This window comes from Muntiacus reevesi, unplaced genomic scaffold (genome assembly GCF_963930625.1).
Source record: "Muntiacus reevesi unplaced genomic scaffold, mMunRee1.1 SCAFFOLD_65, whole genome shotgun sequence".
In the NCBI taxonomy this organism is placed as follows: Eukaryota; Metazoa; Chordata; class Mammalia; order Artiodactyla; family Cervidae; genus Muntiacus; species Muntiacus reevesi.
This window is the reverse complement of record NW_027077892.1, coordinates 109,142-387,060: the sequence shown is the minus strand read 5'-3', so window position 1 is coordinate 387,060 and position 277,919 is coordinate 109,142.

Sequence of the window (277,919 nt, the reverse complement as noted above, 5' to 3'; positions counted from 1 at the left end):
CAGGTCCTTGCTGGGGCCTGCCCCTGGCCTGTGGGGCCTCTGAGCAGAACCAGCACTGTGCCATTGGAACACCTCACCAGCAGCCTCCAAAGGCCAGTTTGCAAGCACTCTCGCTGGCTGGCAACCTCTCCCTCACCGAGGGAGTCCCGCAATTCCCGCAAGCCACGCACTCTGCTCCCAAGCCCAGGAGGAAAAGGCTTGAGTGGTCCCCTCTAATGGATTTGCCCCTGAGCGTGGGGGACAGCTAGGGACTCCAAACTCCCAGGCCAAGGCAGAACCACATGCACACGAGTCTTCCTGCCCCCTGCCCATCAGAGAGCTCAGGTGAGCCAGAGTCTGTCAGGCAGCTCCTGTGTGTGAAGGGACAGGGCCCACCTAGGGGCACAGTGGGCCACTTGCTTACCCTGCTGCCCTGAGGCTGCTGGGACCAAGAGGCCTTGGGCATCTTTCTCTTTCCTCTGACCAGGCCGTCCAGGCTCCAGTTCCTTGCAGTTTGGAGAGAGGCCCTGCCAGGAATCACCCTTCCAAGTAGGCCTCAAATGAGCCCTAGGAATCATGGGAAAGGCGCTAAGGAAATGAGACTGGGGAGGCAACTGGGCATGTCTGGACACACTCCCCGCCACCTGCCCATTCGGGAGGCTGTAACCCCGGAGGGCAGAAAGGTCTGGTCAAGTTTGGTCTGGGGGAGGGTCCGTGCTGGGACCTGCCACTGGCCAGTGGAGCCTCTGATCAGATACATCACTGTGCCGCAGGAAAACCTCACTGGCAGCCTCCAAAGGCTGGTTTGCAAGCACTCGCACCTAGGGAGAACCGCGCTTCCCGCAAGCCATGCACTCTGTTCCCAAGCCCAGGAAAGAAGCTCTTGTGGTGTCCCCTCTCAGGGCCTTGCCCCTGAAACTGGTGTCAGCTAGGGGCTCCAAACTCCCAGGCCAAGGCAGAACCGCATGCACACGAGTCTTCCTGCCCCCTGCACTGTCAGAGAGCTCGGGTGAGCGAGAGAATGTCAGGCAGGTCATGGGTAAACCCAGCAGCACGACCTGTGTGTGAAGGGGTAGGGCGAAACTAGGGGCACAATGGGCCACTTGCTCTTCCTGCTGCCCTGAGGCTGCTGGGCCAAAGAGGCCTTCGGCATCGACCCCCTTGCTGGCCTCTTCCATCTGACCATGCTGTCCGTGCTCCAGGCCCGAGCACTGTGGAGAGAGCCCCTGCCAGAAACCACCCCTCTAAGTAGGCCTCAAATGCGGCCTAGGCACCAGGGGAAAACTGCTCAGGGAAGGAGCCTGGGGAGGTGCCTGAGCATGTCTGGACACACTTCCCACAGCCTGCGCCTTCGTGGGGCACTAACCCCAAAGGACAGGAAGGTCTGGTCAAGACTGGCCTGGGGAAGTGTCCATGCTGGGACCTGCCCCTGGAATGTGGGGCGTCTGAGAACAACCAGCACTCTGCTGCTGGAATACCTCATCGGCAGCCTCCAAAGGCTGGTTTGCAAGCACTCTCACAGGCTGGCGTCCTCTCCCTCACCGAGTGAGACCCGCGTTTCCCGCAATCCACGCACTCTGTTCCCAAGACCAGGATAATAGCGCATCTTGTTCGTCAGCTCTCAGCTGCTTGCCCCTAGGCCTGGGGCCAGCTACGGGCTCCACACACCCAGGCCAAGGCAGAACCACATGCACACGTCTCTTCCTGCCCCCTGCACCGTCAGAGAGCTTGGGAGAGAAAGAGTCTGTCTGTCAGCACCTGGCCAAGACCAGCAGCACATGTGTGTGATGGGGCAGGGCCGACCTAGAGGCAGTGAGGGCCAGTTGCTCACCCTGCTGCCCTGAGGCTCTTGGGACAAAGATGGCTTGTACATCGACCCCATTGCTGGCCTCTTCCCTCTGACCAGGCCGTCCAGGTTCCAGTCCCTTGTAGTGTGGAAAGAGGCCCTGCCAGAAACGTCCCCTCCAAATAGACCTGAAATGAGGCCAAGGTATCTTGAGAATAGTAGTAAGGAATGAGACTGGGGAGGCTCCTCAGCATGTCTGGACACACTCCTTACCGCCGTAAACTTCGTGGGGCAGTACACGCAGAGGCCAGGAAGGTCTGGGTAAGGCTGTCCTGGGGCAGGTCCTTGCTGGGGCCTGCCCCTGGCCTGTGGGGCCTCTGAGCAGAACCAGCACTGTGCCATTGGGACACCTCACCAGCAGCCTCCAAAGGCCAGTTTGCAAGCACTCTCAAAGGCTGGCGTCCTCTCCCTAACCGAGGGAGGCCCGGAATTCCTGCAAGCGGCACACTCTGCTTCCATGCCTGGGAGAACAGCGCTTCGGGATGTTCCTCCCTCTGGCCTTTTCCCCTGACCCTGGGAGACAGCTAGGGGCTCCACACTAACAGGCCAAGGCAGAACCACATGCACACGTATCTTCCGGCCCTCTGCAGCGTCAGAGAGCTCGGGAGAGCCAGTCATTAAGCAGCTCCTGGGCAAGCCCTGTAGCAGTGCCTGTGTGTCAAGGGGCAGGGCCGACCTAGAGTCACTGAGGGCCACATGCTCAACCTGCTGCCCTGAGGCTTCTGGGACAAAGAGGCCTTGCGCATCGACCCCCTTGCTGACTTCTTCCCTCTCACCACACCCTCCGGGCTCGAGTCACTTGCAGTGTGGAGAGAGCCCCTGGCATAAACCTCCCCTCCAAATAGGCCTCAAACGAGGCCTAGGAACCATGGGAAAGGCGCTCAGGGAATGATCCTGGGGAGGTGTCTGGGCATGCCTGAACAACTCCCCGCCACCTGCCCTTTGGTGAGGCAGTACCCCCGGAGGCCAGGAAGGTCTGGTCATGGCTGTTCGGGGTCAGGGTCCATGATGGAACCTGCCCGTGGCCTTTGGGGCCTTTGAGCAGAACCAGGACTCTGCCGTTGGAAGACCTCACCAGCAGCCTCCAAAGGCCTGTTTGCAAGATCTCTCGTCTGCCGGCCGTAATTCCCTCATCGAGGCCCACTCTGCCCCTATGTGGGCTCTGCCCCTTGACACACAGGCAGTCCTGCTGGGGCTGAGGAGGACATGTCTGACAGACTCTGGCTCAACCAAGCCATCGGAAGGTGCAGGGGGCAGCAACAAACGTATGCATGTGATTCTGCCTCTTCCTGGCAATGTGGATGTCCAAGCTTGACTCCAGGGTCAGGGACAAGGGCCCAGAAAAAGTAAGACCCCGAAGTGCTTTTCTCCAGGGCTTAAGAGCAGAGTGCGCGACTTGCGGGAAACCAAATGTCCCTCGGCAGCGAGCGGCAGCAGTCTGGTGAGAATGCTTGCAAACCGGCCTTTGGAGGCAGTTGGGGAGATCTTCCTGCGGGAAATGACCGGTTCTGCACAGAGTCCCCACAGGCCATGGGAAGGACCCAGAAGAACCCTGTCCATGCCCAGCCTCGCCCAGACCTCCCTGGCCTCCGGGGCTCCTGCCCCTTGAAGGGGCAGGCTGCGGAGTGTGCCTAGACATGCCTGGTCGCCTCCCCAGTCACTTACCCCCTAGCATATTTCCCCTGGCCTTGGCCTCTTTTGAGTCCAACTCAGAGGGGAGGTGATGGCAGAGGCTTTCTCCACACTGCAAGGACCTGGAGGTCAGATGGCCTGGTGAGAGGGAAGTGGGGAGCAACGGGTTGCATGCCCAAAGCGTTTTTCTCCCAGCTGCCTCAGGGCAGCTCGGAGAGCAAGAGGCCCACTCTGCCCCTAGGTCAGATCTGCCCCTTGACACACAGGCTGTGCTGCTGGGGTGGCCAACGATGTGCCTCACAGACTCCGGCTCACTCGAGCACTCGGAAGGTGCAGGGCTCAGGAAACGACGTGTGCATGTGGTTCTTTCTTTGCCTGGGAGTGTGGACCTCCAAGGTTGACTCCAGGCTCAGGGGCAAGGGCCCAGAGAAAGGACAACCCCGATGTGCTTTTCTCCCGGCTTGGGAGCGGATTGCGCGACTTGCGGGAAAAACAAGCTTCCCTTGGGGTGGGAGGTGCGGCAGCCGGCGAGAATGCTTGCAACCGGCCCTTGGAGGCAGCCGGGACGGTCTTCATGTGGGAAAGGGGTGGTACTGCTGAGAGGACCCACAGGCCAGGGGCAGCACCCAGCATGGTCTCTGCCCTTGGCCAGGGTTGCCCAGACCTTCCGGGCCTCTGAGGCTGCTGCCCCATGAAGAGCAGGCTGCGGGGAGTGTGTCCAGACATGCCTGGTCACCTCCCCAGTCTCTTACACCCTAGCGCATTTCCACTGTGCTTGTCCTTATTTAAGGCCTACCCGGAGGGGAGGTGCTGGCATGGGCTGTTTTCACACAGCAAGAGCCTGGAGCTCAGACGGCCTGGACACAGGGAAGTGCGGAGCAATTGTGTGGATGTCCAAGGCCTCTTTGGCCCAGCAGGCTCCGGGCAGCTGGGAGAGCAAGAGGGCCACTCTGCCCCTAGATCTTCTCTGCCCCTTGACACTCAGGCAGGCCTGCTGGGGCTGTGGAGGACATGTCTGAAAGACTCTGGCTCAAACAAGTCCTCGGAATGTGCAGGGGACAGGTCAAACGTATGCATGTGATTCTGCCACTTCCTGGCAATGTGGATGTCCAAGGTTGACTCCAGGCTCAGGGGCAATGACCCAGAGAAAGGACCACCCCTAAGCGCTTTTCTCCCGGGCTTTCGAGCACAGTGCGTGACTTGCGGGAAAAGCAGGCCTCCCTCGGCAGGGAGCGGCAGCAGTCTGGCGAGAATGCTTGCAAACCGGCCTTTGGAGGCAGTTGGGGAGGTGTTCCTGCGGGAAAGGGCCGGTTCGGCTCAGAGTCCCCACAGGCCATGGGAAGGGCGCAGCAAGAACCCTGTCCTTGGCCAGCCTTGCCCAGACCTCCCTGGCTTCCCAGGCTCCTGCCCCATGAAGGGGCAGGCTGCAGGGTGTGTGTCTAGACATGCCTGGTCGCCTCCCCAGGCTCTTACACCTAGCGCATTTCCCCTGAGCTTGGCATAATTTTAGGCCTACTCAGAGGGGAGGTGCTGGGATGGGTTGTTTTCACACAGCAAGAGCCTGGAGCTCAGACGGCCTGGTCACAGGGAACTGCAGAGCAAGGGTCCACACACCCAGGCCAAGGCAGAACCACATGAACACGTCTCTTCCTGTCCCCTACACTGTCAGAGATCTTGGGTGAGCCAGAATCTGTCTCGCCAGCTCCTGGGCAAACCCAGCAGCAGCGCCTGTGTGTGATGGGGCAGTGCCGACCTAGGGGCACACAGGGCCACATGCTCCTACTGCTGCCCTGAGGCTGCTGGGACAATGAGGCCTTGGGCAACGACCCCCTTGCTGGCCTCTTCCTTCTGACCAGGTCATCCTGGTTCTAGTCCCTTGCAGTGTGGAAAGAGGGCCTGCCAGAAAACTCCCTTCCAAGTAGGCTTCAAATGAGGCCTAGTAACCAAGGGAAAGGCACTCAGGGAATGAGACTGGAGAGGTGCCTGGGCATGTCTGCACACACAGCCTGTCGCCTGCCCCTTGGTGAGGCAGTACCCTCGGAGGCCAGGATGGTCTGGTCAAGGCTGGCCTGGGGCAGGTTCCGTGCTGGGACCTGCCACTGGCCTGTGGGTCCGCTGTGCAGAAACAGCACTGTGCCCCTGGTAGACATCACCGGCAGCCTCCAAAGGCTGGTTAGCAAGTACTCTCTCCAGCTGGCAACCTCTCCCTCACCGAGGGAGGCCCGAGATTCCCACAAGCCACGCATTCTGCTCCCAATCCCAGGAGAAAACGCTTGGGTGGTCCCCTCTCAGGGCCTTGCCCCTGAGCCTGCACTCAGCTAGGGGCTCCAAACTCCCAGGCCAAGGCAGAACCACATGCACACGAATCTTCCTGCCCCCTGCCCTGTCAGAAAGCTCGGGTGAGCCAAGATCTGTCAGGCAGTTCATGGGCAATCCCAGCAGCAGCGCCTGTGTGTGAAGGAGCAGGCCCAACCTAGGGGCACAGTGGGCTATTTGCTCACCCTGCTGACCTGTGGCTTCTGGGCAACAAAGGATTGGGCATAGAACCCCTTGCTTGCCTTCTCCCTCTGACCATGCCGTCCGGGCTCCAGGCCCTTGCAGTGTGGAGTGAGCCCCTGCCAGAAACCTCCTCTCCAAGTAACCCTCAAATTCGGCCTAGGCACCAGGGGAAAAGTGCTCAGGGAATGAGCCTAGGGAGGTGCCTGAGCATGTATGGACACGTTTCCCGCAGCCTGCCCCTTCGTGGGGCAGTACCCCCGGAGGCGAGGAAGGACTGGGCAACGCTGGCCTGGGGCAGGGTCCATGCTGGAACCTGCCCATGGCCTGTGGGGCCTCTGAGCAGAAGCAGCACCCTGCCTTTGGAAGACCTCCCCTGCTGCCTCCAAAGGCCAGCTTGCAAGCACTCTCCCCGAGGGAGGCCCGTGATTCCCGCAAGATTCGCACTCTGATCCCAAGCCCGTGAGAAAAGCACTTCGTGGTGGTCCTATCTCAGGGCTCTTGCCCGTGAGCCTAGGGGCCAGCTAGGGGCTCCAAACTCCCAGGCCATGCAGAACCACAAGCACATGACTTTTCCTGCCCCCTACACTGTCAGAGAGCTTGGGTGAGCCAGAGTCTGTCAGGTAGCTCCTTGGAAAGCCCAGGAGCATCGCCTGTGTGTGATGGGGCAGGGCTGAACTAGGGGCACAGAGGGCCACTTGCTCTCCCTGCTGCCTTGAGGCTGCTGGGACAAAGAGGCCTTGGGCATCGACCCCCTTGCTGGCCTCTTTCCTCTGACCAGGCCGTCCGGGCTCCAGGCCCTTGCAGTGTGGAGAGAGCCCCTGCCAGACACCTGCCCTCCAATTAGGCCTCAAATGGGGACTAGGCACCAGGAAAAGCGCTCACGGAATGAGCCTGGGGAGGTGCCTGAGCATGTCTGGACTCACTTCCCGCAGCCTGCTCCATCTCGGGGCAGTTCCCCCGGAGGCCAGGAAGGTCTGGTCAAGACTGCCCTGGGGCACTGTCCATGCTGGGACCTGCCCCTGGCCTGTGGGGCCTCTGAGCACAACCAGCACTCTTCTGCTGGAATACCTCAACGGCAGCCTCCAAAGGCCGCTTTGCAAGCAGTCTCACCGGCTGGTCAACTCTCCCTCACTGAGGGAGGCCCGTCTTTCCCGCAAGCTGCGCACTCTCTTCCCAAGCCTGGGAGAAAAGCACTTCGGGGTGTTCCTCTCTCAGGCCTTTGCCCCGGAGCTTTGGGACAGCTAGGGGTTCCACTCACCCAGGGCAAGGCAGAACCACATGCACACGTCACTTCTGGCCCTCTGCACCATCAGAGATCTCGGGTCAGCCAGAGTCTGTCAGGCTGCCCCTGGGCAAGCCCAGCAGCTCGGCTGTGTGTGTAGGGGCAGGACCGACCTAGGGGCACAGTGCGCCACTTGCTCTTCCTGCTGCCCTTAGGCTGCTTTGCAGAAGAGGCCTTGGGAAATGACCCCCTTGCTGGCCCCTTTCCTCTGACCAGCCCATCCATACTCTAGACCCTTGCAGTGTGGAGAGAGCCCCTGCCAGAAACCTCCCCTGCAAGTAGGCCTCAAATGAGGCCTAGGCACCAGGGAAAAGGCGCTAATGAAATGAGGCTGGGGAGGCGCCTTGGCATGTATGGACACACACCCCACAGCCTGCTCTTTCATGGGGCAGTACCCCCGGAGGCCAGGAAGGTCTGGGTAAGTCTGGTCTGGAGCTGTATTCATGCTGGGACCTGCGCCAGGCCTGTGGGTCCTCAGAGAAAATCCAGCACTCTGGCGCTGGAAGACCTCCCCGGCTGCCTCCAAAGGCCAGTTTGCAAGCACTCTACCCGAGGGAGACCCACATTTCCCGCAAGCCACGCACCCTGCTCCCAAGCCCAGGACAATAACGCATTGGGTTTGTCCGCTCTCAGGCCCTTGGCCAATTGTCTTGGGGACTACTAGGGGATCCACAAACCCAGGCCGAGGCAGAACCACATGAACACGTCTCTTCCTGCCCCTTGCACCGTCAGAGAGCTCGGGTGAGCCAGTGTGTCAGTCAGCACCTGGGCAAGCCCAGCAGCAGCGCCTGTGTGTGATGGGGCAGGGCCGACCTAGGGTCTCTGAGGGCCAGTTGCTCACCCTGCTGCCCTAGGCTGCTTGGCCAAAGAGGCCTTGAACATCTACCCCATTGCTGGCCTCTTCCCTCTGACGAGTCCGTCCGGGCTCCAGTCCCTTGCAGTGTGTAGAGAGGCCCTGCCAGAATCCTCCCCTCCAAGTAGGCCTCAAATGAGGCCTAGGCATCATGGGAAAGGTGCTCAGGGAATGACACTGGGGAGGCGCCTGGGCATGTCTGGAGACACTCCCTGAAGCCTGCCTCTTCGTGGGGCAGTACACCCAGAGGCCAGGAAGGTCTGGTCAAGGCTGTTCTGGGGCAGGGTCCTTGCTGGGGCCTGCCCCTGTCCTGTGGGGCCTCTGAGCAGAACCAGCACTGTGCCGTTTGAAGACATCACCAGCAGCCTCCAAAGCCTGGTTTGCAAGCACTCTCACAGGCTGGCTGCCTCTCCCTCACCAACGGAGGCCCACGTTTCCCGCAAGCCGCGCACTCTGCACCCATGCCTGGGAGAGAAGCGCTTGTATGGTCCCATCTCAGGCGTTTGCCCATGAGCCTGGCAGACAGCTAGGGGCTCCACACACACAGGCCAAGGCAGAACCACATGCACATGTCTCTTCTGGCCCTCTGTAGTGTCAGAGAGCTCGGGTGAGCAAGAGTCTGTCAGGCAGCTCCTGGGCAAGCCCAGCAGCAGCACCTGTGTGTGAAGGGGCAGGGCTGACCTAGGGGCACAGTTGGCCACTTGCTCACCCTGCTGCCTTGAGGCTGCTGTGACAAAGAGGCCTTGGGCATCAACCCACATGCTGGCCTCTTCACTCTGACCAAGCCTTCCGGTCTCCAGTCCGTTGCAGTTGGAGAGAGTCCATGCCAGAAACCTCCCATCCAACTAGCCCTCAAATTAGGCCTAGGCAGCAGGGGAAAAGCGCTCAGGGAATGAGCCTGGGGAGGTGCCTGAGCCTGTTGGACACACTCCCTGCCCCCTGCCCCTTTGTGGGGCAGTACCCCCAGAGGCCAAGAAGGTCTGGTCCAGGCTGGCCTGGTACAGGGTCCTTGCTGGGACTGGTCCCTGGCCTGTGGGTCCTCTGAGCAGGACCAGCACTGTGCAGCTGGAAGAACTCGCCGGCAGCCTCCAACGGCCGGCTTGCAAGTACTCTCGCCGGCTGGCCGCCTCTCACTCACCGAGGGAGGCCCACGTTTACCGCAAGCAGCGCATTCTGCTCCAAAGCGTGGAAGAAAAGCGCTTCGGGGTATTTTTCTCTCAGGCCTATGCCCCTTCGCCTTACGGACAGCTAGAGGTTCCACTCACCCAGGCCAAGGCAGAACCACATGCACACGTCTCTTCTGGCCCTCTGCACCATCAGAGAGCTCGGGTGAGCCAGAGAATGTCAGGCTGCTCCTGCGGAAACCCAGCAGCAGTGCCTGTGTGTGAATGGGCATGACCGACCTAAGGGCAGAGTGGGCCCCTTGCTCTTCCTGCTGCCCTGAGGCTCCTGGGCCAAAGAGGCCTTGGGCATAGACCCCTTCCTGGCCTCTTCCCTCTGGCCAGGCCCTCCATGCTCCAGACCCTTGGAGTGTGGAGAGAGCCCCTGCCAGAAACCTCCCCTCCAAGTAGGCCTCAAATGAGGCCTAGGCACCAGGGAAAAGGCGCTAATGCAATGAGCCTGTGGAGGCGACTGGGCATGTATGGACACACTCCCCGCAGCCTGCCCCTTCATGGGGCAATTGCCCCGGAGGCCAGGAAGGTCTAGACAAGGCTGGCCTGGGGCAGGGTCCATGCTGGAACCTGCCCGTGACCTGTGGGGCCTTTGAGCAGAACCAGTACTCGGCAGCTGGAAGACTTCCCCAGCTGCCTCCAAAGGCCAGTTTGCAACCACTCTCCCCGAGGGAGCCCCGCGATTCCCACAAGCCATGCACTCTGCTCCCAAGCCCGGGAGAAAAGCGCTTTGAGTTGGTCATCTCTCAGGGCCATTGCCAATGAGCCTGGGGGCCAGCTATGGGCTCCACACTCCCAGGCCAAGGCAGAACCACATGCACACGTCTTTTCCTGCCCCCTGCACCGTCAGAGAGCTTGGGTGAGCAAGAGTCTGTCAGGCAGCTCCTGGGCAAGCCCAGCAGGAGTGCCTGTGTGTGATGGGGCAGGGCCGACCTAGGGGCACAGTGGGCCACTTGCTCTTCCTGCTGCCCTGAGCCTCCTGGGACAAAGAGGCCTTGGGCATCGACCCAATTTCTGGCCTCTTCACTCTGACCAGGCCGTCCGGGCTCCAGTCCGTTGCAGTGTGGCGAGAGGGCCTGCCAGAAACCTCCCCTCCATGTAGGCCTGAAATGAGGCCTAGGAACCAAGGGAAAGGCACTCAGGGAATGAGCCTGGATAGGTGCCTGGGCATGTCTGGACACACTCCCCACCACCTGCCCCTTCGTGAGGCAGTATCCACGGAGGCCAGGTAGGTCTCTTCAAGGCTGGCCTGGGGCAGGGTCCGAGCTGGGACCTGCCACTGGCCTGTGGATCCTCTGTGCAGAACCAGCACTGTGCCGCTGGAAGACATCACCGGCAGCCTCCAAAGGCCGGTTTGCAAGTACTCTCTCCAGCTGCCAACCTCTCCCTCACCGAGGGAGGCTCTCAATTCCCGCAAGCCACCCACTCTGCTTAAAAGCCCAGGACAATAGCACTTGGGTGGTCCCCTCTCAGGGCCTTGCCCCTGAGCCTGGGGTCAGCTAGGGGCTCCAAACTCCCAGGCCAAGGCAGAACCACATGCACTCGCGTCTTCCTGCCCCCTGCACCGTCAGAGAGCTCGGGTGAGCCAGAGTATGTCAGGCAGCTCATGGGCAAACCCAGCAGCAGGGCCTGTGTGTCAAGGGGCAGGGCCAAACTAGGGGCACAGATGGCACTTGTTCTTCATGCTGCCCTGTAGCTGCTGTGCCAAAGAGGCGTTGGGCATCGGCCCCCTTGCTGGCCTCTTCCCTCTGACCATGCCGTCCGCGCTCATGGCCCTAGCATTGTGGAGAGAGCCCCTGCCAGAAACCTCCCCTCTAAGTAGGCCTCAAATGCGGCCTAGGCACCAGTGGAAGAGTGCTCAGGGAATGAGCCTGGTGAGGTGCCTGTGCCTGTCTAGACACACTTCCCACACCCTGCCCCTTCGTGGGGCACTATCCCCAAAGGACAGGAAAGTCTGGTCAAGAATGGCCTGGTGCAGTGTCCATGCTGTGAGCTGCCCCTGGAATGTGGGGCCTCTGAGCACAACCAGCACTCTGCTGCTGGAATACCTCACCGGCAGCCTCCAAAGGCCGGTGTGCAAGCACTCTCACAGGCTGGCGTCCTCTCCCTCACCGAGGGAGACCCACGATTCCCGCAAGCCACGCACTCTGTTCTCAGACCAGGAAAATAGCGCATCGTGTTCCTTCACTCTCAGGCCACTGCCCCAGGGCCTGGGGGACAGCTATGGGCTCCACACACCCAGGCCAAGGCAGAACCACATGCACACGTCTTTTCCTGCCCCCTGCACCATCAGAGAGCTTGGGTGAGCAAGAGTCTGTCAGGCAGCTGCTGGACAATCCCAGTAGCAGCGCCTGTGTGTGATGTGGCAGGGCCGACCTAGGCGCACAGTGGGACACTTGCTCTTCCTGGTGCCCTGAGGCTGCTGGGACAAAGAGGCCTTGGCCATCAATCTCCTTGCTGGCCTCTTCCCTCTGACTAAACCGTCTGGGCTCCAGTCCTTGCAGTGTGGAGAGAGCCCCTGCCAGAAACCTCCCCTCCAAGTAGGCCTCAAATGAGGCCGAGGAACCATGGGAAAAGCGCTCAGGGAATGAGCCTGGGGAGGTGCCTGGGCATGTCTGGACACACTCCCCACCGCCTGCCCCTTCTTGAGGTAGTATCCTCGGAGGCCTGGTAGGTCTGGTCAAGGCTGGCCTGGGGCAGGGTCCGAGCTGGAACGTGCCACTGGCCTGTGGATCCTCTGTGCAGAACCAGCACTGTGCCACTGGAAGACATCCCCAGCAGCCTCCAAAGGCCGGTTTGCAACTACTCTCTCCAGCTGCCAACCTCTCCCTCACCGAGGGATGCCCGCAATTCCCGCAAGCACCCCACTCTGCTTAAAAGCCCAGGACAATAGCACTTGGGTGGTCCCCTCTCAGGGCCTTGCCCCCGAGCCTGGGGACAGCTAGGGGCTCCAATCTCCCAGGCCAAGGCAGAACCACATGCACACTAGTCTTCCTGCTCCCTGCACCATCAGAGAGCTCGGGTGAGCCAGAGTATGTCAGGCAGCTCATGGGCAAACCCAGCAGTAGGGCCTGTGTCTCAAGGGGCAGGGCCAACCTAGGGGCACAGTTGGCACTTGCTCTTCATGCTGCCCTGAGGCTGCTGGGGCAAAGAAACCTTGGGAAACGACCCCCTTGCTGGCGTCTTTCCTCTGACCTGGCCATCCGTCCTCCAGGCCCTTGCAGTGTGGAGAGAGCCCCTGCCAGAAACCTCCCCTGCAATTTGCCTCAAATGAGGCCTAGGCACCAGGGAAAAGGTGCTAATAAAATGAGCCTGGGGAGGCGCCTGGTTATGTATGGACACACACCCCACAGCCAGCTCCTTCATGGGGCAGTACCCCCGGAAGCCAGGAAGGTCTCGGCAAGGCTGGTCTGGAGCAGTATCCATGCTGGGCCCTGCCCCAGGACTGTGGGGCCACAGAGCAAATCCAGCACTGTGCCGCTGGAAGACATCCCCAGCAGCCTCCAAAGGCCGGTTTGCAACTACTCTCTCCAGCTGGCAACCTCTCCCTCACCGAAGGAGGCCTGCAATTCCCGCAAGCCTCCCACTCTGCTTCCAAGCCCAGGACAATAGCGCTTGTGTGGTCCCCTCTCAGGGCCTTGCCCCTGAGCCTGGGAGACAGCTAGGGTCTCCATCTCCCAGGCCAAGGCAGAACCACATGCACACGAGTCTTCCTGCCCCCTGCACCGTCAGAGAGCTCGGGTGAGCCAGAGTATGTCAGGAAGCTCATGGACAAACCCAGCAGCACGACCTGTGTGTGAAGGGGCAGGCCAAACTAGGGGCACAGTGGGCCACTTGCTCTTCCGGCTGCCCTGAGGCTGCTGAGCGAATGAGGACTTCGGCATCGAACCCTTGCTGGCCTCTTCCCTCTGACCATTCCGTCCGTGCTCCAGGCCCTAGCACTGTGGAGAGAGCCCCTGCCAGAAACCTCCCCTCTAAGTAGGCCTCAAATGCGGCCTAGGCACCAGGGGGAAAGTGCTCAGGGAAGGAGCCTGGGGAGGTGCCAGAGCATGTCTGGATACACTTCCCACAGCCTGTCCCTTTGTGGGGCACTAACCCCAAAGGACAGGAAGGTCTGGTCAAGACTGGCCTGGGGAAGTGTCCATGCTGGGACCTGCCCCTGGAATGTGGGGCATCTGAGCACAACCAGCACTCTGCTGCTGTAATACCTCATCGGCAGCCTCCAAAGCCTGGTTTGCAAGCACTCTCACAGGCTGGCGTTCTCTCCCTCACCGAGGGAGACTCGCGTTTCCCGCAATCCACGCACTCTGTTCCCAAGACCAGGAAAATAGCGCATTGTGTTCGTCCGCTCTCAGCCGCTTGCCCCTGTGCCTGGGGGCCAGCTACGGGCTCCACACACCCAGGCCAAGGCAGAACCACATGCACACGTCTCTTCCTGCCCCCTGCACCATCAGAGAGCTTGGGAGAGAAAGAGTCTGTCAGGCAGCTCCTGGGCAAGCCCAACAGCACATGTGTGTGATGGGGCAGGGCTGACCTAGAGGCAGTGAGGGCCAGTTGCTCACCCTGCTGCCTTGAGGCTGCTGGGACAAAGACGCCTTGGAAATCGACCCCATTGTTGGCCTCTTCCCTCTGACCAGGCCGTCCAGGCTGCAGTCCCTTGTAGTGTGGACAGAGGCCCTGCCAGAAACGTCCCCTCCAAGTAGACCTGAAATGAGACCAAGTTATCTTGAGAATAGTGCTAAGGAATGAGACTGGGGAGGCGCCTCAGCGTATCTGGACACACTCCTTACCGCCTGCATCTTCGTGGGGCAGTACACCCAGAGGCCAGGAAGATCTGGGCAACGCTGGCCTGGGGCAGGTCCTTGCTGGGGCCTGCCCCTGGCCTGTGGGTCCTCTGAGCAGAACCAGCACTGTTCCATTGGAACACGTACCAGCAGCCTCCAAAGACTGGTTTGCAAGCACTCTCCCAGGCTGGCATCCTCTCCCTAAGCGAGGGAGGCCCGGTTTTCCCGCAAGCCGCGCACTCTGCTTCCATGCCTGGGAGAAAAGAGTTTCGGGATGTTCCTCCCTCAGGCCTTTGCCCCTGACCCTGGGAGACAGCTAGGGGCTCCACACTAACAGGCCAAGGCAGAACCACATGCACACGTATCTTGCGGCCCTCTGCACCGTCAGAGAGCTCGGGAGAGCCACAGTCTGTTAGGCAGCTCCTGGGGAGGCCCAGTAGCAGTGCCTGTGTGTCAAGGGGCAGGGCCGACCTAGGGTCACTGAGGGCCACTTGCTCACCCTGCTGCCCTGAGGCTTCTGGGACAAAGAGGCCATGGGCATCGACCCCGTTGCTGGCCTCTTCCTCTCACCACGCCTTCCGGGCTCGAGACACTTGCAGTGTGGAGAGAGCCCCTGGCAGAAACCTCCCCTCCAAATAGGCCTCAAATGAGCCCTAGGAACCATGGGAAAAGCGCTCAGGGAATGATCCTGGGGAGGTGTCTGGGCATGCCTGAACAACTCCCTGCCGCCTGCCCTTTCGTGAGGCAGTAACCCCGGAGGAAAGGAAGGTCTGGTCATGGCTGTCCTGGGGCAGGGTCCATGCTGGAACCTGCCCATGGCCTTTGGGGCCTTTGAGCAGAACCAGGACTCTGCCATTGGAAGACCTCACCAGCAGCCTCCAAAGGCCTGTTTGCAAAATCTCTCGTCTGCTGGCCGTAACTCCCTCACTGAGGCCGACTCTGCCCCTAGGTCGGCACTTCCCATTGAAACACAGGCAGTCCTGCTGGGGCTGCGGAGGACATGTCTGACAGACAGGCTCAAACCAGTTCTCGGAAGGTGCAGGGGGCAGGAAGAAACGTATGCATGTGATTCTGCCTCTTCCTGGCAATGTGGATGTCCAAGCTTGACTCCAGGCTCACGGAATAGGGCCCAGAGCAAGGACCACCCCGAAGCGCTTTTCTCCCGGGCTTAAGAGCAGAGTGCGCGACTTGCGGGAAAAGCAGGTCTCCCTCGGCAGGGAGCGGCAGCAATCTGGCGAGAATGCTTGCAAACCGGCCTTTGGACGCAGTTGGGGAGGTCGTCCTGCGGGAAAGGGCCGGTTCTGCTCAGAGTCCCCACAGGCCATGGGAAGTACCCCCCAAGACCCCTGTCCTTGGCCAGCCTTGCCCAGGGGTCCCTGGCCTCCGGGACTCCTGCCCCATGAAGGGGCAGGCTGCGGGTTGTGTGTCTAGACATGCCTGGTCGCCTCCCCAGTCACTTACCCCTAGCATATTTCCCCTGGTCTAGGCCACTTTTGAGTCCAACTCGGAGGGAGGTGCTGGCAGAGGCAGTCTCCACACTGCAAGGACTTGGAGCTCAGACGGCCTGGTGAGAGGGAAGTGGGGAGGAACGGGTTGGATGCCCAAAGCCTCTTTCTCCCAGCAGCCTCAGGGCAGTTGGGAGAGCAAGAGGCCCACTCTGCCCCTAGGTCGGCTCTGCCCCTTGATACACAGACATTCCTGCTGGGGCTGCGGAGGACCTATGTGACAGACTCTGGCTCAACCAAGTCTTCGGTAGGTGCAGGGGGCAGGAACAAACGTATGCATGTGATTCTGCCTCTTCCTGGCAATGTGGATGTCCAAGCTCGACTCCAGGCTCAGGGGCAAGGGCCCAGAGAAAGGACCACCCCGATGTGCTTTTCCCCGGCTAGGGAGCGGATTGCGCGACTTGCGGGAAAAACAAGCCTCGCTTGGGGTCGGAAGTGCGGCAGCCTTCGAGAATGCTTGCAACTGGCCCTTTGAGGCAGCCGGGGAGGTCTTCACGCGGGAAAGGGGTGATTCTGCTGAGAGGACCCACAGGCCAGGGGCAGCAACTAGCATGGTCTCTGCCCTTGGCCAGGGTTGCCCAGAACTTACAGGCCTCCGGGGCTGCTGCCCCATGAAGGGCAGGCTGCGTGGAGTGTGTCCAGACATGCCTGGTCACCTCCCCAGTCCCTTACCCCCTAGCTCATTTCCCCTGTGCTTGGCCTTATTTAAGGCCTACTCGGAGGGGAGGTGCTGGCATGGGCTGTTATCACACAGCAAGAGCCTGGAGCTCAGACGGCCTGGTCACAGGGAAGTGCGGAGCAAGTGTGTGGATTCTCAAGGCCTCTTTGGCCCAGCAGCCTCAGGGCTGCTGGGAGAGCAAGAGGCCCAATCTGCCACTAGATCATCTCTGCCCCTTGACACACAGAAAGTCCTTCTGGCGCTGCGGAGGACATGTCTGAAAGACTCTTGCTCAACCAAGTCCTCGGAAGGTGCAGGGGGCAGGAAGAAACGTATGCATGTGATTCTGCCTATTCCTGGCAATGTGGATGTCCAAGCTTGACTCCAGGCTCAGGGACAAGGGCCCAGAGAAAGGAACACCCCGAAGTGCGTTTCTCCCGGGCTTAAGTGCAGAGTGCGCGACTTGCGGGATAAGCAGATCTCCCACGGCAGGGAGCAGCAGCAGTCTGGCGAGAATGCTTGCAAACCGGCCTTGGGAGGCAGTTGGGGAGGTCTTCCTCCGGGAAAGGGCCGGTTCTGCACAGAGTCCCCACAGGCTATGGGAAGGACCCAGCAAGACCCCTGTCCTTGGCCAGCCTTGCCCAGACCTCCCTGGCCTCCGGGGCTCCTGCCCCACGAAGGGGTATGCTTCAGGGTGTGTGTCTAGATTTGCCTCGTTGACTCGCCAATTACTTACCCCCTAGCATATTTCCCCTGGCCTAGGCCTCTTTTGAGTCCAACTTGGACAGGGTGTGCTGGCAGAAGCTGTCTCCACACTGCAAGGACTTGGAGCTCAGACGGCCTGGTGAGAGGGAAGTGGGGAGCAACGGGTTGCATGCCCAAAGCCTTTTTCTCCCAGCAGCCTCAGGGCAGCTGGGAGAGCAAGAGGCCCACTCTGCCCCTAGGTCAGATCTGCCCCTTGACACACAGGCTGTGCTGCTGGGGTGGCCGACGATGTGCCTCACAGACTCCAGATCACTCGAGCTCTCGGAAGGTGCAGGGCTCAGGAAACGACGTGTGCATGTGGTTCTTTCTCGGCCTGGGAGTTTGGACCTCCAAGGTTGACTCCAGGCTCAGGGGCAAGGGCCCAGTGAAACGACCACCCTGATGTGCTTTTCTCCCGGCTTGGGAGCGGATTGCGCGACTTGCGGGATAAACAAGCCTCCCTTGGGGTGGGAGGTGCGGCCGCCGGCGAGAATGCTTGCAACCGACCCTTGGAGGCAGCCGGGGAGGTCTTCATGCGGGAAAGGGGTGGTTCTGCTGAGAGGACCCACAGGCCAGGGCCAACACCCAGCATGGTCTCTGCCCTTGGCCAGGGTTGCCCAGACATTCCGGGCCTCCGGGGCTGCTGCCCCATGATGGGCACGCTGCGGGGAGTGTGTCCAGACATGCCTGGTGACCTCCCCAGTCTCTTACCCCCTAGCGCATTGCCCCTGTGCTTGGCCTTTATGAGGCCTACTAGGAGGGGAGGTGCTGGCATGGGCTGTTATCACAAGCAAGAGCCTAGAGCTCAGACGGCCTGGTCACAGGGAAGTGCGGAGCAAGTGTGTGGATTCCCAAGGCCTCTTTGGCCCAGCAGCCACCAGCAACGTGGGAGAGCAAAAGGCCCACTCTGCCCCTAGACCATCTGTGCCCCTTGACACACAGGCAGGCCTGCTGGGACTGCGGAGGAGTTGTCTGACAGACTCAGGCTCAAACAAGTTCTCGGAAGGTGCAGGGGGCGGGAAGAAACGTATGCATGTGATTCTGCCTCTTCCTGGCAATGTGGATGTCCAAGTTTGACTCCAGGCTCACGGAATAGGGCCCAGAGCAAGGACCACCCCGAAGCGCTTTTCTCCCGGGCTTAAGAGCACAGTGCGCGACTTGTGGGAAAAGCAGGCCTCCCTCGGCAGGGAGCGGCAGCAGTCTGGCGAGAATGCTTGCAAACCGGCCTTTGAAGGCAGTGGGGAGGTCTTCCTGCGGGAAAGGGCCGGTTCTGCACAGAGTCCCCACAGGCCATGGGAAGGACCCAGCAAGACCTCTGTCCATGGCCAGCCTTGCCCAGACCTCCCTGGCCTCCGGGGCTGCTGCCCCATGAAGGGGCTGGCTGCTGGGTGTGTGCCTAGACATGCCTGGTCGACTGCCAGTCACTTGCCGCCTAGCATATTTCCCCTGGCCTAGGATTCTTTTGAGTCCAACTCGGAGGGGAGGTGCTGGAAGACGCTGTCTCCACACTGCAAGGACTTGGAGCTCAGACGGCCTGGTGAGAGGGAAGTGGGGAGCAACGGGTTGGATGCCCAAAGCCTCTTTCTCCCAGCAGCCTCAGGGCAGTTGTGAGAGCACGAGGCCCACTCTGCCCATAGGTCGGCTCTGCCCCTTGATACACAGGCATTCCTGCAGGGGCTGCAGAGGACATATGTGACAGACTCTGGCTCAACCAAGTCTTCGGTAGGTGCAGGGGGCAGGAACAAACGTATGCATGTGATTCTGCCTCTTCCTGGCAATGTGGATGTCCAAGCTCGACTCCAGGCTCAGGGGCAAGGGCCCAGAGAAAGGACCACCCCGATGTGCTTTTCCCCGGCTTGGGAGCGGATTGCGCGACTTGCGGGAAAAACAAGCCTCGCTTGGGGTCGGAAGTGCGGCAGCCTTCGAGAATGCTTGCAACTGGCCCTTTGAGGCAGCCGGGGAGGTCTTCATGCGGGAAAGGGGTGATTCTGCTGAGAGGACCCACAGGCCAGGGGCAGCAACTAGCATGGTCTCTGCCCTTGGCCAGTGTTGCCCAGAACTTACAGGCCTCCGGGGCTGCTGCCCCATGAAGGGCAGGCTGCGTGGAGTGTGTCCAGACATGCCTGGTTACCTCCCCAGTCTCTTACCCCCTAGCGCATTTTGCCTGTGCTTGGCCTAATTTAAGGCCTACTCGGAGGGGAGATGCTGGCATGGGCTGTTATCACAAGCAAGAGCCTAGAGCTCAGACGGCCTGGTCACAGGGAAGTGCGGAGCAAGTGTGTGGATTCCCAAGGACTCTTTGGCCCAGCAGCCTCCAGCAACGTGGGAGAGCAAAAGGCCCTCTCTAGCCCTGGATCATCTCTGCCCCTTGACACACAGGCAGGCCTGCTGGGACTGCGGAGGACTTGTCTCACAGACTCAGGCTCAAACAAGTTCTCGGAAGGTGCAGGGGGCAGGAAGAAACGTATGCATGTGATTCTGCCTCTTCCTGGCAATGTGGATGTCCAAGCTTGACTCCAGGCTCACGGAATAGGGCCCAGAGCAAGGACCACCCCGAAGCGCTTTTCTCCCGGGCTTAAGAGCAGAGTGCGCGACTTGCGGGAAAAGCAGGCCTCCCTCGGCAGGGAGCGGCAGCAATCTGGCGAGAATGCTTGCAAACCGGCCTTTGGAGGCATTTGGGGAGGTCGTCCTGCGGGAAAGGGCGGGTTCTGCTCAGAGTCCCCACAGGCCATGGGAAGGACCCCGCAAGACCCCTGTCCTTGGCCAGCCTTGCCCAGGCGTCCCTAGCCTCCGGGACTCCTGCCCCATGAAGGGGCAGGCTGCGGGGTGTGTTTCTAGACATGCCTGGTCACCTCCCCAGTCACTTACCCCTAGCATATTTCCCCTGGTCTAGGCCACTTTTGAGTCCAACTCGGAGGGAGGTGCTGGCAGAGGCTGTCTCCACACTGCAAGGACTTGGAGCTCAGACGGCCTGGTGAGAGGGAAGTGGGGAGCAACGGGTTGGATGCCCAAAGCCTCTTTCTCCCAGCAGCCTCAGGGCAGTTGGGAGAGCAAGAGGCACACTCTGCCCCTAGGTTGGCTCTGCCCCTTGATACACAGGCATTCCTGCTAGGGCTGCGGAGGACATATGTGACAGACTCTGGCTCAACCAAGTCTTCGGTAGGTGCAGGGGGCAGGAACAAACGTATGCATGTGATTCTGCCTCTTCCTGGCAATGTGGATGTCCAAGCTCGACTCCAGGCTCAGGGGCAAGGGCCCAGAGAAAGGACCACCCCGATGTGCTTTTCCCCGGCTTGGGAGCAGATTGCGCGACTTGCGGGAAAAACAAGACTCGCTTGGGGTCGGAAGTGCGGCAGCCTTCGAGAATGCTTGCAACCGGCCCTTTGAGGCAGCCGGGGATGTCTTCATGCGGGAAAGGGGTGATTCTGCTGAGAGGACCCACAGGCCAGGGGCAGCAACTAGCATGGTCTCTGCCCTTGGCCAGGGTTGCCCAGAACTTACAGGCCTCCGGGGCTCCTGCCCCATGAAGGGCAGGCTGCGTGGAGTGTGTCCAGACATGCCTGGTTACCTCCCCAGTCTCTTACCCCCTAGCGCATTTCGCCTGTGCTTGGCCTAATTTAAGGCCTACTCGGAGGGGAGGTGCTGGAATGTGCTGTTTTCACACAGCAAGAGCCTGGAGCTCAGACGGTCTGGTTACTGGGAAGTGCGGAGCAAGTGTGTGGATGCCCAAGGCCTCTTTGTCCCAGCATTCTCCAGCAAGGTGGGAAAGCAAGACGCCCACTCTACCCTGGGTCAGCTCTGCCCCTTGAAACACAGGCAGTCCTGATCGGGCTGTGGAGGACATGTCTGACAGACTCTGGCTCAAACAAGTCCTCGGAAGGTGCAGGGGGCAGGAACAAACTTATTCATGTGATTCTGCCTCTTCCTGGCAATGTGGATGTCCAAGCTTGACTCCAGGCTCAGGGAAAAGGTCCCAGAGCAAGGACCACCCCGAAGCGCTTTTCTCCCGGGCTGAAGAGCAGAGTGCGCGACTTGCGGGAAAAGCAGTCCTCCCTCGGCAGGGAGCGGCAGCAGTCTGGCGAGAATGCTTGCAAACCGGCCTTTGGAGGCAATTGGGGAGGTCTTCCTGCGGGAAAGGGCCGGTTCTGCACAGAGTCCCCACAGGCCATGGGAAGGACCCAGCAAGACCTCTGTCCATGGCCAGCCTTGCCCAGACCTCCCTGGCCTCCGGGGCTGCTGCCCCATGAAGGGGCAGGCTGCTGGGTGTGTGCCTAGACATGCCTGGTCGCCTCCCCACTCACTTACCCCCTAGCATATTTCCTGTGGCCTAGGCTTCTTTTGAGTCCAACTAGGAGGGAGGTGCTGGCAGAGGCTGTCTCCACACTGCAAGGAGTTGGAACTCAGACGGCCTGGTGAGAGGGAAGTGGGGAGCAAAGGGTTGCATGCCCAACGCCTGTTTCTCCCAGCAGCCTCAGGGCAGCTGGGAGAGCAGGAGGCCCACTCTGCCCCTAGGTCAGCTCTGCCCCTTGACATACAGGCTGTGCTGCTGGGGTGGCCGAGGATGTGCCTCACAGACTCCGGCTGACTCGAGCTCTCGGAAGGTGCAGGGCTCAGGAAACGACGTGTGCATGTGGTTCTTTCTTGGCCTGGGAGTGTGGACCTCCAAGGTTGACTCCAGGCTCAGGGGCAAGGGCCCAGAGAAAGGACCACCCCGATGTGCTTTTCTCCCGGCTTGGGAGCGGATTGCGCGACTTGCGGGAAAAACAAGCCTCCCTTTTGGTGGGAGGTGCGGCAGACGGCGAGAATGCTTGCAACCGGTCTTGGAGGCAGCCGGGGAGGTCTTCATGCGGGAAAGGGGTGGTTCTGCTGAGAGGACCCACAGGCCAGGGGCAACACACAGCATGGTCTCTGCCCTTGGCCAGGGTTGCCCAGACCTTCCGGGCCTCCAGGGCAGCTGCCACATGAAGAGCACACTGCGGGGAGTGTGTCCAGACATGCCTGGTCACCTCCACAGTCCCTTACCCCCTAGCTCATTTCCCCTGTGCTTGGCCTTATTTAAGGCCTACTCGGAGGGGAGGTGCTGGCATGGGCTGTTATCACACAGCAAGAGCCTGGAGCTCAGACGGCCTGGTCACAGGGAAGTGCGGAGCAAGTGTGTGGATTCTCAAGGCCTCTTTGGCCCAGCAGCCTCAGGGCTGCTGGGAGAGCAAGAGGCCCAATCTGCCACTAGATCATCTCTGCCCCTTGACACACAGAAAGTCCTTCTGGCGCTGCGGAGGACATGTCTGAAAGACTCTTGCTCAACCAAGTCCTCGGAAGGTGCAGGGGGCAGGAAGAAACGTATGCATGTGATTCTGCCTATTCCTGGCAATGTGGATGTCCAAGCTTGACTCCAGGCTCAGGGACAAGGGCCCAGAGAAAGGAACACCCCGAAGTGCGTTTCTCCCGGGCTTAAGTGCAGAGTGCGCGACTTGCGGGATAAGCAGATCTCCCACGGCAGGGAGCAGCAGCAGTCTGGCGAGAATGCTTGCAAACCGGCCTTGGGAGGCAGTTGGGGAGGTCTTCCTCCGGGAAAGGGCCGGTTCTGCACAGAGTCCCCACAGGCTATGGGAAGGACCCAGCAAGACCCCTGTCCTTGGCCAGCCTTGCCCAGACCTCCCTGGCCTCCGGGGCTCCTGCCCCACGAAGGGGTATGCTTCAGGGTGTGTGTCTAGATTTGCCTCGTTGACTCGCCAATTACTTACCCCCTAGCATATTTCCCCTGGCCTAGGCCTCTTTTGAGTCCAACTTGGACAGGGTGTGCTGGCAGAAGCTGTCTCCACACTGCAAGGACTTGGAGCTCAGACGGCCTGGTGAGAGGGAAGTGGGGAGCAACGGGTTGCATGCCCAACGCCTTTTTCTCCCAGCAGCCTCAGGGCAGCTGGGAGAGCAAGAGGCCCACTCTGCCCCTAGGTCAGATCTGCCCCTTGACACACAGGCTGTGCTGCTGGGGTGGCCGACGATGTGCCTCACAGACTCCAGATCACTCGAGCTCTCGGAAGGTGCAGGGCTCAGGAAACGACGTGTGCATGTGGTTCTTTCTCGGCCTGGGAGTTTGGACCTCCAAGGTTGACTCCAGGCTCAGGGGCAAGGGCCCAGTGAAACGACCACCCTGATGTGCTTTTCTCCCGGCTTGGGAGCGGATTGCGCGACTTGCGGGATAAACAAGCCTCCCTTGGGGTGGGAGGTGCGGCCGCCGGCGAGAATGCTTGCAACCGACCCTTGGAGGCAGCCGGGGAGGTCTTCATGCGGGAAAGGGGTGGTTCTGCTGAGAGGACCCACAGGCCAGGGCCAACACCCAGCATGGTCTCTGCCCTTGGCCAGGGTTGCCCAGACATTCCGGGCCTCCGGGGCTGCTGCCCCATGATGGGCACGCTGCGGGGAGTGTGTCCAGACATGCCTGGTGACCTCCCCAGTCTCTTACCCCCTAGCGCATTGCCCCTGTGCTTGGCCTTTATGAGGCCTACTAGGAGGGGAGGTGCTGGCATGGGCTGTTATCACAAGCAAGAGCCTAGAGCTCAGACGGCCTGGTCACAGGGAAGTGCGGAGCAAGTGTGTGGATTCCCAAGGCCTCTTTGGCCCAGCAGCCACCAGCAACGTGGGAGAGCAAAAGGCCCACTCTGCCCCTAGACCATCTGTGCCCCTTGACACACAGGCAGGCCTGCTGGGACTGCGGAGGAGTTGTCTGACAGACTCAGGCTCAAACAAGTTCTCGGAAGGTGCAGGGGGCGGGAAGAAACGTATGCATGTGATTCTGCCTCTTCCTGGCAATGTGGATGTCCAAGTTTGACTCCAGGCTCACGGAATAGGGCCCAGAGCAAGGACCACCCCGAAGCGCTTTTCTCCCGGGCTTAAGAGCACAGTGCGCGACTTGTGGGAAAAGCAGGCCTCCCTCGGCAGGGAGCGGCAGCAGTCTGGCGAGAATGCTTGCAAACCGGCCTTTGAAGGCAGTGGGGAGGTCTTCCTGCGGGAAAGGGCCGGTTCTGCACAGAGTCCCCACAGGCCATGGGAAGGACCCAGCAAGACCTCTGTCCATGGCCAGCCTTGCCCAGACCTCCCTGGCCTCCGGGGCTGCTGCCCCATGAAGGGGCTGGCTGCTGGGTGTGTGCCTAGACATGCCTGGTCGACTGCCAGTCACTTGCCGCCTAGCATATTTCCCCTGGCCTAGGATTCTTTTGAGTCCAACTCGGAGGGGAGGTGCTGGAAGACGCTGTCTCCACACTGCAAGGACTTGGAGCTCAGACGGCCTGGTGAGAGGGAAGTGGGGAGCAACGGGTTGGATGCCCAAAGCCTCTTTCTCCCAGCAGCCTCAGGGCAGTTGTGAGAGCACGAGGCCCACTCTGCCCATAGGTCGGCTCTGCCCCTTGATACACAGGCATTCCTGCAGGGGCTGCAGAGGACATATGTGACAGACTCTGGCTCAACCAAGTCTTCGGTAGGTGCAGGGGGCAGGAACAAACGTATGCATGTGATTCTGCCTCTTCCTGGCAATGTGGATGTCCAAGCTCGACTCCAGGCTCAGGGGCAAGGGCCCAGAGAAAGGACCACCCCGATGTGCTTTTCCCCGGCTTGGGAGCGGATTGCGCGACTTGCGGGAAAAACAAGCCTCGCTTGGGGTCGGAAGTGCGGCAGCCTTCGAGAATGCTTGCAACTGGCCCTTTGAGGCAGCCGGGGAGGTCTTCATGCGGGAAAGGGGTGATTCTGCTGAGAGGACCCACAGGCCAGGGGCAGCAACTAGCATGGTCTCTGCCCTTGGCCAGTGTTGCCCAGAACTTACAGGCCTCCGGGGCTGCTGCCCCATGAAGGGCAGGCTGCGTGGAGTGTGTCCAGACATGCCTGGTTACCTCCCCAGTCTCTTACCCCCTAGCGCATTTCGCCTGTGCTTGGCCTAATTTAAGGCCTACTCGGAGGGGAGATGCTGGCATGGGCTGTTATCACAAGCAAGAGCCTAGAGCTCAGACGGCCTGGTCACAGGGAAGTGCGGAGCAAGTGTGTGGATTCCCAAGGACTCTTTGGCCCAGCAGCCTCCAGCAACGTGGGAGAGCAAAAGGCCCTCTCTAGCCCTGGATCATCTCTGCCCCTTGACACACAGGCAGGCCTGCTGGGACTGCGGAGGACTTGTCTCACAGACTCAGGCTCAAACAAGTTCTCGGAAGGTGCAGGGGGCAGGAAGAAACGTATGCATGTGATTCTGCCTCTTCCTGGCAATGTGGATGTCCAAGCTTGACTCCAGGCTCACGGAATAGGGCCCAGAGCAAGGACCACCCCGAAGCGCTTTTCTCCCGGGCTTAAGAGCAGAGTGCGCGACTTGCGGGAAAAGCAGGCCTCCCTCGGCAGGGAGCGGCAGCAATCTGGCGAGAATGCTTGCAAACCGGCCTTTGGAGGCATTTGGGGAGGTCGTCCTGCGGGAAAGGGCGGGTTCTGCTCAGAGTCCCCACAGGCCATGGGAAGGACCCCGCAAGACCCCTGTCCTTGGCCAGCCTTGCCCAGGCGTCCCTAGCCTCCGGGACTCCTGCCCCATGAAGGGGCAGGCTGCGGGGTGTGTTTCTAGACATGCCTGGTCACCTCCCCAGTCACTTACCCCTAGCATATTTCCCCTGGTCTAGGCCACTTTTGAGTCCAACTCGGAGGGAGGTGCTGGCAGAGGCTGTCTCCACACTGCAAGGACTTGGAGCTCAGACGGCCTGGTGAGAGGGAAGTGGGGAGCAACGGGTTGGATGCCCAAAGCCTCTTTCTCCCAGCAGCCTCAGGGCAGTTGGGAGAGCAAGAGGCACACTCTGCCCCTAGGTTGGCTCTGCCCCTTGATACACAGGCATTCCTGCTAGGGCTGCGGAGGACATATGTGACAGACTCTGGCTCAACCAAGTCTTCGGTAGGTGCAGGGGGCAGGAACAAACGTATGCATGTGATTCTGCCTCTTCCTGGCAATGTGGATGTCCAAGCTCGACTCCAGGCTCAGGGGCAAGGGCCCAGAGAAAGGACCACCCCGATGTGCTTTTCCCCGGCTTGGGAGCAGATTGCGCGACTTGCGGGAAAAACAAGACTCGCTTGGGGTCGGAAGTGCGGCAGCCTTCGAGAATGCTTGCAACCGGCCCTTTGAGGCAGCCGGGGATGTCTTCATGCGGGAAAGGGGTGATTCTGCTGAGAGGACCCACAGGCCAGGGGCAGCAACTAGCATGGTCTCTGCCCTTGGCCAGGGTTGCCCAGAACTTACAGGCCTCCGGGGCTCCTGCCCCATGAAGGGCAGGCTGCGTGGAGTGTGTCCAGACATGCCTGGTTACCTCCCCAGTCTCTTACCCCCTAGCGCATTTCGCCTGTGCTTGGCCTAATTTAAGGCCTACTCGGAGGGGAGGTGCTGGAATGTGCTGTTTTCACACAGCAAGAGCCTGGAGCTCAGACGGTCTGGTTACTGGGAAGTGCGGAGCAAGTGTGTGGATGCCCAAGGCCTCTTTGTCCCAGCATTCTCCAGCAAGGTGGGAAAGCAAGACGCCCACTCTACCCTGGGTCAGCTCTGCCCCTTGAAACACAGGCAGTCCTGATCGGGCTGTGGAGGACATGTCTGACAGACTCTGGCTCAAACAAGTCCTCGGAAGGTGCAGGGGGCAGGAACAAACTTATTCATGTGATTCTGCCTCTTCCTGGCAATGTGGATGTCCAAGCTTGACTCCAGGCTCAGGGAAAAGGTCCCAGAGCAAGGACCACCCCGAAGCGCTTTTCTCCCGGGCTGAAGAGCAGAGTGCGCGACTTGCGGGAAAAGCAGTCCTCCCTCGGCAGGGAGCGGCAGCAGTCTGGCGAGAATGCTTGCAAACCGGCCTTTGGAGGCAATTGGGGAGGTCTTCCTGCGGGAAAGGGCCGGTTCTGCACAGAGTCCCCACAGGCCATGGGAAGGACCCAGCAAGACCTCTGTCCATGGCCAGCCTTGCCCAGACCTCCCTGGCCTCCGGGGCTGCTGCCCCATGAAGGGGCAGGCTGCTGGGTGTGTGCCTAGACATGCCTGGTCGCCTCCCCACTCACTTACCCCCTAGCATATTTCCTGTGGCCTAGGCTTCTTTTGAGTCCAACTAGGAGGGAGGTGCTGGCAGAGGCTGTCTCCACACTGCAAGGAGTTGGAACTCAGACGGCCTGGTGAGAGGGAAGTGGGGAGCAAAGGGTTGCATGCCCAACGCCTGTTTCTCCCAGCAGCCTCAGGGCAGCTGGGAGAGCAGGAGGCCCACTCTGCCCCTAGGTCAGCTCTGCCCCTTGACATACAGGCTGTGCTGCTGGGGTGGCCGAGGATGTGCCTCACAGACTCCGGCTGACTCGAGCTCTCGGAAGGTGCAGGGCTCAGGAAACGACGTGTGCATGTGGTTCTTTCTTGGCCTGGGAGTGTGGACCTCCAAGGTTGACTCCAGGCTCAGGGGCAAGGGCCCAGAGAAAGGACCACCCCGATGTGCTTTTCTCCCGGCTTGGGAGCGGATTGCGCGACTTGCGGGAAAAACAAGCCTCCCTTTTGGTGGGAGGTGCGGCAGATGGCGAGAATGCTTGCAACCGGTCTTGGAGGCAGCCAGGGAGGTCTTCATGCGGGAAAGGGGTGGTTCTGCTGAGAGGACCCACAGGCCAGGGGCAACACACAGCATGGTCTCTGCCCTTGGCCAGGGTTGCCCAGACCTTCCGGGCCTCCAGGGCAGCTGCCACATGAAGAGCACACTGCGGGGAGTGTGTCCAGACATGCCTGGTCACCTCCACAGTCCCTTACCCCCTAGCTCATTTCCCCTGTGCTTGGCCTTATTTAAGGCCTACTCGGAGGGGAGGTGCTGGCATGGGCTGTTATCACACAGCAAGAGCCTGGAGCTCAGACGGCCTGGTCACAGGGAAGTGCGGAGCAAGTGTGTGGATTCTCAAGGCCTCTTTGGCCCAGCAGCCTCAGGGCTGCTGGGAGAGCAAGAGGCCCAATCTGCCACTAGATCATCTCTGCCCCTTGACACACAGAAAGTCCTTCTGGCGCTGCGGAGGACATGTCTGAAAGACTCTTGCTCAACCAAGTCCTCGGAAGGTGCAGGGGGCAGGAAGAAACGTATGCATGTGATTCTGCCTATTCCTGGCAATGTGGATGTCCAAGCTTGACTCCAGGCTCAGGGACAAGGGCCCAGAGAAAGGAACACCCCGAAGTGCGTTTCTCCCGGGCTTAAGTGCAGAGTGCGCGACTTGCGGGATAAGCAGATCTCCCACGGCAGGGAGCAGCAGCAGTCTGGCGAGAATGCTTGCAAACCGGCCTTGGGAGGCAGTTGGGGAGGTCTTCCTCCGGGAAAGGGCCGGTTCTGCACAGAGTCCCCACAGGCTATGGGAAGGACCCAGCAAGACCCCTGTCCTTGGCCAGCCTTGCCCAGACCTCCCTGGCCTCCGGGGCTCCTGCCCCATGAAGGGGTATGCTTCAGGGTGTGTGTCTAGATTTGCCTCGTTGACTCGCCAATTACTTACCCCCTAGCATATTTCCCCTGGCCTAGGCCTCTTTTGAGTCCAACTTGGACAGGGTGTGCTGGCAGAAGCTGTCTCCACACTGCAAGGACTTGGAGCTCAGACGGCCTGGTGAGAGGGAAGTGGGGAGCAACGGGTTGCATGCCCAAAGCCTTTTTCTCCCAGCAGCCTCAGGGCAGCTGGGAGAGCAAGAGGCCCACTCTGCCCCTAGGTCAGATCTGCCCCTTGACACACAGGCTGTGCTGCTGGGGTGGCCGACGATGTGCCTCACAGACTCCAGATCACTCGAGCTCTCGGAAGGTGCAGGGCTCAGGAAACGACGTGTGCATGTGGTTCTTTCTCGGCCTGGGAGTTTGGACCTCCAAGGTTGACTCCAGGCTCAGGGGCAAGGGCCCAGTGAAACGACCACCCTGATGTGCTTTTCTCCCGGCTTGGGAGCGGATTGCGCGACTTGCGGGATAAACAAGCCTCCCTTGGGGTGGGAGGTGCGGCCGCCGGCGAGAATGCTTGCAACCGACCCTTGGAGGCAGCTGGGGAGGTCTTCATGCGGGAAAGGGGTGGTTCTGCTGAGAGGACCCACAGGCCAGGGCCAACACCCAGCATGGTCTCTGCCCTTGGCCAGGGTTGCCCAGACATTCCGGGCCTCCGGGGCTGCTGCCCCATGATGGGCACGCTGCGGGGAGTGTGTCCAGACATGCCTGGTGACCTCCCCAGTCTCTTACCCCCTAGCGCATTTGCCCTGTGCTTGGCCTTTATGAGGCCTACTAGGAGGGGAGGTGCTGGCATGGGCTGTTATCACAAGCAAGAGCCTAGAGCTCAGACGGCCTGGTCACAGGGAAGTGCGGAGCAAGTGTGTGGATTCCCAAGGCCTCTTTGGCCCAGCAGCCACCAGCAACGTGGGAGAGCAAAAGGCCCACTCTGCCCCTAGACCATCTGTGCCCCTTGACACACAGGCAGGCCTGCTGGGACTGCGGAGGAGTTGTCTGACAGACTCAGGCTCAAACAAGTTCTCGGAAGGTGCAGGGGGCGGGAAGAAACGTATGCATGTGATTCTGCCTCTTCCTGGCAATGTGGATGTCCAAGTTTGACTCCAGGCTCACGGAATAGGGCCCAGAGCAATGACCACCCCGAAGCGCTTTTCTCCCGGGCTTAAGAGCACAGTGCGCGACTTGTGGGAAAAGCAGGCCTCCCTCGGCAGGGAGCGGCAGCAGTCTGGCGAGAATGCTTGCAAACCGGCCTTTGAAGGCAGTGGGGAGGTCTTCCTGCGGGAAAGGGCCGGTTCTGCACAGAGTCCCCACAGGCCATGGGAAGGACCCAGCAAGACCTCTGTCCATGGCCAGCCTTGCCCAGACCTCCCTGGCCTCCGGGGCTGCTGCCCCATGAAGGGGCTGGCTGCTGGGTGTGTGCCTAGACATGCCTGGTCGACTGCCAGTCACTTGCCGCCTAGCATATTTCCCCTGGCCTAGGATTCTTTTGAGTCCAACTCGGAGGGGAGGTGCTGGAAGACGCTGTCTCCACACTGCAAGGACTTGGAGCTCAGACGGCCTGGTGAGAGGGAAGTGGGGAGCAACGGGTTGGATGCCCAAAGCCTCTTTCTCCCAGCAGCCTCAGGGCAGTTGTGAGAGCACGAGGCCCACTCTGCCCATAGGTCGGCTCTGCCCCTTGATACACAGGCATTCCTGCAGGGGCTGCAGAGGACATATGTGACAGACTCTGGCTCAACCAAGTCTTCGGTAGGTGCAGGGGGCAGGAACAAACGTATGCATGTGATTCTGCCTCTTCCTGGCAATGTGGATGTCCAAGCTCGACTCCAGGCTCAGGGGCAAGGGCCCAGAGAAAGGACCACCCCGATGTACTTTTCCCCAGCTTGGGAGCGGATTGCGCGACTTGCGGGAAAAACAAGCCTCGCTTGGGGTCGGAAGTGCGGCAGCCTTCGAGAATGCTTGCAACTGGCCCTTTGAGGCAGCCGGGGAGGTCTTCATGCGGGAAAGGGGTGATTCTGCTGAGAGGACCCACAGGCCAGGGGCAGCAACTAGCATGGTCTCTGCCCTTGGCCAGTGTTGCCCAGAACTTACAGGCCTCCGGGGCTGCTGCCCCATGAAGGGCAGGCTGCGTGGAGTGTGTCCAGACATGCCTGGTTACCTCCCCAGTCTCTTACCCCCTAGCGCATTTCGCCTGTGCTTGGCCTAATTTAAGGCCTACTCGGAGGGGAGATGCTGGCATGGGCTGTTATCACAAGCAAGAGCCTAGAGCTCAGACGGCCTGGTCACAGGGAAGTGCGGAGCAAGTGTGTGGATTCCCAAGGACTCTTTGGCCCAGCAGCCTCCAGCAACGTGGGAGAGCAAAAGGCCCTCTCTAGCCCTGGATCATCTCTGCCCCTTGACACACAGGCAGGCCTGCTGGGACTGCGGAGGACTTGTCTCACAGACTCAGGCTCAAACAAGTTCTCGGAAGGTGCAGGGGGCAGGAAGAAACGTATGCATGTGATTCTGCCTCTTCCTGGCAATGTGGATGTCCAAGCTTGACTCCAGGCTCACGGAATAGGGCCCAGAGCAAGGACCACCCCGAAGCGCTTTTCTCCCGGGCTTAAGAGCAGAGTGCGCGACTTGCGGGAAAAGCAGGCCTCCCTCGGCAGGGAGCGGCAGCAATCTGGCGAGAATGCTTGCAAACCGGCCTTTGGAGGCATTTGGGGAGGTCGTCCTGCGGGAAAGGGCGGGTTCTGCTCAGAGTCCCCACAGGCCATGGGAAGGACCCCGCAAGACCCCTGTCCTTGGCCAGCCTTGCCCAGGCGTCCCTAGCCTCCGGGACTCCTGCCCCATGAAGGGGCAGGCTGCGGGGTGTGTTTCTAGACATGCCTGGTCACCTCCCCAGTCACTTACCCCTAGCATATTTCCCCTGGTCTAGGCCACTTTTGAGTCCAACTCGGAGGGAGGTGCTGGCAGAGGCTGTCTCCACACTGCAAGGACTTGGAGCTCAGACGGCCTGGTGAGAGGGAAGTGGGGAGCAACGGGTTGGATGCCCAAAGCCTCTTTCTCCCAGCAGCCTCAGGGCAGTTGGGAGAGCAAGAGGCACACTCTGCCCCTAGGTTGGCTCTGCCCCTTGATACACAGGCATTCCTGCTAGGGCTGCGGAGGACATATGTGACAGACTCTGGCTCAACCAAGTCTTCGGTAGGTGCAGGGGGCAGGAACAAACGTATGCATGTGATTCTGCCTCTTCCTGGCAATGTGGATGTCCAAGCTCGACTCCAGGCTCAGGGGCAAGGGCCCAGAGAAAGGACCACCCCGATGTGCTTTTCCCCGGCTTGGGAGCAGATTGCGCGACTTGCGGGAAAAACAAGACTCGCTTGGGGTCGGAAGTGCGGCAGCCTTCGAGAATGCTTGCAACCGGCCCTTTGAGGCAGCCGGGGATGTCTTCATGCGGGAAAGGGGTGATTCTGCTGAGAGGACCCACAGGCCAGGGGCAGCAACTAGCATGGTCTCTGCCCTTGGCCAGGGTTGCCCAGAACTTACAGGCCTCCGGGGCTGCTGCCCCATGAAGGGCAGGCTGCGTGGAGTGTGTCCAGACATGCCTGGTTACCTCCCCAGTCTCTTACCCCCTAGCGCATTTCGCCTGTGCTTGGCCTAATTTAAGGCCTACTCGGAGGGGAGGTGCTGGAATGTGCTGTTTTCACACAGCAAGAGCCTGGAGCTCAGACGGTCTGGTTACTGGGAAGTGCGGAGCAAGTGTGTGGATGCCCAAGGCCTCTTTGTCCCAGCATTCTCCAGCAAGGTGGGAAAGCAAGACGCCCACTCTACCCTGGGTCAGCTCTGCCCCTTGAAACACAGGCAGTCCTGATCGGGCTGTGGAGGACATGTCTGACAGACTCTGGCTCAAACAAGTCCTCGGAAGGTGCAGGGGGCAGGAACAAACTTATTCATGTGATTCTGCCTCTTCCTGGCAATGTGGATGTCCAAGCTTGACTCCAGGCTCAGGGAAAAGGTCCCAGAGCAAGGACCACCCCGAAGCGCTTTTCTCCCGGGCTGAAGAGCAGAGTGCGCGACTTGCGGGAAAAGCAGTCCTCCCTCGGCAGGGAGCGGCAGCAGTCTGGCGAGAATGCTTGCAAACCGGCCTTTGGAGGCAATTGGGGAGGTCTTCCTGCGGGAAAGGGCCGGTTCTGCACAGAGTCCCCACAGGCCATGGGAAGGACCCAGCAAGACCTCTGTCCATGGCCAGCCTTGCCCAGACCTCCCTGGTCTCCGGGGCTGCTGCCCCATGAAGGGGCAGGCTGCTGGGTGTGTGCCTAGACATGCCTGGTCGCCTCCCCAGTCACTTACCCCCAAGCATATTTCCTGTGGCCTAGGCTTCTTTTGAGTCCAACTAGGAGGGAGGTGCTGGAAGAGGCTGTCTCCACACTGCAAGGTCTTGGAACTCAGACGGCCTGGTGAGAGGGAAGTGGGGAGAAACGGGTTGCATGCCCAACGCCTGTTTCTCCCAGCAGCCTCAGGGCAGCTGAGGCTGCTGGGAGAGCAGGAGGCCCACTCTGCCCCTAGGTCGGCTCTGCCCCTTGACACACAGGCTGTGCTGCTGGGGTGGCCGAGGATGTGTCTCACAGACTCCGGCTGACTCGAGCTCTCGGAAGGTGCAGGGATCAGGAAACGACGTGTGCATGTGGTTCTTTCTCGGCCTGGGAGTTTGGACCTGCAAGGTTGACTCCAGGCTCAGGGGCAAGGGCCCAGAGAAAGGACCACCCCGATGTGCTTTTCTCCCGGCTTGGGAGCTGATTGCGCGACTTGCGGGAAAATCAAGCCTCCCTTTTGGTGGGAGGTGCGGCAGACGGCGAGAATGCTTGCAACCGTCCCTTGGAGGCAGCCGGGGAGGTCTTCATGCGGGAAAGGGGTGGTTCTCCTGAGAGGGCACACAGGCCAGGGGCAGCACCCAGCATGGTCTCTGCCCTTGGCCAGGGTTGCCCAGTACTTCCGGGCCTCCGGGGCAGCTGCCACATGAAGAGCACACTGCGGGGAGTGTGTCCAGACATACCTGGTCACCTGCCCAGTCCCTTACCCCCTAGCGCATTTCCCCTGTGCTTGGCCTTATTTAAGGCCTACTCGGAGGGTAGGTCCTGGCATGGGCTGTTATCACACAGCAAGAGCCTGGAGCTCAGACGGCCTGGTCACAGGGAATTGCGGAACAAGTGTGCGGATTCTCAAGGCTTCTTTGGCCCAGCAGCCTCAGGGCAGCTGGGAGAGCAAGAGGCCCATTCTGCCACTAGATCATCTCTGCCCCTTGACACACAGGCAGTCCTTCTGGCGCTGCGGAGGACATGTCTGACAGACTCTGGCTCAACCAAGTCCTCGGAAGGTGCAGGGGGCAGTAACAAACGTATGCATGTGATTCTGCCTGTTCCTGGCACTGTGGATGTCCAAGCTTGACTCCAGGCTCAGGGGCAAGGGCCCAGATCAAGGACCACCCCGAAGCGCTTTTCTCCCGGGCTTAAGAGCAGAGTGCGCGACTTGCGGGAAAAGCAGGCCTCCCTCGGCAGGGAGCGGCAGCAGTCTGGCGAGAATGCTTGCAAATCGGTCTTTGGAGGCAATTGGGGAGGTCTTCCTGCGGGAAAGGGCCGGTTCTGCACAGAGTCCCCTCAGGCCATGGGAAGGTCCCAGCAAGACCTCTGTCCATGGCCAGCCTTGCCCAGACCTCCCTGGCCTCCGGGGCTGCTGCCCCATGAAGGGGCAGGCTGCTGGGTGTGTGACTAGACATGCCTGGTCGCCTCCCAAGTCACTTACCCCCTAGCATACTTCCTGTGGCCTAGGCTTCTTTTGAGTCCAACTAGGAGGGAGGTGCTGGCAGAGGCTGTCTCCACACTGCAAGGACTTGGAACTCAGACGGCCTGGTGAGAGGGAAGTGGGGAGCAACGGGTTGCATGCCCAACGCCTTTTTCTCCCAGCAGCCTCAGGGCAGCTGGGAGAGCAAGAGGCCCACTCTGCCCCTAGGTCGGCTCTGCCCCTTGACACACAGGCTGTGCTGCTGGGGTGGCCGAGGATGTGCCTCACAGACTCCGGCTGACTCGAGCTCTCTGAAGGTGCACGGCTCAGGAAACGACGTGTGCATGTGGTTCTTTCTTGGCCTGGGAGTGTGGACGTCCAAGGTTGCCTCCAGGCTCAGGGGCAAGGGCCCAGAAAAAGGACCACCCCGATGTGCTTTTCTCCCGGCTTGGGAGCTGATTGCGCGACTTGCGGGAAAAACAAGCCTCCCTTTTGGTGGGAGGTGCGGCAGATGGCGAGAATGCTTGCAACCGGCCCTTGGAGGCAGCCAGGGAGGTCTTCATGCGGGAAAGGGGTGGTTCTGCTGAGAGGACCCACAGGCCAGGGGCAGCACCCAGCATGGTCTCTGCCCTTGGCCAGGGTTGCCCAGTACTTCCGGGCCTCCGGGGCAGCTGCCACATGAAGAGCACACTGCGGGCAGTTTGTCCAGACCTACCTGGTCACCTGCCCAGTCCCTTACCCCCTAGCGCATTTCCCCTGTGCTTGGCCTTATTTAAGGCCTACTCGGAGGGGAGGTGCTGGCATGGGCTGTTATCACACAGCAAGAGCCTGGAGCTCAGACGGCCTGATCACAGGGAAGTGCGGAGAAAGTGTGTGGATTCTCAAGGCCTCTTTGGCCCAGCAGCCTCAGGGCAGCTGGGAGAGCAAGAGGCCCATTCTGCCCCTAGATCATCTCTGCCCCTTGACACACAGGCAGTCCTTCTGGCGCTGCGGAGGACAGGTCTGACAGACTCTGGCTCAACCTAGTCCTCGGAAGGTGCAGGGGGCAGGAAGAAACGTATGCATGTGATTCTGCCTGTTCCTGGCACTGTGGATGTCCAAGCTTGACTCCAGGCTCAGGGCCAAGGGCCCAGATCAAGGACCACCCCGAAGCGCTTTTCTTCCGGTCTTAAGTGCAGAGTGCGCGACTTGCGGGAAAAGCAGATCTCCCACGGCAGGGAGCAGCAGCAGTCTGGCGAGAATGCTTTCAAACCGGCCTTTGGAGGCAGTTGAGGAGGTCTTCCTGCGGGAAAGGTCCAGTTCTGCTCAGAGTCCCCACAGGACATGGGAAGGACCCCGTAAGACCCCTGTCCTTGGCCAGCCTTGCCCAGACCTGCCTGGCCTCCGGGGCTCCTGCCCCATGAAGGGGCCGGCTGCGGGGTGTGTGTCTAGACATGCCTGGTCGCCTCCCCAGTCACTTACCCCCTAGCATATTTCCCCTGGCATAGGCTTCTTTTGAGTCCAACTCGGAGGGGAGAAGCTGGCATGGGCTGTTTTCACACAGCAAGAGCCTGGAGCTCCGACGGGCTGGTCACTTGGACATGCGGAGCAAGTGTGTCTATGCCCAAGGCCACTTTGTCCCAGCAGCCTCCAGCAAGGTGGGAAAGCAAGAGGCCCACTCTGCACCTAGATCATCTCTGCCCCTTGACACACAGGCAGTCCTGCTGGGGCTGCGCACGACATGTCTGACAGACTCTGGCTCAAACAAGTCCTCGGAAGGTGCATCGGGCAGGAACAAACGTGTGCATGTGATTCTGCCTCTTCCTGGCAATGTGGATGTCCAAGGTTGACTCCAGGCTCAGGGGCAAGGGCCCAGAGAAAGGACCACACCGAAGCGCTTTTCTCCCGGGCTTAAGAGCAGAGTGCGCGACTTGCGGGAAAAGCAGGCCTCCCTCGTCAGGGAGCGGCAGCAGTCTGGCGAGAATGCTTGCAAACCGGCCTTTGCAGGCAGTTGGGGTGGTCTTCCCGCGGGAAAGGGCCGGTTCTGCTCAGAGTCCCCACAGGCCATGGGAAGCACCCAGCAAGACCCCTGTCCTTGGCCAGCCTTGCTCAGACCCCCCCCTGGCCTCCGGGGCTCCTGCCCCATGAAGGGGCAGGCTGCAGGGTGTGTGTCTTGACATGCCTGGTCGCCTCCCCATGCTCTTACCCCTAGCGCATTTCCCCTGAGCTTAACCTAATTTTAGGCCTACTTAGAGGGGAGGTGCTGGCATGGGCTGTTTTCACACAGCAAGAGCCTGGAGCACAGAGTGCCTGGTCACAGGGAAGTGCAAAGCAAGAGTCCACACACCCAGGCCAAGGCAGAACCACATGAACACGTCTCTTCCTGCCCCCTACACTGTCAGAGACCTTGGGTGAGCCAGAGTCTGTCACGCCCACTCCTGGGCAAACCCAGCAGCAGCGCCTGTGTGTGATGGGGCAGGTCCGACCTAGGGACACAGTGGGCCACTTACTCTCCCTACTGCCCTGAGGCTTCTGGGCCAAAGAGACCTTGGACATCGACCCCCTTCCTGGCCTCTTCCCTCTGACCAAGCCATCCGGCCTCCAGGCCCTTGCAGTGTGGATAGAGCCCCTGCCAGAAACCTCCCCTCCAAGTAGGCCTCAAATGAGGCCTAGGCACCAGGGGAAAAGCGCTCAGGGAAGGAGCCTGGGGAGGTGCCTGAGCATGTCTGGACACACTTCCCGCAGCCTGCCCCTTCATGGGCAGTTCCCCGGAGGCCAGGAATGTCTGGGCAAGTCTGGCCTGGGACAGGTTCCATGCTGGAATCTGCCTGTGGCCTGTGGGGGATCTGAGCAGAACCAGCTCTTTGCCGCTGGAAGGACTCCCCAGCTGATTCAAAGGCCAGTTTGCGAGCACTCTCCCCGAGCGAGGCCCGCAATTGCCTTAAGCTGCACACTCTGCTCCCAGCCCGAGAGAAAAGTGCTTCGGGGTGGCCCTCTCTCAGGGCCCTTGCCCCTGAGCCTAGGGGATAGCTAGTGGCGCCACACACCCAGGCCAAGGGAGAACCCCATATACAAGTCCTTTCCTGCCCCCTACACCGTCAGAGGTCTCGGGTGAACCAGTGTCTGTCAGGCAGCTCCTGGGCAAGCCCAGGAGCAACGGTTGTCTGTGATGGGTCAGGGCCCACGTAGGGGACTGAGGGCTACCAGCTCAACCTGCCTCCCTGAGGCTGCTGGGAGAAAGAGGCCTTGGGCATCGACCCCCTTGCTGGCCTTTTCCCTCTGACCAGGCCGTGTGGGATCCAGGCCCTTGCAGTGTGGAGAGAGGCCCTGCCAGAAACCTGCCCTCTAATTAGGCCTCACGTGAGGCCTAGAAACCATGGGAAAGGCGTTCAGGGAATGAGATTGCGGAGGCGCATAGGCATGTCTGGACACACTCCCCGCTACCTGCCCCTTCGTTGTGCATTACCCCCGGAGGCCAGGAACGTCTGGTCAAGGCTGGTGTCGGGCAGGGTCCAGGCTGGGACCTGACCCTGGCCTGTGGGGCCTCTGAGCACAACCAGCACTTGTGCTGCTGTAAGACATCACCAGTAGCCTACAAAGGCAGTTTTGCAAGGACTCTCGCCGGCTGGCTGCCTATCCCTCACCGAGGGAGGCCCGCATTTCCCCCAAGCCGCGCACTCTACTCCGAAGACTGGGAGAAAAGTGTTTCGGGGTGTTCCTCTCTCAGGCCTTTGCCACTGAGCCTGGGAGAAAGCTAGGGGCTCCACACACCCAGGCTAAGGCAGAACCACATGCACAGTCTCTTCCGGCCCTCTGCATCGTCAGAGAGCTCGGGTGAGCCAGAGTCTGTTAGGCAGCTCCTGGGCAAGCCCAGCAGCAGCGCCTGTGTGGGAAGGGGCAGGGCCGACCGTGGCGCACAGTGGGCCACTTGCTCTCCCTACTGCCCTGAGGCTGCTGGGCCAAAGAGGCCTTGGGCATCAACCCCCTTGTTGTCCTCTTCCCTCTGACCATGCCGTCCAGGCCCCAGGCGCTTGCAGTGTGGAAAGAGTCCCTGCCAGAAACCTCCCCTCCAAGTAGCCCTCAAATGAGGCCTAAGCACCATGGGAAAAGCACTCAGGGAATGAGCTCGGGGAGGTGCCTGAGCATGTCTGGACACACACCCCGCCCCCTGCCCCTTTGAGGAGCAGTACCACCAGAGGCCAGGAAGGTCTGGTCAAAGCTGGTCTGGTGCAGGTTCCTTGCTGGGACCGGCCCCTGGCCTGTGGGTCCTCTGAGCTGGACCAGCACTGTGCCGCTGGAAGACCACACCGGCAGCCTCCAAAGGCCGGTTTACAAGCACTCTCGACCGCTGGTCGCCTCTCACTCAACAGGGAGGCCCACGTTTACCGCAAGCAGCGCATTCTGCTCCCAAGCCTGGGAGAAAAGTGCTTCGGGGTATTCCTCACTCAAGCCTTTGCCTCTGAGCCTTAGGGAGAGCTAGATGTTCCACTCACCCAGGCCAAGGCAGAGCCACATGCACACGTCTCTTCCGGCCCTCTGCACCATCAGAGAGCTCGGGTGAGCCAGAGAATGTCAGGCTGGTCCTGGCCAAACCCAGCAGCAGCGCCTGTGTGTGAATGGGCATGAGAGACCTAACGGCACAATGGGCCCCTTGCTCTTCCTGTTGCCCTGATGTTCCTGAGCCAAAGTGTCCTTGGGCATAGACCCCCTTCCTGGCCTCTTCCCTCTGACCACGCCATCCGTGCTCCAGACCCTTGGGGTGTGTAGAGAGCCCCTGCCAGAAACCTCCCCTCCAAGTAGGCCTCAAATGAGGCCTAGGCACCAGGGAAAAGGCGCTAATGCAATGAGCCTGTGGAGGCGACTGGGCATGTATGGACACACTCCCTGCAGCCTGCCCCTTCATGGGGCAGTTCCCCCGGAGGCCAGGAAGGTCTGGACAAGGCTGGCTGGGGACAGGGTCCATGCTGGAACCTGCCCATGTCCTGTGGGGCCTTTGAGCAGAACCAGGACTCTGTTGCTGGAAGAACTCGCCGGCTGACTCCAAAGGCCAGTTTGCAAGAACTCTCCCCGAGGGAGGCCCGCGATTCCCACAAGCCCCGAACTCTGCTACCAAGCCCGGGAGAAAAGCGCTTCGATGTGGTCCTCTCTCAGGGCCATTGCCCCTGAGCCTGGAGGCCAGCTATGGGCTCAACACTCCCATGCCATGGCAGAAACACATGCACACATCTTTTCCTGCCCCCTGCACCGTCAGAGAACTTGGGTGAGCAAGAATCTGTCAGGCAGCTCCTGGGCAAGGGCAGCAGGAGCGCCTGTGTGTGAAGGGGCAGGGCCAATCTAGGGGCACAGTTGGCAACTTGCTCCTCCTGCTGCCCAGAGGCTGCTGGGACAAAGAGGCCTTGGACATCGACCCCTTGCTGGCCTCTTCCCTCTGAGCAGGACATCCGGGCTCCAGTCCCTTGTAGTGTGGAGAGAGGCCCTGCCAGAAACCTCCCCTCCAAGTAGGCCTTAAGAGAGGCCTAGGAACCAAGGGAAAGGCACTCAGGGAATGAGCCTGGGGAGGTGCCTGAGCATGTCTGGACACACACCACGCCCCCTGCCCCTTTGTGGGGCAGTACCCCCAGAGGCCAGGAAGGTCTGGTCAAGGCTGGCTTGGTGCAGGTTCCTTGCTGGGACGGGCCCCTGGCCTGTGGGTCCTCTGAGCTGGACCAGCACTGTGCCGCTGGAAGACCACACCGGCAGCCTCCAAAGGCCGGTTTACAAGCACTCTCGACCGCTGGTTGCCTCTCACTCAGCGAGGGAGGCCCACGTTTACCGCAAGCAGTGCATTCTGCTCCCAAGCCTGGGAGAAAAGCGCTTCGGGGTATTCCTCACTCAGGCCTTTGCCCCTGAGCCTTAGGGACAGCTAGATGTTCCACTCACCCAGGCCAAGGCAGAACCACATGCACACGTCTCTTCTGGCCCTCTGCACCATCAGAGAGCTGGGGTGAGCCGGAGAATGTCAGGCTTCTCCTGGCCAAACCCAGCAGCAGCGCCTGTGTGTGAATGGGCATGAGAGACCTAACGGCACAGTGGGCCCCTTGCTCTTACTGCTGCCCAGATGTTCCTGAGCCAAAGTGTCCTTGGGCATAGACCCCCTTCCTGGCCTCTTCCCTCTGACCCGGCCATCCGTGCTCCAGACCCTTGGAGTGTGTACAGAGCCCCTGCCAGAAACCTCCCCTCCAAGTAGGCCTCAAATGAGGCCTAGGCACCAGGGAAAAGGCGCTAATGCAATGAGCCTGTGGAGGCGACTGGGCATGTATGAACACACTCCCTGCAGCCTGCCCCTTCGTGGGGCAGTTCCCCCGGAGGCCAGGAAGGTCTGGACAAGGCTGGCTGGGGACAGAGTCCATGCTGGAACCTGCCCGTGTCCTGTGGGGCCTTCGAGCAGAACCAGGACTCTGTTGCTGGAAGACCTCGCCGGCTGACTCCAAAGGCCAGTTTGCAAGCACGCTCCCTGAGGGAGGCCCGCGATTCCCACAAGCCCCGCACTCTGCTACCAAGCCCGGGAGAAAAGTGATTCGATGTGGTCCTGTCTCAGGGCCATTGCGCCTGGGCCTGGAGGCCAGCTATGGGCTCAACACTCCCATGCCATGGCAGAAGCACATGCACACATCTTTTCCTGCCCCCTGCACCGTCAGAGAACTTGGGTGAGCAAGAATCTGTCAGGCAGCTCCTGGGCAAGCCCAGCAGCAGCGCCTGTGTGAGGGGCAGGGCCAATCTAGGGGCACAGTTGGCAACTTGCTCCTCCTGCTGCCCAGAGGCTGCTGGGACAAAGGGGCCTTGGACATCGAACCCCTTGCTGGCCTCTTCCCTCTGACCAGGCCGTCCGGGCTCCAGTCCCTTGCAGTGTGGAGAGAGGCCCTGCCAGAAACCTCCCCTCCAAGTAGGCCTTAAATGAGGCCTAGGAACCAAGGGAAAGGCACTCAGGGAATGAGCCTGGGGAGGTGCCTGGGCATGTCTGGACACACTCCCCGTCGCCTGCCCCTTTGTGAGGCAGTACCCTGGGAGGCCAGGATGGTCTGGTCAAGGCTTGCCTGGGGCAGGGTCCTTGCTGGGACCTGCCACTGGTTGTGGGTCCTCTGTGCAGAAACAGCACTGTGCCGCTGAAAGACGTCACCGGCAGCCTCCAAAGGGTGGTTTGCAAGTAAACTCTCCAGGTGGCAACCTCTCCCTCACTGAGGGAGGCCTGCGATTCCCGCAAGCCACGCACTCTGCTTCCAAGCCCAGGAGAAATGCGCTTGGGTGGTCCCCTCTCAGGGCCTTGCCCCTGAGCCAGGGGTCAGCTAGGGGCTCCAAACTCCCAGGCCAAGGCAGAGCCACATGCACATGAATCTTCCTGCCCCCTGTACCGTCAGAGAGCTCGGGTGAGCCAGAGTCTATCAGGCAGTTCATGGGCAAACCCAGCAGCAGCGCCTGTGTGTGAAGGGCCTGGGAGGACCTAGGGGCACAGTGGGCAACTTGCTCACCCTGCTGCCCTGAGGCTGCTGGGCAAAGAAGGCCTTGGGCTTCGACCCCCTTGCTGGCCTCTTGCCTCGGACCATGCCGTCCGGGCTGCAGGTCTTTGCAGTGTGGAGTGAGCCCCTGCCAGAAACCTCCCCTCCAAGTAGCCCTCGAATTAGCTCTAGGCACCAGGGGAAAATCATTCAGGGAATGAGCCTGGGGAGGTGCCTCAGCATGTCTGGACACATTTCCCGCAGCCTACCCCTTCGTGGGGCAGTACCCCCGGAGGCCAGGTAGGGCTGGGCAAGGCTAGCCTGGGGCAGGGTCCATGCTGGAACCTGCCCATGGCCTGTGGGGCCTCTGAGCAGAACCAGCACTCGGCCACTGGAAGACCTCCCGGGCTGCCTCCAAAGGCCAGTTTGCAAGCACTCTCCCCGAGGGAGACCCGCGATTCCGGCAAGGTTCGCACTCTGATCCCAAGCCTGGGAGCAAAGCGCTTCGCGGCGGTCCTATCTCAGGGGCCTTGCCCCTGAGCCGGGGGGCCAGCTAGGGGCTCCAAACTCCCAGGCCATGCAGAACCACAAGCACATGTCTTTTCCTGCCCCCTACACTGTCAGAGAGCTTGGGTGAGCCAGAGTCTGTCAGGTAGCTCCTTGGAAAGCCCAGGAGCATCGCCTGTCTGTGATGGGCAGGGCCGAACTAGGGGCACAGAGGGCCACTTGCTCTCCTTGCTGCCTTGAGGCTGCTGGGACAAAGAGGCCTTGGGCATCGACCCCCTTGCTGGCCTCTTTCCTCTGCCCAGGCCATCCGGGCTCCAGGCCCTTGCAGTGTGGAGGGAGCCCCTGCCAGAAACCTCCCCTCCAATTAGACCTCAAATGAGGCCTAGGCACCAGGGAAAGGCGCTCACGGAATGAGCCTGGGGAGGTGCCTGAGCATGTCTGGACTCACTTCCCGCAGCCTGGTCCTTCGTGGGGCAGTTCCCCCAGAGGCCAGGAAGGTCTGGGCAAGGCTGGCCTGGGGGCAGGGTCTATGCTGGAACCTGCCCGTGGCCTGTGGGTACTTTGAGCAGAACCAGGACTCTGGTGCTGGAAGACCTCCCCGGCTGCCTCCAACGGCCAGTTTGTAAGCACTTTCACCGAGGGAGGCCCGCGATTCCCAGAAGCTGCGCACTCTGCTCCCAAGCCCGGGAGATAAGCGCTTCGTGTCTGTCCTCTCTCAGGGCCATTTCCCATAAGCCTGGGGGCCAGCTAGGGGCTCCAAACTCCCAGGCCATTGCAAAACCACATGCACGCGTCTTTTCCTGCCCCCTGCACCATCAGAGACCTTGGGTTAGCAAGAGTCTGTCAGGCAGCTCCTGGACAAGCCCAGCAGCAGCACCTGTGTGTGATGGGGCAGGGCTGACCTAGGGACACAGTGGGCCACTTTCTCACCCTGCTTCCCTGAGGCTGTTGGGCCAAAGAGGCCTTGGGCATCGACCCCCTTGCTGGCCTCTTCCCTCTGACCAGGCCGTCTGGGCTCAAGTCCATTGCAGTGTGTAGAGAGTCCCTGCCAGAAACCTCCCCTCCAAGTAGGCCTCAAATATGGCCTATGAACCATGGGAAAGGTGCGAAAAGAATTCGACTGGGAAGGCAACTGGCATGTCTGGACACAATCCCCGCCACCTGCCCCTCTCTGGGGCAGTACCCCCAGAGGCCAGGAAGGTCTGGTCAAGGCTGGCCTGGTGCAGGGTCCTTACTGGATCATCCCCCTGGCGTGTGGGTCCTCTGAGAAGAACCAGCACTGTGCCACTAGAAGACATCACCACCAGCCTCCAAAGGCCGGTTTGCAAGCACTCTCGCCGGCTGGCCGCCTCTCCCTCACCAAGGGAGTCCCGCGTTTACCACAAGCAGGGTACTCTGCTCCCAAACCTGGGAGAAAAGTGCTTCGGTGTGTTCCTCCCTCAGACCTTTGCCACTGAGCCTTAGGGAGAGCTAGGAGTTCAACTCACCCAGGCCAAGGCAGAACCACATGCAAACGTCTCTTCTGCCCCTCTGCACCATCAGAGAGCTCGGGTGAGTCAGAGAATGTCAGGCTGCTCCTGGGAAAGCCCGGCAGCAGCGCCTGTGTGTGAATGGGCAGGACCGACCTAGGGGCACAGTGGGCCACTTGCTCTTCCTGCTGCCCTGAAGCTGCTGGGCCAAAGAGGCCTTGGGCATCGACCCCCTTGCTGGCCTCTTCCCTCTGACCAGGCCATCCGTGCTCCAGAACCTTGAAGTGTGGAGACAGCCCCTGCCAGAAACCTCCCCTCCAAGTAGGCCTCAAATGAGGTCTAGGCACCAGGGAAAAGGCGCTAATGGGATGAGTCTGTGGAGGCGACTGGGCATGTATGGACACGCTCCCCGTAGCCCGCCCCTTCGTGGGGCAGATCCCCGGGAGGCCAGGAAGGTCTGGACAAGGCTGCCCTGGGGCAGGGTCCATGCTGGAAGCTGCCCGTGTCCTGTGGGGCCTTTGAGCAGAACCAGGGCTGTGCCGCTGGAAGACCTCCCCAGCTGCCTCCAAAGGCCAGGTTGCAAGCACTCTCCCCGAGGGAGGCCCGCGATGCCTGAGCATGTCTGGACACACTTCCCGAAGCCTGCCCCTTCCTGGGGCACTACCCCCAAAGGACAGGAAGATCTGGTCAGGACTGGCCTGGGGCAGTGTCCATGCTGTGACCTGCCCCTGGCCTGTGGGGCCTCTGAGCACAGCCAGCATTCTGATGCTGGAATACCTCACCGGCAGCCTCCAAAGGCCGGTGTGCAAGCACTCTCACAGGCTGGCATCCTCTCCCTCACCGAGGGAGACCCGCGTTTCCCGCAAGCCACGTACCCTGTTCCCAAGTCCAGGACAATAGTGCATCGGGTTCGACCGCTCTCAGGCCCTTGCCCCAGTGCCTGGGGGACACTAGGGGCTCCACACACCCAGGCCAAGGCAGAACCACATGCACACATCTCTTTGTGCCCCCTGCAACGTCAGAGAGCTTGGGTGAGCCAGAGTCTGTCAGGCCGGTCCTGGGCAAGCCCAACAACAGCGCCTGTGTGTGATGGTGCAGGGGCGACCTAGGGGCACTGATGGCACTTGCTCACCCTGCTGCCCTGAGGCTGCTGGGCCAAACAGGCCTTGGACATCGACCCCCTTGCTGGCCTTTTCCCTCTGACCAGGCCATCCGGGCTCCAGTCCTTTGCAGTGTGGAGAAAGGCCCTGCCAGAATCCTCCCTTGCAAGTAGGCCTCACATGAGGCCTAGGAATCATGGGAAAGTCGCTAAGGGAATGAAACTGGGGAGGCACCTGGCCATGTCTGGACACACTCCCCACCGCCTGCCCCTTCGTGGGGCAGTATCCCCAGAGGCCAGGAAGGTCTGGTCAAGGCTGGCCTGGGGCAGGGTCCTTGCTGGGACCTGGCCCTGGCTGGTGGGTACTCTGAGCAGAACCAGCATTGTGCCGCTTGAAGACCTCACCAGGAGCCTCCAAAGGCCGCTTTGCCAGCAGTCTCACCGGCTGGTCAACTCTCCCTCACTGAGAGAGGCCCGTCTCTCCCGCAAGCTGCGCACTCTCTTCCCAATCCTGGGAGAAAAGCGCTTCGGGGTGTTCCTCTCTCAGGCCTTTGCCCCAGAGCTTGGGGACAGCTAGGGGTTCCATTCACCCAGGCCAAGGCAGAACGACATGCACACGTCACTTCTGGCCCTTTACACCATCAGAGATCTCGGGTGAGCCAGAGTCTGTCAGGCTGCCCCTGGGCAAGCCCAGCAGCAACGCCTGTGTGTGAAGGGGCAGGAACGACCTAGGGGCACAGTGCACCTTTTGCTCTTCCTGCTGCCCTTAGGCTGCTGGGCCAAAGAGGCCTTGGGGAACGACCCCCTTGCTGGCCCCTTTCCTCTCACCAGGCCATCCGTCCTCCAGACCCTTGCAGTGTGGAGAGAGCCCCTGCCAGAAACCTCCCCTGCAAGTAGGCCTCAAATGAGGCCTAGGCACCAGGGAAAAGGCGCTAAAAAAATGAGCCTGGGGAGACGCCTGGGCATGTATGGACACACACCCCACAGCTTGCTCCTTCATGGGGCAGTACCCCCGGAGGCCAGGAAGGTCTGGGCAAGTCTGGTCTGGAGCAGTATCCATGCTGGGACCTGCCCCAGGCCTGTGGGGCCACAGAGCAAATGCAGCACTCTGGCGCTGGAAGACCACCCCGGCTGCCTCCAAAGGCCAGTTTGCAAGCACTCTACTCGAGGGAGACCCGCATTTACCGCAAGCCACGCACTCTGCTCCCAAGCCCAGGACAATAGCGCATCGGGTTCTTCCGCTCTCAGGTCCTTGACCAATTGCCTTGGGGACAACTAGGGGATCCACACACCCAGGCCGAGGCAGAACCACATGAACACGTCTCTTCCTGCCCCTTGCACCGTCAGAGAGCTCGGGTGAGCCAGAGTGTGTCAGTCAGCACCTGGGCAAGGCCAGCAGCAGCGCCTGTGTGTGATGGGGCAGGGCCAACCTAGGGGCCCTGAGGGCCAGTTCCTCACCGTGCTGCCCTGAGGCTGCATGGCCAAAGAGGCCTTGGACATCGACCCCATTGCTGGCCTCTTCACTCTGACGAGGATGTCTGGGCTCCAGTCCCTTGCAGTGTGGAGAGAGGCCCTGCCAGAATCCTCCCCTCCAAGTAGGCCTCAAATGAGGCCTAGGTATCATGGGAAAGGTGCTCAGGGAATGAGACTGGGGAGGCGCCTGGGCATGTCTGGAGACACTCCCTGCAGCCTGCCTCTTCGTGGGGCCGTACACCCAGAGGCCAGGAAGGTCTGGTCAAGGTTGGTCTGGGGCAGGGTCCTTGCTGGGACCTGCCCCTGTCCTGTGGGCCCTCTGAGCAGAACCAGCACTGTGCCGTTGGAAGACGTCACCAGCAGCCTCCAAAGCCTGGTTTGCAAGCACTCTCGCAGGCTGGCCGCCTCTCCCTCACCGACGGAGTCCCACATTTCCCGCAAGCCGCGCACTCTGCTCCCATGCCTGGGAGAAAAGCGCTTGTGTGGTCCAATCTCAGGCCTTTGCCCATGAGCCTGGGGGACAACTAGGGGCTCCACACACACAGGCCAAGGCAGAACCACATGCACACGTCTTTTCCTGCCCTCTGCACCGTCCGAGAGTTTGGGTGAACAAGAGTCTGTCAGGCAGCTCCTGGGCAAGCCCAGTAGCAGCTCCTGTGTGTGATGGGGCAGGGCCGACCTAGGGGCACAGTGGGCCACTTGCTCACCCTGTTACCCTGAGGCTGCTGGGACAAAGAGGCCTTGGGCATCAACTCACTTGCTGGCCTCTTCACACTGACCAGGCTGTCCGGGCTCCAGTCCGTTGCAGTTGGAGAGAGGTCATGCCAGAAATCTCCCCTCCAAGTAGGCCTCAAATGTGGCCTATGAAGCATGGGAAAGGCGCGAATGGAATTCGAATGGGGAGGCGCCTGGGCATGTCTGGACACACTCCCCGCCACCTGCCCCTTTGTGGGGCAGTACCCCCAGAGGCCAGGAATGTCTGGTCAAGGCTGACCTGGTGCAGGGTCCTTGCTGGGACCTGCCTCTGGCCTGTGGGTCCTCTGAGCAGAACCAGCACTCTGCCGCTGGAAGACCTCACCGGGAACCTCCAAAGGCCGGTTTGCAAGCACTCTCGCTGGCTGGCTGCCTCTCTCTCACCGAGGGACGCCTGCCTTTCCCGGAATCCACACATTCTGCTCCGAAGCCTGGGAGATTAGCGCTTCGGGGTGATCCTCTCTCAGGCCATTGCCCCTGAACCTGGGAGACAGCTAGGGACTCCACATACCCAGGTCAAGGCAGAACCATATGCACACGGCTCTTCTGGCCCTCTGCACCGTCAGAGAGCTCGGGTGAGCCACAGTCTGTTAGGCAGCTCCTGGGCAAGCCCAGCAGCAGCGCCTGTGTTTGAATGGGAAGGGCTGACCTAGGGGCACAGTGGGCCACTTGTTCTCCCTGCTGCCCTGAGGCTGCTGGGCCAAAGAGGGCTTGGGCATTGACCCCCTTGCGGGCCTCTTCCCTCTTACCAGGCCATCTGGGATCCAGGCCCTTGCAGTGTGGAGAGAGCCCCTGCCAGAAACCTCCACTCCTAGTAGGCCTCAAATGAGGCACAGAGACCAGGGAAAAGGCGCTATTGGAATGAGCCTGGGGAGGTGCCTTGAGCATGTATGGACACACGCCCTGCCCCTTGCACCTTCGTGGGGCAGTACCCCCGGAGGCCAGGAAGGTCTGGGCAAGGCTGGCCTGGGGCATGGTCCATGCTGGAACCTGCCCATGGCCCATGGGGTCTCTGAGCAGAACCAGGACTCTGCCGCTGCAAGACCTCCCAGGCTGCCTCCAAAGCCCTGTTTGCAAGCAGCCTCCCCGAAGGAGGCCCACGCTTCCCGCAAGCTGCGCACTCTGCTCCCAAGCCCGGGAGAATAGCGCTTCGAGGTGGTCCTCTCTCAGGGCCATTTCCATTGAGCCTGGGGGCCAGCTAGGGGCTCCACACTCCCAGGCCAAGGCAGAACCACATGCACACGTCGTTTCCTACTCTCTGCACTGTCAGAGAGCTTAGGTGAGCCAGAGTCTGTCAGGCAACTCCTGGGCAAGCCCAGAAACAGCACGTGTTTGTGATGGGGCAGGGCTGACCTAGGGGCACTGAAGGCCACTTCGTGACCCTGGTGCCCTGAGGTTGCTGGGATAAAGAGGCCTTGGGCATTGAACCCGTTGCTGGCCTCTTCCCTCTGACCAGGCCGTCCGGGCTCCAGTCCCTTGCAGTGTGGATAGAGGCCCTGCCAGAAACCGCCCCTCCAAGTAGGCCTCAAATGAGGCCTATGAACCATGGGAAAGTCGCTCAGGGAATGAGCCTTTGGAGGTCCCTGGGCATGTTATGACACACACCCCGCCGCCTGCCCCTTCATGAGGAAATACCCCCGGAGGCCAGGAAGGTCTAGTCAAGGCTGGACAGGGGCAGGATCCGTGCTGGGACCTGCCACTGGCCTGTGGGACCTCCGAGCAGAACCAGCATTGTGGCCTTGGACGACATCACCGGCAGCTTCCAAAGGCTGGTTTGCAAGCACTCTCGCTGGCTGTCAACCTCTCCCTCACCGAGGGAGGCCCGCGATTCCCGCAAGCCACGCACTCTGCTCCCAAGCCCAGGACAATAGTGCCTTGGGTTCGTCTGCTCTCAGGCTCTAGCCCCAGTGCCTGGGGGACAGTTCATGGCTCCACACACCCAGGTCAAGGCAGAACCACATGCACACGTCTCTTCCGGCCCTCTGCACCGTCAGAGAGCTCGGGTGAGCCACAGTCTGTTAGGAAGCTCCTGGGCAAGCCCAGCAGCAGCGCCTGTGTGTGAAGAGGCAGGGCTGACCTAGGGGCACAATGGACCACTTGCTCTCCCTGCTGCACTAAGGCTGCTGGGCCAAGGAGTCCTTGGTCATCGACCCCCTTGCTGGCCTCTTCCCTCTGACCATGCCGTCCGCGCTCATGGCCCTAGCATTGTGGACAGAGCCCCTGCCAGAAACCTCCCCTCTAAGTAGGCCTCAAATGCGGCCTATGAACCATGGGAATGGCGCTCAGGGAATGAGCCTGTGGAGGTCCCTGGGCATGTTATGACACACACCCCACCACTTTCCCCTTCGTGAGGAAGTATCCCTGGAGGCCAGGAAGGTCTAGTCAAGGCTGGCCTGGGGTAATGTTCGTGCTGTGACCTGCCATTGGCCTGTGGGACCTCTGAGCAGAACCAGCACTGTGGCTATGGAAGACCTCACCGGCAGCCTCCAAAGGCCAGTTTGCAAGCACTCTCGCTGACTGGCAACCTCTCCCTCACCGAGGGAGTCCCGCAATTCCCGCAAGCCACGCACTCTGCTCCCAAGCCCAGGAGGAAAAGGCTTGAGCGGTCCCCTCTAATGGATTTGCCCCTGAGCGTGGGGGACAGCTAGGGACTCAAAACTCCCAGGCCAAGGCAGAACCACATGCACACGAGTCTTCCTGCCCCCTGCCCATCAGAGAACTCAGGTGAGCCAGAGTCTGTCAGGCAGCTCCTGGGCAAGCCCAACAACAGAGCCTGTGTGTCAAGGGACAGGGCCCACCTAGGGGCACAGTGGGCCACTTGCTTACCCTGCTGCCCTGAGGCTGCTGGGACCAAGAGGCCTTGGGCATCTTTCTCTTTCCTCTGACCAGGCCGTCCAGGCTCCAGTTCCTTGCAGTTTGGAGAGAGGCCCTGCCAGGTATCACCCTTCCAAGTAGGCCTCAAATGAGCCCTAGGAATCATGGGAAAGGCGCTAAGGAAATGAGACTGGGGAGGCAACTGGGCATGTCTGGACACACTCCCCGCCACCTGCCCATTCGGGAGGCTGTAACCCCGGAGGGCAGAAAGGTCTGGTCAAAGTTGGCCTGGGGGAGGGTCCGTGCTGGGACCTGCCACTGGCCAGTGTGGCCTCTGATCAGATACATCACTGTGCCGCAGGAAAACCTCACTGGCAGCCTCCAAAGGCTGGTTTGCAAGCACTCGCACCTAGGGAGACCCGCGCTTCCCGCAAGCCATGCACTCTGTTCCCAAGCCCAGGAAAGAAGCTCTTGTGGTGTCCCCTCTCAGGGCCTTGCCCCTGAAACTGGTGTCAGCTAGGGGCTCCAAACTTCCAGGCCAAGGCAGAGCCACGTGCACACAAGTCTTCCTGTCCACTGCACTGTCAGAGAGGTCGGGTGAGCCAGAGTCTGTCAGGCAGCTCCTGGGCAAGCCAAGCAGCTGTCCAGTGTGTGAAGCGTCAGGACTGACCTAGTGGCACAGTGGGCCACTTGCTCACCCTGATGCCCTGAGGCTGCTGGGCCAAAGAGGCCTTGGGCATCGACCCCCTTGCTGGCCTCTTCCCTCTGACCATGCCGTCCGTGCTCTAGACCCTTGCAGTGTGGAGAGAGCCCCTGCCAGAATCCTCCCCTCTAAATATGCCTCAAATGCGGCCTAGGCACCAGGGGGAAAGTGCTCAGGGAATGAGCCTGGGGAGGTGCCTGTGCTTGTCTGGACACACTTCCCGCAGCTTACTCCTTCGTGGGGCACTACCCGCAAAGGACAGGAAGATCTGGTCAAGACTGGCCTGGGGCAGTGTCCATGCTGTGACCTGCCCCTGGCCTGTGGGGCCTCTGAGCACAACCAGCACTCTGCTGCTGGAATACCTCACCGGCAGCCTCCAAAGGCCAGTTTGCAAGCACTCTCACAGACTGGCATCCTCTCCCTCACCGAGGGAGACCTGCATTTCCCGCAAGCCTCTCACTCTGTTCCCCAGTCCAGGACAATAGCGCATTGGGTTCGTCTGCTCTCAGGCCCTTGCCCCAGTGCATGGGGGACAGCTAGTGTCTCCACATACCCAGGACAAGGCAGAATCACATGCACACGTCTCTTTCTGCCCCCTTAACCTTCAGAGAGCTTGGGTGAGCCAGAGTCTGTCAGGCTGCTCCTGGGCAAGCCCAGCAGCAGCGCCTGTGTGTGATGGTGCAGGGGCGACCTAGGGGCACTGAGGGCCACTTGCTCACCCTGGTGCCCTGAGGCTGCTTGGCCAAAGAGGCCTTGGACATCGACCCCCTTGTTGGCCTTTTCCCTCTGACCAGGCCATCCGGGCTCCAGTCCTTTGCAGTGTGGAGAGAGGCCCTGCCAGAATCCTCCCCTACAAGTAGGCCTCATATGAGGCCTAGGAATCATGGGAAAGGTGCAAAGAGAATGAAAATGGGGAGGCGCCTGGCCATGTCTGGACACACTCCCCACCGCCTGCCCCTTCATGGGGCAGAACCCGCAGAGGCCAGGAAGGTCTGGTCAAGGCTGGCCTTGGGCCGGGTCCATGTTGGGACCTGCCCCTGGCCGGTGGGTACTCTGAGCAGAATCAGCATTGTGCCGCTGGAAGACCTCACCGGCCGCCTCCAAAGGCCGCTTTGCAATCAGTCTCACCAGCTGGCTGCCTCTCTCTCACCGAGGGAGGCCCGTCTTTCCCACAAGCCGCGCACTCTGTTCCCAAACCTGGGAGAAAAGCGCTTCGGTGTGTTCCTCTCTGAGGCATTTGCCCCAGAGCCTGGGGACAGCTAGGTGTTCCACTCACCCAGGCCAATGCAGAACCACATGCACACGTCTCTTCTGGTCCTCTGCACCATCAGAGAGCTCGGGTGAGCCACAGTCTGTGAGGCTGCCCCTGGGAAAGCCAGCAGCACCGCCTGTGTGTGAAGGGGCAGGGCCTAACTAGAGGCACAGTGCACTACATGCTCTTCCTGGTGCCTTTAGGCTGTTGGGCCAAAGAGGCCTTGGGAAACGAGCCCCTTGCTGGCCTCTTCCTTCTGACCAGGCCATCCGTCCTCCAGACACTTGTAGTGTGGAGCGATCCCCTGCCAGAAACCTCCCCTCCAAGTAGGGCTCAAATGAGACATAGGCACCAGGGAAAAGGCGCTAATGGAATGAGCCTGTGGAGGTGACTGGGCATGCATGGACAGACTCCCCGCAGCCTGCCCCTTCGTGAGGCAGTTCCCCCGGAAGCCAGGAAGTTCTGTACAAGGCTGGCCTGGGGCAGGGTCCATGCTGAAACCTGCCCTTGACCTGTGGGCCCTTTGACCAGAACCAGAACTCTGCTGCTGGAAGACCTCCCCAGCTGCCTCCATAGGCCAGTTTGCAAGCACTCTCCCTGAGGGAGACAAGCGATTCCCACAAGCACCACACTCTGGCCCCAGGCCCAGGAGAACAGTGCTTCGAGGTGGTCCTCTCTCAGGACCATTGCCAATGAGCCTGGGGGCCTGCTAGGGGCTCCACACTCCCAGGCCAAGACAGAACCACATGCACACGTCTTTTCCTGCTCCCTGCACCGTCAGAGAGCTTGGGTGAGCAAGAGTCTGTCAGGCAGCTCCTGGACAAGCCCAGAAGCAGCACCTATGTGTGATGGGGCAGGGCCAACCTATGGACACAGTGGGACACTTGCTCTTCCTGCTGCCCTGAGCCTCCTGGGACAAAGAGGCCTTGGGCATCGACCCCCTTGCTGGCGTCTTCCCTCTGACCAGGCCATCCGAGCTCCAGTCCTTGCAGTGTGGAGAGAGGCCCTGCCAGAGACCTCCCCTCCAAGTAGGCCTCAAATGAGGCCTAGGAAACATGGGAAAGGGACTCAGGGAATGAGCCTGGGGAGGTGCCTGGGCATGTCTGGACACACTCCCCACCGCCTGCCCCTTCGTGAGACAGTATGCTCAGAGGCCAGGTAGGTCTGGTCAAGGCTGGCCTGGGTCAGGGTCGGTGCTGGTACCTGCCACTGGCCTGTGGATCCTCTGTGCAGAACCAGCACTGTGCCGCTGGAAGACATCACCGGCAGCCTCCAAAGGCCGGGTTGCAAGTCCTCTCTCCAGCTGGCAACCTCTCCGTCACCAAGGGAGGCCCGCAATTTCCGCAAGCCACCCACTCTGCTTAAAAGCCCAGGACAATAGCACTTCAGTGGTCCCCTCTCAGGGCCTTGCCCCTGAGCCTGGGAGACAGCTAGGGGCTCCAAACTCCCAGGCCAAGGCAGAACCACATGCACACGAGTCTTCCTGCCCCCTGCACCGTCAGAGAGCTCGGGTGAGCCAGAGAATGTCAGGCAGGTCATGGGCAAACCCAGCAGCACGACCTGTGTGTGAAGGGGTAGGGCGAAACTAGGGGCACAGTGGGCCACTTGCTCTTCCTGCTGCCCTGAGGCTGCTGGGCCAAAGAGGCCTTCGGCATCGACCCTCTTGATGGCCTCTTCCCTCTGACCATTCTGTCCGTGCTCCAGGCCCTAGCACTGTGGAGAGAGCCCCTGCCAGAAACCACCCCTCTAAGTAGGCCTCAAATGCGGCCTAGGCACCAGGGGAAAAGTGCTCAGCGAAGGAGCCTGGGGAGGTGCCTGAGCATGTCTGGACATACTTCCCACAGCCTGCGCCTTCGTGGGGCACTAACCCCAAAGGACAGGAAGGTCTGGTCAAGACTGGCCTGGGGAAGTGTCCATGCTGGGACCTGCCCCTGGAATGCGGGGCGTCTGAGAACAACCAGCACTCTGCTGCTGGAATACCTCATCGGCAGCCTCCAAAGGCTGGTTTGCAAGCAGTCTCACAGGCTGGCGTCCTCTCCCTCACCCAGTGAGACCCGCGTTTCCCGCAATCCACGCACTCTGTTCCCAAGACCAGGAAAATAGCGCATCTTGTTCGTCCGCTCTCAGCCGCTTGCCCCTAGGCCTGGGGCCAGCTACGGGCTCCACACACCCAGGCCAAGGCAGAACCACATGCACACGTCTCTTCCTGCCCCCTGCACCGTCAGAGAGCTTGGGAGAGAAAGAGTCTGTCTGTCAGCACCTGGCCAAGACCAGCAGCACATGTGTGTGATGGGGCAGGGCCGACCTAGAGGCAGTGAGGGCCAGTTGCTCACCCTGCTGCCCTGAGGCTCTTGGGACAAAGATGGCTTGTACATCGACCCCATTGCTGGCCTCTTCCCTCTGACCAGGCCGTCCAGGCTCCAGTCCCTTGTAGTGTGGAAAGAGGCCCTGCCAGAAACGTCCCCTCCAAATAGACCTGAAATGAGGCCAAGGTATCTTGAGAATAGTGCTAAGGAATGAGACTGGGGAGGCTCCTCAGCATGTCTGGCCACACTCCTTACCGCCATAAACTTCGTGGGGCAGTACACGCAGAGGCCAGGAAGGTCTGGGCAAGGCTGTCCTGGGGCAGGTCCTTGCTGGGGCCTGCCCCTGGCCTGTGGGGCCTCTGAGCAGAACCAGCACTGTGCCATTGGAACACCTCACCAGCAGCCTCCAAAGGCCGGTTTGCAAGCACTCTCACAGGCTGGCGTCCTCTCCCTAACCGAGGGAGGCCCGGAATTCCCGCAAGCCGCACACTCTGCTTCCATGCCTGGGAGAAAAGCGCCTCGGGATGTTCCTCCCTCTGGCCTTTGCCCCTGACCCTGGGAGACAGCTAGGGGCTCCACACTAACAGGCCAAGGCAGAACCACATGCACACGTATCTTCCGGCCCTCTGCAGCGTCAGAGAGCTCGGGAGAGCCACAGTCATTAGGCAGCTCCTGGGGAAGCCCAGTAGCAGTGCCTGTGTGTCAAGGGGCAGGGCCGATCTAGGGTCACTGAGGGCCACATGCTCAACCTGCTGCCCTGAGGCTTCTGGGACAAAGAGGCCTTGCGCATCGACCCCCTTGCTGACTTCTTCCCTCTCACCACACCCTCCGGGCTCGAGTCACTTGCAGTGTGGAGAGAGCCCCTGGCATAAACCTCCCCTCCAAATAGGCCTCAAACGAGGCCTAGGAACCATGGGTAAGGTGCTCAGGGAATGATCCTGGGGAGGTGTCTGGGCATGCCTGAACAACTCCCCGCCACCTGCCCTTTGGTGAGGCAGTACCCCCGGAGGCCAGGAAGGTCTGGTCATGGCTGTTCGGGGTCAGGGTCCATGATGGAACCTGCCCGTGGCCTTTGGGGCCTTTGAGCAGAACCAGGACTCTGCCGTTGGAAGACCTCACCAGCAGCCTCCAAAGGCCTGTTTGCAAGATCTCTCGTCTGCTGGCCGTAATTCCCTCATCGAGGCCCACTCTGCCCCTATGTGGGCTCTGCCCCTTGACACACAGGCAGTCCTGCTGGGGCTGAGGAGGACATGTCTGACAGACTCTGGCTCAACCAAGCCCTCGGAAGGTGCAGGGGGCAGCAACAAACGTATGCATGTGATTTTGCCTATTCCTGGCAATGTGGATGTCCAAGCTTGACTCCAGGGTCAGGGACAAGGGCCCAGAAAAAGTACCACCCCGAAGCGCTTTTCTCCAGGGCTTAAGAGCAGAGTGCGCGACTTGCGGGAAACCAAATTTCCCTCGGCAGCGAGCGGCAGCAGTCTGGTGAGAATGCTTGCAAACCGGCCTTTGGAGGCAGTTGGGGAGATCTTCCTGCGGGAAATGACCGGTTCTGCACAGAGTCCCCACAGGCCATGGGAAGGACCCAGAAGAACCCTGTCCATGCCCAGCCTCGCCCAGACCTCCCTGGCCTCCGGGGCTCCTGCCCCTTGAAGGGGCAGGCTGCGGAGTGAGCCTAGACATGCCTGGTCGCCTCCCCAGTCACTTACCCCCTAGCATATTTCCCCTGGCCTTGGCCTCTTTTGAGCCCAACTCGGAGGGGAGGTGATGGCAGAGGCTTTCTCCACACTGCAAGGACCTGGAGGTCAGACGGCCTGGTGAGAGGGAAGTGGGGAGCAACGGGTTGCATGCCCAAAACCTTTTTCTCCAAGCTGCCTCAGGGCAGCTCGGAGAGCAAGAGGCCCACTCTGCCCCTAGGTCAGATCTGCCCCTTGACACACAGTCTGTGCTGCTGGGGTGGCCAACGATGTGCCTCACAGACTCCGGCTCACTCGAGCACTCGGAAGGTGCAGGGCTCAGGAAAAGACGTGTGCATGTGGTTCTTCCTTGGCCTGGGAGTGTGGACCTCCAAGGTTGACTCCAGGCTCAGGGGCAAGGGCCCAGAGAAAGGACAACCCCGATGTGCTTTTCTCCCGGCTTGGGAGCGGATTGCGTGACTTGCGGGAAAAACAAACGTCCCTTGGGGTGGGAGGTGCGGCCGCCGGCGAGAATGCTTGCAACCGGCCCTTGGAGGCAGCCGGGACGGTCTTCATGTGGGAAAGGGGTGGTACTGCTGAGAGGACCCACAGGCCAGGGGCAGCACCCAGCATGGTCTCTGCCCTTGTCCAGGGTTGCCCAGACCTTCCGGGACTCTGAGGCTGCTGCCCCATGAAGAGCAGGCTGCGGGGAGTGTGTCCAGACATGACTGGTCACCTCCCCGGTCTCTTACACCCTAGCGCATTTCCACTGTGCTTGTCCTTATTAAAGGCCTACTCGGAGGGGAGGTGCTGGCATGGGCTGTTTTCACACAGCAAGAGCCTGGAGCTCAGACGGCCTGGACACAGGGAAGTGCGGAGCAATTGTGTGGATGCCCAAGGCCTCTTTGGCCCAGCAGGCTCCGGGCAGCTGGGAGAGCAAGAGGGCCACTCTGCCCCTAGATCTTCTCTGCCCCTTGACACTCAGGCAGGCCTGCTGGGGTTGCGGAGGACATGTCTGAAAGACTCAGGCTCAAACAAGTCCTCGGAATGTGCAGGGGACAGGTCAAACGTATGCATGTGATTCTGCCTCTTCCTGGCAATGTGGATGTCCAAGGTTGACTCCAGGCTCAGGGGCAATGGCCCAGAGAAAGGACCACCCCTAAGCGCTTTTCTCCCGGGCTTTAGAGCACAGTGCGCGACTTGCGGGAAAGGCAGGCCTCCCTCGGCAGGGAGCGGCAGCAGTCTGGCGAGAATGCTTGCAAACGGGCCTTTGGAGGCAGTTGGGGAGGTGTTCCTGCGGGAAAGGGCCGGTTCGGCTCAGAGTCCCCACAGGCCATGGGAAGGGCGCAGCAAGAACCCTGTCCTTGGCCAGCCTTGCCCAGACCTCCCTGGCTTCCCGGGCTCCTGCCCCATGAAAGGGCAGGCTGCAGGGTGTGTGTCTAGACATGCCTGGTCGCCTCCCCAGGCTCTTACACCTAGCGCATTTCCCCTGAGCTTGGCCTAATTTTAGGCCTACTCAGAGGGGAGGTGCTGGGATGGGTTGTTTTCACACAGCAAGAGCCTGGAGCTCAGACGGCCTGGTCACAAGGAAGTGCAGAGCAAGGGTCCACACACCCAGGCCAAGGCAGAACCACATGAACACGTCTCTTCCTGTCCCCTACACTGACAGAGATCTTGAGTGAGCCAGAATCTGTCTCGCCAGCTCCTGGGCAAACCCAGCAGCAGCGCCTGTGTGTGATGGGGCAGTGCCGACCTAGGGGCACACAGGGCCACATGCTCCTACTGCTGCCCTGAGGCTGCTGGGACAATGAGGCCTTGGGCAACGACCCCTTTGCTGGCCTCTTCCTTCTGACCAGGTCATCCTGGTTCTAGTCCCTTGCAGTGTGGAAAGAGGGCCTGCCAGAAAACTCCCTTCCAAGTAGGCTTCAAATGAGGCCTAGTAACCAAGGGAAAGGCACTCAGGGAATGAGACTGGAGAGGTGCCTGGGCATGTCTGGAGACACAGCCTGTCGCCTGCCCCTTGGTGAGGCAGTACCCTCGGAGGCCAGGATGGTCTGGTCAAGGCTGGCCTGGGGCAGGTTCCGTGCTGGGACCTGCCACTGGCCTGTGGGTCCGCTGTGCAGAAACAGCACTGTGCCCCTGGTAGACATCACCGGCAGCCTCCAAAGGCTGGTTAGCAAGTACTCTCTCCAGCTGGCAACCTCTCCCTCACCGAGGGAGGCCCGAGATTCCCACAAGCCACGCATTCTGCTCCCAATCCCAGGAGAAAACGCTTGGGTGGTCCCCTCTCAGGGCCTTGCCCCTGAGCCTGCACTCAGCTAGGGGCTCCAAACTCCCAGGCCAAGGCAGAACCACATGCACACGAATCTTCCTGCCCCCTGCCCTGTCAGAAAGCTCGGGTGAGCCAAGATCTGTCAGGCAGTTCATGGGCAAACCCAGCAGCAGCGCCTGTGTGTGAAGGGGCAGGCCCAACCTAGGGGCACAGTGGGCCATTTGCTCACCCTGCTGACCTGTGGCTTCTGGGCAACAAAGGATTGGGCATAGACCCCCTTGCTTGCCTTCTCCCTCTGACCATGCCATCCGGGCTCCAGGCCCTTGCAGTGTGGAGTGAGCCCCTGCCAGAAACCTCCTCTCCAAGTAACCCTCAAATTCGGCCTAGGCACCAGGGGAAAAGTGCTCAGGGAATGAGCCTAGGGAGGTGCCTGAGCATGTCTGGACACGTTTCCCGCAGCCTGCCCCTTCGTCGGGCAGTACCCCCGGAGGCGAGGAAGGACTGGGCAACGCTGGCCTGGGGCAGGGTCCATGCTGGAACCTGCTCATGGCCTGTGGGGCCTCTGAGCAGAAGCAGCACCCTGCCTTTAGAAGACCTCCCCTGCTGCCTCCAAAGGCCAGCTTGCAAGCACTCTCCCCGAGGGAGGCCCGTGATTCCCGCAAGATTCGCACTCTGATCCCAAGCCGGTGAGAAAAGCACTTCGCGGTGGTCCTATCTCAGGGCTCTTGCCCGTGAGCCTAGGGGCCAGCTAGGGGCTCCAAACTCCCAGACCATGCAGAACCACAAGCACATGTCTTTTCCTGCCCCCTACACTGTCAGAGAGCTTGGGTGACCCAGAGTCTGTCAGGTAGCTCCTGGGAAAGCCCAGGAGCATCGCCTGTGTGTGATGGGGCAGGGCTGAACTAGCGGCACAGAGGGCCACTTGCTTTCCCTGCTGCCTTGAGGCTGCTGGGACAAAGAGGCCTTGGGCATCGACCCCCTTGATGGCCTCTTTCCTCTGACCAGGCCGTCCGGGCTCCAGGCCCTTGCAGTGTGGAGAGAGCCCCTGCCAGAAACCTCCCCTCCAATTAGGCCTCAACTGGGGACTAGGCACCAGGAAAAGCGCTCACGGAATGAGCCTGGGGAGGTGCCTGAGCATGTCTGGACTCACTTTCCGCAGCCTGCTCCATCTCGGGGCAGTTCCCCAGGAGGCCAGGAAGGTCTGGTCAAGACTGCCCTGGGGCACTGTCCATGCTGGGTCCTGCCCCTGTCCTGTGGGGCCTCTGAGCACAACCAGCACTCTTCTGCTGGAATACCTCAACGGCAGCCTCCAAAGGCCGCTTTGCAAGCAGTCTCACCGGCTGGTCAACTCTCCCTCACTGAGGGAGGCCCATCTCTCCCGCAAGCTGCGCACTCTCTTCCCAAGCCTGGGAGAAAAGCGCTTCGGGGTGTTCCTCTCTCAGGCCTTTGCCCCGGAGCTTTGGGACAGCTAGGGGTTCCACTCACCCAGGGCAAGGCAGAACCACATGCACACGTCACTTCTGGCCCTCTGCACCATCAGAGATCTCGGGTCAGCCAGAGTCTGTCAGGCTGCCCCTGGGCAAGCCCAGCAGCTCGGCTGTGTGTGTAGGGGCAGGACCGACCTAGGGGCACAGTGCGCCACTTGCTCTTCCTGCTGCCCTTAGGCTGCTTTGCAGAAGAGGCCTTGGGAAATGACCCCCTTGCTGGCCCCTTTCCTCTGACCAGCCCATCCATACTCTAGACCCTTGCAGTGTGGAGAGAGCCCCTGCCAGAAACCTCCCCTGCAAGTAGGCCTCAAATGAGGCCTAGGCACCAGGGAAAAGGCGCTAATGAAATGAGGCTGGGGAGGCGCCTTGGCATGTATGGACACACACCCCACAGCCTGCTCTTTCATGGGGCAGTACCCCCAGAGGCCAGGAAGGTCTGGGCAAGTCTGGTCTGGAGCTGTATTCATGCTGGGACCTGCCCCAGGCCTGTGGGTCCTCAGAGAAAATCCAGCACTCTGGCGCTGGAAGACCTCCCCGGCTGCCTCCAAAGGCCAGTTTGCAAGCACTCTACCCGAGGGAGACCCGCATTTCCCGCAAGCCACGCACCCTGCTCCCAAGCCCAGGACAATAACGCATCGGGTTTGTCCGCTCTCAGGCCCTTGGCCAATTGTCTTGGGGACTACTAGGGGATCCACACACCCAGGCCGAGGCAGAACCACATGAGCACGTCTCTTCCTGCCCCTTGCACCGTCAGAGAGCTCGGGTGAGCCAGTGTGTCAGTCAGCACCTGGGCAAGCCCAGCAGCAGCGCCTGTGTGTGATGGGGCAGGGCCGACCTAGGGTCTCTGAGGGCCAGTTGCTCACCCTGCTGCCCTAGGCTGCTTGGCCAAAGAGGCCTTGAACATCTACCCCATTGCTGGCCTCTTCCCTCTGACGAGTCCGTCCGGGCTCCAGTCCCTTGCAGTGTGTAGAGAGGCCCTGCCAGAATCCTCCCCTCCAAGTAGGCCTCAAATGAGGCCTAGGCATCATGGGAAACGTGCTCAGGGAATGACACTGGGGAGGCGCCTGGGCATGTCTGGAGACACTCCCTGAAGCCTGCCTCTTCGTGGGGCAGTACACCCAGAGGCCAGGAAGGTCTGGTCAAGGCTGTTCTGGGGCAGGGTACTTGCTGGGGCCTGCCCCTGTCCTGTGGGGCCTCTGAGCAGAACCAGCACTGTGCCGTTTGAAGACGTCACCAGCAGCCTCCAAAGCCTGGTTTGCAAGCACTCTCACAGGCTGGCTGCCTCTCCCTCACCAACGGAGGCCCACGTTTCCCGCAAGCCGTGCACTCTGCACCCATGCCTGGGAGAGAAGCGCTTGTATGGTCCCATCTCAGGCGTTTGCCCATGAGCCTGGCAGACAGCTAGGGGCTCCACACACACAGGCCAAGGCAGAACCACATGCACATGTCTCTTCTGGCCCTCTGTAGTGTCAGAGAGCTCGGGTGAGCAAGAGTCTGTCAGGCAGCTCCTGGGCAAGCCCAGCAGCAGCACCTGTGTGTGAAGGGGCAGGGCTGACCTAGGGGCACAGTTGGCCACTTGCTCACCCTGCTGCCTTGAGGCTGCTGTGACAAAGAGGCCTTGGGCATCAACCCACATGCTGGCCTCTTCACTCTGACCAAGCCTTCCGGGCTCCAGTCCGTTGCAGTTGGAGAGAGTCCATGCCAGAAACCTCCCATCCAACTAGCCCTCAAATTAGGCCTAGGCAGCAGGGGAAAAGCGCTCAGGGAATGAGCCTGGGGAGGTGCCTGAGCCTGTTGGACACACTCCCTGCCCCCTGCCCCTTTGTGGGGCAGTACCCCCAGAGGCCAAGAAGGTCTGGTCCAGGCTGGCCTGGTACAGGGTCCTTGCTGGGACTGGTCCCTGGCCTGTGGGTCCTCTGAGCAGGACCAGCACTGTGCAGCTGGAAGAACTCGCCGGCAGCCTCCAACGGCCGGCTTGCAAGTACTCTCGCCGGCTGGCCGCCTCTCACTCACCGAGGGAGGCCCACGTTTACCGCAAGCAGCGCATTCTGCTCCAAAGCGTGGAAGAAAAGCGCTTCGGGGTATTTTTCTCTCAGGCCTATGCCCCTTCGCCTTACGGACAGCTAGAGGTTCCACTCACCCAGGCCAAGGCAGAACCACATGCACACGTCTCTTCTGGCCCTCTGCACCATCAGAGAGCTCGGGTGAGCCAGAGAATGTCAGGCTGCTCCTGCGGAAACCCAGCAGCAGTGCCTGTGTGTGAATGGGCATGACCGACCTAAGGGCAGAGTGGGCCCCTTGCTCTTCCTGCTGCCCTGAGGCTCCTGGGCCAAAGAGGCCTTGGGCATAGACCCCTTCCTGGCCTCTTCCCTCTGGCCAGGCCCTCCATGCTCCAGACCCTTGGAGTGTGGAGAGAGCCCCTGCCAGAAACCTCCCCTCCAAGTAGGCCTCAAATGAGGCCTAGGCACCAGGGAAAAGGCGCTAATGCAATGAGCCTGTGGAGGCGACTGGGCATGTATGGACACACTCCCCGCAGCCTGCCCCTTCATGGGGCAATTGCCCCGGAGGCCAGGAAGGTCTAGACAAGGCTGGCCTGGGGCAGGGTCCATGCTGGAACCTGCCCGTGACCTGTGGGGCCTTTGAGCAGAACCAGTACTCGGCAGCTGGAAGACTTCCCCAGCTGCCTCCAAAGGCCAGTTTGCAACCACTCTCCCCGAGGGAGCCCCGCGATTCCCACAAGCCATGCACTCTGCTCCCAAGCCCGGGAGAAAAGCGCTTTGAGTTGGTCATCTCTCAGGGCCATTGCCAATGAGCCTGGGGGCCAGCTATGGGCTCCACACTCCCAGGCCAAGGCAGAACCACATGCACACGTCTTTTCCTGCCCCCTGCACCGTCAGAGAGCTTGGGTGAGCAAGAGTCTGTCAGGCAGCTCCTGGGCAAGCCCAGCAGGAGTGCCTGTGTGTGATGGGGCAGGGCCGACCTAGGGGCACAGTGGGCCACTTGCTCTTCCTGCTGCCCTGAGCCTCCTGGGACAAAGAGGCCTTGGGCATCGACCCAATTTCTGGCCTCTTCACTCTGACCAGGCCGTCCGGGCTCCAGTCCGTTGCAGTGTGGCGAGAGGGCCTGCCAGAAACCTCCCCTCCATGTAGGCCTGAAATGAGGCCTAGGAACCAAGGGAAAGGCACTCAGGGAATGAGCCTGGATAGGTGCCTGGGCATGTCTGGACACACTCCCCACCACCTGCCCCTTCGTGAGGCAGTATCCACGGAGGCCAGGTAGGTCTCTTCAAGGCTGGCCTGGGGCAGGGTCCGAGCTGGGACCTGCCACTGGCCTGTGGATCCTCTGTGCAGAACCAGCACTGTGCCGCTGGAAGACATCACCGGCAGCCTCCAAAGGCCGGTTTGCAAGTACTCTCTCCAGCTGCCAACCTCTCCCTCACCGAGGGAGGCTCTCAATTCCCGCAAGCCACCCACTCTACTTAAAAGCCCAGGACAATAGCACTTGGGTGGTCCCCTCTCAGGGCCTTGCCCCTGAGCCTGGGGTCAGCTAGGGGCTCCAAACTCCCAGGCCAAGGCAGAACCACATGCACTCGCGTCTTCCTGCCCCCTGCACCGTCAGAGAGCTCGGGTGAGCCAGAGTATGTCAGGCAGCTCATGGGCAAACCCAGCAGCAGGGCCTGTGTGTCAAGGGGCAGGGCCAAACTAGGGGCACAGATGGCACTTGTTCTTCATGCTGCCCTGTAGCTGCTGTGCCAAAGAGGCGTTGGGCATCGGCCCCCTTGCTGGCCTCTTCCCTCTGACCATGCCGTCCGCGCTCATGGCCCTAGCATTGTGGAGAGAGCCCCTGCCAGAAACCTCCCCTCTAAGTAGGCCTCAAATGCGGCCTAGGCACCAGTGGAAGAGTGCTCAGGGAATGAGCCTGGTGAGGTGCCTGTGCCTGTCTAGACACACTTCCCACACCCTGCCCCTTCGTGGGGCACTATCCCCAAAGGACAGGAAAGTCTGGTCAAGAATGGCCTGGTGCAGTGTCCATGGTGTGAGCTGCCCCTGGAATGTGGGGCCTCTGAGCACAACCAGCACTCTGCTGCTGGAATACCTCACCGGCAGCCTCCAAAGGCCGGTGTGCAAGCACTCTCACAGGCTGGCGTCCTCTCCCTCACCGAGGGAGACCCACGATTCCCGCAAGCCACGCACTCTGTTCTCAGACCAGGAAAATAGCGCATCGTGTTCCTTCACTCTCAGGCCACTGCCCCAGGGCCTGGGGGACAGCTACGGGCTCCACACACCCAGGCCAAGGCAGAACCACATGCACACGTCTTTTCCTGCCCCCTGCACCATCAGAGAGCTTGGGTGAGCAAGAGTCTGTCAGGCAGCTCCTGGACAATCCCAGTAGCAGCGCCTGTGTGTGATGTGGCAGGGCCGACCTAGGGGCACAGTGGGACACTTGCTCTTCCTGGTGCCCTGAGGCTGCTGGGACAAAGAGGCCTTGGCCATCAATCTCCTTGCTGGCCTCTTCCCTCTGACTAAACCGTCTGGGCTCCAGTCCTTGCAGTGTGGAGAGAGCCCCTGCCAGAAACCTCCCCTCCAAGTAGGCCTCAAATGAGGCCGAGGAACCATGGGAAAAGCGCTCAGGGAATGAGCCTGGGGAGGTGCCTGGGCATGTCTGGACACACTCCCCACCGCCTGCCCCTTCTTGAGGTAGTATCCTCGGAGGCCTGGTAGGTCTGGTCAAGGCTGGCCTGGGGCAGGGTCCGAGCTGGAACGTGCCACTGGCCTGTGGATCCTCTGTGCAGAACCAGCACTGTGCCACTGGAAGACATCCCCAGCAGCCTCCAAAGGCCGGTTTGCAAGTACTCTCTCCAGCTGCCAACCTCTCCCTCACCGAGGGAGGCCCGCAATTCCCGCAAGCCCCCACTCTGCTTAAAAGCCCAGGACAATAGCACTTGGGTGGTCCCCTCTCAGGGCCTTGCCCCTGAGCCTGGGGTCAGCTAGGGGCTCCAATCTCTCAGGCCAAGGCAGAACCACATGCACACTAGTCTTCCTGCTCCCTGCACCATCAGAGAGCTCGGGTGAGCCAGAGTATGTCAGGCAGCTCATGGGCAAACCCAGCAGTAGGGCCTGTGTCTCAAGGGGCAGGGCCAACCTAGGGGCACAGTTGGCACTTGCTCTTCATGCTGCCCTGAGGCTGCTGGGGCAAAGAAACCTTGGGAAACGACCCCCTTGCTGGCGTCTTTCCTCTGACCTGGCCATCCGTCCTCCAGGCCCTTGCAGTGTGGAGAGAGCCCCTGCCAGAAACCTCCCCTGCAATTTGCCTCAAATGAGGCCTAGGCACCAGGGAAAAGGTGCTAATAAAATGAGCCTGGGGAGGCGCCTGGTTATGTATGGACACACACCCCACAGCCAGCTCCTTCATGGGGCAGTACCCCCGGAAGCCAGGAAGGTCTCGGCAAGGCTGGTCTGGAGCAGTATCCATGCTGGGACCTGCCCCAGGACTGTGGGGCCACAGAGCAAATCCAGCACTCTGGCGCTGGAAGACTTCCCCGGCTGCCTCCAAAGGCCAGTTTGCAAGCACTCTACCCGAGGGAGACCCGCATTTCCCGCAAGCCACGCACTCTGCTCCCAAGCCAAGGACAATAGCGCATCAGGTTCGTCCGCTCTCATGCCCTTGGCCAATTGCCTTGGGTACAACTAGGGGATCCACACACCCAGGCCGAGGCAGAACCACATGAACACGTCTCTTCCTGCCGCTTGCACCGTCGGAGAGGTCGGGTGAGCCAGAGTGTGTCAGTCAACACCTGGGCAAGGCCAGCAGCAGCGCCTGTGTGTGATGGGGCAGGGCCATCCTTGGGGCTCTGAGGGTCAGTTTCTTACCCTGCTGCACTGAGGCTGCTTGGACAAAGAGGCCTTGGGAATAGAACCCCTTGCTGGCCTCTTCCCTCTGACCAGGCCATCCGTGCTCCAGACCCTTGGAGTGTGGAGAGAGCCCCTGCCAGAAACCTCCCCTCCAAGTAGGCCTCAAATGAGGCCTAGGAACCAGGGAAAAGGTACTAATGGAATGAGACAGTTGAGTCGACTGGGCATGTATGGACACACTCCCCGCAGCCTGCCCCTTCGTGGGGCAGTTCCCCTGGAGGCCAGGAGGTCTGGACAAGGCTGGCCTTGGGCAGGGTCCATGCTGGAACCTGCCCGTGACCTGTGTGGCCTTTGAGCAGAACCAGGATTCTGCCTTTGGAACACCTCCCTGGCTGCCTCCAAAGGCCAGTTTGCAAGCACTCTCTCCGAGGGTGCCACGCGATTCTCACAAGCCCCGCACTCTGCTCCCAAGCCCGGGAGAAAAGCGCTTCGAGGTGGTCCTCTCTCAGGGCTATTGCCAATGAGCCTGGGGGCCAGCTATGGGCTCCACACTCCCAGGCCAAGTTAGAACCACATGCACACGTCTTTTCCTGCCCCCTGCACCGTCAGAGAGCTTGGGTGAGCAAGAATCTGTCAGGCAGCTCCTGGGCAAGCCCAGAAGCAGCGCCTATGTGTGATGGGGCAGGGCCAACCTAGGGGCACAGTGGGCCACTTGCTCTTCCTGCTGCCCTGAGGCTGCTGTGATATAGAGGCCTTGGGCATCGACCCCCTTGCTGGCCTCTTCCCTCTGACCAGGCCATCTGGGCTCCAGTCCTTGCAGTGTGGAGAGAGACCCTGCCAGAAACCTCCCCTCCAAGTAGGCCTCAAATGAGGCCTAGGAACCAAGGGAAAGGCACTCAGGGAATGAGCCTGGGGAGGTGCCTGGGCATGTCTGGACACACTCCCCACCGCCTGCCCCTTCTTGAGGCAGTATCCTCGGAGGCCAGGTAGGTCTGGTCAAGGCTGGCCTGGGACAGGGTCCGTGCTGGGACCTGCCACTGGCCTGTGGATCCTCTGTGCAGAACCAGAACTGTGCCGCTGGAAGACATCCCCAGCAGCCTCCAACGGCCGGTTTGCAACTACTCTCTCCAGCTGGCAACCTCTCCCTCACCGAGGGAGGCCTGCAATTCCCGCAAGCCTCCCACTCTGCTTCCAAGCCCAGGACAATAGCGCTTGTGTGGTCCCCTCTCAGGGCCTTGCCCCTGAGCCTGGGAGACAGCTAGGGTCTCCATCTCCCAGGCCAAGGCAGAACCACATGCACACGGGTCTTCCTGCCCCCTGCACCGTCAGAGAGCTCGGGTGAGCCAGAGTATGTCAGGAAGCTCATGGACAAACCCAGCAGCACGACCTGTGTGTGAAGGGTCAGGCCAAACTAGGGGCACAGTCGGCCACTTGCTCTTCCTGCTGTCCTGAGGCTGCTGGGCGAATGAGGCCTTCGGCATCGAACCCTTGCTGGCCTCTTCCCTCTGACCATTCCGTCCGTGCTCCAGGCCCTAGCACTGTGGAGAGAGCCCCTGCCAGAAACCTCCCCTCTAAGTAGGCCTCAAATGCGGCCTAGGCACCAGGGGAAAAGTGCTCAGGGAAGGAGCCTGGGGTGGTGCCTGAGCATGTCTGGACACACTTCCCACAGCCTGTCCCTTTGTGGGGCACTAACCCCAAAGGACAGGAAGGTCTGGTCAAGACTGGCCTGGGGAAGTGTCCATGCTGGGACCTGCCCCTGGAATGTGGGGCATCTGAGCACAACCAGCACTCTGCTGCTGGAATACCTCATCGGCAGCCTCCAAAGCCTGGTTTGCAAGCACTCTCACAGGCTGGCGTTCTCTCCCTCACCGAGGGAGACCCGCGTTTCCCGCAATCCACGCACTCTGTTCCCAAGACCAGGAAAATAGCGCATTGTGTTCGTCCGCTCTCAGCCGCTTGCCCCTGTGCCTGGGGGCCAGCTACGGGCTCCACACACCCAGGCCAAGGCAGGACCACATGCACACGTCTCTTCCTGCCCCCTGCACCATCAGAGAGCTTGGGAGAGAAAGAGTCTGTCAGGCAGCTCCTGGGCAAGCCCAACAGCACATGTGTGTGATGGGGCAGGGCTGACCTAGAGGCAGTGAGGGCCAGTTGCTCACCCTGCTGCCTTGAGGCTGCTGGGACAAAGACGCCTTGGAAATCGACCCCATTGCTGGCCTCTTCCCTCTGACCAGGCCGTCCAGGCTGCAGTCCCTTGTAGTGTGGACAGAGGCCCTGCCAGAAACGTCCCCTCCAAGTAGACCTGAAATGAGACCAAGTTATCTTGAGAATAGTGCTAAGGAATGAGACTGGGGAGGCGCCTCAGCATATCTGGACACACTCCTTACCGCCTGCATTTTCGTGGGGCAGTACACCCAGAGGCCAGAAAGATCTGGGCAACGCTGGCCTGGGGCAGGTCCTTGCTGGGGCCTGCCCCTGGCCTGTGGGTCCTCTGAGCAGAACCAGCACTGTTCCATTGGAACACGTACCAGCAGCCTCCAAAGGCTGGTTTGCAAGCACTCTCCCAGGCTGGCATCCTCTCCCTAAGCGAGGCAGGCCCGGTTTTCCCGCAAGCCGCGCACTCTGCTTCCATGCCTGGGAGAAAAGAGTTTCGGGATGTTCCTCTCTCAGGCCTTTGCCCCTGACCCTGGGAGACAGCTAGGGGCTCCACACTAACAGGCCAAGGCAAAACCACATGCACACGTATCTTGCGGCCCTCTGCACCGTCAGAGAGCTCGGGAGAGCCACAGTCTGTTAGGCAGCTCCTGGGGAAGCCCAGTAGCAGTGCCTGTGTGTCAAGGGGCAGGGCCGACCTAGGGTCACTGAGGGCCACTTGCTCACCCTGCTGCCCTGAGGCTTCTGGGACAAAGAGGCCATGGGCATCGACCCCGTTGCTGGCCTCTTCCCTCTCACCACGCCTTCCGGGCTCGAGACACTTGCAGTGTGGAGAGAGCCCCTGGCAGAAACCTCCCCTCCAAATAGGCCTCAAATGAGCCCTAGGAACCATGGGAAAAGCGCTCAGGGAATGATCCTGGGGAGGTGTCTGGGCATGCCTGAACAACTCCCTGCCGCCTGCCCTTTCGTGAGGCAGTAACCCCGGAGGAAAGGAAGGTCTGGTCATGGCTGTCCTGGGGCAGGGTCCATGCTGGAACCTGCCCATGGCCTTTGGGGCCTTTGAGCAGAACCAGGACTCTGCCATTGGAAGACCTCACCAGCAGCCTCCAAAGGCCTGTTTGCAAAATCTCTCGTCTGCTGGCCGTAACTCCCTCCCTGAGGCCGACTCTGCCCCTAGGTCGGCACTTCCCATTGAAACACAGGCAGTCCTGCTGGGGCTGCGGAGGACATGTCTGACAGACTCTGGCTCAACCAAGCTCTCGGAAGGTGCAGGGGGCAGGAACAAATGTATGCATGTGATTCTCCCTCTTCCTGGCAATGTGGATGTCCAAGCTCGACTCCAGGTTCAGGGGAAAGCTCCCAGAGAAAGGATCACCCCGAAGCGCTTTTCTCCCGGCCTTAAGAGCAGAGTGCGCGACTTGCGGGAAAAGCAGATCTCCCTCGGTTGGGAGCGGCAGCATCTGGCAAGAATGGTTGCAAACCGGCCTTTGGAGACAGTTTGGGAGGTCTTCCTGTGGGAAAGGGCCGGTTTTGCTCTGAGACCACACAGGCCATGGGAAGGATCCAGCAAGACCCCTGTCCTTGGCCAGCCTTGCCCAGACCTCGCTGGCCTCCAGGTTGCTGCCCCATGAAGGGGCAGGCTGCAGGGTGTGTGTCTAGACATGCCTGGTCGCCTCCCCAGTCACTTACCCCTAACATATTTCCCCTGATCTAGGCCACTTTTGAGTCCAACTCGGAGGGAGGTGCTGGGAGAGGCTGTCTCCACACTGCAAGGACTTGGAGCTCAGACGGCCTGGTGAGAGGGAAGTGGGGAGGAACGGGTTGGATGCCCAAAGCCTCTTTCTCCCAGCAGCCTCAGGGCAGTTGGGAGAGCAAGAGGCCGACTCTGCCCCTAGGTCGGCTCTACCCCTTGATACACAGACATTCCTGCTGGGGCTGCGGAGGACATGTCTGACAGACTCTGGCTCAACCAAGTCCTCGGAAGGTGCAGGGGGCAGGAACAAACGTATGCATGTGATTCTGCCTCTTCCTGCAATGTGGATGTCCAAGCTCGACTCCAGGCTCAGGGGAAAGGGCCCAGAGAAAGGACCACCCCGATGTGCTTTTCTCCCGGCTTGGGAGCGGATTGCGTGACTTACGGGAAAAACAAGCCTCCCTTGGGGTGGGAGGTGCGGCAGCCGTCGAGAATGCTTGCAACCGGCCCTTGGAGGCAGCCGGGGAGGTCTTCATGCGGGAAAGGGGTGGTTCTGCTGAGACGACCCACAGGCCAGGGGCAGCACCCAGCAAGGTCTCTGCTCTTGGCCAGGGTTGCCCAGTACTTCCGGGCCTCCAGGGCAGCTGCCACATGAAGAGCACACTGCGGGGAGTGTGTCCAGACATGCCTGGTCACCTCCCCAGTCCCTTACCCCCTAGCTCATTTCCCCTGTGCTTGGCCTTATTTAAGGCCTACTCGGAGGGGAGTTGCTGGCATGGGCTGTTATCACACAGCAAGAGCCTGGAGCTCAGACGGCCTGGTCACAGGGAAGTGCGGAGCAAGTGTGTGGATTCTCAAGGCCTCTTTGGCCCAGCAGCCTCAGGGCAGCTGGGAGAGCAAGAGGCCCATTCTGCCCCTAGATCATCTCTGCCCCTTAACACACAGAAAGTCCTTCTGGCGCTGCGGAGGACATGTCTGAAAGACTCTTGCTCAACCAAGACCTCGGAAGGTGCAGGGAGCAGGAACAAACGTATGCATGTGATTCTGCCTATTCCTGGCAATGTGGATGTCCAAGCTTGACTCCAGGCTCAGGGGCAAGGGCCCAGAGAAAGGACCACCCCGAAGTGCGTTTCTCCCGGGCTTAAGTGCAGAGTGCCCGATTTGCGGGATAAGCAGATCTCCCACGGCAGGGAGCAGCAGCAGTCTGGCGAGAATGCTTGCAAACCGGCCTTGGGAGGCAGTTGGGGAGGTCTTCCTCCGGGAAAGGGCCGGTTCTGCACAGAGTCCCCACAGGCTATGGGAAGGACCCAGCAAGACCCCTGTCCTTGGCCAGCATTGCCCAGACCTCCCTGGCCTCCGGGGCTCCTGCCCCATGAAGGGGTATGCTTCAGGGTGTGTGTCTAGATTTGCCTCGTTGACTCGCCAATTACTTACCCCCTAGCATATTTCCCCTGGCCTAGGCCTCTTTTGAGTCCAACTTGGACAGGGTGTGCTGGCAGAAGCTGTCTCCACACTGCAAGGACTTGGAGCTCAGACGGCCTGGTGAGAGGGAAGTGGGGAGCAACGGGTTGCATGCCCAACGCCTTTTTCTCCCCGCAGCCTCAGGGCAGCTGGGAGAGCAAGAGGCCCACTCTGCCCCTAGGTCAGATCTGCCCCTTGACACACAGGCTGTGCTGCTGGGGTGGCCGACGATGTGCCTCACAGACTCCGGATCACTCGAGCTCTCGGAAGGTGCAGGGCTCAGGAAACGACGTGTGCATGTGGTTCTTTCTCGGCCTGGGAGTTTGGACCTCCAAGGTTGACTCCAGGCTCAGGGGCAAGGGCCCAGTGAAAGGACCACCCTGATGTGCTTTTCTCCCGGCTTGGGAGCGGATTACGCGACTTGCGGGATAAACAAGCCTCCCTTGAGGTGGGAGGTGCGGCCGCCGGCGAAAATGCTTGCAACCGACCCTTGGAGGCAGCCGGGGAGGTCTTCATGCGGGAAAGGGGTGGTTCGGCTGAGAGGACCCACAGCCAGGGCCAACACCCAGCATGGTCTCTGCCCTTGGCCAGGGTTGCCCAGACCTTCCGGGCCTCCGGGGCTGCTGCCCCATGAAGGGCACGCTGCGGGGAGTGTGTCCAGACATGCCTGGTGACCTCCCCAGTCTCTTACCCCCTAGCGCATTTCCCCTGTGCTTGGCCTTATATGAGGCCTACTAGGAGGGGAGGTGCTGGCATGGGCTGTTATCACAAGCAAGAGCCTAGAGCTCAGACGGCCTGGTCACAGGGAAGTGCGGAGCAAGTGTGTGGATTCCCAAGGCCTCTTTGGCCCAGCAGCCACCAGCAACGTGGGAGAGCAAAAGGCCCACTCTGCCCCTAGATCATCTGTGCCCCTTGACACACAGGCAGGCCTGCTGGGACTGCGAAGGACTTGTCTGACAGACTCAGGCTCAAACAAGTTCTCGGAAGGTGCAGGGGGCAGGAAGAAACGTATGCATGTGATTCTGCCTCTTCCTGGCAATGTGGATGTCCAAGCTTGACTCCAGGCTCACGGAATAGGGCCCAGAGCAAGGACCACCCCGAAGCGCTTTTCTCCCGGGCTTAAGAGCACAGTGCGCGACTTGTGGGAAAAGCAGGCCTCCCTCGGCAGGGAGCGGCAGCAGTCTGGCGAGAATGCTTGCAAACCGGCCGTTGAAGGCAGTGGGGAGGTCTTCCTGCGGGAAAGGGCCGGTTATGCACAGAGTCCCCACAGGCCGTGGGAAGGACCCAGCAAGACCTCTGTCCATGGCCAGCCTTGCCCAGACCTCCCTGGCCTCCGGGGCTGCTGCCCCATGAAGGGGCTGGCTGCTGGGTGTGTGCCTAGACATGCCTGGTCGACTGCCAGTCACTTGCCGCCTAGCATATTTCCCCTGGCCTAGGATTCTTTTGAGTCCAACTCGGAGGGGAGGTGCTGGAAGACGCTGTCTCCACACTGCAAGGACTTGGAGCTCAGACGGCCTGGTGAGAAGGAAGTGGGGAGCAACGGGTTGGATGCCCAAAGCCTCTTTTTCCCAGCAGCTTCAGGGCAGTTGGGAGACCAAGAGGCCCACTCTGCCCCTAAGTCGGCTCTACCCCTTGACACACAGGAAGTCCTGCTGGGGCTGCAGAGGACATGTCTGACAGACTCTGGCTCAACCAAGTCCTCGGAAGGTGCAGGGGGCGGGAACAAACGTATGCATGTGATTCTGCCTCTTCCTGGCAATGTGGATGTCCAAGCTCGACTCCAGGCTCAGGGGCAAGGGCCCAGACAAAGGACCACCCAGAAGCGCTTTTCTCCCGGGCTTAAGAGCAGAGTGCGCGACTTGCGGGAAAAGCAGATCTCCCTCGGCAGGGAGCGGCAGCAATCTGGCGAGAATGCTTGCAAACCGTCCTTTGGAAGCAGTTGGGGAGGTCGTCCTGCGGGAAAGGGCCGGTTCTGCTCAGAGTCCCCACAGGCCATGGGAAGGACCCCGCAAGACCCCTGTCCTTGGCCAGCCTTGCCCAGGCGTCCCTGGCCTCCGGGACTCCTGCCCCATGAAGGGGAAGGCTGCGGAGTGTGTGTCTAGACATGCCTGGTCGCCTCCCCAGTCATTTACCCCTAGCATATTTCCCCTGGTCTAGGCCACTTTTGAGTCCAACTCGGAGGGAGGTGCTGGCAGAGGCTGTCTCCACACTGCAAGGACTTGGAGCTCAGACGGCCTGGTGAGAGGGAAGTGGGGAGCAACGGGTTGGATGCCCAAAGCCTCTTTCTCCCAGCAGCCTCAGGGCAGTTGGGAGAGCAAGAGGACCACTCTGCCCCTAGGTCGGCTCTGCCCCTTGATACACAGGCATTCCTGCGGGGGCTGCGGAGTACATATGTGACAGACTGGCTCAACCAAGTCTTCGGTCGGTGCAGGGGGCAGGAACAAACGTATGCATGTGATTCTGCCTCTTCCTGGCAATGTGGATGTCCAAGCTCGACTCCAGGCTCAGGGGAAAGGGCCCAGAGAAAGGACCACCCCGATGTGCTTTTCCCCGGCTTGGGAGCGGATTGCGCGACTTGCGGGAAAAACAAGCCTCGCTTGGGGTCGGAAGTGCGGCAGCCTTCGAGAATGCTTGCAACTGGCCCTTTGAGGCAGCCGGGGAGGTCTTCATGCGGGAAAGGGGTGATTCTGCTGAGAGGACCCACAGGCCAGGGGCAGCAACTAGCATGGTCTCTGCCCTTGGCCAGGGTTGCCCAGAACTTACAGGCCTCCGGGGCTGCTGCCCCATGAAGGGCAGGCTGCGTGGAGTGTGTCCAGACATGCCTGGTTACCTCCCCAGTCTCTTACCCCCTAGCGCATTTCGCCTGTGCTTGGCCTAATTTAAGGCCTACTCGGAGGGGAGGTGCTGGAATGTGCTGTTTTCACACAGCAAGAGCCTGGAGCTCAGATGGTCTGGTTACTGGGAAGTGCGGAGCAAGTGTGTGGATGCCCAAGACCTCTTTGTCCCAGCAGTCTCCAGCAAGGTGGGAAAGCAAGACGCCCACTCTACCCTGGGTCAGCTCTGCCCCTTGAAACACAGGCAGTCCTTCTGGCGCTGCGGAGGACATGTCTGACAGACTCTGGCTCAACCAAGTCCTCGGAAGGTGCAGGGGGCAGTAACAAACGTATGCATGTGATTCTGCCTGTTCCTGGCACTGTGGATGTCCAAGCTTGACTCCAGGCTCAGGGCCAAGGGCCCAGATCAAGGACCACCCCGAAGCGCTTTCTCCCGGGCTTAAGAGCAGAGTGCGCGACTTGCGGGAAAAGCAGTCCTCCCTCGGCAGGGAGCGGCAGCAGTCTGGCGAGAATGCTTGCAAACCGGCCTTTGGAGGCAATTGGGGAGGTCTTCCTGCGGGAAAGGGCCGGTTCTGCACAGAGTCCCCACAGGCCATGGGAAGGACCCAGCAAGACCTCTGTCCATGGCCAGCCTTGCCCAGACCTCCCTGGCCTCCGGGGCTGCTGCCCCATGAAGGGGCCGGCTGCGGGGTGTGTGTCTAGACATGCCTGGTCGCCTCCCCAGTCACTTACCCCCTAGCATATTTCCCCTGGCATAGGCTTCTTTTGAGTCCAACTCGGAGGGGAGAAGCTGGCATGGGCTGTTTTCACACAGCAAGAGCCTGGAGCTCCGATGGGCTGGTCACTTGGACATGCGGAGCAAGTGTGTCTATGCCCAAGGCCACTTTGTCCCAGCAGCCTCCAGCAAGGTGGGAAAGCAAGAGGCCCACTCTGCACCTAGATCATCTCTGCCCCTTGACACACAGGCAGTCCTGCTGGGGCTGCGCACGACATGTCTGACAGACTCTGGCTCAAACAAGTCCTCGGAAGGTGCATCGGGCCGGAACAAACGTGTGCATGTGATTCTGCCTCTTCCTGGCAATGTGGATGTCCAAGGTTGACTCCAGGCTCAGGGGCAAGGGCCCAGAGAAAGGACCACCCCGAAGCGCTTTTCTCCCGGGCTTAAGAGCAGAGTGCGCGACTTGCGGGAAAAGCAGGCCTCCCTCGTCAGGGAGCGGCAGCAGTCTGGCGAGAATGCTTGCAAACCGGCCTTTGCAGGCAGTTGGGGTGGTCTTCCCGCGGGAAAGGTCCGGTTCTGCTCAGAGTCCCCACAGGCCATGGGAAGCACCCAGCAAGACCCCTGTCCTTGGCCCGCCTTGCCCAGACCCCCCCTGGCCTCCGGGGCTCCTGCCCCATGAAGGGGCAGGCTGCAGGGTGTGTGTCTTGACATGCCTGGTCGCCTCCCCATGCTCTTACCCCTAGCGCATTTCCCCTGAGCTTAACCTAATTTTAGGCCTACTTAGAGGGGAGGTGCTCACATGGGCTGTTTTCACACAGCAAGAGCCTGGAGCACAGAGTGCCTGGTCACAGGGAAGTGCAAAGCAAGAGTCCACACACCCAGGCCAAGGCAGAACCACATGAACACGTCTCTTCCTGCCCCCTACACTGTCAGAGACCTTGGGTGAGCCAGAGTCTGTCAGGCCCACTCCTGGGCAAACCCAGCAGCAGCGCCTGTGTGTGATGGGGCAGGTCCGACCTAGGGACACAGTGGGCCACTTACTCTCCCTACTGCCCTGAGGCTTCTGGGCCAAAGAGACCTTGGACATCGACCCCCTTCCTGGCCTCTTCCCTCTGACCAAGCCATCCGGCCTCCAGGCCCTTGCAGTGTGGATAGAGCCCCTGCCAGAAACCTCCCCTCCAAGTAGGCCTCAAATGAGGCCTAGGCACCAGGGGAAAAGCGCTCAGGGAAGGAGCCTGGGGAGGTGCCTGAGCATGTCTGGACACACTTCCCGCAGCCTGCCCCTTCATGGGCAGTTCCCCGGAGGCCAGGAATGTCTGGGCAAGTCTGGCCTGGGACAGGTTCCATGCTGGAATCTGCTTGTGGCCTGTGGGGGATCTGAGCAGAACCAGCTCTTTGCCGCTGGAAGAACTCCCCAGCTGATTCAAATGCCAGTTTGAGAGCACTCTCCCCGAGCGAGGCCCGCAATTGCCTTAAGCTGCACACTCTGCTCCCAGCCCGGGAGAAAAGTGCTTCGGGGTGGCCCTCTCTCAGGGCCCTTGCCCCTGAGCCTAGGGGATAGCTAGTGGCGCCACACACCCAGGCCAAGGGAGAACCCCATATACACGTCCTTTCCTGCCCCCTACACCGTCAGAGGTCTCGGGTGAACCAGTGTCTGTCAGGCAGCTCCTGGGCAAGCCCAGGAGCAACGGTTGTCTGTGATGGGTCAGGGCCCACGTAGGGGACTGAGGGCTACCAGCTCAACCTGCCTCCCTGAGGCTGCTGGGAGAAAGAGGCCTTGGGCATCGACCCCCTTGCTGGCCTCTTCCCTCTGACCAGGCCGTGTGGGATCCAGGCCCTTGCAGTGTGGAGAGAGGCCCTGCCAGAAACCTGCCCTCTAATTAGGCCTCACGTGAGGCCTAGAAACCATGGGAAAGGCGTTCAGGGAATGAGATTGCGGAGGCGCATAGGCATGTCTGGACACACTCCCCGCTACCTGCCCCTTCGTTGTGCATTACCCCCGGAGGCCAGGAACGTCTGCACAAGGCTGGTGTCGGGCAGGGTCCAGGCTGGGACCTGACCCTGGCCTGTGGGGCCTCTGAGCACAACCAGCACTTGTGCTGCTGTAAGACATCACCAGTAGCCTACAAAGGCAGTTTTGCAAGGACTCTCGCCGGCTGGCTGCCTATCCCTCATCGAGGGAGGCCCGCATTTCCCCCAAGCCGCGCACTCTACTCCGAAGACTGGGAGAAAAGTGTTTCAGGATGTTCCTCTCTCAGGCCTTTGCCACTGAGCCTGGGAGAAAGCTAGGGGCTCCACACACCGAGGCTAAGGCAGAACCACATGCACAGTCTCTTCCGGCCCTCTGCATCGTCAGAGAGCTCGGGTGAGCCAGAGTCTGTTAGGCAGCTCCTGGGCAAGCCCAGCAGCAGCGCCTGTGTGGGAAGGGGCAGGGCCGACCGTGGCGCACAGTGGGCCACTTGCTCTCCCTACTGCCCTGAGGCTGCTGGGCCAAAGAGGCCTTGGGCATCAACCCCCTTGTTGTCCTCTTCCCTCTGACCATGCCGTCCAGGCCCCAGGCGCTTGCAGTGTGGAGAGAGTCCCTGCCAGAAACCTCCCCTCCAAGTAGCCCTCAAATGAGGCCTAAGCACCATGGGAAAAGCACTCAGGGAATGAGATCGGGGAGGTGCCTGAGCATGTCTGGACACACATCCCACCCCCTGCCCCTTTGAGGAGCAGTACCACCAGAGGCCAGGAAGGTCTGGTCAAGGCTGGCCTGGTGCAGATTCCTTGCTGGGACTGGCCCCTGGCCTGTGGGTCCTCTGAGCTGGACCAGCACTGTGCCGCTGGAAGACCACACCGGCAGCCTCCAAAGGCCGGTTTACAAGCACTCTCGACCGCTGGTCGCCTCTCACTCAACGAGGGAGGCCCACGTTTACCGCAAGCAGCGCATTCTGCTCCCAAGCCTGGGAGAAAAGCGCTTCGGGGTATTCCTCACTCAGGCCTTTGCCTCTGAGCCTTAGGGACAGCTAGATGTTCCACTCACCCAGGCCAAGGCAGAACCACATGCACACGTCTCTTCCGGCCCTCTGCACCATCAGAGAGCTCGGGTGAGCCAGAGAATGTCAGGCTGGTCCTGGCCAAACCCAGCAGCAGCGCCTGTGTGTGAATGGGCATGAGAGACCTAACGGCACAATGGGCCCCTTGCTCTTCCTGTTGCCCTGATGTTCCTGAGCCAAAGTGTCCTTGGGCATAGACCCCCTTCCTGGCCTCTTCCCTCTGACCACGCCATCCGTGCTCCAGACCCTTGGGGTGTGTAGAGAGCCCCTGCCAGAAACCTCCCCTCCAAGTAGGCCTCAAATGAGGCCTAGGCACCAGGGAAAAGGCGCTAATGCAATGAGCCTGTGGAGGCGACTGGGCATGTATGGACACACTCCCTGCAGCCTGCCCCTTCGTGGGGCAGTTCCCCCGGAGGCCAGGAAGGTCTAGACAAGGCTGGCCGGGGACAGGGTCCATGCTGGAACCTGCCCATGTCCTGTGGGGCCTTTGAGCAGAACCAGGACTCTGTTGCTGGAAGAACTCGCCGGCTGACTCCAAAGGCCAGTTTGCAAGAACTCTCCCCGAGGTGGCCCGCGATTCCCACAAGCCCCGAACTCTGCTACCAAGCCCGGGAGAAAAGCGCTTCGATGTGGTCCTCTCTCAGGGCCATTGCCCCTGAGCCTGGAGGCCAGCTATGGGCTCAACACTCCCATGCCATGGCAGAAACACATGCACACATCTTTTCCTGCCCCCTGCACCGTCAGAGAACTTGGGTGAGCAAGAATCTGTCAGGCAGCTCCTGGGCAAGGGCAGCAGGAGCGCCTGTGTGTGAAGGGGCAGGGCCAATCTAGGGGCACAGTTGGCAACTTGCTCCTCCTGCTGCCCAGAGGCTGCTGGGACAAAGAGGCCTTGGACATCGACCCCTTGCTGGCCTCTTCCCTCTGAGCAGGCCATCCGGGCCCCAGTCCCTTGCAGTGTGGAGAGAGGCCCTGCCAGAAACATCCCCTCCAAGTAGGCCTTAAGAGAGGCCTAGGAACCAAGGGAAAGGCACTCAGGGAATGAGCCTGGGGAGGTGCCTGGGCATGTCTGGACACACTCCCCGTCGCCTGCCCCTTTGTGAGGCAGTACCCTGGGAGGCCAGGATGGTCTGGTCAAGGCTTGCCTGGGGCAGGGTCCTTGCTGGGACCTGCCACTGGTTGTGGGTCCTCTGTGCAGAAACAGCACTGTGCCGCTGAAAGACATCACCGGCAGCCTCCAAAGGGTGGTTTGCAAGTAAACTCTCCAGGTGGCAACCTCTCCCTCACTGAGGGAGGCCTGCGATTCCCGCAAGCCACGCACTCTGCTTCCAAGCCCAGGAGAAATGCGCTTGGGTGGTCCCCTCTCAGGGCCTTGCCCCTGAGCCAGGGGTCAGCTAGGGGCTCCAAACTCCCAGGCCAAGGCAGAGCCACATGCACATGAATCTTCCTGCCCCCTGTACCGTCAGAGAGCTTGGGTGAGCCAGAGTCTATCAGGCAGTTCATGGGCAAACCCAGCAGCAGCGCCTGTGTGTGAAGGGCCTGGGAGGACCTAGGGGCACAGTGGGCAACTTGCTCACCCTGCTGCCCTGAGGCTGCTGGGCAAAGAAGGCCTTGGGCTTCGACCCCCTTGCTGGCCTCTTGCCTCGGACCATGCCGTCCGGGCTGCAGGTCTTTGCAGTGTGGAGTGAGCCCCTGCCAGAAACCTCCCCTCCAAGTAGCCCTCGAATTAGCTCTAGGCACCAGGGGAAAATCATTCAGGGAATGAGCCTGGGGAGGTGCCTCAGCATGTCTGGACACATTTCCCGCAGCCTACCCCTTCGTGGGGCAGTACCCCCGGAGGCCAGGTAGGGCTGGGCAAGGCTAGCCTGGGGCAGGGTCCATGCTGGAACCTGCCCATGGCCTGTGGGGCCTCTGAGCAGAACCAGCACTCAGCCACTGGAAGACCTCCCGGGCTGCCTCCAAAGGCCAGTTTGCAAGCACTCTCCCCGAGGGAGACCCGCGATTCCGGCAAGGTTCGCACTCTGATCCCAAGCCTGGGAGAAATGCGCTTCGCGGCGGTCCTATCTCAGGGGCCTTGCCCCTGAGCCTGGGGGCCAGCTAGGGGCTCCAAAATCCCAGGCCATGCAGAACCACAAGCACATGTCTTTTCCTGCCCCCTACACTGTCAGAGAGCTTGGGTGAGCCAGAGTCTGTCAGGTAGCTCCTTGGAAAGCCCAGGAGCATCGCCTGTCTGTGATGGGCAGGGCCGAACTAGGGGCACAGAGGGCCACTTGCTCTCCTTGCTGCCTTGAGGCTGCTGGGACAAAGAGGCCTTGGGCATCGACCCCCTTGTTGGCCTCTTTCCTCTGACCAGGCCATCCGGGCTCCAGGCCCTTGCAGTGTGGAGGGAGCCCCTGCCAGAAACCTCCCCTCCAATTAGACCTCAAATGAGGCCTAGGCACCAGGGAAAGGCGCTCACGGAATGAGCCTGTGGAGGTGCCTGAGCATGTATGGACTCACTTCCCGCAGCCTGGTCCTTCGTGGGGCAGTTCCACCAGAGGCCAGGAAGGTCTGGGCAAGGCTGGCCTGGGGCAGGGTCTATGCTGGACCTGCTCGTGGCCTGTGGGTACTTTGAGCAGAACCAGGACTCTGGTGCTGGAAAACCTCCCCGGCTGCCTCCAACGGCCAGTTTGTAAGCACTTTCACCGAGGGAGGCCCGTGATTCCCAGAAGCTGCGCACTCTGCTCCCAAGCCCGGGAGATAAGCGCTTCGTGTCTGTCCTCTCTCAGGGCCATTTCCCATAAGCCTGGGGGCCAGCTAGGGGCTCCAAACTCCCAGGCCATTGCAAAACCACATGCACACGTCTTTTCCTGCCCCCTGCACCATCAGAGACCTTGGGTTAGCAAGAGTCTGTCAGGCAGCTCCTGGACAAGCCCAGCAGCAGCACCTGTGTGTGATGGGGCAGGGCTGACCTAGGGACACAGTGGGCCACTTTCTCACCCTGCTTCCCTGAGGCTGTTGGGCCAAAGAGGCCTTGGGCATCGACCCCCTTGCTGGCCTCTTCCCTCTGACCAAGCCGTCTGGGCTCAAGTCCATTGCAGTGTGTAGAGAGTCCCTGCCAGAAACCTCCCCTCCAAGTAGGCCTCAAATATGGCCTATGAACCATGGGAAAGGTGCGAAAAGAATTCGACTGGGAAGGCAACTGGCATGTCTGGACACAATCCCCGCCACCTGCCCCTCTCTGGGGCAGTACCCCCAGAGGCCACGAAGGTCTGGTCAAGGCTGGCCTGGTGCAGGGTCCTTACTGGATCATCCCCCTGGCGTGTGGGTCCTCTGAGAAGAACCAGCACTGTGCCACTAGAAGACATCACCACCAGCCTCCAAAGGCCGGTTTGCAAGCACTCTCGCCGGCTGGCCGCCTCTCCCTCACCAAGGGAGTCCCGCATCTACCACAAGCAGGGTACTCTGCTCCCAAACCTGGGAGAAAAGTGCTTCGGGGTGTTCCTCCCTCAGACCTTTGCCACTGAGCCTTAGGGAGAGCTAGGAGTTCAACTCACCCAGGCCAAGGCAGAACCACATGCAAACGTCTCTTCCGCCCCTCTGCACCATCAGAGAGCTCGGGTGAGCCAGAGAATGTCAGGCTGCTCCTGGGCAAGCCCAGCAGCAGCGCCTGTGTTTGAATGGGCAGGACCGACCTAGGGGCACAGTGGGCCACTTGCTCTTCCTGCTGCCCTGAAGCTGCTGGGTCAAAGAGGCCTTGGGCATCGACCCCCTTGCTGGCCTCTTCCCTCTGACCAGGCCATCCGTGCTCCAGAACTTTGAAGTGTGGAGACAGCCCCTGCCAGAAACCTCCCCTCCAAGTAGGCCTCAAATGAGGCCTAGGCACCAGGGAAAAGGCGCTAATGGGATGAGTCTGTGGAGGCGACTGGGCATGTATGGATACGCTCCCCGTAGCCCGCCCCTTCGTGGGGCAGATCCCCAGGAGACCAGGAAGGTCTGGTCAAGGCTGGCCTGGGGCAGAGTCCTTGCTGGGACCTGGCCCTGGCTGGTGGGTACTCTGAGCAGAACCAGCATTGTGCCGCTTGAAGACCTCACCAGGAGCCTCCAAAGGCCGCTTTGCAAGCATTCTCACCGGCTGGTCAACTCTCCCTCACTGAGAGAGGCCCGTCTCTCCCGCAAGCTGCGCACTCTCTTCCCAATCCTGGGAGAAAAGCGCTTCGGGGTGTTCCTCTCTCAGGCCTTTGCCCCGGAGCTTGGGGACAGCTAGGGGTTCCATTCACCCAGGCCAAGGCAGAACGACATGCACACGTCACTTCTGGCCCTCTGCACCATCAGAGATCTCGGGTGAGCCAGAGTCTGTCAGGCTGCCCCTGGGCAAGCCCAGCAGCAACGCCTGTGTGTGAAGGGGCAGGAACGACCTAGGGGCACAGTGCACCTTTTGCTCTTCCTGCTGCCCTTAGGCTGCTGGGCCAAAGAGGCCTTGGGGAACGACCCCCTTGCTGGCCCCTTTCCTCTCACCAGGCCATCCGTCCTCCAGACCCTTGCAGTGTGGAGAGAGCCCCTGCCAGAAACCTCCCCTGCAAGTAGGCCTCAAATGAGGCCTAGGCACCAGGGAAAAGGCGCTAAAAAAATGAGCCTGGGGAGACGCCTGGGCATGTATGGACACACACCCCACAGCTTGCTCCTTCATGGGGCAGTACCCCCGGAGGCCAGGAAGGTCTGGGCAAGTCTGGTCTGGAGCAGTATCCATGCTGGGACCTGCCCCAGGCCTGTGGGGCCACAGAGCAAATGCAGCACTCTGGCGCTGGAAGACCACCCCGGCTGCCTCCAAAGGCCAGTTTGCAAGCACTCTACTCGAGGGAGACCCGCATTTACCACAAGCCACGCACTCTGCTCCCAAGCCCAGGACAATAGCGCATCGGGTTCTTCCGCTCTCAGGTCCTTGGCCAATTGCCTTGGGGACAACTAGGGGATCCACACACCCAGGCCGAGGCAGAACCACATGAACACGTCTCTTCCTGCCCCTTGCACCGTCAGAGAGCTCGGGTGAGCCAGAGTGTGTCAGTCAGCACCTGGGCAAGGCCAGCAGCAGCGCCTGTGTGTGATGGGGCAGGGCCAACCTAGGGGCCCTGAGGGCCAGTTCCTCACCGTGCTGCCCTGAGGCTGCATGGCCAAAGAGGCCTTGGACATCGACCCCATTGCTGGCCTCTTCCCTCTGACGAGGCTAACTGGGCTCCAGTCCCTTGCAGTGTGGAGAGAGGCCCTGCCAGAATCCTCCCCTCCAAGTAGGCCTCAAATGAGGCCTAGGTATCATGGGAAAGGTGCTCAGGGAATGAGACTGGGGAGGCGCCTGGGCATGTCTGGAGACACTCCCTGCAGCCTGCCTCTTCGTGGGGCCGTACACCCAGAGGCCAGGAAGGTCTGGTCAAGGTTGGTCTGGGGCAGGGTCCTTGCTGGGACCTGCCCCTGTCCTGTGGGCCCTCTGAGCAGAACCAGCACTGTGCCGTTGGAAGACGTCACCAGCAGCCTCCAAAGGCTGGTTTGCAAGCACTCTCGCAGGCTGGCCGCCTCTCCCTCACCGACGGAGTCCCACATTTCCCGCAAGCCGCGCACTCTGCTCCCATGCCTGGGAGAAAAGCGCTTGTGTGGTCCAATCTCAGGCCTTTGCCCATGAGCCTGGGGGACAACTAGGGGCTCCACACACACAGGCCAAGGCAGAACCACATGCACACGTCTTTTCCTGCCCTCTGCACCGTCCGAGAGTTTGGGTGAACAAGAGTCTGTCAGGCAGCTCCTGGGCAAGCCCAGTAGCAGCTCCTGTGTGTGATGGGGCAGGGCCGACCTAGGGGCACAGTGGGCCACTTGCTCACCCTGTTACCCTGAGGCTGCTGGGACAAAGAGGCCTTGGGCATCAACTCACTTGCTGGCCTCTTCACACTGACCAGGCTGTCCGGGCTCCAGTCCGTTGCAGTTGGAGAGAGGTCATGCCAGAAATCTCCCCTCCAAGTAGGCCTCAAATGTGGCCTATGAAGCATGGGAAAGGCGCGAATGGAATTCGAATGGGGAGGCGCCTGGGCATGTCTGGACACACTCCCCGCCACCTGCCCCTTTGTGGGGCAGTACCCCCAGAGGCCAGGAATGTCTGGTCAAGGCTGACCTGGTGCAGGGTCCTTGCTGGGACCTGCCTCTGGCCTGTGGGTCCTCTGAGCAGAACCAGCACTCTGCCGCTGGAAGACCTCACCGGGAACCTCCAAAGGCCGGTTTGCAAGCACTCTCGCTGGCTGGCTGCCTCTCTCTCACCGAGGGACGCCTGCCTTTCCCGGAATCCACACACTCTGCTCCGAAGCCTGGGAGAGAAGCGCTTCGGGGTGATCCTCTCTCAGGCCATTGCCCCTGAACCTGGGAGACAGCTAGGGGCTCCACACACCCAGGCCAAGGCAGAACCACATGCACACGGCTCTTCTGGCCCTCTGCACCGTCAGAGAGCTCGGGTGAGCCACAGTCTGTTAGGCAGCTCCTGGGCAAGCCCAGCAGCAGCGCCTGTGTTTGAATGGGAAGGGCCGACCTAGGGGCACAGTGGGCCACTTGTTCTCCTTGCTGCCCTGAGGCTGCTGGGCCAAAGAGGGCTTGGGCATTGACCCCCTTGCGGGCCTCTTCCCTCTTACCAGGCCATCTGGGATCCAGGCCCTTGCAGTGTGGAGAGAGCCCCTGCCAGAAACCTCCACTCCTAGTAGGCCTCAAATGAGGCACAGAGACCAGGGAAAAGGTGCTATTGGAATGAGCCTGGGGAGGTGCCTTGAGCATGTATGGACACACGCCCTGCCCCTTGCACCTTCGTGGGGCAGTACCCCCGGAGGCCAGGAAGGTCTGGGCAAGGCTGGCCTGGGGCATGGTCCATGCTGGAACCTGCCCATGGCCCATGGGGTCTCTGAGCAGAACCAGGACTCTGCCGCTGCAAGACCTCCCTGGCTGCCTCCAAAGCCCTGTTTGCAAGCAGCCTCCCCGAAGGAGGCCCGCGCTTCCCGCAAGCTGCGCACTCTGCTCCCAAGCCCGGGAGAAGAGCGCTTCGAGGTGGTCCTCTCTCAGGGCCATTTCCATTGAGCCTGGGGGCCAGCTAGGGGCTCCACACTCCCAGGCCAAGGCAGAACCACATGCACACGTCGTTTCCTACTCTCTGCACTGTCAGAGAGCTTAGGTGAGCCAGAGTCTGTCAGGCAGCTCCTGGGCAAGCCCAGAAACAGCACGTGTGTGTGATGGGGCAGGGCTGACCTAGGGGCACTGAAGGCCACTTCGTGACCCTGGTGCCCTGAGGTTGCTGGGATAAAGAGGCCTTGGGCATTGAACCCGTTGCTGGCCTCTTCCCTCTGACCAGGCCGTCCGGGCTCCAGTCCCTTGCAGTGTGGATAGAGGCCCTGCCAGAAACCGCCCCTCCAAGTAGGCCTCATATGAGGCCTATGAACCATGGGAAAGTCGCTCAGGGAATGAGCCTTTGGAGGTCCCTGGGCATGTTATGACACACACCCCGCCGCCTGCCCCTTCATGAGGAAATACCCCCGGAGGCCAGGAAGGTCTAGTCAAGGCTGGACAGGGGCAGGATCCGTGCTGGGACCTGCCACTGGCCTGTGGGACCTCCGAGCAGAACCAGCATTGTGGCCTTGGACGACATCACCGGCAGCTTCCAAAGGCTGGTTTGCAAGCACTCTCGCTGGCTGTCAACCTCTCCCTCACCGAGGGAGGCCCGCGATTCCCGCAAGCCACGCACTCTGCTCCCAAGCCCAGGACAATAGTGCCTTGGGTTCGTCTGCCCTCAGGCTCTAGCCCCAGTGCCTGGGGGACAGTTCATGGCTCCACACACCCAGGTCAAGGCAGAACCACATGCACACGTCTCTTCCGGCCCTCTGCACCGTCAGAGAGCTCGGGTGAGCCACAGTCTGTTAGGAAGCTCCTGGGCAAGCCCAGCAGCAGCGCCTGTGTGTGAAGAGGCAGGGCTGACCTAGGGGCACAATGGACCACTTGCTCTCCCTGCTGCACTAAGGCTGCTGGGCCAAGGAGTCCTTGGTCATCGACCCCCTTGCTGGCCTCTTCCCTCTGACCATGCCGTCCGCGCTCATGGCCCTAGCATTGTGGACAGAGCCCCTGCCAGAAACCTCCCCTCTAAGTAGGCCTCAAATGCGGCCTATGAACCATGGGAATGGCGCTCAGGGAATGAGCCTGTGGAGGTCCCTGGGCATGTTATGACACACACCCCACCACTTTCCCCTTCGTGAGGAAGTATCCCCGGAGGCCAGGAAGGTCTAGTCAAGGCTGGCCTGGGGTAATGTTCGTGCTGTGACCTGCCATTGGCCTGTGGGACCTCTGAGCAGAACCAGCACTGTGGCTATGGAAGACCTCACCGGCAGCCTCCAAAGGCCAGTTTGCAAGCACTCTCGCTGGCTGGCAACCTCTCCCTCACCGAGGGAGTCCCGCAATTCCCGCAAGCCACGCACTCTGCTCCCAAGCCCAGGAGGAAAAGGCTTGAGCGGTCCCCTCTAATGGATTTGCCCCTGAGCGTGGGGGACAGCTAGGGACTCAAAACTCCCAGGCCAAGGCAGAACCACATGCACACGAGTCTTCCTGCCCCCTGCCCATCAGAGAACTCAGGTGAGCCAGAGTCTGTCAGGCAGCTCCTGGGCAAGCCCAAGAACAGAGCCTGTGTGTCAAGGGACAGGGCCCACCTAGGGGCACAGTGGGCCACTTGCTCACCCTGGTGCCCTGAGGCTGCTTGGCCAAAGAGGCCTTGGACATCAACCCCCTTGTTGGCCTTTTCCCTCTGACCAGGCCATCCGGGCTCCAGTCCATTGCAGTGTGGAGAGAGGCCCTGCCAGAATCCTCCCCTACAAGTAGGCCTCATATGAGGCCTAGGAATCATGGGAAAGGTGCAAAGAGAATGAAAATGGGGAGGCGCCTGGCCATGTCTGGACACACTCCCCGCCGCCTGCCCCTTCATGGGGCAGAACCCGCAGAGGCCAGGAAGGTCTGGTCAAGGCTGGCCTTGGGCCGGGTCCATGTTGGGACCTGCCCCTGGCCGGTGGGTACTCTGAGCAGAATCAGCATTGTGCCGCTGGAAGACCTCACCGGCCGCCTCCAAAGGCCGCTTTGCAATCAGTCTCACCAGCTGGCTGCCTCTCTCTCACCGAGGGAGGCCCGTCTTTCCCACAAGCCGCGCACTCTGTTCTCAAACCTGGGAGAAAAGCACTTCGGTGTGTTCTTCTCTCAGGCATTTGCCCCAGAGCCTGGGGACAGCTAGGTGTTCCACTCACCCAGGCCAATGCAGAACCACATGCACACGTCTCTTCTGGTCCTCTGCACCATCAGAGAGCTCGGGTGAGCCACAGTCTGTGAGGCTGCCCCTGGGAAAGCCAGCAGCACCGCCTGTGTGTGAAGGGGCAGGGCCTAACTAGAGGCACAGTGCACTACATGCTCTTCCTGGTGCCTTTAGGCTGTTGGGCCAAAGAGGCCTTGGGAAACGAGCCCCTTGCTGGCCTCTTCCTTCTGACCAGGCCATCCGTCCTCCAGACACTTGTAGTGTGGAGCGAGCCCCTGCCAGAAACCTCCCCTCCAAGTAGGGCTCAAATGAGACATAGGCACCAGGGAAAAGGCGCTAATGGAATGAGCCTGTGGAGGCGACTGGGCATGCATGGAAACACTCCCTGCAGCCTGCCCCTTCGTGAGGCAGTTCCCCCGGAAGCCAGGAAGTTCTGTACAAGGCTGGCCTGGGGCAGGGTCCATGCTGAAACCTGCCCTTGACCTGTGGGCCCTTTGACCAGAACCAGAACTCTGCTGCTGGAAGACCTCCCCAGCTGCCTCCATAGGCCAGTTTGCAAGCACTCTCCCCGAGGGAGACAAGCGATTCCCACAAGCACCACACTCTGGCCCCAGGCCCAGGAGAATAGTGCTTCGAGGTGGTCCTCTCTCAGGACCATTGCCAATGAGCCTGGGGGCCTGCTAGGGGCTCCACACTCCCAGGCCAAGACAGAACCACATGCACACGTCTTTTCCTGCTCCCTGCACCGTCAGAGAGCTTGGGTGAGCAAGAGTCTGTCAGGCAGCTCCTGGACAAGCCCAGAAGCAGCACCTATGTGTGATGGGGCAGGGCCAACCTAGGGGCACAGTGGGACACTTGCTCTTCCTGCTGCCCTGAGCCTCTTGGGACAAAGAGGCCTTGGGCATCGACTCCCTTGCTGGCGTCTTCCCTCTGACCAGGCCATCCGAGCTCCAGTCCTTGCAGTGTGGAGAGAGGCCCTGCCAGAGACCTCCCCTCCAAGTAGGCCTCAAATGAGGCCTAGGAAACATGGGAAAGGGACTCAGGGAATGAGCCTGGGGAGGTGCCTGGGCATGTCTGGACACACTCCCCACCGCCTGCCCCTTCGTGAGACAGTATGCTCAGAGGCCAGGTAGGTCTGGTCAAGGCTGGCCTGGGTCAGGGTCGGTGCTGGTACCTGCCACTGGCCTGTGGATCCTCTGTGCAGAACCAGCACTGTGCCGCTGGAAGACATCACCGGCAGCCTCCAAAGGCCGGGTTGCAAGTCCTCTCTCCAGCTGGCAACCTCTCCGTCACCGAGGGAGGCCCGCAATTTCCGCAAGACACCCACTCTGCTTAAAAGCCCAGGACAGTAGCACTTCAGTGGTCCCCTCTCAGGGCCTTGCCCCTGAGCCTGGGAGACAGCTAGGGGCTCCAAACTCCCAGGCCAAGGCAGAACCACATGCACACGAGTCTTCCTGCCCCCTGCACCGTCAGAGAGCTCGGGTGAGCCAGAGAATGTCAGGCAGGTCATGGGCAAACCCAGCAGCACGACCTGTGTGTGAAGGGATAGGGCGAAACTAGGGGCACAGTGGGCCACTTGCTCTTCCTGCTGCCCTGAGGCTGCTGGGCCAAAGAGGCCTTCGGCATCGACCCCCTTGCTGGCCTCTTCCATCTGACCATGGTGTCCGTGCTCCAGGCCCGAGCACTGTGGAGAGAGCCCCTGCCAGAAAACACCCCTCTAAGTAGGCCTCAAATGCGGCCTAGGCACCAGGGGAAAAGTGCTCAGCGAAGGAGCCTGGGGAGGTGCCTGAGCATGTCTGGACACACTTCCCACAGCCTGCGCCTTCGTGGGGCACTAACCCCAAAGGACAGGAATGTCTGGTCAAGACTGGCCTGGGGAAGTGTCCATGCTGGGACCTGCCCCTGGAATGCGGGGCGTCTGAGAACAACCAGCACTCTGCTGCTGGAATACCTCATCGGCAGCCTCCAAAGGCTGGTTTGCAAGCAGTCTCACAGGCTGGCGTCCTCTCCCTCACCCAGTGAGACCCGCGTTTCCCGCAATCCACGCACTCTGTTCCCAAGACCAGGAAAATAGCGCATCTTGTTCGTCCGCTCTCAGCCGCTTGCCCCTAGGCCTGGGGCCAGCTACGGGCTCCACACACCCAGGCCAAGGCAGAACCACATGCACACGTCTCTTCCTGCCCCCTGCACCGTCAGAGAGCTTGGGAGAGAAAGAGTCTGTCTGTCAGCACCTGGCCAAGACCAGCAGCACATGTGTGTGATGGGGCAGGGCCGACCTAGAGGCAGTGAGGGCCAGTTGCTCACCCTGCTGCCCTGAGGCTCTTGGGACAAAGATGGCTTGTACAACGACCCCATTGCTGACCTCTTCCCTCTGACCAGGCCGTCCAGGCTCCAGTCCCTTGTAGTGTGGAAAGAGGCCCTGCCAGAAACGTCCCCTCCAAATAGACCTGAAATGAGGCCAAGGTATCTTGAGAATAGTAGTAAGGAATGAGACTGGCGAGGCTCCTCAGCATGTCTGGCCACACTCCTTACCGCCATAAACTTTGTGGGGCAGTACACGCAGAGGCCAGGAAGGTCTGGGCAAGGCTGTCCTGGGGCAGGTCCTTGCTGGGGCCTGCCCCTGGCCTGTGGGGCCTCTGAGCAGAACCAGCACTGTGCCATTGGAACACCTCACCAGCAGCCTCCAAAGGCCGGTTTGCAAGCACTCTCACAGGCTGGCGTCCTCTCCCTAACCGAGGGAGGCCCGGAATTCCCGCAAGCCGCACACTCTGCTTCCATGCCTGGGAGAAAAGCGCTTCGGGATTTTCCTCCCTCTGGCCTTTGCCCCTGACCCTGGGAGACAGCTAGGGGCTCCACACTAACAGGCCAAGGCAGAACCACATGCACACGTATCTTCCGGCCCTCTGCAGCGTCAGAGAGCTCGGGAGAGCCACAGTCATTAGGCAGCTCCTGGGGAAGCCCAGTAGCAGTGCCTGTGTGTCAAGGGGCAGGGCCGACCTAGGGTCACTGAGGGCCACATGCTCAACCTGCTGCCCTGAGGCTTCTGGGACAAAGAGGCCTTGCGCATCGACCCCCTTGCTGACTTCTTCCCTCTCACCACACCCTCCAGGCTCGAGTCACTTGCAGTGTGGAGAGAGCCCCTGGCATAAACCTCCCCTCCAAATAGGCCTCAAACGAGGCCTAGGAACCATGGGAAAGGCGCTCAGGGAATGATCCTGGGGAGGTGTCTGGGCATGCCTGAACAACTCCCCGCCACCTGCCCTTTGGTGAGGCAGTACCCCCGGAGGCCAGGAAGGTCTGGTCATGGCTGTTCGGGGTCAGGGTCCATGATGGAACCTGCCCGTGGCCTTTGGGGCCTTTGAGCAGAACCAGGACTCTGCCGTTGGAAGACCTCACCAGCAGCCTCCAAAGGCCTGTTTGCAAGATCTCTCGTCTGCTGGCCGTAATTCCCTCATCGAGGCGCACTCTGCCCCTATGTGGGCTCTGCCCCTTGACACACAGGCAGTCCTGCTGGGGCTGAGGAGGACATGTCTGACAGACTCTGGCTCAACCAAGCCCTCGGAAGGTGCAGGGGGCAGCAACAAACGTATGCATGTGATTCTGCCTCTTCCTGGCAATGTGGATGTCCAAGCTTGACTCCAGAGTCAGGGACAAGGGCCCAGAAAAAGTACCACCCCGAAGCGCTTTTCTCCAGGGCTTAAGAGCAGAGTGCGCGACTTGCGGGAAACCAAATGTCCCTCGGCAGCGAGCGGCAGCAGTCTGGTGAGAATGCTTGCAAACCGGCCTTTGGAGGCAGTTGGGGAGATCTTCCTGCGGGAAATGACCGGTTCTGCACAGAGTCCCCACAGGCCATGGGAAGGACCCAGAAGAACCCTGTCCATGCCCAGCCTCGCCCAGACCTCCCTGGCCTCCGGGGCTCCTGCCCCTTGAAGGGGCAGGCTGCGGAGTGTGCCTAGACATGCCTGGACGCCTCCCCAGTCACTTACCCCCTAGCATATTTCCCCTGGCCTAGGCCTCTTTTGAGTCCAACTCGGAGGGGAGGTGATGGCAGAGGCTTTCTCCACACTGCAAGGACCTGGAAGTCAGACGGCCTGGTGAGAGGGAAGTGGGGAGCAACGGGTTGCATGCCCAAAGCCTTTTTCTCCCAGCTGCCTCAGGGCAGCTCGGAGAGCAAGAGGCCCACTCTGCCCCTAGGTCAGATCTGCCCCTTGACACACAGGCTGTGCTGCTGGGGTGGCCAACGATGTGCCTCACAGACTCCGGCTCACTCGAGCACTCGGAAGGTGCAGGGCTCAGGAAAAGACGTGTGCATGTGGTTCTTTCTTGGCCTGGGAGTGTGGACCTCCAAGGTTGACTCCAGGCTCAGGGGCAAGGGCCCAGAGAAAGGACCACCCCGATGTGCTTTTCTCCCGGCTTGGGAGCGGATTGCGCGACTTGCGGGAAAAACAAGCGTCCCTTGGGGTGGGAGGTGCGGCAGCCGGCGAGAATGCTTGCAACCGGCCCTTGGAGGCAGCCGGGACGGTCTTCATGTGGGAAAGGGGTGGTACTGCTGAGAGGAGCCACAGGCCAGGGGAAGCACCCAGCATGGTCTCTTCCCTTGGCCAGGGTTGCCCAGACCTTCCGGGCCTCTGAGGCTGCTGCCCCATGAAGAGCAGGCTGCGGGGAGTGTGTCCAGACATGCCTGGTCACCTCCCCAGTCTCTTACACCCTAGCGCATTTCCACTGTGCTTGTCCTTATTTAAGGCCTACCCGGAGGGGAGGTGCTGGCATGGGCTGTTTTCACACAGCAAGAGCCTGGAGCTCAGACGGCCTGGACACAGGGAAGTGCGGAGCAATTGTGTGAATGTCCAAGGCCTCTTTGGCCCAGCAGACTCCGGGCAGCTGGGAGAGCAAGAGGGCCACTCTGCCCCTAGATCTTCTCTGCCCCTTGACACTCAGGCAGGCCTGCTGGGGCTGCGGAGGACATGTCTGAAAGACTCTGGCTCAAACAAGTCCTCGGAATGTGCAGGGGACAGGTCAAACGTATGCATGTGATTTTGCCACTTCCTGGCAATGTGGATGTCCAAGGTTGACTCCAGGCTCAGGGGCAATGACCCAGAGAAAGGACCACCCCTAATCGCTTTTCTCCCGGGCTTTCGAGCACAGTGCGCGACTTGCGGGAAAAGCAGGCCTCCCTCGGCAGGGAGCGGCAGCAGTCTGGCGAGAATGCTTGCAAACCGGCCTTTGGAGGCAGTTGGGGAGGTGTTCCTGCGGGAAAGGGCCGGTTCGGCTCAGAGTCCCCACAGGCCATGGGAAGGGCGCAGCAAGAACCCTGTCCTTGGCCAGCCTTGCCCAGACCTCCCTGGCTTCCCGGGCTCCTGCCCCATGAAGGGGCAGGCTGCAGGGTGTGTGTCTAGACATGCCTGGTCGCCTCCCCAGGCTCTTACACCTAGCGCATTTCCCCTGAGCTTGGCATAATTTTAGGCCTACTCAGAGGGGAGGTGCTGGGATGGGTTGTTTTCACACAGCAAGAGCCTGGAGCTCAGATGGCCTGGTCACAGGGAACTGCAGAGCAAGTGTCCACACACCCAGGCCAAGGCAGAACCACATGAACACGTCTCTTCCTGTCCCCTACACTGTCAGAGATCTTGGGTGAGCCAGAATCTGTCTCGCCAGCTCCTGGGCAAACCAGCAGCAGCGCCTGTGTGTGATGGGGCAGTGCCGACCTAGGGGCACACAGGGCCACATGCTCCTACTGCTGCCTTGAGGCTGCTGGGACAATGAGGCCTTGGGCAACGACCCCCTTGCTGGCCTCTTCCTTCTGACCAGGTCATCCTGGTTCTAGTCCCTTGCAGTGTGGAAAGAGGGCCTGCCAGAAAACTCCCTTCCAAGTAGGCTTCAAATGAGGCCTAGTAACCAAGGGAAAGGCACTCAGGGAATGAGACTGGAGAGGTGCCTGGGCATGTCTGGACACACAGCCTGTCGCCTGCCCCTTGGTGAGGCAGTACCCTCGGAGGCCAGGATGGTCTGGTCAAGGCTGGCCTGGGGCAGGTTCCGTGCTGGGACCTGCCACTGGCCTGTGGGTCCGCTGTGCAGAAACAGCACTGTGCCCCTGGTAGACATCACCGGCAGCCTCCAAAGGCTGGTTAGCAAGTACTCTCTCCAGCTGGCAACCTCTCCCTCACCGAGGGAGGCCCGAGATTCCCAGAAGCCACGCACTCTGCTCCCAATCCCAGGAGAAAACGCTTGGGTGGTCCCCTCTCAGGGCCTTGCCCCTGAGCCTGCACTCAGCTAGGGGCTCCAAACTCCCAGGCCAAGGCAGAACCACATGCACACGAATCTTCCTGCCCCCTGCCCTGTCAGAAAGCTCGGGTGAGCCAAGATCTGTCAGGCAGTTCATGGGCAATCCCAGCAGCAGCGCCTGTGTGTGAAGGGGCAGGCCCAACCTAGGGGCACAGTGGGCTATTTGCTCACCCTGCTGACCTGTGGCTTCTGGGCAACAAAGGATTGGGCATAGACCCCCTTGCTTGCCTTCTCCCTCTGACCATGCCGTCCGGGCTCCAGGCCCTTGCAGTGTGGAGTGAGCCCCTGCCAGAAACCTCCTCTCCAAGTAACCCTCAAATTCGGCCTAGGCACCAGGGGAAAAGTGCTCAGGGAATGAGCCTAGGGAGGTGCCTGAGCATGTATGGACACGTTTCCCGCAGCCTGCCCCTTCGTGGGGCAGTACCCCCGGAGGCGAGGAAGGACTGGGCAACGCTGGCCTGGGGCAGGGTCCATGCTGGAACCTGCCCATGGCCTGTGGGGCCTCTGAGCAGAAGCAGCACCCTGCCTTTGGAAGACCTCCCCTGCTGCCTCCAAAGGCCAGCTTGCAAGCACTCTCCCCGAGGGAGGCCCGTGATTCCCGCAAGATTCGCACTCTGATCCCAAGCCCGTGAGAAAAGCACTTCGTGGTGGTCCTATCTCAGGGCTCTTGCCCGTGAGCCTAGGGGCCAGCTAGGGGCTCCAAACTCCCAGGCCATGCAGAACCACAAGCACATGACTTTTCCTGCCCCCTACACTGTCAGAGAGCTTGGGTGAGCCAGAGTCTGTCAGGTAGCTCCTTGGAAAGCCCAGGAGCATCGCCTGTGTGTGATGGGGCAGGGCTGAACTAGGGGCACAGAGGGCCACTTGCTCTCCCTGCTGCCTTGAGGCTGCTGGGACAAAGAGGCCTTGGGCATCGACCCCCTTGCTGGCCTCTTTCCTCTGACCAGGCCGTCCGGGCTCCAGGCCCTTGCAGTGTGGAGAGAGCCCCTGCCAGACACCTGCCCTCCAATTAGGCCTCAAATGGGGACTAGGCACCAGGAAAAGCGCTCACGGAATGAGCCTGGGGAGGTGCCTGAGCATGTCTGGACTCACTTCCCGCAGCCTGCTCCATCTCGGGGCAGTTCCCCCGGAGGCCAGGAAGGTCTGGTCAAGACTGCCCTGGGGCACTGTCCATGCTGGGACCTGCCCCTGGCCTGTGGGGCCTCTGAGCACAACCAGCACTCTTCTGCTGGAATACCTCAACGGCAGCCTCCAAAGGCCGCTTTGCAAGCAGTCTCACCGGCTGGTCAACTCTCCCTCACTGAGGGAGGCCCGTCTTTCCCGCAAGCTGCGCACTCTCTTCCCAAGCCTGGGAGAAAAGCACTTCGGGGTGTTCCTCTCTCAGGCCTTTGCCCCGGAGCTTTGGGACAGCTAGGGGTTCCACTCACCCAGGGCAAGGCAGAACCACATGCACACGTCACTTCTGGCCCTCTGCACCATCAGAGATCTCGGGTCAGCCAGAGTCTGTCAGGCTGCCCCTGGGCAAGCCCAGCAGCTCGGCTGTGTGTGTAGGGGCAGGACCGACCTAGGGGCACAGTGCGCCACTTGCTCTTCCTGCTGCCCTTAGGCTGCTTTGCAGAAGAGGCCTTGGGAAATGACCCCCTTGCTGGCCCCTTTCCTCTGACCAGCCCATCCATACTCTAGACCCTTGCAGTGTGGAGAGAGCCCCTGCCAGAAACCTCCCCTGCAAGTAGGCCTCAAATGAGGCCTAGGCACCAGGGAAAAGGCGCTAATGAAATGAGGCTGGGGAGGCGCCTTGGCATGTATGGACACACACCCCACAGCCTGCTCTTTCATGGGGCAGTACCCCCGGAGGCCAGGAAGGTCTGGGTAAGTCTGGTCTGGAGCTGTATTCATGCTGGGACCTGCGCCAGGCCTGTGGGTCCTCAGAGAAAATCCAGCACTCTGGCGCTGGAAGACCTCCCCGGCTGCCTCCAAAGGCCAGTTTGCAAGCACTCTACCCGAGGGAGACCCACATTTCCCGCAAGCCACGCACCCTGCTCCCAAGCCCAGGACAATAACGCATTGGGTTTGTCCGCTCTCAGGCCCTTGGCCAATTGTCTTGGGGACTACTAGGGGATCCACACACCCAGGCCGAGGCAGAACCACATGAGCACGTCTCTTCCTGCCCCTTGCACCGTCAGAGAGCTCGGGTGAGCCAGTGTGTCAGTCAGCACCTGGGCAAGCCCAGCAGCAGCGCCTGTGTGTGATGGGGCAGGGCCGACCTAGGGTCTCTGAGGGCCAGTTGCTCACCCTGCTGCCCTAGGCTGCTTGGCCAAAGAGGCCTTGAACATCTACCCCATTGCTGGCCTCTTCCCTCTGACGAGGCTGTCTGGGCTCCAGTCCCTTGCAGTGTGTAGAGAGGCCCTGCCAGAATCCTCCCCTCCAAGTAGGCCTCAAATGAGGCCTAGGCATCATGGGAAACGTGCTCAGGGAATGACACTGGGGAGGCGCCTGGGCATGTCTGGAGACACTCCCTGAAGCCTGCCTCTTCGTGGGGCCGTACACCCAGAGGCCAGGAAGGTCTGGTCAAGGCTGTTCTGGGGCAGGGTCCTTGCTGGGGCCTGCCCCTGTCCTGTGGGGCCTCTGAGCAGAACCAGCACTGTGCCGTTTGAAGACGTCACCAGCAGCCTCCAAAGCCTGGTTTGCAAGCACTCTCACAGGCTGGCTGCCTCTCCCTCACCAACGGAGGCCCACGTTTCCCGCAAGCCGCGCACTCTGCACCCATGCCTGGGAGAGAAGCGCTTGTATGGTCCCATCTCAGGCGTTTGCCCATGAGCCTGGCAGACAGCTAGGGGCTCCACACACACAGGCCAAGGCAGAACCACATGCACATGTCTCTTCTGGCCCTCTGTAGTGTCAGAGAGCTCGGGTGAGCAAGAGTCTGTCAGGCAGCTCCTGGGCAAGCCCAACAGCAGCACCTGTGTGTGAAGGGGCAGGGCTGACCTAGGGGCACAGTTGGCCACTTGCTCACCCTGCTGCCTTGAGGCTGCTGTGACAAAGAGGCCTTGGGCATCAACCCACATGCTGGCCTCTTCACTCTGACCAAGCCTTCCGGGCTCCAGTCCGTTGCAGTTGGAGAGAGTCCATGCCAGAAACCTCCCATCCAACTAGCCCTCAAATTAGGCCTAGGCAGCAGGGGAAAAGCGCTCAGGGAATGAGCCTGGGGAGGTGCCTGAGCCTGTTGGACACACTCCCTGCCCCCTGCCCCTTTGTGGGGCAGTACCCCCAGAGGCCAAGAAGGTCTGGTCCAGGCTGGCCTGGTACAGGGTCCTTGCTGGGACTGGTCCCTGGCCTGTGGGTCCTCTGAGCAGGACCAGCACTGTGCAGCTGGAAGAACTCGCCGGCAGCCTCCAACGGCCGGCTTGCAAGTACTCTCGCCGGCTGGCCGCCTCTCACTCACCGAGGGAGGCCCACGTTTACCGCAAGCAGCGCATTCTGCTCCAAAGCGTGGAAGAAAAGCGCTTCGGGGTATTTTTCTCTCAGGCCTATGCCCCTTCGCCTTACGGACAGCTAGAGGTTCCACTCACCCAGGCCAAGGCAGAACCACATGCACACGTGTCTTCTGGCCCTCTGCACCATCAGAGAGCTCGGGTGAGCCAGAGAATGTCAGGCTGCTCCTGCGGAAACCCAGCAGCAGTGCCTGTGTGTGAATGGGCATGACCGACCTAAGGGCAGAGTGGGCCCCTTGCTCTTCCTGCTGCCCTGAGGCTCCTGGGCCAAAGAGGCCTTGGGCATAGACCCCTTCCTGGCCTCTTCCCTCTGGCCAGGCCCTCCATGCTCCAGACCCTTGGAGTGTGGAGAGAGCCCCTGCCAGAAACCTCCCCTCCAAGTAGGCCTCAAATGAGGCCTAGGCACCAGGGAAAAGGCGCTAATGCAATGAGCCTGTGGAGGCGACTGGGCATGTATGGACACACTCCCCGCAGGCTGCCCCTTCATGGGGCAATTGCCCCGGAGGCCAGGAAGGTCTAGACAAGGCTGGCCTGGGGCAGGGTCCATGCTGGAACCTGCCCGTGACCTGTGGGGCCTTTGAGCAGAACCAGTACTCGGCAGCTGGAAGACTTCCCCAGCTGCCTCCAAAGGCCAGTTTGCAACCACTCTCCCCGAGGGAGCCCCGCGATTCCCACAAGCCATGCACTCTGCTCCCAAGCCCGGGAGAAAAGCGCTTTGAGTTGGTCATCTCTCAGGGCCATTGCCAATGAGCCTGGGGGCCAGCTATGGGCTCCACACTCCCAGGCCAAGGCAGAACCACATGCACACGTCTTTTCCTGCCCCCTGCACCGTCAGAGAGCTTGGGTGAGCAAGAGTCTGTCAGGCAGCTCCTGGGCAAGCCCAGCAGGAGTGCCTGTGTGTGATGGGGCAGGGCCGACCTAGGGGCACAGTGGGCCACTTGCTCTTCCTGCTGCCCTGAGCCTCCTGGGACAAAGAGGCCTTGGGCATCGACCCAATTTCTGGCCTCTTCACTCTGACCAGGCCGTCCGGGCTCCAGTCCGTTGCAGTGTGGCGAGAGGGCCTGCCAGAAACCTCCCCTCCATGTAGGCCTGAAATGAGGCCTAGGAACCAAGGGAAAGGCACTCAGGGAATGAGCCTGGATAGGTGCCTGGGCATGTCTGGACACACTCCCCACCACCTGCCCCTTCGTGAGGCAGTATCCACAGAGGCCAGGTAGGTCTGTTCAAGGCTGGCCTGGGGCAGGGTCCGAGCTGGGACCTGCCACTGGCCTGTGGATCCTCTGTGCAGAACCAGCACTGTGCCGCTGGAAGACATCACCGGCAGCCTCCAAAGGCCGGTTTGCAAGTACTCTCTCCAGCTGCCAACCTCTCCCTCACCGAGGGAGGCTCTCAATTCCCGCAAGCCACCCACTCTACTTAAAAGCCCAGGACAATAGCACTTGGGTGGTCCCCTCTCAGGGCCTTGCCCCTGAGCCTGGGGTCAGCTAGGGGCTCCAAACTCCCAGGCCAAGGCAGAACCACATGCACTCGCGTCTTCCTGCCCCCTGCACCGTCAGAGAGCTCGGGTGAGCCAGAGTATGTCAGGCAGCTCATGGGCAAACCCAGCAGCAGGGCCTGTGTGTCAAGGGGCAGGGCCAAACTAGGGGCACAGATGGCACTTGTTCTTCATGCTGCCCTGTAGCTGCTGTGCCAAAGAGGCGTTGGGCATCGGCCCCCTTGCTGGCCTCTTCCCTCTGACCATGCCGTCCGCGCTCATGGCCCTAGCATTGTTGAGAGAGCCCCTGCCAGAAACCTCCCCTCTAAGTAGGCCTCAAATGCGGCCTAGGCACCAGTGGAAGAGTGCTCAGGGAATGAGCCTGGTGAGGTGCCTGTGCCTGTCTAGACACACTTCCCACACCCTGCCCCTTCGTGGGGCACTATCCCCAAAGGACAGGAAAGTCTGGTCAAGAATGGCCTGGTGCAGTGTCCATGCTGTGAGCTGCCCCTGGAATGTGGGGCCTCTGAGCACAACCAGCACTCTGCTGCTGGAATACCTCACCGGCAGCCTCCAAAGGCCGGTGTGCAAGCACTCTCACAGGCTGGCGTCCTCTCCCTCACCGAGGGAGACCCACGATTCCCGCAAGCCACGCACTCTGTTCTCAGACCAGGAAAATAGCGCATCGTGTTCCTTCACTCTCAGGCCACTGCCCCAGGGCCTGGGGGACAGCTACGGGCTCCACACACCCAGGCCAAGGCAGAACCACATGCACACGTCTTTTCCTGCCCCCTGCACCATCAGAGAGCTTGGGTGAGCAAGAGTCTGTCAGGCAGCTCCTGGACAATCCCAGTAGCAGCGCCTGTGTGTGATGTGGCAGGGCCGACCTAGGGGCACAGTGGGACACTTGCTCTTCCTGGTGCCCTGAGGCTGCTGGGACAAAGAGGCCTTGGCCATCAATCTCCTTGCTGGCCTCTTCCCTCTGACTAAGCCGTCTGGGCTCCAGTCCTTGCAGTGTGGAGAGAGCCCCTGCTAGAAACCTCCCCTCCAAGTAGGCCTCAAATGAGGCTGAGGAACCATGGGAAAAGCGCTCAGGGAATGAGCCTGGGGAGGTGCCTGGGCATGTCTGGACACACTCCCCACCGCCTGCCCCTTCTTGAGGCAGTATCCTCGGAGGCCAGGTAGGTCTGGTCAAGGCTGGCCTGGGGCAGGGTCCGAGCTGGAACCTGCCACTGGCCTGTGGATCCTCTGTGCAGAACCAGCACTGTGCCGCTGGAAGACATCACCGGCAGCCTCCAAAGGCCGGTTTGCAAGTACTCTCTCCAGCTGCCAACCTCTCCCTCACCGAGGGAGGCCCGCAATTCCCGCAAGCCCCCCACTCTGCTTAAAAGCCCAGGACAATAGCACTTGGGTGGTCCCCTCTCAGGGCCTTGCCCCTGAGCCTGGGGTCAGCTAGGGGCTCCAATCTCTCAGGCCAAGGCAGAACCACATGCACACTAGTCTTCCTGCTCCCTGCACCATCAGAGAGCTCGGGTGAGCCAGAGTATGTCAGGCAGCTCATGGGCAAACCCAGCAGTAGGGCCTGTGTCTCAAGGGGCAGGGCCAACCTAGGGGCACAGTTGGCACTTGCTCTTCATGCTGCCCTGAGGCTGCTGGGGCAAAGAAACCTTGGGAAACGACCCCCTTGCTGGCGTCTTTCCTCTGACCTGGCCATCCGTCCTCCAGGCCCTTGCAGTGTGGAGAGAGCCCCTGCCAGAAACCTCCCCTGCAATTTGCCTCAAATGAGGCCTAGGCACCAGGGAAAAGGTGCTAATAAAATGAGCCTGGGGAGGCGCCTGGTTATGTATGGACACACACCCCACAGCCAGCTCCTTCATGGGGCAGTACCCCCGGAAGCCAGGAAGGTCTCGGCAAGGCTGTCCTGGGGCTGGTCCTTGCTGGGGCCTGCCCCTGGCCTGTGGGTCCTCTGAGCAGAACCAGCACTGTTCCATTGGAACACGTACCAGCAGCCTCCAAAGGCTGGTTTGCAAGCACTCTCCCAGGCTGGCATCCTCTCCCTAAGCGAGGGAGGCCCAGTTTTCCCGCAAGCCGCGCACTCTGCTTCCATGCCTGGGAGAAAAGAGTTTCGGGATGTTCCTCTCTCAGGCCTTTGCCCCTGACCCTGGGAGACAGCTAGGGGCTCCACACTAACAGGCCAAGGCAGAACCACATGCACACGTATCTTGCGGCCCTCTGCACCGTCAGAGAGCTCGGGAGAGCCACAGTCTGTTAGGCAGCTCCTGGGGAAGCCCAGTAGCAGTGCCTATGTGTCAAGGGGCAGGGCCGACCTAGGGTCACTGAGGGCCACTTGCTCACCCTGCTGCCCTGAGGCTTCTGGGACAAAGAGGTCATGGGCATCGACCCCGTTGCTGGCCTCTTCCCTCTCACCACGCCTTCCGGGCTCGAAACACTTGCAGTGTGGAGAGAGCCCCTGGCAGAAACCTCCCCTCCAAATAGGCCTCAAATGAGCCCTAGAAACCATGGGAAAAGCTCTCAGGGAATGATCCTGGGGAGGTGTCTGGGCATGCCTGAACAACTCCCTGCCGCCTGCCCTTTCGTGAGGCAGTAACCCCGGAGGAAAGGAAGGTCTGGTCATGGCTGTCCTGGGGCAGGGTCCATGCTGGAACCTGCCCATGGCCTTTGGGGCCTTTGAGCAGAACCAGGACTCTGCCATTGGAAGACCTCACCAGCAGCCTCCAAAGGCCTGTTTGCAAAATCTCTCGTCTGCTGGCCGTAACTCCCTCACTGAGGCCGACTCTGCCCCTAGGTCGGCACTTCCCATTGAAACACAGGCAGTCCTGCTGGGGCTGCGGAGGACATGTCTGACAGACTCAGGCTCAAACCAGTTCTCGGAAGGTGCAGGGGGCAGGAAGAAACGTATGCATGTGATGCTGCCTCTTCCTGGCAATGTGGATGTCCAAGCTTGACTCCAGGCTCACGGAATAGGGCCCAGAGCAAGGACCACCGAGAAGCGCTTTTCTCCCGGGCTTAAGAGCAGAGTGCGCGACTTGCGGGAAAAGCAGGTCTCCCTCGGCAGGGAGCGGCAGCAATCTGGCGAGAATGCTTGCAAACCGGCCTTTGGACGCAGTTGGGGAGGTCGTCCTGCGGGAAAGGGCCGGTTCTGCTCAGAGTCCCCACAGGCCATGGGAAGTACCCCCCAAGACCCCTGTCCTTGGCCAGCCTTGCCCAGGGGTCCCTGGCCTCCGGGACTCCTGCCCCATGGAGGGGCAGGCTGCGGGGTGTGTGTCTAGACATGCCTGGTCGCCTCCCCAGTCACTTACCCCTAGCATATTTCCCCTGGTCTAGGCCACTTTTGAGTCCAACTCGGAGGGAGGTGCTGGCAGAGGCTGTCTCCAAACTGCAAGGACTTGGAGCTCAGACGGCCTGGTGAGAGGGAAGTGGGGAGCAACGGGTTGGATGCCCAAAGCCTCTTTCTCCCAGCAGCTTCAGGGCAGTTGGGAGAGCAAGAGGCCCACTCTGCCCCTAGGTCGGCTCTGCCCCTTGATACACAGGCATTCCTGCTGGGGCTGCGGAAGACATATGTGACAGACTCTGGCTCAACCAAGTCTTCGGTAGGTGCAGGGGGCAGGAACAAACGTATGCATGTGATTCTGCCTCTTCCTGGCAATGTGGATGTCCAAGCTCGACTCCAGGCTCAGGGGCAAGGGCCCAGAGAAAGGACCACCCCGATGTGCTTTTCCCCGGCTTGGGAGCGGATTGCGCGACTTGCGGGAAAAACAAGCCTCGCTTGGGGTCGGAAGTGCGGCAGCCTTCGAGAATGCTTGCAACTGGCCCTTTGACGCAGCCGGGGAGGTCTTCACGCGGGAAAGGGGTGATTCTGCTGAGAGGACCCACAGGCCAGGGGCAGCAACTAGCATGGTCTCTGCCCTTGGCCAGGGTTGCCCAGAACTTACAGGCCTCCGGGGCTGCTGCCCCATGAAGGGCAGGCTGCGTGGAGTGTGTCCAGACATGCCTGGTTACCTCCCCAGTCTCTTACCCCCTAGCGCATTTCGCCTGTGCTTGGCCTAATTTAAGGCCTACTCGGAGGGGAGGTGCTGGAATGTGCTGTTTTCACACAGCAAGTTCCTGGAGCTCAGACGGTCTGGTTACTGGGAAGTGCGGAGCAAGTGTGTGGATGCCCAAGGCCTCTTTGTCCCAGCAGTCTCCAGCAAGGTGGGAAAGCAAGACGCCCACTCTACCCTGGGTCAGCTCTGCCCTTTGAAACACAGGCAGTCCTGATCGGGCTGTGGAGGACATGTCTGACAGACTCTGGCTCAAACAAGTCCTCGGGAGGTGCAGGGGGAAGGAACAAACTTATTCATGTGATTCTGCCTCTTCCTGGCAATGTGGATGTCCAAGCTTGACTCCAGGCTCAGGAAAAAGGTCCCAGAGCAAGGACCACCCCGAAGCGCTTTTCTCCCGGGCTGAAGAGCAGAGTGCGCGACTTGCGGGAAAAGCAGTCCTCCCTCGGCAGGGAGCTGCAGCAGTCTGGCGAGAATGCTTGCAAACCGGCCTTTGGAGGCAATTGGGGAGGTCTTCCTGCGGGAAAGGGCCGGTTCTGCACAGAGTCCCCACAGGCCATGGGAAGGACCCAGCAAGACCTCTGTCCATGGCAAGCCTTGCCCAGACCTCCCTGGCCTCCGGGGCTGCTGCCCCATGAAGGGGCAGGCTGCTGGGTGTGTGCCTAGACATGCCTGGTCGCCTCCCCAGTCACTTACCGCCTAGCATATTTCCTGTGGCCTAGGCTTCTTTTGAGTCCAACTAGGAGGGAGGTGCTGGCAGAGGCTGTCTCCACACTGCAAGGACTTGGAACTCAGACGGCCTGGTGAGAGGGAAGTGGGGAGCAAAGGGTTGCATGCCCAACGCCTGTTTCTCCCAGCAGCCTCAGGGCAGCTGGGAGAGCAGGAGGCCCACTCTGCCCCTAGGTCAGCTCTGCCCCTTGACACACAGGCTGTGCTGCTGGGGTGGCCGAGGATGTGCCTCACAGACTCCGGCTGACTCGAGCTCTCGGAAGGTGCAGGGCTCAGGAAACGACGTGTGCGTGTGGTTCTTTCTTGGCCTGGGAGTGTGGACCTCCAAGGTTCACTCCAGGCTCAGGGGCAAGGGCCCAGAGAAAGGACCACCCCGATGTGCTTTTCTCCCGGCTTGGGAGCTGATTGTGCGACTTGCGGGAAAAACAAGCCTCCCTTTTGGTGGGAGGTGCGGCAGACGGCGAGAATGCTTGCAACCGGTTTTGGAGGCAGCCGGGGAGGTCTTCATGCGGGAAAGGGGTGGTTCTGCTGAGAGGACCCACAGGCCAGGGGCAACACACAGCATGGTCTCTGCCCTTGGCCAGGGTTTCCCAGACCTTCCGGGCCTCCGGGGCTGCTGCCCCATGAAGGGCACGCTGCGGGGAGTGTGTCCAGACATGCCTGGTGACATCCCCAGTCTCTTACCCCCTAGCGCATTTCCCCTGTGCTTGGCCTTATATGAGGCCTACTAGGAGGGGAGGTGCTGGCATGGGCTGTTATCACAAGCAAGAGCCTAGAGCTCAGACGGCCTGGTCACAGGGAAGTGCGGAGGAAGTGTGTGGATTCCCAAGGCCTCTTTGGCCCAGCAGCCTCCAGCAACGTGGGAGAGCAAAAGGCCCACTCTGCCCCTGGATCATCTCTGCCCCTTGACACACAGGCAGGCCTGCTGGGACTGCGGAGGACTTGTCTCACAGACTCAGGCTCAAACAAGTTCTCGGAAGGTGCAGGGGGCAGGAAGAAACGTATGCATATGATTCTGCCTCTTCCTGGCAATGTGGATGTCCAAGCTTGACTCAGGCTCACGGAATAGTGCCCAGAGCAAGGACCACCCCGAAGCGCTTTTCTCCCCGGCTTAAGAGCAGAGTGCGCGACTTGCGGGAAAAGCAGGCCTCCCTCGGCAGGGAGCGGCAGCAATCTGGCGAGAATGCTTTCAAACCGGCCTTTGGAGGCAGTTGGGGAGGTCGTCCTGCGGGAAAGGGCCGGTTATGCACAGAGTCCCCACAGGCCATGGGAAGGACCCCGCAAGACCCCTGTCCTTGGCCAGCCTTGCCCAGGCGTCCCTGGCCTCCGGGACTCCTGCCCCATGAAGGGGCAGGCTGCGGGGTGTGTGTCTAGACATGCCTGGTTGCCTCCCCAGTCACTTACCCCTAGCATATTTCCCCTGGTCTAGGCCACTTTTGAGTCCAACTCGGAGGGAGGTGCTGGCAGAGGCTGTCTCCACACTGCAAGGACTTGGAGCTCAGACGGCCTGGTGAGAGGGAAGTGGGGAGCAACGGGTTGGATGCCCAAAGCCTCTTTCTCCCAGCAGCCTCAGGGCAGTTGGGAGAGCAAGAGGCCCACTCTGCCCCTAGGTTGGCTCTGCCCCTTGATACACAGGCATTCCTGCTGGGGCTGCGGAGGACATATGTGACAGACTCTGGCTCAACCAAGTCTTCGGTAGGTGCAGGGGGCAAAAACAAACGTATGCATGTGATTCTGCCTCTTCCTGGCAATGTGGATGTCCAAGCTCGACTCCAGGCTCAGGGGCAAGGGCCCAGAGAAAGGACACCCCGATGTGCTTTTCCCCGGCTTGGGAGCGGATTGCGCGACTTGCGGGAAAAACAAGCCTCGCTAGGGGTCGGAAGTGCGGCAGCCTTCGAGAATGCTTGCAACTGGCCCTTTGACGCAGCCGGGGAGGTCTTCATGCGGGAAAGGGGTGATTCTGCTGAGAGGACCCACAGGCCAGGGGCAGCAACTAGCATGGTCTCTGCCCTTGGCCAGGGTTGCCCAGAACTTACAGGCCTCCGGGGCTGCTGCCCCATGAAGGGCAGGCTGCGTGGAGTGTGTCCAGACATGCCTGGTTACCTCCCCAGTCTCTTACCCCCTAGCGCATTTCGCCTGTGCTTGGCCTATTTTAAGGCCTACTCGGAGGGGAGGTGCTGCAATGTGCTGTTTTCACACAGCAAGAGCCTGGAGCTCAGACGGTCTGGTTACTGGGAAGTGCGGAGCAAGTGTGTGGATGCCCAAGGCCTCTTTGTCCCAGCAGTCTCCAGCAAGGTGGGAAAGCAAGACGCCCACTCTACCCTGGGTCAGCTCTGCCCCTTGAAACACAGGCAGTCCTGATCGGGCTGTGGAGGACATGTCTGACAGACTCTGGCTCAAACAAGTCCTCGGAAGGTGCAGAGGGAAGGAACAAACTTATTCATGTGATTCTGCCTCTTCCTGGCAATGTGGATGTCCAAGCTTGACTCCAGGCTCAGGGAAAAGGTCCCAGAGCAAGGACCACCCCGAAGCGCTTTTCTCCCGGGCTGAAGAGCAGAGTGCGCGACTTGCGGGAAAAGCAGTCCTCCCTCGGCAGGGAGCGGCAGCAGTCTGGCGAGAATGCTTGCAAACCGGCCTTTGGAGGCAGCCAGGGAGGTCTTCCTGCGGGAAAGGGCCGGTTCTGCACAGAGTCCCCACAGGCCATGGGAAGGACCCAGCAAGACCTCTGTCCATGGCCAGCCTTGCCCAGACCTCCCTGGCCTCCGGGGCTGCTACCCCATGTAGGGGCAGGCTGCTGGGTGTGTGCCTAGACATGCCTGGTCCCCTCCCCAGTCACTTACCCCCTAGCATATTTCCTGTGGCCTAGGCTTCTTTTGAGTCCAACTAGGAGGGAGGTGCTGGAAGAGGCTGTCTCCACACTGCAAGGACTTGGAACTCAGACGGCCTGGTGAGAGGGAAGTGGGGAGCAACGGGTAGCATGCCCAACGCCTGTTTCTCCCAGCAGCCTCTGGGCAGCTGGGAGAGCAGGAGGCCCACTCTGCCCCTAGGTCGGCTCTGCCCCTTGACACACAGGCTGTGCTGCTGGGGTGGCCGAGGATGTGCCTCACAGACTCCGGCTGACTCGAGCTCTCGGAAGGTGCAGGGCTCAGGAAACGACGTGTGCATGTGGTTCTTTCTTGGCCTGGGAGTGTGGACCTCCAAGGTTGACTCCAGGCTCAGGGGCAAGGGCCCAGAGAAAGGACCACCCCGATGTGCTTTTCTCCCGGCTTGGGAGCTGATTGCGCGACTTGCGGGAAAAACAAGCCTCCCTTTTGGTGGGAGGTGCGGCAGACGGCGAGAATGCTTGCAACCGGCCCTTGGAGGCAGCCAGGGAGGTCTTCATGCGGGAAAGGGGTGGTACTGCTGAGAGGACCCACAGGCCAGGGGAAGCACCCAGCATGGTCTCTGCCCTTGGCCAGGGTTGCCCAGTACTTCCGGGCCTCCGGGGCAGCTGCCACATGAAGAGCACACTGCGGGGAGTGTGTCCAGACCTACCTGGTCACCTGCCCAGTCCCTTACCCCCTAGTGCATTTCCCCTTTGTTTGGCCTGATTTAAGGCCTACTCGGAGGGGAGGTGCTGGCATGGGCTGTTATCACACAGCAAGAGCCTGGAGCTCAGACGGCCTGGTCACAGGGAATTGCGGAGCAAGTGTGTGGATTCTCAAGGCTTCTTTGGCCCAGCAGCCTCAGGGCAGCTGGGAGAGCAAGAGGCCCATTCTGCCTCTAGATCATCTCTGCCCCTTGACACACAGGCAGTCCTTCTGGCGCTGCGGATAACATGTCTGACAGACTCTGGCTCAACCAAGTCCTCGGAAGGTGCAGGGGGCAGTAACAAACGTATGCATGTGATTCTGCCTGTTCCTTGCACTGTGGATGTCCAAGCTTGACTCCAGGCTCAGGGCCAAGGGCCCAGATCAAGGACCACCCCGAAGCGCTTTTCTCCCGGGCTTAAGAGCAGAGTGCGCGACTTGCGGGAAAAGCAGTCCTCCCTCGGCAGGGAGCGGCAGCAGTCTGGCGAGAATGCTTGCAAACCGGTCTTTGGAGGCAATTGGGGAGGTCTTCCTGCCGGAAAGGGCCGGTTCTGCACAGAGTCCCCACAGGCCATGGGAAGGACCCAGCAAGACCTCTGTCCATGGCCAGCCTTGCCCAGACCTCCCTGGCCTCCGGGGCTGCTACCCCATGTAGGGGCAGGCTGCTGGGTGTGTGCCTAGACATGCCTGGTCGCCTCCCCAGTCACTTACCCCCTAGCATATTTCCTGTGGCCTAGGCTTCTTTTGAGTCCAACTAGGAGGGAGGTGCTGGAAGAGGCTGTCTCCACACTGCAAGGACTTGGAACTCAGACGGCCTGGTGAGAGGGAAGTGGGGAGCAAAGGGTTGCATGCCCAACGACTGTTTCTCCCAGCAGCCTCAGGGCAGCTGGGAGAGCAGGAGGCCCACTCTGCCCCTAGGTCAGCTCTGCCCCTTGACACACAGGCTGTGCTGCTGGGGTGGCCGAGGATGTGCCTCACAGACTCCGGCTGACTCGAGCTCTCGGAAGGTGCAGGGCTCAGGAAACGACGTGTGCATGTGGTTCTTTCTTGGCCTGGGAGTGTGGACCTCCAAGGTTGACTCCAGGCTCAGGGGCAAGGGCCCAGAGAAAGGACCACCCCGATGTGCTTTTCTCCCGGCTTGGGAGCGGATTGCGCGACTTGCGGGAAAAACAAGCCTCCCTTTTGGTGGGAGGTGCGGCAGACGGCGAGAATGCTTGCAACCGGCCCTTGGAGGCAGCCGGGGAGGTCTTCATGCGGGAAAGGGGTGGTTCTGCTGAGAGGACCCACAGGCCAGGGGCAACACACAGCATGGTCTCTGCCCTTGGCCAGGGTTGCCCAGACCTTCCGGGCCTCCGGGGCTGCTGCCCCATGAAGGGCACGCTTCGGGGAGTGTGTCCAGACATGCCTGGTGACCTCCCCAGTCTCTTACCCCCTAGCGCATTTCCCCTGTGCTTGGCCTTATATGAGGCCTACTAGGAGGGGAGGTGCTGGCATGGGCTGTTATCACAAGCAAGAGCCTAGAGCTCAGACGGCCTGGTCACAGGGAAGTGCGGAGCAAGTGTGTGGATTCCCAAGGCCTCTTTGGCCCAGCAGCCTCCAGCAACGTGGGAGAGCAAAAGGCCCACTCTGCCCCTGGATCATCTCTGCCCCTTGACACACAGGCAGGCCTGCTGGGACTGGGGAGGTCTTGTCTCACAGACTCAGGCTCAAACAAGTTCTTGGAAGGTGCAGGGGGCAGGAAGAAACGTATGCATGTGATTCTGCCTCTTCCTGGCAATGTGGATGTCCAAGCTTGACTCCAGGCTCACGGAATAGTGCCCAGAGCAAGGACCACCCCGAAGCGCTTTTCTCCCCGGCTTAAGAGCAGAGTGCGCGACTTGCGGGAAAAGCAGGCCTCCCTCGGCAGGGAGCGGCAGCAATCTGGCGAGAATGCTTGCAAACCGGCCTTTGGAGGCAGTTGGGGAGGTCTTCCTGCGGGAAAGGGCCGGTTATGCACAGAGTCCCCACATGCTATGGGATGGACCCCGCAAGACCCCTGTCCTTGGCCAGCCTTGCCCAGGCGTCCCTGGCCTCCGGGACTCCTGCCCCATGAAGGGGCAGGCTGCGGGGTGTGTGTCTAGACATGCCTGGTCGCCTCCCCAGTCACTTACCCCTAGCATATTTCCCCTGGTCTAGGCCACTTTTGAGTCCAACTCGGAGGGAGGTGCTGGCAGAGGCTGTCTCCACACTGCAAGGACTTGGAGCTCAGACGGCCTGGTGAGAGGGAAGTGGGGAGCAACGGGTTGGATGCCCAAAGCCTCTTTCTCCCAGCAGCCTCAGGGCAGTTGGGAGAGCAAGAGGCCCACTCTGCCCCTAGGTTGGCTCTGCCCCTTGATACACAGGCATTCCTGCTGGGGCTGCGGAGGACATATGTGACAGACTCTGGCTCAACCAAGTCTTCGGTAGGTGCAGGGGGCAGGAACAAACGTATGCATGTGATTCTGCCTCTTCCTGGCAATGTGGATGTCCAAGCTCGACTCCAGGCTCAGGGGCAAGGGCCCAGAGAAAGGATACCCCGATGTGCTTTTCCCCGGCTTGGGAGCGGATTGCGCGACTTGCGGGAAAAACAAGCCTCGCTTGGGGTCGGAAGTGCGGCAGCCTTCGAGAATGCTTGCAACCGGCCCTTTGAGGCAGCCGGGGAGGTCTTCATGCGGGAAAGGGGTGATTCTGCTGAGAGGACCCACAGGCCAGGGGCAGCAACTAGCATGGTCTCTGCCCTTGGCCAGGGTTGCCCAGAACTTACAGGCGTCCGGGCTGCTGCCCCATGAAGGGCAGGCTGCGTGGAGTGTGTCCAGACATGCCTGGTTACCTCCCCAGTCTCTTACCCCCTAGCGCATTTCGCCTGTGCTTGGCCTAATTTAAGGCCTACTCGGAGGGGAGGTGCTGGAATGTGCTGTTTTCACACAGCAAGAGCCTGGAGCTCAGACGGTCTGGTTACTGGGAAGTGCGGAGCAAGTGTGTGGATGCCCAAGGCCTCTTTGTCCCAGCAGTCTCCAGCAAGGTGGGAAAGCAAGAGGCCCACTCTGCACCTAGATCATCTCTTCCCCTTGACACACAGGCAGTCCTGCTGGGGCTGCGCAGGACATGTCTGACAGACTCTGGCTCAAACAAGTCCTCGGAAGGTGCATCGGGCAGGAACAAACGTGTGCATGTGATTCTGCCTCTTCCTGGCAATGTGGATGTCCAAGGTTGACTCCAGGCTCAGGGGCAAGGGCCCAGAGAAAGGACCACCCCGAAGCGCTTTTCTCCCGGGCTTAAGAGCAGAGTGCGCGACTTGCGGGAAAAGCAGGCCTCCCTCGTCAGGGAGCGGCAGCAGTCTGGCGAGAATGCTTGCAAACCGGCCTTTGCAGGCAGTTGGGGTGGTCTTCCCACGGGAAAGGGCCGGTTGTGCTCAGAGTCCCCACAGGCCATGGGAAGCACCCAGCAAGACCCCTGTCCTTGGCCAGCCTTGCCCAGACCCCCCCTGGCCTCCGGGGCTCCTGCCCCATGAAGGGGCAGGCTGCAGGGTGTGTGTCTTGACATGCCTGGTCGCCTCCCCATGCTCTTACCCCTAGCGCATTTCCCCTGAGCTTAACCTAATTTTAGGCCTACTTAGAGGGGAGGTGCTCGCATGGGCTGTTTTCACACAGCAAGAGCCTGGAGCACAGAGTGCCTGGTCACAGGGAAGTGCAAAGCAAGAGTCCACACACCCAGGCCAAGGCAGAACCACATGAACACGTCTCTTCCTGCCCCCTACACTGTCAGAGACCTTGGGTGAGCCAGAGTCTGTCAGGCCCACTCCTGGGCAAACCCAGCAGCAGCGCCTGTGTGTGATGGGGCAGGTCCGACCTAGGGACACAGTGGGCCACTTACTCTCCCTACTGCCCTGAGGCTTCTGGGCCAAAGAGACCTTGGACATCGACCCCCTTCCTGGCCTCTTCCCTCTGACCAAGCCATCCGGCCTCCAGGCCCTTGCAGTGTGGATAGAGCCCCTGCCAGAAACCTCCCCTCCAAGTAGGCCTCAAATGAGGCCTAGGCACCAGGGGAAAAGCGCTCAGGGAAGGAGCCTGGGGAGGTGCCTGAGCATGTCTGGACACACTTCCCGCAGCCTGCCCCTTCATGGGCAGTTCCCCGGAGGCCAGGAATGTCTGGGCAAGTCTGGCCTGGGACAGGTTCCATGCTGGAATCTGCCTGTGGCCTGTGGGGGATCTGAGCAGAACCAGCTCTTTGCCGCTGGAAGAACTCCCCAGCTGATTCAAAGGCCAGTTTGCGAGCACTCTCCCCGAGCGAGGCCCGCAATTGCCTTAAGCTGCACACTCTGCTCCCAGCCCGAGAGAAAAGTGCTTCGGGGTGGCCCTCTCTCAGGGCCCTTGCCCCTGAGCCTAGGGGATAGCTAGTGGCGCCACACACCCAGGCCAAGGGAGAACCCCATATACACGTCCTTTCCTGCCCCCTACACCGTCAGAGGACTCGGGTGAACCAGTGTCTGTCAGGCAGCTCCTGGGCAAGCCCAGGAGCAACGGTTGTCTGTGATGGGTCAGGGCCCACGTAGGGGACTGAGGGCTACCAGCTCAACCTGCCTCCCTGAGGCTGCTGGGAGAAAGAGGCCTTGGGCATCGACCCCCTTGCTGGCCTCTTCCCTCTGACCAGGCCGTGTGGGATCCAGGCCCTTGCAGTGTGGAGAGAGGCCCTGCCAGAAACCTGCCCTCTAATTAGGCCTCACGTGAGGCCTAGAAACCATGGAAAAGGCGTTCAGGGAATGAGATTGCGGAGGCGCATAGGCATGTCTGGACACACTCCCCGCTACCTGCCCCTTCGTTGTGCATTACCCCCGGAGGCCAGGAACGTCTGGTCAAGGCTGGTGTCGGGCAGGGTCCAGGCTGGGACCTGACCCTGGCCTGTGGGGCCTCTGAGCACAACCAGCACTTGTGCTGCTGTAAGACATCACCAGTAGCCTACAAAGGCAGTTTTGCAAGGACTCTCGCCGGCTGGCTGCCTATCCCTCACCGAGGGAGGCCCGCATTTCCCCCAAGCCGCGCACTCTACTCCGAAGACTGGGAGAAAAGTGTTTCGGGGTGTTCCTCTCTCAGGCCTTTGCCACTGAGCCTGGGAGAAAGCTAGGGGCTCCACACACCCAGGCTAAGGCAGAACCACATGCACAGTCTCTTCCGGCCCTCTGCACCGTCAGAGAGCTCGGGTGAGCCAGAGTCTGTTAGGCAGCTCCTGGGCAAGCCCAGCAGCAGCGCCTGTGTGGGAAGGGGCAGGGCCGACCGTGGCGCACAGTGGGCCACTTGCTCTCCCTACTGCCCTGAGGCTGCTGGGCCAAAGAGGCCTTGGGCATCAACCCCCTTGTTGTCCTCTTCCCTCTGACCATGCCGTCCAGGCCCCAGGCGCTTGCAGTGTGGAGAGAGTCCCTGCCAGAAACCTCCCCTCCAAGTAGCCCTCAAATGAGGCCTAAGCACCATGGGAAAAGCACTCAGGGAATGAGCTCGGGGAGGTGCCTGAGCATGTCTGGACACACACCCCGCCCCCTGCCCCTTTGAGGAGCAGTACCACCAGAGGCCAGGAAGGTCTGGTCAAGGCTGGCCTGGTGCAGGTTCCTTGCTGGGACCGGCCCCTGGCCTGTGGGTCCTCTGAGCTGGACCAGCACTGTGCCGCTGGAAGACCACACCGGCAGCCTCCAAAGGCCGGTTTACAAGCACTCTCGACCGCTGGTCGCCTCTCACTCAACGAGGGAGGCCCACGTTTACCGCAAGCAGCGCATTCTGCTCCCAAGCCTGGGAGAAAAGCGCTTCGGGGTATTCCTCACTCAGGCCTTTGCCTCTGAGCCTTAGGGACAGCTAGATGTTCCACTCACCCAGGCCAAGGCAGAACCACATGCACACGTCTCTTCCGGCCCTCTGCACCATCAGAGAGCTCGGGTGAGCCAGAGAATGTCAGGCTGGTCCTGGCCAAACCCAGCAGCAGCGCCTGTGTGTGAATGGGCATGACAGACCTAACGGCACAATGGGCCCCTAGCTCTTCCTGTTGCCCTGATGTTCCTGAGCCAAAGTGTCCTTGGGCATAGACCCCCTTCCTGGCCTCTTCCCTCTGACCACGCCATCCGTGCTCCAGACCCTTGGGGTGTGTAGAGAGCCCCTGCCAGAAACCTCCCCTCCAAGTAGGCCTCAAATGAGGCCTAGGCACCAGGGAAAAGGCGCTAATGCAATGAGCCTGTGGAGGCGACTGGGCATGTATGGACACACTCCCTGCAGCCTGCCCCTTCATGGGGCAGTTCCCCCGGAGGCCAGGAAGGTCTGGACAAGGCTGGCCGGGGACAGGGTCCATGCTGGAACCTGCCCATGTCCTGTGGGGCCTTTGAGCAGAACCAGGACTCTGTTGCTGGAAGAACTCGCCGGCTGACTCCAAAGGCCAGTTTGCAAGAACTCTCCCCGAGGTGGCCCGCGATTCCCACAAGCCCCGAACTCTGCTACCAAGCCCGGGAGAAAAGCGCTTCGATGTGGTCCTGTCTCAGGGCCATTGCGCCTGGGCCTGGAGGCCAGCTATGGGCTCAACACTCCCATGCCATGGCAGAAGCACATGCACACATCTTTTCCTGCCCCCTGCACCGTCAGAGAACTTGGGTGAGCAAGAATCTGTCAGGCAGCTCCTGGGCAAGCCCAGCAGCAGCGCCTGTGTGTGAGGGGCAGGGCCAATCTAGGGGCACAGTTGGCAACTTGCTCCTCCTGCTGCCCAGAGGCTGCTGGGACAAAGGGGCCTTGGACATCGAACCCCTTGCTGGCCTCTTCCCTCTGAGCAGGACGTCCGGGCTCCAGTCCCTTGCAGTGTGGAGAGAGGCCCTGCCAGAAACCTCCCCTCCAAGTAGGCCTTAAATGAGGCCTAGGAACCAAGGGAAAGGCACTCAGGGAATGAGCCTGGGGAGGTGCCTGGGCATGTCTGGACACACTCCCCGTCGCCTGCCCCTTTGTGAGGCAGTACCCTGGGAGGCCAGGATGGTCTGGTCAAGGCTTGCCTGGGGCAGGGTCCTTGCTGGGACCTGCCACTGGTTGTGGGTCCTCTGTGCAGAAACAGCACTGTGCCGCTGAAAGACATCACCGGCAGCCTCCAAAGGGTGGTTTGCAAGTAAACTCTCCAGGTGGCAACCTCTCCCTCACTGAGGGAGGCCTGTGATTCCCGCAAGCCACGCACTCTGCTTCCAAGCCCAGGAGAAATGCGCTTGGGTGGTCCCCTCTCAGGGCCTTGCCCCTGAGCCAGGGGTCAGCTAGGGGCTCCAAACTCCCAGGCCAAGGCAGAGCCACATGCACATGAATCTTCCTGCCCCCTGTACCGTCAGAGAGCTCGGGTGAGCCAGAGTCTATCAGGCAGTTCATGGGCAAACCCAGCAGCAGCGCCTGTGTGTGAAGGGCCTGGGAGGACCTAGGGGCACAGTGGGCAACTTGCTCACCCTGCTGCCCTGAGGCTGCTGGGCAAAGAAGGCCTTGGGCTTCGACCCCCTTGCTGGCCTCTTGCCTCGGACCATGCCGTCCGGGCTGCAGGTCTTTGCAGTGTGGAGTGAGCCCCTGCCAGAAACCTCCCCTCCAAGTAGCCCTCGAATTAGCTCTAGGCACCAGGGGAAAATCATTCAGGGAATGAGCCTGGGGAGGTGCCTCAGCATATCTGGACACATTTCCCGCAGCCTACCCCTTCGTGGGGCAGTACGCCCGGAGGCCAGGTAGGGCTGGGCAAGGCTAGCCTGGGGCAGGGTCCATGCTGGAACCTGCCCATGGCCTGTGGGGCCTCTGAGCAGAACCAGCACTCGGCCGCTGGAAGACCTCCCGGGCTGCCTCCAAAGGCCAGTTTGCAAGCACTCTCCCCGAGGGAGACCCGCGATTCCGGCAAGGTTCGCACTCTGATCCCAAGCCTGGGAGAAAAGCGCTTCGCGGCGGTCCTATCTCAGGGGCCTTGCCCCTGAGCCTGGGGGCCAGCTAGGGGCTCCAAACTCCCAGGCCATGCAGAACCACAAGCACATGTCTTTTCCTGCCCCCTACACTGTCAGAGAGCTTGGGTGAGCCAGAGTCTGTCAGGTAGCTCCTTGGAAAGCCCAGGAGCATCGCCTGTCTGTGATGGGCAGGGCCGAACTAGGGGCACAGAGGGCCACTTGCTCTCCTTGCTGCCTTGAGGCTGCTGGGACAAAGAGGCCTTGGGCATCGACCCCCTTGCTGGCCTCTTTCCTCTGCCCAGGCCATCCGGGCTCCAGGCCCTTGCAGTGTGGAGGGAGCCCCTGCCAGAAACCTCCCCTCCAATTAGACCTCAAATGAGGCCTAGGCACCAGGGAAAGGCGCTCACGGAATGAGCCTGGGGAGGTGCCTGAGCATGTCTGGACTCACTTCCCGCAGCCTGGTCCTTCGTGGGGCAGTTCCCCCAGAGGCCAGGAAGGTCTGGGCAAGGCTGGCCTGGGGCAGGGTCTATGCTGGAACCTGCCCGTGGCCTGTGGGTACTTTGAGCAGAACCAGGACTCTGGTGCTGGAAGACCTCCCCGGCTGCCTCCAACGGCCAGTTTGTAAGCACTTTCACCGAGGGAGGCCCGCGATTCCCAGAAGCTGCGCACTCTGCTCCCAAGCCCGGGAGATAAGCGCTTCGTGTCTGTCCTCTCTCAGGGCCATTTCCCATAAGCCTGGGGGCCAGCTAGGGGCTCCAAACTCCCAGGCCATTGCAAAACCACATGCACACGTCTTTTCCTGCCCCCTGCACCATCAGAGACCTTGGGTTAGCAAGAGTCTGTCAGGCAGCTCCTGGACAAGCCCAGCAGCAGCACCTGTGTGTGATGGGGCAGGGCTGACCTAGGGACACAGTGGGCCACTTTCTCACCCTGCTTCCCTGAGGCTGTTGGGCCAAAGAGGCCTTGGGCATCGACCCCCTTGCTGGCCTCTTCCCTCTGACCAGGCCGTCTGGGCTCAAGTCCATTGCAGTGTGTAGAGAGTCCCTGCCAGAAACCTCCCCTCCAAGTAGGCCTCAAATATGGCCTATGAACCATGGGAAAGGTGCGAATAGAATTCGACTGGGAAGGCAACTGGCATGTCTGGACACAATCCCCGCCACCTGCCCCTCTCTGGGGCAGTACCCCCAGAGGCCACGAAGGTCTGGTCAAGGCTGGCCTGGTGCAGGGTCCTTACTGGATCATCCCCCTGGCGTGTGGGTCCTCTGAGAAGAACCAGCACTGTGCCACTAGAAGACATCACCACCAGCCTCCAAAGGCCGGTTTGCAAGCACTCTCGCCGGCTGGCCGCCTCTCCCTCACCAAGGGAGTCCCGCATCTACCACAAGCAGGGTACTCTGCTCCCAAACCTGGGAGAAAAGTGCTTCGGGGTGTTCCTCCCTCAGACTTTGCCACTGAGCCTTAGGGAGAGCTAGGAGTTCAACTCACCCAGGCCAAGGCAGAACCACATGCAAACGTCTCTTCCGCCCCTCTGCACCATCAGAGAGCTCGGGTGAGCCAGAGAATGTCAGGCTGCTCCTGGGCAAGTCGGCAGCAGCGCCTGTGTTTGAATGGGCAGGACCGACCTAGGGGCACAGTGGGCCACTTGCTCTTCCTGCTGCCCTGAAGCTGCTGGGTCAAAGAGGCCTTGGGCATCGACCCCCTTGCTGGCCTCTTCCCTCTGACCAGGCCATCCGTGTTCCAGAACCTTAAAGTGTGGAGACAGCCCCTGCCAGAAACCTCCCCTCCAAGTAGGCCTCAAATGAGGCCTAGGCACCAGGGAAAAGGCGCTAATGGGATGAGTCTGTGGAGGCGACTGGGCATGTATGGACACGCTCCCCGTAGCCCACCCCTTCGTGGGGCAGATCCCCGGGAGGCCAGGAAGGTCTGGACAAGGCTGCCCTGGGGCAGGGTCCATGCTGGAAGCTGCCCGTGTCCTGTGGGGCCTTTGAGCAGAACCAGGGCTGTGCCGCTGGAAGACCTCCCCAGCTGCCTCCAAAGGCCAGGTTGCAAGCACTCTCCCTGAGGGAGGCCCGCGATGCCTGAGCATGTCTGGACACACTTCCCGAAGCCTGCCCCTTCCTGGGGCACTACCCCCAAAGGACAGGAAGATCTGGTCAGGACTGGCCTGGGGCAGTGTCCATGCTGGGACCTGCCCCAGGCCTGTGGGGCCTCTGAGCACAGCCAGCATTCTGATGCTGGAATACCTCACCGGCAGCCTCCAAAGGCCGGTGTGCAAGCACTCTCACAGGCTGGCATCCTCTCCGTCACCGAGGGAGACCCGCGTTTCCCGCAAGCCACGTACCCTGTTCCTAAGTCCAGGACAATGGTGCATCGGGTTCGACCGCTCTCAGGCCCTTGCCCCAGTGCCTGGGGGACACTAGGGGCTCCACACACCCAGGCCAAGGCAGAACCACATGCACACATCTCTTTGTGCCCCCTGCAACGTCAGAGAGCTTGGGTGAGCCAGAGTCTGTCAGGCCGGTCCTGGGCAAGCCCAACAACAGCGCCTGTGTGTGATGGTGCAGGGGCGACCTAGGGGCACTGATGGCACTTGCTCACCCTGCTGCCCTGAGGCTGCTGGGCCAAACAGGCCTTGGACATCGACCCCTTTGCTGGCCTTTTCCCTCTAACCAGGCCATCCGGGCTCCAGTCCTTTGCAGTGTGGAAAAAGGCCCTGCCAGAATCCTCCCTTCCAAGTAGGCCTCACATGAGGCCTAGAAATCATGGGAAAGTCGCTAAGGGAATGAAATTGGGGAGGCGCCTGGCCATGTCTGGACACACTCCCCGCCGCCTGCCCCTTCGTGGGGCAGTACCCCCAGAGGCCAGGAAGGTCTGGTCAAGGCTGGCCTGGGGCAGAGTCCTTGCTGGGACCTGGCCCTGGCTGGTGGGTACTCTGAGCAGAACCAGCATTGTGCCGCTTGAAGACCTCACCAGGAGCCTCCAAAGGCCGCTTTGCAAGCAGTCTCACCGGCTGGTCAACTCTCCCTCACTGAGAGAGGCCCGTCTCTCCCGCAAGCTGCGCACTCTCTTCCCAATCCTGGGAGAAAAACGCTTCGGGGTGTTCCTCTCTCAGGCCTTTGCCCCGGAGCTTGGGGACCGCTAGGGGTTCCATTCACCCAGGCCAAGGCAGAACGACATGCACACGTCACTTCTGGCCCTCTGCACCATCAGAGATCTCGGGTGAGCCAGAGTCTGTCAGGCTGCCCCTGGGCAAGCCCAGCAGCAACGCCTGTGTGTGAAGGGGCAGGAACGACCTAGGGGCACAGTGCACCTTTTGCTCTTCCTGCTGCCCTTAGGCTGCTGGGCCAAAGAGGCCTTGGGGAACGACCCCCTTGCTGGCCCCTTTCCTCTCACCAGGCCATCCGTCCTCCAGACCCTTGCAGTGTGGAGAGAGCCCCTGCCAGAAACCTCCCCTGCAAGTAGTCCTCAAATGAGGCCTAGGCACCAGGGAAAAGGCGCTAAAAAAATGAGCCTGGGGAGACGCCTGGGCATGTATGGACACACACCCCACAGCTTGCTCCTTCATGGGGCAGTACCCCCGGAGGCCAGGAAGGTCTGGGCAAGTCTGGTCTGGAGCAGTATCCATGCTGGGACCTGCCCCAGGCCTGTGGGGCCACAGAGCAAATGCAGCACTCTGGCGCTGGAAGACCACCCCGGCTGCCTCCAAAGGCCAGTTTGCAAGCACTCTACTCGAGGGAGACCCGCATTTACCGCAAGCCACGCACTCTGCTCCCAAGCCCAGGACAATAGCGCATCGGGTTCTTCCGCTCTCAGGTCCTTGGCCAATTGCCTTGGGGACAACTAGGGGATCCACACACCCAGGCCGAGGCAGAACCACATGAACACGTCTCTTCCTGCCCCTTGCACCGTCAGAGAGCTCGGGTGAGCCAGAGTGTGTCAGTCAGCACCTGGGCAAGGCCAGCAGCAGCGCCTGTGTGTGATGGGGCAGGGCCAACCTAGGGGCCCTGAGGGCCAGTTCCTCACCGTGCTGCCCTGAGGCTGCATGGCCAAAGAGGCCTTGGACATCGACCCCATTGCTGGCCTCTTCCCTCTGACGAGGCTGTCTGGGCTCCAGTCCCTTGCAGTGTGGAGAGAGGCCCTGCCAGAATCCTCCCCTCCAAGTAGGCCTCAAATGAGGCCTAGGTATCATGGGAAAGGTGCTCAGGGAATGAGACTGGGGAGGCGCCTGGGCATGTCTGGAGACACTCCCTGCAGCCTGCCTCTTCGTGGGGCCGTACACCCAGAGGCCAGGAAGGTCTGGTCAAGGTTGGTCTGGGGCAGGGTCCTTGCTGGGACCTGCCCCTGTCCTGTGGGCCCTCTGAGCAGAACCAGCACTGTGCCGTTGGAAGACGTCACCAGCAGCCTCCAAAGGCTGGTTTGCAAGCACTCTCGCAGGCTGGCCACCTCTCCCTCACCGACGGAGTCCCACATTTCCCGCAAGCCGCGCACTCTGCTCCCATGCCTGGGAGAAAAGCGCTTGTGTGGTCCAATCTCAGGCCTTTGCCCATGAGCCTGGGGGACAACTAGGGGCTCCACACACACAGGCCAAGGCAGAACCACATGCACACGTCTTTTCCTGCCCTCTGCACCGTCCGAGAGTTTGGGTGAACAAGAGTCTGTCAGGCAGCTCCTGGGCAAGCCCAGTAGCAGCTCCTGTGTGTGATGGGGCAGGGCCGACCTAGGGGCACAGTGGGCCACTTGCTCACCCTGTTACCCTGAGGCTGCTGGGACAAAGAGGCCTTGGGCATCAACTCACTTGCTGGCCTCTTCACACTGACCAGGCTGTCCGGGCTCCAGTCCGTTGCAGTTGGAGAGAGGTCATGCCAGAAATCTCCCCTCCAAGTAGGCCTCAAATGTGGCCTATGAAGCATGGGAAAGGCGCGAATGGAATTCGAATGGGGAGGCGCCTGGGCATGTCTGGACACACTCCCCGCCACCTGCCCCTTTGTGGGGCAGTACCCCCAGAGGCCAGGAATGTCTGGTCAAGGCTGACCTGGTGCAGGGTCCTTGCTGGGACCTGCCTCTGGCCTGTGGGTCCTCTGAGCAGAACCAGCACTCTGCCGCTGGAAGACCTCACCGGGAACCTCCAAAGGCCGGTTTGCAAGCACTCTCGCTGGCTGGCTGCCTCTCTCTCACCGAGGGGCGCCTGCCTTTCCCGGAATCCACACACTCTGCTCCGAAGCCTGGGAGAGAAGCGCTTCGGGGTGATCCTCTCTCAGGCCATTGCCCCTGAACCTGGGAGACAGCTAGGGGCTCCACACACCCAGGCCAAGGCAGAACCACATGCACACGGCTCTTCTGGCCCTCTGCACCGTCAGAGAGCTCGGGTGAGCCACAGTCTGTTAGGCAGCTCCTGGGCAAGCCCAGCAGCAGCGCCTGTGTTTGAATGGGAAGGGCCGACCTAGGGGCACAGTGGGCCACTTGTTCTCCCTGCTGCCCTGAGGCTGCTGGGCCAAAGAGGGCTTGGGCATTGACCCCCTTGCGGGCCTCTTCCCACTTACCAGGCCATCTGGGATCCAGGCCCTTGCAGTGTGGAGAGAGCCCCTGCCAGAAACCTCCACTCCTAGTAAGCCTCAAATGAGGCACAGAGATCAGGGAAAAGGCGCTATTGGAATGAGCCTGGGGAAGTGCCTTGAGCATGTATGGACACACGCCCTGCCCCTTGCACCTTCGTGGGGCAGTACCCCCGGAGGCCAGGAAGGTCTGGGCAAGGCTGGCCTGGGGCATGGTCCATGCTGGAACCTGCCCATGGCCCATGGGGTCTCTGAGCAGAACCAGGACTCTGCCGCTGCAAGACCTCCCTGGCTGCCTCCAAAGCCCTGTTTGCAAGCAGCCTCCCCGAAGGAGGCCCGCGCTTCCCGCAAGCTGCGCACTCTGCTCCCAAGCCCGGGAGAAGAGCGCTTCGAGGTGGTCCTCTCTCAGGGCCATTTCCATTGAGCCTGGGGGCCAGCTAGGGGCTCCACACTCCCAGGCCAAGGCAGAACCACATGCACACGTCGTTTCCTACTCTCTGCACTGTCAGAGAGCTTAGGTGAGCCAGAGTCTGTCAGGCAGCTCCTGGGCAAGCCCAGAAACAGCACGTGTGTGTGATGGGGCAGGGCTGACCTAGGGGCACTGAAGGCCACTTCGTGACCCCGGTGCCCTGAGGTTGCCTTGGGCATTGAACCCGTTGCTGGCCTCTTCCCTCTGACCAGGCTGTCCGGGCTCCAGTCCCTTGCAGTGTGGATAGAGGCCCTGCCAGAAACCGCCCCTCCAAGTAGGCCTCATATGAGGCCTATGAACCATGGGAAAGTCGCTCAGGGAATGAGCCTTTGGAGGTCCCTGGGCATGTTATGACACACACCCCGCCGCCTGCCCCTTCATGAGGAAATACCCCCGGAGGCCAGGAAGGTCTAGTCAAGGCTGGACAGGGGCAGGATCCGTGCTGGGACCTGCCACTGGCCTGTGGGACCTCCGAGCAGAACCAGCATTGTGGCCTTGGACGACATCACCGGCAGCTTCCAAAGGCTGGTTTGCAAGCACTCTCGCTGGCTGTCAACCTCTCCCTCACCGAGGGAGGCCCGCGATTCCCGCAAGCCACGCACTCTGCTCCCAAGCCCAGGACAATAGTGCCTTGGGTTCGTCTGCCCTCAGGCTCTAGCCCCAGTGCCTGGGGGACAGTTCATGGCTCCACACACCCAGGTCAAGGCAGAACCACATGCACACGTCTCTTCCGGCCCTCTGCACCGTCAGAGAGCTCGGGTGAGCCACAGTCTGTTAGGAAGCTCCTGGGCAAGCCCAGCAGCAGCGCCTGTGTGTGAAGAGGCAGGGCTGACCTAGGGGCACAATGGACCACTTGCTCTCCCTGCTGCACTAAGGCTGCTGGGCCAAGGAGTCCTTGGTCATCGACCCCCTTGCTGGCCTCTTCCCTCTGACCATGCCGTCCGCGCTCATGGCCCTAGCATTGTGGACAGAGCCCCTGCCAGAAACCTCCCCTCTAAGTAGGCCTCAAATGCGGCCTATGAACCATGGGAATGGCGCTCAGGGAATGAGCCTGTGGAGGTCCCTGGGCATGTTATGACACACACCCCACCACTTTCCCCTTCGTGAGGAAGTATCCCCGGAGGCCAGGAAGGTCTAGTCAAGGCTGGCCTGGGGTAATGTTCGTGCTGTGACCTGCCATTGGCCTGTGGGACCTCTGAGCAGAACCAGCACTGTGGCTATGGAAGACCTCACCGGCAGCCTCCAAAGGCCAGTTTGCAAGCACTCTCGCTGGCTGGCAACCTCTCCCTCACCGAGGGAGTCCCGCAATTCCCGCAAGCCACGCACTCTGCTCCCAAGCCCAGGAGGAAAAGGCTTGAGCGGTCCCCTCTAATGGATTTGCCCCTGAGCGTGGGGGACAGCTAGGGACTCAAAACTCCCAGGCCAAGGCAGAACCACATGCACACGAGTCTTCCTGCTCCCTGCCCATCAGAGAACTCAGGTGAGCCAGAGTCTGTCAGGCAGCTCCTGGGCAAGCCCAACAACAGAGCCTGTGTGTGAAGGGACAGGGCCCACCTAGGGACACAGTGGGCCACTTGCTTACCCTGCTGCCCTGAGGCTGCTGGGACCAAGAAGTCTTGGGCATCTCTCTCTTTCCTCTGACCAGGCCGTCCAGCCTCTAGTTCCTTGCAGTTTGGAGAGAGGCCCTGCCAGGAATCACCCTTCCAAGTAGGCCTCAAATGAGCCCTAGGAATCATGGGAAAGGCGCTAAGGAAATGAGACTGGGGAGGCAACTGGGCATGTCTGGACACACTCCCCGCCACCTGCCCATTCGGGAGGCTGTAACCCCGGAGGGCAGAAAGGTCTGGTCAAGGTTGGCCTGGGGGAGGGTCCGTGCTGGGACCTGCCACTGGCCAGTGGAGCCTCTGATCAGATACATCACTGTGCCGCAGGAAAACCTCACTGGCAGCCTCCAAAGGCTGGTTTGCAAGCACTCGCACCTAGGGAGACCCGCGCTTCCCGCAAGCCATGCACTCTGTTCCCAAGCCCAGGAAAGAAGCTCTTGTGGTGTCCCCTCTCAGGGCCTTGCCCCTGAAACTGGTGTCAGCTAGGGGCTCCAAACTCCCAGGCCAAGGCAGAGCCACGTGCACACAAGTCTTCCTGTCCACTGCACTGTCAGAGAGGTCGGGTGAGCCAGAGTCTGTCAGGCAGCTCCTGGGCAAGCCAAGCAGCTGTCCAGTGTGTGAAGCGTCAGGACTGACCTAGTGGCACAGTGGGCCACTTGCTCACCCTGATGCCCTGAGGCTGCTGGGCCAAAGAGGCCTTGGGCATCGACCCCCTTGCTGGCCTCTTCCCTCTGACCATGCCGTCTGTGCTCTAGGCCCTTGCAGTGTGGAGAGAGCCCCTGCCAGAATCCTCCCCTCTAAGTATGCCTCAAATGCGGTCTAGGCACCAGGGGGAAAGTGCTCAGGGAATGAGCCTGGGGAGGTGCCTGTGCTTGTCTGGACACACTTCCCGCAGCCTGCTCCTTCGTGGGGCACTACCCCCAAAGGACAGGAAGATCTGGTCAAGACTGGCCTGGGGCAGTGTCCATGCTGTGACCTGCCCCTGGCATGTGGGGCCTCTGAGCACAACCAGCACTCTGCTGCTGGAATACCTCACCGGCAGCCTCCAAAGGCCAGTTTGCAAGCACTCTCACAGACTGGCATCCTCTCCCTCACCAAGGGAGACCTGCATTTCCCGCAAGCCTCTCACTCTGTTCCCCAGTCCAGGACAATAGCGCATTGGGTTCGTCTGCTCTCAGGCCCTTGCCCCAGTGCATGGGGGACAGCTAGTGTCTCCACATACCCAGGACAAGGCAGAATCACATGCACACGTCTCTTTGTGCCCCCTTAACCTTCAGAGAGCTTGGGTGAGCCAGAGTCTGTCAGGCTGCTCCTGGGCAAGCCCAGCAGCAGCGCCTGTGTGTGATGGTGCAGGGGCGACCTAGGGGCACTGAGGGCCACTTGCTCACCCTGGTGCCCTGAGGCTGCTTGGCCAAAGAGGCCTTGGACATCGACCCCCTTGTTGGCCTTTTCCCTCTGACCAGGCCATCCGGGCTCCAGTCCATTGCAGTGTGGAGAGAGGCCCTGCCAGAATCCTCCCCTACAAGTAGGCCTCATATGAGGCCTAGGAATCATGGGAAAGGTGCAAAGAGAATGAAAATGGGGAGGCGCCTGGCCATGTCTGGACACACTCCCCGCCGCCTGCCCCTTCATGGGGCAGAACCCGCAGAGGCCAGGAAGGTCTGGTCAAGGCTGGCCTTGGGCCGGGTCCATGTTGGGACCTGCCCCTGGCCGGTGGGTACTCTGAGCAGAATCAGCATTGTGCCGCTGGAAGACCTCACCGGCCGCCTCCAAAGGCCGCTTTGCAATCAGTCTCACCAGCTGGCTGCCTCTCTCTCACCGAGGGAGGCCCGTCTTTCCCACAAGCCGCGCACTCTGTTCTCAAACCTGGGAGAAAAGCGCTTCGGTGTGTTCCTCTCTCAGGCATTTGCCCCAGAGCCTGGGGACAGCTAGGTGTTCCACTCACCCAGGCCAATGCAGAACCACATGCACACGTCTCTTCTGGTCCTCTGCACCATCAGAGAGCTCGGGTGAGCCACAGTCTGTGAGGCTGCCCCTGGGAAAGCCAGCAGCACCGCCTGTGTGTGAAGGGGCAGGGCCTAACTAGAGGCACAGTGCACTACATGCTCTTCCTGGTGCCTTTAGGCTGTTGGGCCAAAGAGGCCTTGGGAAACGAGCCCCTTGCTGGCCTCTTCCTTCTGACCAGGCCATCCGTCCTCCAGACACTTGTAGTGTGGAGCGAGCCCCTGCCAGAAACCTCCCCTCCAAGTAGGGCTCAAATGAGACCTAGGCACCAGGGAAAAGGCGCTAATGGAATGAGCCTGTGGAGGCGACTGGGCATGCATGGACACACTCCCCGCAGCCTGCCCCTTCGTGAGGCAGTTCCCCCGGAAGCCAGGAAGTTCTGTACAAGGCTGGCCTGGGGCAGGGTCCATGCTGAAACCTGCCCTTGACCTGTGGGCCCTTTGACCAGAACCAGAACTCTGCTGCTGGAAGACCTCCCCAGCTGCCTCCATAGGCCAGTTTGCAAGCACTCTCCCCGAGGGAGACAAGCGATTCCCACAAGCACCACACTCTGGCCCCAGGCCCAGGAGAATAGTGCTTCGAGGTGGTCCTCTCTCAGGACCATTGCCAATGAGCCTGGGGGCCTGCTAGGGGCTCCACACTCCCAGGCCAAGACAGAACCACATGCACACGTCTTTTCCTGCTCCCTGCACCGTCAGAGAGCTTGGGTGAGCAAGAGTCTGTCAGGCAGCTCCTGGACAAGCCCAGAAGCAGCACCTATGTGTGATGGGGCAGGGCCAACCTAGGGGCACAGTGGGACACTTGCTCTTCCTTCTGCCCTGAGCCTCCTGGGACAAAGAGGCCTTGGGCGTCAACCCCCTTGCTGGCGTCTTCCCTCTGACCAGGCCATCCGAGCTCCAGTCCTTGCAGTGTGGAGAGAGGCCCTGCCAGAGACCTCCCCTCCAAGTAGGCCTCAAATGAGGCCTAGGAAACATGGGAAAGGGACTCAGGGAATGAGCCTGGGGAGGTGCCTGGGCATGTCTGGACACACTCCCCACCGCCTGCCCCTTCGTGAGACAGTATGCACAGAGGCCAGGTAGGTCTGGTCAAGGCTGGCCTGGGTCAGGGTCGGTGCTGGGACCTGCCACTGGCCTGTGGATCCTCTGTGCAGAACCAGCACTGTGCCGCTGGAAGACATCACCGGCAGCCTCCAAAGGCCGGGTTGCAAGTCCTCTCTCCAGCTGGCAACCTCTCCGTCACCGAGGGAGGCCCGCAATTTCCGCAAGCCACCCACTCTGCTTAAAAGCCCAGGACAATAGCACTTCAGTGGTCCCCTCTCAGGGCCTTGCCCCTGAGCCTGGGAGACAGCTAGGGGCTCCAAACTCCCAGGCCAAGGCAGAACCACATGCACACGAGTCTTCCTGCCCCCTGCACCATCAGAGAGCTCGGGTGAGCCAGAGAATGTCAGGCAGGTCATGGGCAAACCCAGCAGCACGACCTGTGTGTGAAGGGGTAGGGCGAAACTAGGGGCACAGTGGGCCACTTGCTCTTCCTGCTGCCCTGAGGCTGCTGGGCCAAAGAGGCCTTCGGCATCGACCCCCTTGCTGGCCTCTTCCATCTGACCATGGTGTCCGTGCTCCAGGCCCGAGCACTGTGGAGAGAGCCCCTGCCAGAAAACACCCCTCTAAGTAGGCCTCAAATGCGGCCTAGGCACCAGGGGAAAAGTGCTCAGCGAAGGAGCCTGGGGAGGTGCCTGAGCATGTCTGGACACACTTCCCACAGCCTGCGCCTTCGTGGGGCACTAACCCCAAAGGACAGGAAGGTCTGGTCAAGACTGGCCTGGGGAAGTGTCCATGCTGGGACCTGCCCCTGGAATGTGGGGCGTCTGAGAACAACCAGCACTCTGCTGCTGGAATACCTCATCGGCAGCCTCCAAAGGCTGGTTTGCAAGCACTCTCACAGGCTGGCGTCCTCTCCCTCACCCAGTGAGACCCGCGTTTCCCGCAATCCACGCACTCTGTTCCCAAGACCACGAAAATAGCGCATCTTGTTCGTCCGCTCTCAGCCGCTTGCCCCTAGGCCTGGGGCCAGCTACGGGCTCCACACACCCAGGCCAAGGCAGAACCACATGCACACGTCTCTTCCTGCCCCCTGCACCGTCAGAGAGCTTGGGAGAGAAAGAGTCTGTCTGTCAGCACCTGGCCAAGACCAGCAGCACATGTGTGTGATGGGGCAGGGCCGACCTAGAGGCAGTGAGGGCCAGTTGCTCACCCTGCTGCCCTGAGGCTCTTGGGACAAAGATGGCTTGTACATCGACCCCATTGCTGGCCTCTTCCCTCTGACCAGGCCGTCCAGGCTCCAGTCCCTTGTAGTGTGGAAAGAGGCCCTGCCAGAAACGTCCCCTCCAAATAGACCTGAAATGAGGCCAAGGTATCTTGAGAATAGTGCTAAGGAATGAGACTGGGGAGGCTCCTCAGCATGTCTGGCCACACTCCTTACCGCCATAAACTTCGTGGGGCAGTACATGCAGAGGCCAGGAAGGTCTGCGCAAGGCTGTCCTGGGGCAGGTCCTTGCTGGGGCCTGCCCCTGGCCTGTGGGGCCTCTGAGCAGAACCAGCACTGTGCCATTGGAACACCTCACCAGCAGCCTCCAAAGGCCGGTTTGCAAGCACTCTCACAGGCTGCCGTCCTCTCCCTAACCGAGGGAGGCCTGGAATTCCCGCAAGCCGCACACTCTGCTTCCATGCCTGGGAGAAAAGCGCTTCGGGATGTTCCTCCCTCTGGCCTTTGCCCCTGACCCTGGGAGACAGCTAGGGGCTCCACACTAACAGGCCAAGGCAGAACCACATGCACACGTATCTTCCGGCCCTCTGCAGCATCAGAGAGCTCGGGAGAGCCACAGTCATTAGGCAGCTCCTGGGGAAGCCCAGTAGCAGTGCCTGTGTGTCAAGGGGCAGGGCCGACCTAGGGTCACTGAGGGCCACATGCTCAACCTGCTGCCCTGAGGCTTCTGGGACAAAGAGGCCTTGCGCATCGACCCCCTTGCTGACTTCTTCCCTCTCACGACACCCTCCGGGCTCGAGTCACTTGCAGTGTGGAGAGAGCCCCTGGCATAAACCTCCCCTCCAAATAGGCCTCAAACGAGGCCTAGGAACCATGGGAAAGGCGCTCAGGGAATGATCCTGGGGAGGTGTCTGGGCATGCCTGAACAACTCCCCGCCACCTGCCCTTTGGTGAGGCAGTACCCCCGGAGGCCAGGAAGGTCTGGTCATGGCTGTTCGGGGTCAGGGTCCATGATGGAACCTGCCCGTGGCCTTTGGGGCCTTTGAGCAGAACCAGGACTCTGCCGTTGGAAGACCTCACCAGCAGCCTCCAAAGGCCTGTTTGCAAGATCTCTCGTCTGCTGGCCGTAATTCCCTCATCGAGGCCCACTCTGCCCCTATGTGGGCTCTGCCCCTTGACACACAGGCAGTCCTGCTGGGGCTGCAGAGGACATGTCTGACAGACTCTAGCTCAACCAAGCCCTCGGAAGGTGCAGGGGGCAGCAACAAACGAATGCATGTGATTCTGCCTCTTCCTGGCAATGTGGATGTCCAAGCTTGACTCCAGGGTCAGGGACAAGGGCCCAGAAAAAGTACCACCCCGAAGCGCTTTTCTCCAGGGCTTAAGAGCAGAGTGCGCGACTTGCGGGAAACCAAATTTCCCTCGGCAGCGAGCGGCAGCAGTCTGGTGAGAATGCTTGCAAACCGGCCTTTGGAGGCAATTGGGGAGATCTTCCTGCGGGAAATGACCGGTTCTGCACAGAGTCCCCACAGGCCATGGGAAGGACCCAGAAGAACCCTGTCCATGCCCAGCCTCGCCCAGACCTCCCTGGCCTCCGGGGCTCCTGCCCCTTGAAGGGGCAGGCTGCGGAGTGTGCCTAGACATGCCTGGTCGCCTCCCCAGTCACTTACCCCCTAGCATATTTCCCCTGGCCTTGGCCTCTTTTGAGTCCAACTCGGAGGGGAGGTGATGGCAGAGGCTTTCTACACACTGCAAGGACCTGGAGGTCAGATGGCCTGGTGAGAGGGAAGTGGGGAGCAACGGGTTGCATGCCCAAAGCGTTTTTCTCCCAGCTGCCTCAGGGCAGCTCGGAGAGCAAGATGCCCACTCTGCCCCTAGGTCAGATCTGCCCCTTGACACACAGTCTGTGCTGCTGGGGTAGCCAACGATGTGCCTCACAGACTCCGGCTGACTCGAGCACTCGGAAGGTGCAGGGCTCAGGAAACGACATGTGCATGTGGTTCTTTCTTGGCCTGGGAGTGTGGACCTCCAAGGTTGACTCCAGGCTCAGGGGCAAGGGCCCAGAGAAAGGACAACCCCGATGTGCTTTTCTCCCGGCTTGGGAGCGGATTGCACGACTTGCGGGAAAAACAAGCGTCCTTTGGGGTGGGAGGTGCGGCAGCCGGCGAGAATGCTTGCAACCGGCCCTTGGAGGCAGCCGGGACGGTCTTCATGTGGGAAAGGGGTGGTACTGCTGAGAGGAGCCACAGGCCAGGGGCAGCACCCAGCATGGTCTCTTCCCTTGGCCAGGGTTGCCCAGACCTTCCGGGCCTCTGGGGCTGCTGCCCCATGAAGAGCAGGCTGCGGGGAGTGTGTCCAGACATGCCTGGTCACCTCCCCAGTTTCTTACACCCTAGCGCATTTCCACTGTGCTTGTCCTTATTAAAGGCCTACTCGGAGGGGAGGTGCTGGCATGGGCTGTTTTCACACAGCAAGAGCCTGGAGCTCAGACGGCCTGGACACAGGGAAGTGCGGAGCAATTGTGTGGATGCCCAAGTCCTCTTTGGCCCAGCAGGCTCCGGGCAGCTGTAAGAGCAAGAGGGCCACTCTGCCCCTAGATCTTCTCTGCCCCTTGACACTCAGGCAGGCCTGCTGGGGCTGTGGAGGACATGTCTGAAAGACTCTGGCTCAAACAAGTCCTCGGAATGTGCAGGGGACAGGTCAAACGTATGCATGTGATTCTGCCTCTTCCTGGCAATGTGGATGTCCAAGGTTGACTCCAGGCTCAGGGGCAATGGCCCAGAGAAAGGACCACCCCTAAGCGCTTTTCTCCCGGGCTTTAGAGCACAGTGCGCGACTTGCGGGAAAGGCAGGCCTTCCTCGGCAGGGAGCGGCAGCAGTCTGGCGAGAATGCTTGCAAACCGGCCTTTGGAGGCAGTTGGGGAGGTGTTCCTGCGGGAAAGGGCCGGTTCTGCTCAGAGTCCCCACAGGCCATGGGAAGGGCGCAGCAAGAACCCTGTCCTTGGCCAGCCTTGCCCAGACCTCCCTGGCTTCCCGGGCTCCTGCCCCATGAAGGGGCAGGCTGCAGGGTGTGTGTCTAGACATGCCTGGTCGCCTCCCCAGGCTCTTACACCTAGCGCATTTCCCCTGAGCTTGGCCTAATTTTAGGCCTACTCAGAGGGTAGGTGCTGGGATGGGTTGTTTTCACACAGCAAGAGCCTGGAGCTCAGACGGCCTGGTCACAGGGAAATGCAGAGCAAGGGTCCACACACCCAGGCCAAGGCAGAACCACATGAACACGTCTCTTCCTGTCCCCTACACTGTCAGAGATCTTGGGTGAGCCAGAATCTGTCTCGCCAGCTCCTGGGCAAGCCCAGCAGCAGCGCCTGTGTGTGATGGGGCAGGGCCGACCTAGGGTCTCTGAGGGCCAGTTGCTCACCCTGCTGCCCTAGGCTGCTTGGCCAAAGAGGCCTTGAACATCTACCCCATTGCTGGCCTCTTCCCTCTGACGAGTCCGTCCGGGCTCCAGTCCCTTGCAGTGTGTAGAGAGGCCCTGCCAGAATCCTCCCCTCCAAGTAGGCCTCAAATGAGGCCTAGGTATCATGGGAAAGGTGCTCAGGGAATGACACTGGGGAGGCGCCTGGGCATGTCTGGAGACACTCCCTGAAGCCTGCCTCTTCGTGGGGCAGTACACCCAGAGGCCAGGAAGGTCTGGTCAAGGCTGTTCTGGGGCAGGGTCCTTGCTGGGGCCTGCCCCTGTCCTGTGGGGCCTCTGAGCAGAACCAGCACTCTGCCGTTTGAAGACGTCACCAGCAGCCTCCAAAGCCTGGTTTGCAAGCACTCTCACAGGCTGGCTGCCTCTCCCTCACCAACGGAGGCCCACGTTTCCCGCAAGCCGCGCACTCTGCACCCATGCCTGGGAGAGAAGTGCTTGTATGGTCCCATCTCAGGCGTTTGCCCATGAGCCTGGCAGACAGCTAGGGGCTCCACACACACAGGCCAAGGCAGAACCACATGCACATGTCTCTTCTGGCCCTCTGTAGTGTCAGAGAGCTCGGGTGAGCAAGAGTCTGTCAGGCAGCTCCTGGGCAAGCCCAGCAGCAGCACCTGTGTGTGAAGGGGCAGGGCTGACCTAGGGGCACAGTTGGCCACTTGCTCACCCTGCTGCCTTGAGGCTGCTGTGACAAAGAGGCCTTGGGCATCAACCCACATGCTGGCCTCTTCACTCTGACCAAGCCTTCCGGGCTCCAGTCCGTTGCAGTTGGAGAGAGTCCATGCCAGAAACCTCCCATCCAACTAGCCCTCAAATTAGGCCTAGGCAGCAGGGGAAAAGCGCTCAGGGAATGAGCCTGGGGAGGTGCCTGAGCCTGTTGGACACACTCCCTGCCCCCTGCCCCTTTGTGGGGCAGTACCCCCAGAGGCCAAGAAGGTCTGGTCCAGGCTGGCCTGGTACAGGGTCCTTGCTGGGACTGGTCCCTGGCCTGTGGGTCCTCTGAGCAGGACCAGCACTGTGCAGCTGGAAGAACTCACCGGCAGCCTCCAACGGCCGGTTTGCAAGTACTCTCGCCGGCTGGCCGCCTCTCACTCACCGAGGGAGGCCCACGTTTACCGCAAGCAGCGCATTCTGCTCCAAAGCCTGGAAGAAAAGTGCTACGGGGTATTTTTCTCTCAGGCCTATGCCCCTTCGCCTTACGGACAGCTAGAGGTTCCACTCATCCAGGCCAAGGCAGAACCACATGCACACGTCTCTTCCGGCCCTCTGCACCATCAGAGAGCTCGGGTGAGCCAGAGAATGTCAGGCTGTTCCTGCGGAAACCCAGCAGCAGTGCCTGTGTGTGAATGGGCATGACCGACCTAAGGGCAGAGTGGGCCCCTTGCTCTTCCTGCTGCCCTGAGGCTCCTGGGTCAAAGAGGCCTTGGGCATAGACCCCCTTCCTGGCCTCTTCCCTCTGGCCAGGCCCTCCATGCTCCAGACCCTTGGAGTGTGGAGAGAGCCCCTGCCAGAAACCTCCCCTCCAAGTAGGCCTCAAATGAGGCCTAGGCACCAGGGAAAAGGCGCTAATGCAATGAGCCTGTGGAGGCGACTGGGCATGTATGGACACACTCCCCGCAGCCTGCCCCTTCATGGGGCAATTGCCCCGGAGGCCAGGAAGGTCTAGACAAGGCTGGCCTGGGGCAGGGTCCATGCTGGAACCTGCCCGTGACCTGTGGGGCCTTTGAGCAGAACCAGTACTCGGCAGCTGGAAGACTTCCCCAGCTGCCTCCAAAGGCCAGGTTGCAACCACTCTCCCCGAGGGAGCCCCGCGATTCCTACAAGCCATGCACTCTGCTCCCAAGCCCGGGAGAAAAGCGCTTTGAGGTGGTCCTCTCTCAGGGCCATTGTCAATGAGCCTGGGGGCCAGCTATGGGCACCACACTCCCAGGCCAAGGCAGAACCACATGCACACGTCTTTTCCTGCCCCCTGCACCGTCAGAGAGCTTGGGTGAGCAAGAGTCTGTCAGGCAGCTCCTGGGCAAGCCCAACAGGAGTGCCTGTGTGTGATGTGGCAGGGCCGACCTAGGGGCACAGTGGGCCACTTGCTCTTCCTGCTGCCCTGAGCCTCCTGGGACAAAGAGGCCTTGGGCATCGACCCAATTTCTGGCCTCTTCACTCTGACCAGGCCGTCCGGGCTCCAGTCCGTTGCAGTGTGGCGAGAGGGCCTGCCAGAAACCTCCCCTCCATGTAGGCCTCAAATGAGGCCTAGGAACCAAGGGAAAGGCACTCAGGGAATGAGCCTGGATAGGTGCCTGGGCATGTCTGGACACACTCCCCACCAGCTGCCCCTTCGTGAGGCAGTATCCACGGAGGCCAGGTAGGTCTGTTCAAGGCTGGCCTGGGGCAGGGTCCGAGCTGGGACCTGCCACTGGCCTGTGGATCCTCTGTGCAGAACCAGCACTGTGCCGCTGGAAGACATCACCGGCAGCCTCCAAAGGCCGGTTTGCAAGTACTCTCTCCAGCTGGCAACCTCTCCCTCACCGAGGGAGGCTCTCAATTCCCGCAAGCCACCCACTCTGCTTAAAAGCCCAGGACAATAGCACTTGGGTGGTCCCCTCTCAGGGCCTTGCCCCTGAGCCTGGGGTCAGCTAGGGGCTCCACACTCCCAGGCCAAGGCAGAACCACATGCACACGTCTTTTCCTGCCCCCTGCACCATCAGAGAGCTCGGTTGAGCCAGAGTATGTCAGGCACCTCATGGGCAAACTCAGCAGCAGGGCCTGTGTGTGAAGGGGCAGGGCCAAACTAGGGGCACAGATGGCACTTGTTCTTCATGCTGCCCTGAAGCTGCTGTGCCAAAGAGGCCTTGGGCATCGGCCCCCTTGCTGGCCTCTTCCCTCTGACCATGCCGTCTGCGCTCATGGCCCTAGCATTGTGGAGAGAGCCCCTGCCAGAAACCTCCCCTCTAAGTAGGCCTCAAATGCGGCCTAGGCACCAGGGGAAAAGTGCTCAGGGAATGAGCCTGGTGAGGTGCCTGTGCCTGTCTAGACACACTTCCCACACCCTGCCCCTTCGTGGGGCACTATCCCCAAAGGACAGGAAAGTCTGGTCAAGAATGGCCTGGTGCAGTGTCCATGGTGTGAGCTGCCCTTGGAATGTGGGGCCTCTGAGCACAACCAGCACTCTGCTGCTGGAATACCTCACCGGCAGCCTCCAAAGGCCGTTGTGCAAGCACTCTCACAGGCTGGCGTCCTCTCCCACACCGAGGGAGTCCCACGATTCCCGCAAGCCACGCACTCTGTTCTCAGACCAGGAAAATAGCGCATCGTGTTCCTTCACTCTCAGGCCACTGCCCCAGTGCCTGGGGGACAGCTACGGGCTCCACACACCCAGGCCAAGGCAGAACCACATGCACACGTCTTTTCCTGCCCCCTGCACCATCAGAGAGCTTGGGTGAGCAAGAGTCTGTCAGGCAGCTCCTGGAAAATCCCAGTAGCAGCGCCTGTGTGTGATGTGGCAGGGCCGACCTAGGGGCACAGTTGGCACTTGCTCTTCATGCTGCCCTGAGGCTGCTGGGGCAAAGAAACCTTGGGAATCGACCCCCTTGCTGGCGTCTTTCCTCTGACCTGGCCATCCGTCCTCCAGGCCCTTGCAGTGTGGAGAGAGCCCCTGCCAGAAACCTCCCCTGCAATTTGCCTCAAATGAGGCCTAGGCACCAGGGAAAAGGTGCTAATAAAATGAGCCTGGGGAGTCGCCTGGTTATGTATGGACACACACCCCACAGCCAGCTCCTTCATGGGGCAGTACCCCCGGAAGCCAGGAAGGTCTCGGCAAGGCTGGTCTGGAGCAGTATCCATGCTGGGACCTGCCCCAGGACTGTGGGGCCACAGAGCAAATCCAGCACTCTGGCTCTGGAAGACTTCCCCGGCTGCCTCCAAAGGCCAGTTTGCAAGCACTCTACCCGAGGGAGACCCGCATTTCCCGCAAGCCACGCACTCTGCTCCCAAGCCAAGGACAATAGCGCATCGGGTTCATCCGCTCTCAGGCCCTTGGCCAATTGCCTTGGGGACAACTAGGGGATCCACACACCCAGGCCGAGGCAGAACCACATGAACACGTCTCTTCCTGCCCCTTGCACCGTCGGAGAGGTCGGGCGAGCCAGAGTGTGTCAGTCAGCACCTGGGCAAGGCCAGCAGCAGCGCCTCTGTGTGATGGGGCAGGGCCATCCTTGGGGCTCTGAGGGTCAGTTTCTCACCCTGCTGCCCTGAGGCTGCTTGGACAAAGAGGCCTTGGGAATAGACCCCCTTGCTGGCCTCTTCCCTCTGACCAGGCCATCCGTGCTCCAGACCCTTGGAGTGTGGAGAGAGCCCCTGCCAGAAACCTCCCCTCCAAGTAGGCCTCAAATGAGGCCTAGGAACCAGGGAAAAGGTGCTAATGGAATGAGCCAGTGGAGGCGACTGGGCATGTATGGACACACTCCCCGCAGCCTGCCCCTTCGTGGGGCAGTTCCCCTGGAGGCCAGTAAGGTCTGGACAAGGCTGGCCTTGGGCAGGGTCCATGCTGGAACCTGCCCGTGACCTGTGTGTCCTTTGAGCAGAACCAGGATTCTGCCTTTGGAACACCTCCCTGGCTGCCTCCAAAGGCCAGTTTGCAAGCACTCTCTCCGAGGGTGCCACGCAATTCTCACAAGCCCCGCACTCTGCTCCCAAGCCCGGGAGAAAAGCGCTTCGAGGTGGTCCTCTCTCAGGGCCATTGCCAATGAGCCTGGGGGCCAGCTATGGGCTCCACACTCCCAGGCCAAGTTAGAACCACATGCACACGTCTTTTCCTGCCCCCTGCACCGTCAGAGAGCTTGGGTGAGCAAGAGTCTGTCAGGCAGCTCCTGGGCAAGCCCAGAAGCAGCGCCTATGTGTGATGGGGCAGGGCCAACCTAGGGGCACAGTGGGCCACTTGCTCTTCCTGCTGCCCTGAGGCTGCTGTGATATAGAGGCCTTGGGCATCGACCCCCTTGCTGGCCTCTTCCCTCTGACCAGGCCATCTGGGCTCCAGTCCTTGCAGTGTGGATAGAGACCCTGCCAGAAACCTCCCCTCCAGTAGGCCTCAAATGAGGCCTAGGAAACAAGGGAAAGGCACTCAGGGAATGAGCCTGGGGAGGTGCCTGGGCATGTCTGGACACACTCCCCACCGCCTGCCCCTTCTTGAGGCAGTATCCTCGGAGGCCAGGTAGGTCTGGTCAAGGCTGGCCTGGGACAGGGTCCGTGCTGGGACCTGCCACTGGCCTGTGGATCCTCTGTGCAGAACCAGAACTGTGCCGCTGGAAGACATCCCCAGCAGCCTCCAACGGCCGGTTTGCAACTACTCTCTCCAGCTGGCAACCTCTCCCTCACCGAGGGAGGCCTGCAATTCCCGCAAGCCTCCCACTCTGCTTCCAAGCCCAGGACAATAGCGCTTGTGTGGTCCCCTCTCAGGGCCTTGCCCCTGAGCCTGGGAGACAGCTAGGGTCTCCATCTCCCAGGCCAAGGCAGAACCACATGCACACGGGTCTTCCTGCCCCCTCCACCGTCAGAGAGCTCGGGTGAGCCAGAGTATGTCAGGAAGCTCATGGACAAACCCAGCAGCACGACCTGTGTGTGAAGGGGCAGGCCAAACTAGGGGCACAGTGGGCCACTTGCTCTTCCTGCTGCCCTGAGGCTGCTGGGCGAATGAGGCCTTCGGCATCGAACCCTTGCTGGCCTCTTCCCTCTGACCATTCCGTCCGTGCTCCAGGCCCGAGCACTGTGGAGAGAGCCCCTGCCAGAAACCTCCCCTCTAAGTAGGCCTCAAATGCGGCCTAGGCACCAGGGGAAAAGTGCTCAGCGAAGGAGCCTGGGGAGGTGCCTGAGCATGTCTGGACACACTTCCCACAGACTGTCCCTTTGTGGGGCACTAACCCCAAAGGACAGGAAGGTCTGGTCAAGACTGGCCTGGGGAAGTGTCCATGCTGGGACCTGCCCCTGGAATGTGGGGCATCTGAGCACAACCAGCACTCTGCTGCTGGAATACCTCATCGGCAGCCTCCAAAGCCTGGTTTGCAAGCACTCTCACAGGCTGGCGTTCTCTCCCTCACTGAGGGAGACCCGCGTTTCCCGCAATCCACGCACTCTGTTCCAAAGACCAGGAAAATAGCGCATTGTGTTCGTCCGCTCTCAGCCGCTTGCCCCTGTGCCTGGGGGACAGCTACGGGCTCCACACACCCAGGCCAAGGCAGGACCACATGCACACGTCTCTTCCTGCCCCCTGCACCATCAGAGAGCTTGGGAGAGAAAGAGTCTGTCAGGCAGCTCCTGGGCAAGCCCAACAGCACATGTGTGTGATCGGGCAGGGCTGACCTAGAGGCAGTGAGGGCCAATTGCTCACCCTGCTGCCTTGAGGCTGTTGGGACAAAGACGCCTTGGAAATCGACACCATTGCTGGCCTCTTCCCTCTGACCAGGCCGTCCAGGCTGCAGTCCCTTGTAGTGTGGACAGAGGCCCTGCCAGAAACGTCCCCTCCAAGTAGACCTGAAATGAGACCAAGTTATCTTGAGAATAGTGCTAAGGAATGAGACTGGGGAGGCGCCTCAGCATATCTGGACACACTCCTTACGGCCTGCATCTTCGTGGGGCAGTACACCCAGAGGCCAGAAAGATCTGGGCAACGCTGGCCTGGGGCAGGTCCTTTTTGGGGCCTGCCCCTGTCCTGTCGGGCCTCTGAGCAGAACCAGCACTGTTCCATTGGAACACGTACCAGCAGCCTCCAAAGGCCGGTTTGCAAGCACTCTCCCAGGCTGGCATCCTCTCCCTAAGCGAGGGAGGCCCGGTTTTCCCGCAAGCCGCGCACTCTGCTTCCATGCCTGGGAGAAAAGAGTTTCGGGATGTTCCTCTCTCAGGCCTTTGCCCCTGACCCTGGGAGACAGTTAGGGGCTCCACACTAACAGGCCAAGGCAGAACCACATGCACACATATCTTGCGGCCCTCTGCACCGTCAGAGAGCTCGGGAGAGCCACAGTCTGTTAGGCAGCTCCTGGGGAAGCCCAGTAGCAGTGCCTGTGTGTCAAGGGGCAGGGCCGACCTAGGGTCACTGAGGGCCACTTGCTCACCCTGCTGCCCTGAGGCTTCTGGGACAAAGAGGCCATGGGCATCGACCCCGTTGCTGGCCTCTTCCCTCTCACCACGCCTTCCGGGCTCGAGACACTTGCAGTGTGGAGAGAGCCCCTGGCAGAAACCTCCCCTCCAAATAGGCCTCAAATGAGCCCTGGGAACCATGGGAAAAGCGCTCAGGGAATGATCCTGGGGAGGTGTCTGGGCATGCCTGAACAACTCCCTGCCGCCTGCCCTTTCGTGAGGCAGTAACCCCGGAGGAAAGGAAGGTCTGGTCATGGCTGTCCTGGGGCAGGGTCCATGCTGGAACCTGCCCATGCATGGACCCTGCCCATGGCCTTTGGGGCCTTCGAGCAGAACCAGGACTCTGCCATTGGAAGACCTCACCAGCAGCCTCCAAAGGCCTGTTTGCAAAATCTCTCGTCTGCTGGCCGTAACTCCCTCCCTGAGGCCGACTCTGCCCCTAGGTCGGCACTTCCCATTGAAACACAGGCAGTCGTGCTGGGGCTGCGGAGGACATGTCTGACAGACTCTGGCTCAACCAAGCTCTCGGAAGGTGCAGGGGGCAGGAACAAACGTATGCATGTGATTCTGCCTCTTCCTGGCAATGTGGATGTCCAAGCTCGACTCCAGGTTCAGGGGAAAGGGCCCAGAGCAAGGACCACCCCGAAGCGCTTTTCTCCCGGCCTTAAGAGCAGAGTGCGCGACTTGCGGGAAAAGCAGATCTCCCTCGGTTGGGAGCGGCAGCATCTGGCGAGAATGGTTGCAAACCGGCCTTTGGAGACAGTTTGGGAGGTCTTTCTGTGGGAAAGGGCCGGTTTTGCTCTGAGTCCACACAGGCCATGGGAAGGATCCAGCAAGACCCCTGTCCTTGGCCAGCCTTGCCCAGACCTCGCTGGCCTCCAGGTTGCTGCCCCATGAAGGGGCAGGCTGCAGGGTGTGTGTCTAGACATGCCTGGTCGCCTCCCCAGTCACTTACCCCTAGCATATTTCCCCTGATCTAGGCCACTTTTGAGTCCAACTCGGAGGGAGGTGCTGGCAGAGGTTGTCTCCACACTGCAAGGACTTGGAGCTCAGACGGCCTGGTGAGAGGGAAGTGGGGATTCACGGGTTGCATGCCCAAAGCCTTTTTCTCCCAGCAGCCTCAGGGCAGCTGGGAGAGCAAGAGGCCCACTCTGCCCCTAGGTCAGATCTGCCCCTTGACACACAGGCTGTGCTGCTGGGGTGGCCGACGATGTGCCTCACAGACTCCGGCTCACTCGAGCTCTCGGAAGGTGCAGGGCTCAGGAAACGACGTGTGCATGTGGTTCTTTCTCGGCCTGGGAGTCTGGACCTCCAAGGTTGACTCCAGGCTCAGGGGCAAGGGCCCAGTGAAAGGACCACCCGGATGTGCTTTTCTCCCGGCTTGGGAGCGGATTGCGCGACTTGCGGGATAAACAAGCCTCCCTTGGGGTGGGAGGTGCGGCAGCCGGCGAGAATGCTTGCAACCGGCCCTTGGAGGCAGCCGGGGAGGTCTTCATGTGGGAAAGGGGTGGTTCTGCTGAGAGGACCCACAGGCCAGGGCCAACACCCAGCATGGTCTCTGCCCTTGGCCAGGGTTGCCCAGACATTCCGGGCCTCCGGGGCTGCTGCCCCATGAAGGGCACGCTGCGGGGAGTGTGTCCAGACATGCCTGGTGACCTCCCCAGTCTCTTACCCCCTAGCGCATTTCCCCTGTGCTTGGCCTTATATGAGGCCTACTAGGAGGGGAGGTGCTGGCATGGGCTGTTATCACAAGCAAGAGCCTAGAGCTCAGACGGCCTGGTCACAGGGAAGTGCGGAGCAAGTGTGTGGATTCCCAAGGTCTCTTTGGCCCAGCAGCCACCAGCAAGGTGGGAGAGCAAAAGGCCCACTCTGCCCCTAGATCATCTGTGCCCCTTGACACACAGGCAGGCCTGCTGGGACTGCAGAGGACTTGTCTGACAGACTCAGGCTCAAACAAGTTCTCGGAAGGTGCAGGGGGCAGGAAGAAACGTATGCATGTGATTCTGCCATTTCCTGGCAATGTGGATGTCCAAGCTTGACTCCAGGCTCACGGAATAGGGCCCAGAGCAAGGACCACCCCGAAGCGCTTTTCTCCCGGGCTTAAGAGCAGAGTGCGCCACTTGCGGGAAAAGCAGGCCTCCCTCGGCAGGGAGCGGCAGCTGTCTGGCGAGAACGCTTGCAAACCGGCCTTTGGAGGCAGTGGGGAGGTCTTCCTGCGGGAAAGGGCCGGTTCTGCACAGAGTCCCCACAGGCCATGGGAAGGACCCAGCAAGACCTCTGTCCATGGCCAGCCTTGCCCAGACCTCCCTGGCCTCCGGGGCTGCTGCTCCATGAAGGGGCTGGCTGCTGGGTGTGTGTCTAGACATGCCTGGTCGCCTCCCCAGTCACTTACCCCTAGCATATTTCCCCTGGTCTAGGCCACTTTTGAGTCCAACTCGGAGGGAGGTGCTGGCAGAGGCTGTCTCCACACTGCAAGGACTTGGAGCTCAGACGGCCTGGTGAGAGTGAAGTGGGGAGCAACGGGTTGGATGCCCAAAGCCTCTTTCTCCCAGCAGCCTCAGGGCAGTTGGGAGAGCAAGAGGCCCACTCTGCCCCTAGGTCGGCTCTGCCCCTTGATACACAGGCATTCCTGCTGGGGCTGCGGAGGACATATGTGACAGACTCTGGCTCAACTAAGTCTTCGGTAGGTGCAGGGGGCAGGAACAAACGTATGCATGTGATTCTGCCTCTTCCTGGCAATGTGGATGTCCAAGCTCGACTCCAGGCTCAGGGGCAAGGGCCCAGAGAAAGGACCACCCCGATGTGCTTTTCCCCGGCTTGGGAGCGGATTGCGCGACTTGCGGGAAAAACAAGCCTCGCTTGGGGTCGGAAGTGCGGCAGCCTTCGAGAATGCTTGCAACTGGCCCTTTGAGGCAGCCTGGGAGGTCTTCATGCGGGAAAGGGGTGATTCTGCTGAGAGGACCCACAGGCCAGGGGCAGCAACTAGCATGGTCTCTGCCCTTGGCCAGGGTTGCCCAGAACTTACAGGCCTCCGGGGCTGCTGCCCCATGAAGGGCAGGCTGCGTGGAGTGTGTCCAGACATGCCTGGTTACCTCCCCAGTCTCTTACCCCCTAGCGCATGTCGCCTGTGCTTGGCCTAATTTAAGGCCTACTCGGAGGGGAGGTGCTGGAATGTGCTGTTTTCACACAGCAAGAGCCTGGAGCTCAGACGGTCTGGTTACTGGGAAGTGCGGAGCAAGTGTGTGGATGCCCAAGGCCTCTTTGTCCCAGCAGTCTCCAGCAAGGTGGGAAACCAAGACGCCCACTCTACCGTGGGTCAGCTCTGCCCCTTGAAACACAGGCAGTCCTGATCGGGCTGTGGAGGACATGTCTGACAGACTCTGGCTCAAACAAGTCCTCGGACTTTGCAGGGGGAAGGAACAAATTTATTCATGTGATTCTGCCTCTTCCTGGCAATGTGGATGTCCAAGCTTGACTCCAACCTCAGGGAAAAGGTCCCAGAGCAAGGACCACCCCGAAGCGCTTTTCTCCAGGGCTGAAGAGCAGAGTGCGCGACTTGCGGGAAAAGCAGTCCTCCCTCGGCAGGGAGCGGCAGCAGTCTGGCGAGAATGCTTGCAAACCGGCCTTTGGAGGCACTTGGGGAGGTCTTCCTGCGGGAAAGGGCCGGTTCTGCACAGAGTCCCCACAGGCCATGGGAAGGACCCAGCAAGACCTCTGTCCATGGCCAGCCTTGCCCAGACCTCCCTGGCCTCCGGGGCTGCTGCCCCATGAAGGGGCAGGCTGCTGGGTGTGTGCCTAGACATGCCTGGTCGCCTCCCCAGTCACTTACCCCCTAGCATATTTCCTGTGGCCTAGGCTTCTTTTGAGTCCAACTAGGAGGGAGGTGCTGGCAGAGGCTGTCTCCACACTGCAAGGACTTGGAACTCAGACGGCCTGGTGAGAGGGAAGTGGGGAGCAACGGGTTGCATGCCCAACGCCTTTTTCTCCCAGCAGCCTCAGGGCAGCTGGGAGAGCAGGAGTCCCACTCTGCCCCTAGGTCGGCTCTGCCCCTTGACACACAGGCTGTGCTGCTGGGGTGGCCGAGGATGTGCCTCACAGACTCCGGCTGACTCGAGCTCTCGGAAGGTGCAGGGCTCAGGAAACGACGTGTGCATGTGGTTCTTTCTTTGCCTGGGAGTGTGGACCTCCAAGGTTGACTCCAGGCTCAGGGGCAAGGGCCCAGAGAAAGGACCACCCCGATGTGCTTTTCTCCCGGCTTGGGAGCTGATTGCGCGACTTGCGGAAAAAACAAGCCTCCCTTTTGGTGGGAGGTGCGGCAGACGGCGAGAATGCTTGCAACCGGCCCTTGGAGGCAGCCGGGGAGGTCTTCATGCGGGAAAGGGGTGGTTCTGCTGAGAGGACCCACAGGCCAGGGGCAACACCCAGCATGGTCTCTGCCCTTGGCCAGGGTTGCCCAGACGTTCCGGGCCTCCGGGGCTGCTGCCCCATGAAGGGCACGCTGCGGGGAGTGTGTCCAAACATGCCTGGTGACCCCCCCAGTCTCTTACCCCCTAGCGCATTTCCCCTGTGCTTGGCCTTATATGAGGCCTACTAGGAGGGGAGGTGCTGGCATGGGCTGTTATCACAAGCAAGAGCCTAGAGATCAGACTGCCTGGTCACAAGGAAGTGCGTAGCAAGTGTGTGGATTCCCAAGGCCTCTTTGGCCCAGCAGCCTCCAGCAAGGTGGGAGAGCAAAAGGCCCACTCTGCCCCTAGATCATCTCTGCCCCTTGACACACAGGCAGGCCTGCTGGGACTGGGTTGGACTTGTCTGACAGACTCAGGCTCAAACAAGTTCTCGGAAGGTGCAGGGGGCAGGAAGAAACGTATGCATGTGATTCTGCCTCTTCCTGGCAATGTGGATGTCCAAGCTTGACTCCAGGCTCACGGAATAGGGCCCAGAGCAAGGACCACCCCGAAGCGCTTTTCTCCCGGGCTTAAGTGCAGAGTGCGCGACTTGCGGGAAAAGCAGTCCTCCCTCGGCAGGGAGCGGCAGCAGTCTGGCGAGAATGCTTGCAAACCGGTCTTTGGAGGCAATTGGGGAGGTCTTCCTGCGGGAAAGGGCCGGTTCTGCACAGAGTCCCCACAGGCCATGGGAAGGACCCAGCAAGACCTCTGTCCATGGCCAGCCTTGCCCAGACCTCCCTGGCCTCCGGGGCTGCTGCCCCATGAAGGGGCAGGCTGCTGGGTGTGTGCCTAGACATGCCTGGTCGCCTCCCCAGTCACTTACCCCCTAGCATATTTCCTGTGGCCTAGGCTTCTTTTGAGTCCAACTAGGAGGGAGGTGCTGGCAGAGGCTGTCTCCACACTGCAAGGACTTGGAACTCAGACGGCCTGGTGAGAGGGAAGTGGGGAGCAACGGGTTGCATGCCCAACGCCTTTTTCTCCCAGCAGCCTCAGGGCAGCTGGGAGAGCAGGAGACCCACTCTGCCCCTAGGTCGGCTCTTCCCCTTGACACACAGGCTGTGCTGCTGGGGTGGCCGAGGATGTGCCTCACAGACTCCGGCTGACTCGAGCTCTCGGAAGGTGCAGGGCTCAGGAAACGACGTGTGCATGTGGTTCTTTCTTGGCCTGGGAGTGTGGACCTCCAAGGTTGACTCCAGGCTCAGGGGCAAGGGCCCAGAGAAAGGACCACCCCGATGTGCTTTTCTCCCGGCTTGGGAGCTGATTGCGCGACTTGCGGGAAAAACAAGCCTCCCTTTTGGTGGGAGGTGCGGCAGACGGCGAGAATGCTTGCAACCGGCCCTTGGAGGCAGCCGGGGAGGTCTTCATGCGGGAAAGGGGTGGTTCTGCTGAGAGGACCCACAGGCCAGGGGCAGCACCCAGCATGGTCTCTGCCCTTGGCCAGGGTTGCCCAGTACTTCCGGGCCTCCGGGGCAGCTGCCACATGAAGAGCACACTGCGGGGAGTTTGTCCAGACATACCTAGTCACCTGCCCAGTCCCTTACCCCCTAGCGCATTTCCCCTGTGCTTGGCCTTATTTAAGGCCTACTCGGAGGGGAGGTGCTGGCATGGGCTGTTATCACACAGCAAGAGCCTGGAGCTCAAACGGCCTGATCACAAGGAAGTGCGGAGAAAGTGTGTGGATTCTCAAGGCCTCTTTGGCCCAGCAGCCTCAGGGCAGCTGGGAGAGCAAGAGGCCCATTCTGCCCCTGGATCATCTCTGCCCCTTGACACACAGGCAGTCCTTCTGGCGCTGCGGAGGACAGGTCTGACAGACTCTGGCTCAACCAAGTCCTCGGAAGGTGCAGGGAGCAGGAACAAACGTATGCATGTGATTCTGCCTGTTCCTGGCACTGTGGATGTCCAATCTTGACTCCAGGCTCAGGGCCAAGGGCCCAGATCAAGGACCACCCCGAAGCGCTTTTCTTCCGGGCTTAAGTGCAGAGTGCGCGACTTGCGGGAAAAGCAGATCTCCCACGGCAGGGAGCAGCAGCAGTCTGGCGAGAATGCTTTCAAACCGGCCTTTGGAGGCAGTTGAGGAGGTCTTCCTGCGGGAAAGGGCCAGTTCTGCTCAGAGTCCCCACAGGACATGGGAAGGACCCCATAAGACCCCTGTCCTTGGCCAGCCTTGCCCAGACCTGCCTGGCCTCCGGGGCTCCTGCCCCATGAAGGGGCCGGCTGCGGGGTGTGTGTCTAGACATGCCTGGTCGCCTCCCCAGTCACTTACCCCCTAGCATATTTCCCCTGGCATAGGCTTCTTTTGAGTCCAACTCGGAGGGGAGAAGCTGGCATGGGCTGTTTTCACACAGCAAGAGCCTGGAGCTCCGACGGGCTGGTCACTTGGACATGCGGAGCAAGTGTGTCTATGCCCAAGGCCACTTTGTCCCAGCAGCCTCCAGCAAGGTGGGAAAGCAAGAGGCCCACTCTGCACCTAGATCATCTCTGCCCCTTGACACACAGGCAGTCCTGCTGGGGCTGTGCACGACATGTCTGACAGACTCTGGCTCAAACAAGTCCTCGGAAGGTGCATCGGGCAGGAACAAACGTGTGCATGTGATTCTGCCTCTTCCTGGCAATGTGGATGTCCAAGGTTGACTCCAGGCTCAGGGGCAAGGGCCCAGATAAAGGACCACCCCGAAGCGCTTTTCTCCTGGGCTTAAGAGCAGAGTGCGCGACTTGCGGGAAAAGCAGGCCTCCCTCGTCAGGGAGCGGCAGCAGTCTGGCGAGAATGCTTGCAAACCGGCCTTTGCAGGCAGTTGGGGTGGTCTTCCCACGGGAAAGGGCCGGTTCTGCTCAGAGTCCCCACAGGCCATGGGAAGCACCCAGCAAGACCCCTGTCCTTGGCCAGCCTTGCCCAGACCCCCCCTGGCCTCCGGGGCTCCTGCCCCATGAAGGGGCAGGTTGCAGGGTGTGTGTCTTTACGTGCCTGGTCGCCTCCCCATGCCCTTACCCCTAGCGCATTTCCCCTGAGTTTAACCTAATTTTAGGCCTACTTAGAGGGGAGGTGCTGGCATGGGCTGTTTTCACACAGCAAGAGCCTGGAGCACAGAGTGCCTGGTCACAGGGAAGTGCAAAGCAAGAGTCCACACACCCAGGCCAAGGCAGAACCACATGAACACGTCTCTTCCTGCCCCCTACACTGTCAGAGACCTTGGGTGAGCCAGAGTCTGTCAGGCCCACTCCTGGGCAAACCCAGCAGCAGCGCCTGTGTGTGATGGGGCAGGTCCGACCTAGGGACACAGTGGGCCACTTACTCTCCCTACTGCCCTGAGGCTTCTGGGCCAAAGAGACCTTGGACATCGACCCCCTTCCTGGCCTCTTCCCTCTGACCAAGCCATCCGGCCTCCAGGCCCTTGCAGTGTGGATAGAGCCCCTGCCAGAAACCTCCCCTCCAAGTAGGCCTCAAATGAGGCCTAGGCACCAGGGGAAAAGCGCTCAGGGAAGGAGCCTGGGGAGGTGCCTGAGCATGTCTGGACACACTTCCCGCAGCCTGCCCCTTCATGGGCAGTTCCCCGGAGGCCAGGAATGTCTGGGCAAGTCTGGCCTGGGACAGGTTCCATGCTGGAATCTGCCTGTGGCCTGTGGGGGATCTGAGCAGAACCAGCTCTTTGCCGCTGGAAGAACTCCCCAGCTGATTCAAAGGCCAGTTTGCGAGCACTCTCCCCGAGCGAGGCCCGCAATTGCCTTAAGCTGCACACTCTGCTCCCAGCCCGGGAGAAAAGTGCTTCGGGGTGGCCCTCTCTCAGGGCCCTTGCCCCTGAGCCTAGGGGATAGCTAGTGGCACCACACACCCAGGCCAAGGGAGAACCCCATATACACGTCCTTTCCTGCCCCCTACACCTTCAGAGGTCTCGGGTGAACCAGTGTCTGTAAGGCAGCTCCTGGGCAAGCCCAGGAGCAACGGTTGTCTGTGATGGGTCAGGGCCCACGTAGGGGACTGAGGGCTACCAGCTCAACCTGCTTCCCTGAGGCTGCTGGGAGAAAGAGGCCTTGGGCATCGACCCCCTTGCTGGCCTCTTCCCTCTGACCAGGCCGTGTGGGATCCAGGCCCTTGCAGTGTGGAGAGAGGCCCTGCCAGAAACCTGCCCTCTAATTAGGCCTCACGTGAGGCCTAGGAACCATGGGAAAGGCGTTCAGGGAATGAGATTGCGGAGGCGCATAGGCATGTCTGGACACACTCCCCGCTACCTGCCCCTTCGTTGTGCATTACCCCCGGAGGCCAGGAACGTCTGGTCAAGGCTGGTGTCGGGCAGGGTCCAGACTGGGACCTGACCCTGGCCTGTGGGGCCTCTGAGCACAACCAGCACTTGTGCTGCTGTAAGACATCACCAGTAGCCTACACAGGCAGTTTTGCAAGGACTCTCGCCGGCTGGCTGCCTATCCCTCCCCGAGGGAGGCCCGCATTTCCCCCAAGACGCGCACTCTACTCCGAAGACTGGGAGAAAAGTGTTTCGGGGTGTTCCTCTCTCGGGCCTTTGCCACTGAGCCTGGGAGAAAGCTAGGGGCTCCACACACCCAGGCTAAGGCAGAACCACATGCACAGTCTCTTCCGGCCCTCTGCATCGTCAGAGAGCTCGGGTGAGCCAGAGTCTGTTAGGCAGCTCCTGGGCAAGCCCAGCAGCAGCGCCTGTGTGGGAAGGGGCAGGGCCGACCGTGGCGCACAGTGGGCCACTTGCTCTCCCTACTGCCCTGAGGCTGCTGGGCCAAAGAGGCCTTGGGCATCAACCCCCTTGTTGTCCTCTTCCCTCTGACCATGCCGTCCAGGCCCCAGGCGCTTGCAGTGTGGAGAGAGTCCCTGCCAGAAACCTCCCCTCCAAGTAGCCCTCAAATGAGGCCTAAGCACCATGGGAAAAGCACTCAGGGAATGAGCTCGGGGAGGTGCCTGAGCATGTCTGGACACACACCCCGCCCCCTGCCCCTTTGAGGAGCAGCACCACCAGAGGCCAGGAAGGTCTGGTCAAGGCTGGCCTGGTGCAGGTTCCTTGCTGGGACCGGACCCTGGCCTGTGGGTCCTCTGAGCTGGACCAGCACTGTGCCGCTGGAAGACCACTCCGGCAGCCTCCAAAGGCCGGTTTACAAGCACTCTCGACCGCTAGTCGCCTCTCACTCAGCGAGCGAGGCCCACGTTTACCGCAAGCAGCGCATTCTGCTCCCAAGCCTGGGAGAAAAGCGCTTCGGGGTATTCTTCACTCAGGCCTTTGCCCCTGAGCCTTAGGAACAGCTAGATGTTCCACTCACCCAGGCCAAGGCAGAACCACATGCACACGTCTCTTCTGGCCCTCTGCACCATCAGAGAGCTGGGGTGAGCCGGAGAATGTCAGGCTTCTCCTGGCCAAACCCAGCAGCAGCGTCTGTGTGTGAATGGGCATGAGAGACCTAACGGCACAGTGGGCCCCTTGCTCTTCCTGCTGCCTAGATGTTCCTGAGCCAAAGTGTCCTTGGGCATAGACCCCCTTCCTGGCCTCTTCCCTCTGACCATGCCATCCGTGCTCCAGACCCTTGGGGTTTGTAGAGAGCACCTGCCAGAAACCTCCCCTCCAAGTAGGCCTCAAATGAGGCCTAGGCACCAGGGAAAAGGCGCTAATGCAATGAGCCTGTGGAGGCGACTGGGCATGTATGGACACACTCCCTGCAGCCTGCCCCTTCGTGGGGCAGTTCCCCCGGAGGCCAGGAAGGTCTGGACAAGGCTGGCCGGGGACAGGGTCCATGCTGGAACCTGCCGGTGTCCTGTGGGGCCTTTGAGCAGAACCAGGACTCTGTTGTTGGAAGAACTCGCCGGCTGACTCCAAAGGCCAGTTTGCACGAACTCTCCCCGAGGGAGGCCCGCGATTCCCAGAAGCTGCGCACTCTGCTCCCAAGCCCGGGAGAAAAGCGCTTCGATGTGGTCCTCTCTCAGGGCCATTGCCCCTGAGCCTGGAGGCCAGCTATGGGCTCAACACTCCCATGCCATGGCAGAAACACATGCACACATCTTTTCCTGCCCCCTGCACCGTCAGAGAACTTGGGTGAGCAAGAATCTGTCAGGCAGCTCCTGGGCAAAGGCAGCAGGAGCGCCTGTGTGTGAAGGGGCAGGGCCAATCTAGGGGCACAGTTGGCAACTTGCTCCTCCTGCTGCCCAGAGGCTGCTGGGACAAAGAGGCCTTGGACATCGACCCCTTGCTGGCCTCTTCCCTCTGAGCAGGCCATCCGGGCTCCAGTCCCTTGCAGTGTGGAGAGAGGCCCTGCCAGAAACCTCCCCTCCAAGTAGGCCTTAAAAGAGGCCTAGGAACCAAGGGAAAGGCACTCAGGGAATGAGCGTGGGGAGGTGCCTGAGCATGTCTGGACACACACCACGCCCCCTGCCACTTTGTGGGGCAGCACCCCCAGAGGCCAGGAAGGTCTGGTCAAGGCTGGCTTGGTGCAGGTTCCTTGCTGGGACCGGCCCCTGGCCTGTGGGTCCTCTGAGCTGGACCAGCACTGTGCCGCTGGAAGACCACACCGGCAGCCTCCAAAGGCCGGTTTACAAGCACTCTCGACCGATGGTCGCCTCTCACTCAGCGAGGGAGGCCCACGTTAACCGCAATCAGCGCATTCTGCTCCCAAGCCTGGGAGAAAAGCGCTTCGGTGTATTCCTCACTCAGGCCATTGCCCCTGAGCCTTAGGGACAGCTAGATGTTCCACTCACCCAGGCCAAGGCAGAACCACATGCACACGTCTCTTCTGGCCCTCTGCACCATCAGAGAGCTGGGGTGAGCCGGAGAATGTCAGGCTTCTCCTGGCCAAACCCAGCAGCAGCGCCTGTGTGTGAATGGGCATGAGAGACCTAACGGCACAGTGGGCCCCTTGCTCTTCCTGCTGCCCAGATGTTCCTGAGCCAAAGTGTCCTTGGGCATAGACCCCCTTCCTGGCCTCTTCCCTCTGACCCGGCCATCCGTGCTCCAGACCCTTGGAGTGTGGACAGAGCCCCTGCCAGAAACCTCCCCTCCAAGTAGGCCTCAAATGAGGCCTAGGCACCAGGGAAAAGGCACTAATGCAATGAGCCTGTGGAGGCGACTGGGCATGTATGGACACACTCCCTGCAGCCTGCCCCTTCGTGGGGCAGTTCCCCCGGAGGCCAGGAAGGTCTGGACAAGGCTGGCCGGGGACAGAGTCCATGCTGGAACCTGCCCGTGTCCTGTGGGGCCTTCGAGCAGAACCAGGACTCTGTTGCTGGAAGACCTCGCCGGCTGACTCCAAAGGCCAGTTTGCAAGCACGCTCCCCGAGGGAGGCCCGCGATTCCCACAAGCCCCGCACTCTGCTACCAAGCCCGGGAGAAAAGTGCTTCGATGTGGTCCTGTCTCAGGGCCATTGCGCCTGGGCCTGGAGGCCAGCTATGGGCTCAACACTCCCATGCCATGGCAGAAGCACATGCACACATCTTTTCCTGCCCCCTGCACCGTCAGAGAACTTGGGTGAGCAAGAGTCTGTCAGGCAGCTCCTGGGCAAGCCCAGCAGCAGCGCCTGTGTGTGAGGGGCAGGGCCAATCTAGGGGCACAGTTGGCAACTTGCTCCTCCTGTTGCCCAGAGGCTGCTGGGACAAAGGGGCCTTGGACATCGAACCCCTTGCTGGCCTCTTCCCTCTGACCAGGCCGTCCGGGCTCCAGTCCCTTGCAGTGTGGAGAGAGGCCCTGCCAGAAACCTCCCCTCCAAGTAGGCCTTAAATAAGGCCTAGGAACCAAGGGAAAGGCACTCAGGGAATGAGCCTGGGGAGGTGCCTGGGCATGTCTGGACACACTCCCCGTCGCCTGCCTCTTTGTGAGGCAGTACCCTGGGAGGCCAGGATGGTCTGGTCAAGGCTTGCCTGGGGCAGGGTCCTTGCTGGGACCTGCCACTGGTTGTGGGTCCCCTGTGCAGAAACAGCACTGTGCTGCTGAAAGACATCAGCGGCAGCCTCCAAAGGGTGGTTTGCAAGTAAACTCTCCAGGTGGCAACCTCTCCCTCACTGAGGGAGGCCTGCGATTCCCGCAAGCCACGCACTCTGCTTCCAAGCCCAGGAGAAATGCGCTTGGGTGGTCCCCTCTCAGGGCCTTGCCCCTGAGCCAGGGGTCAGCTAGGGGCTCCAAACTCCCAGGCCAAGGCAGAGCCACATGCACATGAATCTTCCTGCCCCCTGTACCGTCAGAGAGCTCGGGTGAACCAGAGTCTATCAGGCAGTTCATGGGCAAACCCAGCAGCAGCGCCTGTGTGTGAAGGGCCTGGGAGGACCTAGGGGCACAGTGGGCAACTTGCTCACCCTGCTGCCCTGAGGCTGCTGGGCAAAGAAGGCCTTGGGCTTCGACCCCCTTGCTGGCCTCTTGCCTCGGACCATGCCGTCCGGGCTGCAGGTCTTTGCAGTGTGGAGTGAGCCCCTGCCAGAAACCTCCCCTCCAAGTAGCCCTCGAATTAGCTCTAGGCACCAGGGGAAAATCATTCAGGGAATGAGCCTGGGGAGGTGCCTCAGCATGTCTGGACACATTTCCCGCAGCCTACCCCTTCGTGGGGCAGTACGCCCGGAGGCCAGGTAGGGCTGGGCAAGGCTAGCCTGGGGCAGGGTCCATGCTGGAACCTGCCCATGGCCTGTGGGGCCTCTGAGCAGAACCAGCACTCGGCCGCTGGAAGACCTCCCGGGCTGCCTCCAAAGGCCAGTTTGCAAGCACTCTCCCCGAGGGAGACCCGCGATTCCGGCAAGGTTCGCACTCTGATCCCAAGCCTGGGAGAAAAGCGCTTCGCGGCGGTCCTATCTCAGGGGCCTTGCCCCTGAGCCTGGGGGCCAGCTTGGGGCTCCAAACTCCCAGGCCATGCAGAACCACAAGCACATGTCTTTTCCTGCCCCCTACACTGTCAGAGAGCTTGGGTGAGCCAGAGTCTGTCAGGTAGCTCCTTGGAAAGCCCAGGAGCATCACCTGTCTGTGATGGGCAGGGCCGAACTAGGGGCACAGAGGGCCACTTGCTCTCCTTGCTGCCTTGAGGCTGCTGGGACAAAGAGGCCTTGGGCATCGACCCCCTTGCTGGCCTCTTTCCTCTGACCAGGCCATCCGGGCTCCAGGCCCTTGCAGTGTGGAGGGAGCCCCTGCCAGAAACCTCCCCTCCAATTAGACCTCAAATGAGGCCTAGGCACCAGGGAAAGGCGCTCACGGAATGAGCCTGGGTAGGTGCCTGAGCATGTCTGGACTCACTTCCCGCAGCCTGGTCCTTCGTGGGGCAGTTCCCCCAGAGGCCAGGAAGGTCTGGGCAAGGCTGGCCTGGGGCAGGGTCTATGCTGGAACCTGCCCGTGGCCTGTGGGTACTTTGAGCAGAACCAGGACTCTGGTGCTGGAAGACCTCCCCGGCTGCCTCCAACGGCCAGTTTGTAAGCACTTTCACCGAGGGAGGCCCGCGATTCCCAGAAGCTGCGCACTCTGCTCCCAAGCCCGGGAGATAAGCGCTTCGTGTCTGTCCTCTCTCAGGGCCATTTCCCATAAGCCTGGGGGCCAGCTAGGGGCTCCAAACTCCCAGGCCATTGCAAAACCACATGCACACGTCTTTTCCTGCCCCCTGCACCATCAGAGACCTTGGGTTAGCAAGAGTATGTCAGGCAGCTCCTGGACAAGCCCAGCAGCAGCACCTGTGTGTGATGGGGCAGGGCTGACCTAGGGACACAGTGGGCCACTTTCTCACCCTGCTTCCCTGAGGCTGTTGGGCCAAAGAGGCCTTGGGCATCGACCCCCTTGCTGGCCTCTTCCCTCTGACCAGGCCGTCTGGGCTCAAGTCCATTGCAGTGTGTAGAGAGTCCGTGCCAGAAACCTCCCCTCCAAGTAGGCCTCAAATATGGCCTATGAACCATGGGAAAGGTGCGAAAAGAATTCGACTGGGAAGGCAACTGGCATGTCTGGACACAATCCCCGCCACCTGCCCCTCTCTGGGGCAGTACCCCCAGAGGCCAGGAAGGTCTGGTCAAGGCTGGCCTGGTGCAGGGTCCTTACTGGATCATCCCCCTGGCGTGTGGGTCCTCTGAGAAGAACCAGCACTGTGCCGCTAGAAGACATCACCACCAGCCTCCAAAGGCCGGTTTGCAAGCACTCTCGCCGGGTGGCCGCCTCTCCCTCACCAAGGGAGTCCCGTGTTTACCACAAGCAGGGTACTCTGCTCCCAAACCTGGGAGAAAAGTGCTTCGGGGTGTTCCTCCCTCAGACCTTTGCCACTGAGCCTTAGGGAGAGCTAGGAGTTCAACTCACCCAGGCCAAGGCAGAACCACATGCAAACGTCTCTTCCGCCCCTCTGCACCATCAGAGAGCTCGGGTGAGCCAGAGAATGTCACGCTACTCCTGGGCAAGCCCAGCAGCAGCGCCTGTGTGTGAATGGGCAGGACCGACCTAGGGGCACAGTGGGCCACTTGCTCTTCCTGCTGCCCTGAAGCTGCTGGGCCAAAGAGGCCTTGGGCATCGACCCCCTTGCTGGCCTCTTCCCTCTGACCAGGCCATCCGTGCTCCAGAACCTTGAAGTGTGGAGACAGCCCCTGCCAGAAACCTCCCCTCCAAGTAGGCCTCAAATGAGGCCTAGGCACCAGGGAAAAGGCGCTAATGGGATGAATCTGTGGAGGCGACTGGGCATGTATGGACACGCTCCCCGTAGCCCGCCCCTTCGTGGGGCAGATCCCCGGGAGGCCAGGAAGGTCTGGACAAGGCTGCCCTGGGGCAGGGTCCATGCTGGAAGCTGCCCGTGTCCTGTGGGGCCTTTGAGCAGAACCAGGGCTGTGCCGCTGGAAGACCTCCCCAGCTGCCTCCAAAGGCCAGGTTGCAAGCACTCTCCCCGAGGGAGGCCCGCGATGCCTGAGCATGTCTGGACACACTTCCCGAAGCCTGCCCCTTCCTGGGGCACTACCCCCAAAGGACAGGAAGATCTGGTCAGGACTGGCCTGGGGCAGTGTCCATGCTGGGACCTGCCCCAGGCCTGTGGGGCCTCTGAGCACAGCCAGCATTCTGATGCTGGAATACCTCACCGGCAGCCTCCAAAGGCCGGTGTGCAAGCACTCTCACAGGCTGGCATCCTCTCCCTCACCGAGGGAGACCCGCGTTTCCCGCAAGCCACGTACCCTGTTCCCAAGTCCAGGACAATAGTGCATCGGGTTTGACCGCTCTCAGGCCCTTGCCCCAGTGCCTGGGGGACACTAGGGGCTCCACACACCCAGGCCAAGGCAGAACCACATGCACACATCTCTTTGTGCCCCCTGCAACGTCAGAGAGCTTGGGTGAGCCAGAGTCTGTCAGGCCGGTCCTGGGCAAGCCCAACAACAGCGCCTGTGTGTGATGGTGCAGGGGCGACCTAGGGGCACTGATGGCACTTGCTCACCCTGCTGCCCTGAGGCTGCTGGGCCAAACAGGCCTTGGACATCGACCCCCTTGCTGGCCTTTTCCCTCTGACCAGGCCATCCGGGCTCCAGTCCTTTGCAGTGTGGAAAAAGGCCCTGCCAGAATCCTCCCTTCCAAGTAGGCCTCACATGAGGCCTAGAAATCATGGGAAAGTCGCTAAGGGAATGAAACTGGGGAGGCGCCTGGCCATGTCTGGACACACTCCCCGCCGCCTGCCCCTTCATGGGGCAGTACCCCCAGAGGCCAGGAAGGTCTGGTCAAGGCTGGCCTGGGGCAGGGTCCTTGCTGGGACCTGGCCCTGGCTGGTGGGTACTCTGAGCAGAACCAGCATTGTGCCGCTTGAAGACCTCACCAGGAGCCTCCAAAGGCCGCTTTGCAAGCAGTCTCACCGGCTGGTCAACTCTCCCTCACTGAGAGAGGCCCGTCTCTCCCGCAAGCTGCACACTCTCTTCCCAATCCTGGGAGAAAGGCGCTTCGGGGTGTTCCTCTCTCAGGCCTTTGCCCCAGAGCTTGGGGACAGCTAGGGGTTCCATTCACCCAGGCCAAGGCAGAACGACATGCACACGTCACTTCTGGCCCTCTGAACCATCAGAGATCTCGGGTGAGCCAGAGTCTGTCAGGCTGCCCCTCGGCAAGCCCAGCAGCAACGCCTGTGTGTGAAGGGGCAGGAACGACCTAGGGGCACAGTGCACCTTTTGCTCTTCCTGCTGCCCTTAGGCTGCTGGGCCAAAGAGGCCTTGGGGAACGACCCCCTTGCTGGCCCCTTTCCTCTCACCAGGCCATCCGTCCTCCAGACCCTTGCAGTGTGGAGAGAGCCCCTGCCAGAAACCTCCCCTGCAAGTAGGCCTCAAATGAGGCCTAGGCACCAGGGAAAAGGCGCTAAAAAAATGAGCCTGGGGAGATGCCTGGGCATGTATTGACACACACCCCACAGCTTGCTCCTTCATGGGGCAGTACCCCCGGAGGCCAGGAAGGTCTGGGCAAGTCTGGTCTGGAGCAGTATCCATGCTGGGACCTGCCCCAGGCCTGTGGGGCCACAGAGCAAATGCAGCACTCTGGCGCTGGAAGACCACCCCGGCTGCCTCCAAAGGCCAGTTTGCAAGCACTCTACTCGAGGGAGACCCGCATTTACCGCAAGCCACGCACTCTGCTCCCAAGCCCAGGACAATAGCGCATCGGGTTCTTCCGCTCTCAGGTCCTTGACCAATTGCCTTGGGGACAACTAGGGGATCCACACACCCAGGCCGAGGCAGAACCACATGAACACGTCTCTTCCTGCCCCTTGCACCGTCAGAGAGCTCGGGTGAGCCAGAGTGTGTCAGTCAGCACCTGGGCAAGGCCAGCAGCAGCGCCTGTGTGTGATGGGGCAGGGCCAACCTAGGGGCCCTGAGGGCCAGTTCCTCACCGTGCTGCCCTGAGGCTGCATGGCCAAAGAGGCCTTGGACATCGACCCCATTGCTGGCCTCTTCACTCTGACGAGGATGTCTGGGCTCCAGTCCCTTGCAGTGTGGAGAGAGGCCCTGCCAGAATCCTCCCCTCCAAGTAGGCCTCAAATGAGGCCTAGGTATCATGGGAAAGGTGCTCAGGGAATGAGACTGGGGAGGCGCCTGGGCATGTCTGGAGACACTCCCTGCAGCCTGCCTCTTCATGGGGCCGTACACCCAGAGGCCAGGAAGGTCTGGTCAAGGTTGGTCTGGGGCAGGGTCCTTGCTGGGACCTGCCCCTGTCCTGTGGGCCCTCTGAGCAGAACCAGCACTGTGCCGTTGGAAGACGTCACCAGCAGCCTCCAAAGCCTGGTTTGCAAGCACTCTCGCAGGCTGGCCGCCTCTCCCTCACCGACGGAGTCCCACATTTCCCGCAAGCCGCGCACTCTGCTCCCATGCCTGGGAGAAAAGCGCTTGTGTGGTCCAATCTCAGGCCTTTGCCCATGAGCCTGGGGGACAACTAGGGGCTCCACACACACAGGCCAAGGCAGAACCACATGCACACGTCTTTTCCTGCCCTCTGCACCGTCCGAGAGTTTGGGTGAACAAGAGTCTGTCAGGCAGCTCCTGGGCAAGCCCAGTAGCAGCTCCTGTGTGTGATGGGGCAGGGCCGACCTAGGGGCACAGTGGGCCACTTGCTCACCCTGTTACCCTGAGGCTGCTGGGACAAAGAGGCCTTGGGCATCAACTCACTTGCTGGCCTCTTCACACTGACCAGGCTGTCCGGGCTCCAGTCCGTTGCAGTTGGAGAGAGGTCATGCCAGAAATCTCCCCTCCAAGTAGGCCTCAAATGTGGCCTATGAAGCATGGGAAAGGCGCGAATGGAATTCGAATGGGGAGGCGCCTGGGCATGTCTGGACACACTCCCCGCCACCTGCCCCTTTGTGGGGCAGTACCCCCAGAGGCCAGGAATGTCTGGTCAAGGCTGACCTGGTGCAGGGTCCTTGCTGGGACCTGCCTCTGGCCTGTGGGTCCTCTGAGCAGAACCAGCACTCTGCCGCTGGAAGACCTCACCGGGAACCTCCAAAGGCCGGTTTGCAAGCACTCTCGCTGGCTGGCTGCCTCTCTCTCACCGAGGGACGCCTGCCTTTCCCGGAATCCACACACTCTGCTCCGAAGCCTGGGAGAGAAGCGCTTCGGGGTGATCCTCTCTCAGGCCATTGCCCCTGAACCTGGGAGACAGCTAGGGGCTCCACACACCCAGGCCAAGGCAGAACCACATGCACACGGCTCTTCTGGCCCTCTGCACCGTCAGAGAGCTCGGGTGAGCCACAGTCTGTTAGGCAGCTCCTGGGCAAGCCCAGCAGCAGCGCCTGTGTTTGAATGGGAAGGGCCGACCTAGGGGCACAGTGGGCCACTTGTTCTCCCTGCTGCCCTGAGGCTGCTGGGCCAAAGAGGGCTTGGGCATTGACCCCCTTGCGGGCCTCTTCCCTCTTACCAGGCCATCTGGGATCCAGGCCCTTGCAGTGTGGAGAGAGCCCCTGCCAGAAACCTCCACTCCTAGTAGGCCTCAAATGAGGCACAGAGACCAGGGAAAAGGTGCTATTGGAATGAGCCTGGGGAGGTGCCTTGAGCATGTATGGACACACGCCCTGCCCCTTGCACCTTCGTGGGGCAGTACCCCCGGAGGCCAGGAAGGTCTGGGCAAGGCTGGCCTGGGGCATGGTCCATGCTGGAACCTGCCCATGGCCCATGGGGTCTCTGAGCAGAACCAGGACTCTGCCGCTGCAAGACCTCCCTGGCTGCCTCCAAAGCCCTGTTTGCAAGCAGCCTCCCCGAAGGAGGCCCGCGCTTCCCGCAAGCTGCGCACTCTGCTCCCAAGCCCGGGAGAAGAGCGCTTCGAGGTGATCCTCTCTCAGGGCCATTTCCATTGAGCCTGGGGGCCAGCTAGGGGCTCCACACTCCCAGGCCAAGGCAGAACCACATGCACACGTCGTTTCCTACTCTCTGCACTGTCAGAGAGCTTCGGTGAGCCAGAGTCTGCCAGCCAGCTCCTGGGCAAGCCCAGAAACAGCACGTGTGTGTGATGGGGCAGGGCTGACCTAGGGGCACTGAAGGCCACTTCGTGACCCTGGTGCCCTGAGGTTGCTGGGATAAAGAGGCCTTGGGCATTGAACCCGTTGCTGGCCTCTTCCCTCTGACCAGGCCGTCCGGGCTCCAGTCCCTTGCAGTGTGGATAGAGGCCCTGCCAGAAACCGCCCCTCCAAGTAGGCCTCATATGAGGCCTATGAACCATGGGAAAGTCGCTCAGGGAATGAGCCTTTGGAGGTCCCTGGGCATGTTATGACACACACCCCGCCGCCTGCCCCTTCATGAGGAAATACCCCCGGAGGCCAGGAAGGTCTAGTCAAGGCTGGACAGGGGCAGGATCCGTGCTGGGACCTGCCACTGGCCTGTGGGACCTCCGAGCAGAACCAGCATTGTGGCCTTGGACGACATCACCGGCAGCTTCCAAAGGCTGGTTTGCAAGCACTCTCGCTGGCTGTCAACCTCTCCCTCACCGAGGGAGGCCCGCGATTCCCGCAAGCCACGCACTCTGCTCCCAAGCCCAGGACAATAGTGCCTTGGGTTCGTCTGCCCTCAGGCTCTAGCCCCAGTGCCTGGGGGACAGTTCATGGCTCCACACACCCAGGTCAAGGCAGAACCACATGCACACGTCTCTTCCGGCCCTCTGCACCGTCAGAGAGCTCGGGTGAGCCACAGTCTGTTAGGAAGCTCCTGGGCAAGCCCAGCAGCAGCGCCTGTGTGTGAAGAGGCAGGGCTGACCTAGGGGCACAATGGACCACTTGCTCTCCCTGCTGCACTAAGGCTGCTGGGCCAAGGAGTCCTTGGTCATCGACCCCCTTGCTGGCCTCTTCCCTCTGACCATGCCGTCCGCGCTCATGGCCCTAGCATTGTGGACAGAGCCCCTGCCAGAAACCTCCCCTCTAAGTAGGCCTCAAATGCGGCCTATGAACCATGGGAATGGCGCTCAGGGAATGAGCCTGTGGAGGTCCCTGGGCATGTTATGACACACACCCCACCACTTTCCCCTTCGTGAGGAAGTATCCCCGGAGGCCAGGAAGGTCTAGTCAAGGCTGGCCTGGGGTAATGTTCGTGCTGTGACCTGCCATTGGCCTGTGGGACCTCTGAGCAGAACCAGCACTGTGGCTATGGAAGACCTCACCGGCAGCCTCCAAAGGCCAGTTTGCAAGCACTCTCGCTGGCTGGCAACCTCTCCCTCACCGAGGGAGTCCCGCAATTCCCGCAAGCCACGCACTCTGCTCCCAAGCCCAGGAGGAAAAGGCTTGAGCGGTCCCCTCTAATGGATTTGCCCCTGAGCGTGGGGGACAGCTAGGGACTCCAAACTCCCAGGCCAAGGCAGAACCACATGCACACGAGTCTTCCTGCCCCCTGCCCATCAGAGAACTCAGGTGAGCCAGAGTCTGTCAGGCAGCTCCTGGGCAAGCCCAACAACAGAGCCTGTGTGTCAAGGGACAGGGCCCACCTAGGGGCACAGTGGGCCACTTGCTTACCCTGCTGCCCTGAGGCTGCTGGGACCAAGAGGCCTTGGGCATCTTTCTCTTTCCTCTGACCAGGCCGTCCAGCCTCCAGTTCCTTGCAGTTTGGAGAGAGGCCCTGCCAGGAATCACCCTTCCAAGTAGGCCTCAAATGAGCCCTAGGAATCATGGGAAAGGCGCTAAGGAAATGAGACTGGGGAGGCAACTGGGCATGTCTGGACACACTCCCCGCCACCTGCCCATTCGGGAGGCTGTAACCCCGGAGGGCAGAAAGGTCTGGTCAAGGCTGGCCTGGGGGAGGGTCCGTGCTGGGACCTGCCACTGGCCAGTGGAGCCTCTGATCAGATACATCACTGTGCCGCAGGAAAACCTCACTGGCAGCCTCCAAAGGCTGGTTTGCAAGCACTCGCACCTAGGGAGACCCGCGCTTCCTGCAAGCCATGCACTCTGTTCCCAAGCCCAGGAAAGAAGCTCTTGTGGTATCCCCTCTCAGGGCCTTGCCCCTGAAACTGGTGTCAGCTAGGGGCTCCAAACTCCCAGGCCAAGGCAGAGCCACGTGCACACAAGTCTTCCTGTCCACTGCACTGTCAGAGAGGTCGGGTGAGCCAGAGTCTGTCAGGCAGCTCCTGGGCAAGCCAAGCAGCTGTCCAGTGTGTGAAGCGTCAGGACTGACCTAGTGGCACAGTGGGCCACTTGCTCACCCTGATGCCCTGAGGCTGCTGGGCCAAAGAGGCCTTGGGCATCGACCCCCTTGCTGGCCTCTTCCCTCTGACCATGCCGTCCGTGCTCTAGGCCCTTGCAGTGTGGAGAGAGCCCCTGCCAGAATCCTCCCCTCTAAGTATGCCTCAAATGCGGCCTAGGCACCAGGGGGAAAGTGCTCAGGGAATGAGCCTGGGGAGGTGCCTGTGCTTGTCTGGACACACTTCCCGCAGCCTGCTCCTTCGTGGGGCACTACCCCCAAAGGACAGGAAGATCTGGTCAAGACTGGCCTGGGGCAGTGTCCATGCTGTGACCTGCCCCTGGCCTGTGGGGCCTCTGAGCACAACCAGCACTCTGCTGCTGGAATACCTCACCGGCAGCCTCCAAAGGCCAGTTTGCAAGCACTCTCACAGACTGGCATCCTCTCCCTCACCAAGGGAGACCTGCATTTCCCGCAAGCCTCTCACTCTGTTCCCCAGTCCAGGACAAGAGCGCATTGGGTTCGTCTGCTCTCAGGCCCTTGCCCCAGTGCATGGGGGACAGCTAGTGTCTCCACATACCCAGGACAAGGCAGAATCACATGCACACGTCTCCTTCTGCCCCCTTAACCTTCAGAGAGCTTGGGTGAGCCAGAGTCTGTCAGGCTGCTCCTGGGCAAGCCCAGCAGCAGCGCCTGTGTGTGATGGTGCAGGGGCGACCTAGGGGCACTGAGGGCCACTTGCTCACCCTGGTGCCCTGAGGCTGCTTGGCCAAAGAGGCCTTGGACATCGACCCCCTTGTTGGCCTTTTCCCTCTGACCAGGCCATCCGGGCTCCAGTCCATTGCAGTGTGGAGAGAGGCCCTGCCAGAATCCTCCCCTACAAGTAGGCCTCATATGAGGCCTAGGAATCATGGGAAAGGTGCAAAGAGAATGAAAATGGGGAGGCGCCTGGCCATGTCTGGACACACTCCCCGCCGCCTGCCCCTTCATGGGGCAGAACCCGCAGAGGCCAGGAAGGTCTGGTCAAGGCTGGCCTTGGGCCGGGTCCATGTTGGGACCTGCCCCTGGCCGGTGGGTACTCTGAGCAGAATCAGCATTGTGCCGCTGGAAGACCTCACCGGCCGCCTCCAAAGGCCGCTTTGCAATCAGTCTCACCAGCTGGCTGCCTCTCTCTCACCGAGGGAGGCCCGTCTTTCCCACAAGCCGCGCACTCTGTTCCCAAACCTGGGAGAAAAGCGCTTCGGTGTGTTCCTCTCTCAGGCATTTGCCCCAGAGCCTGGGGACAGCTAGGTGTTCCACTCACCCAGGCCAATGCAGAACCACATGCACACGTCTCTTCTGGTCCTCTGCACCATCAGAGAGCTCGGGTGAGCCACAGTCTGTGAGGCTGCCCCTGGGAAAGCCAGCAGCACCGCCTGTGTGTGAAGGGGCAGGGCCTAACTAGAGGTACAGTGCACTACATGCTCTTCTTGGTGCCTTTAGGCTGTTGGGCCAAAGAGGCCTTGGGAAACGAGCCCCTTGCTGGCCTCTTCCTTCTGACCAGGCCATCCGTCCTCCAGACACTTGTAGTGTGGAGCGAGCCCCTGCCAGAAACCTCCCCTCCAAGTAGGGCTCAAATGAGACCTAGGCACCAGGGAAAAGGCGCTAATGGAATGAGCCTGTGGAGGCGACTGGGCATGCATGGACACACTCCCCGCAGCCTGCCCCTTCGTGAGGCAGTTCCCCCGGAAGCCAGGAAGTTCTGTACAAGGCTGGCCTGGGGCAGGGTCCATGCTGAAACCTGCCCTTGACCTGTGGGCCCTTTGACCAGAACCAGAACTCTGCTGCTGGAAGACCTCCCCAGCTGCCTCCATAGGCCAGTTTGCAAGCACTCTCCCCGAGGGAGACAAGCGATTCCCACAAGCACCGCACTCTGGCCCCAGGCCCAGGAGAATAGTGCTTCGAGGTTGTCCTCTCTCAGGACCATTGCCAATGAGCCTGGGTGCCTGCTAGGGGCTCCACACTCCCAGGCCAAGACAAAACCACATGCACACGTCTTTTCCTGCTCCCTGCACCGTCAGAGAGCTTGGGTGAGCAAGAGTCTGTCAGGCAGCTCCTGGACAAGCCCAGAAGCAGCACCTATGTGTGATGGGGCAGGGCCAACCTAAGGGCACAGTGGGACACTTGCTCTTCCTGCTGCACTGAGCCTCCTGGGACAAAGAGGCCTTGGGCATCGACTCCCTTGCTCGCGTCTTCCCTCTGACCAGGCCATCCGAGCTCCAGTCCTTGCAGTGTGGAGAGAGGCCCTGCCAGAGACCTCCCCTCAAGTAGGCCTCAAATGAGGCCTAGGAAACATGGGAAAGGGACTCAGGGAATGAGCCTGGGGAGGTGCCTGGGCATGTCTGGACACACTCCCCACTGCCTGCCCCTTCGTGAGACAGTATGCTCAGAGGCCAGGTAGGTCTGGTCAAGGCTGGCCTGGGTCAGGTTCGGTGCTGGGACCTGCCCCTGGAATGTGGGGCGTCTGAGAACAACCAGCACTCTGCTGCTGGAATACCTCATCGGCAGCCTCCAAAGGCTGGTTTGCAAGCACTCTCACAGGCTGGCGTCCTCTCCCTCACCCAGTGAGACCCGCGTTTCCCGCAATCCACGCACTCTGTTCCCAAGACCAGGAAAATAGTGCATCTTGTTCGTCCGCTCTCAGCCGCTTGCCCCTAGGCCTGGGGCCAGCTACGGGCTCCACACACCCAGGCCAAGGCAGAACCACATGCACACGTCTCTTCCTGCCCCCTGCACCGTCAGAGAGCTTGGTAGAGAAAGAGTCTGTCTGTCAGCACCTGGCCAAGACCAGCAGCACATGTGTGTGATGGGGCAGGGCCGACCTAGAGGCAGTGAGGGCCAGTTGCTCACCCTGCTGCCCTGAGGCTCTTGGGACAAAGATGGCTTGTACATCGACCCCATTGCTGGCCTCTTCCCTCTGACCAGGCCGTCCAGGCTCCAGTCCCTTGTAGTGTGGAAAGAGGCCCTGCCAGAAACGTCCCCTCCAAATAGACCTGAAATGCGGCCAAGGTATCTTGAGAATAGTAGTAAGGAATGAGACTGGGGAGGCTCCTCAGCATGTCTGGCCACACTCCTTACCGCCATAAACTTCGTGGGGCAGTACACGCAGAGGCCAGGAAGGTCTGGGCAAGGCTGTCCTGGGGCAGGTCCTTGCTGGGGCCTGCCCCTGGCCTGTGGGGCCTCTGAGCAGAACCAGCACTGTGCCATTGGAACACCTCACCAGCAGCCTCCAAAGGCCGGTTTGCAAGCACTCTCACAGGCTGGCGTCCTCTCCCTAACCGAGGGAGGCCCGGAATTCCCGCAAGCCGCACACTCTGCTTCCATGCCTGGGAGAAAAGCGCTTCGGGATGTTCCTCCCTCTGGCCTTTGCCCCTGACCCTGGGAGACAGCTAGGGGCTCCACACTAACAGGCCAAGGCAGAACCACATGCACACGTATCTTCCGGCCCTCTGCAGCGTCAGAGAGCTCGGGAGAGCCACAGTCATTAGGCAGCTCCTGGGGAAGCCCAGTAGCAGTGCCTGTGTGTCAAGGGGCAGGGCCGACCTAGGGTCACTGAGGGCCACATGCTCAACCTGCTGCCCTGAGGCTTCTGGGACAAAGAGGCCTTGCGCATCGACCCCCTTGCTGACTTCTTCCCTCTCACCACACCCTCCGGGCTCGAGTCACTTGCAGTGTGGAGAGAGGCCCTGGCATAAACCTCCCCTCCAAATAGGCCTCAAACGAGGCCTAGGAACCATGGGAAAGGCGCTCAGGGAATGATCCTGGGGAGGTGTCTGGGCATGCCTGAACAACTCCCCGCCACCTGCCCTTTGGTGAGGCAGTACCCCCGGAGGCCAGGAAGGTCTGGTCATGGCTGTTCGGGGTCAGGGTCCATGATGGAACCTGCCCGTGGCCTTTGGGGCCTTTGAGCAGAACCAGGACTCTGCCGTTGGAAGACCTCACCAGCAGCCTCCAAAGGCCTGTTTGCAAGATCTCTCGTCTGCTGGCCGTAATTCCCTCATCGAGGCCCACTCTGCCCCTATGTGGGCTCTGCCCCTTGACACACAGGCAGTCCTGCTGGGGCTGAGGAGGACATGTCTGACAGACTCTGGCTCAACCAAGCCCTCGGAAGGTGCAGGGGGCAGCAACAAACGAATGCATGTGATTCTGCCTCTTCCTGGCAATGTGCATGTCCAAGCTTGACTCCAGGGTCAGGGACAAGGGCCCAGAAAAAGTACCACCCCGAAGCGCTTTTCTCCAGGGCTTAAGAACAGAGTGCGCGACTTGCGGGAAACCAAATTTCCCTCGGCAGCGAGCGGCAGCAGTCTGGTGAGAATGCTTGCAAACCGGCCTTTGGAGGCAGTTGGGGAGATCTTCCTGCGGGAAATGACCGGTTCTGCACAGAGTCCCCACAGGCCATGGGAAGGACCCAGAAGAACCCTGTCCATGCCCAGCCTCGCCCAGACCTCCCTGGCCTCCGGGGCTCCTGCCCCTTGAAGGGGCAGGCTGCGGAGTGTGCCTAGACATGCCTGGTCGCCTCCCCAGTCACTTACCCCCTAGCATATTTCCCCTGGCCTTGGCCTCTTTTGAGTCCAACTCGGAGGGGAGGTGATGGCAGAGGCTTTCTCCACACTGCAAGGACCTGGAGGTCAGATGGCCTGGTGAGAGGGAAGTGGGGAGCAACGGGTTGCATGCCCAAAGCGTTTTTCTCCCAGCTGCCTCAGGGCAGCTCGGAGAGCAAGAGGCCCACTCTGCCCCTAGGTCAGATCTGCCCCTTGACACACAGTCTGTGCTGCTGGGGTGGCCAACGATGTGCCTCACAGACTCCGGCTCACTCGAGCACTCGGAAGGTGCAGGGCTCAGGAAACGACGTGTGCATGTGGTTCTTTCTTGGCCTGGGAGTGTGGACCTCCAAGGTTGACTCCAGGCTCAGGGGCAAGGGCCCAGAGAAAGGACAACCCCGATGTGCTTTTCTCCCGGCTTGGGAGCGGATTGCACGACTTGCGGGAAAAACAAGCGTCCTTTGGGGTGGGAGGTGCGGCAGCCGGCGAGAATGCTTGCAACCGGCCCTTGGAGGCAGCCGGGACGGTCTTCATGTGGGAAAGGGGTGGTACTGCTGAGAGGAGCCACAGGCCAGGGGCAGCACCCAGCATGGTCTCTTCCCTTGGCCAGGGTTGCCCAGACCTTCCGGGCCTCTGGGGCTGCTGCCCCATGAAGAGCAGGCTGCGGGGAGTGTGTCCAGACATGCCTGGTCACCTCCCCAGTCTCTTACACCCTAGCGCATTTCCACTGTGCTTGTCCTTATTAAAGGCCTACTCGGAGGGGAGGTGCTGGCATGGGCTGTTTTCACACAGCAAGAGCCTGGAGCTCAGACGGCCTGGACACAGGGAAGTGCGGAGCAATTGTGTGGATGCCCAAGGCCTCTTTGGCCCAGCAGGCTCCGGGCAGCTGGAAGAGCAAGAGGGCCACTCTGCCCCTAGATCTTCTCTGCCCCTTGACACTCAGGCAGGCCTGCTGGGGCTGCGGAGGATATGTCTGAAAGACTCTGGCTCAAACAAGTCCTCGGAATGTGCAGGGGACAGGTCAAACGTATGCATGTGATTCTGCCTCTTCCTGGCAATGTGGATGTCCAAGGTTGACTCCAGGCTCAGGGGCAATGGCCCAGAGAAAGGACCACCCCTAAGCGCTTTTCTCCCGGGCTTTAGAGCACAGTGCGCGACTTGCGGGAAAGGCAGGCCTCCCTCGGCAGGGAGCGGCAGCAGTCTGGCGAGAATGCTTGCAAACCGGCCTTTGGAGGCAGTTGGGGAGGTGTTCCTGCGGGAAAGGGCCGGTTCGGCTCAGAGTCCCCACAGGCCATGGGAAGGGCGCAGCAAGAACCCTGTCCTTGGCCAGCCTTGCCCAGACCTCCCTGGCTTCCCGGGCTCCTGCCCCATGAAGGGGCAGGCTGCAGGGTGTGTGTCTAGACATGCCTGGTCGCCTCCCCAGGCTCTTACACCTAGCGCATTTCCCCTGAGCTTGGCCTAATTTTAGGCCTACTCAGAGGGGAGGTGCTGGGATGGGTTGTTTTCACACAGCAAGAGCCTGGAGCTCAGACGGCCTGGTCACAGGGAAATGCAGAGCAAGGGTCCACACACCCAGGCCAAGGCAGAACCACATGAACACGTCTCTTCCTGTCCCCTACACTGTCAGAGATCTTGGGTGAGCCAGAATCTGTCTCGCCAGCTCCTGGGCAAACCCAGCAGCAGCGCCTGTGTGTGATGGGGCAGTGCCGACCTAGGGGCACACAGGGCCACATGCTCCTACTGCTGCCCTGAGGCTGCTGGGACAATGAGGCCTTGGGCAACGACCCCCTTGCTGGCCTCTTCCTTCTGACCAGGTCATCCTGGTTCTAGTCCCTTGCAGTGTGGAAAGAGGGCCTGCCAGAAAACTCCCTTCCAAGTAGGCTTCAAATGAGGCCTAGTAACCAAGGGAAAGGCACTCAGGGAATGAGACTGGGGAGGTGCCTGGGCATGTCTGGACACACAGCCTGTCGCCTGCCCCTTGGTGAGGCAGTACCCTCGGAGGCCAGGATGGTCTGGTCAAGGCTGGCCTGGGGCAGGTTCCGTGCTGGGACCTGCCACTGGCCTGTGGGTCCGCTGTGCAGAAACAGCACTGTGCCCCTGGTAGACATCACCGGCAGCCTCCAAAGGCTGGTTAGCAAGTACTCTCTCCAGCTGGCAACCTCTCCCTCACCGAGGGAGGCCCGAGATTCCCACAAGCCACGCACTCTGCTCCCAATCCCAGGAGAAAACGCTTGGGTGGTCCCCTCTCAGGGCCTTGCCCCTGAGCCTGCACTCAGCTAGGGGCTCCAAACTCCCAGGCCAAGGCAGAACCACATGCACACGAATCTTCCTGCCCCCTGCCCTGTCAGAAAGCTCGGGTGAGCCAAGATCTGTCAGGCAGTTCATGGGCAAACCCAGCAGCAGCGCCTGTGTGTGAAGGGGCAGGCCCAACCTAGGGGCACAGTGGGCCATTTGCTCACCCTGCTGACCTGTGGCTTCTGGGCAACAAAGGATTGGGCATAGACCCCCTTGCTTGCCTTCTCCCTCTGACCATGCCATCCGGGCTCCAGGCCCTTGCAGTGTGGAGTGAGCCCCTGCCAGAAACCTCCTCTCCAAGTAACCCTCAAATTCGGCCTAGGCACCAGGGGAAAAGTGCTCAGGGAATGAGCCTAGGGAGGTGCCTGAGCATGTCTGGACACGTTTCCCGCAGCCTGCCCCTTCGTGGGGCAGTACCCCCGGAGGCGAGGAAGGGCTGGGCAATGCTGGCCTGGGGCAGGGTCCATGCTGGAACCTGCTCATGGCCTGTGGGGCCTCTGAGCAGAAGCAGCACCCTGCCTTTGGAAGACCTCCCCTGCTGCCTCCAAAGGCCAGCTTGCAAGCACTCTCCCCGAGGGAGGCCCGTGATTCCCGCAAGATTCGCACTCTGATCCCAAGCCCGTGAGAAAAGCACTTCGTGGTGGTCCTATCTCAGGGCTCTTGCCCGTAAGCCTAGGGGCCAGCTAGGGGCTCCAAACTCCCAGGCCATGCAGAACCACAAGCACATGTCTTTTCCTGCCCCCTACACTGTCAGAGAGCTTGGGTGAGCCAGAGTCTGTCAGGTAGCTCCTGGGAAAGCCCAGGAGCATCGCCTGTCTGTGATGGGGCAGGGCTGAACTAGGGGCACAGAGGGCCACTTGCTTTCCCTGCTGCCTTGAGGCTGCTGGGACAAAGAGGCCTTGGGCATCGACCCCCTTGCTGGCCTCTTTCCTCTGACCAGGCCGTCCGGGCTCCAGGCCCTTGCAGTGTGGAGAGAGCCCCTGCCAGAAACCTCCCCTCCAATTAGGCCTCAAATGGGGACTAGGCACCAGGAAAAGCGCTCATGGAATGAGCCTGGGTAGGTGCCTGAGCATGTCTGGACTCACTTCCCGCAGCCTGCTCCATCTCGGGGCAGTTCCCCCGGAGGCCAGGAAGGTCTGGTCAAGACTGGCCTGGGGCACTGTCCATGCTGGGACCTGCCCCTGGACTGTGGGGCCTCTGAGCACAACCAGCACTCTTCTGCTGGAATACCTCAACGGCAGCCTCCAAAGGCCGCTTTGCAAGCAGTCTCACCGGCTGGTCAACTCTCCCTCACTGAGGGAGGCCCGTCTTTCCCGCAAGCTGCGCACTCTCTTCCCAAGCCTGGGAGAAAAGCACTTCGGGGTGTTCCTCTCTCAGGCCTTTGCCCCGGAGCTTTGGGACAGCTAGGAGTTCCACTCACCCAGGGCAAGGCAGAACCACATGCACACGTCACTTCTGGCCCTCTGCACCATCAGAGATCTCGGGTCAGCCAGAGTCTGTCAGGCTGCCCCTGGGCAAGCCCAGCAGCTCGGCTGTGTGTGTAGGGGCAGGACCGACCTAGGGGCACAGTGCGCCACTTGCTCTTCCTGCTGCCCTTAGGCTGCTTTGCAGAAGAGGCCTTGGGAAATGACCCCCTTGCTGGCCCCTTTCCTCTGACCAGCCCATCCATACTCTAGACCCTTGCAGTGTGGAGAGAGCCCCTGCCAGAAACCTCCCCTGCAAGTAGGCCTCAAATGAGGCCTAGGCACCAGGGAAAAGGCGCTAATGAAATGAGGCTGGGGAGGCGCCTTGGCATGTATGGACACACACCCCACAGCCTGCTCTTTCATGGGGCAGTACCCCCGGAGGCCAGGAAGGTCTGGGCAAGTCTGGTCTGGAGCTGTATTCATGCTGGGACCTGCCCCAGGCCTGTGGGTCCTCAGAGAAAATCCAGCACTCTGGCGCTGGAAGACCTCCCCGGCTGCCTCCAAAGGCCAGTTTGCAAGCACTCTACCCGAGGGAGACCCGCATTTCCCGCAAGCCACGCACCCTGCTCCCAAGCCCAGGACAATAACGCATCGGGTTTGTCCGCTCTCAGGCCCTTGGCCAATTGTCTTGGGGACTACTAGGGGATCCACTCACCCAGGCCGAGGCAGAACCACATGAGCACGTCTCTTCCTGCCCCTTGCACCGTCAGAGAGCTCGGGTGAGCCAGTGTGTCAGTCAGCACCTGGGCAAGCCCAGCAGCAGCGCCTGTGTGTGATGGGGCAGGGCCGACCTAGGGTCTCTGAGGGCCAGTTGCTCACCCTGCTGCCCTAGGCTGCTTGGCCAAAGAGGCCTTGAACATCTACCCCATTGCTGGCCTCTTCCCTCTGACGAGTCCGTCCGGGCTCCAGTCCCTTGCAGTGTGTAGAGAGGCCCTGCCAGAATCCTCCCCTCCAAGTAGGCCACAAATGAGGCCTAGGCATCATGGGAAAGGTGCTCAGGGAATGACACTGGGGAGGCGCCTGGGCATGTCTGGAGACACTCCCTGAAGCCTGCCTCTTCGTGGGGCAGTACACCCAGAGGCCAGGAAGGTCTGGTCAAGGCTGTTCTGGGGCAGGGTCCTTGCTGGGGCCTGCCCCTGTCCTGTGGGGCCTCTGAGCAGAACCAGCACTCTGCCGTTTGAAGACGTCACCAGCAGCCTCCAAAGCCTGGTTTGCAAGCACTCTCACAGGCTGGCTGCCTCTCCCTCACCAACGGAGGCCCACGTTTCCCGCAAGCCGCGCACTCTGCACCCATGCCTGGGAGAGAAGTGCTTGTATGGTCCCATCTCAGGCGTTTGCCCATGAGCCTGGCAGACAGCTAGGGGCTCCACACACACAGGCCAAGGCAGAACCACATGCACATGTCTCTTCTGGCCCTCTGTAGTGTCAGAGAGCTCGGGTGAGCAAGAGTCTGTCAGGCAGCTCCTGGGCAAGCCCAGCAGCAGCATCTGTGTGTGAAGGGGCAGGGCTGACCTAGGGGCACAGTTGGCCACTTGCTCACCCTGCTGCCTTGAGGCTGCTGTGACAAAGAGGCCTTGGGCATCAACCCACATGCTGGCCTCTTCACTCTGACCAAGCCTTCCGGGCTCCAGTCCGTTGCAGTTGGAGAGAGTCCATGCCAGAAACCTCCCATCCAACTAGCCCTCAAATTAGGCCTAGGCAGCAGGGGAAAAGCGCTCAGGGAATGAGCCTGGGGAGGTGCCTGAGCCTGTTGGACACACTCCCTGCCCCCTGCCCCTTTGTGGGGCAGTACCCCCAGAGGCCAAGAAGGTCTGGTCCAGGCTGGCCTGGTACAGGGTCCTTGCTGGGACTGGTCCCTGGCCTGTGGGTCCTCTGAGCAGGACCAGCACTGTGCAGCTGGAAGAACTCACCGGCAGCCTCCAACGGCCGGTTTGCAAGTACTCTCGCCGGCTGGCCGCCTCTCACTCACCAAGGGAGGCCCACGTTTACCGCAAGCAGCGCATTCTACTCCAAAGCCTGGAAGAAAAGCGCTACGGGGTATTTTTCTCTCAGGCCTATGCCCCTTCGCCTTACGGACAGCTAGAGGTTCCACTCATCCAGGCCAAGGCAGAACCACATGCACACGTCTCTTCTGGCCCTCTGCACCATCAGAGAGCTCGGGTGAGCCAGAGAACGTCAGGCTGTTCCTGCGGAAACCCAGCAGCAGTGCCTGTGTGTGAATGGGCATGACCGACCTAAGGGCAGAGTGGGCCCCTTGCTCTTCCTGCTGCCCTGAGGCTCCTGGGTCAAAGAGTCCTTGGGCATAGACCCCCTTCCTGGCCTCTTCCCTCTGGCCAGGCCCTCCATGCTCCAGACCCTTGGAGTGTGGAGAGAGCCCCTGCCAGAAACCTCCCCTCCAAGTAGGCCTCAAATGAGGCCTAGGCACCAGGGAAAAGGCGCTAATGCAATGAGCCTGTGGAGGCGACTGGGCATGTATGGACACACTCCCTGCAGCCTGCCCCTTCATGGGGCAATTGCCCCGGAGGCCAGGAAGGTCTAGACAAGGCTGGCCTGGGGCAGGGTCCATGCTGGAACCTGCTCGTGACCTGTGGGGCCTTTGAGCAGAACCAGTACTCGGCAGCTGGAAGACTTCCCCAGCTGCCTCCAAAGGCCAGGTTGCAACCACTCTCCCCGAGGGAGCCCCGCGATTCCCACAAGCCATGCACTCTGCTCCCAAGCCCGGGAGAAAAGCGTTTTGAGGTGGTCCTCTCTCAGGGCCATTGCCAATGAGCCTGGGGGCCAGCTATGGGCTCCACACTCCCAGGCCAAGGCAGAACCACATGCACACGTCTTTTCCTGCCCCCTGCACCGTCAGAGAGCTTGGGTGAGCAAGAGTCTGTCAGGCAGCTCCTGGGCAAGCCCAACAGGAGTGCCTGTGTGTGATGTGGCAGGGCCGACCTAGGGGCACAGTGGGCCACTTGCTCTTCCTGCTGCCCTGAGCCTCCTGGGACAAAGAGGCCTTGGGCATCGACCCAATTTCTGGCCTCTTCACTCTGACCGGGCCGTCCGTGCTCCAGTCCGTTGCAGTGTGGCGAGAGGGCCTGCCAGAAACCTCCCCTCCATGTAGGCCTCAAATGAGGCCTAGGAACCAAGGGAAAGGCACTCAGGGAATGAGCCTGGATAGGTGCCTGGGCATGTCTGGACACACTCCCCACCAGCTGCCCCTTCGTGAGGCAGTATCCACGGAGGCCAGGTAGGTCTGTTCAAGGCTGGCCTGGGGCAGGGTCCGAGCTGGGACCTGCCACTGGCCTGTGGATCCTCTGTGCAGAACCAGAACTGTGCCGCTGGAAGACATCACCGGCAGCCTCCAAAGGCCGGTTTGCAAGTACTCTCTCCAGCTGGCAACCTCTCCCTCACCGAGGGAGGCTCTCAATTCCCGCAAGCCACCCACTCTGCTTAAAAGCCCAGGACAATAGCACTTGGGTGGTCCCCTCTCAGGGCCTTGCCCCTGAGCCTGGGGTCAGCTAGGGGCTCCAAACTCCCAGGCCAAGGCAGAACCACATGCACTCGCGTCTTCCTGCCCCCTGCACCATCAGAGAGTTCGGGTGAGCCAGAGTATGTCAGGCACCTCATGGGCAAACTCAGCAGCAGGGCCTGTGTGTGAAGGGGCAGGGCCAAACTAGGGGCACAGATGGCACTTGTTCTTCATGCTGCCCTGAAGCTGCTGTGCCAAAGAGACCTTGGGCATCGGCCCCCTTGCTGGCCTCTTCCCTCTGACCATGCCGTCTGCGCTCATGGCCCTAGCATTGTGGAGAGAGCCCCTGCCAGAAACCTCCCCTCTAAGTAGGCCTCAAATGCGGCCTAGGCACCAGTGGAAAAGTGCTCAGGGAATGAGCCTGGTGAGGTGCCTGTGCCTGTCTAGACACACTTCCCACACCCTGCCCCTTCGTGGGTCACTATTCCCAAAGGACAGGAAAGTCTGGTCAAGAATGGCCTGGTGCAGTGTCCATGGTGTGAGCTGCCCCTGGAATGTGGGGCCTCTGAGCACAACCAGCACTCTGCTGCTGGAATACCTCACCGGCAGCCTCCAAAGGCCGGTGTGCAAGCACTCTCACAGGCTGGCGTCCTCTCCCACACCGAGGGAGACCCACGATTCCCGCAAGCCACGCACTCTGTTCTCAGACCAGGAAAATAGCGCATCGTGTTCCTTCACTCTCAGGCCACTGCCCCAGTGCCTGGGGGACAGCTACGGGCTCCACACACCCAGGCCAAGGCAGAACCACATGCACACGTCTTTTCCTGCCCCCTGCACCATCAGAGAGCTTGGGTGAGCAAGAGTCTGTCAGGCAGCTCCTGGACAATCCCAGTAGCAGCGCCTGTGTGTGATGTGGCAGGGCCGACCTAGGGGCACAGTGGGACACTTGCTCTTCCTGGTGCCCTGAGGCTGCTGGGACAAAGAGGCCTTGGCCATCAATCTCCTTGCTGGCCTCTTCCCTCTGACTAAACCGTCTGGGCTCCAGTCCTTGCAGTGTGGAGAGAGCCCCTGCCAGAAACCTCCCCTCCAAGTAGGCCTCAAATGAGGCCGAGGAACCATGGGAAAAGCGCTCAGGGAATGAGCCTGGGGAGGTGCCTGGGCATGTCTGGCCACACTCCCCACCGCCTGCCCCTTCTTGAGGCAGTATCCTCGGAGGCCAGGTAGGTCTGGTCAAGGCTGGCCTGGGGCAGGGTCCGAGCTGGAACCTGCCACTGGCCTGTGGATCCTCTGTGCAGAACCAGCACTGTGCCGCTGGAAGACATCACCGGCAGCCTCCAAAGGCCGGTTTGCAAGTACTCTCTCCAGCTGCCAACCTCTCCCTCACCGAGGGAGGCCCGCAATTCCCACAAGCCCCCCACTCTGCTTAAAAGCCCAGGACAATAGCACTTGGGTGGTCCCCTCTCAGGGCCTTGCCCCTGAGCCTGGGGTCAGCTAGGGGCTCCAATCTCCCAGGCCAAGGCAGAACCACATGCACACTAGTCTTCCTGCTCCCTGCACCATCAGAGAGCTCGGGTGAGCCAGAGTATGTCAGGCAGCGCATGGGCAAACCCAGCAGTAGGGCCTGTGTCTCAAGGGGCAGGGCCAACCTAGGGGCACAGTTGGCACTTGCTCTTCATGCTGCCCTGAGGCTGCTGGGGCAAAGAAACCTTGGGAATCGACCCCCTTGCTGGCGTCTTTCCTCTGACCTGGCCATCCGTCCTCCAGGCCCTTGCAGTGTGGAGAGAGCCCCTGCCAGAAACCTCCCCTGCAATTTGCCTCAAATGAGGCCTAGGCACCAGGGAAAAGGTGCTAATAAAATGAGCCTGGGGAGTCGCCTGGTTATGTATGGACACACACCCCACAGCCAGCTCCTTCATGGGGCAGTACCCCCGGAAGCCAGGAAGGTCTCGGCAAGGCTGGTCTGGAGCAGTATCCATGCTGGGACCTGCCCCAGGACTGTGGGGCCACAGAGCAAATCCAGCACTCTGGCTCTGGAAGACTTCCCCGGCTGCCTCCAAAGGCCAGTTTGCAAGCACTCTACCCGAGGGAGACCCGCATTTCCCGCAAGCCACGCACTCTGCTCCCAAGCCAAGGACAATAGCGCATCGGGTTCGTCCGCTCTCAGGCCCTTGGCCAATTGCCTTGGGGACAACTAGGGGATCCACACACCCAGGCCGAGGCAGAACCACATGAACACGTCTCTTCCTGCCCCTTGCACCGTCGGAGAGGTCGGGCGAGCCAGAGTGTGTCAGTCAGCACCTGGGCAAGGCCAGCAGCAGCGCCTCTGTGTGATGGGGCAGGGCCATCCTTGGGGCTCTGAGGGTCAGTTTCTCACCCTGCTGCCCTGAGGCTGCTTGGACAAAGAGGCCTTGGGAATAGACCCCCTTGCTGGCCTCTTCCCTCTGACCAGGCCATCCGTGCTCCAGACCCTTGGAGTGTGGAGAGAGCCCCTGCCAGAAACCTCCCCTCCAAGTAGGCCTCAAATGAGGCCTAGGAACCAGGGAAAAGGTGCTAATGGAATGAGCCAGTGGAGGCGACTGGGCATGTATGGACACACTCCCCGCAGCCTGCCCCTTCGTGGGGCAGTTCCCCTGGAGGCCAGTAAGGTCTGGACAAGGCTGGCCTTGGGCAGGGTCCATGCTGGAACCTGCCCGTGACCTGTGTGTCCTTTGAGCAGAACCAGGATTCTGCCTTTGGAACACCTCCCTGGCTGCCTCCAAAGGCCAGTTTGCAAGCACTCTCTCCGAGGGTGCCACGCAATTCTCACAAGCCCCGCACTCTGCTCCCAAGCCCGGGAGAAAAGCGCTTCGAGGTGGTCCTCTCTCAGGGCCATTGCCAATGAGCCTGGGGGCCAGCTATGGGCTCCACACTCCCAGGCCAAGTTAGAACCACATGCACACGTCTTTTCCTGCCCCCTGCACCGTCAGAGAGCTTGGGTGAGCAAGAGTCTGTCAGGCAGCTCCTGGGCAAGCCCAGAAGCAGCGCCTATGTGTGATGGGGCAGGGCCAACCTAGGGGCACAGTGGGCCACTTGCTCTTCCTGCTGCCCTGAGGCTGCTGTGATATAGAGGCCTTGGGCATCGACCCCCTTGCTGGCCTCTTCCCTCTGACCAGGCCATCTGGGCTCCAGTCCTTGCAGTGAGGAGAGAGACCCTGCCAGAAACCTCCCCTCCAGTAGGCCTCAAATGAGGCCTAGGAACCAAGGGAAAGGCACTCAGGGAATGAGCCTGGGGAGGTGCCTGGGCATGTCTGGACACACTCCCCACCGCCTGCCCCTTCTTGAGGCAGTATCCTCGGAGGCCAGGTAGGTCTGGTCAAGGCTGGCCTGGGACAGGGTCCGTGCTGGGACCTGCCACTGGCCTGTGGATCCTCTGTGCAGAACCAGAACTGTGCCGCTGGAAGACATCCCCAGCAGCCTCCAACGGCCGGTTTGCAACTACTCTCTCCAGGTGGCAACCTCTCCCTCACCGAGGGAGGCCTGCAATTCCCGCAAGCCTCCCACTCTGCTTCCAAGCCCAGGACAATAGCGCTTGTGTGGTCCCCTCTCAGGGCCTTGCCCCTGAGCCTGGGAGACAGCTAGGGTCTCCATCTCCCAGGCCAAGGCAGAACCACATGCACACGGGTCTTCCTGCCCCCTGCACCGTCAGAGAGCTTGGGAGAGAAAGAGTCTGTCAGGCAGCTCCTGGGCAATCCCAACAGCACATGTGTGTGATGGGGCAGGGCTGACCTAGAGGCAGTGAGGGCCAGTTGCTCACCCTGCTGCCTTGAGGCTGTTGGGACAAAGACGCCTTGGAAATCGACACCATTGCTGGCCTCTTGCCTCTGACCAGGCCGTCCAGGCTGCAGTCCCTTGTAGTGTGGACAGAGGCCCTGCCAGAAACGTCCCCTCCAAGTAGACCTGAAATGAGACCAAGTTATCTTGAGAATAGTGCTAAGGAGTGAGACTGGGGAGGCGCCTCAGCATATCTGGACACACTCCTTACGGCCTGCATCTTCGTGGGGCAGTACACCCAGAGGCCAGAAAGATCTGGGCAACGCTGGCCTGGGGCAGGTCCTTTTTGGGGCCTGCCCCTGGCCTGTCGGGCCTCTGAGCAGAACCAGCACTGTTCCATTGGAACACGTACCAGCAGCCTCCAAAGGCCTGTTTGCAAGCACTCTCCCAGGCTGGCATCCTCTCCCTAAGCGAGGGAGGCCCGGTTTTCCCGCAAGCCGCGCACTCTGCTTCCATGCCTGGGAGAAAAGAGTTTCGGGATGTTCCTCTCTCAGGCCTTTGCCCCTGACCCTGGGAGACAGTTAGGGGCTCCACACTAACAGGCCAAGGCAGAACCACATGCACACGTATCTTGCGGCCCTCTGCACCGTCAGAGAGCTCGGGAGAGCCACAGTCTGTTAGGCAGCTCCTGGGGAAGCCCAGTAGCAGTGCCTGTGTGTCAAGGGGCAGGGCCGACCTAGGGTCACTGAGGGCCACTTGCTCACCCTGCTGCCCTGAGGCTTCTGGGACAAAGAGGCCATGGGCATCGACCCCGTTGCTGCCCTCTTCCCTCTCACCACGCCTTCCGGGCTCGAGACACTTGCAGTGTGGAGAGAGCCCCTGGCAGAAACCTCCCCTCCAAATAGGCCTCAAATGAGCCCTGGGAACCATGGGAAAAGCGCTCAGGGAATGATCCTGGGGAGGTGTCTGGGCATGCCTGAACAACTCCCTGCCGCCTGCCCTTTCGTGAGGCAGTAACCCCGGAGGAAAGAAAGGTCTGGTCATGGCTGTCCTGGGGCAGGGTCCATGCTGGAACCTGCCCATGGCCTTTGGGGCCTTTGAGCAGAACCAGGACTCTGCCATTGGAAGACCTCACCAGCAGCCTCCAAAGGCCTGTTTGCAAAATCTCTCGTCTGCTGGCCGTAACTCCCTCCCTGAGGCCGACTCTGCCCCTAGGTCGGCACTTCCCATTGAAACACAGGCAGTCGTGCTGGGGCTGCGGAGGACATGTCTGACAGACTCTGGCTCAACCAAGCTCTCGGAAGGTGCAGGGGGCAGGAACAAACGTATGCATGTGATTCTGCCTCTTCCTGGCAATGTGGATGTCCAAGCTCGACTCCAGGTTCAGGGGAAAGGGCCCAGAGCAAGGACCACCCCGAAGCGCTTTTCTCCCGGCCTTAAGAGCAGAGTGCGCGACTTGCGGGAAAAGCAGATCTCCCTCGGTTGGGAGCGGCAGCATCTGGCGAGAATGGTTGCAAACCGGCCTTTGGAGACAGTTTGGGAGGTCTTTCTGTGGGAAAGGGCCGGTTTTGCTCTGAGTCCACACAGGCCATGGGAAGGATCCAGCAAGACCCCTGTCCTTGGCCAGCCTTGCCCAGACCTCGCTGGCCTCCAGGTTGCTGCCCCATGAAGGGGCAGGCTGCAGGGTGTGTGTCTAGACATGCCTGGTCGCCTCCTCAGTCACTTACCCCTAGCATATTTCCCCTGATCTAGGCCACTTTTGAGTCCAACTCGGAGGGAGGTGCTGGCAGAGGTTGTCTCCACACTGCAAGGACTTGGAGCTCAGACGGCCTGGTGAGAGGGAAGTGGGGATTCACGGGTTGCATGCCCAAAGCCTTTTTCTCCCAGCAGCCTCAGGGCAGCTGGGAGAGCAAGAGGCCCACTCTGCCCCTAGGTCAGATCTGCCCCTTGACACACAGGCTGTGCTGCTGGGGTGGCCGACGATGTGCCTCACAGACTCCGGCTCACTCGAGCTCTCGGAAGGTGCAGGGCTCAGGAAACGACGTGTGAATGTGGTTCTTTCTCGGCCTGGGAGTTTGGACCTCCAAGGTTGACTCCAGGCTCAGGGGCAAGGGCCCAGTGAAAGGACCACCCGGATGTGCTTTTCTCCCGGCTTGGGAGAGGATTGCGCGACTTGCGGGATAAACAAGCCTCCCTTGGGGTGGGAGGTGCGGCAGCCGGCGAGAATGCTTGCAACCGGCCCTTGGAGGCAGCCGGGGAGGTCTTCATGCGGGAAAGGGGTGGTTCTGCTGAGAGGACCCACAGGCCAGGGCCAACACCCAGCATGGTCTCTGCCCTTGGCCAGGGTTGCCCAGACATTCCGGGCCTCCGGGGCTGCTGCCCCATGAAGGGCACGCTGCGGGGAGTGTGTCCAGACATGCCTGGTGACCTCCCCAGTCTCTTACCCCCTAGCGCATTTCCCCTGTGCTTGGCCTTATATGAGGCCTACTAGGAGGGGAGGTGCTGGCATGGGCTGTTATCACAAGCAAGAGCCTAGAGCTCAGACGGCCTGGTCACAGGGAAGTGCGGAGCAAGTGTGTGGATTCCCAAGGTCTCTTTGGCCCAGCAGCCACCAGCAAGGTGGGAGAGCAAAAGGCCCACTCTGCCCCTAGATCATCTGTGCCCCTTGACACACAGGCAGGCCTGCTGGGACTGCAGAGGACTTGTCTGACAGACTCAGGCTCAAACAAGTTCTCGGAAGGTGCAGGGGGCAGGAAGAAACGTATGCATGTGATTCTGCCTCTTCCTGGCAATGTGGATGTCCAAGCTTGACTCCAGGCTCACGGAATAGGGCCCAGAGCAAGGACCACCCCGAAGCGCTTTTCTCCCGGGCTGAAGAGCAGAGTGCGCGACTTGCGGGAAAAGCAGGCCTCCCTCGGCAGGGAGCGGCAGCTGTCTGGCGAGAACGCTTGCAAACCGGCCTTTGGAGGCAGTGGGGAGGTCTTCCTGCGGGAAAGGGCCGGTTCTGCACAGAGTCCCCACAGGCCATGGGAAGGACCCAGCAAGACCTCTGTCCATGGCCAGCCTTGCCCAGACCTCTCTGGCCTCCGGGGCTGCTGCCCCATGAAGGGGCTGGCTGCTGGGTGTGTGTCTAGACATGCCTGGTCGCCTCCCCAGTCACTTACCCTAGCATATTTCCCCTGGTCTAGGCCATTTTTGAGTCCAACTCGGAGGGAGGTTCTGGCAGAGGCTGTCTCCACACTGCAAGGACTTGGAGCTCAGACGGCCTGGTGAGAGGGAAGTGGGGAGCAACGGGTTGGATGCCCAAAGCCTCTTTCTACCAGCAGCCTCAGGGCAGTTGGGAGAGCAAGAGGCCCACTCTGCCCCTAGGTCGGCTCTGCCCCTTGATTCACAGGCATTCCTGCTGGGGCTGCGGAGGACCTATGTGACAGACTCTGGCTCAACCAAGTATTCGGTAGGTGCAGGGGGCAGGAACAAACGTATGCATGTGATTCTGCCTCTTCCTGGCAATGTGGATGTCCAAGCTCGACTCCAGGCTCAGGGGCAAGGGCCCAGAGAAAGGACCACCCCGATGTGCTTTTCCCCGGCTTGGGAGCGGATTGTGCGACATGCGGGTAAAACAAGCCTCGCTTGGGGTCGGAAGTGCGGCAGCCTTCGAGAATGCTTGCAACTGGCCCTTTGAGGCAGCCGGGGAGGTCTTCATGCGGGAAAGGGGTGATTCTGCTGAGAGGACCCACAGGCCAGGGGCAGCAACTAGCATGGTCTCTGCCCTTGGCCAGGGTTGCCCAGAACTTACAGGCCTCCGGGGCTGCTGCCCTATGAAGGGCAGGCTGCGTGGAGTGTGTCCAGACATGCCTGGTTACCTCCCCAGTCTCTTACCCCCTAGCGCATTTCGCCTGTGCTTGGCCTAATTTAAGGCCTACTCGGAGGGGAGGTGCTGGAATGTGCTGTTTTCACACAGCAAGAGCCTGGAGCTCAGACGGTCTGGTTACTGGGAAGTGCGGAGCAAGTGTGTGGATGCCCAAGGCCTCTTTGTCCCAGCAGTCTCCAGCAAGGTGGGAAAGCAAGACGCCCACTCTACCCTGGGTCGGCTCTGCCCCTTGAAACACAGGCAGTCCTGATCGGGCTGTGGAGGACATGTCTGACAGACTCTGGCTCAAACAAGTCCTCGGAATTTGCAGGGGGAAGGAACAAACTTATTCATGTGATTCTGCCTATCCTGGCAATGTGGATGTCCAATCTTGACTCCAGGCTCAGGGAAAAGGTCCCAGAGCAAGGACCACCCCGAAGCGCTTTTCTCCCGGGCTGAAGAGCAGAGTGCGCGACTTGCGGGAAAAGCAGTCCTCCCTCGGCAGGGAGCGGCAGCAGTCTGGCGAGAATGCTTTCAAACCGGCCTTTGCAGGCAATTGGGGAGGTCTTCCTGGGGGAAAGGCCGGTTCTGCACAGAGTCCCCACAGGCCATGGGAAGGACCCAGCAAGACCTCTGTCCATGGCCAGCCTTGCCCAGACCTCCCTGGCCTCCGGGGCTGCTGCCCCATGAAGGGGCAGGCTGCTGGGTGTGTGCCTAGACATGCCTGGTCGCCTCCCCAGTCACTTACCCCCTAGCATATTTCCTGTGGCCTAGGCTTCTTTTGAGTCCAACTAGGAGGAATGTGCTGGCAGAGGCTGTCTCCACACTGCAAGGACTTGGAACTCAGACGGCCTGGTGAGAGGGAAGTGGGGAGCAACGGGTTGCATGCCCAACGCCTTTTTCTCCCAGCAGCCTCAGGGCAGCTGGGAGAGCAGGAGTCCCACTCTGCCCCTAGGTCGGCTCTGCCCCTTGACACACAGGCTGTGCTGCTGGGGTGGCCGAGGATGTGCCTCACAGACTCCGGCTGACTCGAGCTCTCGGAAGGTGCAGGGCTCAGGAAACGACGTGTGCATGTGGTTCTTTCTTGGCCTGGGAGTGTGGACCTCCAAGGTTGACTCCAGGCTCAGGGGCAAGGGCCAAGAGAAAGGACCACCCCGATGTGCTTTTCTCCCGGCTTGGGAGCTGATTGCGCGACTTGCGGGAAAAACAAGCCTCCCTTTTTGTGGGAGGTGCGGCAGACGGCGAGAATGCTTGCAACCGGCCCTTGGAGGCAGCCGGGGAGGTCTTCATGCGGGAAAGGGGTGGTTCTGCTGAGAGGACCCACAGGCCAGGGGCAACACCCAGCATGGTCTCTGCCCTTGGCCAGGGTTGCCCAGACCTTCCGGGCCTCCGGGGCTGCTGCCCCATGAAGGGCACGCTGCGGGGAGTGTGTCCAGACATGCCTGGTGACCTCCCCAGTCTCTTACCCCCTAGCGCATTTCCCCTGTGCTTGGCCTTATATGAGGCCTACTAGGAGGGGAGGTGCTGGCATGGGCTGTTATCACAAGCAAGAGCCTAGAGATCAGACGGCCTGGTCACAGGGAAGTGTGTAGCAAGTGTGTGGATTCCCAAGGCCTCTTTGGCCCAGCAGCCTCCAGCAACGTGGGAGAGCAAAAGGCCCACTCTGCCCCTAGATCATCTCTGCCCCTTGACACACAGGCAGTCCTTCTGGCGCTGCGGAGGACATGTCTGACAGACTCTGGCTCAACCAAGTCCTCGGAAGGTGCAGGGGGCAGTAACAAACGTATGCATGTGATTCTGCCTGTTCCTGGCACTGTGGATGTCCAAGCTTGACTCCAGGCTCAGGGCCAAGGGCCCAGATCAAGGACCACCCCGAAGCGCTTTTCTCCCGGCCTTAAGAGCAGAGTGCGCGACTTGCGGGAAAAGCAGTCCTCCCTCGGCAGGGAGCGGCAGCAGTCTGGCGAGAATGCTTGCAAACCGGTCTTTGGAGGCAATTGGGGAGGTCTTCCTGCGGGAAAGGGCCGGTTCTGCACAGAGTCCCCACAGGCCATGGGAAGGACCCAGCAAGTCCTCTGTCCATGGCCAGCCTTGCCCAGACCTCCCTGGCCTCCGGGGCTGCTGCCCCATGAAGGGGCTGGCTCCTGGGTGTGTGACTAGACATGCCTGGTCGCCTCCCAAGTCACTTATCCCCTAGCATATTTCCTGTGGCCTAGGCTTCTTTTGAGTCCAACTAGGAGGGAGGTGCTGGAAGAGGCTGTCTCCACACTGCAAGGACTTGGAACTCAGACGGCCTGGTGAGAGGGAAGTGGGGAGCAACGGGTTGCATGCCCAACGCCTTTTTCTCCCAGCAGCCTCAGGGCTGCTGGGAGAGCAGGAGACCCACTCTGCCCCTAGGTCGGCTCTGCCCCTTGACACACAGGCTGTGCTGCTGGGGTGGCCGAGGATGTGCCTCACAGACTCCGGCTGACTCGAGCTCTCGGAAGGTGCAAGGCTCAGGAAACGACGTGTGCATGTGGTTCTTTCTTGGCCTGGGAGTGTGGACCTCCAAGGTTGACTCCAGGCTCAGGGGCAAGGGCCCAGAGAAAGGACCACCCCGATGTGCTTTTCTCCCGGCTTGGGAGCTGATTGCGCGACTTGCGGGAAAAACAAGCCTCCCTTTTGGTGGGAGGTGCGGCAGATGGCGAGAATGCTTGCAACCGGCCCTTGGAGGCAGCCGGGGAGGTCTTCATGCAGGAAAGGGGTGGTTCTGCTGAGAGGACACACAGGCCAGGGGCAGCACCCAGCATGGTCTCTGCCCTTGGCCAGGGTTGCCCAATACTTCCGGGCCTCCGGGGCAGCTGCCACATGAAGAGCACAATGCGGGGAGTTTGTCCAGACATACCTAGTCACCTGCCCAGTCCCTTACCCCCTAGCGCATTTCCCCTGTGCTTGGCCTTATTTAAGGCCTACTCGGAGGGGAGGTGCTGGCATGGGCTGTTATCACACAGCAAGAGCCTGGAGCTCAAACGGCCTGTTCACTAGGAAGTGCGGAGAAAGTGTGTGGATTCTCAAGGCCTCTTTGGCCCAGCAGCCTCAGGGCAGCTGGGAGAGCAAGAGGCCCATTCTTCCCCTAGATCATCTCTGCCCCTTGACACACAGGCAGTCCTTCTGGCGCTGCGGAGGACAGGTCTGACAGACTCTGGCTCAACCAAGTCCTCGGAAGGTGCAGTGAGCAGGAACAAACGTATGCATGTGATTCTGCCTGTTCCTGGCACTGTGGATGTCCAATCTTGACTCCAGGCTCAGGGCCAAGGGCCCAGATCAAGGACCACCCCGAAGCGCTTTTCTTCCGGGCTTAAGTGCAGAGTGCGCGACTTGCGGGAAAAGCAGATCTCCCATGGCAGGGAGCGGCAGCAGTCTGGCGAGAATTCTTTCAAACCGGCCTTTGGAGGCAGTTGAGGAGGTCTTCCTGCGGGAAAGGGCCAGTTCTGCTCAGAGTACCCACAGGACATGGGAAGGACCCCGTAAGACCCCTGTCTTGGCCAGCCTTGCCCAGACCTGCCTGGCCTCCGGGGCTCCTGCCCCATGAAGGGGCCGGCTGCGGGGTGTGTGTCTAGACATGCCTGGTCGCCTCCCCAGTCACTTACCCCCTAGCATATTTCCTGTGGCCTAGGCTTCTTTTGAGTCCAACTCGGAGGGGAGAAGCTGGCATGGGCTGTTTTCACACAGCAAGAGCCTGGAGCTCCGACGGGCTGGTCACTTGGACATGCGGAGCAAGTGTGTCTATGCCCAAGGCCACTTTGTCCCAGCAGCCTCCAGCAAGGTGGGAAAGCAAGAGGCCCACTCTGCACCTAGATCATCTCTGCCCCTTGACACACAGGCAGTCCTGCTGGGGCTGCGCACGACATGTCTGACAGACTCTGGCTCAAACAAGTCCTCGGAAGGTGCATCGGGCAGGAACAAACGTGTGCATGTGATTCTGCCTCTTCCTGGCAATGTGGATGTCCAAGGTTGACTCCAGGCTCAGGGGCAAGGGCCCAGACAAAGGACCACCCCGAAGCGCTTTTCTCCCGGGCTTAAGAGCAGAGTGCGCGACTTGCGGGAAAAGCAGGCCTCCCTCGTCAGGGAGCGGCAGCAGTCTGGCGAGAATGCTTGCAAACCGGCCTTTGCAGGCAGTTGGGGTGGTCTTCCCGCGGGAAAGGTCCGGTTCTGCTCAGAGTCCCCACAGGCCATGGGAAGCACCCAGCAAGACCCCTGTCCTTGGCCAGCCTTGCCCAGACCCCCCCTGGCCTCCGGGGCTCCTGCCCCATGAAGGGGCAGGCTGCAGGGTGTGTGTCTTGACATGCCTGGTCGCCTCCCCATGCTCTTACCCCTAGCGCATTTCCCCTGAGCTTAACCTAATTTTAGGCCTACTTAGAGGGGAGGTGCTGGCATGGGCTGTTTTCACACAGCAAGAGCCTGGAGCACAGAGTGCCTGGTCACAGGGAAGTGCAAAGCAAGAGTCCACACACCCAGGCCAAGGCAGAACCACATGAACACGTCTCTTCCTGCCCCCTACACTGTCAGAGACCTTGGGTGAGCCAGAGTCTGTCAGGCCCACTCCTGGGCAAACCCAGCAGCAGCGCCTGTGTGTGATGGGGCAGGTCCGACCTAGGGACACAGTGGGCCACTTACTCTCCCTACTGCCCTGAGGCTTCTGGGCCAAAGAGACCTTGGACATCGACCCCCTTCCTGGCCTCTTCCCTCTGACCAAGCCATCCGGCCTCCAGGCCCTTGCAGTGTGGATAGAGCCCCTGCCAGAAACCTCCCCTCCAAGTAGGCCTCAAATGAGGCCTAGGCACCAGGGGAAAAGCGCTCAGGGAAGGAGCCTGGGGAGGTGCCTGAGCATGTCTGGACACACTTCCCGCAGCCTGCCCCTTCATGGGCAGTTCCTCGGAGGCCAGGAATGTCTGGGCAAGTCTGGCCTGGGACAGGTTCCATGCTGGAATCTGCCTGTGGCCAGTGGGGGATCTGAGCAGAACCAGCTCTTTGCCGCTGGAAGAACTCCCCAGCTGATTCAAAGGCCAGTTTGCGAGCACTCTCCCCGAGCGAGGCCCGCAATTGCCTTAAGCTGCACACTCTGCTCCCAGCCCGGGAGAAAAGTGCTTCAGGGTGGCCCTCTCTCAGGGCCCTTGCCCCTGAGCCTAGGGGATAGCTAGTGGCGCCACACACCCAGGCCAAGGGAGAACCCCATATACACGTCCTTTCCTGCCCCCTACACCGTCAGAGGTCTCGGGTGAACCAGTGTCTGTAAGGCAGGTCCTGGGCAAGCCCAGGAGCAACGGTTGTCTGTGATGGGTCAGGGCCCACGTAGGGGACTGAGGGCTACCAGCTCAACCTGCTTCCCTGAGGCTGCTGGGAGAAAGAGGCCTTGGGCATCGACCCCCTTGCTGGCCTCTTCCCTCTGACCAGGCCGTGTGGGATCCAGGCCCTTGCAGTGTGGAGAGAGGCCCTGCCAGAAACCTGCCCTCTAATTAGGCCTCACGTGAGGCCTAGGAACCATGGGAAAGGCGTTCAGGGAATGAGATTGCGGAGGCGCATAGGCATGTCTGGACACACTCCCCGCTACCTGCCCCTTCGTTGTGCATTACCCCCGGAGGCCAGGAACGTCTGGTCAAGGCTGGTGTCGGGCAGGGTCCAGACTGGGACCTGACCCTGGCCTGTGGGGCCTCTGAGCACAACCAGCACTTGTGCTGCTGTAAGACATCACCAGTAGCCTACAAAGGCAGTTTTGCAAGGACTCTCGCCGGCTGGCTGCCTATCCCTCACCGAGGGAGGCCCGCATTTCCCCCAAGCCGCGCACTCTACTCCGAAGACTGGGAGAAAAGTGTTTCGGGGTGTTCCTCTCTCAGGCCTTTGCCACTGAGCCTGGGAGAAAGCTAGGGGCTCCACACACCCAGGCTAAGGCAGAACCACATGCACAGTCTCTTCCGGCCCTCTGCATCGTCAGAGAGCTCGGGTGAGCCAGAGTCTGTTAGGCAGCTCCTGGGCAAGCCCAGCAGCAGCGCCTGTGTGGGAAGGGGCAGGGCCGACCGTGGCGCACAGTGGGCCACTTGCTCTCCCTACTGCCCTGAGGCTGCTGGGCCAAAGAGGCCTTGGGCATCAACCCCCTTGTTGTCCTCTTCCCTCTGACCATGCCGTCCAGGCCCCAGGCGCTTGCAGTGTGGAGAGAGTCCCTGCCAGAAACCTCCCCTCCAAGTAGTCCTCAAATGAGGCCTAAGCACCATGGGAAAAGCACTCAGGGAATGAGTTCGGGGAGGTGCCTGAGCATGTCTGGACACACACCCCGCCCTCTGCCCCTTTGAGGAGCAGCACCACCAGAGGCCAGGAAGGTCTGGTCAAGGCTGGCCTGGTGCAGGTTCCTTGCTGGGACCGGCCCCTGGCCTGTGGGTCCTCTGAGCTGGACCAGCACTGTGCCGCTGGAAGACCACTCCGGCAGCCTCCAAAGGCCGGTTTACAAGCACTCTCGACCGCTAGTCGCCTCTCACTCAGCGAGGGAGGCCCACGTTTACCGCAAGCAGCGCATTCTGCTCCCAAGCCTGGGAGAAAAGCGCTTCGGGGTATTCTTCACTCAGGCCTTTGCCCCTGAGCCTTAGGGACAGCTAGATGTTCCACTCACCCAGGCCAAGGCAGAACCACATGCACACGTCTCTTCTGGCCCTCTGCACCATCAGAGAGCTGGGGTGAGCCGGAGAATGTCAGGCTTCTCCTGGCCAAACCCAGCAGCAGCGTCTGTGTGTGAATGGGCATGAGAGACCTAACGGCACAGTGGGCCTCTTGCTCTTCCTGCTGCCTAGATGTTCCTGAGCCAAAGTGTCCTTGGGCATAGACCCCCTTCCTGGCCTCTTCCCTCTGACCATGCCATCCGTGCTCCAGACCCTTGGGGTGTGTAGAGAGCACCTGCCAGAAACCTTCCCTCCAAGTAGGCCTCAAATGAGGCCTAGGCACCAGGGAAAAGGCGCTAATGCAATGAGCCTGTGGAGGCGACTGGGCATGTATGGACACACTCCCTGCAGTCTGCCCCTTCGTGGGGCAGTTCCCCCGGAGGCCAGGAAGGTCTGGACAACGCTGGCCGGGGACAGGGTCCATGCTGGAACCTGCCGGTGTCCTGTGGGGCCTTTGAGCAGAACCAGGACTCTGTTGTTGGAAGAACTCGCCAGCTGACTCCAAAGGCCAGTTTGCCTTTGGAGCAAAGGCAAAACAAGGAAAAATGGGAAAAACAAGCCTCCCTTTGGTGGGAGGTGCGGCAGACGGCGAGAATGCTTGCAACCGGCCCTTGGAGGCAGCCGGGGAGGTCTTCATGCGGGAAAGGGGTGGTTCTGCTGAGAGGACCCACAGGCCAGGGGCAACACCCAGCATGGTCTCTGCCCTTGGCCAGGGTTGCCCAGACCTTCCGGGCCTCCGGGGCTGCTGCCCCATGAAGGGCATGCTGCAGGGAGTTTGTCCAGACATGCTTGGTGACCTCCGCAGTCTCTTACCCCCTAGCGCATTTCCCCTGTGCTTGGCCTTATATGAGGCCTACTAGGAGGGGAGGTGCTGGCATGGGCTGTTATCACAAGCAAGAGCCTAGAGCTCAGACGGCCTGGTCACAGGGAAGTGCGGAGCAAGTGGGTGGATTCCCAAGGCCTCTTTGGCCCAGCAGCCTCCAGCAAGGTGGGAGAGCAAAAGGCCCACTCTGCCCCTAGATCATCTGTGCCCTTTGACACACAAGCAGGCCTGCTGGGACTGCAGAGGACTTGTCTGACAGACTCAGGCTCAAACAAGTTCTCGGAAGGTGCAGGGGGCAGGAAGAAACGTATGCATGTGATTCTGCCTCTTCCTGGCAATGTGGATGTCCAAGCTTGACTCCAGGCTCACGGAATAGGGCCCAGAGCAAGGCCCACCCCGAAGCGCTTTTCTCCCGGGCTTAAGAGCAGAGTGCGCGACTTGCGGGAAAAGCAGGCCTCATTCGGCAGTGAGCGGCAGCAATCTGGCGAGAATGCTTGCAAACCGGCCTTTGGAGGCAGTTGGGGAGGTCGTCCGTTTTTCCCGCAAGTCGCGCAATCCGCTCCCAAGCCGGGGAAAAGCACATCGGGGTGGTCCTTTCTCTGGGCCCTTGCCCCTGAGCCTGGAGTCGAGCTTGGACATCCACATTGCCAGGAAGAGGCAGAATCACATGCCTACGTTTGTTCCCGCCCCCTGCACCTTCCGAGGACTTGGTTGAGCCAGACTCTGTCAGACATGTCCTCTGCAGCCCCAGAGGACTGCCTGTGTGTCAAGGGGTAGAGCCGACCTAGGGGCAGAGTGGGCCTCTTGCTCTCCCAACTGCCCTGAGGCTGCTGGGAAAAAGAGGCTTTGGGCATCCAACCCGTTGCTCCCCACTTCCCTCTCACCAGGCCGTCTGAGCTCCAAGTCCTTGCAGTGTGGAGACAGCCTCTTCCAGCACCTCCCCTCCGAGTTGGACTCAAAAGAATCCAAGGCCAGGGGAAATATGCTAGGGGGCAAGTGACTGGCAGTCGACCAGGCATGTCTAGGCACACACCCAGCAGCCAGCCCCTTCATGGGGCAGCAGCCCCGGAGGCCAGGGAGGTCTGGGCAAGGCTGGCCATGGACAGAGGTCTTGCTGGGTCCTTCCCATGGCCTGTGGGGACTCTGTGCATAACAGGCCCTTTCCCGCAGGAAGACCTCCCCACTGCCTCCAAAGGCCGGTTTGCAAGCGTTCTCGCCAGACTGCTGCCGCTCCCTGCCGAGGGAGGCCTGCTTTTCCCGCAAGTCGCGCACTCTGCTCTTAAGCCCGGGAGAAAAGCGCTTCAGGGTGGTCCTTGCTCTGGGCCCTTTCCCCTGAGCCTGGAGTCAAGCTTGGACATCCACATTGCCAGGAAGAGGCAGAATCACATGCATACGTTTCTTCCTGCCCCCTGTACCTTCCGAGGACTTGGTTGAGCAAGAGTCTTTCCGACATGTCCTCCGCAGCGCCAGAAGGACTTTCTGTGTGTCAAGGGGCAGAGATGATCTAGGGGCAGAATGGGCCTCTTGCTCTCCCAGCTGCCCTGAGGCTGCTGGGCCAAAGAGGCCTTGAGAATCCACACACTTGCTCCGCACTTCCCTGTGACCAGGCCGTCTGAGCTCCAGGCTCTTGCTGTGTGATAACAGCCCATGCCAGCACCTCCCCTCCGAGTAGGCCTTAAATAAGGCCAAGCACAGGGGAAATGAGCTAGGGGGTAAGGGACTGTGGAGGTGACCAGGCATGTCTGGACACACTCCCCGCAGTGTGCTCTTCATGTGGCAGCTGCCCTGGAGGCCTGGAAGGTCTGGGCAACCCTGGCCAAGGGCAGAGACCTTGCTGGGTGCTGCCCCTGGCCTGTGGGTCCTCTCAGCAGAACCACCCCTTTCCCGCATGAAGACCTACCCGGCTGCCTCCAAGGGCAGGTTGCAAGCATTCTCGCCGGCTGCGCACCTCCCACCCCAAGGGAGGCTTGTTTTTCCCGCAAGTCGCGCAATCAGCTCCCAAGCCGGGAGAAAAGCACATCGGGGTGGTCCTTTCTCTGGGCCCTTGCCCCTGAGCCTTGAGTCGAGCTTGGACATCCACATTGCAGGAAGAGGCAGAATCACATGCATACGTTTGTTCCTGCCCTCTGCACCTTCCGAGGACTTGGTTGAGCCAGAGTCTGTCAGACATGTCCTCCGCAGCCCCAGCAGGAATGCCTGTGTATCAAGGGGCAGAGCCGACCTAGGGACAGAGTGGGCCTCTTGCTCTCCCAACTGCCCTGAGGCTGCTGGGAGAAAGAGGCTTTGGGCATCCAACCCGTTGCTCCCCACTTCCCTCTCAAAAGGCCATCTGACCTCCAAGTCCTTGCAGTGTGGAGACAGCCTCTGCCAGCACCTCCCTCCGAGTTGGACTCAAAAGTGGCCTAGATCAGGGGAAATATGCTAGGGGTAAGTGACTGGGGAGGCGACCAGGCATGTCTAGACACACACCCTGCAGCCTGCCCCTTCATGGGGCAGCAACCTGGAGGCCAGCGAGGTCTGGGCAAGGCTGGCCAAGGACAGGGGTCTTGCTGGATCCTTCCCATGGCCTGTGGGGACTCTGTGCAGAACCGGTCATTTCCCGCAGGAAGATCTCCCCAACTGCCTCCAAAGGCCGGTTTGCAAGCATTCTCACCAGACTGCTGCCGCTTGATGCCGAGGGAAATTTGGTTTCCCGCAAGTCGCGCACTCTGCTCTTAAGCCCTGGAGAAAAGCGCTTCGGGGTGGTACTTTTTCTGGGCCCTTGTCCCTGACCCTGGAGTCAAGCTTGGACATCCACATTACCAGGAAGAGGCAGAATCACATGCATACGTTTGTTGCTGCCCCCTGCACCTTCCGATCGCTTGGTTGAGCCAGAGTCTGTCAGACATGTCCTCCTCTGCCCCAGCAGGACTGCCTGTGTGTCAAGGGGCAGAGCCCACATAGGGGCAGAGTGGGCCTCGATGAGGGAATTACGGCCAGCAGACGAGAGATCTTGCAAACAGGCCTTTGGAGGCTGCTGGTGAGGTCTTCCAACGGCAGAGTCCTGGTTCTGCTCAAAGGCCCCAAAGGCCACGGGCAGGTTCCATCATGGACCCTGACCCCGAACAGCCATGACCAGACCTTCCTGGCCTCCGGGGGTACTGCCTCACCAAAGGGCAGGTGGCGGGGAGTTGTTCAGGCATGCCCAGACACCTCCCCAGGATCATTCCCTGAGCGCCTTTCCCATGGTTCCTAGGCCTCGTTTGAGGCCTATTTGGAGGGGAGGTTTATGCCAGGGGCTCTCTCCACACTGCAAGTGACTCGAGCCCGGAGGGTGTGGTGAGAGGGAAGAAGTCAGCAAGGGGGTCGATGCGCAAGGCCTCTTTGTCCCAGAAGCCTCAGGGCAGCAGGTTGAGCATGTGGCCCTCAGTGACCCTAGGTCGGCCCTGCCCCTTGACCCACAGGCACTGCTACTGGGCTTCCCCAGGAGCTGCCTAATGACTGTGGCTCTCCCGAGCTCTCTGACGCTGCAGAGGGCCGGAAGATACGTGTGCATGTGGTTCTGCCTTGGCCTGTTAGTGTGGAGCCCCTAGCTGTCTCCCAGGGTCAGGGGCAAAGGCCAGAGGGAGGAACATCCCGAAGCGCTTTTCTCCCAGGCATGGAAGCAGAGTGTGCGGCTTGCGGGAATTCCGGGCCTCCCTCGGTTAGGGAGAGGACGCCAGCCTGTGAGAGTGCTTGCAAACCGGCCTTTGGAGGCTGCTGGTGAGGTGTTCCAATGGCACAGTGCTGGTTCTGTTCAGAGGCCCCACAGGCCAGGGGCAGGCCCCAGCAAGGACCTGCCGCAGGACAGCCTTGCGCAGACCTTCCTGGCCTCTGCGTGTACTGCCCCACGAAGTTTATGGCGGTAAGGAGTGTGGCCAGACATGCTGAGGAGCCTCCCCAGTCTCATTCCTTACTACTATTCTCAAGATACCTTGGCCTCATTTCAGGTCTATTTGGAGGGGACATTTCTGGCAGAGACTCTTTCCACACTACAAGGGACTGGAGCCTGGACGGCCTGGTCAGAGGGAAGAGGCCAGCAATGGGGTCGATGTACAAGCCATCTTTGTCCCAAGAGCCTCAGGGCAGCAGGGTGAGCAACTGGCCCTCACTGCCTCTAGGTCGGCCCTGCCCCATCACACACATGTGCTGCTGGTCTTGGCCAGGTGCTGACAGACAGACTCTTTCTCTCCCAAGCTCTCTGATGGTGCAGGGGGCAGGAAGAGACGTGTGCATGTGGTTCTGCCTTGGCCTCGGTGTGTGGAGCCCGTAGCTGGCCCCAGGCCTAGGGGCAAGCGGCTGAGAGCGGACGAACAAGATGCGCTATTTTCCTGGTCTTGGGAACAGAGTGCGTGGATTGCGGGAAACGCGGGTCTCACTGGGTGAGGGAGAGGACGCCAGCCTGTGAGAGTGCTTGCAAACCAGCCTTTGGAGGCTGCCGATGAGGTATTCCAGCAGCAGAGTGCTGGTTGTTCTCAGACGCCCCACATTCCAGGGGCAGGTCCCAGCATGGACACTTCCCCAGGCCAGTCTTGACCAGACCTTCCTGTCCTTTGGGGTTAGTGCCCCACGAAGGCGCAGGCTGTGGGAAGTGTGTCCAGACTTGCTCAGGCACCTCCCCAGGCTCCTTCGATGAGCACTTTTCCCCTGGTGCCTAGGCCGCATTTGAGGCCTACTTAGAGGGGTGGTTTCTGGCAGGGGCTCTCTCCACAGTGCTCGGGCCTGAAGCACGGACACCATGGTCAGATGGAAGAGGCCAGCAAGGGGGTCGATGCCAAAGGCCTCTTTGGCCCAGCAGCCTCAGGGCAGCAGGAAGAGCAAGTGGCCCATTGTGCCCCTAGTTTCGCCCTTCCCCTTCACACACAGGTCGTGCTGCTTGGTTTGCCCATGACCTGCCTGACATTCTCTGGCTCACCCGAGCTCTCTGACGGTGCAGGGGGCAGGAAGACTCGTGTGCATGTGGTTCTGCCTTGGCCTGGGAGTTTGGAGCCCCTAGCTGTCTCCCAGGCTCAGGGGCAAGGCCCTGAGAGGGGACCACTGAAGTGCTATTGTCCTGGGCTTTTAAGCAGAGTGGGTGGCTTGCGGAAATTGCGGGCCTCCCTCGGTGACGGAGAGGTTGCCAGCTGGAGAGAGGACTTGCAACCCGGCCTTTGGAGGCTGCCGGTGATGTCTTCCAGCGGCACAGTGCTGGTTCTGCACAGAGGATCCACAGGCCAGTGGCAGGTCCCAGCACCGACCCTGACCCAGGCCAGCCTTGACTAGACCTTCCTGGCCTCCGGGGATACTTCCTCATGAAGGGGAAAGTGGTGGGGTGTGTGTCATAACATGCCCAGGGACCTCCACAGGCTCATTCCCTGAGCGCCATTCCCATGGTTCATAGGCCGCATTTGAGGCCTACTTAGAGGGGAGGTTTCTGGCAGGGGCTCTGTCCACAATGCTAGGGCCATGAGCGCGGACGGCATGGTCAGAGGGAAGAGGCCAGCAAGGGGGTCGATGACCAAGGACTCCTTGGCCCAGCAGCCTTAGTGCAGCAGGGAGAGCAAGTGGTCCATTGTGCCCCTAGGTCAGCCCTGCCTCTTCACACACAGGCGCTGATGCTGGGCTTGCCCAGGAACTTCCTAACAGACTGTGGCTCACCCGAGCTCTCTGACGGTGCAGAGGGCCGGAAGAGACGTGTGCATGTGGTTCTGCCTTGACCTGGGTGTGTTGAGCCATGAACTGTCCCCCAGGCACTGGGGCTAGAGCCTGAGAGCAGACGAACCCAAGGCACTATTGTCCTGGGCTTGGGAGCAGAGTGCGTGGCTTGCGGGAATCGCGGGCCTCCCTCGGTGAGGGAGAGGTTGACAGCCAGCGAGAGTGCTTGCAAACCAGCCTTTGGAAGCTGCCGGTGATGTCGTCCAAGGCCACAATGCTGGTTCTGCTCGGAGGTCCCACAGGCCAGTGGCAGGTCCCAGCACGGATCCTGCCCCTGTCCAGCCTTGACTAGACCTTCCTGGCCTCCGGGGGTATTTCCTCATGAAGGGGCAGGCGGCGGGGTGTGTGTCATAACATGCCCAGGGACCTCCAAAGGCTCATTCCCTGAGCGACTTTCCCATGGTTCATAGGCCTCATATGAGGCCTACTTGGAGGGGCGGTTTCTGGCAGGGCCTCTATCCACACTGCAAGGGACTGGAGCCCGGACGGCCTGGTCAGAGGGAAGAGGCCAGCAACGGGTTCAATGCCCAAGGCCTCTTTATCCCAGCAACCTCAGGGCACCAGGGTCACGAAGTGGCCTTCAGTGCCCCTAGGTCAGCCCTGCCCCATCACACACACGTGCTGTTTCTGGGCTTGCCCAGGAGCTGCCTGACAGACTCTGGCTCACCTAAGCTCTCTGACAGTGCAGAGAGTAGGAAACGACGTGTGCATGTGGTTCTGCCTTGGCCTGGGAGTGTGGAGCCCCTAGCTGGCCCCCAGGCTCAATGGAAATGGCCCTGAGAGAGGACCACCTCGAAGCGCTCTTCTCCCGGGCTTGGGAGCAGAGTGCGCAGCTTGCAGGAAGCGCGGGCCTCCTTCGGGGAGGCTGCTTGCAAACAGGGCTTTGGAGGCAGCCAGGGAGGTCTTGCAGCGGCAGAGTCCTGGTTCTGCTCAGAGACCCCATGGGCCATGGGCAGGTTCCAGCATGGACCATGCCCCAGGCCAGCCTTGCCCAGACCTTCCTTGCCTCCGGGGGTACTGCCCCACGAAGGTGCAAGGGGCAGGGCGTGTGTCCATACATGCTCAAGGCACTTCCCCAGGCTCATTCCAATAGCGCCTTTTCTCTGGTCTCTGTGCCTCATTTGAGGCCTACTAGGAGTGGAGGTTTCTGGCAGGGGCTCTCTCCACACTGCAAGGGCCTGGATCCCAGATGGCCTGGTAAGTGGGAAGAGGCCCGCAAGGGGGTCAATGCCCAAACCCTCTTTGGCCCAGCAGCCTCAGGGCAGCAGGGAGAACAAGTGGCCCACTGTGCCCCTAGGTCGGCCCTTCCCATTCAAACACAGGCGCTGCTGCTGGGCTTGCCCAGGAGCTGCCTAACAGACTGTGGCTCACCCGAGCTCTCTGACGGTGCAGAGGGCCAGAAGAGCCGTGTGCATGTGGTTCTGCCTTGGCCTGGGTGTGTGGAGCCCCTAGCTGTCTCCCAGGTTCAGGGGCAATGGCCTGAGAGAGGATCACCCCGAAGCGCTTCTCTCCCAGGCTTCGGAGCAGAGTGTGTGGATTCCGGGAAAGGCAGGCGTCCCTCAGTGAGAGAGAGGCAGCCAGCCAGCGAGAGTGCTTGCAAACCGGCCTTTGGAGGTTCCCGGTGAGGTCTTCCAGCGGCAGAGTGCTGGTTCTGCTCAGAGGACCCACAGGCCAGAGGCAGGTCCCAGCAAGGACCCTGCACCAGGTCAGCCTTGACCAGACATTCCTGGCCTCTGGGGGTACTGCCCCACAAAGGGGCAGGTGGCGGGGAGTGTGTCCAGACATGCCCAGGCGCCTCCCCATTCGAATTCCATTCGCGCCTTTCCCATGCTTCATAGGCCACATTTGAGGCCTACTTGGAGGGGAGATTTCTGGCATGACCTCTCTCCAACTGCAACGGACTGGAGCCCGGACAGCCTGGTCAGTGTGAAGAGGCCAGCAAGTGAGTTGATGCCCAAGGCCTCTTTGTCCCAGCAGCCTCAGGGTAACAGGGTGAGCAAGTGGCCCACTGTGCCCCTAGGTCGGCCCTGCCCCATCACACACAGGAGCTGCTACTGGGCTTGCCCAGGAGCTGCCTGACAGACTCTTGTTCACCCAAACTCTCGGACGGTGCAGAGGGCAGGAAAAGACGTGTGCATGTGGTTCTGCCTTGGCCTGTGTGTGTGGAGCCCCTAGTTGTCCCCCAGGCTCATGGGCAAAGGCCTGAGATTGGACCACACAAGCGCTTTTCTCCCAGGCATGGGAGCAGAGTGCGCGGCTTGCGGGAAATGTGGGACTCCGTCGGTGAGGGAGAGGCGGCCAGCCTGCGAGAGTGCTTGCAAACCAGCCTTTGGAGGCTGCTGGTGACGTCTTCCAACGGCACAGTGCTGGTTCTGCTCAGAGGGCCCACAGGACAGGGGCAGGTCCCAGCAAGGACCCTGCCCCAGACCAACCTTGACCAGACCTTCCTGGCCTCTGGGTGTACGGCCCAACGAAGAGGCAGGCTGCAGGGAGTGTCTCCAGACATGCCCAGGCGCCTCCCCAGTCTCATTCCCTGAGCACCTTTCCCATGATACCTAGGCCTCACTTGAGGCCTACTTGGAGGGGAGGATTCTGGCAGGGCCTCTCTCCACACTGCAAGGGACTGGAGCCCAGACAGCCTCGTCAGAGGGAAGAGGCCAGCAATGGGGTCGATGTCCAAGGCCTCTTTGGCCATGCAGCCTCAGGGCAGCACGGTGAGGAACTGGCCCTCAGGGCCCCTAGGTTGGCCCTGCCCCATCACACACAGGCGCTGCTGCTGGCCTTGCCCAGGTGCTGACTGACACACTGGCTCACCCGAGCTCTCTGACGGTGCAAGGGGCAGGAAGAGACGTGTTCATGTGGTTCTGCCTCGGCCTGGGTGTGTGGATCCCCTAGTTGTCCCCAAGGCAATTGGTCAAGGACCTGAGAGCGGAAGAACCCGATGCGCTATTGTCCTGGGCTTGGGAGCAGAGTGCGTGGCTTGCGGTAAATGCGGGTCTCCCTCGAGTAGAGTGCTTGCAAACTGGCCTTTGGAGGCAGCCGGGGTGGTCTTCCAGCGCCAGAGTGCTGCATTTGCTCTGTGGCCCCACAGGCCTGGGGCAGGTCCCAGCATGGATACTGCTCCAGACCAGACTTGCCCAGACCTTCCTGGCCTCCGGGGATACTGCCCCATGAAGGAGCAAGCTGTGGGGTGTGTGTCAATACATGCCCAGGCATCTCCCCAGGCTCATTTTTTTAGCGCCTTTTCCCTGGTGCCTAGGCCTCATTTGAGGCCTACTTGCAGGGGAGGTTTCTGGCAGGGGCTCTCTCCACACTGCAAGGGTCTGGAGGACGGATGGCCTGGTGAGAGGAAAGGGGCCAGCAAGGGGGTCGTTCCCCAAGGCCTCTTTGGCCCAGCAGCCTAAGGGCAGCAGGAAGAGCAAAAGGTGCACTGTGCCCCTAGGTCGTTCCTGCCCCTTCACACACAGGCGTTGCTGCTGGGCTTGCCCAGGGGCAGCCTGACAGACTCTGGCTGACCCGAGATCTCTGATGGTGCAGAGGGCCAGAAGTGACGTGTGCATGTCGTTCTGCCTTGGCCTGGGTGAATGGAACCCCTAGCTGTCCCCAAGCTCTGGGGCAAAGGCCTGAGAGAGGAACACCCCGAAGCGCTTTTCTCCCAGGATTGGGAAGAGAGTGCGCAGCTTGCGGGAGAGACGGGCCTCTCTCAGTGAGGGAGAGTTGACCAGCCGGTGAGACTGCTTGCAAAGCGGCCTTTGGAGGCTCCTGGTGAGGTCTTCAAGCGGCACAATGCTGGTTCTGCTCAGAGTACCCACCAGCCAGGGCCAGGTCCCAGCAAGGACCCTGCCCCAGGCCAGCCTTGACCAGACCTTCCTGGCCTCTGGGGGTACTGCCCCACGAAGGGGCAGGCGGCGGGGAGTGTGTCCAGACATGGCCAGGCGCCTCCCCAGTTTCATTCCCTTAGCGACTTTCCCATGATTTCTAGGCCTCATGTGAGGCCTACTTGGAAGGGAGGATTCTGGCAGGGCCTTTTTCCACACTGCAAAGAACTGGAGCCCAGATGGCCTGGTCAGAGGGAAAAGGCCAGCAAGGGGGTCGATGTCCAAGGCCTGTTTGGCCCAGCAGCCTCAGGGCAGCAGGGTGAGCAAGTGCCATCAGTGCCCCTAGGTCGCCCCTGCACCATCACACACAGGCGCTGTTGTTGGGCTTGCCCAGGACCGGCCTGACAGACTCTGGCTCACCCAAGCTCTCTGACGTTGCAGGGGGCACAAAGAGATATGTGCATGTGGTTCTGCCTTGGCCTGGGTGTGTGGAGCCCCTAGTGTCCCCCAGGCACTGGGGCAAGGGCCTGAGAGCGGTCGAACCCGATGCACTATTGTCCTGGACTTGGGAACAGGGTACGTGGCTTGCGGGAAATGCGGGTCTCCCTCGGTGAGGGAGAGGATGCCAGCCTGTGAGAGTGCTTGCACACCGGCCTTTGGAGGCTGCCGGTGAGGTATTCCAGCATCAGAATGCTGGCTGTGCTCAGAGGCCCCACAGGCCTGGGGCAGGTCCCAGCATGGACACTGCCCCAGGCCAGTCCTGACCAGATCTTCCTGTCCTTTGGGGGTAGTGCCCCAGGAAGGGGCAGGCTTCGGGAAGTGTGTCCAGACATGCTCAGGCATCGCGGGCCTCCCTCGGGGAGAGTGCTTGCAACCTGGCCTTTGGAGGCAGCTGGGGAGGTCTTCCAGCGGCACAGCCCTGGTTCTGCTCAAAGGCCCCACAGGACACGGGCAGCTTCCAGCATGGACCCTGCCCCAGGGCAGCCTTGTCCAGACCTTCCTGGCCTCCCGGGGATCTGCCCCACGAAGGGGCGGGCTACGGGGAGCGTGTCCATACATGCCCAGTCGCCTCCACAGACTCATCCCATTAGCGCCTTTTCCCTGGTGCCTAGGCCTCATTTGAGGCCTACTTGGAGGGGAGGTTTCTGGCAGGGGCTGTCTCCACACTTCAAGGTTCTGGAGCACGGATGGCCTGGTCAGAGGGAAGAGGCCAGCAAGGGGGTCGATGCCCAAGGCCTCTTTGGCCCAGCAGCTTCAGGGCAGCAGGAAGAGCAAGTGGCCCACTGTGCCCCTAGGTCGGTCCTGCCCATTCAAACACAGGCGCTGCTGCCGACTTGCCCAGGAGCAGCCTGACATTCTCTGGCTCACCCGAGCTCTCTGATGGTGCAGAGGGGCGGAAGAGACGTTTGCATGTGGTTCTGCCTTGGCCTGGGTGATTTGAACTCCTAGCTCTCCCTAAGGCTCAGTGGCAAAGGTCTGAGGGAGGAACACCCTGAAGCACTTTTCTCCCAGGTTTGGGAGCAGAGTACCCTGCTTGTGGTAAACGCAGGACTCCCTTGGTGAGGGAGAGGCGGCCAGCCGGCGAGAGTGCTTGCAAACCGGCCTTTGGAGGCTGGTGGTGATGTCTTCTAGCGGCACAGTGCTGGTTCTTCTCAGAGGACCCACACGCCAGGGGGATGATCCAGTAAGGACCCTGCACCAGGCCAGCCTTGACCAGACCTTCGTGGCCTCTGGGGGTACTGCCCCAGAGAGGGGCAGGTGGCGGGGATTGTGTCCAGACATGCCAGTTGCCTTCCCAGTCGAATTCTTTTCGCACCTTTCCCATGGTTCATAGGCCATATTTGAGGCCTACTTGGAGGGGATGTTTCTGGCAGGGACTCTCTACACACTGCAATGGACTTGAGCCCAGACAGCCTGGTCAGAGGGAAGAGGCCAGCAAGGGGGTCGATGCCCAAGGCCTCTTTGGCCCAACAGCCTCAGGGAAGCAGGGTGAGAAAGTGGCCCACTGTGTCCCTAGGTCAGCCCTGCCCCATCACACACAGGTGCTCCTGCTGGGCTTGTCCAGGAGCTGCCTGACAGACTCTTGCTAACCCAAGGTCTCTGATGGTGCAGGGGGCAGGAAAAGACGTGTGCATGTGGTTTTGCAATGGCCTGGGAGTTTGGAGCCCCTAGCTGGCCCCCAGGCTTATGGGAAATGGCCCTGAGAGAGGACAGACACGAAGCGCTTATCTCCCGGGCTTGGGAGCAGAGTGCGCAGCTTCTGGGAATCGCGGGCCTCCCTCGGTGAAAGTGCTTACAAACTGGCCGTTGGAGGCAGCCGGGGAGGTCTTCCAGCACCAGAGTCCTGGTTCTGCTCAAAGTACCCACAGGCCACGGGCAGGTTCCAGCATAGACCCTGCCCCAGGCCAGCCTTGCCCAGACCTTCCTGGCCTCTGGGGGAACTGCCCCACGAAGGACCAGGCTGCGGGAAGTGAGTCCAGACATGCTCAGGCACCTCCCCAGGCTCATTCCGTGAGCGCCTTTCCCTGGTGCCTAGGCCTCATTTGAGGTCTAATTGGAGGGGAGGTTTCTGGCAGGGGCTCCCTCCACACTGCAAGGGCCTGGAGCCCGGATGGCCTGGGCAGAGGAAAGAGGCCAGCAAGGGGGTCGATGCCCAAGGCCTCTTTGTCCCAGCAGCCTCAAGGCAGCAAGGAGAGCAAGTGGCCCTCTGTGCCCCTAGTTCGGCCCTGCCCATCACAGACAGGCGATGCTCCTGGGCTTTCCAAGGAGCTACCTGACAGACTCTGGCTCACCCAAGCTCTCTGACAGTGTAGGGGGCAGGAAAAGACATGTGCTTGTGGTTCTGCATGGCCTGGGAGTTTGGAGCCCCTAGCTGGCCCCCAGGCTCAGGGGCAAGGCCCCTGAGATAGGACCGCCGCGAAGCGCTTTTCTCCCAGGCTTGGGATCAGAGTGTGAACCTTGCCGGAATCGCGGGTCTCCCTCGGGGAGAGTGCTTGCAAACTGGCCTTTGGAGGCAGCCCGGGAGGTCTTCCAGCGGCCGAGTGCTGGTTCTGCTCAGAGGCCCCACAGGCCATGGGCAGGTTCCAGCATGGACCCTGCCCCAGGCTAGCCTTGCCCAGCCCTATCTGGCCTCCGGGCGTACTGCCCCACGAAGGGGTAGGCTGCGGGAAATGTGTCCAGACATGCTGAGGCACCTCCCCAGGCTCATTCCCTGAATGATTTTCCCCTGGTGCCTAGAGCTAATTCGAGGGCTACTTGGAGGGGAGGTTTCTGGCAGGGGCTCACTCCACACTGCAAAGACCTGCAGCCCGGACGGCATGGTCCGAGGCAAGAGGCCAGCAAGGGGGTCGAAGCCCAAGGCCTTCTTTGCCCAGCAGCCTCAGGGCAGCAGGGTGAGCAAGTTGCCCACTGTGCCCCTAGGTCCTCCCAGGCCCTTCACACACAGGCGCTGCTGCTGGGTTTGCCCATGAACTGCCTGATAGACTCTGGCTCACCCGAGCTCTCTGACGGTACAGGGGGCAGGAAGATTCATGTGCATGTGGCTCTGCCTTGGCCTGGGAGTTTGGAGCCCCTAGCTGACCCCTGGCTCAGGGGCAAGGCCCTGAGAGGGGACCACCCAAGCGCATTTCTCCTGGGCTTGGAAGCAGAGTGCGTGGCTTGCGGGAATCACAGGCCTCCCTCAGTGAGGGAGAGGTTGCCACCTGGAGAGTTTACTTGCAAACCACCCTTTGGAGGCTGCCGGTGATGTCTTTCAGCGGCACAGTGCTGTTTCTGCACAGAGGACCCACAACCAGTGGCAGGTCCCAGCAAGGACCCTGCCCCAGGCAAGCCTTGACCAGACCATTCTGGCCTCCCAGGGTACTGCCTCACAAAGGGGCAGGCGACGGGGAGTGTGTCCAGACATGCCCAGGCACCTCCCCAGGCTCATTCCCTGAGTGCCTTTCCCTTGGTTCCTAGGCCTCATTTAAGGCCTACTTGGAGGGGAGGTTTCTGGCAGGGCCTCTCTCCACACTGCAAGGGACTGGAGCCCGGACGGCCTGCTCAGAGGGAAGAGGCCAGCAAGGGGTTCGATGTCCAAGGCCCCTTTGTCCCAGCAGCCTCTGGGCAGCAGGAGGAGCAAGTTGCCAACTGTGCCCCTAGATTGGCCCTGCCCCTCACACACAGGCGCTGCTGCTGGGCTTGCCCAGGAGCTGCCTGACAGATTCTTGCTCACCCAAGTTCTCTGACGGTGCAGGGGGCAGGAAAAGATGTGTGCATGTGCTTCTGCCATGGCATGGGAGTGTTGAGCCCATAGCTGGCCTCCAGGCCCAGGCGCAATGGCCCTGAGACAGGACCACATCGAAGCGCTTTTCTCCCGCGCATGGTAGCAGAGATCGGGGCTTGTGGGAATCGCGGGCCACCTCGGGGAGAGTTCTTGCAAACTGGCCTTTGGAGTCAGCCGGCGAGTTCTTCCAGCAACAGAGTCCTGGTTCTGCTCAAAGGCCCCACAGGACATGGGCAGGTTCCAGCATGGACCCTGTCCCCGGCCAGCCTTGTCCAGACCTTCCTGGCCTCCGGGGGAACTGCCCCATGAAGGGGCAGGCTGCAGGGAGTGTGTCCATACATGCCCAGTCGCCTCCACAGGCTCATTGCATTAGCGCCTTTTCCCTGGTGCCTAGGCCTCATTTGAGGCCTACTTGGAGGGGAGGTTTCTGGCAGGGGCTCTCTACACACCCCAAGGGTCTGGAGCACGGATGGCGTGGTCAGAGGGAAGAGGCCAGGAAGGGGGTCTATGCCCAAGGACACTTTGGCTCAGGAACATCAGGGCAACAGGAAGAGCAAGGGGCCCATTGTGCCGTTAGGTCTGTCATGCCCATTCACACACAGGCGCTGCTGCTGGGTTTGGCCAGGACCAGCCTGACATTCTCTGGCTCACCCGAGCTCTCTGATGGTGCAGAGGGCCGGAAGAGACGTGTGCATGTGGTTCGGCCTGGCCTGGGTGAGGGGAACATCTAGCTGTCCCTAAGGCTCAGAGGCAAAGGCCTGAGTGAGGAATACCCAGAAGCGCTTTTCTCCCAGGCTTGGGAGCAGAATGCGCTGCTTGCGGTAAACGTGGGCCTCCCTCGTTGAGTGAGAGGCGACCAGCGGTCGAGAGTGCTTGTAAACCGGCCTTTGGAGGCTGCCGGTGTGGTCTTCCAGCGGCACAGTGCTGGTCCAGCTCAGAGGACCCACAGGCCAGGGACCGGTCCCAGCAAGGAACCTGCACCAGGCCAGCCTTGACCAGACCTTCCTGGCCTCTGGTGGTACTGCTCCTCAAAGGTGCAGGGGGCGGGGTGTGTGTCCAGACATGCTCAGGCACCTCCCCGATCTCATTCCCTGAGTGCTTTTCCCATGGTTCTTAGGCCTCATTTGAGGGCTACTTGGAGGGGAGGTTTCTGGCAGGGACTCTCTCCACACTGCAAGCGCCTGGGGCCTGGACGGCATGGTCAGAGGGAAGAGGACAACAAGGGGGTTGATGCCCAAGGCCTCTTTGGCCCAGCAGCCTCAGGGCAGTAGGGAGAGCAAGTGGCCCACTGTGCGCCACGGTCGGCCCTGCCCCTTCCCACACAGGCGCTGCTGCTGGGCTTGCCCAGGAGCTGCCTAACAGACTCTGGCTCACCCGAGCTCTCTGACGATGCAGAGGGCCGGAAGAGACTGTGCATGTGGTTCTGCCTTAGCCTGGGTGTGTGGAGCCCCTAGCTTTCTCCCAGGCTCAGTGGCAAAGGCCTGAGAGAGGAACACCCCGAAACACTTTTCTCCCAGTCTTCGGAGTAGAGTGCGCGGCTTGGGGGAAATGCGGGCCTCCCTCGGTGAGGGATAGGCAGCCAGCCGGCGAGAGTCCTTGCAAAACTGCCTTTGTAGGCTACTGGTGATGTCTTACAGCAGCACAAGTGCTGGTTGTGCTCAGAGGCCCCACAGGCCAGGGTCAGGTCCCAGCCTGGACCCTGCCCGACACCAGCCTTGACCAGACGTTCCTGGCCTCCGGGGGTAATGCACAACGAAGGGGCAGGTAGCGGGGAGTGTGTCCAGACATGCCTATGCGCCTCCGCAATCTCATTCCCTGAACGCCTTTTCCATGGTTTCTAGGCCTCACGTGAGGCCTAATTAGAGGGCAGGTTTCTGGCAGGGCCTCTCTCCACACTGCAAGGGCCTGGATCCCACACGGCCTGGTCAGAGGGAAGAGGCCAGCAAGGGGGTCGATGCCCAAGGCCTCTTTCTCCCAGCAGCCTCAGGGAGGCAGGTTGAGCTGGTAGCCCTCAGTCCCCTACGTGGGCCCTGACCCATCACAGACAACCGTTGCTCCTGGGCTTGCCCAGGAGCTGCCTGACAGACACTGGTTCACCCGAGACCTCTGACGGTGTAGGGGGCAGGAAAGGACGTGTATATGGGGTTCTCCCTTGGCCTGGGTGTGTGGCGCCACTAGCTATCCCCTAGGCTCAGGGGCAAGGGCCCTGAGAGAGGGCCACCCCGAAGCACTTTTCTCTCGGGCTGGGAGCAGAGTGTGCAGCTTAAGGCAATTGCGGGCCTCGCTCGGGGAGAGTGCTCGCAAACTGGCCTTTGAATCAGCTGGGGAGTTCTTCCAGCGGCAAAGAGCTGGTTCTGCTCAGATCCCCCACAGGCCACAGGCAGATTCCAGCATGGAACCTGTCCCAGGCCAGACTTGCCCAGACATTCCTGGCCTCCGGGGAACTGCCCATGAAGGGGCAGGCTGCGGGAAGTGTGTCCAGACATGCTCAGGCACCTCCCCAGGCTCCTTCCCTGAGCGCTTTTCCCCTGGTGCCTAGGCCTCATTTGAGGCCTACTTGGAGGGGAGGTTTCTGGCAGGGGCTCTATCCACACTGCAAGGGCCTGGAGGCCGGATGGCTTGGTCAGAGGGAAGAGGCCAGGAAGGGGGTCGATGTCCAAGGTCTCTTTGGCCCAGAAGCCTCAGGGCAGTAGGGAGAGTAAGTGGCCCACTGTGTCCCTAGGTCGGACCTGCCCCATCACACACAGGCGCTGCTGCTGGGTTTGCCCAGGAGTGGGCCTGACAGACTCTGGCTCACCCAAGGTCTCTGACAGTGTAGGGGGCAGGAAGAGACGTGTTCATGTGGTTCTGCCTTGGCCTGGGTGTGTGGACTCTTGCTTTGCACTTCCCTGTGACCAGGCACTCTGTGCTCCAGGCTCTTGCTGTGTGAAAACAGCCCATGCCAGCACCTCCCCTCTAAGTAGGCCTAAAATTAGGTTAAGCTCAGGGGAAATGCGCTAGGGGTAAGAGCATGGGGAGGCGACCAGGCATGTCAAGACACACACCCTGCAGCCTGCCCCTTCATGGGGCAGGAGCCCCGGAGGCCAGGGGGGGTCTGGGCAAGGCTGGCCAAGGACAGGGGTCTTGCTGGGTGCTTCCCATGGCCTGTGGGGACTCTGAGCAGAACCGGCCCTTTCCCGCGGGAAGACCACCCCAACTGCCTGCAAAGGCCGGTTTGCAAGCATTCTCGCCAGACTGCTGCCGCTCCCTGACGAGGGAGGCCTGCTTTTCCCGCAAGTCGCGCACTCTGCTCTTAAGCCCGGGAGAAAAGCGCTTCGGGGTGGTCCTTTGTCTGGGCCCTTGCCCCTGAGCCTGGAGTCAACCTTGGACATCCACATTGCCAGGAAGAGGCAGAATCACATGCACACGTTTGTTCCTGCCCGATGCACCTTCCGAGGACTTGTTTGAGCCAGAGTCTGTCAGACATGTCGTGCGCAGCCCCAGCAGGACTGCCTGTGTGTCAAGGGGCAGAGATGATCTAGGTGCAGAGTGGGCCTCTTGCTTTCCCACCTTGCTGGAGGCTGCTGGGACAAAGTGGCCTTGGGCATAGACACACTTGCTCCGCATGTCCAAGTGACCAGCCCGTCGGAGCTCCAGGCTCTTGCTGTGTGAAAACAGCCCATGCCAGCTTCTCCCCTCCGAGTTGGACTCAAAAGAAGCCTAGGCCACAGGAAATATGCTAGGGGGTAAGTGACTGGGGAGGCGACCAGGCATGTCTAGACACACACCCCGCAGCCGGCCCCTTCATGGGGCAGGAGCCCCGGAGGCCAGGCAGGTCTGGGCAAGGCTGGCCAAGACAGGGGTCTTACGGGGTCCTTCCCATGTCCTGTGGGTACTCTGAGCAGAACTGGCCCTTTCCCGCAGGAAGACCTCCTCAACTGCCTGCAAAGGCCGGTTTGAAAGCATTCTCGCCAGACTGCTGCTGCTCCCTGCCGTGGGAGATCTGCTTTTCCCGCAAGTCGCGCACTCTGCACTTAAGCCCGGAAGAAAAGCGCTTCGGGGTGGTCCTTGATCTGGGCCCTTGGCCCTGAGCCTGGAGTCAAGATTGGACATCCACAGTGCCAGGAACAGGCAGAATCACATGCATACGTTTGTTCCTGCTCACTGCACCTTCCGAGGACTTGGTTGAGCCAGAGTCTGTCAGACCTGTCCTCCGCAGCGCCAGAAGGACTGCCTGTGTGTCAAGGGGCAGAGATGATCTAGGGGAAGAATGGGCCTCTTGCTCTCCCAGCTGCCCTGAGGCTGCTGGGCCAAAGAGGCCTTGAGAATCCACACACTTTCTCCGCACTTCCTAGTGAACAGGCCGTTTGAGCTCCAGGCTCTTGCTGTGTGATAACAGCCCATGCCAGCACCTCCCCTCCGAGTAGGCCTTAAATAAGGCCAAGCACAGGGGAAATGCGCTAGGGGGTAAGGGACTGGGCAGGTGACTAGGTATGTCTGGACAAACTCCCCGCATTGTGCTCTTCATGTGGCAGCTGCCCCGGAGGCCCGGAAGTACTGGGCAACCCTGGCCAAGGGCAGAGACCATGCTGGGTGCTGCCCCTGGCCTGTGTGTCCTCTCAGCAGAACCACCCCTTTCCTGCATGAAGACCTCCCCAGCTGCCTCCAAGGGCCGGTTGCAAGCATTCTCGCCATCTGCCGCACCTCCCACCAAAAGGGAGGCTTGTTTTTCCCGCAAGTCGCGCAATCAGCTCCCAAGCCGGGAGAAAAGCACATCGGGGTGGTCCTTTCTCTGGGCCCTTGCCCCTGAGCCTGGAGTCAACCTTGGAGGTCCACACTCCCAGGCCAAGAAAGAACCACATGCACACGTCGTTTCCTGAGCCTTGCACCTTCCGAGAGCTCGAGTCAGCCGGAGTCTGTGAGGCACATCCTCGGCCACCCCAGCAGCACAGCCTGTGTGTCAAGGGGCAGAGCCGACCTAGGGGCAGAGTGGGTCTCCTGCTCTCCCAGCTGCCCTGAGGCTGCTGGGAGAAAAAGGCGTTGGGCATGCAACCCGTTGCTCCCCACTTCCCTCTCACCAGGCCGTCTGAGTTCCAAGTCCTTGCAGTGTGGAGACAGCCTCTTCCAGCACCTCCCTCCTAGTTGGACTCAAAAGAAGCCTAGGCCACAGGAAATATGCTAGGGGATAAGTGACTTGGGAGGCGACCAGGCATGTCTAGTCACACACCCAGGAGCCAGCCCCCTCATGGGGCAGCAGCCCCGGAGGCCAGGGAGGTCTGGGCAAGGCTGGCCATGGACAGAGGACTTGCTGGGTCCTTCCCATGGCCTGTGGGGACTCTGTGCAGAACCGGCCCTTTCCCGCAGGAAGACCTCCCCAATTGCCTCCAAAGACCGGTTTGCAAGCATTCTCGCCAGACTGCTGCCGCTCCCTGCCGAGGGAGGACTGCTTTTCCCGCAAGTCGCGCACTCTGCTCTTAAGGCCGGGAGAAAAGCGCTTCGGGGTGGTCCTTGATCTGGGCCCTTGGCCCTGAGCCTGGAGTCAAGCTTGGACATCCACAGTGCCAGGAACAGGCAGAATCACATGCATACGTTTGTTACTGCCCCCTGCACCTTCCGAGGACTTGGTTGAGCCAGAGTCTGTCAGACATGTCCTCCGCAGCGCCAGAAGGACTGCCTGTGTGTCAAGGGGCAGAGATGATCTAGGGGCAGAGTGGGCCTTTTGCTCTCCCACGTTGCTGGAGGCTGCTGGGCCAAAGAGGCCTTGGGAATCCACACACTTGCTACACAATTCCCTGTGACCAGGCCGTCTGATCTCTAGGCTCTTGCTTGTGATAACAGCCCATGCCAGCACCTCCCCTCCTAGTAGGCCTCATATAAGGCCAAGCACAGGGGAAATGCGCTAGGGGGTAAGAGACTGGGGAGGTCACCAGGCATGTCTGGACACACTCCCCGCAGCGTGCCCTTCATGGGGCAGCAGCCCCGGAGGCCCGGAAGGTCTGGGCAACCCTGGCCAAGGGCAGAGACCATGCTGGGTGTTGCCCCTGGCCTGTGGGTCCTCTCAGCAGAACCACCCCTTTCCCGCATGAAGACCTCCCCGGCTGCCTCCAAGGGCCGGTTGCAAGCATTCTCGCCGTCTGCCGCACCTCCCACAAAAAGGGAGGCTTGTTTTTCCCGCAAGTCGCGCAATCAGCTCCCAAGCCGGGAGAAAAGCACATCGGGGTGGTCCTTTCTCTTGGCCCTTGCCCCTGAGCCTGGAGTCAACCTTGGAGGTCCACACTCCCAGGCCAAGAAAGAACCACATGCACACGTCGTTTCCTGAGCCCTGCACCTTCCGAGAGCTCGAGTCAGCCGGAGTCTGTGAGGCACATCCTCGGCCACCCCAGCAGCACAGCCTGTGTGTCAAGGGGCAGAGCCGACCTAGGGGCAGAGTGGGACTCCTGCTCTCCCAGCTGCCCTGAGGCTGCTGGGAGAAAAAGGCGTTGGGCATGCAACCCGTTGCTCCCCACTTCCCTCTCACCAGGCCGTCTGAGTTCCAAGTCCTTGCAGTGTGGAGACAGCCTCTGCCAGCACATTCCTCCTAGTTGGACTCAAAAGAAGCCTAGGCCACAGGAAATATGCTAGGGGGTAAGTGACTGGGGAGGCGACCAGGCATGTCTAGGCACACACCCAGCAGCCTGCCCCTTCATGGGGCAGCAGCCCCGGAGGCCAGGGAGGTCTGGGCAAGGCTGGCCATGGACAGAGGTCTTGCTGGGTCCTTCCCATGGCCTGTGGGGACTCTGTGCAGAACCGGCCTTTCCCCCAGGAAGACCTCCCCAATTGCCTGCAAAGGCCGGTTTGAAAGCATTCTCGCCAGACTGCTGCCGCTCCCTGCCGAGGGAGGACTGCTTTTCCCGCAAGTCGCGCACTCTGCTCTTCAGCCCGGGAGAAAAGCGCTTCGGGGTGGTCCTTGCTCTGGGACCTTTTCCCTGAGCCTGGAGTCAAGCTTGGACATCCACATTGCCAGGATAGGCAGAATCACATGAATAAGTTTGTTCCTTCCCCCTGCAAATTCCGAGGACTTGTTTGAGCCAGAGTCTGTCAGACATGTCCTCCACAGCCCGATCAGGACTGCCTGTGTTTCAAGGGGCAGAGCCGACCCAGGGTAGAGTGGGCGTCTTGCTTTCCCACCTTGCTGGAGACTGCTGGGACAAAGAGGCCTTGGGCATCCACACACTTGCTCCGCACTTCCCAGTAACCAGACCGTCTGAGCTCCAGGCTCTTGCTGTGTGAAAACAGCACATTCCAGCACCTCCCCTCCGAGTAGGCCTTAAATTAGGCCAAGCACAGGCGAAATGCGCTAGGGGGTAAGAGACTGGGGAGGTAACCAGGCATGTCTGGACACACTCCACGCAGCCTGCCCTTCATGGGGCAGCAGCCCCGGAGGCCTGTAAGTTCTGGGCAACCCTGGCCAAGGGCAGAGACCATGCTAGTTGCTGCCCCTGGCCTGTGGGTCCTCTCAGCAGAATCACCCCTTTCCCGCATGAAGACCTCCCCGGCTGCCTCAAAGGGCCAGTTGCAAGCATTCTCGAAGGCTGCCGCACTTCCGACCCCAAGCGAGGCTTGTTTTACCCGCATGTCGCACAATCCGCTCACAAGCCGGGGAAAAGCACATCGGGGTGGTCCTTTCTCTGGGCCCTTGCCCCTGAGCCTGGAGTCGAGCTTGGACATCCACATTGCCAGGAAGAGGCAGAATCACATGCATACGTTTGTTCCTGCCCCCTGCACCTACCGAATACTTGGTTGAGCCAGAGTCTGTCACATAGGTCCTCCGCAGCCCCAGCAGGAATGCCTGTGAATCAAGGGGCAGAGCCGACCTAGGGGCAGAGTGGGCCTCTTGCTCTCCCAACTGCCCTGAGGCTGCTGGGAGAAAGAGGCTTTGGGCATCCAACCTGTTGCTCCCCACTTCCCTCTCACCAGGCCGTCTGAGCTCCAAGTCCTTGCAGTGTGGAGACAGCCTCTGCCAGAACCTCCCTCCGAGTTGGACTCAAAAATGGCCTAGACCAGGGGAAATATGCTAGGGTAAGTGACTGGGGAGGCGACCAGGCATGTCTAGACACACACCCAGCAGCCAGCCCCTTCATGGGGCAGCAGCCCCGGAGGCCAGAGAGGTCTGGGCAAGGCTGACCATGGACAGAGGTCTTGCTGGGTCCTTCCCATGTCCTGTGGGGACTCTGTGCAGAACCGGCCCTTTCCCGCAGGAAGACCTCCCCACTGCCTCCAAAGGCCGGTTTGCAAGCGTTCTCGCCAGACAGCTGCCGCTCCCTGCCGAGGGAGGCCTGCTTTTCCCGCAAGTCGCGCACTCTGCTCTTCAGCCCGGGAGCAAAGCGCTTCGGGGTGGTCCTTGCTCTGGGCCCTATTCCGTGAGCCTGGAGTCAAGCTTGGACATCCACATTGCCAGGAAGAGGCAGAATCACATGCATACGTTTCTTCCTGCCCCCTGCACCTTCCGAGAACTTGTTTGAGCCTGAGTCTGTCAGACAAGTCCTCTGCAGTCCCAGCAGGCCTGCCTGTGTGTCAAGGGGCACAGATGATCTAGGGGCAGAGTGGGCCTTTTGCTCTCCCACCTTGCTGGTGGCTGCTGGGCCAAAGAGACCTTGGGAATCCACACACTTGCTCCGCACTTCCCTGTGACCAGGCCGTCTGAGCTCTAGGCTCTTGCTTGTGATAACAGCCCATGCCAGCACCTCCCCTCCTAGTAGGCCTCATATAAGGCCAAGCACAGGGGAAATGCGCTAGGGGGTAAGAGACTGGGGAGGTCACCAGGCATGTCTGGACACACTCCCCGCAGCGTGCCCTTCATGGGGCAGCAGCCCCGGAGGCCCGGAATGTCTGGGCAACCCTGGCCAAGGGCAGAGACCATGCTGGGTGTTGGCCCTGGCCTGTGGGTCCTCTCAGCAGAACCACCCCTTTCCCGCATGAAGACCTCCCCGGCTGCCTCCAAGGGCCGGTTGCAAGCATTCTCGCCGGCTGCCGCACCTCCCACCCCAAGGGAGGCTTGTTTATCCCGCAAGTCGCGCAATCCGCTCCCAAGCCGGGAGAAAAGCACATCCGGGTGGTCCTTTCACTGGGCCCTTGCCCCTGAGCCTGGAGTCAACCTTGGAGGTCCAAACTCCCAGGCCGAGAAAGAACCACATTCACACGTCGTTTCCTGAGCCCTGCACCTTCCGAGAGCTCGAGTGAGCCGGAGTCTGTGAGGCACATCGTCGGCCACCCCAGCAGCACAGCCTGTGTGTCAAGGGGCAGATCTGACCTAGGGGCAGAGTGGGCCTCTTGCTCTCCCAGCTGCCCTGAGGCTGCTGGGAGAAAAAGGCTTTGGGCATGCAACCCGTGAATCCCCACTTCCCTCTCACCAGGCCGTCTGAGCTCCAAGTCCTTGCAGTGTGGAGACAACCTCTGCCAGCACCTCCCTCCGAGTTGGACTCAAAAGTGGCCTAGATCAGGGGAAATATGCTAGGGGTAAGTGACTGAGGAGGCGACCAGGCATGTCTAGACACACACCCTGCAGCCTGCCCCTTCATGGGGCAGCAACCTGGAGGCCAGCGAGGTCTGGGCAAGGCTGGCCAAGGACAGGGGTCTTGCTGGATCCTTCCCATGGCCTGTGTGGACTCAGAGCAAAACCGGCCCTTTCCCACAGAAAGACCTCCCAAACTGTCTCCAAAGGCCGGTTTGCAACCATTCTCGCCAGATGCTGCCGCTCCCAACCGAGGGAGATCTGCTTTTCCCGCAAGTCGCGCACTCTGCTCTTAAGGCCGGGAGAAAAGCGCTTCGGGGTGGTCCTTGCTCTGGGCCCTTTCCCCTGAACCTGGAGTCGAGCTTGGACATCCACATTGCCAGGAAGAGGCAGAATCACATGCATACGTTTGTTCCTGCCCCCTGCACCTTCCGAGAGCTTGGTTGAGCCAGAGTCTGTCAGACATGTCCTCCGCAGCCCCAGCACGACTGCCTGTGTTTCAATGGGAAGTGCCGACCTAGGGGCAGAGTCGGCCTCAGGGAGGGAGTTACGGCCAGCAGACGAGAGATTTTGCAAACAGGCCTTTGGAGGCTGCTGGTGAGGTCTTCCAATGGCAGAGTCCTGGTTCTGCTCAAAGGCCCCAAAGGCCATGGGCAGGTTCCAGCATGGACCCTGCCCCAGGACAGCCATGACCAGACCTTCCTTTCCTCCGGGGTTACTGCCTCACGAAAGGGCAGGCGGCAGGGAGTTGTTCAGGCATGCCCAGACACCTCCCCAGGATCATTCCCTGAGCGCTTTTCCCATGGTTCCCAGGGCTCATTTGAGGCCTATTTGGAGGGGAGGTTTCTGCCAGGGGCTCTCTCCACACTGCAAGTGTCTCGAGCCCGGAAGGCGTGGTGAGAGGGAAGAGGCCAGCAACGGGGTCGATGCCCATGGCCTCTTTGTCCCAGAAGCCTCAGGGCAGCAGGGTGAGCAAGTGGCCCTCAGTGACCCTAGGTCGGCCCTGCCCCTTGACACACAGGCACTGCTACTGGGCTTCCCCAGGAGCTGCCTAACAGACTGTGGCTCTCCCGAGCTCTCTGACGGTGCAGAGGGCCGCAAGATACGTGTGCATGTGGTTCTGCCTTGGCCTGTTAGTGTGGAGCCCCTAACTGTCTCCCAGGGTCAGGGGCAAAGGCCTGAGAGAGGAACATCCCGAAACTCTTTTCTCCCAGGCATGGAAGCAGAGTGCGCGGCTTGCGGGAAAACCGGGCCTCCCTCGCTTAGAGAGAGGATGCCAGCCTGGGAGAGTGCTTGCAAACCGGCCTTTGGAGGCTGCTGGTACGTGTTCCAATGGAACAGTGCTGGTTTTGCTCAGAGGCCCGACAGGCCAGGGGCAGGCCCCAAAAAGGACCTGCCCCAGGCCAGCGTTGCCCAGATCTTTCTGGCCTCTGGGTGTACTGCCCCACGAAGATGCAGGCCGTAAGGAGTGTGTCCAGATATGCTGAGGCGCCTCCCCAGTCTCATTCCTTAGCACTATTCTCAAGATAACTTGGTCTCATTTCAGGTCTACTTGGAGGGGACGTTTCTAGCAGGGCCTCTGTCCACACTACAAGGGACTGCAGCCTGGACGGCCTGGTCAGAGGGAAGAGGCCAGCAATGGTGTCGATTTCCAAGGCGTCTTTGTCCCAATAGCCTCAAGGCAGCAGGGTGAGCAACTGGCCCTCACTGCCTCTAGGTCAGCCCTGCCCCATCACACACATGTGTTGTTGGGCTTGCCCAGGAGCTGCCTGACAGACTCTTTCTCTCCCAAGCTCTCTGATGGTGCAGGGGGCAGGAAGAGACGTGTGCATGTGGTCCTGCCTTGGCCTGGGTGTGTGGAGCCCGTAGCTGTCCCCTAGGCACAGGGGCAAGTGGCTGAGAGCGGACGAACACAATGCGCTATTTTCCTGGTCTTTGGAACAGAGTGCGTGGATTGCGGGAAACGCGGGTCTCACTGGGTGAGGGAGAGAACGCCAGCCTGTGAGAGTGCTTGCAAACCAGGCTTTGGAGGCTGCCGATGAGGTATTCCAGCAGCAGAGTGCTGGTTGTGCTCAGATGCCCCACATTCCAGGGGCAGGTCCCAGCATGGACACTTCCCCAGGCCAGTCTTGACCAGACCTTCCTGTCCTTTGGGGTTAGTGCCCCACAAAGGGACAGGCTGTGGGAAGTGTGTCCAGACATGCTCAGGCACCTCCCCAGGCTCCTTCCCTGAGCACTTTTCCCCTGGTGCCTAGGCCGCATTTGAGGCCTACTTAGAGGGGAGGTTTCTGGCAGGGGCTCTCTCCACAGTGCTCGGGCCTGGAGCACAGACGGAATGGTCAGAGGGAAGAGGCCAGCAAGGGTTCGATGCCGAAGGCCTCCTTCGCCCAGCAGCCTCAGGGCAGCAGGAAGAGCAAGTGGCCCACTGTGCCCCTAGTTTGGCCTGCCCCTTCACACACAGGTCATGCTGCTGGGTTTGTCCATGAGCTTCCTGACATACTCTGGCTCACCCGAGCTCTCTGACGGTGCAGGGGGCAGGAAGACCCGTGTGCATGTGGTTCTGCCTTGGCCTGGGAGATGGAGACCCTAGCTGTCTCCCAGGCTCAGGGGCAAGGCCCTGAGAGGGGACCACACAAGCGCTATTGTCCTGGGCTTGGAAGCAGAGTGGGAGGCTTGCGGGAATTGCAGGCCTCCTTCGGTGAGGGAGAGGTTGTCAGCTGGAGAGAGTAGTTGCAAACCGGCCGTTGGAGGCTGCTGGGGATGTCTTCCATCGGCACAGTTCTGGTTCTGCACAGAGGATCCACAGGCCAGTGGCAGGTCCCAGCACGGACCCTGTCCCAGGCCAGCCTTGACCAGACCTACCTGGCCTCCGAGGATACTGCCTCAAGAAGGGGCAGGCGGTGGAGAGTGTGTCCAGACATGCCCAGGCACCTCCCCAGGCTCATTCCCTGAGTGCCTTTCCCTTGGTTCCTAGGCCTCATTTGAGGCCTACTGGAGGGGAGGTTTCTGGCAGGGTCTCTCTCCACACTGCAAGGACTGGAGCCCAGATGGCCTGGTCAGAGGGAAGAGGCCAGCAAGGGGGTCGATGCCCAAGGCCTCTATATCACAGCAGCCTCAGGGCAGGAGGAAGAGCAAGTGGCCCACTGTGCCCCTAGGTTGGCCCTGCCCCATCACACATAGGCGCTGCTTCTGGGCTTGCCCAGGAGCTGCCTGACAGACTCTTGCTCACCCAAGCTCTCTGACGGTGCAGGGGGCAGGAAAAGACGTGTGCATGTGGTTCTAACTTGGCCTGGGAGTGTGGAGCCCATAGCTGGCCCCCAGGCTCATTGGCAATGGCCCTGAGAGAGGACCACCTCGAAGCGCTTTTCTCCCGGGCTTGGGAGCAGAGTGCGGGGCTTGTGAGAATTGCGTGGCACCCTCGGAGAGAGTGCTTGCAAACTGGCCTTTGGAGGCAGCCAGGGAGGTGTTCCAAAGGCAGAATCCTGGTTCTGCTCAAAGGACACACAGGTCACGGGCAGGTTCCAGCATGGACCCTGCCCAAGGCCAGCCTTGTCCAGACCTTACTGGCCTCCAGGGGAACTGCCCCACGAAGGGGCAGGCTGCGGGGAGTGTGTCCATACATGCCCAGTCGCCTCCACTGGCTCATTCCATTAGCACCTTTTCCCTGGTTCCTAGGCCTCATTTGAGGCCTACTTGGAGGGGAGGTTTCTGGCAGGGGCTCTCTCCACACTCCAAGGGTCTGGAGCACGGATGGCCTGGTCAGAGGGAAGAGGCCAGCAAGGGGGTCTATTCCCAAGGCCTCTTTGTCCAAGCAGCCTCAGGGCAGCAGGGTGAGAAACTGACCCTCAGAGCCCCAAGGATGGCCCTGCCCCATCACACAGAGGCGCTGTTGCTGGCCTTGCCCAGGTGCTGACTGACACACTCTGGCTCACCCGACCTCTCCGACGGTGCAAGGGGCAGGAAGAGACGTGTTCATGTGGTTCTGCCTCGGCCTGGGTGTGTGGATCCCCTAGTTGTCCCCAAGGCAATTGGCCAAGGGCCTGAGAGCGGACGAACCCGATGCGCTATTGTCCTTGGCTTGGGAGCAGAGTGCGTGGCTTGCGGGAAATGCGGGTCTCCCTCGGGTAGAGTGCTTGCAAACTGGCCTTTGGAGGCAGCCGGGGAAGTCTTCCAGCGCCAGAGTGCTGGATTTGCTCTGTGGCCCCACAGTCCTGGGGCAGGTCCCAGCATGGATACTGCTCCAGACCAGCCTTGCCGAGACCTTCCTGGCTTCTGGGGGTACTGCCCCATGAAGGAGCTGGCTGTGGGGTGTGTGTCCATACATAACCAGGCGCCTCCCCAGGCTCATTTTATTAGCACCTTTTCCCTGGTGCCTAGGCCTCATTTGAGGCAAATTGCAGGGGAGGTTTCTGGCAGGGGCTCTCTCCACACTGCAAGGGCCTGGAGGACGGATGGCCAGGTCAGAGGAAAGACGCCAGCAAGGGGGTCGATTCCCAAGGATTCTTTGCCCCAGCAGCCTCAGGGCAGCATGAAGAGCAAGTGCCAACTGTGCCCCTAGGTTGGCCCTGCCCCTTGAGACACAGGCCCTACTGCTGGGTTTGCCCATGCGCTGCCTGACATACTCTGGCTCACCCGAGCTCTCTGATGGTGCAGGGAGCAGGAAGACTAGTGTGCATGTGGTTCTGCCTTGGCCTGGGAGATTGGAGCCCCTAGCTGACCCCAGGCTCAGGGGCAAGGCCCTGAGAGGGGACCACCCAAGTGCTATTGTCCTGGGCTTTTAAGCAGAGTGGGGGGCTTGCGGGAATTGCGGGCCTCCCTCGGTGAGGGAGAGGTTGGCAGCTGGAGAGAGTACTTGCAAACCGGCCTTTGGAGGCTGCCGGTGATGTCTTCCAGCGGCACAGTGCTGGTTCTGCACAGAGGATCCACAGGCCAGTGGCAGGTTCCAGCTCGGACCCTGCCCCAGGCCAGCCTTGACCAGACCTACCTGGCCTCCGAGGATACTGCCTCAAGAAGGGGCAGGCGGTGGGGAGTGTGGCCAGACATGCCCAGGCACCTCCCCAGGCTCATTCCCTGAGCGCTTTTCCCATGGTTCCTCGGCCTCATTTGAGGCCTACTTGGAGGGGAGGTTTCTGGCAGGGGCTCTCTCCACACTGCAAGGACTGGAGCCCAGACGGTTTAGTCAGAGGGAAGAGGCCAGCAAGGAGATTGATGGCCAAGGCCTCTTTGTCCCAGCAGCCTCAGGGCACCAGGAAGAGCAAGTGTCCCACTGTGCCCCTAGGTCGGCCCTGCCACATCACACACAGGCGCTGCTACTGGATTGTCCAGGAGCTGCCTGACAGACTCTTGCTCACCCAAGCTCTCTGATGGTGCAGGGGGCAGGAAAAGACGTGTGCATGTGGTTCTGCCTTGGCCTGGGTGTGTGGAGCCCGTAGCTGTCCCCCAGGCACTGGGGCAGTGGCCTGAGAGTGAAGGAACACGATGCGCTATTTTCCTGGTCTGAGAACAGAGTACGTGGCTTGCGGGAATCGTGGGTCTCCCTCGGTGTGGGAGAGGACGCCAGCCTGTGAGAGTGCTTGCACACCGGCCTTTGGAGGCTGCCGGTGAGGTATTCCAGCAGCAGAGTGCTGGTTGTGCTCAGAGGCCCCACATTCCAGGGGCAGCTCACACCATGGACACTGCACCAGGCCATTCTTGACCAGACTTTCCTGTCCTTTGGGGATAGTGCCCCACGAAGGGGCAGGGTGTGGGAAGTGTGTCTAGACAGGCACAGGCACCTCACCAGGCTCATTCCCTGAGCACTTTTCCACTGGTGCCTAGGCCGCATTTGAGGCCTACTTAGAGGGGAGGTTTCTGGCAGGGGCTCTCTCCACAATGCTAGGGCCATGAGCGCAGACGGCATGGTCAGAGGGAAGAGGCCAGCAAGGGGGCCGATGCCCAAGGCCTCTTTGGCACAGCAGCTTCAGGGCAGCATGAAGAACAAGTGCCATCTGTGCCCCTAGTTTGGCCCTGCCCCTTCACACACAGGCCCTGCTGCTGAGTTTGCCCATGAGGTGCCTGACATACTCTGGCTCACCCGAGCTCTCTGATGGTGCAGGGGGCAGGAAGACGCGAGTGCATGTGGTTCTGCCTTGGCCTGGGAGTTTGGAGCCCCTAGCTGACCCCAGGCTCAGGGGCAAGGCCCTGAGAGGGGACCACCCAAGTGCTATTGTCCTGGGCTTTTAAGCAGAGTGGGTGGCTTGCGGGAATTGAGAGCCTCCCTCGGTGAGGGAGAGGTTGCCAGCTGGAGAGAGTACTTGCAAACCGGCCTTTGGAGGCTGCCGGTGATGTCTTCCAGCGGCACAGTGCTGGTTCTGCACAGAGGATCCACAGGCCAGTGGCAGGTCCCAGCTCGGACCCTGCCCCAGGCCAGCCTTGAACAGACCTACCTGGCCTCCGTGGATACTGCCTCACGAAGGGGCAGGTGGTGGGGAGTGTGTCCAGACATGCCCAGGCACCTATCCAGGCTCATTCCCTGAGTGCCTTTCCCTTGGTTCCTAGGCCTCATTTGAGGCCTACATGGAGGGGAGGTTTCTGGCAGGCCCTCTCGCCACACTGCAACGGACTGGAGCCCGGACGGCCTGGTCAGAGTGAAGAGGCCAGAAATTGGGTCGATGCCCAAGGCCTCTTTGTCCCAGGAGGCTCAGGGCAGCAGGAAGAGCAAGTGGCCCACTGTGCCCCTAGGTCGGCCCTGCCACATCACACACAGGCACTCCTGTTGGGCTTGCCCAGGAGCTGCCTGACAGACTCTTGCTCACGCAAGCTCTCTGACGGTGCAGGGGGCAGGAAAAGACGTGTGCATGTGGTTCTGCCTTGGCCTGGGAGTGTGGAGCCCATAGCTGGCCCCCAGGCTCATTGGCAATGGCCCTGAGAGAGGACCACCTCAAAGCGCTTTTCTCCCGGGCTTGGGAGCAGAGTGCATGGCTTGTGGGAATCGCGGGGCTCCCTCGGGGAGAGTGGTTGCAACCTGGCCTTTGGAGGCAGCTGGGGAAGTCTTCCAGCTGCCGAGTACTGGTTCTGCTCAAAGGCCCCACAGGTCACGAGCAGGTTCCAGCATGGACCCTGCCCCAGGCCAGCCTTGTCTAGACCTTCCTGGCCTCCGGGGCAATTGCCCCATGAAGGGGCAGGCTGCAGGGAGTGTGTCCATACATGCCCAGTCGCCTCCACAGGCTCATTGCATTAGCGCCTTTTCCCTGGTGCCTAGGCCTCATTTGAGGCCTACTTGGAGGGGAGGTTTCTGGCAGGGGCTCTCTCCACACTCCAAGGGTCTGGAGCATGGAGGGCCTGGCCAGAGGGAAGAGGCCAGGAAGGGGGTCTATGCCCAAGGCCTCTTTGACCCAGGAGCCTCAGGGCAGCAGGAAGAGCAAGGGGCCCACTCTGCCCTTAGGTCGGTCATGCCCATTCACACACAGGCACTGCTGCTGGGTTTCCGCAGGAACAGCCTGACGTTCTCTGGCTCACCCGAGCTCTCTGATGGTGCAGAGGGCCAGAAGAGACGTGTGCATGTGGTTCTGCCTTGGCCTGGATGAGTGGAACCTCTAGCTGTCCGTAAGGCGAAGGGGCATAGGCCTGAGAGAAAAATACCCCGTAGCGCTTTTCTTCCAGGCTTTGGAGCAGAATGCGCTGCTTGCGGTAAACGTGGGCCTCCCTCGGTGAGTGAGAGGCGGCCAGCCGGCGAGAGTACTTGCAAACCGGCCGTTGGAGGCTGCCGGTGAGTTCTTCCAGCTGCACAGTGCTGGTCCTGCTCAGAGGACCCACAGGCCAGGGACCAGTCCCAGCAAGGACCCTGTACCAGGCCAGCCTGGACCAGACCTTCTTGGCCTCTGGGGGTACTGCCCCACAAAGGGGCAGGGGGCAGGGAGTGTGTCCAACAGGCTCAGGCACCTCCCCAGGCTCATTCCCTGAGCGCTTTTCCCCTGCTGCCTAGGCCTAATTTGAGGGCTAGTTGGATGGGAGGTTTCTGGCATGGACTCTCTCCAACTGCAACGGACTGGAGCCCGGAAGGCTTGGTCAGAGTGAAGAGGCCAGCATGTGGGTTGATGCCCAAGGCCTCTTTGTCACAGCAGCCTCAAGGCAGCAGGGTGAGCAAGTGGCCAACTGTGCCCCTAGGTCAGCCCTGCCCCTTCACACACAGGTGCTGCTGCTGGGCTTGCCCAGGAGCTGCCTGACAGACTCTTGCTCACCCGAGCTCTCTGACACTACAGAGGGCCAGAAGAGACATGTGCATGTGGTTCTGCCTTGGCCTGTGTGTGTGGAGCCCCTAGCTGTCTGCCAGGCTCATGGGCAAACGCCTGAGATGGGACCATACAAGCACTTCTCTCCCAGGCATGGGTGCAGAGTGCGCGGCGTGCGGGAAACGTGGGACTCCGTTGGTGAGGGAGAGGCAGCCAGCCTGTGAGAGTGCTTGCAAACCAGGCTTTGGAGGCTGCTGGTGACGTCTTCAAACGGCACAGTGCTGGTTCTGCTCAGAGGCCCCACAGGACAGGGGCAGGCCCCAGCAAGGACCCTGCCCCAGAACAGCCTTGACCAGACCTTCCTGGCCTCTGGGTGTACTGCCCCACGAAGAGGCAGGCTTCAGGGAGTGTCTCCAGACATGCCCAGGCGCCTCCCCAGTGTCATTCCCTGAGCACCTTTCCCATGATGCCTAGGCCTCATTTGAGGCCTACTTGGAGGGGAGGATTCTGGCAGGGCCTCTCTACACACTGCAAGGGACTGGAGCCCGGACGGACTCGTCAGAGGGAAGAGGCCAGCAATGGGGTAGATGTTCAAGGCCTCTTTGGCCAAGCAGCCTAGGGCAGCAGGGTGAGCAACTGGCCCTCAGAGACCCTAGGTCGGCCCTGCCCCATCACACACAGGCGCTGCTGCTGGGCTTGCCCAGGTGCTGACTGACACACTGGCTCACCCGAGCTCTCTGACGGTGCAAGGGGCAGGAAGAGACGTGCTCATGTGGTTCTGCCTCGGCCTGGGTGTGTGGATCCCCTAGTAGTCCCCAAGACAATTGGCCAAGGGCCTGAGAGCGGACAAACCCGATGCGTTATTGTCCTGGGCTTGGGAGCAGGGTGCGTGGCTTGCGGGAAATGCGGGTCTCCCTCGGGTAGAGTGCTTGCAAACTGGCCTTTGGAGGCAGCCGGGGAGGTCTTCCAGCGCCAGAGTGCTGGATTTTCTCTGAGGACCCACAGGCCTGGGGCAGGTCCCAGCATGAATACAGCTCCAGACCAGACTTGCCCAGACCTTCCTGGCCTCCGGGGGTACTGCCCCATGAAAGAGCAGGCTGTGGGGTGTGTGTCCATACATGCCAAGGCGCCTCCCCAGCCTCATTTCATTAGCGCCTTTTCCCTGGTGCCTAGGCCTCATTTGAGGCCTACTTGCAGGGGAGGTTTCTGGCAGGGGCTCTCTCCGCACTGCAAGGGTCTAGAGTATGGATGGGCTGGTCAGAGGAAAGGGGCCAGCAACGGGGTCATTTCCCAAGGCCTCTTCTGCAAAGCAGCCTAAGGGCAGCAGGAAGAGCAAGTGGCGCACTGTGCCCCTAGGTCGGTCCTGCCCCTACACACACAGCCGAGCTGCTGGGCTTGCCCAGGGGCAGCCTGACAGACTCTGGCTGACCCGAGATCTCTGATGGTGCAGAGGGCCAGAAGTGACGTGTGCATGTGGTTCTGTCTTGCCCTGGGTGAGTGGAACCCCTAGCTGTCCCAAAGCTCTGGGGCAAAGGCCTGAGAGAGGAACACCCCGAAGTGCTTTTCTCCCAGGCTTGGGAAGAGAGTGCGCAGCTTGCGGGAAAGACGGGCCTCCCTCAGTGAGGGAGAGTTGACCAGCCGGTGAGACTGCTTGCAAAGCGGCCTTTGGAGGCTGCCGTTGAGGTATTCCAGCAGAAGAGTGCTGGTTGTGCTCAGAGGCCCCACAGTCCAGGGGCAGGTCCCAGCATGGACAGTGCCCCAGGCCAGTCTTGACCAGACCTTCCTGGCCTCCGGGGGAACTGCCCCGAGATGGAGCAGGCTGCGGGAAGTGAGTCCAGACATGCTCAGGCACCTCCCCAGGCTCATTCCGTGAGCGCTTTTCCTGGTGCCTAGTCCCCATTTGAGGCCTAATTGGAGGGGAGGTTTCTGGCAGGGGCTCTCTCCACACTGCAAGGGCCTGGAGCCCGGACGGCCTGGTCAGAGGAAAGAGGCCAGCAAGGGGGTCGATGCCCAAGGCCTCTTTGTCCCAGCAGCCTCAAGGCAGCAGGGAAAGCAAGTGGCCCTCTGTGCCCCTAGTTCAGCCCTGCCCCATCACAGACAGGCGATGCTCCTGGGCTTTCCCAGGAGCTACCTGACAGACTCTGGCTCACCCAAGCTCTCTGACAGTGTAGGGGGCAGGAAAAGACATGTGCTTGTGGTTCTGCATGGCCTGGGAGTTTGGAGCCCCTAGCTGGCCCCTAGGCTTACGGGCAAGAGCCCTGAGATAGGACCACCACGAAGTGCTTTTCTCACGGGCTTGGGATCAGAGTGCGAATCTTGCGGGAATCACGGGCCTCCCTCGGGGAGAGTGCTTGCAAGCTTGCCTTTGGAGGCAGCAGGGGAGGTCTTCCAAAGGCAGGGTGCTGCTTCTGCTCAGAGGCCCCACAGGCCATGAGCAGGTTCCAGCATGGACCCTGCCCCAGGCCAGCATTGCCCAGCCCTTCCTCGCCTCCGGGGGTACTGCCCCACGAAGGGGCAGGCTGCGGGAAACGTGTCCAGACATGCTCAGGCACCTCCCTAGGCTCATTCCCTGAGCACTTTTCCCCTGGTGCCTAGGCCGAATTTGAGGGTTACTTGGAGAGGAGGTTTCTGGCAGGGGCTCACTCCACACTGCAAGGGCCTGGAGCCCGGACGGCATGGTCAGAGGGAGAAGGCAAGCAAGGGGGTCTATGCCCAATCCTTTGTTGCCCAGAAGCCACAGGTCAGCAGGGTGAGCAAATGGCCCACTGTGCCCCTAGGTTGGGCCTGCCCCTTCACACACAGGCGCTGCTGCTGGGTTTGCCCATGAACTGCCTGACAGATCTTGGCTCACCCGAGCTTTCTGACGGGCAGGGGGCAGGAAGATTCGTGTGCATGTGGTTCTGCCTTGGCCTGGGAGTTTGGAGCCCCTAGCTGAGTGCAGGCTCAGGGGCAAGGCCCTGAGAGGGGACCACCCAAGCGTTTTCTCCTGGGATTGGGAGCAGAGTGCGTGGCTTGTGGGAATCTCGGGCCACCCTCGGTGAGGGAGAGGTTGCCAGCTGGAGAGAGTACTTGCTAACCAGCCTTTGGAGGCTGCCGGTGATGTCTACCAGGGGCACAGTGCTGTTTCTGCACAGCGGACCCACAGGCCAGTGGCAGGTCCCAGCACGGAACCTGCCCCAGGCCAGCCTTGACCAGACCATCCTGGCCTCCGAGGGTACTGCCTCACCAAGGGGCAGGCGACAGGCTGTGTGTCCAGACATGCCCAGGCACCTCCCCAGTCTCATTCCCTGAGTGCCTTTCCCTTGGTTACTAGGCCTCATTTGAAGCCTACTTGGAAGGGAGTTTTCTGGCAGGCCCTCTTTCCACACTGCAAGGGACTAGAACCAGGATGACCTGGTCAGAAGGAAGAGGCCAGCAAGGGGGTCGTTGCCCAAGGCCTCATTGTCCCAGCAGCCTCAGGGCAGCAGTAGGAGCATGTGGCCCTGTGTGCCCCTAGGTCGGCACTGCCCCATCACACACAGGCGCTGCTGCTGGGTTTGCCCAGGAGCTGGCGAGACAGATTCTGGCTCACCCAAGATCTCTGACAGTGTAGGGGACAGGAAGAGACGTGTTCATGTGGTTCTGCCTTGGCCTGGGTGTGTGGACCCTTGCTCTGCATTTCCCTGTGACCAGGCCGTCTGAGCTCCAGGCTCTTGCTGTGTGAAAACAACCCATCCCAGCACCTCCCCTCTGAGTAGGCCTAAAATTAGGCCAAGCTCAGGGGAAATGCGCTAGGTGTAAGAGCCTGGGGAGGCGACCAGGCATGTCTAGACACACACCCTGCAGCCTGCCCCTTCATGGGGCAGGAGCCCGGGAAGCCAGGGAGGTGTGGGCAAGGCTGGCCAAGGACAGGGTTCTTGCTGCGCCCTTCCCATGGCCTGTGGGGACTCTGAGCCGAACCGGCCCTTTCCCGCAGGAACACCTCCCCAACTGCCTCCAAAGGCCGGTTTGCAAGCATTCTCGCCAGACTGCTGCCGCTCCCTGCCGAGGGAGGCCTGCCTTTCCCGCAAGTCGCGCACTGTGCTCTAAAGCCCGGGAGAAAAGCGCTTAGGGGTGGTCCTTTCTCTGGGCCATTGCCCCTGAGCCTGGAGTCAACCTTGGACATCCACATTGCCAGGAAGAGGCAGAATCACATGCATACGTTTGACCTGTCCCCTGCACATTCCGAGGACTTGTTTGAGCCAGAGTCTTTCAGACATATCCTCCGCAGCCCCAGCAGGCCTGCCTGAGTGTCAAGGGGCAGAGAAGATCTAGGGGCAGAGTGGCCCTCTTGCTCTTCCAGCTGCCCGGAGCCTGCTGGGCCAAAGAGGCCTTGGGCATCCACACAATTGCTCCGCACTTCCCTGTGTCCAGGCCGTCTGAGCTCCAGGCTCTTGCTGTGTGAAAACAGCCCATGCCAGCACCTCCCCTCCGAGTAGGCCTTTAATAAGGACAAGCACAGTGGAAATGCGCTAGGGTGTAAGAGACTGGGGAGGTGACCAGGCATGTCTGGACACACTCCCCGCAGCCTGCTCTTCATGGGGCAGCAGCCCCAGAGGCCCGGAAGGTCTGGGCAACCCTGGCCAAGGGAAGAGACCATGCTGGGTGCTGCCCCTGGCCTGTGGCTCCTCTCAGCAGTACCACCCCTTTCCCACATGAAGACCGTCCCGGCTGCCTCCAAGGGCCGGTTGCAAGCATTCTCGCCGGCTGCCGCACCTCCCACCCCAAAGGACGCTTGTTTTTCCCGCAAGTCGTGCAATCCGCTCCCAAGCCGGGAGAAAAGCACATCGGGGTTGTCCTTTCTCTGGGCCCTTGCCCCTGAGCCTGGAGTCAACCTTGGAGGTCCACACTCCCAGGCCAAGAAAGAACCACATGCACACGTCGTTTCCTGAGCCCTGCACCTTCCGAGTGCTCGAGTGAGCCGGAGTCTGTGAGGCACATCGTTGGCCACCCCAGCAGCACAGACTGTGTGTCAAGGGGCAGATCTGACCTAGGGGCAGAGTGGGCCTCTTGCTCTCCGAGCTGCCCTGAGGCAGCTGGGAGAAAAACGCTTTGGGCATGCAACCCGTTGCTCCCCACTTCCCTCTCACCAGGCCATCTGACCTCCAGGTCCTTGCAGTGTGGAGAAAGCCTCTGCCATCACCTCCCCTCCGAGTTGGACTCAAAAGAGGCCAAGGCCAGGGGAAATATGCTAGGGGGTAAGTGACTGGGGAGGCGACCAGGCATGTCTAGGCACACTCCGCAGCCTGCCCCTTCAAGGGGCAGGAGCCCCGGAGGCCAGGGAGGTCTGGGCGAGGCTGGGCATGGACAGGGTTCTTCTGGGTCCTTCCCATGGCCTGTGGGGACTCTGTGCAGAACCGGTCATTTCCCGCAGGAAGATCTCCCCAACTGCCTCCAAAGGCCGGTTTGCAAGCATTCTCACCAGACTGCTGCCGCTCGCTGCCGAGGGAAATTTGGTTTCCCGCAAGTCGCGCACTCTGTTCTTAAGCCCTGGAGAAAAGCGCTTCGGGGTGGTACTTTTTCTGGGCCCTTGTCCCTGACCCTGGAGTCAAGCTTGGACATGCACATTGCCAGGAAGAGGCAGAATCACATGCATTCGTTTGTTGCTGCCCCCTGCACCTTCCGAGGGCTTGGTTGAGCCAGAGTCTGTCAGACATGTCCTCCTCAGCCCCAGCAGGACTGCCTGTGTGTCAAGGGGCAGAGCCCACATAGGGGCAGAGTGGGCCTCGATGAGGGAATTACGGCCAGCAGACGAGAGATCTTGCAAACAGGCCTTTGGAGGCTGCTGGTGAGGTCTTCCAACGGCAGAGTCCTGGTTCTGCTCAAAGGCCCCAAAGGCCACGGGCAGGTTCCATCATGGACCCTGACCCCGAACAGCCATGACCAGACCTTCCTGGCCTCCGGGGGTACTGCCTCACCAAAGGGCAGGTGGCGGGGAGTTGTTCAGGCATGCCCAGACACCTCCCCAGGATCATTCCCTGAGCGCCTTTCCCATGGTTCCTAGGCCTCGTTTGAGGCCTATTTGGAGGGGAGGTTTATGCCAGGGGCTCTCTCCACACTGCAAGTGACTCAAGCCCGGAGGGTGTGGTGAGAGGGAAGAAGTCAGCAAGGGGGTCGATGCGCAAGGCCTCTTTGTCCCAGAAGCCTCAGGGCAGCAGGTTGAGCATGTGGCCCTCAGTGACCCTAGGTCGGCCCTGCCCCTTGACACACAGGCACTGCTACTGGGCTTCCCCAGGAGCTGCCTAATGACTGTGGCTCTCCCGAGCTCTCTGACGCTGCAGAGGGCCGGAAGATACGTGTGCATGTGGTTCTGCCTTGGCCTGTTAGTGTGGAGCCCCTAGCTGTCTCCCAGGGTCAGGGGCAAAGGCCAGAGGGAGGAACATCCCGAAGCGCTTTTCTCCCAGGCATGGAAGCAGAGTGTGCGGCTTGCGGGAATTCCGGGCCTCCCTCGGTTAGGGAGAGGACGCCAGCCTGTGAGAGTGCTTGCAAACCGGCCTTTGGAGGCTGCTGGTGAGGTGTTCCAATGGCACAGTGCTGGTTCTGCTCAGAGGCCCCACAGGCCAGGGGCAGGCCCCAGCAAGGACCTGCCCCAGGACAGCCTTGCGCAGACCTTCCTGGCCTCTGCGTGTACTGCCCCACGAAGTTTATGGCGGTAAGGAGTGTGGCCAGACATGCTGAGGAGCCTCCCCAGTCTCATTCCTTAGCACTATTCTCAAGATACCTTGGCCTCATTTCAGGTCTATTTGGAGGGGACGTTTCTGGCAGGGCCTCTTTCCACACTACAAGGGACTGGAGCCTGGACGGCCTGGTCAGAGGGAAGAGGCCAGCAATGGGGTCGATGTACAAGCCATCTTTGTCCCAAGAGCCTCAGGGCAGCAGGGTGAGCAACTGGCCCTCACTGCCTCTAGGTCGGCCCTGCCCCATCACACACATGTGCTGCTGGTCTTGGCCAGGTGCTGACAGACAGACTCTTTCTCTCCCAAGCTCTCTGACGGTGCAGGGGGCAGGAAGAGACGTGTGCATGTGGTTCTGCCTTGGCCTGGGTGTGTGGAGCCCGTAGCTGGCCCCAGGCCTAGGGGCAAGCGGCTGAGAGCGGACGAACAAGATGCGCTATTTTCCTGGTCTTGGGAACAGAGTGCGTGGATTGCGGGAAACGCGGGTCTCACTGGGTGAGGGAGAGGACGCCAGCCTGTGAGAGTGCTTGCAAACCAGCCTTTGGAGGCTGCCGATGAGGTATTCCAGCAGCAGAGTGCTGGTTGTTCTCAGACGCCCCACATTCCAGGGGCAGGTCCCAGCATGGACACTTCCCCAGGCCAGTCTTGACCAGACCTTCCTGTCCTTTGGGGTTAGTGCCCCACGAAGGCGCAGGCTGTGGGAAGTGTGTCCAGACATGCTCAGGCACCTCCCCAGGCTCCTTCGCTGAGCACTTTTCCCCTGGTGCCTAGGCCGCATTTGAGGCCTACTTAGAGGGGTGTTTTCTGGCAGGGGCTCTCTCCACAGTGCTCGGGCCTGGAGCACGGACACCATGGTCAGATGGAAGAGGCCAGCAAGGGGGTCGATGCCGAAGGCCTCTTTGGCCCAGCAGCCTCAGGGCAGCAGGAAGAGCAAGTGGCCCACTGTGCCCCTAGTTTCGCCCTACCCCTTCACACACAGGTCGTGCTGCTGGGTTTGCCCATGACCTGCCTGACATTCTCTGGCTCACCCGAGCTCTCTGATGGTGCAGGGGGCAGGAAGACTCGTGTGCATGTGGTTCTGCCTTGGCCTGGGAGTTTGGAGCCCCTAGCTGTCTCCCAGGCTCAGGGGCAAGGCCCTGAGAGGGGACCACTGAAGTGCTATTGTCCTGGGCTTTTAAGCAGAGTGGGTGGCTTGCGGAAATTGCGGGCCTCCCTCGGTGACGGAGAGGTTGCCAGCTGGAGAGAGGACTTGCAACCCGGCCTTTGGAGGCTGCCGGTGATGTCTTCCAGCGGCACAGTGCTGGTTCTGCACAGAGGATCCACAGGCCAGTGGCAGGTCCCAACACTGACCCTGACCCAGGCCAGCCTTGACCAGACCTACCTGGCCTCTGAGCATACTGTCTCACGAAGGGGCAGGCGGTGGGGAGTGTGTCCAGACATGCCCAGGCACCTCCACAGGCTCATTCCCTGAGTCCCTTTCCCATGTTTCCTAGGCCTCATTTGAGGCCTACTTGGAGGGGAGGTCTCTGGCAGGGCCTCTCTCCACACTGCAAGGACTGGAGCTCGGATGGCCTGGTCAGAGGGAAGACCTCAGCAAGGGGGTTGACGCCCAAGGCCTCTTTGTCCCAGGAGGCTCAGGGCAGCAGGAAGAGCAAGTGTCCCACTGTGCCCCTAGGTTGGCCCTGCCCCATCACACATAGGTGCTGCTTCTGGGCTTGTCCAGGAGCTGCCTGACAGACTCTTGCTCACCCAAGCTCTCTGACGGTGCAGGGAGCAGGAAAAGACGTGTGCATGTGGTTCTGTCTTGGCCTGGGAGTGTGGAGCCCCTAGCAGGCCCCCAGGCTCATTGGCAATGGTCCTGAGAGAGGACCACCTCGAAGCACTATTCTCCTGGGCCTGGGGCCAGAGTGTGGTGCTTGTGGGAATCGCTTGTCTCCCTCGGGGAGAGTGCTTGCAAACTGGCCTATGGAGGCAGCTGGGGAGGTCTTCCAGCAGCAGAGTTCTGGTTCTGGTCAAAGGGCCCACAGGTCAAGGGCAGGTTTCAGCATGGACCCTGCCCCAGGCCAGCCTTGTACAGAACTTCCTGGCTTCCGGGGGAACTGCCTCACGAAGGGGCAGGCTGCGGGGAGTGTGTCCATGCATGCCCAGTCGCCTCCACAAGCTCATTCCATTAGCGCCTTTTCCCTGGTGCCTAGGTCTCATTTGAGCCCTACTTGGAGGGGAGGTTTCTGGCAGGGGCTCGCTCCACACTACAAGTGTCTGGAGGACGGATGGCCTGGTCAGAAGGAAGAGGCCAGCAAGGGGCTCGTTTCCCAAGGCCTCTTTGGCCCAACAGCCTAAAGGCACCAGGAAGAGCATGTAGTGCACTGTGCCTCTAGTTAGGCCCTGCCCCTTCACACACAGGCGGTGCTGCTGGCTTTCCCAGGGGCAGCCTCACAGACTGTGGCTCACCCGAGCTCTCTGATGGTGCAGAGGACCAGAAGAGACGTGTGCATGTGGTTCTGCATTGGCCTGGGTGAGTGGAACACCTAGCTGTCCCCAGGCTCTGGAGCAAATGCCTGAGAGAGGAACACACCGAAGCGCTTTTCTCCCAGGTTTGGGAACAGAGTGCGCGGCTTGTGGGAAAGACGGGCCTCCCTCGGTGAGAGAGAGGCAGCCAGCTGGTGAGACTGATTGCAAAGCGGCCTTTGGAGGCGGCCGGTGAGGTCTTCCAGCGGCACAATGCTGATTCTGCTCAGAGTACCCACCGGCCAGGGGCAGGTCCCAACATGGACCCGGCCCAAGGCCAGCCTTGACCAGACCTTCCTGGCCTCTGCGGGTTCTGCCCCATGAAGGGGCAGGCGGCGGGGAGTGTGTCCAGACATGGCCAGGCGCCTCCCCATTTTCATTCTCTTTGCACCTTTCCCATGATTCCTAGGCCTCATATGAGGCCTACTTGTAGGGGAGGATTCTGGCAGGGCCTCTCTCCACACTGCAAAGGACTGGAGCCCGGATAGCCTGGTCAGAGGGAAAAGGCCAACAAGGGGGTCGATGTCCAAGGCCTCTTTGGCCAAGCAGCCTCAGGGCACCAGGGTGAGCAAGTGGCCCTCAGTGCCCCTAGGTCGCCCCTGAACCATCACACACAGGCGCTGCTGCTGGGCTTGCCCAGGAGCAGCCTGACAGACTCTGGCTCACCCAAGCTCTCTGAAGGTTAAGGGGGCACAAAGAGACGTGTGCATGTGATTCTGCCTTGTCCTGGGTATGTGGAGACACTAGCTGTCCCCCATGCACTGGGGCAAGGGCCTGAGAGCAGACGAACCCAATGCGCTATTGTCCTGGACTGGGGAACAGAGTGAGAGGCTTGCGGGAAATGCAGGTCTCCCTTGGTGAGGGAGAGGATGCCAGTCTGTGAGAGTGCTTGCAAACTGGCCTTTGGAGGCTGCCGGTGAGGTATTCCAGCAGCAGAGTGCTGGTTGTGCTCAGAGGCCCCACAGGCCAGGGGCAGGTCACAGCATGGACACTGCCCCAGGCCAGTCTTGACCAGATCTTCCTGTCCTTTGGGGGTAGTGCCCCACGAAGGAGCAGGCTGCGGGAAGTGTGTCCAGACAAGCACAGGCACCTCCCCAGGCTCATTCCCTGAGCACTTTCCCCCTGGTGCCTAGGCCGCATTTGAGGCATACTTAGAGGGGAGGATTCTGGCAGGGGCTCTCTCCACACTGCAAGGGCCTAGAGCACGGACGGCATGGTCAGAGGGAAGAGGCCAGCAAGGGGGTCGATGCCCAAGGCCTCTTTGGCCCAGCAGCCTCAGGGCATCAGGGTGAGCAAGTGGCCCACTGTGCCACTAGGTCAGTCCTGACGCTTCACACACTGGACAGCTGCTTGGCTTGCCCAGGAGCTGCCTGACAGACTCTGGCTCACCCGACCTCTCTGACAGTGCAGTGGACAGGAAGACTTGTGTGCACGTGGCTCTGCCTTGGCCTGGGAGTTTGGAGCCCCTAGCTGACACCAGTTTCAGGGGCAAGGCCCTGAGAGGGGACACCACAAGAGCTTCTTTCCTGGGCTTGGGAGCAGAGTGCATGGCTTGTGGGAAGCGCGGGTCTCCCTAGGTGCGAGTGCTTGCAAACCAGCCTTTGGAGGCTGCCAGTGAGGTTTTCCTGCGGCACAGTGATGTATCTGATCAGAGGCTCCACTGGCCAGTGGCAGGTCCCAGCACGGACCCTCCCCCAGGCCAACCTTGACCAGACCTTTCTGCCCTCCGGGGTTACAGCCTCCCGAATGGGCAGGTGGCGGGGAGTGTGTCCAGACATGCCCAGTTGCCTCCCCAGTCTCATTTCCTTAGCGCCTTTCCCATGATTCCTAGGGCTCATTTGAGGCCTACTTGGAAGGGTGATTCCTGCCAGGGCCTCTCTCCAAACTGCAAGGAACTGGAGGCTGGACGGCCTGGTCAGAGGAAAGAGAAAGATGCCCAAGGCCTCTTGGTCCCAGCAGCCTCAGGGCAGCAGGGTAAGCAAGTGGCCCACTGTGCCCCTAGGTGGGCCCTGTCCCTTCACACACAGGCCAGGGTTGCCCAGAACTTACAGGCCTCCGGGGCTGCTGCCCCATGAAGGGCAGGCTGCGTGGAGTGTGTCCAGACATGCCTGGTTACCTCCCCAGTCTCTTACCCCCTAGCGCATTTCGCCTGTGCTTGGCCTAATTTAAGGCCTACTCGGAGGGGAGGTGCTGGAATGTGCTGTTTTCTCACAGCAGGAGCCTGGAGCTCAGACGGTCTGGTTACTGGGAAGTGCGGAGCAAGTGTGTGGATGCCCAAGGCCTCTTTGTCCCAGCAGTCTCCAGCAAGGTGGGAAAGCAAGACGCCCACTCTACCGTGGGTCAGCTCTGCCCCTTGAAACACAGGCAGTCCTGATCGGGCTGTGGAGGACATGTCTGACAGACTCTGGCTCAAACACGTCCTCAGAATTTGCAGGGGGAAGGAACAAACTTATTCATGTGATTCTGCCTCTTCCTGGCAATGTGGATGTCCAAGCTTGACTCCAGGCTCAGGGAAAAGGTCCCAGAGCAAGGACCACCCCGAAGCGCTTTTCTCCCGGGCTGAAGAGCAGAGTGCGCGACTTGCGGGAAAAGCAGTCCTCCCTTGGCAGGGAGCGGCAGCAGTCTGGCGAGAATGCTTTCAAACCGGCCTTTGGAGGCAACTGGGGAGGTCTTCCTGCGGGAAAGGGCCGATTCTGCACAGAGTCCCCACAGGCCATGGGAAGGACCCAGCAAGACCTCTGTCCATGGCCAGCCTTGCCCAGACCTCCCTGGCCTCCGGGGCTGCTGCCCCATGAAGGGGCAGGCTGCTGGGTGTGTGCCTAGACATGCCTGGTCGCCTCCCCAGTCACCCCCTTGCATATTTCCTGTGGCCTAGGCTTCTTTTGAGTCCAACTAGGAGGGAGGTGCTGGCAGAGGCTGTCTCCACACTGCAAGGACTTGGAACTCAGACGGCCTGGTGAGAGGGAAGTGGGGAGCAACGGGTTGCATGCCCAACGCCTTTTTCTCCCAGCAGCCTCAGGGCAGCTGGGAGAGCAGGAGGCCCACTCTGCCCCTAGGTCGGCTCTGCCCCTTGACACACAGGCTTTGCTGCTGGGGTGGCCCAGGATGTGCCTCACAGACTCCGGCTGACTCGAGCTCTCGGAAGGTGCAGGGCTCAGGAAACGACGTGTGCATGTGGTTCTTTCTTGGCCTGGGAGTGTGGACCTCCAAGGTTGACTCCAGGCTCAGGGGCAAGGGCCCAGAGAAAGGAACACCCAGAAGCGCTTTACTCCCGGGCTTAAGAGCAGAGTGCGCCACTTGCGGGAAAAGCAGATCTCCCTCGGCAGGGAGCGGCAGCAATCTGGCGAGAATGCTTGCAAACCGGCCTCTGGAAGCAGTTGGGGAGGTCGTCCTGCGGGAAAGGGCCGGTTCTGCTCAGAATCCCCACAGGCCGTGGGAAGGACCCCGCAAGACCCCTGTCCTTGGCCAGCCTTGCCCAGGCGTCCCTGGCCTCCGGGACTCCTGCCCCATGAAGGGGCAGGCTGCGGGGTGTGTGTCTAGACATGCCTAGTCGCCTCCCCAGTCACTTACCCCTAGCATATTTCCCCTGGTCTAGGCCACTTTTGAGTCCAACTCGGAGGGAGGTGCTGGCAGAGGCTGTCTCCACACTGCAAGGACTTGGAGCTCAGAGGCCTGGTGAGAGGGAAGTGGGGAGCAACGGGTTGGATGCCCAAAGCCTCTTTCTCCCAGCAGCCTCAGGGCAGTTGGGAGAGCAAGAGGCCCACTCTGCCCCTAGGTCGGCCTTGCCCCTTGATACACAGGCATTCCTGCTGGGGCTGCGGAGGACATATGTGACAGACTCTGGCTCAACCAAGTATTCGGTAGGTGCAGGGGGCAGGAACAAACGTATGCATGTGATTCTGCCTCTTCCTGGCAATGTGGATGTCCAAGCTCGACTCCAGGCTCAGGGGCAAGGGCCCAGAGAAAGGACCACCCCGATGTGCTTTTCTCCCGGCTTGGGAGCGGATTGGGCGACTTGCGGGAAAAACAAGCCTCGCTTGGGGTCGGAAGTGCGGCAGCCTTCAAGAATGCTTGCAACTGGCCCTTTGAGGCAGCCGGGGAGGTCTTCATGCGGGAAAGGGGTGATTCTGCTGAGAGGACCCACAGGCCAGGGGCAGCAACTAGCATGGTCTCTGCCCTTGGCCAGGGTTGCCCAGAACTTACAGGCCTCCGGGGCTGCTGCCCTATGAAGGGCAGGCTGCGTGGAGTGTGTCCAGACATGCCTGGTTACCTCCCCAGTCTCTTACCCCCTAGCGCATTTCGCCTGTGCTTGGCCTAATTTAAGGCCTACTCGGAGGGGAGGTGCTGGAATGTGCTGTTTTCACACAGCAAGAGCCTGGAGCTCAGACAGTCTGGTTACTGGGAAGTGCGGAGCAAGTGTGTGGATGCCCAAGGCCTCTTTATCCCAGCAGTCTCCAGCAAGGTGGGAAAGCAAGACGCCCACTCTACCGTGGGTCAGCTCTGCCCCTTGAAACACAGGCAGTCCTGATCGGGCTGTGGAGGACATGTCTGACAGACTCTGGCTCAAACAAGTCCTCGGAAGGTGCAGGGGGAAGGAACAAACTTATTCATGTGATTCTGCCTCTTCCTGGCAATGTGGATGTCCAAGCTTGACTCCAGGCTCAGGGAAAAGGTCCCAGAGCAAGGACCACCCCGAAGCGCTTTTCTCCCGGACTGAAGAGCAGAGTGCGCGACTTGTGGGAAAAGCAGTCCTCCCTCGGCAGGGAGCGGCAGCAGTCTGGCGAGAATGCTTGAAAATCGGTCTTTGGAGGCAATTGGGGAGGTCTTCCTGCGGGAAAGGGCCGGTTCTGCACAGAGTCCCCACAGGCCATGGGAAGGACCCAGCAAGACCTCTGTCCATGGCCAGCCTTGCCCAGACCTCCCTGGCCTCCGGGGCTGCTGCCCCATGAAGGGGCAGGCTGCTGGGTGTGTGCCTAGACATGCCTGGTCGCCTCCCCAGTCACTTACCCCCTAGCATATTTCCTGTGGCCTAGGCTTCTTTTGAGTCCAACTAGGAGGGAGGTGCTGGCAGAGGCTGTCTCCACACTGCAAGGACTTGGAACTCAGACGGCCTGGTGAGAGGGAAGTGGGGAGCAACGGGTGGCATGCCCAACGCCTTTTTGTCCCAGCAGCCTCAGGGCAGCTGGGAGAGCAGGAGGCCCACTCTGCCCCTAGGTCGGCTCTGCCCCTTGACACACAGGCTGTGCTGCTGGGGTGGCCGAGGATGTGCCTCACAGACTCCGGCTGACTCGAGCTCTCGGAAGGTGCAGGGCTCAGGAAACGACGTGTGCATGTGGTTCTTTCTTGGCCTGGGAGTGTGGACCTCCAAGGTTGACTCCAGGCTCAGGGGCAAGGGCCCAGAGAAAGAACCACCCCTATGTGCTTTTCTCCCGGCTTGGGAGCTGATTGCGCGACTTGCGGGAAAAACAAGCCTCCCTTTTGGTGGGAAGTGCGGCAGACGGCGAGAATGCTTGCAACCGGCCCTTGGAGGCAGCCGGGGAGGTCTTCATGCGGGAAAGGGGTGGTTCTGCTGAGAGGACCCACAGGCCAGGGGCAACACCCAGCATGGTCTCTGCCCTTGGCCAGGGTTGCCCAGACCTTCCGGGCCTCCGGGGCTGCTGCCCCATGAAGGGCACGCTGCGGGGAGTTTGTCCAGACATGCCTGGTGACCTCCCCAGTCTCTTACCCCCTAGTGCATTTGCCTGTGCTTGGCCTTATATGAGGCCTACTAGGAGGGGAGGTGCTGGCATGGGCTGTTATCACAAGCAAGAGCCTAGAGCTCAGACGGCCTGGTCACAGGGAAGTGCGGAGCAAGTGTGTGGATTCCCAAGGTCTCTTTGGCCCAGCAGCCTCCAGCAAGGTGGGAGAGCAAAAGGCCCACTCTGCCCCTAGATCATCTGTGCCCCTTGACACACAGGCAGGCCTGCTGGGACTGCGGAGGACTTGTCTGACAGACTCAGGCTCGAACAAGTTCTCGGAAGGTGCAGGGGGCAGGAAGAAACGTATGCATGTGATTCTGCCTCTTCCTTGCAATGTGGATGTCCAAGCTTGACTCCAGGCTCACGGAATAGGGCCCAGAGCAAGGACCACCCCGAAGCGCTTTTCTCCCGGGCTTAAGAGCAGAGTGCGCGACTTGCGGGAAAAGCAGGCCTCCCTCGGCAGGGAGCGGCAGCAGTCTGGCGAGAACGCTTGCAAACCGGCCTTTGGAGGCAGTTGGGGAGGTCGTCCTGCGGGAAAGGGCCGGTTCTGCTCAGAGTCCCCACAGGCCATGGGAAGGACCGCGCAAGAACCCTGTCCTTGGCCAGCCTTGCCCAGGCGTCCCTGGCCTCCGGGACTCCTGCCCCATGAAGGGGCAGGCTGCGGGGTGTGTGTCTAGACATGCCTGGTGACCTCCCCAGTCACTTACCCCTAGCATATTTCCCCTGGTCTAGGCCACTTTTGAGTCCAACTCGGAGGGAGGTGCTGGCAGAGGCTGTCTCCACACTGCAAGGACTTGGAGCTCAGACGGCCTGGTGAGAGGGAAGTGGGGAGCAACGGGTTGGATGCCCAAAGCCTCTTTCTCCCAGCAGCCTCAGGGCAGTTGGGAGAGCAAGAGGCCCACTCTGCCCCTAGGTCGGCTCTGCCCCTTGATACACAGGCATTCCTGCTGGGGCTGCGGAGGACATATGTGACAGACTCTGGCTCAACCAAGTCTTCGGTAGGTGCAGGGGGCAGGAACAAACGTATGCATGTGATTCTGCCTCTTCCTGGCAATGTGGATGTCCAAGCTCGACTCCAGGCTCAGGGGCAAGGGCCCAGAGAAAGGACCACCCCGATGTGCTTTTCTCCCGGCTTGGGAGCGGATTGCGCGACTTGCGGGAAAAACAAGCCTCGCTTGGGGTCGGAAGTGCGGCAGTTTTCGGGAATGCTTGCAACTGGCCCTTTGAGGCAGCCGGGGAGGTTTTCATGCGGGAAAGGGGTGATTCTGCTGAGAGGACCCACAGGCCAGGGGCAGCAACTAGCATGGTCTCTGCCCTTGGCCAGGGTTGCCCAGAACTTACAGGCCTCCGGGGCTGCTGCCCCATGAAGGGCAGGCTGCGTGGAGTGTGTCCAGACATGCCTGGTTACCTCCCCAGTCTCTTACCCCATAGCGCATTTCGCCTGTGCTTGGCCTAATTTAAGGCCTACTCGGAGGGGAGGTGCTGGAATGTGCTGTTTTCACACAGCAAGAGCCTGGAGCTCAGACGGTCTGGTTACTGGGAAGTGCGGAGCAAGTGTGTGGATGCTCAAGGCCTCTTTGTCCCAGCAGTCTGCAGCAAGGTGTGAAAGCAAGACGCCTACTCTACCGTGGGTCAGCTCTGCCCCTTGAAACACAGGCAGTCCTGATCGGGCTGTGGAGGACATGTCTGACAGACTCTGGCTCAAACAAGTCCTCGGAAGGTGCAGGGGGAAGGAACAAACTTATTCATGTGATTCTGCCTCTTCCTGGCAATGTGGATGTCCAAGCTTGACTCCAGGCTCACGGAATAGGGCCCAGAGCAAGGACCACCCCGAAGCGCTTTTCTCCCGGGCTTAAGAGCAGAGTGCGCGACTTGCGGGAAAAGCAGGCCTCCCTCGGCAGGCAGCGGCAGCAGTCTGGCGAAAACGCTTGCAAACCGGCCTTTGGAGGCAGTGGGGAGGTCTTCCTGCGGGAAAGGGCCGGTTCTGCTCAGAGTCCCCACAGGCCATGGGAAGGACCCCGCAAGACCTGTGTCCTTGGCCAGCCTTGCCCAGGCGTCCCTGGCCTCCGGGACTCCTGCCCCATGAAGGGGCAGGCTGCGGGGTGTGTGTCTAGACATGCCTGGTCGCCTCCCCAGTCACTTACCCCTAGCATATTTCCCCTGGTCTAGGCCACTTTTGAGTCCAACTAGGAGGGAGGTGCTGGCAGAGGCTGTCTCCACACTGCAAGGACTTGGAGCTCAGACGGCCTGGTGAGAGGGAAGTGGGGAGCAACGGGTTGGATGCCCAAAGCCTCTTTCTCCCAGCAGCCTCAGGGCAGTTGGGAGAGCAAGAGGCCCACTCTGCCCCTAGGTCGGCTCTGCCCCTTGATACACAGGCACTGCTGCTGCTGCTGGGGCTGCGGAGGACATATGTGACAGACTCTGGCTCAACCAAGTATTCGGTAGGTGCAGGGGGCAGGAACAAACGTATGCATGTGATTCTGCCTCTTCCTGGCAATGTGGAAGTCCAAGCTCGACTCCAGGCTCAGGGGCAAGGGCCCAGAGAAAGGACCACCCCGATGTGCTTTTCTCCTGGCTTGGGAGCGGATTGCGCGACTTGCGGGAAAAACAAGCCTCGCTTGGGGTCGGAAGTGCGGCAGCCTTCGAGAATGCTTGCAACTGGCCCTTTGTGGCAGCCGGGGAGGTCTTCATGCGGGAAAGGGGTGATTCTGCTGAGAGGACCCACAGGCCAGGGGCAGCAACTAGCATGGTCTCTGCCCTTGGCCAGGGTTGCCCAGAACTTACAGGCCTCCGGGGCTGCTGCCCTATGAAGGGCAGGCTGCGTGGAGTGTGTCCAGACATGCCTGGTTACCTCCCCAGTCTCTTACCCCCTAGCGCATTTCGCCTGTGCTTGGCCTAATTTAAGGCCTACTCGGAGGGGAGGTGCTGGAATGTGCTGTTTTCACACAGCAAGAGCCTGGAGCTCAGACGGTCTGGTTACTGGGAAGTGCGGAGCAAGTGTGTGGATGCCCAAGGACTCTTTGTCCCAGCAGTCTCCAGCAAGGTGGGAAAGCAAGACGCCCACTCTACCGTGGGTCAGCTCTGCCCCTTGAAACACAGGCAGTCCTGATCGGGCTGTGGAGGACATGTCTGACAGACTCTGGCTCAAACAAGTCCTCGGAAGGTGCAGGGGGAAGGAACAAACTTATTCATGTGATTCTGCCTCTTCCTGGCAATGTGGATGTCCAAGCTTGACTCCAGGCTCAGGGAATAGGGCCCAGAGCAAGGACCACCCCGAAGCGCTTTTCTCCCGGGCTTAAGAGCAGAGTGCGCGACTTGCGGGAAAAGCAGGCCTCCCTCGGCAGGGAGCGGCAGCAGTCTGGCGAGAACGCTTGCAAACCTGCCTTTGGAGGCAGTGGGGAGGTCTTCCTGCGGGAAATGGCCGGTTCTGCTCAGAGTCCCCACAGGGCATGGGAAGGACCCCGCAAGACCCGTGTCCTTGGCCAGCCTTGCCCAGGCGTCCCTGGCCTCCGGGACTCCTGCCCCATGAAGGGGCAGGCTGCGGGGTGTGTGTCTAGACATGCATGGTCGCCTTCCCAGTCACTTACCCCTAGCATATTTCCCCTGGTCTAGGCCACTTTTGAGTCCAACTCGGAGGGAGGTGCTGGCAGAGGCTGTCTCCACACTGCAAGGACTTGGAGCTCAGACGGCCTGGTGCGAGGGAAGTGGGGAGCAACGGGTTGGATGCCCAAAGCCTCTTTCTCCCAGCAGCCTCAGGGCAGTTGGGAGAGCAAGAGGCCCACTCTGCCCCTAGGTCGGCTCTGCCCCTTGATACACAGGCATTCCTGCTGGGGCTGCGGAGGACATATGTGACAGACTCTGGCTCAACCAAGTCTTCGGTAGGTGCAGGGGGCAGGAACAAACGTATGCATGTGATTCTGCCTCTTCCTGGCAATGTGGATGTCCAAGCTCGACTCCAGGCTCAGGGGCAAGGACCCAGAGAAAGGACCACCCCGATGTGCTTTTCTCCCGGCTTGGGAGCTGATTGCGCGACTTGCGGGAAAAACAAGCCTCCCTTTTGGTGGGAAGTGCGGCAGACGGCGAGAATGCTTGCAACCGGCCCTTGGAGGCAGCCGGGGAGGTCTTCATGCGGGAAAGGGGTGGTTCTGCTGAGAGGACCCACAGGCCAGGGGCAACACCCAGCATGGTCTCTGCCCTTGGCCAGGGTTGCCCAGACCTTCCGGGCCTCCGGGGCTGCTGCCCCATGAAGGGCACGCTGCGGGGAGTTTGTCCAGACATGCCTGGTGACCTCCCCAGTCTCTTACCCCCTAGCGCATTTCCCCTGTGCTTGGCCTTATATGAGGCCTACTAGGAGGGGAGGTGCTGGCATGGGCTGTTATCACAAGCAAGAGCCTAGAGCTCAGACGGCCTGGTCACAGGGAAGTGCGGAGCAAGTGTGTGGATTCCCAAGGTCTCTTTGGCCCAGCAGCCTCCAGCAAGGTGGGAGAGCAAAAGGCCCACTCTGCCCCTAGATCATCTGTGCCCCTTGACACACAGGCAGGCCTGCTGGGACTGCGGAGGACTTGTCTGACAGACTCAGGCTCGAACAAGTTCTCGGAAGGTGCAGGGGGCAGGAAGAAACGTATGCATGTGATTCTGCCTCTTCCTTGCAATGTGGATGTCCAAGCTTGACTCCAGGCTCACGGAATAGGGCCCAGAGCAAGGACCACCCCGAAGCGCTTTTCTCCCGGGCTTAAGAGCAGAGTGCGCGACTTGCGGGAAAAGCAGGCCTCCCTCGGCAGGGAGCGGCAGCAGTCTGGCGAGAACGCTTGCAAACCGGCCTTTGGAGCCAGTGGGGAGGTCTTCCTGCGGGAAAGGGACGGTTCTGCTCAGAGTCCCCACAGGGCATGGGAAGGACCCCGCAAGACCCCTGTCCTTGGCCAGCCTTGCCCAGGCGTCCCTGGCCTCCGGGACTCCTGCCCCATGAAGGGGCAGGCTGCGGGGTGTGTGTCTAGACATGCCTAGTCGCCTCCCCAGTCACTTACCCCTAGCATATTTCCCCTGGTCTAGGCCACTTTTGAGTCCAACTCGGAGGGAGGTGCTGGCAGAGGCTGTCTCCACACTGCAAGGACTTGGAGCTCAGACGGCCTGGTGAGAGGGAAGTGGGGAGCAACGGGTTGGATGCCCAAAGCCTCTTTCTCCCAGCAGCCTCAGGGCAGTTGGGAGAGCAAGAGGCCCACTCTGCCCCTAGGTCGGCTCTGCCCCTTGATACACAGGCATTCCTGCTGGGGCTGCGGAGGACATATGTGACAGACTCTGGCTCAACCAAGTCTTCGGTAGGTGCAGGGGGCAGGAACAAACGTATGCATGTGATTCTGCCTCTTCCTGGCAATGTGGATGTCCAAGCTCGACTCCAGGCTCAGGGGCAAGGGCCCAGAGAAAGGACCACCCCGATGTGCTTTTCTCCCGGCTTGGGAGCGGATTGCGCGACTTGCGGGAAAAACAAGCCTCGCTTGGGGTCGGAAGTGCGGCAGCCTTCGAGAATGCTTGCAACTGGCCCTTTGAGGCAGCCGGGGAGGTCTTCATGCGGGAAAGGGGTGATTCTGCTGAGAGGACCCACAGGCCAGGGGCAGCAACTAGCATGGTCTCTGCCCTTGGCCAGGGTTGCCCAGAACTTACAGGCCTCCGGGGCTGCTGCCCTATGAAGGGCAGGCTGCGTGGAGTGTGTCCAGACATGCCTGGTTACCTCCCCAGTCTCTTACCCCCTAGCGCATTTCGCCTGTGCTTGGCCTAATTTAAGGCCTACTCGGAGGGGAGGTGCTGGAATGTGCTGTTTTCACACAGCAAGAGCCTGGAGCTCAGACGGTCTGGTTACTGGGAAGTGCGGAGCAAGTGTGTGGATGCTCAAGGCCTCTTTGTCCCAGCAGTCTCCAGCAAGGTGGGAAAGCAAGACGCCCACTCTACCGTGGGTCAGCTCTGCCCCTTGAAACACAGGCAGTCCTGATCGGGCTGTGGAGGACATGTCTGACAGACTCTGGCTCAAACAAGTCCTCGGAAGGTGCAGGGGGAAGGAACAAACTTATTCATGTGATTCTGCCTCTTCCTGGCAATGTGGATGTCCAAGCTTGACTCCAGGCTCACGGAATAGGGCCCAGAGCAAGGACTACCCCGAAGCGCTTTTCTCCCGGGCTTAAGAGCAGAGTGCGCGACTTGCGGGAAAAGCAGGCCTCCCTCGGCAGGCAGCGGCAGCAGTCTGGCGAGAACGCTTGCAAACCTGCCTTTGGAGGCAGTGGGGAGGTCTTCCTGCGGGAAAGGGCCGGTTCTGCTCAGAGTCCCCACAGGCCATGGGAAGGACCCCGCAAGACCTGTGTCCTTGGCCAGCCTTGCCCAGGCGTCCCTGGCCTCCGGGACTCCTGCCCCATGAAGGGGCAGGCTGCGGGGTGTGTGTCTAGACATGCCTGGTCGCCTCCCCAGTCACTTACCCCTAGCATATTTCCCCTGGTCTAGGCCACTTTTGAGTCCAACTCGGAGGGAGGTGCTGGCAGAGGCTGTCTCCACACTGCAAGGACTTGGAGCTCAGACGGCCTGGTGCGAGGGAAGTGGGGAGCAACGGGTTGGATGCCCAAAGCCTCTTTCTCCCAGCAGCCTCAGGGCAGTTGGGAGAGCAAGAGGCCCACTCTGCCCCTAGGTCGGCTCTGCCCCTTGATACACAGGCATTCCTGCTGGGGCTGCGGAGGACATATGTGACAGACTCTGGCTCAACCAAGTCTTCGGTAGGTGCAGGGGGCAGGAACAAACGTATGCATGTGATTCTGCCTCTTCCTGGCAATGTGGATGTCCAAGCTCGACTCCAGGCTCAGGGGCAAGGACCCAGAGAAAGGACCACCCCGATGTGCTTTTCTCCCGGCTTGCGAGCTGATTGCGCGACTTGCGGGAAAAACAAGCCTCCCTTTTGGTGGGAGGTGCGGCAGACGGCGAGAATGCTTGCAACCGGCCCTTGGAGGCAGCCGGGGAGGTCTTCATGCGGGAAAGGGGTGGTTCTGCTGAGAGGACCCACAGGCCAGGGGCAACACCCAGCATGGTCTCTGCCCTTGGCCAGGGTTGCCCAGACCTTCCGGGCCTCCGGGGCTGCTGCCCCATGAAGGGCAGGCTGCGTGGAGTGTGTCCAGACATGCCTGGTGACCTCCCCAGTCTCTTTCCCCCTAGCGCATTTCCCCTGTGCTTGGCCTTATATGAGGCCTACTAGGAGGGGAGGTGCTGGCATGGGCTGTTATCACAAGCAAGAGCCTAGAGCTCAGATGGCCTGGTCACAGGGAAGTGCGGAGCAAGTGTGTGGATTCCCAAGGTCTCTTTGGCCCAGCAGCCACCAGCAACGTGGGAGAGCAAAAGGCCCACTCTGCCCCTAGATCATCTGTGCCCCTTGACACACAGGCAGGCCTGATCGGGCTGTGGAGGACATGTCTGACAGACTCTGGCTCAAACAAGTCCTCGGAAGGTGCAGGGGGAAGGAACAAACTTATTCATGTGATTCTGCCTCTTCCTGGCAATGTGGATGTCCAAGCTTGACTCCAGGCTCAGGGAAAAGGTCCCAGAGCAAGGACCACCCCGAAGCGCTTTTCTCTCGGGCTGAAGAGCAGAGTGCGAGACTTGCGGGAAAAGCAGTCCTCCCTCGGCAGGGAGCGGCAGCAGTCTGGCGAGAATGCTTTCAAACCGGCCTTTGGAGGCAATTGGGGAGGTCTTCCTGCGGGAAAGGGCCGGTTCTGCACAGAGTCCCCACAGGCCATGGGAAGGACCCAGCAAGACCTCTGTCCATGGCCAGCCTTGCCCAGACCTCCCTGGCCTCCGGGGCTGCTGCCCCATGAAGGGGCAGGCTGCTGGGTGTGTGCCTAGACATGCCTGGTCGCCTCCCCAGTCAGTTACCCCCTAGCATATTTCCTGTGGCCTAGGCTTCTTTTGAGTCCAACTAGGAGGGAGGTGCTGGCAGAGGCTGTCTCCACACTGCAAGGACTTGGAACTCAGACGGCCTGGTGAGAGGGAAGTGGGGAGCAACGGGTGGCATGCCCAACGCCTTTTTGTCCCAGCAGCCTCAGGGCAGCTGGGAGAGCAGGAGGCCCACTCTGCCCCTAGGTCGGCTCTGCCCCTTGACACACAGGCTGTGCTGCTGGGGTGGCCGAGGATGTGCCTCACAGACTCCGGCTGACTCGAGCTCTCGGAAGGTGCAGGGCTCAGGAAACGACGTGTGCATGTGGTTCTTTCTTGGCCTGGGAGTGTGGACCTCCAAGGTTGACTCCAGGCTCAGGGGCAAGGGCCCAGAGAAAGGACCACCCCGATGTGCTTTTCTCCCGGCTTGGGAGCTGATTGCGCGACTTGCGGGAAAAACAAGCCTCCCTTTTGGTGGGAAGTGCGGCAGACGGCGAGAATGCTTGCAACCGGCCCTTGGAGGCAGCCGGGGAGGTCTTCATGCGGGAAAGGGGTGGTTCTGCTGAGAGGACCCACAGGCCAGGGGCAACACCCAGCATGGTCTCTGCCCTTGGCCAGGGTTGCCCAGACCTTCCGGGCCTCCGGGGCTGCTGCCCCATGAAGGGCACGCTGCGGGGAGTTTGTCCAGACATGCCTGGTGAACTCCCCAGTCTCTTACCCCCTAGCGCATTTCCCCTGTGCTTGGCCTTATATGAGGCCTACTAGGAGGGGAGGTGCTGGCATGGGCTGTTATCACAAGCAAGAGCCTAGAGCTCAGACGGCCTGGTCACAGGGAAGTGCGGAGCAAGTGTGTGGATTCCCAAGGTCTCTTTGGCCCAGCAGCCTCCAGCAAGGTGGGAGAGCAAAAGGCCCACTCTGCCCCTAGATCATCTGTGCCCCTTGACACACAGGCAGGCCTGCTGGGACTGCGGAGGACTTGTCTGACAGACTCAGGCTCGAACAAGTTCTCGGAAGGTGCAGGGGGCAGGAAGAAACGTATGCATGTGATTCTGCCTCTTCCTTGCAATGTGGATGTCCAAGCTTGACTCCAGGCTCACGGAATAGGGCCCAGAGCAAGGACCACCCCGAAGCGCTTTTCTCCCGGGCTTAAGAGCAGAGTGCGCGACTTGCGGGAAAAGCAGGCCTCCCTCGGCAGGGAGCGGCAGCAGTCTGGCGAGAACGCTTGCAAACCGGCCTTTGGAGCCAGTGGGGAGGTCTTCCTGCGGGAAAGGGACGGTTCTGCTCAGAGTCCCCACAGGGCATGGGAAGGACCCCGCAAGACCCCTGTCCTTGGCCAGCCTTGCCCAGGCGTCCCTGGCCTCCGGGACTCCTGCCCCATGAAGGGGCAGGCTGCGGGGTGTGTGTCTAGACATGCCTAGTCGCCTCCCCAGTCACTTACCCCTAGCATATTTCCCCTGGTCTAGGCCACTTTTGAGTCCAACTCGGAGGGAGGTGCTGGCAGAGCTGTCTCCACACTGCAAGGACTTGGAGCTCAGACGGCCTGGTGAGAGGGAAGTGGGGAGCAACGGGTTGGATGCCCAAAGCCTCTTTCTCCCAGCAGCCTCAGGGCAGTTGGGAGAGCAAGAGGCCCACTCTGCCCCTAGGTCGGCTCTGCCCCTTGATACACAGGCATTCCTGCTGGGGCTGCGGAGGACATATGTGACAGACTCTGGCTCAACCAAGTCTTCGGTAGGTGCAGGGGGCAGGAACAAACGTATGCATGTGATTCTGCCTCTTCCTGGCAATGTGGATGTCCAAGCTCGACTCCAGGCTCAAGGGCAAGGGCCCAGAGAAAGGACCACCCCGATGTGCTTTTCTCCCGGCTTGGGAGCGGATTGCGCGACTTGCGGGAAAAACAAGCCTCGCTTGGGGTCGGAAGTGCGGCAGCCTTCGAGAATGCTTGCAACTGGCCCTTTGAGGCAGCCGGGGAGGTCTTCATGCGGGAAAGGGGTGATTCTGCTGAGAGGACCCACAGGCCAGGGGCAGCAACTAGCATGGTCTCTGCCCTTGGCCAGGGTTGCCCAGAACTTACAGGCCTCCGGGGCTGCTGCCCTATGAAGGGCAGGCTGCGTGGAGTGTGTCCAGACATGCCTGGTTACCTCCCCAGTCTCTTACCCCCTAGCGCATTTCGCCTGTGCTTGGCCTAATTTAAGGCCTACTCGGAGGGGAGGTGCTGGAATGTGCTGTTTTCACACAGCAAGAGCCTGGAGCTCAGACGGTCTGGTTACTGGGAAGTGCGGAGCAAGTGTGTGGATGCTCAAGGCCTCTTTGTCCCAGCAGTCTCCAGCAAGGTGGGAAAGCAAGACGCCCACTCTACCGTGGGTCAGCTCTGCCCCTTGAAACACAGGCAGTCCTGATCGGGCTGTGGAGGACATGTCTGACAGACTCTGGCTCAAACAAGTCCTCGGAAGGTGCAGGGGGAAGGAACAAACTTATTCATGTGATTCTGCCTCTTCCTGGCAATGTGGATGTCCAAGCTTGACTCCAGGCTCACGGAATAGGGCCCAGAGCAAGGACCACCCCGAAGCGCTTTTCTCCCGGGCTTAAGAGCAGAGTGCGCGACTTGCGGGAAAAGCAGGCCTCCCTCGGCAGGCAGCGGCAGCAGTCTGGCGAGAACGCTTGCAAACCTGCCTTTGGAGGCAGTGGGGAGGTCTTCCTGCGGGAAAGGGCCGGTTCTGCTCAGAGTCCCCACAGGCCATGGGAAGGACCCCGCAAGACCTGTGTCCTTGGCCAGCCTTGCCCAGGCGTCCCTGGCCTCCGGGACTCCTGCCCCATGAAGGGGCAGGCTGCGGGGTGTGTGTCTAGACATGCCTGGTCGCCTCCCCAGTCACTTACCCCTAGCATATTTCCCCTGGTCTAGGCCACTTTTGAGTCCAACTCGGAGGGAGGTGCTGGCAGAGGCTGTCTCCACACTGCAAGGACTTGGAGCTCAGACGGCCTGGTGCGAGGGAAGTGGGGAGCAACGGGTTGGATGCCCAAAGCCTCTTTCTCCCAGCAGCCTCAGGGCAGTTGGGAGAGCAAGAGGCCCACTCTGCCCCTAGGTCGGCTCTGCCCCTTGATACACAGGCACTGCTGCTGCTGCTGGGGCTGCGGAGGACATATGTGACAGACTCTGGCTCAACCAAGTCTTCGGTAGGTGCAGGGGGCAGGAACAAACGTATGCATGTGATTCTGCCTCTTCCTGGCAATGTGGATGTCCAAGCTCGACTCCAGGCTCAGGGGCAAGGGCCCAGAGAAAGGACCACCCCGATGTGCTTTTCCCCGGCTTGGGAGCGGATTGCGCGACTTGCGGGAAAAACAAGCCTCGCTTGGGGTCGGAAGTGCGGCAGCCTTCGAGAATGCTTGCAACTGGCCCTTTGAGGCAGCCGGGGAGGTCTTCATGCGGGAAAGGGGTGATTCTGCTGAGAGGACCCACAGGCCAGGGGCAGCAACTAGCATGGTCTCTGCCCTTGGCCAGGGTTGCCCAGAACTTACAGGCCTCCGGGGCTGCTGCCCCATGAAGGGCAGGCTGCGTGGAGTGTGTCCAGACATGCCTGGTTACCTCCCCAGTCTCTTACCCCCTAGCGCATTTCGACTGTGCTTGGCCTAATTTAAGGCCTACTCGGAGGGGAGGTGCTGGAATGTGCTGTTTTCACACAGCAAGAGCCTGGAGCTCAGACGGTCTGGTTACTGGGAAGTGCGGAGCAAGTGTGTGGATGCCCAAGGCCTCTTTGTCCCAGCAGTCTCCAGCAAGGTGGGAAAGCAAGACGCCCACTCTACCGTGGGTCAGCTCTGCCCCTTGAAACACAGGCAGTCCTGATCGGGCTGTGGAGGACATGTCTGACAGACTCTGGCTCAAACAAGTCCTCGGAAGGTGCAGGGGGAAGGAACAAACTTATTCATGTGATTCTGCCTCTTCCTGGCAATGTGGATGTCCAAGCTTGACTCCAGGCTCAGGGAAAAGGTCCCAGAGCAAGGACCACCCCGAAGCGCTTTTCTCCCGGGCTGAAGAGCAGAGTGCGCGACTTGCGGGAAAAGCAGGCCTCCCTCGGCAGGGAGCGGCAGCAGTCTGGCGAGAATGCTTGCAAACCGGCCTTTGGAGGCAATTGGGGAGGTCTTCCTGCGGGAAAGGGCCGGTTCTGCACAGAGTCCCCACAGGCCATGGGAAGGACCCAGCAAGACCTCTGTCCATGGCCAGCCTTGCCCAGACCTCCCTGGCCTCCGGGGCTGCTGCCCCATGAAGGGGCAGGCTGCTGGGTGTGTGCCTAGACATGCCTGGTCGCCTCCCCAGTCAGTTACCCCCTAGCATATTTCCTGTGGCCTAGGCTTCTTTTGAGTCCAACTAGGAGGGAGGTGCTGGCAGAGGCTGTCTCCACACTGCAAGGACTTGGAACTCAGACGGCCTGGTGAGAGGGAAGTGGGGAGCAACGGGTGGCATGCCCAACGCCTTTTTGTCCCAGCAGCCTCAGGGCAGCTGGGAGAGCAGGAGGCCCACTCTGCCCCTAGGTCGGCTCTGCCCCTTGACACACAGGCTGTGCTGCTGGGGTGGCCGAGGATGTGCCTCACAGACTCCGGCTGACTCGAGCTCTCGGAAGGTGCAGGGCTCAGGAAACGACGTGTGCATGTGGTTCTTTCTTGGCCTGGGAGTGTGGACCTCCAAGGTTGACTCCAGGCTCAGGGGCAAGGACCCAGAGAAAGGACCACCCCGATGTGCTTTTCTCCCGGCTTGGGAGCTGATTGCGCGACTTGCGGGAAAAACAAGCCTCCCTTTTGGTGGGAAGTGCGGCAGACGGCGAGAATGCTTGCAACCGGCCCTTGGAGGCAGCCGGGGAGGTCTTCATGCGGGAAAGGGGTGGTTCTGCTGAGAGGACCCACAGGCCAGGGGCAACACCCAGCATGGTCTCTGCCCTTGGCCAGGGTTGCCCAGACCTTCCGGGCCTCCGGGGCTGCTGCCCCATGAAGGGCACGCTGCGGGGAGTTTGTCCAGACATGCCTGGTGACCTCCCCAGTCTCTTACCCCCTAGCGCATTTCCCCTGTGCTTGGCCTTATATGAGGCCTACTAGGAGGGGAGGTGCTGGCATGGGCTGTTATCACAAGCAAGAGCCTAGAGCTCAGACGGCCTGGTCACAGGGAAGTGCGGAGCAAGTGTGTGGATTCCCAAGGTCTCTTTGGCCCAGCAGCCTCCAGCAAGGTGGGAGAGCAAAAGGCCCACTCTGCCCCTAGATCATCTGTGCCCCTTGACACACAGGCAGGCCTGCTGGGACTGCGGAGGACTTGTCTGACAGACTCAGGCTCAAACAAGTTCTCGGAAGGTGCAGGGGGCAGGAAGAAACGTATGCATGTGATTCTGCCTCTTCCTTGCAATGTGGATGTCCAAGCTTGACTCCAGGCTCACGGAATAGAGCCCAGAGCAAGGACCACCCCGAAGCGCTTTTCTCCCGGGCTTAAGAGCAGAGTGCGCGACTTGCGGGAAAAGCAGGCCTCCCTCGGCAGGCAGCGGCAGCAGTCTGGCGAGAACGCTTGCACCCGGCCTTTGGAGGCAGTGGGGAGGTCTTCCTGCGGGAAAGGGACGGTTCTGCTCAGAGTCCCCACAGGGCATGGGAAGGACCCCGCAAGACCCCTGTCCTTGGCCAGCCTTTCCCAGGCGTCCCTGGCCTCCGGGACTCCTGCCCCATGAAGGGGCAGGCTGCGGGGTGTGTGTCTAGACATGCCTGGTCGCCTCCCCAGTCACTTACCCCTAGCATATTTCCCCTGGTCTAGGCCACTTTTGAGTCCAACTCGGAGGGAGGTGCTGGCAGAGGCTGTCTCCACACTGCAAGGACTTGGAGCTCAGACGGCCTGGTGAGAGGGAAGTGGGGAGCAACGGGTTGGATGCCCAAAGCCTCTTTCTCCCAGCAGCCTCAGGGCAGTTGGGAGAGCAAGAGGCCCACTCTGCCCCTAGGTCGGCTCTGCCCCTTGATACACAGGCATTCCTACTGGGGCTGCGGAGGACATATGTGACAGACTCTGGCTCAACCAAGTATTCGGTAGGTGCAGGGGGCAGGAACAAACGTATGCATGTGATTCTGCCTCTTCCTGGCAATGTGGAAGTCCAAGCTCGACTCCAGGCTCAGGGGCAAGGGCCCAGAGAAAGGACCACCCCGATGTGCTTTTCTCCCGGCTTGGGAGCGGATTGCGCGACTTGCGGGAAAAACAAGCCTCGCTTGGGGTCGGAAGTGCGGCAGCCTTCGAGAATGCTTCCAACTGGCCCTTTGTGGCAGCCGGGGAGGTCTTCATGCGGGAAAGGGGTGATTCTGCTGAGAGGACCCACAGGCCAGGGGCAGCAACTAGCATGGTCTCTGCCCTTGGCCAGGGTTGCCCAGAACTTACAGGCCTCAGGGGCTGCTGCCCTATGAAGGGCAGGCTGCGTGGAGTGTGTCCAGACATGCCTGGTTACCTCCCCAGTCTCTTACCCCCTAGCGCATTTCGCCTGTGCTTGGCCTAATTTAAGGCCTACTCGGAGGGGAGGTGCTGGAATGTGCTGTTTTCACACAGCAAGAGCCTGGAGCTCAGACGGTCTGGTTACTGGGAAGTGCGGAGCAAGTGTGTGGATGCCCAAGGCCTCTTTGTCCCAGCAGTCTCCAGCAAGGTGGGAAAGCAAGACGCCCACTCTACCGTGGGTCAGCTCTGCCCCTTGAAACACAGGCAGTCCTGATCGGGCTGTGGAGGACATGTCTGACAGACTCTGGCTCAAACAAGTCCTCGGAAGGTGCAGGGGGAAGGAACAAACTTATTCATGTGATTCTGCCTCTTCCTGGCAATGTGGATGTCCAAGCTTGACTCCAGGCTCACGGAATAGGGCCCAGAGCAAGGACCACCCCGAAGCGCTTTTCTCCCGGGCTTAAGAGCAGAGTGCGCGACTTGCGGGAAAAGCAGGCCTCCCTCGGCAGGGAGCGGCAGCAGTCTGGCGAGAACGCTTGCAAACCGGCCTTTGGAGGCAGTTGGGGAGGTCGTCCTGCGGGAAAGGGCCGGTTCTGCTCAGAGTCCCCACAGGCCATGGGAAGGACCGCGCAAGAACCCTGTCCTTGGCCAGCCTTGCCCAGGCGTCCCTGGCCTCCGGGACTCCTGCCCCATGAAGGGGCAGGCTGCGGGGTGTGTGTCTAGATATGCCTGGTGACCTCCCCAGTCACTTACCCCTAGCATATTTCCCCTGGTCTAGGCCACTTTTGAGTCCAACTCGGAGGGAGGTGCTGGCAGAGGCTGTCTCCACACTGCAAGGACTTGGAGCTCAGACGGCCTGGTGAGAGGGAAGTGGGGAGCAACGGGTTGGATGCCCAAAGCCTCTTTCTCCCAGCAGCCTCAGGGCAGTTGGGAGAGCAAGAGGCCCGCTCTGCCCCTAGGTCGGCTCTGCCCCTTGATACACAGGCATTCCTGCTGGGGCTGCGGAGGACATATGTGACAGACTCTGGCTCAAACAAGTCTTCGGTAGGTGCAGGGGGCAGGAACAAACGTATGCATGTGATTCTGCCTCTTCCTGGCAATGTGGATGTCCAAGCTCGACTCCAGGCTCAGGGGCAAGGGCCCAGAGAAAGGACCACCCCGATGTGCTTTTCTCCCGGCTTGGGAGCGGATTGCGCGACTTGCGGGAAAAACAAGCCTCGCTTGGGGTCGGAAGTGCGGCAGCCTTCGAGAATGCTTGCAACTGGCCCTTTGAGGCAGCCGGGGAGGTCTTCATGCGGGAAAGGGGTGATTCTGCTGAGAGGACCCACAGGCCAGGGGCAGCAACTAGCATGGTCTCTGCCCTTGGCCAGGGTTGCCCAGAACTTACAGGCCTCTGGGGCTGCTGCCCTATGAAGGGCAGGCTGCGTGGAGTGTGTCCAGACATGCCTGGTTACCTCCCCAGTCTCTTACCCCCTAGCGCATTTCGCCTGTGCTTGGCCTAATTTAAGGCCTACTCGGAGGGGAGGTGCTGGAATGTGCTGTTTTCACACAGCAAGAGCCTGGAGCTCAGACGGTCTGGTTACTGGGAAGTGCGGAGCAAGTGTGTGGATGCCCAAGGCCTCTTTGTCCCAGCAGTCTCCAGCAAGGTGGGAAAGCAAGACGCCCACTCTACCGTGGGTCAGCTCTGCCCCTTGAAACACAGGCAGTCCTGATCGGGCTGTGGAGGACATGTCTGACAGACTCTGGCTCAAACAAGTCCTCGGAAGGTGCAGGGGGAAGGAACAAACTTATTCATGTGATTCTGCCTCTTCCTGGCAATGTGGATGTCCAAGCTTGACTCCAGGCTCACGGAATAGGGCCCAGAGCAAGGACCACCCCGAAGCGCTTTTCTCCCGGGCTTAAGAGCAGAGTGCGCGACTTGCGGGAAAAGCAGGCCTCCCTCGGCAGGGAGCGGCAGCAGTCTGGCGAGAACGCTTGCAAACCGGCCTTTGGAGGCAGTTGGGGAGGTCGTCCTGCGGGAAAGGGCCGGTTCTGCTCAGAGTCCCCACAGGCCATGGGAAGGACCGCGCAAGAACCCTGTCCTTGGCCAGCCTTGCCCAGGCGTCCCTGGCCTCCGGGACTCCTGCCCCATGAAGGGGCAGGCTGCGGGGTGTGTGTCTAGACATGCCTGGTGACCTCCCCAGTCACTTACCCCTAGCATATTTCCCCTGGTCTAGGCCACTTTTGAGTCCAACTCGGAGGGAGGTGCTGGCAGAGGCTGTCTCCAAACTGCAAGGACTTGGAGCTCAGACGGCCTGGTGAGAGGGAAGTGGGGAGCAACGGGTTGGATGCCCAAAGCCTCTTTCTCCCAGCAGCCTCAGGGCAGTTGGGAGAGCAAGAGGCCCACTCTGCCCCTAGGTCGGCTCTGCCCCTTGATACACAGGCATTCCTGCTGGGGCTGCGGAGGACATATGTGACAGACTCTGGCTCAACCAAGTCTTCGGTAGGTGCAGGGGGCAGGAACAAACGTATGCATGTGATTCTGCCTCTTCCTGGCAATGTGGATGTCCAAGCTTGACTCCAGGCTCACGGAATAGGTCCCAGAGCAAGGACCACCCCGAAGCGCTTTTCTCCCGGGCTGAAGAGCAGAGTGTGCGACTTGCGGGAAAAGCAGGCCTCCCTCGGCAGGGAGCGGCAGCAGTCTGGCGAGAATGCTTGCAAATCGGTCTTTGGAGGCAATTGGGGAGGTCTTCCTGCAGGAAAGGGCCGGTTCTGTACAGAGTCCCCACAGGCCATGGGAAGAACCCAGCAAGACCTCTGTCCATGGCCAGCCTTGCCCAGACCTCCCTGGCCTCCGGGGCTGCTGCCCCATGAAGGGGCAGGCTGCTGGGTGTGTGCCTAGACATGCCTGGTCGCCTCCCCAGTCTCTTACCCCCTAGCATATTTCCTGTGGCCTAGGCTTCTTTTGAGTCCAACTAGGAGGGAGGTGCTGGCATGGGCTGTTATCACACAGCAAGAGCCTGGAGCTCAGACGGCCTGATCACAGGGAAGTGCGGAGAAAGTGTGTGGATTCTCAAGGCCTCTTTGGCCCAGCAGCCTCAGGGAAGCTGGGAGAGCAAGAGGCCCATTCTGCCCCTAGATCATCTCTGCCCCAGCTCAACCTGCCTCCCTGAGGCTGCTGGGAGAAAGAGGCCTTGGGCATCGACCCCCTTGCTGGCCTCTTCCCTCTGACCAGGCCGTGTGGGATCCAGGCCCTTGCAGTGTGGAGAGAGGCCCTGCCAGAAACCTGCCCTCTAATTAGGCCTCACGTGAGGCCTAGGAACCATGGGAAAGGCGTTCAGGGAATGAGATTGCGGAGGCGCATAGGCATGTCTGGACACACTCCCCGCTACCTGCCCCTTCGTTGTGCATTACCCCCGGAGGCCAGGAACGTCTGGTCAAGGCTGGTGTCGGGCAGGGACCAGGCTGGGACCTGACCCTGGCCTGTGGGGCCTCTGAGCACAACCAGCACTTGTGCTGCTGTAAGACATCACCAGTAGCCTACAAAGGCAGTTTTGCAAGGACTCTCGCCGGCTGGCTGCCTATCCCTCACCGAGGGAGGCCCGCATTTCCCCCAAGCCGCGCACTCTACTCCGAAGACTGGGAGAAAAGTGTTTCGGGGTGTTCCTCTCTCAGGCCTTTGCCACTGAGCCTGGGAGAAAGCTAGGGGCTCCACACACCCAGGCTAAGGCAGAACCACATGCACAGTCTCTTCCGGCCCTCTGCATCGTCAGAGAGCTCGGGTGAGCCAGAGTCTGTTAGGCAGCTCCTGGGCAAGCCCAGCAGCAGCGCCTGTGTGGGAAGGGGCAGGGCCGACCGTGGCGCACAGTGGGCCACTTGCTCTCCCTACTGCCCTGAGGCTGCTGGGCCAAAGAGGCCTTGGGCATCAACCCCCTTGTTGTCCTCTTCCCTCTGACCATGCCGTCCAGGCCCCAGGCGCTTGCAGTGTGGAGAGAGTCCCTGCCAGAAACCTCCCCTCCAAGTAGCCCTCAAATGAGGCCTAAGCACCATGGGAAAAGCACTCAGGGAATGAGCTCGGGGAGGTGCCTGAGCATGTCTGGACACACACCCCGCCCCCTGCCCGTTTGAGGAGCAGCACCACCAGAGGCCAGGAAGGTCTGGTCAAGGCTGGCCTGGTGCAGGTTCCTTGCTGGGACCGGCCCCTGGCCTGTGGGTCCTCTGAGCTGGACCAGCACTGTGCCGCTGGAAGACCACACCGACAGCCTCCAAAGGCCGGATTACAAGCACTCTCGACCGCTGGTCGCCTCTCACTCAGCGAGGGAGGCTCACGTTTACCGCAAGCAGCGCATTCTGCTCCCAAGCCTGGGAGAAAAGCGCTTCTGGGTATTCCTCACTCAGGCCTTTGCCTCTGAGCCTTAGGGACAGCTAGATGTTCCACTCACCCAGGCCAAGGCAGAACCACATGCACACGTCTCTTCCGGCCCTCTGCACCATCAGAGAGCTCGGGTGAGCCAGAGAATGTCAGGCTGGTCCTGGCCAAACCCAGCAGCAGCGCCTGTGTGTGAATGGGCATGACAGACCTAACGGCACAATGGGCCCCTTGCTCTTCCTGTTGCCCTGATGTTCCTGAGCAAAAGTGTCCTTGGGCATAGACCCCCTTCCTGGCCTCTTCCCTCTGACCACGCCATCCGTGCTCCAGACCCTTGGGGTGTGTAGAGAGCCCCTGCCAGAAACCTCCCCTCCAAGTAGGCCTCAAATTAGGCCTAGGCACCAGGGAAAAGGCGGTAATGCAATGAGCCTGTGGAGGCGACTGGGCATGTATGGACACACTCCCTGCAGCCTGCCCCTTCATGGGGCAGTTCCCCCAGAGGCCAGGAAGGTCTGGACAAGGCTGGCCGGGGACAGGGTCCATGCTGGAACCTGCCCATGTCCTGTGGGGCCTTTGAGCAGAACCAGGACTCTGTTGCTGGAAGAACTCGCCGGCTGACTCCAAAGGCCAGTTTGCAAGAACTCTCCCCGAGGTGGCCCGCGATTCCCACAAGCCCCGAACTCTGCTACCAAGCCCGGGAGAAAAGCGCTTCGATGTGGTCCTCTCTCAGAGCCATTGCCCCTGAGCCTGGAGGCCAGCTATGGGCTCAACAGTCCCATGCCATGGCAGAAACACATGCACACATCTTTTCCTGCCCCCTGCACCGTCAGAGAACTTGGGTGAGCAAGAATCTGTCAGGCAGCTCCTGGGCAAGGGCAGCAGGAGCGCCTGTGTGTGAAGGGCCAGGGCCAATCTAGGGGCACAGTTGGCAACTTGCTCCTCCTGCTGCCCAGAGGCTGCTGGGACAAAGAGGCCTTGGACATCGACCCCTTGCTGGCCTCTTCCCTCTGAGCAGGCCATCCGGGCTCCAGTCCCTTGCAGTGTGGAGAGAGGCCCTGCCAGAAACCTCCCCTCCAAGTAGGCCTTAAGAGAGGCCTAGGAACCAAGGGAAAGGCACTCAGGGAATGAGCCTGGGGAGGTGCCTGAGCATGTCTGGACACACACCACGCCCCCTGCCTCTTTGTGGGGCAGTACCCCCAGAGGCCAGGAAGGTCTGGTCAAAGCTGGCTTGGTGCAGGTTCCTTGCTGGGACCGGCCCCTGGCCTGTGGGTCCTCTGAGCTGGACGAGCACTGTGCCGCTGGAAGACCACACCGGCAGCCTCCAAAGGCCGGATTACAAGCACTCTCGACCGCTGGTCGCCTCTCACTCAGCGAGGGAGGCCCACGTTTACCGCAAGCAGCGCATTCTGCTCCCAAGCCTGGGAGAAAAGCGCTTCGGGGTATTCCTCACTCAGGCCTTTGCCCCTGAGCCTTAGGGACAGCTAGATGTTCCACTCACCCAGGCCAAGGCAGAACCACATGCACACGTCTCTTCTGGCCCTCTGCACCATCAGAGAGCTGGGGTGAGCCGGAGAATGTCAGGCTTCTCCTGGCCAAACCCAGCAGCAGCGCCTGTGTGTGAATGGGCATGAGAGACCTAACGGCACAGTGGGCCCCTTGCTCTTCCTGCTGCCCAGATGTTCCTGAGCCAAAGTGTCCTTGGGCATAGACCCCCTTCCTGGCCTCTTCCCTCTGACCCGGCCATCCGTGCTCCAGACCCTTGGAGTGTGGACAGAGCCCCTGCCAGAAACCTCCCCTCCAAGTAGGCCTCACATGAGGCCTAGGCACCAGGGAAAAGGCGCTAATGCAATGAGCCTGTGGAGGCGACTGGGCATGTATGGACACACTCCCTGCAGCCTGCCCCTTCGTGGGGCAGTTCCCCCGGAGGCCAGGAAGGTCTGGACAAGGCTGGCCGGGGACAGAGTCCATGCTGGAACCTGCCCGTGTCCTGTGGGGCCTTCGAGCAGAACCAGGACTCTGTTGCTGGAAGACCTCGCCGGCTGACTCCAAAGGCCAGTTTGCAAGCACGCTCCCCGAGGGAGGCCCGCGATTCCCACAAGCCCCGCACTCTGCTACCAAGCCCGGGAGAAAAGCGCTTCGATGTGGTCCTGTCTCAGGGCCATTGCGCCTGGGCCTGGAGGCCAGCTATGGGCTCAACACTCCCATGCCATGGCAGAAGCACATGCACACATCTTTTCCTGCCCCCTGCACCGTCAGAGAACTTGGGTGAGCAAGAATCTGTCAGGCAGCTCCTGGGCAAGCCCAGCAGCAGCGCCTGTGTGTGAGGGGCAGGGCCAATCTAGGGGCACAGTTGGCAACTTGCTCCTCCTGCTGCCCAGAGGCTGCTGGGACAAAGGGGCCTTGGACATCGAACCCCTTGCTGGCCTCTTCCCTCTGAGCAGGCCGTCCGGGCTCCAGTCCCTTACAGTGTGGAGAGAGGCCCTGCCAGAAACCTCCCCTCCAAGTAGGCCTTAAATGAGGCCTAGGAACCAAGGGAAAGGCACTCAGGGAATGAGCCTGGGGAGGTGCCTGGGCATGTCTGGACACACTCCCCGTCGCCTGCCCCTTTGTGAGGCAGTACCCTGGGAGGCCAGGATGGTCTGGTCAAGGCTTGCCTGGGGCAGGGTCCTTGCTGGGACCTGCCACTGGTTGTGGGTCCTCTGTGCAGAAACAGCACTGTGCCGCTGAAAGACATCACCGGCAGCCTCCAAAGGGTGGTTTGCAAGTAAACTCTCCAGGTGGCAACCTCTCCCTCACTGAGGGAGGCCTGCGATTCCCGCAAGCCACGCACTCTGCTTCCAAGCCCAGGAGAAATGCGCTTGGGTGGTCCCCTCTCAGGGCCTTGCCCCTGAGCCAGGGGTCAGCTAGGGGCTCCAAACTCCCAGGCCAAGGCAGAGCCACATGCACATGAATCTTCCTGCCCCCTGTACCGTCAGAGAGCTCGGGTGAGCCAGAGTCTATCAGGCAGTTCATGGGCAAACCCAGCAGCAGCGCCTGTGTGTGAAGGGCCTGGGAGGACCTAGGGGCACAGTGGGCAACTTGCTCACCCTGCTGCCCTGAGGCTGCTGGGCAAAGAAGGCCTTGGGCTTCGACCCCCTTGCTGGCCTCTTGCCTCGGACCATGCCGTCCGGGCTGCAGGTCTTTGCAGTGTGGAGTGAGCCCCTGCCAGAAACCTCCCCTCCAAGTAGCCCTCGAATTAGCTCTAGGCACCAGGGGAAAATCATTCAGGGAATGAGCCTGGGGAGGTGCCTCAGCATGTCTGGACATATTTCCCGCAGCCTACCCCTTCGTGGGGCAGTACCCCCGGAGGCCAGGTAGGGCTGGGCAAGGCTAGCCTGGGGCAGGGTCCATGCTGGAACCTGCCCATGGCCTGTGGGGCCTCTGAGCAGAACCAGCACTCGGCCGCTGGAAGACCTCCCGGGCTGCCTCCAAAGGCCAGTTTGCAAGCACTCTCCCCGAGGGAGACCCGCGATTCCGGCAAGGTTCGCACTCTGATCTCAAGCCTGGGAGAAAAGCGCTTCGCGGCGGTCCTATCTCAGGGGCCTTGCCCCTGAGCCTGGGGGCCAGCTAGGGGCTCCAAACTCCCAGGCCATGCAGAACCACAAGCACATGTCTTTTCCTGCCCCCTACACTGTCAGAGAGCTTGGGTGAGCCAGAGTCTGTCAGGTAGCTCCTTGGAAAGCCCAGGAGCATCGCCTGTCTGTGATGGGCAGGGCCGAACTAGGGGCACAGAGGGCCACTTGCTCTCCTTGCTGCCTTGAGGCTGCTGGGACAAAGAGGCCTTGGGCATCGACCCCCTTGCTGGCCTCTTTCCTCTGCCCAGGCCATCCGGGCTCCAGGCCCTTGCAGTGTGGAGGAAGCCCCTGCCAGAAACCTCCCCTCCAATTAGACCTCAAATGAGGCCTAGGCACCAGGGAAAGGTGCTCACGGAATGAGCCTGGGGAGGTGCCTGAGCATGTCTGGACTCACTTCCCGCAGCCTGGTCCTTCGTGGGGCAGTTCCCCCAGAGGCCAGGAAGGTCTGGGCAAGGCTGGCCTGGGGCAGGGTCTATGCTGGAACCTGCCCGTGGCCTGTGGGTACTTTGAGCAGAACCAGGACTCTGGTGCTGGAAGACCTCCCCGGCTGCCTCCAACGGCCAGTTTGTAAGCACTTTCACCGAGGGAGGCCCGCGATTCCCAGAAGTTGCGCACTCTGCTCCCAAGCCCGGGAGATAAGCGCTTCGTGTCTGTCCTCTCTCAGGGCCATTTCCCATAAGCCTGGGGGCCAGCTAGGGGCTCCAAACTCCCAGGCCATTGCAAAACCACATGCACACGTCTTTTCCTGCCCCCTGCACCATCAGAGACCTTGGGTTAGCAAGAGTCTGTCAGGCAGCTCCTGGACAAGCCCAGCAGGAGCACCTGTGTGTGATGGGGCAGGGCTGACCTAGGGACACAGTGGGCCACTTTCTCACCCTGCTTCCCTGAGGCTGTTGGGCCAAAGAGGCCTTGGGCATCGACCCCCTTGCTGGCCTCTTCCCTCTGACCAGGCCGTCTGGGCTCAAGTCCATTGCAGTGTGTAGAGAGTCCCTGCCAGAAACATCCCCTCCAAGTAGGCCTCAAATATGGCCTATGAACCATGGGAAAGGTGCGAAAAGAATTCGACTGGGAAGGCAACTGGCATGTCTGGACACAATCCCCGCCACCTGCCCCTCTCTGGGGCAGTACCCCCAGAGGCCAGGAAGGTCTGGTCAAGGCTGGCCTGGTGCAGGGTCCTTACTGGATCATCCCCCTAGCGTGTGGGTCCTCTGAGAAGAACCAGCACTGTGCCGCTAGAAGACATCACCACCAGCCTCCAAAGGCCGGTTTGCAAGCACTCTCGCCGGCTGGCCGCCTCTCCCTCACCAAGGGAGTCCCGCGTTTACCACAAGCAGGGTACTCTGCTCCCAAACCTGGGAGAAAAGTGCTTCGGGGTGTTCCTCCCTCAGACCTTTGCCACTAAGCCTTAGGGAGAGCTAGGAGTTCAACTCACCCAGGCCATGGCAGAACCACATGCAAACGTCTCTTCCGCCCCTCTGCACCATCAGAGAGCTCGGGTGAGCCAGAGAATGTCAGGCTGCTCCTGGGCAAGTCGGCAGCAGCGCCTGTGTTTGAATGGGCAGGACCGACCTAGGGGCACAGTGGGCCACTTGCTCTTCCTGCTGCCCTGAAGCTGCTGGGTCAAAGAGGCCTTGGGCATCGACCCCCTTGCTGGCCTCTTCCCTCTGACCAGGCCATCCGTGCTCCAGAACCTTAAAGTGTGGAGACAGCCCCTGCCAGAAACCTCCCCTCCAAGTAGGCCTCAAATGAGGCCTAGGCACCAGGGAAAAGGCGCTAATGGGATGAGTCTGTGGAGGCGACTGGGCATGTATGGACACGCTCCCCGTAGCCCACCCCTTCGTGGGGCAGATCCCCGGGAGGCCAGGAAGGTCTGGACAAGGCTGCCCTGGGGCAGGGTCCATGCTGGAAGCTGCCCGTGTCCTGTGGGGCCTTTGAGCAGAACCAGGGCTGTGCCGCTGGAAGACCTCCCCAGCTGCCTCCAAAGGCCAGGTTGCAAGCACTCTCCCCGAGGGAGGCCCGCGATGCCTGAGCATGTCTGGACACACTTCCCGAAGCCTGCCCCTTCCTGGGGCACTACCCCCAAAGGACAGGAAGATCTGGTCAGGACTGGCCTGGGGCAGTGTCCATGCTGGGACCTGCCCCAGGCCTGTGGGGCCTCTGAGCACAGCCAGCATTCTGATGCTGGAATACCTCACCGGCAGCCTCCAAAGGCCGGTGTGCAAGCACTCTCACAGGCTGGCATCCTCTCCCTCACCGAGGGAGACCCGCGTTTCCCGCAAGCCACGTACCCTGTTCCCAAGTCCAGGACAATAGTGCATCGGGTTCGACCGCTCTCAGGCCCTTGCCCCAGTGCCTGGGGGACACTAGGGGCTCCACACACCCAGGCCAAGGCAGAACCACATGCACACCTCTTTGTGCCCCCTGCAACGTCAGAGAGCTTGGGTGAGCCAGAGTCTGTCAGGCCGGTCCTGGGCAAGCCCAACAACAGCGCCTGTGTGTGATGGTGCAGGGGCGACCTAGGGGCACTGATGGCACTTGCTCACCCTGCTGCCCTGAGGCTGCTGGGCCAAACAGGCCTTGGACATCGACCCCTTTGCTGGCCTTTTCCCTCTGACCAGGCCATCCGGGCTCCAGTCCTTTGCAGTGTGGAAAAAGGCCCTGCCAGAATTCTCCCTTCCAAGTAGGCCTCACATGAGGCCTAGAAATCATGGGAAAGTCGCTAAGGGAATGAAACTGGGGAGGCGCCTGGCCATGTCTGGACACACTCCCCGCCGCCTGCCCCTTCGTGGGGCAGTACCCCCAGAGGCCAGGAAGGTCTGGTCAAGGCTGGCCTGGGGCAGAGTCCTTGCTGGGACCTGGCCCTGGCTGGTGGGTACTCTGAGCAGAACCAGCATTGTGCCGCTTGAAGACCTCACCAGGAGCCTCCAAAGGCCGCTTTGCAAGCAGTCTCACCGGCTGGTCAACTCTCCCTCACTGAGAGAGGCCCGTCTCTCCCGCAAGCTGCGCACTCTCTTCCCAATCCTGGGAGAAAAGCGCTTCGGGGTGTTCCTCTCTCAGGCCTTTGCCCCGGAGCTTGGGGACAGCTAGGGGTTCCATTCACCCAGGCCAAGGCAGAACGACATGCACACGTCACTTCTGGCCCTCTGCACCATCAGAGATCTCGGGTGAGCCAGAGTCTGTCAGGCTGCCCCTGGGCAAGCCCAGCAGCAACGCCTGTGTGTGAAGGGGCAGGAACGACCTAGGGGCACAGTGCACCTTTTGCTCTTCCTGCTGCCCTTAGGCTGCTGGGCCAAAGAGGCCTTGGGGAACGACCCCCTTGCTGGCCCCTTTCCTCTCACCAGGCCATCCGTCCTCCAGACCCTTGCAGTGTGGAGAGAGCCCCTGCCAGAAACCTCCCCTGCAAGTAGGCCTCAAATGAGGCCTAGGCACCAGGGAAAAGGCGCTAAAAAAATGAGCCTGGGGAGACGCCTGGGCATGTATGGACACACACCCCACAGCTTGCTCCTTCATGGGGCAGTACCCCCGGAGGCCAGGAAGGTCTGGGCAAGTCTGGTCTGGAGCAGTATCCATGCTGGGACCTGCCCCAGGCCTGTGGGGCCACAGAGCAAATGCAGCACTCTGGCGCTGGAAGACCACCCCGGCTGCCTCCAAAGGCCAGTTTGCAAGCACTCTACTCGAGGGAGACCCGCATTTACCGCAAGCCACGCACTCTGCTCCCAAGCCCAGGACAATAGCGCATCGGGTTCTTCCGCTCTCAGGTCCTTGGCCAATTGCCTTGGGGACAACTAGGGGATCCACACACCCAGGCCGAGGCAGAACCACATGAACACGTCTCTTCCTGCCCCTTGCACCGTCAGAGAGCTCGGGTGAGCCAGAGTGTGTCAGTCAGCACCTGGGCAAGGCCAGCAGCAGCGCCTGTGTGTGATGGGGCAGGGCCAACCTAGGGGCCCTGAGGGCCAGTTCCTCACCGTGCTGCCCTGAGGCTGCATGGCCAAAGAGGCCTTGGACATCGACCCCATTGCTGGCCTCTTCCCTCTGACGAGGCTAACTGGGCTCCAGTCCCTTGCAGTGTGGAGAGAGGCCCTGCCAGAATCCTCCCCTCCAAGTAGGCCTCAAATGAGGCCTAGGTATCATGGGAAAGGTGCTCAGGGAATGAGACTGGGGAGGCGCCTGGGCATGTCTGGAGACACTCCCTGCAGCCTGCCTCTTCGTGGGGCCGTACACCCAGAGGCCAGGAAGGTCTGGTCAAGGTTGGTCTGGGGCAGGGTCCTTGCTGGGACCTGCCCCTGTCCTGTGGGCCCTCTGAGCAGAACCAGCACTGTGCCGTTGGAAGACGTCACCAGCAGCCTCCAAAGGCTGGTTTGCAAGCACTCTCGCAGGCTGGCCGCCTCTCCCTCACCGACGGAGTCCCGCAATTCTTCCGCTCTCAGGTCCTTGGCGCATCGGGTTCTTCCGCTCTCAGGTCCTTGGCCAATTGCCTTGGGGACAACTAGGGGATCCACACACCCAGGCCGAGGCAGAACCACATGAACACGTCTCTTCCTGCCCCTTGCACCGTCATAGAGCTCGGGTGAGCCACAGTCTGTTAGGAAGTTCCTGGGCAAGCCCAGCATCAGCGCCTGTGTGTGAAGAGGCAGGGCTGACCTAGGGGCACAATGGACCACTTGCTCTCCCTGCTGCACTAAGGCTGCTGGGCCAAGGAGTCCTTGGTCATCGACCCCCTTGCTGGCCTCTTCCCTCTGACCATGCCGTCCGCGCTCATGGCCCTAGCATTGTGGACAGAGCCCCTGCCAGAAACCTCCCCTCTAAGTAGGCCTCAAATGCGGCCTATGAACCATGGGAATGGCGCTCAGGGAATGAGCCTGTGGAGGTCCCTGGGCATGTTATGACACACACCCCACCACTTTCCCCTTCATGAGGAAGTATCCCCGGAGGCCAGGAAGGTCTAGTCAAGGCTGGCCTGGGGTAATGTTCGTGCTGTGACCTGCCATTGGCCTGTGGGACCTCTGAGCAGAACCAGCACTGTGGCTATGGAAGACCTCACCGGCAGCCTCCAAAGGCCAGTTTGCAAGCACTCTCGCTGGCTGGCAACCTCTCCCTCACCGAGGGAGTCCCGCAATTCCCGCAAGCCACGCACTCTGCTCCCAAGCCCAGGAGGAAAAGGCTTGAGCGGTCCCCTCTAATGGATTTGCCCCTGAGCGTGGGGGACAGCTAGGGACTCCAAACTCCCAGGCCAAGGCAGAACCACATGCACACGAGTCTTCCTGCCCCCTGCCCATCAGAGAACTCAGGTGAGCCAGAGTCTGTCAGGCAACTCCTGGGCAAGCCCAACAACAGAGCCTGTGTGTGAAGGGACAGGGCCCACCTAGGGACACAGTGGGCCACTTGCTTACCCTGCTGCCCTGAGGCTGCTGGGACCAAGAGGTCTTGGGCATCTCTCTCTTTCCTCTGACCAGGCCGTCCAGCCTCCAGTTCCTTGCAGTTTGGAGAGAGGCCCTGGCAGGAATCACCCTTCCAAGTAGGCCTCAAATGAGCCCTAGGAATCATGGGAAAGGCGCTAAGGAAATGAGACTGGGGAGGCAACTGGGCATGTCTGGACACACTCCCCGCCACCTGCCCATTCGGGAGGCTGTAACCCCGGAGGGCAGAAAGGTCTGGTCAAGGTTGGCCTGGGGGAGGGTCCGTGCTGGGACCTGCCACTGGCCAGTGGAGCCTCTGATCAGATACATCACTGTGCCGCAGGAAAACCTCACTGGCAGCCTCCAAAGGCTGGTTTGCAAGCACTCGCACCTAGGGAGACCCGCGCTTCCCGCAAGCCATGCACTCTGTTCCCAAGCCCAGGAAAGAAGCTCTTGTGGTGTCCCCTCTCAGGGCCTTGCCCCTGAAACTGGTGTCAGCTAGGGGCTCCAAACTCCCAGGCCAAGGCAGAGCCACGTGCACACAAGTCTTCCTGTCCACTGCACTGTCAGAGAGGTCGGGTGAGCCAGAGTCTGTCAGGCAGCTCCTGGGCAAGCCAAGCAGCTGTCCAGTGTGTGAAGCGTCAGGACTGACCTAGTGGCACAGTGGGCCACTTGCTCACCCTGATGCCCTGAGGCTGCTGGGCCAAAGAGGCCTTGGGCATCGACCCCCTTGCTGGCCTCTTCCCTCTGATCATGCCGTCCGTGCTCTAGGCCCTTGCAGTGTGGAGAGAGCCCCTGCCAGAATCCTCCCCTCTAAGTATGCCTCAAATGCGGCCTAGGCACCAGGGGGAAAGTGCTCAGGGAATGAGCCTGGGGAGGTGCCTGTGCTTGTCTGGACACACTTCCCGCAGCCTGCTCCTTCGTGGGGCACTACCCCCAAAGGACAGGAAGATCTGGTCAAGACTGGCCTGGGGCAGTGTCCATGCTGTGACCTGCCCCTGGCATGTGGGGCCTCTGAGCACAACCAGCACTCTGCTGCTGGAATACCTCACCGGCAGCCTCCAAAGGCCAGTTTGCAAGCACTCTCACAGACTGGCATCCTCTCCCTCACCAAGGGAGACCTGCATTTCCCGCAAGCCTCTCACTCTGTTCCCCAGTCCAGGACAAGAGCGCATTGGGTTCGTCTGCTCTCAGGCCCTTGCCCCAGTGCATGGGGGACAGCTAGTGTCTCCACATACCCAGGACAAGGCAGAATCACATGCACACGTCTCTTTCTGCCCCCTTAACCTTCAGAGAGCTTGGTTGAGCCAGAGTCTGTCAGGCTGGTCCTGGGCAAGCCCAGCAGAAGCGCCTGTGTGTGATGGTGCAGGGGCGACCTAGGGGCACTGAGGGCCACTTGCTCACCCTGGTGCCCTGAGGCTGCTTGGCCAAAGAGGCCTTGGACATCGACCCCCTTGTTGGCCTTTTCCCTCTGACCAGGCCATCCGGGCTCCAGTCCATTGCAGTGTGGAGAGAGGCCCTGCCAGAATCCTCCCCTACAAGTAGGCCTCATATGAGGCCTAGGAATCATGGGAAAGGTGCAAAGAGAATGAAAATGGGGAGGCGCCTGGCCATGTCTGGACACACTCCCCGCCGCCTGCCCCTTCATGGGGCAGAACCCGCAGAGGCCAGGAAGGTCTGGTCAAGGCTGGCCTTGGGCCGGGTCCATGTTGGGACCTGCCCCTGGCCGGTGGGTACTCTGAGCAGAATCAGCATTGTGCCGCTGGAAGACCTCACCGGCCGCCTCCAAAGGCCGCTTTGCAATCAGTCTCACCAGCTGGCTGCCTCTCTCTCACCGAGGGAGGCCCGTCTTTCCCACAAGCCGCGCACTCTGTTCCCAAACCTGGGAGAAAAGCGCTTCGGTGTGTTCCTCTCTCAGGCATTTGCCCCAGAGCCTGGGGACAGCTAGGTGTTCCACTCACCCAGGCCAATGCAGAACCACATGCACACGTCTCTTCTGGTCCTCTGCACCATCAGAGAGCTCGGGTGAGCCACAGTCTGTGAGGCTGCCCCTGGGAAAGCCAGCAGCACCGCCTGTGTGTGAAGGGGCAGGGCCTAACTAGAGGCACAGTGCACTACATGCTCTTCCTGGTGCCTTTAGGCTGTTGGGCCAAAGAGGCCTTGGGAAACGAGCCCCTTGCTGGCCTCTTCCTTCTGACCAGGCCATCCGTCCTCCAGACACTTGTAGTGTGGAGCGAGCCCCTGCCAGAAACCTCCCCTCCAAGTAGGGCTCAAATGAGACCTAGGCACCAGGGAAAAGGCGCTAATGGAATGAGCCTGTGGAGGCGACTGGGCATGCATGGACACACTCCCCGCAGCCTGCCCCTTCGTGAGGCAGTTCCCCCGGAAGCCAGGAAGTTCTGTACAAGGCTGGCCTGGGGCAGGGTCCATGCTGAAACCTGCCCTTGACCTGTGGGCCCTTTGACCAGAACCAGAACTCTGCTGCTGGAAGACCTCCCCAGCTGCCTCCATAGGCCAGTTTGCAAGCACTCTCCCCGAGGGAGACAAGCGATTCCCACAAGCACCACACTCTGGCCCCAGGCCCAGGAGAATAGTGCTTCGAGGTGGTCCTCTCTCAGGACCATTGCCAATGAGCCTGGGGGCCTGCTAGGGGCTCCACACTCCCAGGCCAAGACAGAACCACATGCACACGTCTTTTCCTGCTCCCTGCACCGTCAGAGAGCTTGGGTGAGCAAGAGTCTGTCAGGCAGCTCCTGGACAAGCCCAGAAGCAGCACCTATGTGTGATGGGGCAGGGCCAACCTAGGGGCACAGTGGGACACTTGCTCTTCCTGCTGCCCTGAGCCTCCTGGGACAAAGAGGCCTTGGGCGTCAACCCCCTTGCTGGCGTCTTCCCTCTGACCAGGCCATCCGAGCTCCAGTCCTTGCAGTGTGGAGAGAGGCCCTGCCAGAGACCTCCCCTCCAAGTAGGCCTCAAATGAGGCCTAGGAAACATGGGAAAGGGACTCAGGGAATGAGCCTGGGGAGGTGCCTGGGCATGTCTGGACACACTCCCCACCGCCTGCCCCTTCGTGAGACAGTATGCTCAGAGGCCAGGTAGGTCTGGTCAAGGCTGGCCTGGGTCAGGGTCGGTGCTGGGACCTGCCACTGGCCTGTGGATCCTCTGTGCAGAACCAGCACTGTGCCGCTGGAAGACATCACCGGCAGCCTCCAAAGGCCGGGTTGCAAGTCCTCTCTCCAGCTGGCAACCTCTCCGTCACCGAGGGAGGCCCGCAATTTCCGCAAGCCACCCACTCTGCTTAAAAGCCCAGGACAATAGCACTTCAGTGGTCCCCTCTCAGGGCCTTGCCCCTGAGCCTGGGAGACAGCTAGGGGCTCCAAACTCCCAGGCCAAGGCAGAACCACATGCACACGAGTCTTCCTGCCCCCTGCACCATCAGAGAGCTCGGGTGAGCCAGAGAATGTCAGGCAGGTCATGGGCAAACCCAGCAGCACGACCTGTGTGTGAAGGGGTAGGGCGAAACTAGGGGCACAGTGGGCCACTTGCTCTTCCTGCTGCCCTGAGGCTGCTGGGCCAAAGAGGCCTTCGGCATCGACCCCCTTGCTGGCCTCTTCCATCTGACCATGGTGTCCGTGCTCCAGGCCCGAGCACTGTGGAGAGAGCCCCTGCCAGAAAACACCCCTCTAAGTAGGCCTCAAATGCGGCCTAGGCACCAGGGGAAAAGTGCTCAGCGAAGGAGCCTGGGGAGGTGCCTGAGCATGTCTGGACACACTTCCCACAGCCTGCGCCTTCGTGGGGCACTAACCCCAAAGGACAGGAAGGTCTGGTCAAGACTGGCCTGGGGAAGTGTCCATGCTGGGACCTGCCCCTGGAATGTGGGGCGTCTGAGAACAACCAGCACTCTGCTGCTGGAATACCTCATCGGCAGCCTCCAAAGGCTGGTTTGCAAGCACTCTCACAGGCTGGCGTCCTCTCCCTCACCCAGTGAGACCCACGTTTCCCGCAATCCACGCACTCTGTTCCCAAGACCAGAAAAATAGCACATCTTGTTCGTCCGCTCTCAGCCGCTTGCCCCTAGGCCTGGGGCCAGCTACGGGCTCCACACACCCAGGCCAAGGCAGAACCACATGCACACGTCTCTTCCTGCCCCCTGCACCGTCAGAGAGCTTGGGAGAGAAAGAGTCTGTCTGTCAGCACCTGGCCAAGACCAGCAGCACATGTGTGTGATGGGGCAGGGCCGACCTAGAGGCAGTGAGGGCCAGTTGCTCACCCTGCTGCCCTGAGGCTCTTGGGACAAAGATGGCTTGTACATCGACCCCATTGCTGGCCTCTTCCCTCTGACCAGGCCGTCCAGGCTCCAGTCCCTTGTAGTGTGGAAAGAGGCCCTGCCAGAAACGTCCCCTCCAAATAGACCTGAAATGAGGCCAAGGTATCTTGAGAATAGTAGTAAGGAATGAGACTGGGGAGGCTCCTCAGCATGTCTGGCCACACTCCTTACCGCCATAAACTTCGTGGGGCAGTACACGCAGAGGCCAGGAAGGTCTGGGCAAGGCTGTCCTGGGGCAGGTCCTTGCTGGGGCCTGCCCCTGGCCTGTGGGGCCTCTGAGCAGAACCAGCACTGTGCCATTGGAACACCTCACCAGCAGCCTCCAAAGGCCGGTTTGCAAGCACTCTCACAGGCTGGCGTCCTCTCCCTAACCGAGGGAGGCCCGGAATTCCCGCAAGCCGCACACTCTGCTTCCATGCCTGGGAGAAAAGCGCTTCGGGATGTTCCTCCCTCTGGCCTTTGCCCCTGACCCTGGGAGACAGCTAGGGGCTCCACACTAACAGGCCAAGGCAGAACCACATGCACACGTATCTTCCGGCCCTCTGCAGCGTCAGAGAGCTCGGGAGAGCCACAGTCATTAGGCAGCTCCTGGGGAAGCCCAGTAGCAGTGCCTGTGTGTCAAGGGGCAGGGCCGACCTAGGGTCACTGAGGGCCACATGCTCAACCTGCTGCCCTGAGGCTTCTGGGACAAAGAGGCCTTGCGCATCGACCCCCTTGCTGACTTCTTCCCTCTCACCACACCCTCCGGGCTCGAGTCACTTGCAGTGTGGAGAGAGCCCCTGGCATAAACCTCCCCTCCAAATAGGCCTCAAACGAGGCCTAGGAACCATGGGAAAGGCGCTCAGGGAATGATCCTGGGGAGGTGTCTGGGCATGCCTGAACAACTCCCCGCCACCTGCCCTTTGGTGAGGCAGTACCCCCGGAGGCCAGGAAGGTCTGGTCATGGCTGTTCGGGGTCAGGGTCCATGATGGAACCTGCCCGTGGCCTTTGGGGCCTTTGAGCAGAACCAGGACTCTGCCGTTGGAAGACCTCACCAGCAGCCTCCAAAGGCCTGTTTGCAAGATCTCTGGTCTGCTGGCCGTAATTCCCTCATCGAGGCCCACTCTGCCCCTATGTGGGCTCTGCCCCTTGACACACAGGCAGTCCTGCTGGGGCAGAGGAGGACATGTCTGACAGACTCTGGCTCAACCAAGCCCTCGGAAGGTGCAGGGGGCAGCAACAAACGTATGCATGTGATTCTGCCTCTTCCTGGCAATGTGGATGTCCAAGCTTGACTCCAGGGTCAGGGACAAGGGCCCAGAAAAAGTACCACCCCGAAGCGCTTTTCTCCAGGGCTTAAGAGCAGAGTGCGCGACTTGCGGGAAACCAAATTTCCCTCGGCATCAAGCGGCAGCAGTCAGGTGAGAATGCTTGCAAACCGGCCTTTGGAGGCAGTTGGGGAGATCTTCCTGCGGGAAATGACCGGTTCTGCACAGAGTCCCCACAGGCCATGGGAAGGATCCAGCAAGACCCCTGTCCTTGGCCAGCCTTGCCCAGACATCGCTGGCCTCCAGGTTGCTGCCCCATGAAGGGGCAGGCTGCAGGGTGTGTGTCTAGACATGCCTGGTCGCCTCCCCAGTCACTTACCCCTAGCATATTTCCCCTGATCTAGGCCACTTTTGAGTCCAACTCGGAGGGAGGTGCTGGCAGAGGCTGTCTCCACACTGCAAGGACTTGGAGGTCAGATGGCCTTTTGAGAGGGAAGTGGGGAGCAACGGGTTGGATGCCCAAAGCCTCTTTCTCCCAGCAGCCTCAGGGCAGTTGGGAGAGCAAGAGGCCCACTCTGCCCCTAGGTCGGCTCTGCCCCTTGATACACAGGCATTCCTGCTGGGGCTGCGGAGGACATGTCTGACAGACTCTGGCTCAACCAAGTCCTCGGAAGGTGCAGGGGGCAGGAACAAACGTATGCATGTGATTCTGCCTCTTCCTGCAATGTGGATGTCCAAGCTCGACTCAAGGCTCAGGGGCAAGGGCCCAGAGAAAGGACCACCCCGATGTGCTTTTCTCCCCGCTTGGGAGCTGATTGCACGACTTGCGGGAAAAACAAGCTTCCCTTGGGGTGGGAGGTGCGGCAGCCGGCGAGAATGCTTGCAACCTGCCCTTGGAGGCAGCCGGGGAGGTCTTCATGCGGGAAAGGGGTGGTTCTGCTGAGAGGACCCACAGGCCAGGGGCAGCACCCAGCAAGGTCTCTGCCCTTGGCCAGGGTTGCCCAGACCTTCCAGGCCTCCAGGGCAGCTGCCACATGAAGAGCACACTGCGGGTAGTGTGTCCAGACATGCCTGGTCACCTCCACAGTCCCTCACCCCCTAGCTCATTTCCCCTGGTCTAGGCCACTTTTGAGTCCAACTCGGAAGGAGGTGCTGGCAGAGGCTGTCTCCACACTGCAAGGACTTGGAGCTCAGACTGCCTGGTGAGAGGGAAGTGGGGAGCAACGTGTTGGATGCCCAAAGCCTCTTTCTCCCAGCAGCCTCAGGGCAGTTGGGAGAGCAAGAGGCCCACTCTGCCCCTAGGTCGGCTCTGCCCCTTGATACACAGGCATTCCTGCTGGGGCGGCGGAGGACCTATGTGACAGACTCTGGCTCAACTAAGTCTTTGGTAGGTGCAGGGGGCAGGAACAAACGTATGTATGTGATTCTGCCTCTTCCTGGCAATGTGGATGTCCAAGCTCGACTCCAGGCTCAGGGGCAAGGGCCCAGAGAAAGGACCACACCGATGTGCTTTTCCCCGGCTTGGGAGCGGATTGCGCGACTTGCGGGAAAAACGGACGACCTCCCCAACTGCCTCCAAAGGCCGGTTTGCAAGCATTCTCGCCAGATTGCTGCCGCTCCCTGCCGAATGAGGCCTGCTTTTCCCGCAAGCCACGCACTCTGCTCTTAAGCCCGGGAGAAAAGCGCTTCGGGGTGGGCCTTGCTCTGGGCCCTATTCCGTGAGCCTGGAGTCAAGCTTGGACATCCACATTGCCAGGAAGAGGCAGAATCACATGCATACGTTTCTTCCTGCCCCCTGCACCTTCCGAGAACTTGTTTGAGCCTGAGTCTGTCAGACAAGTCCTCCGCAGTCCCAGCAGGCCTGCCTGTGTGTCAAGGGGCACAGATGATCTAGGGGCAGAGTGGGCCTTTTGCTCTCCCACGTTGCTGGTGGCTGCTGGGCCAAAGAGGCCTTGGGAATCCACACACTTGCTCCGCACTTCCCTGTGACCAGGCCGTCTGAGCTCTAGGCTCTTGCTTGTGATAACAGCCCATGCCAGCACCTCCCCTCCTAGTAGGCCTCATATAAGGCCAAGCACAGGGGAAATGTGCTAGGGGGTAAGAGACTGCGGAGGTCACCAAGCATGTCTGGACAAACTCCCTGCAGCGTACCCTTCATGGGGCAGCAGCCCCGGAGGCCCGGAAGGTCTGGGCAACCCTGGCCAAGGGCAGAGACCATGCTGGGTGTTGCCCCTGGCCTGTGGGTCCTCTCAGCAGAACCACCCCTTTCCCGCATGAAGACCTCCCCGGCTGCCTCCAAGGGCCGGTTGCAAGCATTCTCGCCGTCTGCCGCACCTCCCACCAAAGGGAGGCTTGTTTTTCCCGCAAGTCGCGCAATCAGCTCCCAAGCCGGGAGAAAAGCACATCGGGGTGGTCCTTTCTCTGGGCCCTTGCCCCTGAGCCTGGAGTCAACCTTGGAGGTCCACACTCCCAGGCCAAGAAAGAACCACATGCACACGTCGTTTCCTGAGCCCTGCACCTTCCGAGAGCTCGAGTCAGCCGGAGTCTGTGAGGCACATCCTCGGCCACCCCAGCAGCACAGCCTGTGTGTCAAGGGGCAGAGCCGACCTAGGGGCAGAGTGGGCCTCCTGCTCTCCCAGCTGCCCTGAGGCTGCTGGGACAAAAAGGCGTTGGGCATGCCACCCGTTGCTCCCCACTTCCCTCTCACCAGGCCGTCTGAGTTCCAAGTCCTTGCAGTGTGGAGACAGCCTCTTCCAGCACCTCCCTCCGAGTTGGACTCAAAAGAGGCCTAGGCCACAGGAAATATGCTAGGGGGTACGTGACTGGGGAGGCGACCAGGCATGCCTAGGCTCACACCCAGCAGCCTGCCCCTTCATGGGGCAGCAGCCCCGGAGGCCAGGGAGGTCTGGGCAAGGCTGGCCATGGACAGAGGTCTTGCTGGGTCCTTCCCATGGCCTGTGGGGACTCTGTGCAGAACCGGCCCTTTCCCGCAGGAAGACCTCCCCAATTGCCTCCAAAGGCCGGTTTGCAAGCATTCTCGCCAGACTGCTGCCGCTCCCTGCCGAGGGAGGACTGCTTTTCCCTCAAGTCGCGCACTCTGCTCTTCAGCCCGGGAGAAAAGCGCTTCTGGGTGGTCCTTTGTCTGGGCCCTTGCCCCTGAGCCTGGAGTCAAGCTTGGACATCCACATTGCCAGGAAGAGGCAGAATCACATGCATACGTTTCTTCCTGGCCCCCTGCACCTTCCGAGGACTTGGTTGAGCCAGACTCTGTCAGACAAATCCTCTGCAGCTCCAGCAGGACTGCCTGTGTGTCAAGGGGTAGAGCCGACCTAGGGGCAGAGTGGACCTCTTGCTCTCCCAACTGCCCTGAGGCTGCTGGGAAAAAGAGGCTTTGGGCATCCAACCCGTTGCTCCCCACTTCCCTCTCACCAGGCAGTCTGAGCTCCAAGTCCTTGCAGTGTGGAGACAGCCTCTTCTAGCACCTCCCCTCCGAGTTGGACTCAAAAGAATCCTAGGCCAGGGGAAATATGCTAGGGGGCAAGTGACTGGCAGTCGACCAGGCATGTCTAGGCACACAGCCAGCAGCCAGCCCCTTCATGGGGCAGCAGCCCCGGAGGCCAGGGAGGTCTCGGCAAGGCTGGCCATGGACAGAGGTCTTGCTGGGTCCTTCCCATGGCCTGTGGGGACTCTGTGCATAACCGGCCCTTTCCCGCAGGAAGACCTCCCCACTGCCTCCAAAGGCCGGTTTGCAAGCGTTCTCGCCAGACTGCTGCCGCTCCCTGCCGAGGGAGGCCTGCTTTTCCCGCAAGTCGCGCACTCTGCTCTTCAGCCCGGGAGAAAAGCGCTTCGGGGTGGTCTTTGCTCTGGGCCCTATTCCGTGAGCCTGGAGTCAAGCTTGGACATCCACATTGCCAGGAAGAGGCAGAATCACATGCATACGTTTTTTCCTGCCCCCTGCACCTTCCGAGAACTTGTTTGAGCCTGAGTCTGTCAGACAAGTCCTCCGCAGTCCCAGCAGGCCTGCCTGTGTGTCAAGGGGCACAGATGATCTAGGGGCAGAGTGGGCCTTTTGCTCTCCCACCTTGCTGGTGGCTGCTGGGCCAAAGAGACCTTGGGAATCCACACACTTGCTCCGCACTTCCCTGTGACCAGGCCGTCTGAGCTCTAGGCTCTTGCTTGTGATAACAGCCCATGCCAGCACCTCCCCTCCTAGTAGGCCTCATATAAGGCCAAGCACAGGGGAAATGCGCTAGGGGGTAAGAGACTGGGGAGGTCAACAGGCATGTCTGGACACACTCCCCGCAGCGTGCCCTTCATGGGGCAGCAGCCCCGGAGGCCCGGAAGGTCTGGGCAACCCTGGCCAAGGGCAGAGACCATCCTGGGTGCTGCCCCTGGCCTGTGGGTCCTCTCAGCAGAACCACTCCTTTCCCGCATGAAGACCTCCCCGGCTGCCTCCAAGGGCCGGTTGCAAGCATTCTCGCCGGCTGCTGCACCTCCCACCCAAAGGGAGGCTTGTTTTTCCCGCAAGTCGCGCAATCAGCTCCCAAGCCGGGAGAAAAGCACATCGGGGTGGTCCTTTCTCTGGGCCCTTGCCCCTGAGCCTGGAGTCAACCTTGGAGGTCCACACTCCCAGGCCGAGAAAGAACCACATGCACACGTCGTTTCCTGAGCCCTGCACCTTCCGAGAGCTCGAGTCAGCCGGAGTCTGTGAGGCACATCCTCGGCCACCCCAGCAGCACAGCCTGTGTGTCAAGGGGCAGAGCCGACCTAGGGGCAGAGTGGGCCTCCTGCTCTCCCAGCTGCCCTGAGGCTGCTGGGAGAAAAAGGCGTTGGGCATGCAACCCGTTGCTCCCCACTTCCCTCTCACCAGGCCGTCTGAGTTCCAAGTCCTTGCAGTGTGGAGACAGCCTCTGCCAGCACCTCCCTCCTAGTTGGACTCAAAAGAAGCCTAGGCCACAGGAAATATGCTAGGGGGTGACTGGGGAGGCGACCAGGCATGTCTAGGCACACACCCAGCAGCCTGCCCCTTCATGGGGCAGCAGCCCCGGAGGCCAGGTAGGTCTGGGCAAGGCTGGCCATGGACAGAGGTCTTGCTGGGTCCTTCCCATGGCCTGTGGGGACTCTGTGCAGAACCGGCCCTTTCCCGCAGGAAGACCTCCCCAATTGCCTCCAAAGGCCGGTTTGAAAGCATTCTCGCCAGACTGCTGCCGCTCCCTGCCAAGGGAGGACTGCTTTTCCCGCAAGTCGCGCACTCTGCTCTTCAGCCCGGGAGAAAAGCGCTTCGGGGTGGTCCTTGCTCTGGGACCTTTTCCCTGAGCCTGGAGTCAAGCTTGGACATCCACATTGCCAGGAAGAGGCAGAATCACATGAATAAGTTTGTTCCTTCCCCCTGCAAATTCCGAGGACTTGTTTGAGCCAGAGTCTGTCAGACATGTCCTCCACAGCCCGATCAGGACTGCCTGTGTTTCAAGGGGCAGAGCTGACCCACGGTAGAGTGGGCGTCTTGCTTTCCCACCTTGCTGGTGACTGCTGGGACAAAGAGGCCTTGGGCATCCACACACTTGCTCCGCACTTCCCAGTAACCAGACCGTCTGAGCTCCAGGCTCTTGCTGTGTGAAAACAGCACATTCCAGCACCTCCCCTCCGAGTAGGCCTTAAATTAGGCCAAGCACAGGCGAAATGCGCTAGGGAGTAAGAGACTGGGGAGGTAACCAGGCATGTCTGGACACACTCCACGCAGCCTGCCCTTCATGGGGCAGCAGCCCCGGAGGCCTGTAAGTTCTGGGCAACCCTGGCCTGTGTGTGAAGGGACAGGGCCCACCTAGGGGCGCAGTGGGCCACTTGCTTACCCTGCTGCCCTGAGGCTGCTGGGACCAAGAGGCCTTGGGCATCTTTCTCTTTCCTCTGACCAGGCCGTCCAGCCTCCAGTTCCTTGCAGTTTGGAGAGAGGCCCTGGCAGGAATCACCCTTCCAAGTAGGCCTCAAATGAGCCCTAGGAATCATGGGAAAGGCGCTAAGGAAATGAGACTGGGGAGGCAACTGGGCATGTCTGGACACACTCCCCGCCACCTGCCCATTCGGGAGGCTGTAACCCCGGAGGGCAGAAAGGTCTGGTCAAGGTTGGCCTGGGGGAGGGTCCGTGCTGGGACCTGCCACTGGCCAGTGGAGCCTCTGATCAGATACATCACTGTGCCGCAGGAAAACCTCACTGGCAGCCTCCAAAGGCTGGTTTGCAAGCACTCGCACCTAGGGAGACCCGCGCTTCCCGCAAGCCATGCACTCTGTTCCCAAGCCCAGGAAAGAAGCTCTTGTGGTGTCCCCTCTCAGGGCCTTGCCCCTGAAACTGGTGTCAGCTAGGGGCTCCAAACTCCCAGGCCAAGGCAGAGCCACGTGCACACAAGTCTTCCTGTCCACTGCACTGTCAGAGAGGTCGGGTGAGCCAGAGTCTGTCAGGCAGCTCCTGGGCAAGCCAAGCAGCTGTCCAGTGTGTGAAGCGTCAGGACTGACCTAGTGGCACAGTGGGCCACTTGCTCACCCTGATGCCCTGAGGCTGCTGGGCCAAAGAGGCCTTGGGCATCGACCCCCTTGCTGGCCTCTTCCCTCTGACCATGCCGTCCGTGCTCTAGGCCCTTGCAATGTGGAGAGAGCCCCTGCCAGAATCCTCCCCTCTAAGTATGCCTCAAATGCGGCCTAGGCACCAGGGGGAAAGTGCTCAGGGAATGAGCCTGGGGAGGTGCCTGTGCTTGTCTGGACACACTTCCCGCAGCCTGCTCCTTCGTGGGGCACTACCCCCAAAGGACAGGAAGATCTGGTCAAGACTGGCCTGGGGCAGTGTCCATGCTGTGACCTGCCCCTTGCCTGTGGGGCCTCTGAGCACAACCAGCACTCTGCTGCTGGAATACCTCACCGGCAGCCTCCAAAGGCCAGTTTGCAAGCACTCTCACAGACTGGCATCCTCTCCCTCACCAAGGGAGACCTGCATTTCCCGCAAGCCTCTCACTCTGTTCCCCAGTCCAGGACAATAGCGCATTGGGTTCGTCTGCTCTCAGGCCCTTGGCCCAGTGCATGGGGGACAGCTAGTGTCTCCACATACCCAGGACAAGGCAGAATCACATGCACACGTCTCTTTGTGCCCCCTTAACCTTCAGAGAGCTTGGGTGAGCCAGAGCCTGTCAGGCTGCTCCTGGGCAAGCCCAGCAGCAGCGCCTGTGTGTGATGGTGCAGGGGCGACCTAGGGGCACTGAGGGCCACTTGCTCACCCTGGTGCCCTGAGGCTGCTTGGCCAAAGAGGCCTTGGACATCGACCCCCTTGTTGGCCTTTTCCCTCTGACCAGGCCATCCGGGCTCCAGTCCATTGCAGTGTGGAGAGAGGCCCTGCCAGAATCCTCCCCTACAAGTAGGCCTCATATGAGGCCTAGGAATCATGGGAAAGGTGCAAAGAGAATGAAAATGGGGAGGCGCCTGGCCATGTCTGGACACACTCCCCGCCGCCTGCCCCTTCATGGGGCAGAACCCGCAGAGGCCAGGAAGGTCTGGTCAAGGCTGGCCTTGGGCCAGGTCCATGTTGGGACCTGCCCCTGGCCGGTGGGTACTCTGAGCAGAATCAGCATTGTGCCGCTGGAAGACCTCACCGGCCGCCTCCAAAGGCCGCTTTGCAATCAGTCTCACCAGCTGGCTGCCTCTCTCTCACCGAGGGAGGCCCGTCTTTCCCACAAGCCGCGCACTCTGTTCCCAAACCTGGGAGAAAAGCGCTTCGGTGTGTTCCTCTCTCAGGCATTTGCTCCAGAGCCTGGGGACAGCTAGGTGTTCCACTCACCCAGGCCAATGCAGAACCACATGCACACGTCTCTTCTGGTCCTCTGCACCATCAGAGAGCTCGGGTGAGCCACAGTCTGTGAGGCTGCCCCTGGGAAAGCCAGCATCACCGCCTGTGTGTGAAGGGGCAGGGCCTAACTAGAGGCACAGTGCACTACATGCTCTTCCTGGTGCCTTTAGGCTGTTGGGCCAAAGAGGCCTTGGGAAACGAGCCCCTTGCTGGCCTCTTCCTTCTGACCAGGCCATCCGTCCTCCAGACACTTGTAGTGTGGAGCGAGCCCCTGCCAGAAACCTCCCCTCCAAGTAGGGCTCAAATGAGACCTAGGCACCAGGGAAAAGGCGCTAATGGAATGAGCCTGTGGAGGCGACTGGGCATGCATGGACACACTCCCCGCAGCCTGCCCCTTCGTGAGGCAGTTCCCCCGGAAGCCAGGAAGTTCTGTACAAGGCTGGCCTGGGGCAGGGTCCATGCTGAAACCTGCCCTTGACCTGTGGGCCCTTTGACCAGAACCAGAACTCTGCTGCTGGAAGACCTCCCCAGCTGCCTCCATAGGCCAGTTTGCAAGCACTCTCCCCGAGGGAGACAAGCGATTCCCACAAGCACCACACTCTGGCCCCAGGCCCAGGAGAATAGTGCTTCGAGGTGGTCCTCTCTCAGGACCATTGCCAATGAGCCTGGGGGCCTGCTAGGGGCTCCACACTCCCAGGCCAAGACAGAACCACATGCACACGTCTTTTCTTGCTCCCTGCACCGTCAGAGAGCTTGGGTGAGCAAGAGTCTGTCAGGCAGCTCCTGGACAAGCCCAGAAGCAGCACCTATGTGTGATGGGGCAGGGCCAACCTAGGGGCACAGTGGGACACTTGCTCTTCCTGCTGCCCTGAGCCTCCTGGGACAAAGAGGCCTTGGGCGTCAACCCCCTTGCTGGCGTCTTCCCTCTGACCAGGCCATCCGAGCTCCAGTCCTTGCAGTGTGGAGAGAGGCCCTGCCAGAGACCTCCCCTCCAAGTAGGCCTCAAATGAGGCCTAGGAAACATGGGAAAGGGACTCAGGGAATGAGCCTGGGGAGGTGCCTGGGCATGTCTGGACACACTCCCCACCGCCTGCCCCTTCGTGAGACAGTATGCTCAGAGGCCAGGTAGGTCTGGTCAAGGCTGGCCTGGGTCAGGGTCGGTGCTGGGACCTGCCACTGGCCTGTGGATCCTCTGTGCAGAACCAGCACTGTGCCGCTGGAAGACATCACCGGCAGCCTCCAAAGGCCGGGTTGCAAGTCCTCTCTCCAGCTGGCAACCTCTCTGTCACCGAGGGAGGCCCGCAATTTCCGCAAGCCACCCACTCTGCTTAAAAGCCCAGGACAATAGCACTTCAGTGGTCCCCTCTCAGGGCCTTGCCCCTGAGCCTGGGAGACAGCTAGGGGCTCCAAACTCCCAGGCCAAGGCAGAACCACATGCACACGAGTCTTCCTGCCCCCTGCACCATCAGAGAGCTCGGGTGAGCCAGAGAATGTCAGGCAGGTCATGGGCAAACCCAGCAGCACGACCTGTGTGTGAAGGGGTAGGGCGAAACTAGGGGCACAGTGGGCCACTTGCTCTTCCTGCTGCCCTGAGGCTGCTGGGCCAAAGAGGCCTTCGGCATCGACCCCCTTGCTGGCCTCTTCCATCTGACCATGGTGTCCATGCTCCAGGCCCGAGCACTGTGGAGAGAGCCCCTGCCAGAAAACACCCCTCTAAGTAGGCCTCAAATGCGGCCTAGGCACCAGGGGAAAAGTGCTCAGCGAAGGAGCCTGGGGAGGTGCCTGAGCATGTCTGGACACACTTCCCACAGCCTGCGCCTTCGTGGGGCACTAACCCCAAAGGACAGGAAGGTCTGGTCAAGACTGGCCTGGGGAAGTGTCCATGCTGGGACCTGCCCCTGGAATGTGGGGCGTCTGAGAACAACCAGCACTCTGCTGCTGGAATACCTCATCGGCAGCCTCCAAAGGCTGGTTTGCAAGCACTCTCACAGGCTGGCGTCCTCTCCCTCATCCAGTGAGACCCACGTTTCCCGCAATCCACGCACTCTGTTCCCAAGACCAGAAAAATAGCACATCTTGTTCGTCCGCTCTCAGCCGCTTGCCCCTAGGCCTGGGGCCAGCTACGGGCTCCACACACCCAGGCCAAGGCAGAACCACATGCACACGTCTCTTCCTGCCCCCTGCACCGTCAGAGAGCTTGGGAGAGAAAGAGTCTGTCTGTCAGCACCTGGCCAAGACCAGCAGCACATGTGTGTGATGGGGCAGGGCCGACCTAGAGGCAGTGAGGGCCAGTTGCTCACCCTGCTGCCCTGAGGCTCTTGGGACAAAGATGGCTTGTACATCGACCCCATTGCTGGCCTCTTCCCTCTGACCAGGCCGTCCAGGCTCCAGTCCCTTGTAGTGTGGAAAGAGGCCCTGCCAGAAACGTCCCCTCCAAATAGACCTGAAATGAGGCCAAGGTATCTTGAGAATAGTAGTAAGGAATGAGACTGGGAGGCTCCTCAGCATGTCTGGCCACACTCCTTACCGCCATAAACTTCGTGGGGCAGTACACGCAGAGGCCAGGAAGGTCTGGGCAAGGCTGTCCTGGGGCAGGTCCTTGCTGGGGCCTGCCCCTGGCCTGTGGGGCCTCTGAGCAGAACCAGCACTGTGCCATTGGAACACCTCACCAGCAGCCTCCAAAGGCCGGTTTGCAAGCACTCTCACAGGCTGGCGTCCTCTCCCTAACCGAGGGAGGCCCGGAATTCCCGCAAGCCGCACACTCTGCTTCCATGCCTGGGAGAAAAGCGCTTCGGGATGTTCCTCCCTCTGGCCTTTGCCCCTGACCCTGGGAGACAGCTAGGGGCTCCACACTAACAGGCCAAGGCAGAACCACATGCACACGTATCTTCCGGCCCTCTGCAGTGTCAGAGAGCTCGGGAGAGCCACAGTCATTAGGCAGCTCCTGGGGAAGCCCAGTAGCAGTGCCTGTGTGTCAAGGGGCAGGGCCGACCTAGGGTCACTGAGGGCCACATGCTCAACCTGCTGCCCTGAGGCTTCTGGGACAAAGAGGCCTTGCGCATCGACCCCCTTGCTGACTTCTTCCCTCTCACCACACCCTCCGGGCTCGAGTCACTTGCAGTGTGGAGAGAGGCCCTGGCATAAACCTCCCCTCCAAATAGGCCTCAAACGAGGCCTAGGAACCATGGGAAAGGCGCTCAGGGAATGATCCTGGGGAGGTGTCTGGGCATGCCTGAACAACTCCCCGCCACCTGCCCTTTGGTGAGGCAGTACCCCCGGAGGCCAGGAAGGTCTGGTCATGGCTGTTCGGGGTCAGGGTCCATGATGGAACCTGCCCGTGGCCTTTGGGGCCTTTGAGCAGAACCAGGACTCTGCCGTTGGAAGACCTCACCAGCAGCCTCCAAAGGCCTGTTTGCAAGATCTCTCGTCTGCTGGCCGTAATTCCCTCATCGAGGCCCACTCTGCCCCTATGTGGGCTCTGCCCCTTGACACACAGGCAGTCCTGCTGGGGCTGAGGAGGACATGTCTGACAGACTCTGGCTCAACCAAGCCCTCGGAAGGTGCAGGGGGCAGCAACAAACGAATGCATGTGATTCTGCCTCTTCCTGGCAGTGTGGATGTCCAAGCTTGACTCCAGGGTCAGGGACAAGGGCCCAGAAAAAGTACCACCCCGAAGCGCTTTTCTCCAGGGCTTAAGAACAGAGTGCGCGACTTGCGGGAAACCAAATTTCCCTCGGCAGCGAGCGGCAGCAGTCTGGTGAGAATGCTTGCAAACCGGCCTTTGGAGGCAGTTGGGGAGATCTTCCTGCGGGAAATGACCGGTTCTGCACAGAGTCCCCACAGGCCATGGGAAGGACCCAGAAGAACCCTGTCCATGCCCAGCCTCGCCCAGACCTCCCTGGCCTCCGGGGCTCCTGCCCCTTGAAGGGGCAGGCTGCGGAGTGTGCCTAGACATGCCTGGTCGCCTCCCCAGTCACTTACCCCCTAGCATATTTCCCCTGGCCTTGGCCTCTTTTGAGTCCAACTCGGAGGGGAGGTGATGGCAGAGGCTTTCTCCACACTGCAAGGACCTGGAGGTCAGATGGCCTGGTGACAGGGAAGTGGGGAGCAACGGGTTGCATGCCCAAAGCGTTTTTCTCCCAGCTGCCTCAGGGCAGCTCGGAGAGCAAGAGGCCCACTCTGCCCCTAGGTCAGATCTGCCCCTTGACACACAGTCTGTGCTGCTGGGGTGGCCAACGATGTGCCTCACAGACTCCGGCTCACTCGAGCACTCGGAAGGTGCAGGGCTCAGGAAACGACGTGTGCATGTGGTTCTTTCTTGTCCTGGGAGTGTGGACCTCCAAGGTTGACTCCAGGCTCAGGGGCAAGGGCCCAGAGAAAGGACAACCCCGATGTGCTTTTCTCCCGGCTTGGGAGCGGATTGCACGACTTGCGGGAAAAACAAGCGTCCTTTGGGGTGGGAGGTGCGGCAGCCGGCGAGAATGCTTGCAACCGGCCCTTGGAGGCTGCCGGGACGGTCTTCATGTGGGAAAGGGGTGGTACTGCTGAGAGGAGCCACAGGCCAGGGGCAGCACCCAGCATGGTCTCTTCCCTTGGCCAGGGTTGCCCAGACCTTCCGGGCCTCTGGGGCTGCTGCCCCATGAAGAGCAGGCTGCGGGGAGTGTGTCCAGACATGCCTGGTCACCTCCCCAGTCTCTTACACCCTAGCGCATTTCCACTGTGCTTGTCCTTATTAAAGGCCTACTCGGAGGGGAGGTGCTGGCATGGGCTGTTTTCACACAGCAAGAGCCTGGAGCTCAGACGGCCTGGACACAGGGAAGTGCGGAGCAATTGTGTGGATGCCCAAGGCCTCTTTGGCCCAGCAGGCTCCGGGCAGCTGGAAGAGCAAGAGGGCCACTCTGCCCCTAGATCTTCTCTGCCCCTTGACACTCAGGCAGGCCTGCTGGGGCTGTGGAGGATATGTCTGAAAGACTCAGGCTCAAACAAGTCCTCGGAATGTGCAGGGGACAGGTCAAACGTATGCATGTGATTCTGCCTCTTCCTGGCAATGTGGATGTCCAAGGTTGACTCCAGGCTCAGGGGCAATGGCCCAGAGAAAGGACCACCCCTAAGCGCTTTTCTCCCGGGCTTTAGAGCACAGTGCGCGACTTGCGGGAAAGGCAGGCCTCCCTCGGCAGGGAGCGGCAGCAGTCTGGCGAGAATGCTTGCAAACCGGCCTTTGGAGGCAGTTGGGGAGGTGTTCCTGCGGGAAAGGGCCGGTTCGGCTCAGAGTCCCCACAGGCCATGGGAACGGCGCAGCAAGAACCCTGTCCTTGGCCAGCCTTGCCCAGACCTCCCTGGCTTCCCGGGCTCCTGCCCCATGAAGGGGCAGGCTGCAGGGTGTGTGTCTAGACATGCCTGGTCGCCTCCCCAGGCTCTTACACCTAGCGCATTTCCCCTGAGCTTGGCCTAATTTTAGGCCTACTCAGAGGGGAGGTGCTGGGATGGGTTGTTTTCACACAGCAAGAG